General features: G+C 40.4%; 10 protein-coding genes and 1 long non-coding RNA gene across 30 annotated transcripts in view; 5 read left to right on the top strand and 6 right to left on the bottom strand.

Moving 5' to 3' along the window:
* LOC123757446 (something that sticks like glue) overlaps positions 1–30,384 on the bottom strand; it is a 65,595-nt gene extending 35,211 nt beyond the window's left edge. For 4 of the 5 annotated variants that reach the window (XM_045741056.2, XM_045741060.2, XM_045741061.2 and 1 more), the window contains exons 1-4: positions 30,245–30,384; positions 23,515–23,681; positions 22,929–23,019; positions 22,478–22,532 (exon numbers count right to left, since the gene is read on the bottom strand). In XM_045741056.2, the coding sequence (XP_045597012.2) occupies positions 22,478–22,532; positions 22,929–23,019; positions 23,515–23,680 (312 nt within the window). In that variant the 5' untranslated portion in view covers position 23,681; positions 30,245–30,384. Of the gene's footprint in view, positions 1–22,477; positions 22,533–22,928; positions 23,020–23,514; positions 23,682–29,901; positions 30,015–30,244 lie in introns of those variants that run through there. The other variant, XM_045741057.2, reaches the window with a different exon arrangement.
* Positions 9,327–18,265, bottom strand: LOC138366264 (uncharacterized). The gene is made up of 2 exons (XR_011229120.1): positions 17,609–18,265; positions 9,327–14,675 (listed from the first exon to the last, which is right to left on the bottom strand). It is a non-coding gene; the product is annotated as an uncharacterized lncRNA (long non-coding RNA).
* Positions 30,385–42,394: 12,010 nt separating the features above from the next.
* On the bottom strand, positions 42,395–77,824 carry LOC123757444 (Coiled-coil domain containing protein 39). The gene is made up of 18 exons (XM_045741053.2): positions 77,719–77,824; positions 75,418–75,637; positions 74,128–74,433; positions 73,024–73,245; positions 70,148–70,339; positions 67,522–67,737; positions 65,963–66,178; positions 62,124–62,291; positions 61,776–61,882; positions 60,222–60,369; positions 58,192–58,331; positions 56,777–56,849; positions 55,297–55,456; positions 53,650–53,756; positions 49,949–50,134; positions 48,883–49,058; positions 46,751–46,998; positions 42,395–45,326 (listed from the first exon to the last, which is right to left on the bottom strand). Exons 2-18 carry the CDS (start codon positions 75,622–75,624, stop codon positions 45,250–45,252), a joined length of 2,949 nt encoding a protein of 982 aa, XP_045597009.2. The 5' UTR covers positions 75,625–75,637; positions 77,719–77,824; the 3' UTR covers positions 42,395–45,249.
* IFT57 (intraflagellar transport 57) lies at positions 77,580–90,561 on the top strand. Of its 2 annotated transcripts, none has more exons than XM_069327242.1 (9): positions 77,580–77,600; positions 79,775–79,957; positions 80,447–80,609; positions 82,294–82,412; positions 83,191–83,365; positions 86,349–86,457; positions 86,923–87,119; positions 87,998–88,142; positions 89,350–90,561. In XM_069327242.1, exons 2-9 carry the CDS (start codon positions 79,791–79,793, stop codon positions 89,526–89,528), a joined length of 1,254 nt encoding a protein of 417 aa, XP_069183343.1. In that variant the 5' UTR covers positions 77,580–77,600; positions 79,775–79,790; the 3' UTR covers positions 89,529–90,561. The 2 variants fall into 2 exon arrangements, with proteins under 2 accessions (XP_069183343.1, XP_045597011.1); XM_045741055.2 differs by lacking the exon at positions 77,580–77,600 and adding an exon at positions 78,106–78,235.
* A 20,720-nt stretch (positions 90,562–111,281) lies between these two features.
* On the top strand, positions 111,282–161,592 carry LOC123757442 (galactosylgalactosylxylosylprotein 3-beta-glucuronosyltransferase P). Of its 3 annotated transcripts, none has more exons than XM_045741048.2 (6): positions 111,282–111,387; positions 151,272–151,463; positions 152,015–152,276; positions 153,769–153,923; positions 156,015–156,302; positions 157,794–161,592. In XM_045741048.2, the coding sequence occupies exons 2-6, from the start codon at positions 151,275–151,277 to the stop codon at positions 157,929–157,931; spliced, it is 1,032 nt and encodes a 343-aa protein (XP_045597004.1). In that variant the 5' UTR covers positions 111,282–111,387; positions 151,272–151,274; the 3' UTR covers positions 157,932–161,592. The 3 variants fall into 3 exon arrangements, with proteins under 3 accessions (XP_045597004.1, XP_069183338.1, XP_045597001.1); XM_069327237.1 differs by lacking the exon at positions 111,282–111,387 and adding an exon at positions 134,772–134,920; XM_045741045.2 differs by lacking the exon at positions 111,282–111,387 and adding an exon at positions 143,599–143,990.
* LOC123757443 (uncharacterized) lies at positions 161,352–194,504 on the bottom strand. Of its 4 annotated transcripts, XM_069327240.1 has the most exons (12): positions 194,003–194,261; positions 192,023–192,112; positions 190,570–190,881; positions 189,986–190,176; positions 187,725–187,837; positions 184,499–184,612; positions 180,002–180,062; positions 176,764–176,876; positions 175,715–175,834; positions 173,968–174,076; positions 171,684–171,775; positions 161,352–162,874 (listed from the first exon to the last, which is right to left on the bottom strand). In XM_069327240.1, exons 4-11 carry the CDS (start codon positions 190,136–190,138, stop codon positions 171,686–171,688), a joined length of 873 nt encoding a protein of 290 aa, XP_069183341.1. In that variant the 5' UTR covers positions 190,139–190,176; positions 190,570–190,881; positions 192,023–192,112; positions 194,003–194,261; the 3' UTR covers positions 161,352–162,874; positions 171,684–171,685. The 4 variants fall into 4 exon arrangements, with proteins under 4 accessions (XP_069183341.1, XP_069183340.1, XP_045597006.1 ...); XM_069327239.1 differs by lacking the exons at positions 190,570–190,881; positions 192,023–192,112; positions 194,003–194,261 and adding an exon at positions 194,419–194,504; XM_045741050.2 differs by lacking the exons at positions 161,352–162,874; positions 190,570–190,881; positions 192,023–192,112; positions 194,003–194,261 and adding an exon at positions 194,419–194,504 and having other exon boundaries at positions 170,360–171,775.
* A 5,262-nt stretch (positions 194,505–199,766) lies between these two features.
* On the top strand, positions 199,767–205,034 carry LOC138366262 (COX assembly mitochondrial protein 2 homolog). The gene is made up of 4 exons (XM_069327236.1): positions 199,767–199,877; positions 201,885–202,014; positions 202,426–202,497; positions 204,894–205,034. Exons 2-4 carry the CDS (start codon positions 201,934–201,936, stop codon positions 204,990–204,992), a joined length of 252 nt encoding a protein of 83 aa, XP_069183337.1. The 5' UTR covers positions 199,767–199,877; positions 201,885–201,933; the 3' UTR covers positions 204,993–205,034.
* An 89-nt stretch (positions 205,035–205,123) lies between these two features.
* Positions 205,124–208,254, top strand: LOC123757441 (protein Abitram). The gene is made up of 3 exons (XM_045741044.2): positions 205,124–205,507; positions 207,486–207,650; positions 207,904–208,254. Exons 1-3 carry the CDS (start codon positions 205,124–205,126, stop codon positions 208,078–208,080), a joined length of 726 nt encoding a protein of 241 aa, XP_045597000.1. The 3' UTR covers positions 208,081–208,254.
* Positions 208,255–210,103: 1,849 nt separating this feature from the next.
* Vps2 (vacuolar protein sorting 2) lies at positions 210,104–227,414 on the top strand. 5 transcript variants are annotated; one of them, XM_045741042.2, is made up of 5 exons: positions 210,104–210,258; positions 218,869–219,052; positions 220,672–220,847; positions 222,587–222,721; positions 223,957–227,414. In XM_045741042.2, the coding sequence occupies exons 2-5, from the start codon at positions 218,879–218,881 to the stop codon at positions 224,138–224,140; spliced, it is 669 nt and encodes a 222-aa protein (XP_045596998.1). In that variant the 5' UTR covers positions 210,104–210,258; positions 218,869–218,878; the 3' UTR covers positions 224,141–227,414. The 5 variants fall into 5 exon arrangements, with proteins under 5 accessions (XP_045596998.1, XP_069183334.1, XP_069183336.1 ...); XM_069327233.1 differs by lacking the exon at positions 210,104–210,258 and adding an exon at positions 210,284–210,451; XM_069327235.1 differs by lacking the exon at positions 210,104–210,258 and adding an exon at positions 210,534–210,578.
* Positions 227,415–228,830: 1,416 nt separating this feature from the next.
* Positions 228,831–249,040, bottom strand: LOC123757439 (venom carboxylesterase-6). Of its 3 annotated transcripts, none has more exons than XM_045741037.2 (11): positions 248,531–249,040; positions 246,262–246,414; positions 245,973–246,114; positions 244,187–244,372; positions 243,746–243,957; positions 243,485–243,635; positions 241,497–241,672; positions 240,254–240,410; positions 231,452–231,581; positions 230,909–231,023; positions 228,831–229,955 (listed from the first exon to the last, which is right to left on the bottom strand). In XM_045741037.2, exons 1-11 carry the CDS (start codon positions 248,726–248,728, stop codon positions 229,737–229,739), a joined length of 1,839 nt encoding a protein of 612 aa, XP_045596993.2. In that variant the 5' UTR covers positions 248,729–249,040; the 3' UTR covers positions 228,831–229,736. The 3 variants fall into 3 exon arrangements, with proteins under 3 accessions (XP_045596993.2, XP_069183332.1, XP_069183331.1); XM_069327231.1 differs by lacking the exon at positions 248,531–249,040 and adding an exon at positions 248,237–248,377; XM_069327230.1 differs by lacking the exon at positions 248,531–249,040 and adding an exon at positions 247,870–248,003.
* A 12,127-nt stretch (positions 249,041–261,167) lies between these two features.
* LOC123757438 (uncharacterized) lies at positions 261,168–277,055 on the bottom strand. Of its 4 annotated transcripts, none has more exons than XM_045741034.2 (8): positions 276,941–277,055; positions 271,355–271,495; positions 268,682–268,861; positions 266,402–266,532; positions 265,833–265,978; positions 265,141–265,338; positions 263,429–263,563; positions 261,168–262,626 (listed from the first exon to the last, which is right to left on the bottom strand). In XM_045741034.2, the coding sequence occupies exons 2-8, from the start codon at positions 271,457–271,459 to the stop codon at positions 262,439–262,441; spliced, it is 1,083 nt and encodes a 360-aa protein (XP_045596990.2). In that variant the 5' UTR covers positions 271,460–271,495; positions 276,941–277,055; the 3' UTR covers positions 261,168–262,438. The 4 variants fall into 4 exon arrangements, with proteins under 4 accessions (XP_045596990.2, XP_045596991.2, XP_045596992.2 ...); XM_045741035.2 differs by having other exon boundaries at positions 271,355–271,492; positions 276,941–277,030; XM_045741036.2 differs by lacking the exon at positions 276,941–277,055 and adding an exon at positions 276,779–276,800.
* Positions 277,056–288,358: the final 11,303 nt, after the last annotated feature.

Here is a 288,358-nt window from a genome sequence, read left to right as displayed (position 1 = left end):
TCTCATCTCTCTTTCTCTATCCCTCCCCTATTTTCTCTCTCCAACTTTTGTTCCCACCTTCCCCATCTTGCACTTCTCCACCCTCTCCCCCTGCTCTCTTACCTCTCCTCCCTTCAAACATCCCCCACCCATTCCTTCTCCTACCCTCTCTTCAAACATCCTCCCTCTGCCCCATTCTCCTTCCATCGCTCCCTTCTAGTTTTCTCTGTTAAACTGAATTCATATTTATCATAAAGAAATCTTGAAACTTGGCAAGCTACCTTTCACTGGGATAGTCTCCCTCCTCTTCTCCCCCTTCCCACACCCTCCCCTTCCTCTTCCCAAATTTCCCTTATCACCTACCCTCCTCTTCTCCCATCTAATGATTGATTGATTGATGAAGATTAAGCCACCCAAGAGATGGCATGGGCATGAATAGCCCGTAATCCCATCTAACATCAAACAGATATTTCCTTCATTTGTCTGAACCCGGGTCTCTTGCATCCTTTTTCCACCCTTTCCCGTCTGAACCATATACTGTAATCTCCTTCAGCCCCAACCCCTTTGTCCTACCCCCTCTTCTCAGAAAACTCATTATTAAACAACTGCATGGGTCTTGGAAAATGTTATGACCATTAAAACTCTAACGGAAATCACCAAATCCTTCACACTTGACTCATGCAAATCACATGGGATTCATTATAAATGCTAATTTTTGTTAAAGCATTTAGGTTAGGCCAAGCTCAAAGCCAACCCCAACCAGCCTTTGTCTGTCCCATACCCCAAACCACTCCCACAAAAGGCCTATATAGTTTGGAGGACTGCCACCGAGTTTCTGCAGCATGCCCTCTGCACCTGGTATGGTGACCCCAGTCTTGTTTTTGTTTGCGGGTGGCCATCAAAGATCTCTTTGTTTTGTATTTCTGTGAGTACTGTACATATTGCATCCTGCCACTATGGCATCAGGAAATGCGGGAAATCTGTTGTTCGGTCTTCTACAAGCAGTGAAGCCATGACAAAACATGTGATTAATTTTGAACAAAAAGTTCAGCTTATAAAGGAAGTTGAATCTGGCATTCAGTACAATACAATCTGGTATTCTGGACACAAAGTTGGCGAAACCACTTTTTATGATACATTGAAGGCTAATGATAAGATCTTTGCATGTTATGGTAAAAACAAGAGTGTTGTAGTGATGTGTAAATGAAAAGTACTTAGTAATGTTAAGGTTAATTTAAAAAGTGTTGACAAGGCTGTTTGAGAGAGATACAGGCAGATATGACGAATCAAAGAAAGCCATGCCGGGTGGCTGATTCAGGAAAAGGCCAAAGAATTTTTATCAGTAAATGAAGCTTCGTGGTAATTGTGTGTACAGTGAAAGATGTCTAAGGGGTTTTAAGGTTTGTTATGGTATTTAAAGTGAGAAATACAAGGGAAAAAAGCAATCTGGTGATGCAAAAGGCACAGAGAAATGTTTGTCCAAATTTGCGGTGATTATGCAGGATGATTCTTAATCTCCTGAGCAAATTTATAATGCTAATGAAACAAGTTTGAACTGGCATATCTTGGACAGTTAAACATATGCTTATCAGGATGAATGTGATGGTGTAGCTGGGTTTAAGGAAAACAAATAAAAGAGGCTCTCTGTACCTTGCTGTGCAAATGCAGTTGACACACATTAAAATTGCTCATAACTGGGAAAAATCTAAATCCAAGGCCATTTAAAGGGGGACAAACATATTAACCCAATAAACATTAGCAGTCTAGGAACTAAAAGCTTTATGTTACATATGTACTATGGTATACCGAGGACAGGTTGCAAATATGACTAAGAAGTAAACAAACATCACCCACGCTGTTTCTCCACACGCTTTGGTGCCGTTTTTACTTTAATATTTGTAAACAGTGGTAGATGGTTGGAACAAGTTAGGTGAGAAGGTGGTGGAGGCCAAAACCTGTTAGTAATTTCAAAGCGTTATATGACAAGTGTTGGGAAGACGGGACACCATGAGCGTAGCTCTCATCCTATAACTACACTTGGGTAATTACTAAGCTCAGCCTAGTGCATATATGTCTAGGGCCATTTCTTGTGAATGGTTTAAAGTCATTCATACCAAAGTTGAAAAACCGTTTTAAGCATGCAGCATCAGCATGGAACCCATATCTTGAAAAGAACAAAAAGAAACTTGGGAAATTGTAGTGGTTTGCAACTGGATTAGTTCCAAAACTGTGAGGAAACTGCAAGCACTTACCAATGAGGAAAGATTGAGGGAACACACCCTCACAACCTAAGAACAGAGAAGAAGCAAGATGGGATATGTTCATTTAAGATCCTGAATGGAAATAGACAAGATGGAAAAGGAAGCGTATTAAAATTAAAATAAGGCACGACAAGGGGACATCAGTTGAAGCTGGGCATGCAACTGAGTCAAAGAGATGTAAAGAAATTCTTGTTTCTGGTACAAGTGGTCATTAGGTGGAATGCAACGAATGAAGAGATTGTCGAGTTGAATTACATTAACAAATCTAAGAAAAAATATGAAGAAAACGTTAATGATCAAATAGGTAATTAGTACATCAGGTATAAATGGCTAGGAGGTAGGGCATAAAGGGGTAGATCTCGCTCACTCATAGCCACTGATGGGTATGTACATATATTTTGACCTTAGCCAGGACATGTTCCAACCCTCTTTTTTTTCTAAGTTTTATATAGATAGTTTAACTAATTTTGAATAGCAAATATTGTATAGGAATAGTAGTCATGCTAAACGCAGGAAGAGGAAGAAGATTTTCTGGTAGTTAGGATGAATGTTCTTGGCCCATCACGAAGCAAATAAATACTGTACAGTATTGCATTTACATACACAAAATCATGCTTTCCCCAACAATACCACAAGAAAATCAATTTGAAAAATGTATGATAAAAAGAGTAAAAAAAAAATTTCACAAAATATCCTTGCATTATAAATTAGGTGTGCCTTATATGCTAACAAATATGGTATTCTTTCCTCCTGAAACACACATCTACCTGGCGAGGGAGCGGAGATGGATAGCATGTGCAGTCTACTGCCCTAGAATTACTAGATACACTTTCATCACAGAATACATAAAGAGGTATCTTGATCCCCATGCATAACTTATCTCAACATTACCAATATTTATTATACAATACAGAACATCAAATTTTCATAAAACCATTTCATCTTTCAAATTGTTTTCTAAAATGACGCATGGCAATGTACTGTAAATATATTTCCCTTGCATACGTGTATGAAAATAAGAGAGATGAGAATTTAACATTGGTTTTATTTCTTTAAAACAGTTTTGTATGTAGGTGGTTGTGGTAGAGGTAGTGATGGTAGTTGTGAAAGAGGTGGTGACAAAACAAATGTTCCAAGAGTGGTGGTTGGGGAAGGCGACTTCAAGTACCGTACAGAATACTGCAATAATTACAGAGCGTATACAACCCATCCCCCTGATGAGATAGTACTTTTTGTTACTATGTGGACAACTGTACAAATATCAACATTAGGGACAAAGAGAAAATATAATGAAAACTACAATGAAAATTTGTTCATTGGTACTATTCATTCTACTGTCTGGAAAAAATATAGCTAAAAACCAAATTTAAATATTCCTAGGCCATGTATAGCACATATATGAAGTATATTAGGCCCAGGATAGGTTAAGTTTCATTAGCAATATAAAAAGAAATTTTGTGTAGGTCTGTTCAACTTCAATAGTACAAAAGTCTACTTTCTATTGGTCCATCACATCCATATTTGTACAATCTATAATGAGAACAGAATATTGTATAATGAGTACAGGAAGTATTATGGCTTGGTGTGGATAGCAGATGTATCGTGTATAGCATGAGTCTGCAAACTTTTCACTACAAGGGCATCATGATCAATTGTATACATTTTTGCAGGACAACAAAAATCTGCTTTAGAAATGAATGAATAACTTTTATTGTGATCTTTTATGGGTAATCAGCATATGATAAAGAACAAAAGAAAAAAAATAGAACATGACAATTACTGATAAAAGCTGTGCTTACACTGGGAAATGATATATAATAAGTCAAAATGTCAAACCTTAGCAAATGCTCTGGCAAAGAATCGTTGATTAACTGCAGATGAGAAAAGCAGGCGCGTCATTTTTGATTAATTTTATTTACTGAAATTTTGTGTATTTACCAGAGATGAGAATTTAACAAAATTTGTGGGACACAACAAGGAATATAAACAGTTGGACATGTCAACTGCTTGACCGCATGGTTGAATAAACAAAAGGAAATAATTAATTGTATTATTTATATTTCAAGTTGCTGTGGGCAGGATAAAGTGTTGTAGTGGGACAGATGTGGCCTGCAAGCCATAGTTTGGAGACCCTTGGTGTATAGCAAATGGTCATGGTGTGGAGGTTGGCTGTTGAGAGGAAGGAAAGTTGAAGACGGCAAGGCATGTGACCGGTGGTGGAAAAAGATACTGAAGATGGTCAAGGTGGAGGTAGTGATGTGGCTTACCTTGCTGTTACCTTGCGTTGATTTCGGGGCTCATCGTCTCCACGGCCCGGTCCCTGACCAGGCCTCCTGATATACTGTAATTATATTAGGAGCTTACCTAACAGTTCCTAACCAAAAGTGGGGTATGGTGTTTTGTGGCCCCACCTACTACCCACGCTGTACCTGGTGTGCTGAAGTTAACTTCTCTGACGGGTCAAGTTCATCATACCTGGCCTAAACCCTTAGCTGCATATCACATCCAGGGATGTTTGACTGGAGGTGTGCAACACATCCAGAGATGCTTTAAAGTACCGTGAAACACTTGAAACTTTGTGGTTTGCATCCACTTCCTTAGGCCTCCAGTAAGCAAACGCTATCTTTGAAAAGAAAACAAAACAAAAACGTAGGCACCTCACCTTGGTGTGAGAGCCTCAGTACTAAGAGAGCAACCATGAGTAGCACATGCAGCAGCAGCTCTCAGCACCACCTTGTGGCTCTTACCCATACCATCATTTAATAATGACAAACTATATAAGAAATTGCAATAATTTAAAGATCATGGTGACATAAAATATCCCAAGTAATAAAGACCACGTACAAGATTCAGATATCAGTGAACGCGACACAGGTGAAAATGCTTCCAATCTGAGACAGCCACAGCTTGGTGCATATACACATTTCCTTTGGAAAAATATCATGTGGGACAATGACTCATATTAAGGATTTAGTGATCAGGATTTTGATAATAATAGCAGTGTTTCAGCTAGTGTTAGTGGTGTGCATAATATATCAGGCAGGACTTTACTTTGTTAAGTGCTGAGTGTGTGGGGTAATGCTGTGCTTGGATCACTGTTTATGAGGTTATCACACCTACCAGAACTCCCATGTGGTTTGTAACTATCTATATATATAAAGATATAGTTATATATAATATGTGTATATACAGTGTAATAACAATAAACACAATTAATCATTTTTCTAACATTATATTGTGGTGCACTTATTAGCTACATGAATATATCTGTGCATACCAATGTTCAACATGTTCTGTGATATAAATAACATTATTCAGTCAAAGCACTGTGTAAGCAAGTGTGAGAATGTTGCAGGGACTGTGCGAGGTAGCAAAGGCAGTAATGATCATAACGATCCTGTAGAAGGATGCCAGCTTCAACATACAAGTTCTGGGTAGTGGACGAGGGAAGGACACCAGAGCTGAGGCATAACCCAGTATGGTGCTAGGTTATCAACAGGACTAAGAATTGAGGGAGAGGCAGAGGAATAAGCCGGGCAGCCATAATTAAGTTTAGACAGCACAAGATAGGAATGTGCATCATTAAGAACATACTGTACTGAACTTAAATTTGACCCATCTGCATTTCTAGCTTTCACCAATGTCTTCTTTGTTCTACTTTCTCTCAATTTAAAGACTTTAACCATTTTTCTCAGCATCTTGTATTTAATGATCATGTGGAGTAGTAGTCCTCTTAACTCTGGCACTAATCTTGCTGCAACCCTTGGCACTTTCAAAGTTTAGTTTTGTTTCATTACGTGAGGATTCTAGGCCAGTGCTGTCTATTTCAGTAAAGATTTCATATAGGCTGTCAAAATCATGTTTAAAAAGTGTCTTTTCTTAAAATATAAATTCTGTTCTAGTGTAAGCAACTTCTCACACGATGCCGTTGTTCATCCCGTTCTTCTAAGGTTTCTCAACGTAAAAACGGTCAATTTAAAGTGTCCTCTCTTAACCTACCAGAGGACCCAAAACAGAAAATAGGACAGTACATCACTTTCGTAAAGCCTGTACTTACGACATGTAGATTAAGTAGATATTATCTAACCTTTAAATTACATACCTAATTAATTTTCAAGAATGTTATACTGTACTTCAATTCAACAACAAATTATTTGTTAAATTTAAAAAATATGGTGTATATCAGCAATCAAAGAATGAAAAAGTCTACCATCATTATTACTTCCTGCATTAAAGGCTGGTAATTTATTATGTAATCATATAAAAGCCAGCTCTGAAGTGTGCATGTACAATCAAATATAGCATAACCTAACCAATTTTCTTAGAGAAGCCCTGAAGAATATGGGCAGCACATCTGGGAACTGTGCAAAATAATCAGCAATTCTACAAGTAGGTAAAATATTTTAAGATTACAGTATGTTTTCACCAGTTTATATACAGTACCAATATAAAAAAGTTCCATATACTGTCCCTAAAGTAAACGTTATAAGTAATATTAAGAACTATTTACAAAACGACCCAGTTTATGCAAATAACGAGTAAACATTGTAATGCTATCACCCTCCTTACTATATTGTTTATGTAACCTGTCTTCATTTACAGTATAATGAGTATGATATAATTTTATCTAATTCACATAGAAAATCTTGATTTGAACTTTCTTCAATGCAGTACATTACTGCACTTTCTAGACTGCTGTAAATTAGCTGAATCAGTACTAGGACGGATCACTGTAGTATAATCCTTATGAAGACATGTTGCTACCGTAGTAAATTACCTAGCCCAACATATTAACCCTTAAACTGCTAAATATTTAAAAAGCATACACTCAGTTCCACATAGGAAAATACAGTACTGAAAATCCACAAGAATCTATTGCAAAAGTGATTTGCACACAGGAAATTGCAGATAGCAACTGGAGCAGGGTTAAAGGCTACTGGGAAAACAATATAGACAACAAACATGATTTTATAAATACAGAAGTACTCTCATATTTTTTGCATAAAAAAATACTCTTACTGGCCACATGTATTAAAATACATGAACAAGGCTGCAATGGTACAGAATCATCACTGTCAAACTTCCCATCATGGCTCTTCCCACATGTCAGTCATAGGGAGGGTGTGTGTCTGGGCTGAAGTGTGGGAATGAATATGTCAACGCTTTCAGTGTGTCTCCGGTGGGAGTGTGTGGGGAATGTGCATGCGGGAAATAGACCGAGCATACGAGTGAATGGGTCAAGTACAAATGAGGGATAGGTCGAGTACACATAAGGAATTGACGAGTACATGTGCGGAACAAATCATGTACATGTTGGGGACAGATCAAGTACATGTGTGGGATAGATTGAGTATACGTGTGGGGGAGGGAGGAGAACTCTATTATGGCACCTGGTTGACCACAGTCAATCAGGAATGGCACATCTATGTGAACAAGTTGTGTACAGTACTAGTCTTATTAGATGTTTGGCTTAGCCTAGTCTCAAATATTGGCCAGCCGGATAGCTAGGTACTGGATAGCCAGATAACCAGTGGTTGGTCCATTAACCAACCAGCTAGCTGCAGGCCAATTGTGGCTATAAGTGAGGAAGAGCAAGGAAGAGGTAGTGACAGGAGCTGGTCACTCGCCACCAGAAACTGTGTCTGATTAACTCCCCCTTCCTGGTCAGGGAAATTTGACAGTGATGGATGATATTAGATAAGTCTACAGTAATCTTCCTTAACAGGGACCTCGAATGATGTGATGTTTATGAAAATACCAAAGGGTTTGTAATTTTTTAGAGGGTAGGCCTACGTAAAATACATTCACGTTAGTACAGTAAATAGCTACACTTTAATTAATAAAAATAAAATACTAAAATATTGTAAGTGCCTATACTGATACAATGGATCCTTGGTCCTTAGTTCCAGAAGGCCGTACAAGTGCCAACCTGGTCGAGTGCCGAATAATTTTTACCCATAAGTAATAATGTAAATTGGGTTAATCCATTCCAGACCACAGGAAAATATACATATGAATACAATAAATAAATGAAATAAATGCAAATATATTCTCACTTTACCTGTACTTAGGAGAGTTGATGGCATATGTGGATGGTGGTGAGGAAGAGAAAGATGTTATTGTTACACAGGAAAAGCCCCTAACCATAAACACTTCAGGTAATTGTGCTTCTAGGGGGTTCTTTCTCTTTTGTGTCTTTTTCTATCGTAGAGATCATAGATTTAGGCATACCAAACTTGGTAGCAAGAGCAAACGTACGGGCACCACTTTCATATTTTGCTAAGGGTTCTTTTTTCATCTCTATCTACTAGTTCTAACTAATTTTCTTTTCGCTTGGCTCTTATCGCTAACTTTCTTAGACGCCATGTTGACATTTATGCTAATATAAAAAAATATCAACGAAAACAAGAAAAAGTTTACAGAGAGGTATAGTGGGGAGTGCACTTAACTACAGTTACTGGGAAACAGACTCGTCCGTTACACATGGTTACATTAAAGTGCCAAGCAGACGGTCGACTACCGAGAACGAACACACTATTTGAGTGTGGAATTGTTCGAGTTGGGAGCAGTTCGAGTAACGAGGTTCACCTGCATATTACATGTTTCAACTCGCTGTTCACTTCCGACCCACTGACATGAAAACGAAGCACAACAACTCCTCACCCACCCATTCATATTTGCATAACACACTCAACATTACTGTAATTATTTTTGTATTATTATTTTTTAGAAAAACTTTCATATATTGAATAAATATACGTGCTCATAACAAATTAGTATTGTGCAGAGCAGAGTTAAATGGGGAATGCAAGTAACTGCATAATTTCTAGGTAAATCTATTGCCTACTTGCAATGAATTTGCAAACAGCTTCTGCATGAAAAAAATTTTGTTACCAAAACACAATAGGTCAAAAGCACTTCGCTTTGACACTTCTACTTCATTAAACTGTAATCAACGCTACAATAAATCACCCTATCCATAATAATGATTAACCTTAACTCATCACATGAATCCTCATTATTTTGTTTACATTTTATAAGGTTAGGCTACACTTGTTTCGATAGGAAATTCGCCAATCATTTTCATTCTTATCGAATAACTTTTATTATGGACTCAAACACACATGCTGTACAGTACAATCATACACAAGTAATTACAGATCAACGTTATACATACAAGGGTAGAATATTAATACTGAGAACAACACCAATAAAATAGTTGTGCAAATCAAATTAAGAGATTGGTGATGGTCATAGTGGCATACAGTGCATATACTGTACAGAGAAATGTCTCAAGATACAGTACATCTAACAGAGTTGTACCAGTACAGTATATATATATATATATATATATATATATAAGCAATGGGATATTGAGTAAACAAGCCTCTCTTCCCTTGTACTAAAAACTCTGAGAATCATAAATTTTGTAGAGCCACAATCCACTGCATTAAATTATACATCAAATGTTCATCACAATGAAGCATTCAATGACATATTTGACAATTATAGCACAAAAAAATTTACCGATATTTATATTTGCATAATGCACTAGCCTACAGTTGCATAGTTACATCCTCTCTTGTATCTCGACGTACTCGTGATATGACTTAAATATAATGCATAACAAGAGGTTACAAGAGCAACTTGTCTCATTCTTCCAGTTCTTAAGAGAACTACAAAAGCCATCTAGACTATGTAATACGTTCACCAACAAATGATTAACATTAGTCAATCAAATATTGTCAACTTTTATTGTTTGAGGACAGGGCAGCATAGAATTTCTGGTATTTCACTGGCAACTATACAACACTGATTGAAGACCCCCTTGTAGAAATGCTTGACTTCATAAAAGTCTTGGATCCTCTCATCTCACAAGGATCCCTTTTGAATCAAAGAGTGAGTAAGTACACTGTGTGTAAAGAGATAGCTAAGAATATCAAGCTTTTGCCACAGATGTTCCACTCCCTGAACAACCGTCCCCGTAACAGAACATTGCATTTTGACGTATACTCTACCTAAGGCCAAAAATAGAAACTAGAAATGTACTAGAAAGTAGTAGCAGTTCTCAAAATTGACATACTGTCCTGTTTTCTGTTTTGGGTCCTCTAGTAGATTAGGAAAGGGGACTTTAGTACAACAGTTTCTTAACATTGGGAAACCTTAGTACAGACTGCACTGTACACTGGGATAGAAAAATTCTGCAAGATATAACTGGTTGCAACAATATACACACATTACTAATCCTGGTATCAGCAGAAAGAAATGAAAAACTCCTTGCAACAAACTCCAAAACTTCATTGAGGCAAATGTACTGACACACTGCAAACGTTGTGATTGAATATTAGGAAAATTGGAACTTGACAAATAATGTACAAGTCATGTGTTTTGATACCACTGCCAGCAATATTGGTATTAAGTAAGGTGCTTGCATCATAATTGAATCTGAGCTTGGGAGATCACGTCTTCCTCTGGCAAGTCGACATCATATTAATGAAATAATTATTTCTCATGTCTTCAACAGTGTCATTGCACAACTGCTGGATTAGTTGCCTGATCCAGCAAGGATCTCCTGCAAGGAAGAATTGGAAAACTACCACCCAAGAGCATATGTCTTGAACTCCATGAATTAACTTTTATATTTTGGAGATATACCATCCAGATGAGTTCATTTTACCAAACCAGGTGCCTTTTATCATGCAAAATGGATGGCACAAGTGATACATGCAATGAAGGTAGCAAGACACAACTGTTTCAGACAATTCAAAATAACCAAAAATAAACATGGAATGCAATGATTCCCTTGCTTTACCGTTACTTTCTAAGTGCAAAAGTGATTTGCAGAACCTACTGCACCTAAAGCCCCAAGAACAGACTGAACTGTATGCAAAAGCTTTAGAGCTTGGATGAGATATACCTTCAGTTCCCACCAAAGCTCTTGTGGTACCTCAACGAAGAACTCATGCTTCTAGCATTCTTAGATGACAGAGTGAGTCCTGATATGAAACAACAAATGATTCAAGCTCTTGAGAATCCTGCTACTGAAAAGTTCACTAACAGAACTGTTCTCAGTTATAAGGACAAGACTGTATCAGAGGAAACCTTGGTAAGTTTTATCACGACAGACAGTAGAAAACAGTTTGAAAAATTGTCCCTTTCAAAGTCATTTCTTCAAATGGATCCATCGAAATGGAATGAAAATGATGACAACGATAAAGCAAAACAGTATGTCGACAAAATGAATGATGTTAATGACAATGCAAAGAACAGTTGCTTTGTTCCAATCATTCAAGTCATCTCACAAAGAATAAAAAAACAACTGCAGTACATCTTGCAGATTATAGAGAAGCACAGACATAAGTTTGCAAAGATAACAAAAACATGCAATTACAGGACAAACTGCATATTCTGAATAATTACTGGAAGTATATGGACTAGGCCTAGGATACCACATTAAAAAAAAAAAGACTGCTCCAAACAAAGATACCTCTTGGGTGGTGTGGAAATACTGCATTTATAACATATCACACTAAATTTCAATTGTCTGGCAGCAGCATTAAACATGATTTAATTATGCTGAAAATTTTGTGTGTAGGGGTCTTTTGCAAGGTGTAACATTAGATGGTATGCATCATAAAAATTAAAAAATTAAAACTCACCTCCTCAGCTTGGGCCACTCTAATATATGTACATACATGTATAGACATATATACTGTACATGTATACACACGTACATGAATGTACAGTATATCTTGAGGTTATCTTGAGATGATTTCGGGACTTTTTAGTGTCCTCGCGGCCCGGTCCTTGACCAGGCCTCCACCCCCAGGAAGCAGCCCGTGACAGCTGACTAACACCCAGGTACCTATTTTACTGCTAGGTAACAGGGGCATAGGGTGAAAGAAACCCATTGTTTCTCGCCGGGGCCTGGGATCGAACCCAGGACCACAGGATCACAAGTTCAGCGTGCTGTCCGCTCGACCGACCGGCTCCAGGGTATACATACATTCAATTCACACATACAGTACATACATGCTGTATATACCATTGCTCCCATTTCATCATCTCTCTCTCTCTCAGGGATAGGAGATATCACCTCTTAAGATAAAGCAAACCAACATCTAGTGGAAAGTGGTTGTATGTCACACTCAAATGACATGCCAAGTTACCTTATGAGTTACATTATGCATACCAGAAGATATGGCCCAGCATACCGATTTCAGATTCACGTACTATCATTTCCTGGCTATAACTTGATCTGTGCGACTGTTGCTGGTCGAATCCTGCAAGCCAATCATGTTGGTTGATCAGCCATTTGCTGTACGGACTCGTCTAGTACCCTCTTTAACATTACCGAATTTCTTGTACAGTACTGTATATCTATTGGTATAAAGTTGACGAGTTGCAGGTCTCCGATACTCTCACAAGGTTATCTGTGCCTGATACCTCTTCTCCACAAAAGGTTAACTCATAGTTAAGTCTTCATCTAGAGAGTGCTAGCATGAATGTTAAGAGCCAGGGGGCAGTAAATATATACTATACAACCAACTAATACATTTTAAAGTTATCAAGGACTTGAACCAACGATTTAAATGTTCCAGATTAAATTACAGAAATTACAGCTTCTTGGGTATCATCAAAAAGATTTTCCAATTGCTCCTCTGTTTTCCAACACATGTAGGATATTAAGGTGGCGGCTAACGTGTACAGAATTATCAAAAAATTTTCATCTTGAGTTTTTTTTTGTCATTTGTAAGTAGACATATGTTATATGTTAAGATAGAGTATAATAAATCTGTCTACAACAAAAATTGCCTTAGCCTACTTCGGTGTTTTTGTCTCTTCCTATCACAAGTCACCACTGAGGAGTTTATCGTCAAGTTGTTGTGAACATTCAGTTGGAACATCTACCATGGCATCCAAGGATGCAGGTTCAATCCAATAGTAAACCTTCAATATATTCTAGTAGAAACATCACATTCGTGTAATTTTATCATCCATTACGATTCTTTCTCAACTGCACCCCAAAATGTACATCATACCACCATTCCTCAACATGCCTCTAATTTCTCTCAGAAATATTACTGTTCATTTTCCTGCCATACAATGTTATGGTTGACAGCCCACCTCCCCCTTGAGCTCATAAACTTGTAAATGTTGTACAGAATTATTTTGGTTCCTTGCATCAATACCTAAGCAAACATAAGACACGCTTCCTACAAGCCACCTACAACCACATCTTTGTAAGTCATATACATTATGCATAAGCAAAATATCTTTAGCAGGTGTAATGAGTGGGGCAGTCATGCCTCTCATTTGCTAATGTATTTAAACTTGACTAAGAAAACTTTTCAATACAATATTGGACATGTTGCACAGATGACACCCAGCCTCCTCATGGTGAATGTCTCTCGCCTCAGGAACACCCAGTACATTTCTAATCATACTGAAATTGGCGTGAACTTTCATCAGAAGTTAGCATACTGTCACCTGCACACCGTGAGAGGGTACAGGTGGCAGCTCTACCTTTATTTTGTGTACAAGATCCAGAATAGTGCCTAACGGCACAATTGATTTCTTGTGGTTAATCTTTAGTGCCGCATCATACTGCAAGCAGAGTCGTCAGACAGCCTGGTTGACTAGGTCACTAGCCAGGAGGCCAGGGTAAGGATTCATCAGTCTTCATAAAGGTAACCACTAATGAAACCTGTACCTGTCCTTAATAACGGTGGCTTTGTACCTAGATGTACCTGGAGAGGGTTCTCTCCGCCAGTACCTGGTACCGGTGGCATGGAGCAGCCCACAGGCCCACATATCTAGTACAACCCAGCTGTTTAAGCATTCCATGTAGGAAATTCAAATTTTTCTAGAAGTTCTTTTGTTCTGGCAGTATTTCTTACACTTGCTGGGAGAGTATTGAAGAGCCATAGATCACTGATGTTCAGTGTTCTCTGATTGTGGCTATGGCACCTCTTCTCATCACCGGTTTTATTCTGCATTTCCTTCCATATCATCCACTCCAGATTGTTATTTTCCGGCATAAATTTAGGACCTGGTTTCCAGTACTTTCCATGCAGATGTTATGCAACGCTTTTCTCCTTTCCAAGGAATACATTGAGAGCTTCGAGATGGTCCCAATAATTAAGGTGCTTTATCGTGGCTATGAGTGCTGTGTATGTTCTTTGTATTCCCCCGGTTTCAGAAATCTCTCCTGCTCTGCTCTGAAAGGGAGAGCATCTAGCAATACCCATCGCAAAACACCACCATTGATTTGAAATATAATGGGCATTGTGATAGGATTTTGTAAAGGCATTAGTAAGTTGTCACAACCCATCCAATAATTTTTCTGACTATATATTTGGTTGATTATGCTCCTTAAACATTTGGTCTTCAGACATCATTACCACCAAATCCTACACGTTATTCTCCAACTACCTACCTTGAGGCTACCTTGAGGTGCTTCCGGGGCTTAGTGTCCCCGCGGCCCGGTCGTCGACCAGGCCTCCTGGTTGCTGGACTGATCAACCAGGCTGTTAGACGCGGCTGCTCGCAGCCTGACGTATGAGTCACAGCCTGGTTGATCAGGTATTCTTTGGAGGTGCTTATCCAGTTCTCTCTTGAACACTGTGAGGGGTTTGCCAGTTATGCCCCTTATGTGTAGTGGAAGCGTGTTGAACAGCCTCGGGCCTCTGATGTTGATAGAGTTCTCTCTCAGAGTACCTGTTGCACCTCTGCTTTTCAACGGGGGTATTCTGCACATCCTGCCATGTCTTCTGGTCTCATGTGGTGTTATTTCTGTGTGCAGGTTTGGGACCAGCCCCTCAATTATTTTCCACGTGTAAATTATTATGTATCTCTCCCGCCTGCGCTCAAGGGAGTACAGATTTAGGCTCTTTAGTCGGTCCCAGTAATTTAGATGTTTTACTGAGTGGATTCTAGCAGTAAAGGATCTCTGCACGCTCTCTAGGTCAGCAATTTCTCCAGCTTTGAAAGGGGCTGTCATTGTGCAGCAGTACTCCACTCTAGAGAGCACAAGCGTTTTGAAAAGTATCATCATCGGTATAGCATCTCTAGTGTGAAAAGTTCTTGTTATCCAACCTGTCATTTTTCTTGCAGTTGTGACGGCTACTTTATTGTGTTCTTTAAAGGTAAGGTCTTCCGACATGAGTACACCCAGGTCCTTTACATTGCCTTTTCGTTCTATGTTATGATTTGCCTGCGTTTTGTACGTGGTTTCTGTTTTTATAATTTCAATTTTTCCGTAGCGCATGAGCTGAAACTTATCCTCGTTGAATACCATATTATTTTCTGTAGCCCATAGAAAGACCTGATCTACATCTGATTGGAGGTTTGCCGTGTCCTCTATGTTGCCAACTCTCATGAAAATCCTAGTGTCATCTGCAAAGGATGATACAGTGCTATAGGTTGTGTTCTGGTCTATGTCCGATATGAGGATGAGAAAAAGTACTGGAGCAAGCACAGTACCCTGGGGGACTGAGCTCTTCACGGTTGATGGGCTGGATTTTATTTTGTTGACTATTACACATTGGGTTCTGTCAGTCAGGAAATTGTAGATCCATCTGCCTATTTTCCCGGTAATTCCTTTTGAACGCATTTTATGTGCAATAACACCATGGTCACATTTATCAAAAGCTTTTGCGAAATCTGTGTAAATTACATCAGCGTTTTGTTTGTCTTCCATAGCATCTAATGCCATATCATAGTGGTCCAGCAACTGCGACAGGCAAGAGCGCCCTGTTCTGAAACCATGTTGTCCGGGGTTATGGAGATGCTGTGATTCCATGTATTTTGTGATCTTACTTCTTAGCACTCTCTCAAAAATTTTTATGATGTGCGATGTTAGTGCTATCGGTCTGTAATTTTTTGCCTCTGCCTTATTTCCTCCTTTATGGAGTGGTGCTATCTCTGCTGTTTTTAGTATGTCAGGGATAACGCCAGTATCTAGGCTTTGTCTCCACAGAATGTGAAGGGCCTGCGATAGTGGTTTTTTACAGTTCTTGATGAATATGGAGTTCCAAGAATCCGGGCCTGGTGCAGAGTGCATAGGCATACTGTTTATGGCTTCTTCAAAATCTAGTGGGGATAGGGCGACGTCTGATATATGATTTGATGTTGGTATCATATCCATGAAAAATTCATTTGGGTTATCAATCTTTAGTGCATTTAATGGCTCACTGAAAACAGAGTCGTACTGCTTCCTCAGTAACTCGCTCATTTCTTTGTTGTCATCTGTGAAAGTTCCATCTCCCTTTCGCAGGGGCCCGATACTAGATGTGGTTTTTGATCTTGATTTTGCATAGGAGAAAAAATATTTCGGATTTCTCTCTATTTCACTGATGGCCTTTTGCTCTCTTTGCCTCTCCTGGGTTTTGTATGATTCTTGTAGCTTGAGTTCAATTGTTTCTATTTCTCTACCTAACCTTCTTCGCCGTTCTTGAGATAGGGTGCGACTCTCAAGTTGTTCCGCGATTCGTTTTCTTCGCCTATATAGGGAACGACGTTCCCGTTCCAATCTGCATCTCTTTCTCTTTTTTCTTAGGGGTATGCGGTTTGAACATATCTCTAGTGCTACTGAGCTTATTTTTTCCAGGCACTGGTTCAGGTTTGCATTTCCTAGCTGTTCTTCCCAGTTTATTTCTGTGAAGTCCTGGTTTATTTGCTCCCAGTTTATCCGTTTATTATTGAAGTTGAATTTGCTGAAATCTCCTCCACCGGGAATCTGGACTGGTTTTGAAGGTCCATTCCCCATGGTTGTCAGAACTTCAATTAAGTTGTGATCTGAGTAACAGGTATTTGTAATCATTATGTTCCCGATCAACTCATCATTATTAGTGAAAATGAGGTCCAGCGTGTTCTCCTTCCTAGTTGGTTCTACTATTTGCTGGTTTAAGGCAAACCTATCGCACATCCGTAGCAGGTCATTTGCATGTGCCTGCTCATTTAGGCTACTTCCTGGTATTCTTTCTGATATTACTGTATTAGCCAGGTGCTTCCATTTCAGGTGCCGTAGGTTGAAGTCCCCAAGCAGGATGATGTTCGGAGCTGGATTTGTGAGGTTTTCCAAGCAGTGCTCTATTTTCATTAGTTGGTCTTTAAACTGCTGAGGGTTTGCCTCCGGTGACTTATATACAAGGACAATAACTACATTTAGGATCTCTATTTTGACTATCAGCACTTCCACCATATCATTTGAGGTGTTTAGCAGCTCAGTACAGATGAGTGTGTCTTTGATGTAGAGGCTGACCCCACCTACACCACCCCAACTGCACTTCCACCATATCATTTGAGGTGTTTAGCAGCTCAGTACAGATGAGTGTGTCTTTGATGTAGAGGCTGACCCCAACTACAAGTAGATCTGATTGTGTTTTGTCCCCTGTATTTTGCCTAAGTTTTTTTTTCCAAACTCAAATGCCTGGAATTTTAAATGTTTTTTATTTCCAATCAAAGACTATTAATATTACCTTGTAGTTTTTCAATATCTTATAAGAAATTTTCAGGCTGTTTTTTGTCACCTGCAAAAGATGACAAAGCTGTGATTTGTATTTTGGTTTACATCTGATGAGAAAATGAGAAGAAACAGGGGTACTCTGACTGCATTCTGGGTTACAGAGCTTTTCACTGTTCTCAGATTAAATTTTGTTTCATTGACTTATTCTTTGCATTCTGTTTGAGAGGCAATTTAATATCCACCACCCTAAACCATTCTCATGTCGATAAGCACAATCGACTTGAGAATGGTCCAGGACGGACCGAAACGTCGTCCCTTTATTTTCTAGTTGTGTGGATTGGTCAACATACTTCAGCCACATTATTGTAACTCATCACCTGCATCCACCACCCTCCTTTACCCATTATTCATACCGATTTAATTTTATGGGCTATCAATCCATCTCATTTATCAAATGCCTTTGCATGTCCAAGTATACCACATCTGCATTTTATTTTTCTTCTAATCCTTCCATGATTTTGTCGTAGTGGTCAAGTAACTGTGAAAGGCATGATCATCCCACTTTAAATCCATGCTGACCTGGGTTGTGAAAGTCATTGATCTCCATGAAACTGAAGATCGGAGTTCTGATCACTCTTCCAAAAACTTGTGTGATGTTGAGCATTGGCCAAAAACTACATAATGGGACCCTGCCTGAATGGAACATAGTTCAACAAAAGTAGATATAATATAACTATCAACAATGACAGATGCAATGGTAAATAAGGAGGTTCTGATTGAGTGGAGTCTCAATTCACAGGAAGAATGGTGTCGAAAGCTTAAATATTAAACATGCACTTCATAAGCGCTTGTTTTTTAAAAAATGCAAAATGGGTATTCTGTCACTTGTGCTAACAGACAAAATAACCATGGACAGAAAATAGCCAAAAATAGCATAGATCAGAGCAACGGAAGTGATCGAAAATTAATCTTTTTAGTTTGAGCAGAATTCCACTGGAAACTATATTTTAGAAACAAGTTCCAACACTTCTTTATAACAAATTCCCAACTTTTTCCTAATTTGCAGTGATAAGACTGTAAACTTTAACAAATGTAAAATAATGGTAAAAAATCCTGTTATGCCAAATTTAGCAAAGCTGATAAAAGTTCCTTAAGTTCTTTAATTCCTCTCAATATTTTCCCGATTAACAACTATTTGAAACGACTTCCAGCCGGCAAAATATGCACGAGAAATGTAAATTAACACAAATTCAACATCGATTCAATATTACAGCATCGTTTGCCCGGGGGATAAATGTTTACAAATTTGCAGGTTGATAAAAGATGTCTTTACCTTTTAACATAAGGTTATACAAGTCAAAAGTGGTTTTGTTTTCACATTTAAATATGCAATTTAATTACTGCAGTACGAACATGGACAAATGTTCAGTCGGCTGCTTCCTCTTGCCGAGCTGTCAGGGACTGATGCAGTATGACTTAGAGTTCTATCATATTTCACCAAGACCAGGGCAATATTTTCAACTGAATACTTGCGATGCTTTTGGTTGTGCTCAATATGATGAGTCTTGAGCTGCAAACCTCGCCTAGAAATATGCGCTATATTCCCATAAAGAAATATTTAAAATACCATTTAACAACTACAAATTCTCACTGAGAATTATGTATTCCCAAAATCTATTTGATATTTAAAGCTCAAAATTATTGTTTTCCAAACTATTATGTATATAAATTATGCAGGAATTTTACTTAATGTATTCCCTTGGTATTATTTCAAATACTGTACAGTAATGTACTGTGTTGTTTTTGTCAAGGATAAATATTATGGGATGATTATTGGTTTACAATTCAAGTTAGCCTTTCGAAAAGTGTTACGTTGTAATTAAAGCTAATCTTTACATAATTTCACTTCATACCTTAAACCACCATTTAGTTTTGTTAAATTAAAACCTCACGTTCAAGTGGTAATCTTACTCTGTGCAACCACCACCTAGGAATCATGTGACCGTTACTTTGAATTTTTGAGACAATTTTAATTGTAATATTTCATGGGAGGTTAAGAGGGTTAAGTATAAGGCAATAATTCCTTTCCATAGAATGTGGCCACTTTCTTGCCAGATAATGGAGTAATTTCTAAGATCACTTGCAGCTGACTTAAGGAGGAGAGCTCACACGGAAGGCTGCCAATGTAAATCACACCAGCTAGTTGATATTTACAACATTATGATAAATATTTAGGAAGCATGACTACCAAAAATATTAGAATATGAAGAAACTGGAATGAATTCATAATATTGCATTGCATTTCTGGTACATGAGTAAGAGATTCCACATTAAAGGAAACATTCATTTTCCGCTTCTCCATACATCTGCACAGGTTGTTTTCTTACCTCCAGGTGAAAAATTAAATTTTTAAAAATAATTCTAGAATATAAAAGCATTTTTCAATGCTTATATACTTTAGGGAGATGATGCTTACTAGTTAAGACAAAATGCAATTGATTCTACCGTAAAAATATTCAAATCTGAATTTTGTTATAATAAACACTAAAAAAATAGTAATAGGGGACTGTCAAAGATATTTTAACTTTCTTAATATTAATGGAAATTACCCAATCAGCACAAGGTGGTAACTGAATTACTCTCTTAATTCCCTATCACAGACTTGCCATGCAATATTACTTAGATTTTTATATATTCAATCTTTTCTTCAACATGTGACATCAAGAGAGTAATTGCATTTTCTTTACTGCAACCAAAAGGATTAAAAATCAGCTGTTGTGCTTATAGTTCGAAGACAACTTCATCAAATTGCTTAAAAAACATCCCAAAATAATAATCCATTGAACAAAATATTCTTGAATAGAAGAGACCCCAAACCACGCCTCTCGTCACATTGCCCAACAGGAAAGCCCCGCATATTTACTTCCCCTTTCAACACCATTCCCCTCTTAGGTACGATAAATTTTATATATTCAGGGGATTAACAAAGAAATAATTGCTGTATAATGGAGTATATTAATGTACTCAAAATGCTTCAAAAGACATATCATAATTAGAAAACCATAAATATAATAATACTTAAATAGCATAATTTAAGCAATGTCTTTTTTTGAGTTGAACAAGAGCCTTTGAACTGACATGCAATGTTTATACACAATCCAATTTATTGAGGCATTATTAACAGTGGTCTATCAAAACCTACAGAGATGGCTCATACTAGGTTATCCTTATACAATCTATACTGAAGCTAGTAAAAAGGAAATATTACATTTAGTGGTGGGCTTATCTAAATAAATTACATGTGCATACTTAAGTTATATTACACAGTGTGTGTAGTGCTGTTGAAGATGTCAACAATGAAGGTTTTGATAGAACTTGTGCAACAGTGAAACACAACTTTAAACAACTAAGAATGTCAACACTATTTCTTAACACCCTCATATTAATATATTTAACAATGCCTTTATTTAAATCAAGTTAATGTAAATGACAACTGCTGTAGATTAACTATCATTTCCTTAATGTTACTGCCAAAAGAATCAATTACTTAATCGGATAAAGTGCATTTGTATCCGACAGTCAAAGAATAAACAGTTATCAAAGTCATACACTCCCAACATGAAATGTATAGTGACAACGTTTCGGTTCATCTTGGCCCCTTATGTCGTGACCAGGACTGACTGAAACATCGTCACTTTCTTTTTAGTTCGTATGTTGGGGTTGGATTAGTTGAAGCCACATTGTTGTGACTTATTCTCTATGGAAGTCATACATTGTTCTGTAAATCACCCCTGCTCTCATAACATAAATACTCAAAAATGCAATCAAAATATTGCCATATTTCAATTACAACACAAATATTTATCATGTACAAATTTAGTAGCATGTGGCGAGAGAAACAAAACGAACTAGACTACAGACGGAACCAAATGCAACTACAAGAAGGTTACATAATATGGTGAAAAAGCGAACCGCATCTTTAAACACACAGGCACCATTGTACTTGATCGGAAATATCAACGTCATCAGAGTATTGTGGGATGTAAATGACTCCTTAGATACTAGACTCCATATTCTTCAGTGAAAAGCCACACACTGGGGTTCTCTTGGCTGTAATCCAGCAAAACGTAATGGCAATGTTTGACCAAATAGCACACACCTCGGGTAAAAGTTTTATTGGCTAGATCATACAAAACATACAAGCATGTATATTACTAAATAAAGAATGACAGGTGTACTATTCATTAACTGTTCCACACAAGTGGAAAGCCTCCTAATAAAATGCCAATTGTTAAGAATTATAGTGGTTAAATAGTGTAAATCAGTTAATATAGTAGCAAATAAGAGACCCTCTATAATCCTGCACAATGGAGTGGGTGCTAGTTATATGTTTCCAATGTGGAAAATTATAGTGGAATAATACTACAAATATACAAGAGAAAAATGACAGAAAATTTCAAAGTAGTCAAAACTAAATATTTAAATATATAAGATATACTATAATCTGCATATGTATATATATATTAAATATATTTAAAAAAATTATGAGGACAGTTTCATACCATCCTAGACATACGAAGCTGTAAATGCAAGAGCAGCAAAACGGCAACATAATCAATAATAATAATAAAGGTAGGACCCGCCAAACCAGTTAAGGTGCACTGGCTGATGCCCTCCTTAGCCGAATCATCCACTTTATAAACTAGATAAATAGGTGTTACCCGGCAGGAGGTAAAGAAAGTTGCACAGATGGTCCACTATTACATACGTTCATCAGGTTTGATGGGTTGGATAAGAGAAGTGCCGTCGATTCCTTGTTCTCCCTGTAAGGCAAAAATATACAACTTAATGAAATGTTATCAGTATACATTGTAATAACATCTAAAGAATTACGCACAAATATTAAAAACTTTGAACCTCATTACAGTAAAGACAAATATAAACGTGTATAACAAAACCAAATTGTGGTTTTTTTTTTAACAAGAAAACTTTTTTTTTACGAGAAGATACAATAGATGATGACTGACTCCTGTCAGAAGGCCGAGAGCTTTCCCCTTCTCATTGCCCATGTAAGCTTTACCTTATTAGTTTCCCCTGGAACATAACCTGCCAGTCAATTTACCACCAAGTCCTCAATTACAGATGGGTGAACCCAGATACCTATGCAGCTAAGCTTTTGGCCTAAATTTATATTACAAAGTGAAGAAGAAAACACTTACCATGGCCTCTTCATCTGTGCAGGGTCGATGGGGACCCTTGCAACGATCAACGATGAATTCTTCGGAATCAGCGTTTTGTCATCTGTATATACTGAAAATAAAATGTTTCAAATTAACTCATGGATTTTATTTGAATACAAATTGAATTATTAAATTATTTTAAGTAATAAAGACTTAATTCATTCAACCATTTCACAAAGCCATATTTGAGAGAGAAAGAAAGCAATACTCTATTCACATAATTATTACACTAACTGCAGATACACTGTTCCACTCCAAATTTGGCCTAAATAAAAGTTCAGGATATTATGCAAGTGAGGTGAGGAGAGAGTATATACTGTATCTAATGTCTGCATATAGGATGTGATACACTGACTATGTACTTGGGACCAAAGAGCTGAAACTCAATCCCTGCGAGCACAGATATGCGAGTACATCTTTTTATCTTAACCTCACTGTGCTTTAAAGAGAAGCTACCTAAAGAATTTTGTTCCACAATGTTGTTGTTCTTAGGGTTTTCCCTGGCTTAAATGATTTCCAGTATTGGAATTTTGCCTAATGCATGCAACAGAAGCTGCCAACTTACTTTCTTTAGTTTCTGCATTGGTTATCTGCAAGTCATATGGCTGCCCACGTCCAAGTCTCTTCTGCTGTATGATGGCCTCTTTCAGATCCTCGAGACTGATGTGTACACCATCCACGGGCAATGTGTCATACTCCACCGCCGACTTAAATTTGTAGTGTACAGACATCCTGTAAAAAGAAGGTCAGTTTATTATATTACAGCAATGAACAAGGGACACTTTGTACACTGATAATTATTATACCAGGCTCAGCCTGTCCAGTTACTCTTGAACCAAAAACCGCAATGTGGCACAGTGAAGGTACGAAGAAAGCAAAGGCCAATTTTTTGAGCAGCGAGAACATTAGTACTGGTAACTGCTAGCTTAGAAAAAATTGACAAAATGCTCGCATTGATGTGGTATGATGGGCATGAGGTGTTCAAGTTAACAATAATTCACAGCAGACCAGCAAAAAGGTCAATAAACCAAAAGCCATCCTAGACTACAAAATAAATGTGTTTGATAAACAAATGTGACATGATGATCGGGCAGTGGAATGCCTACCCAAGTCTAAAATAGTATATGAACTTACTGGATAGGCATTATAATGCCGAATGCACATTACATGTACTTGGTGAAAACTAACGGTATTTCAGTCACTGGAAAAGTACACCAAGACAAAACTGCAAGTGTCTAGTTAAACCATAGCCAGACCAACAATGAGGCACACTTTACCAGATTGACTACCAAGGGCTACATGTTACTGCACTGACTATTTACAACCCACAGGACAGCAAACCAGATCCCAATAACAAGAGTGCATTGTGCACAGGTCAACAGGTTTTGAGGGAGAAAAATGAAAATTGGTGGAAGTATGGTAAAGAGTAATGTTGCATTCTGAATCATTGACTGTTCAACAAACTCACATACTCCCAACATTTTGCAGAAATCACCTCATCGATAAAAAGTCCAAACATAGGTTTTAAAATGTGAAACAGCAAGGCACTCTTTTTGCATGAGCTCGGTTACCCCAAGCTTGCTGAACCAGATATTTGGGTTATTCAGCAAAAATAACGTCTGGATAATTTTCTGCCAAAACTTCACTGTATCTGAACATAAATCTGGATAATTGGAGATTAGTTTACATAATTTTTTAAGTTCTACAGTATCAAACAAGATGACCTACAAGAAGGCAACCTGAAGTTTGTTTTAAATTATAGTTTTGATTTATAGTGTGCATGTGGAAATTCAAACTACTAATATGTTGGTTAAAATTTGCAAGTACAGGTATGTTCATTTTTGGACTACCCCGGTGAGAACTCTGCTTATATAGATGGCTTATCCAAGGAGGGGTCTTTTCCCATATAGTCCAAATGTACAAGTGAGCGTGGACAATTTAACCGGAGCATGTCTGGAAAGAATTTTGGGAATTCTTCTACTCCGAGCCCAGCCTGGGCCAAGCTCAACTTGTGACAACTTGGTCCAACAAACTGTTGCTTGGAGTGGCCCGCAGGCCCACATATCCATCCACTACAACCCGGCTGGTCTGGCACATCTTGTGAGAACTTGTGTAAATGCATCTGGAAGACTTTAACCTTTGTTCCAGTAATATTTTTAGTGCTTGCTGGGAGTATATTGAACAGATGTGTGCCTCTGATGTTCAGACAGTGATCTCTGATTCTGCCTATGGCACATACTTCTCATGGGTTCTATTCTGCATTTCCATCCATATCTTTTGCTCCAATAGATTATTCTACTGCGCAAATTTGGGACCTGGCCTTCCAATATCTTCCATGAATATATTATTTGATACCTCTCATCTCCTTTCCAGAGTATATTTTGGGAACTTTGAGACGGTCACAATAATTTAGATGCTTTCCCTGCAAATACACAATGTAATGAGATCCATATTTTCCCCTTGTTACATCTTGTTAGAAAGTTTTTGTAGACAAATTAGAACATTGTTGCTACTTGTTAGATTGGTTGTTACAACTTTTTTGAATGAGTAATGTCGTAGTTTCCTTGTCTGTTTGGCGGGTTATCAAGTCTATGCATACCGTATATGTTCTCTGTATTCCCTCTATTTCTGAACTCTCTCCTGCTCTGAATGGGGAAGTGTGTGTACTAAGTACTCAAGATGGGACAGTACCAGTGATTTAAATAGTATTAGCATTGCTGTGGGATCCCTGGATCGGAATGTTCTTGAAATCCATCCAATCATTTTCCTGGCTGCCGCTATTCTGTGCGTATATATCGTTTACATACATATATCGTTTACGTTTCTATAAAACTGTTCATGGCATCTTTGGTTAGTGCTAATATCCCCCTCATCAAACACCAGAAGACCAGTGAGGAGTATGACAAACAACAAAGACCAATAACCTGAATGATATGAGATGACAGCAGCCCGAAGAACCAGTTTATGGTTCATTTAGTAGCTTGAAGAACCACTGACTGGAGTGGTTCATTTGCCTTGAAAACGGCAAATACAATCCCAAAGTTCAAAAAGGGAGACAGTTTAGTGCACTAAACTATTGACCAGTATAATTGGCAAAGTACTGGAGAATGTAATCAGAGAAAATATAGCAATAAATCACTTGGAGACCAAAAGTTTTGTAATAAAGAGGCAATATAGATTTAGAAGAAAAATTGACTTGATAATGGTCCAGGACAGACCAAATTGTCATTATTCCTTCACTTTCTGATGTGTGGTTTGGTCACCATATCTTCAGCAAAGTTATTGTGACTCCTGAATGCTGCTTTCTGTGGTATGCTATAGTAAAGAGACTACAGCTAAAGAAATCAAGTCTCATCGACTTGAGAATGGTCCAGGATGGACCGAAACGTTGTCATCCCTTCACTTTCTAGTGTGGTCGGGTCAAGGAAATCAAGGTTGCTCTCTTTGGCATGGGCCCTGTAACTGATTAGATACTCCTTAAAAAAAAGTCATATCTTTTAAGCATTCTGGGAGAAGTTGGAGGACTGGGCAACAGTGCAGTACATATTCAATCCGTGATATGATTATAGATATGATAATACATATCTGAGAGCGGAGGAGCCTTGCCACCAAACTACAGGTCTAGCATGGTGTGGTACTCGCCACTCTTCTCTATGCTAGCGAGACCTGGACTATCTACAGCAGACACGCCAAACAGCTTAATCACTTTCACTTGAGCTGTCCCTGCAGACTCCTACACATTAGGTGCCAGGACAAAATCCCTGACACGGAGGTCCTGGAAGGGGCCAGTATTCACAGCGTCCCACAAAAAACTCAGGCCACATTGTCAGAATGCCTGACAGCCAATTGCCTAAACTGCTGCTGTATTGATAAGCACAATCAGAGAAATATTGCCGGAACAACTCCAAACATCTTCAAGAGAAAACTAGATTATTTCTCCAAGGAGTGCCGCACCAACCGGGCTGTGGTGGATATGTGGACCTGCGGGCCGCTCCAAGCAACAGCCTGGTGGACCAAACTCTTACAAGTCAAGCCTGGCCTTGGGCCGGGCTTGGGGAGTAGAAGAACTCCCAGAACCCCATCAACCAGGTATCAACCAACAGCCTGGTGGACCAAACTCTCTTCAAGCTTGGCTTCTGACCACAACATTGCTTAAAAAGTCAAAATATATATGTAACTGCTATTATTTAGGGATAATAGTATTACAAAAGAGTCAGACTGAGCAATATTCAGATATCAGTGAACACAATGCTGTTCCAAGATGTTAACAATGTTTGGTCCTTGAAATGACTTCTCATGTTCCTTTACAATATAACTTTTGGAATACAGGTGTCGGCCATTAATAGCTGCACTGCCCAGGGGTTAAAGATCTAAAGTGTCATTTGTTCCTCTTGATAAATTTATATGGGTTTTAGTTCTTACTTTTTCTCTCAGTGTATTCCTTGAGCAATTTTATCCTGCTTGATGGGGTTCTGGATAGTTGATGGGAGCTCTTCTAATCCCCAAGCCTGGCCCAAGGCCAGGTTTGACTTGTGAGAGCTTAGTCCACCAAGCTCTTGCAAGTCAAGCCTGACCTCGGGCCGGGTTATCATTTAATCCTATCATTTTTAACGTTTCTGCTGTGCAAATCATTCGGGAATGATCGCGGCGTATCTGTTATCTAGGGATGATTTAACACCTCATAGGATTTAAAACTCCTACAGGAATACAAGACTCACATCAGCTGTCTCAGGCTTCCAGTAAATTAATGTCATTTAAACAAACAAATAGTAGACACTTCCTAGTTGGAAGCAAGTGAGCAGAAGGGTGGCAGAAGCATCACGAGCTAAGAGCACTCATGTTCACCTCATGTCCACAACATCACTTAAAAATTACAAAATATAATATATAATATACAGTGACTTACGATACTTTAGTTACAATATAAATTTGATCGAAAAATGCGACTCAACTTATGATAGTGTCGTTGACTAACGATATTCATCTATACACGTTCGGGTCGACCGAGCGCACTGTTCCCGGTCATGCGGGCTGACCTGCTTCGGTTTACTAGAGCCGCCCGCTTAGTGACGATCACGCTTATAAGAAATTCCATTTTCTTTTCTTCTTGAACATAAAACTGATTATCATATATCACACCATGGGTCCCAAGAAAGTCAGTGGTAAGGTTCAACATATGAAAACACATGTAAGAATGACCATAGAGGAAGAACAAGAGATCATTCGTAAACATGAAAATGGTACTCGTGTTATTGAACTAGCTAGGCAGTACAACAAATCTTCAGGGGAGCAGGAGGCGGCGGCAGTAGATGTCCTTTCCTCATTAATTAAGAAAATATGTGCACTATGAGAAGTACTGCAAAGTTTTGCTGAAAAGAATCACCCAGATAAAGCTGTAGCAGGTCGTTTCATTGATCTTATTAATGACAATGCGATGCCTCACTACAGACAAAGTGTTGCAAAGGGAAAAAACAATGGACGGAACTTCTATGGAACAATTTCTAGTGAGAAAATCAAGCAGTGAGCCAGAAGCAGGTCCTAGTGGTAAGCAGCCAATCCACTACAGCAGTGAGGTGGGTGTGAACTCACGACGCCAGCACTGCCAGTCGCGTACTCTACCACTAGACCACCGAGACTTGTAAAAGTCCTACAGAATTTCTACTGAAATCACAGTTAGTCTGAAGGCCCTCTCTACTGAAGCCCTACTGTGTTTTTGAAGTTGGTGGGTAAGGTGTTTCTGAAGTGTGGGACCACTCTGCCCTTCCACCTGAGTGCTTGTGGGCCATACATAAGAATTTAGACTGGCTTCAGAAGGGGCCTCTAGACTTACTGTAATTTATGTAGAGATCCTGTAGGTATGACTTACAAGTCAGCGGTGGTCTAGTGGTAGAGTATGTGACTGGCAATGCCTTGGTCATACGTTCGTACCACCTCATAGTCTTTGTGAATTTTCTCGGTGATATACATCACAATGTGGTTTGTTTGTGCAAAATTATTCATATTCAGGATTTAGTATCCAGAATTCTAATAAAATTGTGCCTAGAGTTAGAGATAGGCCCATTACAGTATTGTGGCGAGTCAGGTGAAGTTATCAGCCGACTAGCATGCTGATGGTCAAACCCTTGTCAGAATCTGACCAGATTGTCAATTGGGTTAACTCATGCGTTGGCTATTATACTGAGAATATTGTTGAAAACATCTTGATAACTTATTAAGCCAAAATTGCAAAACACTACACTCGATTACATTACAAAACACTACACAGCTCGATTAAGGCAGCGTCTGGGATGATGCCGTACTGAAATATGGAACAATTGCAGCCCTTTTCATATACAACTAGTCAAAAAAATATCGGTTGACATTGCACAACTTTTAATAAATTACTCTAATGGCCCCTTAAGTGGGGACTGCACCATGGGGACTTCATATCTATGGGGAAATTTTGAACGATAAAATACATTCGCTGATTTTAACTAGAGCGACCATTGTGGAAACGCAACATGTGGGTTGCAGATTTCAGTATTGTTGGGAACACTGACACTATGCTTTGGACCCACCAGACCACCTTAATGTATTCCTCTCTCCTTACCACAGTCAAAGCAATCTACATAATTCTATATAGTTTTGAAACAAAATATTCTTAATCTAATTTTTCTTGTGCAGCAGCTGGTTGTTGCGTAAATTGCCTGCGAAGTGCAGAGATTACTCAAGCCAACCACGCCCAAACTTACTTTACCCTAACCTACCCAACACAACTGAGAATAATCAGAGCTAATACAGTTATTGGAACGATATACAGTTTTGACAAATAGAAAATGAGCCTTGTCAAGATGCCTGAGTAGTAAGACTCGACCAGTAGGTCAGACCAGCTCCATGTCTGCCTCAGTATTTACACACTTGAAAGTCACGAGAGTAGAAACATCAACAAAACACGTTTAATTGGATTACTTACAAAGTGTTGAGGTAACTTTCAACACCATTAGACCAGGCAAAATATTTACGTGTACTGTACTAGAAACTACATAACCAGAATTTTCCTAATATCCTAAATTTCAATGGAACACATCATAAACACACACAATGTAAAGCAAAATGATAGGACACATAAAACTGTACTTTAAGAGCTGCAGATAATATGCAACACAATATTGCAACTGTTCCCAAACGTTCAATGCCAACCCGACACTTGGTCAACCATGACAACTTTCACCACCCCAAGCTTCCACCCCCAAGATTATCCCCGTAAACCGCTCAATTGGCTTCAATATCGGGCGAGCAAGGACTAGTGGTCTTACCTGAGGGTTAGTGTGTAGAGCGGGAGGCTGCGTACATGAGGAGAGGCTGGCCAGGAAGGCCAAGACGGAGCACGGCCAGCAGCAGCAGCACCTCACAAGATGGCGGCCGCGTCAACAACACCTCACCACCTGCCTCTCCTTCACCTCCCTCACAACGCACTCACTCACTCCTTCACCAACTTACTAACAATCATCTCAATATGTGAAGAATTTACCATCGTTTTTATTAACGAGGAAAACGAGTGTAATTTATATATGATAAAGGAGTAGCGAGATGAGGGAGGAGTAGGATGGTAGTGGATGTGAAGGAGGCGAGCCACGGGGTCCACACTCCCGCCACCACCACGATATCTAAATATCTAAATAATAGTAATTCTCGTTGTTGGGGACAGGAAGCCTATATTTATATATATATAATACTCTTCTTATATATATAATACTCTTTAAGCTTATATTAAGGTCCCTTCCAACTATTAATCTTTCCCAGGATGAAATCCACACGTTGCCCAACTCCCGGTTACCAATTTATATCGGGAATCACCTCCTATATATCGATATATATCACTTCACCTCACCAATGAGGTGTTGTTGACATTCCTGGAAAACAGAAGAGTAAGGGAAGACATGATAACTACTTACAAAATTCTCAGGTGAATTAACAGGGCGGACAAACTCTTTAGCACGGGTGGAACCCACACAAGGGGGACACAGGTGGAAGCTGAGTACCCAAATGAGCCACAGAGACATTAGAAAGAATTTTTTTTAGTGTCAGAGTAGTTAACAAATAGAATGCATTAAGTAGTGATGTGGTGGAGGCTGACTCTATACATAGTTTCAAACGTATATTTGATAGAACCCAGTATAGGCTCAGGAATCTGACAGTTGAAAGGCGGGACCAAAGAGCCAGAGCTCAACCCCCGCAACCACAACTAGGTGAACAGCTGCACCAGGTGATAGGAAATATGCCCAAAAATTTATCCTGCACAGACCCAGGAGCCGATCCCTGATTGTGAGTCGAGAACGAAGATTGAATTTAGTTGATTTCTTATGGAAAAGGCAATTACAGAGGAACATAATAGGGAAAATAAGGGGACCTTTGATAGAGGTTTACAAGTGGATGAATGAACATAACAAAGGGGATATTAATAGGGTATTAAAAGTATCAACACAAGACAGAACACGAAACAATGGGTATAAAGTGGAAAAATTTAGATTTAGGGTATATACTGGTTTGTTGATTTATGGAACCAATTACCGTGTAACGTGGTGGAGGTGGGGACCCTCGATGAGTGGGATTGGGTGGTTATAAATAGGAGCTGCCTCATATATGTAGAGGCATCGTATGGGCCAATAGCCCTGCAGAAGACCTATTGGCCCATATAAGGCAGCTCCTCTTTATAACCACCCAATCCCACTCATATACATGTCCAACCCACGTTTGAAACAATCATAAGAACATAAGAATAAAGGTAACTGCAGAAGGCCTATTGGCCCATACGAGGCAGCTCCTATCTATAACCACCCAATCCCAATCATATACATGATAATCATTTCGATGATACGAAAATCGGTAGGGAAATTAATTCGGAGGAGGACTCACTATCACTTCAAGTTGATCTAGATAAGGTTTTGAAATGGTCGAAGGATTGGCAGATGCAGTTTAATGCTGATAAATGTAAAGTTCTGAGGTTAGGTAATGATGATAGGGTTACAAGATACGAGCTAGATGGTATTGAGATTGCGAAGTCGAATTGCGAAAGGGATCTGGGAGTTATGATTAGTAAGAATTTAAAACAAAAGGATCAATGCATAAATGTTCGTAATAAGGCAAATCGGACACTTGGATTTATTAATCGCAGCGTTAGTAACAAGACACCTGGTGTGGTTCTCAAGCTATATCTTGCTCTGGTTAGGCCCCATTTAGATTATGCAGTTCAGTTTTGGTCGCCATATTATAGAATGGATATAAATTCACTTGAACGTGTCCAGCGTAGGATGACTAAGTTAATTCTCCAAATTAGAAATCTTTCATATGAAGAAAGATTAACAAAGCTTAAGTTGCATTCACTGGAAAGGCGAAGAGTTAGGGGTGACATGATAGAGGTTTACAAGTGGGTGAATGGACATAACAAAGGGGATATTAATAGGGTATTAAAAGTATCAACACAAGACAGAACACGAAACAATGGGTATAAATTGGATAAGTTTAGATTTAGGAAAGACTTGGGTAAATACTGGTTCAGTAACAGGGTTGTTGATTTGTGGAACCGGTTGCCGCGTGGCATTATGGAGGTGGGGTCCCTCGATTGTTTCAAGCATGGGTTGGACATGTATATGAGTGGGATTGGGTGGTTATAAATAGGAGCTGCCTCGTATGGGCCAACAGGCCTTCTGCAGTTGCCTTTGTTCTTATGTACATGTCCAACCCGCGCTGGAAACAATCGAGGGACCCCACCTCCACCACGTTACGCGGTAATTGGTTCCACAAATCAACAACCCTGTTACTGAACCAGTATTTACCCAAGTCTTTCCTAAATCTAAATTTATCCAATTTACACCCATTGTTTCGTGTTCTGTCTTGTGTTGATACTTTTAATACCCTATTAATATCCCCTTTGTTGTGTTCAAGTTCAAGTATGTTTGTTGAGATAAGCAAGAAATACATCTCAAAGGGATAGAGTAGCTTAGGCTATTTCTACCCCTCTCTACTTCAAGTCCCTCAAGGGGCGCACAAATTCAGTGAGTACAAATAGACAAATAACATTACAAGAATCCCATTTGTGGGAACCAATTGCCGCGTAACATGGTGGAGGTGGGGTCCCTCGATTGTTTCAAGCGTGGGTTGGACAAGTATATGAGTGGGATTGGGTGGTTATAAATAGGAGCTGCCTCGTATGGGCCAATAGGCCTTCTGCAGTTGCCTTTGTTCTTATGTTCATTTAACATTGCAGGTTAATATAGTAAGCACAGCATATAAGTGTTACACTCTTGGGGCAAAATTCTTGTAGCTCCTAAGTATACTGTCTATCACACCATTATCACACATCCAAACAATTTGATGTGGTACACTATTTATTTCCTTATTTCTATAGTTATCAATAAGTTGACACTCTAATACATAATGTTCTAAGGTGTGGGCGTGCGGCATACTACATAATTTACACTCCTTATCTTTTTCACTGACATCAACACCGTATTGCCAGATATATTTGTATCCTAATCTTAATCTCATGTAAATTGAATCCTTCCAAGTAGACCTTTCCTTTACCATAAGTGAAGAACGAATTTGTATTTATTATTGAATAATTCTTAAGTGTGTTACTACTGTCCACCATTGCCATTCTCTTTATCATTTCTTCACCCTCTTGGATCATCTTGAGTCTTGTTTTTATTTGTTTCAAGGTTAACTGACATACAACATCAACAAGAGTTTTTTCCGTGGCTCTCTTCGCTATGTCATCAACTACCTCATTCAACAGTATTCCCACATGTGAACGGATCCATCTTAATTTATACCCAGTTTTTTCTAATTTCTTAATATTCTCTCTACACTATCACAATATTCTGGTATACTGGGCGTCTGCTATTTAAAGACTCTAACGCTCCTCTGCTGTCAATAAAGAAGCAAGCATTTTTACCACATTTGACTACTTCCTGTAATCCTGCTAATACACCTTGGAGTTCAGGCTGCGTTGAAGAGACATTGTCAGTTAAGCGGCGTCCAATAACAGTGTCTACAGTGCCGATGTCAGTGTACTCCCTGATCAAGACTCCACATCCTGCCTTCCCATCCCTAGCTACTGACCCATCACAATATACATGTAGAGGGTTTTCTGTAGGCAGTTTTCTAATTATACAATCATATGTTGCCCTCAGCTCTCCTATTTCATACATACTTTTTTCTTTTGCAAGGGAGTAATTACTACATCTACATTACAATCCTCCCATGGTGGTGTGAATTTTCTCTTGGGCACAGCAATACACTCTGTGATAACATCATACTTTATAACATTAGAACATAAGTTATTCATATATACTCTCTTCTTCATCATACACTGTTCATTACTTCCCACCTTTTGAACCGAGAGGATTAATTCATTAGCTCCCCCACCTCTCATTAATCTAATGGCAGAGGCTACATTTATCTCTGCAATTCTATCCCCAATATTCTGCAGATTTAACTCCATCCTCATTATCTCAATCATAGCATTTCTTGGGCATCCTAAGATAATTCTCATGGCTTCATTTTGTACCTTCTCCAATTTGCCCATCCTACCTTTACCAAAACAAGAAATGACAGGTGCAGCATAATCAATAAGAGATCTTACAGTACTCAAGTATAACATTCGTAGCACAGGGACTCCCACTCCCTTTCCACAGCATGCCAAGGCCTTCAGAGGTTGTAATCTCTTCCGACATTGACCCAACAGTCTGTTCATCTCAGCTTCCAAACTCTCATGGGTATATCCAACATATATTCCTAAATATTTATATATATTAACTCTCTATATTTTTACCATTTATTTTCAATATAATGGGCCTCCGACTTCTACATTCAAACTTAGTTTTGTTTTCATTAACAACCAGTCCCATATGGTGACACAGGTTTCCGAAATTGTCCAACACTGTTTGAACCTTTGAAATATCTTTGCCCTGAAACAAAATATCATCGACATGATCTGAGTTACTCCATTTGAGTTACCCTTTGTTGTGTCCATTCATCCACTTGTAAACCTCTATCATGTCACCCCTAACTCTTCGCCTTTCCAGTGAATGCAACTTTAGCTTTGTTAATCTTTCTTCATATGAAAGATTTCTAATTTGGGGAATTAACTTAGTCATCCTACGCTGGACACGTTTAAGTGAATTTATATCCATTCTATAGTACGGCGACCAAAACTGAACTGCATAATCTAAATGGGGCCTAACCAGAGCAAGATATAGCTGAAGAACCACACCAGGTGTCTTGTTACTAACGCTTCGATTAATAAAGCCCAGTGTCCTATTTAATGCCGGCGCCTTCTTTTAGGAACTTCAAGACGTCGCTATTGGTGAAAACATGGCCATCCATCGGGAGAGTCCTGACTTTTAGGCATGTTTGGCGCATTATTATTTTTAAAACCCCCTCAAGGGGTCGCAGTGGCATGTCTTGTGAAGCTGCTTAGGCTTGTTGGTGTGGACCGGGTGTGGAACTGATTGTTTATAAGGTCCAACACTGGCGCTACTTACCGATTGACTGATTAAGCTACCCAAAAGGTGGCACAAGCATGAATAGCCCGTAAGTGGTGGCGCTTTGGAGCCATTACTATTAGCTGATATTGGAGATCTGTAAATGAATGGATGCTTTTTTTTTTGGTGGGGAGAGGGGGGGGGGCAGGCATGGTGAATAAGCTATACCAATTATAGAGCTAGTGAGTTAAAGAAGGCCTCTAGGTCTTCCATTTATTTTTCACAGGCAGAGCACACACGGGAGACATCTCCCGTCACGCAGGGTGCAGTTGCACCTCCACAGATCTCCAGTATCAGCTCTTGATACTGGTGATGGCTCAAAAGGGCCACCACTTACGGGTTATTCATGCCCGTGCCACCTTTTGGATGGCTTAATCTTCATCTTGGACACATTCATGGGAGACATCTCCCGTCACGCAGGGTGCAGTCGCACCTCCACAGATCTCCAGTATCAGCTCTTGATACTGGTGATGACTCAAAAGGGCCACCACTTCCGGGCTATTCATGCCCGTGCCACCTTTTGGGTAGCTTAATCTTCATCATCATCATCATTCCATTTTTCTTAGTCTGAGTCTTACTGCGAGTTGACATGACTGTGTTGTCACTGGAGTTCGGCGATGTGGCCTCAAGAAGAGATCTTGTACGCAGTAGAAGAAGTGTCGCAGCGATGGAACTCTTCCCAAGATGTCCTCGCCTGAAGAGTCCGTGGTGTAGTCCAGTGTTGGTGGTTTTGGTCTTACAGGTTGAGGTTGACTCTGAAGTCGATGAATATTGGTAGAAGCTGGTTCGGTCACCTCAGTGGTGGTGTTGGTGGTCAGAGAGAGCAGATCTGCGAGCACCTCTGCTGAGACGGTAATGGTGGTAGCTTTTGGGACTGGATTGGAGGATGCTGCTGTTTGTGCAGCCTGGGTCTTTAGCGGAACTGAGGTCTGAGTTGAGATCGACCTAGTGGTCGACCTTGTGGAAGTCCTCTGTGTTGTAACTTGAATTCACTTGAACGTGTCCAGCGTAGGATGACTAAGTTAATTCCCCAAATTAGAAATCTTTCATATGAAGAAAGATTAACAAAGCTTAAGTTGCATTCACTGGAAAGGCGAAGAGTTAGGGGTGACATGATAGAGGTTTACAAGTGGATGAATGGACATAACCGGGGGGATATTAATAGGGTATTAAAAGTATCAACACAGGACAGAACACGAAACAATGGGTATAAGTTTAGATTTAGGAAAGACTTGGGTAAATACTGGTTCAGTAACAGGGTTGTTGATTTGTGGAACCAATTGCCGCGTAACATTGTGGAGGTGGGGTCCCTCGATTGTTTCAAGCACGGGTTGGACAAGTATATGAGTGGGATTGGGTGGTTATAGAATAGGAGCTGCCTCGTATGGGCCAACAGGCCTTCTGCAGTTGCCTTTGTTCTTATGTTCTTATGTAAGGGAGGTTGTGAGACTTTTGTCAGGGGCTGTGATGGGGTCCAGGCCATTAGCTAGGTACAGCACATTAAGTTCCCTGACGAATCTGTGGTTATCTGATCGGGCAAACCTCTCCACTAGTCGTATAAGACCAGGGATAATGCCGATATGCATTATCAACCAGCACTCTCGCCGCCGCAAGAGGCGGCGAGGGTGCTGGTTGGGCCTTGGGTCCCCATTGTGAAGGCTGGGTTAACTGGTGGGAGGACCACTGTTTGGTAAGACTGGGAAGTCTTCTGGTTGGTGAGAGCTGAGGTGATGGGTGTCAGGGGCCCCTGGTGGAAGGGTTAGGCGGGGTTGACTTTCTTGGTTTTAACCTGGGCCTTGATTTTTTCCTGTTTGTGGGAGGCAGTCATGTGAAATTGCAGGGTGATCGCCGTTGCAGAGAAGGCAGTGATAGGTTGTTGATTTACAGATGGGTTTTGAAATGGTCAAAGGATTGGCAGATGCAGTTTAATGCTGATAAATGTAAAGTTCTGAGGTTAGGTAATGATGATAGAGTTACAAGATACGAGCTAGATGGTGTTGTGATTGCGAAGTCGGATTGCGAAAGGGATCTGGGAGTTATGATTAGTAAGAATTTAAAACAAAAGGATCAATGCATAAATGTTCGTAATAAGGCAAATCGGACACTTGGATTTATTAATCGCAGCGTTAGTAACAAGACACCTGGTGTGGTTCTCAAGCTATATCTTGCTCTAGTTAGGCCCCATTTAGATTATGCAGTTCAGTTTTGGTCGCCATATTATAGAATGGATATAAATTCACTTGAACGTGTCCAGCGTAGGATGACTAAGTTAATTCCCCAAATTAGAAATCTTTCATATGAAGAAAGATTAACAAAGCTTAAGTTGCATTCACTGGAAAGGCGAAGAGTTAGGGGTGACATGATAGAGGTTTACAAGTGGATGAATGGACATAACCGGGGGGATATTAATAGGGTATTAAAAGTATCAACACAGGACAGAACACGAAACAATGGGTATAAATTGGATAAGTTTAGATTTAGGAAAGACTTGGGTAAATACTGGTTCAGTAACAGGGTTGTTGATTTGTGGAACCAATTGCCGCGTAACATTGTGGAGGTGGGGTCCCTCGATTGTTTCAAGCACGGGTTGGACAAGTATATGAGTGGGATTGGGTGGTTATAGAATAGGAGCTGCCTCGTATGGGCCAATAGGCCTTCTGCAGTTACCTTTGTTCTTATGTTCTTATGGTGTAATGATGGTCACAGGCACAGAGGCTGCATTTCTGGACTGGGTGCAGACACTTGTTGGTGAAGTGGGAGAGCTCGTAGCACTTGAAGCATTGTTGGAGCTTGTGATATTGTTCCTTTTTCATTTGGTGGCGTGGTATTTTGATGCCAAAGCAGTAGAAGCCTTGAGTGGCAGCTTGATTGGTCATAGCTGCTGAGATGAAAATTATCTTCGTTGTTGCTTTATTGTCAGTGCAGAACACAATGGCACTGTTCTGCCACAATGGCGAACACGCTCATGTTTGGGTTTTCTTACTCAATATTGGTATTGATCTCACTTTCTGTGCGGTCAGTTATCCATGGGTTAGTCCTGCTGATAAAAACTGATCTTTCGGCTAGGAACTGACGTGGGTAGTCGAGATAGAGGCAGTGCTCCTTGTGAAGTGGGAAACCATAGCCCAGGAGTTTCTCTAGGTCCTCTGTACTCGTGAAGAAGTGTGATATCATCACCTTCATTACACACAGAAATCACAATAGCGTGAAGCATCAAATGGCGAAGAGGGAGAACGGCCTATTGACATAGCTTGAGTGCATGGGGGAGTTGTGTAAAACCCTGGTTTGTGTCTCGGAGAGACTGCAGGATCCAGTAAGTTCAGTAGAACTTTGGTTTCAACTCTTTTACCATGTCGTAGCTCAGTTGATTAAGGCAGCGTCTGGGATGCTCCCAGACACAGGTTCGAATCCTCGTCACGGCCCTTGTGGATTTGTTCATCACCTACATGATTAATGTCATTGGGTGTGATGCCAGCCCTGTCCTTGAGGATCCCCAGAATGTCGCTTTTTCCAAAAGCATAACCGTTTAGGTGGGTAGCCTTAACTTTTACACATTTGGGTCGCACTGTGTCCTCTCTGACTCTATGGAGCGCAGTGGCAATGGATGTTTTGTGGGAAGGTTTCAGGCTCTCTGCTGTGACTGCTGTGTGTGGAGGATGAATGGTGGCTACTTATGATTGATTGACTGATAAAGATTAAGCTACAATCAACTTGAGAATGGTCCAGGATGGACCGAAACGTCGTCGTCCCTTCACCTTCTAGTGTGTGATCTGGTCAACAAAGATTAATTTATTTATTTATATATATACAAGAAGGTACATTGGGATTGTGAGGATACATAGTATAGTAATTACAATCTTGTACAGCCACTAGTACGCGCAGCGTTTCGGGCAGTAAGCTACCCTAAATATGGCACAGGCATGACTAGCCCGTAAGTGGAGGCTCTTTCGATCCATTACCAGTACCAATAGCTGATACTAGAGATCTGTGGATGGATGGGGTCTTCATGGTAGATTTCAGCCTAGTAGGGCTGGCTGTACCAGTTATGGAGCTGGTGGGTTAGTGTAGACCTCTAGGTCTTCCGTTTCTTCTCTGGCTGAGACTTGCTGCGAGTTGATATGGCCATGCTGTTGTCGGAGTCTAGTGAGATGGCCTCCATGAGGTCTTGTACCGAATAGGTGTTGGCTACTTAATGTTTGTTGTTTCAGATTTAGCTACTCAGAACGAAGTGTCCATGTAGCACGGGTTATGGTGAGCCCGGGCTACTTAAGTTCTTCCTCTTCTTTTATGTTCACGGCAAGTGAGTTGCATTCCACCTGTCCTATGGCCCGCCCAGACATACCCATGATAAGCTGTGTGCTGAATTCACATTTAAATTGCCAGTCCTTACTATGTGGCTGCAATCGTGGAGGAGGATACTGAAAGGATATACAGTACACAGTACTGTATATCCTTATACGACTAAAGATCACATTGACTCCAAAAAATCTACCACCTACGACCTGTCCCACCTCTTGTGATGGCTTAATCTTCATATAATCAAACAGTCAGGAAGTCTAACTCCAAGAGTGATTCAGTACAGATGCTCAAGAGATATCGGACATCTTCAACACCATCGCTATTCAGCGTGCACTCTATTCACCGGCACACCATTGTTCGCAAAGTTTCACCTGCAAACTTTTGTAGACTACATTCATCATGTCTTTTCCATTGCATTTTCAATGCCAATGTGGATTGATTGATGAAGATTAAGCCACCCAAGAGGTGGCACGGGCATGAATAGTAAGTGGTAAAAGTTTTGTACAATAAATCTATATAGTGTGCCGAGGTCGCATTTAATCGTCAGGCTGCTATCGCAGGGAAGGATACTGCTTGACAGTATTTATGAGTGTCCAGCTGCTGGACACATTTTTTTTCCAGAAGAGTGGCAGTGTCGATGGCTTCAAGGTGGTTACTGCAAGATTCAGGGACTCTTTAAAGGGCTCTCCCCAGAGAGGGAGGTTAGCGACCTGAGGATTGCCGTCCGGGCCGCAGTTCTGTCTCTTAAGTGACCTCAGCATTAAAATTCACGTGTCTCCAGGAATATTCCTAGATACTGGTATGTGTCCACCCATTCAATTGGTTGACCCTGGACTGTGAGTTGTATGTTGGGCTTCACTATTTTTATGGGCATGGCTTTTGTCTTTGTGGGGTTGAGTTTGATACCAATCTGCTTTGCCTCTTCACTGATGCAGTCTAAGCATTTTGGGTGCAAGGCACGCTGCATCCCTTCCTTTTATGATGATGACAAAGTCGTCCGTGGAAGTTTCAACCTCATTATTTTTTCCATTAAACAGTTGAAGAGAAGGGGGCTGAGAATACCAATGTAACGTTTTATTGCTTATTTATTTATTTATTTATTTATTTATGCATATACAAGAATGTACATAAGGAATGTGAGGATACAATTATGGTAATTACAGTCTTGTAAAGCCACTAGCACGCGCAGCGTTTCGGGCAGGTCCTTAATCTAAGAAAATTTTAAGGAGGTAAATACTGTACTTGCAAAATTTATAGACAAAAAAATGATAACAGATTACATGGAATGAAAAAAAAAAAGATGAGAGAAAATTATAGGTACAGTATATTAAAGCACATAGGTAGCTATGATTGATTGCAATGACAGCTTAAAATGGTTGTTGACAACAAATTGGTAGGCACAATACAGCAAAAACAATATAAGATTGATTGCAATGACAGCTTGAATGGTAGTTGACAAAAATTGGTAGTCACAATACAGCATATGGCTAGCACATAAAAGAAGACAGCAATGAACACAATGATAAGGTTGTTTGATATTACATAAAAATTATGAGATTGGGTACCACTAGGTACAGAGCAAATTTAAAGCTCAGTGTAGGAAACTAAATAGATGAAGTTAGGTACTTTTTGGTTTTGCTTTTAAATAAGGCAAAAGTTTTACAGTTTTTCAATTCACTAGGGAGTGAGTTCCATAGACTAGGTCCCTTAATTTGCATAGAGTGTTTACACAGATTAAGTTTGACCCTGGGGATATCAAAGAGATATTTATTTCTGGTGTGGTGATAATGGGTCCTATTACATCTGTCCAGGGAGAGTTTCAGAGCATGGTTTGCATTTAAGAACAGGGTTTTGTAAATGTAGTTGACACAAGAGAATGTGTGGAGGGAGTTAATATTTAGCAAGTTTAGAGATTTAAACAAGGGAGCTGAGTGTTGTCTGAAAGCAGAGTTAGTTATTATTCTGATAGCAGATTTTTGCTGTGTGATGATGGGCTTAAGGTGGTTTGCAGTGGTCCATTATATTACTGGTCCACACCTCACCTGACCATACTCTAGCAGGTTTGGAAAAAAAGTATTAATTGTACACTTGGGAAGAGGTATTAATTGTAATTAGTGGACTAAGAATTAACAGACCCATCTCATTATCTGCACATAGGCTAATGAGAATATGGAGCAAATATATTACTGACATAATATACTTGATACATCTGTAACAAGTGTTTGGATGAGATTTGCACTTAGTTAAGAGGTAGACACCTGATTTACCCGAGGGCCACTAACCCTAGTGGCCTTGACGAGGACAGTGCTACATAGCCATCCCAGCTTGGTGCCTTCTTTTGATAATTACTTACTCAACGAAGACAAGCTGGTGGCTTCATAGACACATTTATGTGCAAAGTTTGTTGTTGGGTGACTGGTAGTGGTTGGTTGAGGACTGTGTTAGATTGTGGCAGTGCATTACTGTATTGCATGTTGATGTTGGTGTTGTAGAGTCCTAACAGTAGTTATAGGTGCTATACAGGAAGGACATTGTTTGGATTTTGTTGGTCCAGAATTGTTATACATCATATTCCAATTCAAGTACTCAAGTATTATTTGTAATAGGTAATATAAACAATCCTGCTTGGTGTACATTTAATTACAGTACATTACTGTATATGTATAGATTTCCTTAGGTGCTAAAACCTGATAAATGGGACTTGTGAAGAATGTGCTTTTTCTGTGGGGAAGCCCCATCAGCTCCTGGAGCTATTGGAGTGATATTAGCTAATACAGTCTTAGTACGGGGCTCAGTCATATGGAGTTGTCATGCCTACTGGGGACCACTAGCCAGAACATGGTTCGCGTAGGGAGCAAAGGCCTATGAAACTCATGTAAGAAAGTACTGTCTGCCATCGACCGGGGTTGAGACCCCCAGAAAGGTGCGCGCTCCAAAACAAAACACCTCCAGGTAGAAAAATTGCAACCCTCCAATACATACATGTTGGATACAACAATTTAAACTTGTTTCATTTTTCTAGTGGATACTTATGCACAATAAGCTAAGTGGGGATGCACCAGAGATTTATACAGTTGAATAACTACCAGTACCTATTTTTCCTTTATATCAGAGTATGCTTGATTATTCCTAGGGTTTAGCTTTTTTTGTTTTAATTCTTACTGCCACTTGTTGTGCAATTTTCAGTGAATGATGGATTCTAACTCCAAGGTGCTTTTCTTCATAAATCTGTTGGAAGGTAATGTTGTTAACGACCCTCAACATTAACGACCCTTAATGTTGAGGGTCGTTGTGACGTGGGTTGTTTATGCTCCATGATACCTGCTTGATGGGGTTCTGGGAGTTCTTCTACTCCCCAAGCCCGGCCCAAGGCCAGGCTTGACTTGTGAGAGCTTGGTCCAACAGGCTGTTGCTTGGAGTGGCCCGCAGACCCACATACCCACCACAGCCCAGTTGGTCCAGCACTTTTATAGAAAACAATCTAGTTTTCTCTTGAAGATGTCCACTGTTGTTCCGGCAATATTTCTTATATTCGCTGGGAGGACGTTGAACAACCACGGACCTCTGATGTTTATACAGTGTTCTCTGATTGTGCCTATGGCACCTCTGCTCTTCACTGGTTCTATTCTGCATTTATTTCCATATTGTTCACTCCAGTACGTTGTTATTTTACTGTGTAGATTTGGGACCTGGCCCCTCCAGTATTTTTCATGTGTATATTATTTGGTATCTCTCCCGTCTCCTTTCTAGTGAGTACATTTGGAGAGCTTTGAGACGATCCCAATAATTTAGGTGCTTTATCGCGTCTATGCATGCCGTATATGTTCTCCGTATTCCCTCTATTTCAGCAATCTCTCCTGTTCTGAAGGGGGAAAGTGAGTACCGAGCAGTTCTCAAGACGGGACAGCACAAGTGATTTGAAAAGTACAACCATTGTGATGGGATCCCTGGATTTGAAAGTTTTCATAATACATCCTATCATTTTTCTGGCCGACGCAAAATTTGCTTGGTTATGCTCCCTTAACGTTAGGTCGTCAAACATTATTATTCCCAAATCCTTGACATGCTGTTTTCCTACTATGGACAGATTCAATTGTGTTTTGTACCCTGTATTATGTTTCAGATCCTCATTTTTGCCTTACCCGAGTACCTGGAATTTATCACTGTTAAACATGTTATTTTCTGCTGCCCAATCGAAAACTTTGTTAATATCTGCTTGTAGTTTTTCAATGTCTTCAGCAGAGGTAATTTTCATGCTGATTTTTGTGTCATCTGCAAAGGATGACACGAAGCTGTGATTTGTATTTTTGTCTATATCTGATATGAGAATAAGGATAGCAGTGGTGCAAGGACTGTACCTTGAGGTACAGAGCTTTTAACTGCACTTGGACTCTATTTTACTTGATTGACTAGACCATGTGCAAGGTCTTGCATATTTCAATATTAAAAAGCATTTGCCAATCTTCTGACCATTTGTGGAGTTAATGTAGATCTCTTTCCAAGGCTTCACTATCATTTTCACTTCCCACTACACCATAAATCTTTGTGTTATCTACAAATTTGATGATGTGGTTGTAATATTCTCATCTACGTCATTGATGTAGCATACGGCAAAAAGGCTTGGTCCCAAAATACCGCCACTCACATTTCTCCAGATTCATTCCCGTTTAGCATGAACCTTTGTTTTCTTTGTTTTAACCATTGATTAAATCTGGGTTCTTTGATTCTGAGCCAAGGATGTTGACCAGTGTGCATTCTTTTGTATGAGAGTGAGTTTGTCTTAGTGATGGCTTGAATTACATTCTCCCCCTCTCTCTTCCCTAACTACACGACTAGACTTTTTGTAACGTTACCAAACAAGGACATTTTGTCACATGCTGATATCCAGCATGTGACAAAATGAAAACTTGAAAATAGTTGCATAAATAACATACTGTACAGTACATACTTCATTTTTTTGTCCTACTTGTATTTAAAATTTTAACAAATTATGTCACAAAAATTAATATATAAGTAGGTGTATACAAAAACCCATACAAGTGCATAATTAGTGTAGTTTCCCTTATTGCAGTTTCTTTAACTAGAAAAATATACTGTATGCAAATCACTTAGACCTACAGTACTGTAATGTGATCATTTTTCTAAAATGTGAATATTTATACAATTTATGCAATAAGGTATACTTTGCTGGACATGCAACAATGAATACTTTTTGAAGTATAATCTTTTCATCAATACAATTTATAATGTGACAATGTCAGACCACGGAGGAAAAATGAAACAGGAAATTTCCTCAAGTACTTTCGTATATTAAATACATCTTCAGAAGGTCCAAATATTTAGAAGGTCCGTATTTGATATACGAAAGTACTTAAGGAAATTTCCTGTTTCATTTTTCCTCTGTGGTCTGACATTGTCACATTCTTAATCACGTGTTTATTTTCGTGATATACACACACAATTTATAATATAAGAGCTTATAAATGGGTAGTAGGCCTCTTTACAAGCTTCTTTCCCTGGTACTGAGGTCGTTTTAGCTCTCTCGCTGGAAAACCTGAAAAAGTTGATTTTAAGTTCATTAATACTAATCATATTCAGTATACATGAATTGAGGTGTATAATGTATAACTAAATTCATGAATACTGTGCATGTATACCTATACTCAGTACTCACTTTGAAACCACAAATATGAATAGTTTTTGTAATGATCATATATGAAGTATTCTCTTCAATCCTTAGAATACTCCAATTGCTGTACAGTATGCAATTACCTCCCGTGTGTAAATTGCCATATACGATTTTCACCATTTGATCTGCTAGTTATTTATAGAAATGCATACCTCGATGCTGTCTGTTCAGCAGTTAAACCAGATAACTATAAGTGGAACTATTGTATAAATCACATAAATTTTAAATAACCTGTGTTATAATTTGTTATTATATTTGGATGATTCAGCTGGTACTTGTTATTAAAAGGACACTCGTGGACCCCACTTTCAAACCAGACACCTGCCAACCACACTTCCGAACCGGACACCTGCCGACCACACTTCCGAACCGGACACCTGCCGACCACACTTCCGAACCGGACACCTGCCGACCACACTTCCGAACCGGACACCTGCCGACCACACTTCCGAACCGGACACCTGCCGACCACACTTCCGAACCGGACACCTGCCGACCACACTTCCGAACCGGACACCTGCCGACCACACTTCCGAACCGGACACCTGCCGACCACACTTCCGAACCGGACACCTGCCGACCACACTTCCGAACCGGACACCTGCCGACCACACTTCCGAACCGGACACCTGCCGACCACACTTCCGAACCGGACACCTGCCGACCACACTTCCGAACCGGACACCTGCCGACCACACTTCCGAATCGGACACCTGCCGACCACACTTCCGAATCGGACACCTGCCGACCACACTTCCGAACCGGACACCTGCCGACCACACTTCCGAATCGGACACCTGCCGACCACACTTCCGAATTGGACACCTGCCGACCACACTTCAGAACAGGACACTCGTGAACCCCCACTTCAGAAGAGGACACTTCTTAATGTTTTCAGAGAAGTGCTTGATATCTCTCACAGAATGTATATGGTGGGGATGGTGCCATTTGTATTGTTTTGCTAGGGCAATGGATTAAAGATATATTGTAGTAAGATACGTACAGTTTATACATATTATATAGATATAAAGTATATCTAGTAACTACCTAGTATGTTTACCACTCTACCACATATGTCTCAAGCCTGGCACCAGGCTGGGCTCGGGGAGTAGAAGAATCCTCGAAACCCTCTCCAGGTATACTGTACTGTATATACTTGCACCGTTGCAATGCATGACACCAGTCTTTGAATATATACATGCCTTGGGCTTAAAAAAAAAAAAAAAAAAAAAAAAAAGTGCTATTAACTTTATCAAACCTACTACAGAATTAAAATTGAAAATACTAACTTGGATTTAACACTGTTATTCTAGCCTTGGGTGTATGCTTCATGCCTGCAACTCTTACTTCACTGCTACTCCTCCTGGTTTTTACACTGGCACGGTGAGGTGATCCACTTCTTCCCGAATCCTCAGACTGGAGTGACGATAGGGATAGATGGTGACTGGGAGATTTCCAGGATGCTGCATCGGGGGATATACTTCTTGGCTGACTAGCACTACTACTTTGAGATGACTGTAAAGTCCCAATGCTTGATCTGTAAAAAAAGAAAAAGAAAAAATACAAAAAGAAAAAATACAACATTAAATGTAACGAAAGGCCTCTTTCTGGTGGGTTCCCTCGGTGGCTCCCCGAGTTAGCTGCCATGTTAACTGGGCCACCAAAGGCAGCCCTCTTAGAATTTTTTTTTTTGTACAGCATTAACTTTACCATAATTGCTTATGCTTATTTTTGTCATACATACAGGGCATAGATTTTTGTACACCAGGTGCAAATTGGTTCTTACAGTAATGAACGGTATTTACAATAACTGAAGAATTAACAAGCCATCCATAAAACTTATTATACCTCATTCTTCATATTATGCAAGTTTAGGATACCACTGCATAGTAGTAAAATGATGGGTATCTGCCTATAACTGTTTGCTTCTTTGATGTTAACAATGATAGCATGATATCACTCATAATATGATAACATTTACACAATGAGAGATACTGTCTTACACACAGAAATGTTCAAAGCAGCTAAAGGGAGGCAGTGTGGTACAATTGCTGTCTTGAACCCCTCGACAGAATTCTCAGTCTAGCTCTCCATAACGTTTCAAAGGTCCTCACATTATTCCCGAGGATTTTTTTCAGTTGTATTTGTCTACACTCGAAGACCTTCAAGAAATACTTTAAATCAAACAAATTGCAAAATATCACTACTACTCCTAATAACCAGTAATTAACTATCCACCTAGCAGTTGCTCCTACCCATCACCAGGTTGTAGCACTGGTAATATTAGCAGTCAATAGGTGCCTCTGTTGACAGTGTTGGTAGTGTATCTGGCGGCAGGTTGGGATTTCAATCAGATAGCAAACTAACAGTATAGCATAGCCATATTTGATGGTCACTTTGCAGCCAAGAATTGATTGGAGCAGGTTTTCAAATGAATTTAATGAGATTTTGGAGTCAATCTGAACTGAATTCCAAGTTCTCTAGTCTTTCCTTTCCATCATGAATATTAATAATACTGTACTGGAGGGCCAGATCCCAAAATCTACACAGTAAAATAACACCATACTGGAGTGAACGATATGCAAGGAAATGCAGAGTAGAACCAGTGAAGAGCAGAGGTGCCATAGGCACAATCAGAACACTGTATAAACAAATTTTGGTCCATGGTTGTTCAACATCCTCCCAGCGAGTATAAGAAATATTGCCGAAACAAATGTGGACACCTTCAAGAGAAAACTAGATAGTTTTCTTCAAGAAGTGCCAGACCAACCGGGCTGTGGTGGATGTGTGCGCCTGTGGGCCGCTCCAAGTAACAACCTGTTGGACCAAGCTCTCACAAGTCAAGCCTGGCCCCGGGCCAGGCTCGAGGAGTAGAAGAACTCCCAGAACCCCCATGCAGGTACAATTTCTCTGCTAAACCCTAACACTGCTTCAGTCTATCTCTGAATTCCTCCTGTGCTCAAATCGTCTTCTCTACATAATTGATCCTTGTGTATTTTCAGCACATTTTTTCCATGTCCACTTGAATGTAGGACTTTTAAATAGCTTAATAATTTAAGGGTTAACAGCAATGCAGTATTGCATATATAATGTTATTTTGTTAACATGAGTGAAGAACTGGGCCATGATTCATCAAACATTTGTGTCCACTTATGAAACCTGAACGTCTTTCCTCAATCATGGCAGCTTTGCTAACATTTATTAAACTGTTTATGAACTATGAAGCACTACAAGGTCCTTTATAAAATAATAACCTTGCATTGAAGTTTCAAAAGTTCAAACTATTCAATAAATGGAAACCAGGCTGCAATAATTTAGGAAATAGGTACAGGCTTCATAACTGGATACATAAATGCTTGATGAAGTCTGACCCTGTACTGAATATTTAATACTATATATAATGTTGCTCTAGCTACAGTACCTGGATCCAAATGATTCCTTTTTGGTTAGCTTTGTCACATCAGGGGGAGGAATATTGACTTGCTGGCAGTATATGACAACTGCTTCACTTGCTTCTGGATGAAATGACACTGCATCTCCAAGCAGAGAATTTATCATACGCAGACGCTCTTGGGCTAACCGTAGCTCTATATCATACTGAAATAAATAACTTTAACTTGCAAAGATGAATAAAGAAATATTTTACATTTTAATATGCTTATGTGCACAAATCACCGAGCCATTCTGTGGTGAAATTAAAACTAAAATCAAGCTTTGACTGTAATGACATGCCCTCTTCTGGCAGGCCCTCGGCAGTACCTCTGAGCTACTGAGTAATGTTGGTATACCCCCAGTGTCTTAGAACTGCACCATATTGGAAAGGCCCACAAAGACCCCTATTGGAGTGAGAAGATTACCTTACCTCGAGACGATTTCGAGGCTTAGCATCCCAGCGGCCCGGTTGTCGACCAGGCCTCCTCGTTGCTAGACTGGAAAGGGAACTATCAGGAGAAAGTGCCAAGCTATCACAACTATATAGCACTTGCAAGGGATCAGGATAAGGATTTGGGATGGGATGGGATGGGGGAAAAAGAAATAGTGCCCAACCACTTGGACAGTCGGGGATTGAATGCCGACCTGCATAAAGCGTGACCGTCACTCTACCATCCAGCCCAAATGGTTGAGTAGCCAGGACCAGAATCCAACATTCTATACGAGACAAGGGAAGCTAGGAGGGGGGAGGGGGATAAGATCTACCCAAAACTGAGAAAAGCCCCACCAGAAAGGATACGTGAAACAAGTGACTAGTTGAAGGAAAGAAATGATCCTCAACACTTGGTTTCTTTGAGGTGCTCTATTGGCATCCCTCCATGGTTCTGGTCACTTGTTTTTCCAGTATTTTCTGGTTGAGTATGAGTGTTTGCCATCTGGGATGAGGCTTCTGATAGGCATGGATGAGTCTTTGAGGCCTGGTGCAATTAGCTAAGACTTACCAGCATTAATACATGAGCTCAAATTCTAAAAATGGTTTAGTTTACATTACAAACCTGTTGCAAAGATCTTCTTCTAGTCCTCCACTGAAGAGTTGAGACAGCAAGGGTAGCATGCCGAACCTTTGTGTGCTGAATCTCTATTTCACGCTGAACTGCAGTCATGTGTATATTCTTTTCTCGTAAAAGTTCTTCCACAGCATGTACTTGTAATTCCACTTCATTAAGCCTATCTTGAGTACCCTAATGGAAACAAATAAATAAATGCATCTTTAACAAATCCAGTGTTGAATGTAATGAAACGCCTCTTTCTTTCTGGTGGGTTTATACTCGGTAGTTCCCTGAGCTAACCAGGTGACTAGCACAAGTAGCCACCGAGGGGAAGGTTCCCAGGAAGCGGCACATTACAATTACAAAATTAAAATTTTATGATGGTACTTGCATGTTATAATTACAACATAGCTAGTACAGTATATGGTCAGATGTGTGAACAAAGAGATAGCTTCTTTGGAGCCACTTTAAAAGTATTTAAAGATATTAGGTAATTTTTGCAAATTTCACATGGCTAACATTTTGCATGACTGAAGACCAATGGATCCTGTAGCATAGTGATCTACATCCTTGGCTTGCAAGTGAAGGACCCTGGGCGGAACAGAAATGGCTGGGTACATTTCCTTTCACCTGATACATCTCTTCACCTAGCAGTAAAATAGGTACCTGGGAGTTAATTGTTTAGCGTTACATTCTGCGGAAGATCAGTAGTTGGCCAAGCCTTGCTAAGCCTAAGTATATGCTTCCTGTCCCCGACAACAGAAATTAAATATATGAAAGACTAAAACAGACGAGTGTTTCTAGTTTTGAAAGTACCTGTAATAATGTATCTTTTATTCAACAGATTTGTGGAGCCATATTAATTTTGTTTTCATGCTTGTATGAAATTCATTTAATACTGTATTTTTATAATTAAAGATGTATTTTAGATACAGTAAGTTGCATTATATAGTTCATTATTTTGCCTAATTCCCTTAGACTTCTGTAATCTTTAATAATTCATGTACAGTAATGTATCATTTGTGTTGAAAGGGCTTCCTACCTCATATCCAAAGTTATGTAGTACCACCTGATACAAAACATGCAGTACCACCTGATACAAAACATGCAGTACCACCTGATACAAAACATGCAGTACCACCTGATACAAAACATGCAGTACCACCTGGTACAAAACATGCAGTACCACCTGATGAAACTGGGAACCTAAATCTGGTGTAATGGTAAAGAAATTGATTGTTGGTGGCATGAAAGATGGCAGATGAATATGATTTGGGTTATAACCCCACAGGGTTATAAACCCATGGAACAGCATACCCGCCAAAGCTGTAAATGCCAAAACTGTGTTAAGTTTTAAAATCGACCTGGAAAAGATCCTCGGGCAAAAGGAGGGAGGGACCTTCGATAAGCCATCGGCTATCTGTCCTCGTTGAGGCCACTAGGGTTATTGGCTCTCAGGTAAATCCAGTAAATCATTCAGCCAGTTTTGAGACGAGATATCTGTCAGTACCTCACAGAAAAGGAGACCCAGAAAAAGATGGGTGCTGCTTCTGTGCCATTTGAAGACTATGATGCAGTAGAGAAAGCTTGAATGCACAAGAACATCCTGATGAAGAGAGAGCATATTGATGTAAAGAACTAGCAAGAACACCATTCACATGCAGTAGCAAGACTGCATGCGATCCCCTGCAGGAGGATCCTGTCAGGGAGTGGCAAGAAAGCCCCGGCAGGAGGAACAGGCTTGAATGCTTCCGATGCCGATGTGGAGGGTGCAGTCCCTGAAGCTGCTAGTCTCTCGCCACCAAAAAAGCCGTGCCCTGACTCCAAAACCCTCAGACCTTCAGGAGCCGGGAGCCGGGAGCAGGGAGGGGGGTTGCAGGATGAATGACAGTAAGGAAAGAACAAGGGGATGCAGACGAAACCAAAGTCGAGGCAACTAACGCCCCCAAGTCTGGGTCCCTATAACCCAAGCAGGGCAGCTGTGGGGCATCTGGAAAGGCAACCAACCTAAACCCTCACATGCAATGCAGAAGCTGCCTGCACCTGAATATGAGTATCAGAGGACTGGGGTGAATTGGAGTACAAGCAAGGAACACCACTTGCAGGACTCCAGGTCAAAGGCGTCATTGACCCCAACAGGCAGCATGGCGGAGGCAAAGACGGTGAATGTCACCCTGAGGCAAGGGTACAGAGCAGCCTTCAAACACGCACGAAGCGAGATGGGACTCTGAGGATGCATCCATTGAACCAATGAGCCCCAATGGGGTTTTCCAGGGCCCTTAGGCTGACTGCTAAGGGAAGCCCAAGCAAGGTAATGCTAACTGGTTATCCCAGAATTACCAAGAGAACAAGCAAAAGCTGAACCCTTGCAACTTGTGCAATCATGGGGGGACCTAGCGGAGGGCCACCAAAATAATACAAGTGGTCTTACAGCCACACCAGGCAGACCCCCACCAGGTAAAACTAAACAAAAGAAAAAAAATACCCAGCAAAAGCACAACGTCTCCAGGAGGAACAGAACCGGCCGGTATACGCATTATAAGACAGCTGCACAGTACCTTGCACCCCAGCCAGCTACAATACTACCTCCTACCCAAGGCCAAACAGTGATAGGGAACAAACCCAGTTGACCGCAAGGGCGGGCAATCACTGAGCAGCAAAAGAACCCTGCGGAGGTAGTCCCTGAACAGTTTGTGGAAGGTAGCCCAAACTGCAAGGGCAGTACTTACAGGGCACCTAGGGACAGTGACCCTAGGCGCATGCAGCTCCAGTACTTCTTGAATTACTCCTGGCTTGCACACCACCACATAGTAGAACACCCTAAGGCACAGCACTGCTCAAATGATGGAGCCAGAGTCGATCGACCGCCACTCAACACAACAGCCTCAGAACTGGGGTTAGTTAGCTGGCACAGGAGGTCTAGGGGCCCCCCTTTGCCCTCCCGGGGAGGGGGGAGCTGCACAGACAGTGGCATGGCGGCTGTGGTGATGTCATTCTTGTTTTCCGATTGGGGATTTTTGATTGCTCGTTTAGCTTTCGGTTTGTAATTTTTAACCAGCTGTGGTTAGTTTTGTGATTCCTACCTTTCTGGGTGCCTGATCTGGTAGATGACAGACACATACTGCTTTCAACTACATGGGGGTGTCTATAGCCCATTGCTCTTTGTTCCTCTCTGAGGGGTGCCAGGTTCTGGCTCGTGGTCCCTGGTAGGCTAGAACTCCATCGAATGACTTTTGTCGCAGTCTAATATATATAGTATACGCATCAGCCCGGTATAGCTCCAGGGAGCGGAAGGGGCTTGCCACAGAAACAACTATCAACCATGAAACATTAACATTCTTATATAATTCTTTTACTATGCACCCCATACCCATCCTTCAGGTGGTAGTGGACCTCATACCCATCCTTCAGGTGGTAGTGGACCTCATACCCATCCTTCAGGTGGTAGTGCACCCCATACCCATCCTTCTGGTGGTAGTGGACCCCATACCCATCCTTCAGATGGTAGTGGACCCCATACCCATCCTTCAGATGGTAGTGCACCCCATACCCATCCTTCAGATGGTAGTGCACCCCATACCCATCCTTCAGGTGGTAAATGAAAAGGTTAAAGAGGCACAAAATAATGTCAGTAACTGAACCTCCAAAAATTCAATTAGCTAAGCAACATTTCCATGCAGCACAATTTGATACTTTGAGTATAGTACCTGCAAATCTTTCTGTGCTTGCTCTAACAAGGTTTGCCAGACCAATATCTCTTCCTCCAGTGCACCAAGATTTTCTTCAAGAACCACCCTTTCTTTCTGTTCCTCACCTGTTATAAAAAACAAGTAAATTTTTACAATCAATATTCAATTCCTACCTTCTTTTATACAATGTACAGCAGGTACCTGTATTTAATTTAAATTCATTAATATACTGTACATAATTTATATGTAGTACAGAGGAATCTCAGTACTCAAGCAGCTCCAAACTCAAACAATTCAGAACTTGAACACTTTATTCAAGAATAAAAATGATCGATAGTCGAACATTTGCTCGGCACTCAAGTGTAAACATGCGTAACAGATGAGCCAGTTTTCCAGTAGCGTTGTTCAGTGCACAACCCCACTAAACTTCTCTGTAAACTTTCTCATGTTTTCTTGGATACATTTTATATTCTTAGCATAAACAAGTCACCTTGGTGCCTATGAAAGTTAGTGATAAAATATACATACAAAATAGTGAGAGGAATCAATACAATTGACACGGAAGAATTTTTAAAACTGCAACTTTAAGAGCACGAGGCCATAGTCTTAGGCTAATTAAGCAAAAGTTGTTGAAAAACATCTGAACGTTTTCTTTTTGCAGAGTTGTAGACGATTCAAACAATGAGAAGGCAGTTGATGCTAAAATCATCAGGAATTTCAAAGCATAATATGGCAATTATTATAGGAAAGCTATAATTGTATAATTTTACAACTATAGGGAAGCTATAGCTGTACCAATACTTAGCTAATTATAGCATGCAGTTACTTAATTTCAACTCTCCACCAACAATCCTCACAATGATTAACAAGTCTCACGAACTAGCTGGAGGTGACAATTCAAGAGGGGCCCAACTTTTCATATTTATAATGGGGAGTTCACCTTGGTAGTGGACTGATCTTTGATCTCCATATATTCCCCTGCCCTGTGGAAGGGGGCACAATGATTTTATATGGCATACCTGGAGTATATCTGGAATGAATTCTGGGAGTTCTACTCCCCAATCCCTCAGCCCTAAGCCCAGCCCTGTGATAACTTTGTCTAAAAGGCTGTTGCTTTGAGTGCCCCATGGCCCCACATATCCATTACAGTCTGGTTGGTCCAGCACATGCTGCAGGAACTTATTTAATTGTTTGATCAAATCCTCCACTTTTGTTCCAGCAATTATTGCTGATTCCCAGTAGATCTAGATTGTCACAGGAAGCTTGTATATCTAAAATACCCTTAGAGTGCAGTGACAAGCTGAGGGAAGCAACTGAGGTACCACCCCAAGTGTGGCATTTCATCAAACTTAACACTATTTTTTAGCATTTAGAAACATATTCATTGAAATACTCATAGGTGTATACAGTACCTGCCTATACTGTATTATTATTATTATAATATTGATAATAGTATACAGAACAATATACACAATATAACGTAATGGTGGTGTCTTAGTAGATACATTAATTGTATTGTATATGAAGCCACTAATTTTGCACAACAATAATAATTTATTTAAACAAATATTACATGGATACATTAAATTCCACTACAAATATTGTAAACAAAATACAAGTTATAAATATACTGGTCAAATTGCAAATAATTCATTTAAAACTTACTATGATAGAGAATATCATGCAGCTGTGACCGATACTGTTGGCCTTCAATGCTGATAAGAGAGACCATTTGCTGTAATGCTTCCACCTCTTCCTCTGCTCTTCTTACTTCTAGATCCAGCAAATCTCCCGTTTCTTGCAATCCTGCGCGCTCATTGGCCACCTGCAAGAAGTATTAATGATCAAAGAGCAAGCCAAAGTATATATAATGATAAACTAGCTTTACATAAAATAAGTCTTTACACTAAATGTTTCACTGCTTTAATTTCCTTTCTGTTTGTATGACAGGCCCAAGGGAGCGACTCGGTGGCCTCCACTTAGAAATAAGACATTGAGTGTAGATGAAATTGTCCTTTCTGATCAAGGTCAGGATTTATTAAGCACTTATGTTTCCACTTAAGAGTTCTTTACATCTTTTCTTCATTATGACAGCTTAGTCTGTATTTATTAAATGAGCTTCGAAAAGTAGCGAGGTTATTTATGACCAAAGGTCATTATCATTGTAGACATTCTCATAGCACTTCAAAACTCAGAAACTTAATAGAAATGCTTACTAAGCTGCCATGGTTGAGAAAAGGTATACAGTTTCACAAGCTGAGATGCAAGTGCTTCATAAATCAGTCCTGGACATTCAGTTGCTCCTGTGCCCTTTTTTTAGTCCTGCCTGTTCTTTGCCTTTTTTTTGGGGGGGGGGGGGGCTGAGTTGGGTGAAAGTCAGAAGAGTTAGCTAGATGAATGATTACACTACTGATGCTACCACCTTGTAAATAGCAGTGGCAACAGTCGGGATAACAACCAGTTATTGGTTGTTAGGAGTAGCAGAGCAATACTAGATTTTAAGTACTACTCAGAAAGGAATGTCTCATCTAAACTCAATGCCAAATTTGTGTGCCTTCCTGGAGCTGAAATGTTACTGTCTTGTGGTGATTCCGAGGATCAATATCCCCACAACCTGGTCTTTGACCAGACCTCCGGGTTGGTGGTCTTGTCAACCAGGCCTTCGGGTTGGTGGTCTGGTTAACCAGGCTGTTAAACATGGCTGCTTGCAGCTTGATGTATGAATCACAGCCTAGTTGATCATGTATCCTTTGGAGGGCGAGTTTGTGGGCTGGAGATTTAACTGGAGCTAGCAGCTTTCCCTTCATTTATGTGAAGTTAGATGCTCTTCCCTCCAATGCAGTTGTTGGGAGCCTCCCTTGTTGTGTTCTGGAATGGTCTGGCGTGGTTGTTACTACTGATTTAGACTCCTTAGTTAGCCCTTCATCCGATCTTGTAGGAGATGTGGCATGTTAGGACATTACCTCCAGAGGATGTGGCCTAGATACTTAAGTGCTTTTTGACTCCTCATCCAGTTTTTTTTTTAACCTAAATCCATTGAGCATACAAAATGCTCAATACAAAGAAAATCATATATGCTAGAAAAAGTTACTAAAAGTGCTAAAATATCTAAACAAATGTATAATTCCTTAATGTACTTACACACCTTAAGAAAAACATGTGTTGTAGATACTTCATCACCTTCTGAGACATCAATGCTGCATTTGATTTTCATGTGCCTGTAAGACCAGCAAATATGAACGAGTGATTAGGTTAGACAACCACATGAATGAATTTGGATGGGTATAAATATGAGCCGACTTGCGTGGACCAATAGATTTTCTGCAGTTGCCTTTATTCTTATTGTTGTGTTAGGCACTGAACTTGCAAAATGCAATGCAAATGTGACAAACAGCGACTTCTTTATTCGGATTGCACAGTGTGATTTGGTTCAGGAACAAAGGACAAGACCTTGAAGGCAACTATAGAGGTAGAAAACTTAGTAAACTTAAAAAACCCGTGTTAAATATAATGACATTTTTTTCTTCTGAGGGGACTTTGGTGGGGTCCCTGTTGCTTGCTGCCATGGTCCCTCCAGAAATTCTTAAATATAGATGGCTACACATACCTAGGTATCCACTGGTTTTGGGAACCAAGTTCCCAAAAACCAGTAGATACCTGGATTGCACAGGTTCCTTAGTTCTAAATGAACTAAATTCCCAAAACCAGTGGATACCTAGTTTCCAAAACCAGTGAATACTTTTATTTATTGGTATTTATTTATTTATATACAAGAAGGTACATTGGGTTTGTGAGAGTACATAACATTGGTGTTCTTGCATTCTTGCAAAGCCACTAACACGCATAGCATTTTGGACAGGTCCTCAATCTAACAGATAAGAGTAATTAAAAAAGATACATTGTAGCAGAATTTGATTTCAACATAATAACTACAATAAAAATTTATTGTATTGATTATACTGGTGATGTTACATGTCTTAAGTATTACAAATGGGCGAGCGGGTACCACCAGATACAGTGTGACTTTGAAACACAAGATAGGTAACTATGAGGATGTAGTTCGGTACTTTTTTGTTTTGTTTTTAAATAAAGCATAGGTTGGACAATTTTTTAATTCATTAGGGTGAGTGTCACAGACAGGGTTCCTTTCATTTGCAGGGATGTTTGCACAGATTTAGTCTAGGGATTATCAAAGATATACTTACTTCTGGTGTGCTCCTCATGGGTTCGATTACATCTACCAGTGAAGAGTTTCAGATCACGATTAGCATTTAGGAACAAGGTTTTGTACATGTAAATAGCACAAGAGAATGTGTGGAGTGAGTGAATGTATAGCATGTTTAGGGTTTAAACAGAGGGGCCATGTGTTATCTGAGGACAGAGTTTTAGTTCTGATAGCAGATTTTTGCTGGGTGATGATGGGCTTAAGGTAATTTGCAGTGGTTGAGAACCCCATGCACAGATTTCTTTGTTCCAAAGTTCCAAGTTCCTAAGAACTAGTTCATCATGCAGGCATACAAGTGTGCAAACAGAGCACAATATGTACTAATATGTTCCTACTTGTCTTTCAGTTGAAGGATTCTGGTTGTGACATCATGCAACTGCAACGATAGTCTGTGCATTTCACTGCTCAGGCTCCTAAGGTTATTGTCTGCTTCATCAATGCGGGTCTTCACACTGCTGATTTGGTGCGATACTAGCTGAAAACATAGAAAAAAAATCACAACTTTTGCTGTAGTTAAATGTCTCCTGTATATATCATCAGATTTTCCTGTAGATATATGTTACAGTAATGAATATGACAGAGTTTTATCAGAAATTTCAGCAAAAATCTCATCAATACAATGATCCAAAAATACTGTAGAGAGAAAATTCATGCTATAATAATTTACGTAACGTTTTGCAACCATATTCAGTAACACACGTTAGTTTTTATAATAGTCACAGAGATTCTATAGGAAACAGGTGGTTGGGGTGTTTTGGGGTGACAAGAGTATGCTGACATAAATGACAAACTTCTAATTGACGAAGATGAGAGCAGTAATTACAGGCAATGTATCAGACTGGATGAATGTTACTAGTAGAGTACCACAGGGTTCAGTTCTTGCACCAGTAATGTTCATTGCCTAAATAAATGATCTACCAGAAGGAATACAGAATTATATGAATATATTTGCTGATGATTCTAAGCTACTAGGAAAGATAGGAAACCTAGACGATTGTCATGCTCTTCAAATTGACCTAGATAAAATAAGTGCTTGGAACACCATGAGGTAAATGGAATTCAATGTGAATAAATGTCATGTTATAGAATGTGGAATAGGAGAAAATAAACCACACACACACACACACACGGCCTACAAATTATATGGGAAGGACTTGAAGAACTCTTAACAAAGAAAGAGGTCTTGGGGTGGTTCTAGATAGTAGACTGTCACCAGAGGAACCTACAAAGGACACTGTGCGAGGAGCAAATGCTGCACTTTCCAACTTCAGAAACACTTTTAATTACATGGATGGTAAAATACTGAAGAAACTGTTCATGACTTCAGTGAGACCAAAATTAAAATATGCAGGAGTTGTATGGTGCCCATATCTCACAAAGCACATCAATAAACTGGAAAAGATGCAAAGGTATACTACAAAATGGCTTCCAAAACTGAAAAAACAAAGTTATGAACCATGGCTTAAAAAGTGTTAAATATACCAAAAGTAGAAGAAAGAAGAAAGAGGCAAAATGATCAGCACTTACAAAATAATAATAAGAATTGACTAAATTGACAAAGAGGAATTCCTGAAACTGGCAGCCTCAAGAGGTCATAAATTCAAGCTAAGGAAACAAAGGTGCCGAAATTTTTTTTTAAATTTTCTTCGGAGCGCGATAGATGTTTGGAATAAATTAAGTGAAGTGATGGAGACCAAAACCATTAGTACAGTAGTTTCAAAAGAGTCACATAAGAAAGTGTGCTGGGAAGACGGGCCACCACGAGCATAGCTCTTATCCTATAACTACACTTAGCTAATTAAACACAAAAGTTGGAATATACAGTGGTTGTATGGTGCCCGTATCTTAAGAAGCACATCAAGAAACCAGAAAAGAACAAAGACATACAAATAAATGGCTTCTGGAACTGAAAGACAAGAGCTATGAGGAGAGGTTAGAAGCATTAAATATGCCAAAGCTTGAAGATAAAAGAAAAGGAGGTGATATAATCACTACATATATAATAGTTACAGGTACATGTATCAACAAAATCAATAAAGAATTTTTGAGACCTGGAACTTCAAGAACAACAGGTCATAGGTTTAAGGTAACTAAACAAAGCTGCTGAAAAAAATTTAGAAAGTTCACTTTTGCAAACAGAATGGTAGACTGTTTGAGTAAGTGAGAAAGTTGTGGAGGCTAAAACTATTACTACAGTAGTTTCAAAGCGTTATACGAGTGCTGGGAAGACGGGACACCATGAGCATAGCTCTCATCCTGTAACTACACTTGGGTAATTACTTAGGTGATTACACATTTCATATACAGAAGTAATATAAATGCAATAAATATTATTACAATACTGCAATACAGGTACACTAAAAACCTTTTCCATATCTGTCTTATCTTGTGAGAGTAGTGATGTCTTTTTCATAATGGCCTGGAGATGTCTCATTTGCTGCCGAATATGAAGCTGCGTTAAACTCACATCCACCATCAACTCCTCACAACTATTTGCCAGTTTTGCCCGTTCTCTGTCAAACATTTATAACATATATGGCTAACACTGTAGAGAATAAGGCACAATATCATGACTGAAGACTTACAACTCAACCTACACAAGAAAAGAATGGTAAATGATGATACAGGTATTTCGGTCAATCTTGGACTCTATCAAGTCATGACTTACTAAAGGTCAAAGAAGGACCAAAACATCATCACTTTCCTGTTGTTTCATGTGTGTGCATTGACTATTAATTACTAACTTTGTTTTCAGTGACTTTGTTACAAATTAAATTTCTTACAATAATTCCCATAAATACTGTATATGGTTCTGGTACAGTATAATAAAATCACTATTATGCACTTTAAAAGAAATGGGTTTAAAATGTAATTTGGGCATACAAATTATATCATCCCTGTCTATCATACCAATTAACGGTTACTATTTAAACAAAACATAGCCATAAACATTTAGGAAAAAATAAATACATACATAGGATACAAGCAGATTGATGAATTTATAAGTACACAGCATTTTTGGCATAATGTGGGAAAACTTAACATAAAACTAAATGAGATCAAAACCAACAATCAAGTAGAGAAATAGATATATAATGACATAATTACATAATGGATGCAACAGCAAAATTGTAACAGTGCAACAGAGTTATTTTGCAGAATAAAGAGAAGGAATACAATTTTGTAGAAAATTTCTTACACTGCAGGTAACAGCAACAGTACAGGTTCAATAATTAATGTTTAATAATAGCAAAACATAGGCTGACATTTAGGAAGTAATGAAGGTTACATAGCATTTATTAAGATAGTTCCTGGCTTCTTTTTTAAACTGGTTGAGAGAAGGACAGTCTTTGATGCGATTATGTAATCAGCTAAGATACAGGCATTTATATGGCACTCACATATGTATCCACATACTGTGCTTCCTGTATTCTCAGGCTTTACAGTGCAGTACTGTAATCACACTGTGATTACACACACACACACACCCATAATGGCAATACAATATATGGCCATTACGAAACAAGGTAACAAATCAGCTGTGTATACTAAACCATAGTTTTTTTAAATACATTACGCATGATTCAAGGACATAGTAATTACAATGGTGCGGTGCATGCATTAGTGCTTCATAAAATTTAAACTTTCACACTTTCTTAAACAGTAACAGTAAATAGTATTGGCATTAAACACACTGAAGTAGTCAAAATGATTAAGTAAAATACTTAAATAATAATGAGAAAGGAGGTGGAATGGTGGTATGGGTAAGGGAAATGAATAGGGAATGGACAGGGGATGGACAGGAGAATTTCACTGAAAGTGGATAAGGGTAAGTAGGAAGTGGGAAGAGGCAGGGGGCTGTACAGGAATGCAAATGTTAAGAGACAGGGGAGGGAGAGAAAGAGAGCTTCATATTTACCTTTCTGCACTCTTGCTAGCCATCTTGACTGTAGATACATCTGCATCTAGTTTCTGAGAATATTTTTCGAGTTGTGACAAATTTGCCTGTTCCCTGGATCGTGTATTCTGAAATGCAGTTAAATAACTATACTGTATTACCAAATTCCACGAAATACAACTATAGGCCAGATTGGAAGTAATATTAAACGCAATTAAGGAAGTGATCGAGAAACACGAATCTAAAATCTTGCCTCGACCTACATCTTTCAGTAAAGAACCTCATGCTTCCTGTTAGGTGGCTATTATACTGCAGATAGTATTGTGAAAAACTGCATGCTTTACTAAAGAAATTGGTTGAGATAGTTACCTTAAGAATCACAAGTTGTTTTGAAAGTATCTTAATTGTAGCAGAAACCTCCTGAAGCCGCAGATTTAAAAGATCCAAATGTTTCTGTTGGTCGGCACTGACAGCGTTGTTGTTGCCGTCGTGAGTAAGGTCGTGGATGTGTCGACGAAGCTGCTGCATGTTTAATTCCTGGGATATAATGCAGTGTTAAATAACTTTTCCAAAAGGAAATGCATTTCAGTATTAGCTATATAAAAAGAGCACTCAAAAAAAAAAGTTATGCAAGTTCTCACTGTAGCACGTATAAAAAATTAGTAAAAGCTAGAAGTTACTGAAGATATTGATGACAATCATGTTATGAAATATGAACTTTATTCTCCAAGTTTAACTGAAATATCCAACAGGAGGTGGACAATGGTTCAGTGATATCTTATTTGAACATAAACTGGTTCATAGGAACCCCAGATGTACCAGAAGGTTTATGATCTAGTTACTGTTTGGATGCAATTAATAGTCTTGATAATTGAGATAACCAGGCTACTGGACACAGCACCAAGTCCCAGTACGCTTCTCTCAAGGCAGCTTTCATCCCAAATTGGGCAAAAGGTCTCAAGCATTGTCAATGACTACTGAGAAGTTGAGCAAATTATGGGAGCCGAGTGATGAAACGCTCGGGGACGCTCGTCCCCGCCACCCCCGTCCGTGGGGCGGCAGTTGCCACGAAAATAGTTTTTCACAATTATTTCAATGTCTCTCAATCGTTTCTTTTCTGTTTTTTTGCTGTAATATTATTTAAAAATGTGTAATTTGTAGAATTTATATAGTTCAATGTGTGGAAATTGCTATGCTCAAAATTATTCAGCTCATATATGTGATATGTATATTCTAAGATCAATCAAAGAGTGTTTTTGTTGTTATTACACTATACACACACACACACACACATTGTATATAACTATTTACAATTTTGTACACTATAATGAGTGTTACGACCCTGGGTTTCTTGGTGGGAAACCAGAGGTCAAATTGAACTCTAAATAATTTACTTTACATTATTTGATGCGCTTGTTGATGCGCGTTTGTCCCTTTCTTCCTTGCCAGACGTAAGACAAATCTTGTTTCTCATAGAGCATTAAAAGATTGAGCTTGTGGTTGATTAAGTATAACCGTGAAGTAATTATTAACTATTCTTAGAACTAGTAAAGTAACGAAGGCCGGTGAAGACTTGTATTGTTTGTAGCTGCACGATCCAATTAGGCTCTTCCCGGCAACCACAACAACAACTTGGGACCTCGGCGACTGGATGCTGGGTCCTTCTCTGGTCTGGCGGTGTGGTGTCAACAACTTCCTGTGAGGGCTCTGCCTCGATTCTTCTCCTCTTTCTCCTCTTCCTGTACCTTATCCTGTGTCTAGTTTACAAAGCCAAGTATCGTGCTGCATGTTCGTTTTCTGGCATAAGTGTGTAGTAATGTGTATAGGCTACACTAGTGTTTATATTGCTAAGTTACTCTAAGGGGGCTCAGTGGAACTATGTGTGCTCAAGTGGTACCAAGCTACCTAGAGTCCTTGCTAGTGTCCCTTGCCAAGTAGACTTTACCCTAGCTTGTCCTATTTGTAAAACCTTGTATCCTGCCTATGTGGACCAAGGCTTTTAACATCAGATAGTGTGGTAAAGTAGTTATTGTTATGGTTGTTAATGTATATGGGGGTTGTTAAGAGGGTTTAATAAATAAGTTAGTTTTTGAGGTGTATCCATTACTCCCGTTGTAGTGGCATAGATGATTGTATCCTAGATGACAGATCTGTTCTAAAACCTTAAAGCATAAACAGGAACCTATGTTCCTTGGGGGCCGGGCCTATTTGTGCCACTAACTCTGATACATCTTGATTCTAGCTGTTGGCCCTTCCCTTTAATACTTGATACTCCCCATAACAGCACTGAAACTCATACTGTAACAAGAAACAAGTTAAATTATAACAATGACCCACAAAGATCGTGTGTTGAGAGTTTATGTACACAGAATAAGAATCCAAGGTCAGCCTAGCGGCCAACAATTGAGTATGGCAGGGGCTGCCCCAAATAAATTTTTACATAATTATTTCAGTGTCTGTGAATGATTTTATATTTAGTTTTTTGTAGTAATATTATTTAATAATGTGTAATATGTGGAAGTCACATAGTTAAATGTGCGGAACATTGCTATTCTCAAAAATATGGGGCTCATACATGATGACATATTATATTCTTAGATCGACCAGTGTTCCTGTTATTATTACGCTATATATGCACTTTATATATCACTATCAATATTTATATGCACCATAAACTAATAAGTAGCTCTGGTGGGTATGGTGGTGAAATCAAAACACAGCATGGAGCCACAAGCAGACGACGCCAGCAGCCACATGATGCAAGATAATGACTCCAACATTCTACACATCTCACTACGACTAGCTACAAAACTGCCGTTATTATCACATTCCTGTCACAAAGTCCCGAATATGAATCCATTTCCATAAGGAAATGAACATTAGTGAAGGAAAATAATGTCAGTTAATGATCCATAGATGAAGGAAACAATGACTGGGTGCGGTGTCTGTACCTCATGCTGTGAGTATCATAACTAGCATTGTATTCACTGATATCTGAACATTGTACATAATCTTTATCACAGTCAGGATCATCTATGATACTATCAACGCAAAATAATTTCAGTTACGTATTTTATTCATCATTACTAAGTACTGTAGTGATGTTGCCTCTATCTGCACAGCATTGCTGTGCACTGCTCCTGCATGTGCTAGCCTTGGTGGTTTTCTCAGTACTAAGGCTCTCACAGCCAGCATGGATGCGAACCATTTTTTTTTTCAAGATGGGGGTCTGTTTACAGGAGTCTCTGAGGTAGACGATGCGAGCCCAGTGTACCCGTGGGAGTTTTGAATTATTCCCTATACCTAAAAGCTCCATATAGTGCTCTGCACACCCCCAATCGGGCCCTATAAGGTTGATACCTGGTTGATACCTGGTTGATGGGGTTCTGGGAGTTCTTCTACTCCCCAAGCCCGGCCCGAGGCCAGGCTTGACTTGTGAGAGTTTGGTCCACTAGGCTGTTGCTTGGAGCGGCCCGCGCTCTGCGCAGTGCAGTGGTTAACTGAATTTTCAGCTCAAAATTAATTTGGATTAAGCTTGATGCTTAATGCTTAAGCTTGATGCTTAATGCTTAAGCTTGATGCTTAAGCTTGATGCTTGATGCTTAAGCCTAGTGGACCAAACTCTCACAAGTCAAGCCTGGCCTCGGGCTGGGCTTGGGGAGTAGAACTCCCAGAACCCCATCAACCAGGTATCAACCAGGTAACCAGGTATGCTCTCACTACTGGTTCACACATATTACATGGTATGATGACATAAGTGTCATTTTTTGCCACAAAAATAAATATTTGAACATGGAAAATAAATGAAGTCACATTCAAGGAGATCACATTGTTAGTTAAATTTCATAATCCCCATCAGTTATATACAAGGGAAAATGGTTCATGTATAACTTTCACAATGGCAGTACGTTTAATGTTATGAAGGAATGTTACATCATAACTAGTACTGTACCAGTATGATCCAACAAGAACTTTTGGAAAGATCACTGTTGTACTGGTAAAGAATGTCACCCTGATCTGACAACAAAGGTCCTCTCTAATTGGACTTTCAATAATATTACCTTAGAAAACATATGAGTGGAATAGCTCAGAAATATAGTCTAAATGTACACAACACATTATGTGACCCCTAGGCACATATATAAAAAATATATATCCACAAGGCCTACTCTCTTCTGGGTATATCATACAACAATACTACACCATACCTGGTCATGAAGTACTTCTTTTTGTTTCACTGCTCTGCCATCTAGTTCCTTTATGTATGTCAAGTTCCGAGTCTTTGTGGAAAGTAACGCCGTTATCTCTCCTTTTATTGTAGCCTCCTGTTGCTGCCACATGGCCACAGCTTTCTTATGATGCAACTCTGCTTCCATCACCCTCTCCTTCTGTTTGTTTAAGGCCTTCACCAGGCCCTCGGCCTCCTAGAATATAAAATGCAAGCAGCTTTAAATATTAATTCTGAATGATGAAGATACTTACATGTACAGTATTTAAAAAATATGGAATGTCCTGTTACTTTTTCTATTTAACACTTTTTCTCCTAACACATGTTATGACATTACACACAAATCTTGGTCAACCATTACAATTCTAAATACTGTATGTTTGAATGTGTTCTCTGCATCCTATCTGCCTAAAATTCTTCTATAAATTTATTCCTGCTCAACTAATGTAAATAAACTAATTATCTCAACATGTTAACTCCATAGTACTGTATTTCACTGTATAATAACTGTTTTAATAATACCCTTTGATGTGGGACCTCAAAAAGCCCAAGTTTTTTCCTGTCCCCAAAAACAGGAATTAGTAGGAATGTACAGTGATACCTCGGCCCTCGAAAGGATCTGAACTTCAACAATTTAACACTCAAACACTTTGGCCAAAAAAAAAAGTTCAGTAATCAACTGTTTGCTCAGCACTCTACCATACAAATGCATATCACACATAAGGCAGCTGAGGAATTTACTTCAGAGGAGGAGAGAATGGAAGATGTTCTTAGCTGTGACAAACCATGTTATAAACCTGTTGAATGACAATACTGTACTATGCCTCACTTTTTGAAACTTTTTAAAACAGGCAAAAACAAATATTACTGGATAGGAAACGTCCCTGTCAAGCCAGGAGCGCCTGACAGCTGGGTGGACAGTGCTTCGGATTTGCAGTCCTGAGGCTCCGGGTTCGATCCCCGGTGGAGACGGAGACAAATGGGCAAAATGTTTCTTTCACCCTGATGCCCCTGTTACCTAGGGCTAAATAGGTACCTGGGAGTTAGACAGCTGCTACGGGATGCTTCCTGGGGGTGTATAACAAAAAGGAGGCCTGGTCAAAGACTGGGTTGCGGGGACGCTAAGCTCCGAAATCATCTTGAGATAACCTCAGGATAGCAATAGCATCTCTCCTCCTCTTGCTCACCATCTTCCACATATGCCATCAACTCTCCAAAGTACAGGTAAAGTGAGAATAAATTTGCATTGATTTTTATCGATTGCTTTGGATTTTCTGTATGATTTATATATGCTAGGCTTGTAATTTTTTAGTTAAATTTCAAGTAAAAATACTTTTATCAGTGCATTTTGGGGAGTGGGAGTCTGGAACAGATTAATCCAATTTACATTATTCCTCATAGGAAAAAAATTATTTGATACTCAAACAGATTGCCGTCCTGGAGTGAATTAAGTTCGACTACCGAGGTTTCACCATACTGTACTGAATTTAAACACCCCGATAACCAATATTATGCTTGACGTTAAGACTTACATCATACCTTTATCATGACTTCCAAGGAGTGTAAAGACTCTTCGGTAGATAACACAAGTTCCGTGTTAATGGTCAACTTCTCCTCCGATTTTTGGCATTGTTGTTCTATACTTGCAAGCAATGCCTCTTTCTCTTTTCGAAATTCTTCTTGTTCAGACAATCGAAGATTTAAGCTTTCAATTTCTTTATTGACTTTAGTGAAAGCATTCTGAAGAGCCCATAGCTGTCAAGTAGATAAAGAAATTATTATTTCATTCCATTACAATCACTTAGTTAAAAAATGCACATGCACTATTATCACATCAGCTTTACTCCAAATGTAAAAACAAAAAACCATTGATGTACTGGTAGTTAATGAAATGAAACATTCATCGTTGAACAAACCATGCTTGATTTGCAGGTGGATAGAATGCTCATTTCTTTTTCCAACAACCTTATTTTGTTTTTCCAACAACAATTTCTTTTTGTGTATTTACATGCACAAAATTTATACATTTTCTCCTACAAAACCACTTGATAATTACAGTACTTTCAATAAATGATGAAATGTACTGGGTTAAAAAAATACACAAAATATCCTTGTAAAGTAGGTGTGTCCTTTATGCAGGCAAATATCATATATTCAGAAACTGGTGATACCCAAGATGATACTTCAGATACTGATGATACTTCAAGAATTATGGTACATAACAATTCTATTAAGCCTTAAGCCTTAAATGGCTGTAATCACTACTGTATCTGATATTAACGCCTGTGCTCAAATTGTGGGAAATTTTTACCCACCATATCTAATAATCATCTAAGAAATGTATAATTTCTATATCATATCTAAATCATATCAAAATCATATCTAAATCGTATCAAAATCATATTTGAATCATTAAAGATTCATTATAGCTTGATCCTGGATGACAATGGCACCATGAACACGTACGCAACAGGGGCCCTTTTGATGCCTACGTGACTTTGTACATGATTTCTCAAGGATCCAGAAGCTTCTAGAAGGACTTCTTAATTAAAAAACTATTGGAACATTGATTCAACATCCGGTAGGATTAAAAATCGAATCCTTAATAAGAATCAGTGGTACTTTCAAATACTACTTATAATCTTTAAATCTTATATCTAATTATATTATAATCACATCTTATCTTAATCATAAGTCTAGACTGTAAAAATAATCAATCAATATTCATTGAAGGCTACCGTGCTCAGAGAGCATGGCAGGGCGATGGGGGGAGTGAAGCGCCCACCAAAGCCCAGCGGCTCTCCGCGTTTGTTTACAAATGAGTGAACAAGTGACTGATCCTTAGCGAACATTACCAGCTCAAGGACACCTTATCTAATATTTTTTATCGCCAGTGAATACTCTCTAGAACTGGGGGAGTACCTGGACAATATCTACAAGGAAAATCCTAGAACATTTACATAAAATAGTGTATAGTGGAGATCAGTGACACGGTTTCCTCCACCTTCATTCATAAACTTTTATCTCGAATCATTCTTCTGCAACTGCAGGATAATCACGTAGCAACGCTACCAGATCATCATACAGCAACGCTGTAGCAAAATATCGTGCCTAAACTCAACAAGAGAGAGTTAATCAGTCTGGCAAACTTGTCAGACAGGCACCCCGACTGGCAGAGAAGTATATTGAGGGTTATTTGGTGTATGATTGGCCAATTGTATGCTTGTGTAACTTTAATATCCTATAAATCTGTCTGTTGGTTAAAAAGCGAGGCAAAGCCTCATTCATCGGTACGTTTATTAAAATTGTAGTGTAGCTGTGAATCTTATCCAAGCACTGAACCTCATGAGTGTCCATTCTGTCAGAAAAGAATTCAGCCTCAATAAGTAAAAACCTCACAAGTGTCCATAGTTTTGGAAAAGATTCAGTCAAGCTAACTGTATCATATAAATTGAATATGTCTGCATATATATTTGAATATATAAATTAAGTTATCAATTGCTTGCTTAGTTATTTTTAAGTTATCATATAAGTTCATTTAATTGAATATAATTTCTAGTACTTAACAGTATTTAGACTACATTTAAGGTCATTTATTATACTTTTACAATTTAATTTGTTGTTTATAGTATAAGAATCTATTGGCTGTAAGTTATGGTGCTAGGTTAGACTATGTATGTTTAAATCCCTGATTTAAACAGAGCCAGTGTTCAGTCAGATAACTGAATTTATTAAATCTTATCCTTGTATAAAATACAAGCTGATGTGAGATCCCTGTCTACAGGTGGATTGGAACTTCTATCAACTAAGTCATTCACCCCACCTGTCCCTTACAGCCCACAATCTGTCATTAGGAAAAGAGGATCTAGGATTTACAACCCTAGCTAGAGATTTTAATTGAATTAATTTGCAGACAGTAATTTTTTAATTTAGTTCAGTACAAGTCCCTGGTAGTCTCCTCTTATATCAATCCCAGCAGGTTTTGCCCACACAAATTTCCAAAATGAATTTTTTTTTATACTAGTCTTGTGAACTATTTTTTGTCATGCACACCATGATGGACTTTTAAATAGATAAACTGTTTAGGGTTAAGAGACTGGTACCCCAATTTATATAACTAATAATAACTATGAATTTGGCATGCAGTATTTCTAAACTTGCTTACCTGAGATTCAATGTGTTCTCTAGTTGAGAACACACTTTGGTACTGTTCTTTAACAAATGCCCCTTCCTCTCCAGTAACTTTAATATTGTCTACCACTTCTTGCCGTGAATTCTGAATTTGCCTCAAAATTTGGTTCTCTTTGTTCACCTCTCCCTTCAGTATCCCAATCTTCTGCTGTACTGCTAACGAATCCTGAAAATGATGCCACAAAGTTATCTGCTGCTAAATAAAGTGTTTATCTAATAAGCATTGATTAGAATAAGTACAAATTATCAGTACAAAATTTATAACAAATTAGGAGACATACAGAAATCACAATAGCATGATGCATCTATTTTAACAAATAGGATTTGTTCAAATCAGGAGATTTGTAACTACTGTATATTAATTTCGACAATTTTTTACGGTGACGGGGACAAGAGCATTTGGTTAATTGACATTGTTGGTTGCTACAACAGTCTCCATGGAAGAAATATCAAGCACTGTACCAAACCCCCTCCCCCCCTTTTTTTTATGAGCTACTAGGTAGCTCTTCTAGTTGAAACAATGGAGATGCCATGCCTTAAAAAAAAATTTACACCAGCCCATTTTTTTTTTTAGACACACTCCAACCCTGGAATCCATGATCAGAATCTGCCTCTCTCTTAAATGTAGTAAGGCAAAGGAAAGCTTTGGGATCAGAGAGCAACCAAAAACCGAGAAAAACCCAGCGCTGAATGTAATGAAAGACACCTTTCTGGTAGAGCCCTGGTGGCTCCCTGAAGTTATCTTATTAGGATTGCTCCATGATAAAAGGTCACATCATTCATGGAAGTCCTTTGTGGCCTACTGGGAACAAGAGCCAGAATCTGGTCTCCTCACGGAGGCACAAGAAGCGAGTGACAATTCACCACCCCACCAGGAAAGCATCCATAAAGTCAGGGAAGCTTTATGGACAACTGAAGGGTTCACAGAAATTGAAGCCTTGAAAACTGCCAAACATCCCCACAAACTATTCACATGGAACGAGAAATTCACTTCTGCCTGCAGCCAGCTCTCCTGGTCAGTTTTGGAGGTGATGAACAACTCGCTGATGAACAACTCGCTGAAGAACAACTCGCTGAAGGGAGGGAATTCTGAGAACTACCGGGGTCTACCAGAAAATCCAAAAGTGGAGTTTTATTAGATTCATTGCTGGGTTTCTAGGGGAATAGGGAGCCTCCCAGCAAATCTCTGAAGCTAACTAACCACAGAGAATGATAATGGAACTTACCATAGTTGGGAAATGGATCACAATATTGATTTTAAGAATTCTGAAATAATCTATAAAAGTAATAATATTAAAACTTGAAGGGAAATAGGAGTTTTGATTAATACATTAAATAATTTTACTGGAAACAGAAGTTTTAATTCTGCAGAAGTTTTACAAGAAAAAAGATTGAGTGAATTAATATTAGATTTGAACAGCTGAATAAATCCAAGTAGTCCCATCAGCCATTCTCCTATGGGTATGGAGTGAGTTACGAGGGTTAACAGTCAGACAGATACCATTATAGAAATGGCAACCGATAGAAATGGCAACCGAGCTTAATTCCCTAGAACACATCCCCTCGGGAACTTCAGCAGTCGGAAAAGTAGGCGACATGGTCAGGAGGTCAAGAAGAATAAAAGAGCTGGATCCAGGAAAGCAACTGTATTAGTTATCGAGATGTAAGTCTTGTCCAAATCATATACAGTACTCAAGACTTTGGTAATGCTCTCAAGATAGTGCAAAAGACTTGGTGTAGTCCAACTCTTTATATATTTGTACAGTCTACCTTACGTATATAAAATACCTAAGTACACAAGTGTAGGTTTTTTATCCATATTATTATGTCTGTGATGAGACATTACCATTGCTTACTTATTGATAATACCAGCAATAATAATAAGTTATTATTGCATTAAATTATTCTAGATACTATTGCATAACTGTGCAAGAAGAATTAGTTATGGCTGCTCAAAGAACACGGTGTGGTTAAATCATTCACAGGATGGTTCAACAAGCTCAATTTCTGATTATCAAAACCAGTGGCATGTTGTGAAAAAATGCTAGGGTATGCAAATTATCCAGTTAAGATCTTTGATGAAGAAGAAGTATGAATATTAATAATTTTTGTATTAATTTAACATAAAATAGTTGGTACTGTAGTAACATAAAATATTATTTTAACTTACCATTTTAAACTTAGTCCAATGGAATTCTTCTTGGCTTACAAGTAAAATGATCAGTAACTTTGCTGTAAAATTCTGGCTTGCTCTAAAGATCACGCAATAATTTTGAATACAGTATATTTGATAAATCTTTATATCCCTAAGTATTGCATACATTTTTATCATTTGAAAACAGAAGACATGCCCAACAATAAACTGTGAACACTGCAATGGCGTTATCAGTTTGAGGGTAATAAAATTAAATCAATGCACAAAATGTCACATAACCTCTGAAAGTCAACCGTGTCTTTGGTTGCGTGTTGCATGAGCAGCAGCCTCACACAGTGATACCATCTCTTTCAAAACAAAACTTAACAGATTCAAACATTTTTTGACCAGCAACTGGTCAAAACCCTATAAATCATTAGGTTAGGATGTATTAGCTTGATTGGGCTGAGTTAGGATCAGTTGGGTTTGGTTTGGTTTGGTTGGGTTGGGTTTGGTTGGGCTGGGTTTTGGGTTAAGCTGGGTTGGGCTGTGCTGGGCTGAGCTGGGCTCAGTTTTAAAATTTAGGTTTTAAAATTCATTAGTTAATCATCTTGTGTAGGTTGTGACTACTGTAATATCTTCCCTAAGCCCAAGTCCTGGACAATTATAATTTCAGTAGCCTGTAATTTATACATTTTAAGATAATGAGTACTAACCTCAATGTAATTAGTCTGTTCATTAGCTTTCTGGTAGATGTGATTAAGGGTGATCTCCCACTGGGCCAAGAGGTGATCACGATGTGCAGCTGCATGTAGAAAAGCTGTACCAAGTTGATCCAAAGCCGTCTGTGCGGCTGCTGCTTCTGCCTGAGCACTGGACAGTTCTGCCTCACTGGCTGCTACTTCTCCACTAATACGCTCCAGAGCAACACTAAGCTCCTGTAGAAAATAAAAACACATTAGTGCTCGAATTATACAGCCCATCCTCCTAAGTTTCCCAGAGTCAAGAGGGCAGCTCCCTCTCTACAAGCCAAGAGTTATTTTCACTGCATTCATTCTTTTGTCTGGGACTTTAAAGGTACTGTACTGCTACATTTAGCTTGTTTAATTAAAAATTTAACAATTATTAATGTTTCTAAATTTAGAGTCTTCATGACCAGATGTTTATTTCATTTAATAGAGTCTTATGATGTTTTAGTATTGATAAACGCTTGATAGAGAATTATTCCACAGTGTAAGCTATTTCTGCTACTAGGACCACTCCAAAGAAAATTTGTTTGGAGGCACCGATTTTGTTTGCCTCTATGTTGAATAATGTACTTCTCTACAAGAGTTTGGATCTATTATTACTTTCAGGGTGTGGAATTTAGTGGCTGCTTCATCCTGGCAAGCATCCATCTCTTATTTCAGGAACTAGCAATCCCTTTACTGAAGTTTGGTCTTGGGGTGGAAGGAGGCTACGTCTGTCTGGCAATTGTCAGTAATATGAGGGGAACCTACAGAGGAAGGGGGGGGGTACCAAAAAACGCTTAAACAAATTTGGTGTCAAAAATAATACTTTGCACTTAGAAAAGGAGATTACATTCATTAATTAAATGGGTATGATATACTGTAGCATAGAAGACAAAGATTTAAGTTTGATTTGAAATTATATGGAAAAAGTACTGTACAGTACTAGTAAAAAATGGTGCAGTGGATCTAAAAAATATACATAATAATTAAATATGTTGGTAGTTAGGATGTCCCACTTTTTAAGTACAGTACAATAAAAACCATTTAAAACAATAAATACTAGTAGTTATCTTGTAAGAGAAGTATTACCTTAATTTTGGAGGCATCCTCTGCAGAATACTGCAATAACAACAAATTATCATTATCAACTTCTGCTAAGTGGTCCAGTAATTCCTTTAGCAAACTGGAGTCGCCTATCAAATTCTTTTGTAAATCTTCAAGTTCTCGTTTCCGTTGAGTTACATGGGTGTCTAGCAGTTCTGAGGCTTCGTGGATATTAGCCAAATCTGCCTGTTTCATTCTGCACTGTCGTACAATGCCATCTGCTTCACTGCTTGCTGCTTTCTCTTGTTTATTTTCAAATTCAATATCTTGGTGGTGTGCAAGCACTAATTTCTGAAATGATAGTGTCAAAGTAAACAAGTTAAATGAAAAATAAATAAAGTTGCTATGGAGTAAGAGAATACTCCCTTCAATATTTGTAATCCTAACATTGTGACAGGCACCAGTATGTGTCTGTGAATGATACTGGTACTCCCACCCTGCCAATTAACACGGGCATTGCACTGGGTGGTATACTTGGGCCACTCTCTCTCATTTACATCACTGACCTTCCAAATGCCACTTGACACTAAGCTAATTCTAATTACAGATGACAGAACCTTCATTTTCTCTAATGCTAACCCACTTGCTCTAAATGATAGTGAATACTGAACTAAAAAATATGTACAAAATATAACATGTACAAAATACACCAAAAATAGTTTCTAAAGCAGTAGGCATTTCTCTCTCCAAGATCACACACTATGCATCTCACCTTGACTTGGTAACACTTATCTGCTCATGTATCTTATCTGTGCCTGGGGGTCTACAACCAAAAATTACCTATGACCCCTAATTGCTCAATACAAATCAGAAATTAGAACAATAAAAACTCCAGTCTCAGACCCCACTCCTTTCCCTTACTGAAATCTTTGAATATGTTTAGTATCAAATTGCTGCACATCCTCTCAAGGATACTCTATACAGTATCTATAAAACTCTGAAGTGCAATGCTATTTCTGACCTTAAGGCTTCCTAGAGGGCAGTAACAGAACCCATGGTATTATCCCATTAAGCCTGTACAGTATATTATTCTCCCTATATTTTTTACATTATGTCTGAAATGTTGTACATATTAGTGGCTTTATGCACTGTCCTTATCCTACATGAAGAATGGGGGGATTCATAGGCTATCATATATACACTTGTATAAATAAAATATTATTTACTTTATAATAAATATTTTTTAATAAATATTTGTATAATAAATATTAGTTCAGTATTTAAATAAATAATTGATTGTATATTTAAATACTAAACACAAAGTGGTCAAGTTACCTGTATATTGTCCAGCATCTGTGTCATATCTGATACATATTCAGTGTTGCGTTTGTGTGTTTCACTTTCTAATTTCCAAACCTCCTGTGAATGAGAGACCTCCTGCCGCAGCTGCTCCACATCTTCTGCCACGCCACGGTTAGTATCATCCAGCAGCAGCAACCCCAGGCCAGGATTAGCAAGGATCTTCTCCAAGGCTGCTTCCATTGTCTCAAGTTTCCTGTAATGCATATTACAAGATAAAAAATATCATGCTGTAATGCATCACAATTCTTATGTGCGGTTCAGTACTATACTGTACTGTATATTAGACCGTGTCATCAGTCAATTCGATTGAAGTTCAAGCCTACTGGGGACCACAAGCCAGAACCTGGCCCCCCTCAGAGAGGCACGAGGAGCAATGGCCTATAGAAACCCCCATGTGGTTGGAAGCATTCTATGTCTACCACCTACCAGGTTAGGCACCCAGAAAAGTAGATGTCCCAAAACAGACTCCACCTGGTTAAAATTGCTACCGAAAACAGAACTATCAAGCAGAACTCCACAATCTGAAAACAAGCAAACAGGCAAGACATCACAACCACTGTCTGTGCAGCTCCACATCCTTGGGAGAGGGAAGGGAGAGCCCAGACCCTTCGAGCCGGCTACCCAACCTCAGTTCAGAGGCTGAATATCAAAACGCAAAAACTGCCAATCAGAGGGAGGGAGGGAGGGAGGGAGGGAGGGAGGGAGGGTTGTCAGGGAGACTCCGGGACTCACCCAGAAAATGGCATTTCATTTCATTCAATGTTGGTTTTCTGGGGAGAGCCCCTCTGGCTCCCTGGAGTTACCTAACCACAGAAAACGTAAAGAGGGACTTACCCAGAAGGCAGCCACCACTCGCATCTCAAGTCAAGTCGAAGTCAAGATAACTGCCTGCAACCTGGGACCCAAAGCAACACACACCCGACTAGGGCCAGGAACATTAACTAGGTAACTGGGGGCCAGGACCATGTTCAACCATCAAAATTTTCACGCCCAAATAACCCAAGACATTACCAAACATGGCAGCTAAAGTTGCAAATTTACAAACGTCATGGGCACGAGGATAGACCGCAGGATGGCCGAACTGAACAACCATGCGGACGACCTGGGAGACCCTTGCCCTGGAAATGGGAAGAAGGGGAAACCGGATCAACCCAAAGTGCGTCCCCGGTCATGGAGGCCGTGGTGTGCAAATAACGAAGAGGTGTAACCAGACAACACATGATGCACCCCCAGTTGAACAAACCAAGCATAAGAACATAAGAACAAAGGTAACTGCAGAAGGCCTATTGGCCCATACAAGGAAGCTCCTATTTATAACTACCCCAATCCCACTCATATATGTCCAACCCATGCTTGAAACAATCGAGGGACCCCACCTCCACCATGTTATGCAGTAATTAGTTCCACAAATCAACAACCCTGTTACTGAACCAGTATTTACCCAAGTCTTTCCTAAATCTAAACTTATCCAATTTATTCCCATTGTTTCGTGTTTTGTCTTGTGTTGATACTTTTAATACCCTATTAATATCCCCTTTGTTATGTCCATTCATCCACTTGTAAACCTCTATCATGTCACCCTAACTTTTCGCCTTTCCAGTGAATGCAATTTAAGCTTTGTTAATCTCTCTTCATATAAAATATTTCTAATTTGGGGGATTAACTTTATCATCCAACGCTGGACACGTTCAAGTGAATTTATATCCATTCTATAATACGGCGACCAAAATTGAACTGCATAATCTAAATGGGGCCTAACCAGAGCAAGATATAGCTGAAGAACCACACCAGGTGTCTTGTTACTAACTTTTCAATTAATAAATCAAAAACCTCGAGGGTGAGGTTGCGGTCGAGTGCGAGGTTGCGGTCGAGTGCGAGGTTGCGGTCGAGTGCGAGGCCGCGGTCGAGAGCGAGGCCGCGGTCGAGAGCGAGGCCGCGGTCGAGAGCGAGGCCGCGATCGAGAGCGAGGCCGCGGTCGAGAGCGAGGCCGCGGTCGAGAGCGAGGCCGCGGTCGAGAGCGAGGCCGCGGTCGAGAGCGAGGCCGCGGTCGAGAGCGAGGCCGCGGTCGAGAGCGAGGCCGCGGTCGAGTTTGAGGCTGTGGTTGATGATGGACTGAGTCAGGTTGTTTCAGTGCACTACTGTAATACAGGTTCTTGGTAAGGAGAACCTTAGTTTTTTGCTGCTATGTATGAAGGAAATTGTTTGGATGTAATGTCACGATCGCCACCACAGTTTGAGCAGGCGAGTGTGTCAAGGTTAAAGGGCCTTCCCTACCTCAAGCAAGGCTTCGTGTTGTTGTAGTGGGTTGGGGGCAGCTACAACACCTAGAAGTCACAACCTTCACAACAACTGTTTCTTAAACGTCTTCCTTAAGGAATCATTCATTAACAAACTCTAAAAAATGTCAAAGTTTAATCAAATATAATTATACGTTAACGTGTAAATATTATTATAATGAAATGTTAACGTGTATATATAAATATAATGTAAATTATATAGATATTGAATATAGTGTATGTATGCCTCACCATTATCATTTTATGCAACAAAATAAATTCCAGTATAAATCTCACCACACCAGTTGTAAAATGTAAGTTTTACGGCTATACACTCGTTCAAACCAGCCACAACTGCAGTAATTTGTATAAATTAGTTATTAATAAAGCCTCTAAAGCTAAATCTAATTTAAAAAAGTATATTGACCCAGGTCTCTCCTGAACGCCGTTGCCATGACGACAAAATGTAAACAAACAGAGTTAAATACCTCGCAAGATAATAACACTGACACGTGGTAAGTGGCTCATTGCTTAAGCTTTCTTCAAGGCAAAGCACGTAAAATATAATGTCACATTTTCAAATACAACGTCGTCGCCCCCTAAATCTACAAAAACACATAAAACATATAGTTAAGCTTCTACAAGAATAGCTTTTGCGTTTTTTGGGGGGGCTATAATTAGTTTTTAATTTGTTAAGTAGCTTATGAACCTGAGTTAATTATATCGTCACGAATACTACTAGAAGCTTAGCTAGGGCTGATCCTTGTATTTAGAGCTTCCTTATATTTAGAGCTTTCATATGCAGTATTTAAAACTTTCACATATTTAGTGCTTAATCTCTTTATGTATGTTCCTTACCTAAATAAACATTTATTTATTTATTTATTTATATTCACAGCTCTGTATTTATGGCTTTATATTCACAGCTTTTGTATTTAGAGCTTTATATTCACAGTTTTATATTTAGAGCTTTATATTCACAGTTTTGTATTTAGAGCTTTATATTCACAGTTTTGTATTTAGAGCTTTATATTCACAGCTTTGTATTTAGAGCTTTATATTCACAGTTTTATATTTAGAGCTTTATATTCACAGTTTTATATTTAGAGCTTTATATTCACAGTTTTGTATTTAGAGCTTTATATTCACAGTTTTGTATTTAGAGCTATATATTCACAGCTTTGTATTTAGAGCATCTTTATATTTACAGCTTCCCATCCATTTTTATTTTTCTTCCTGTTCTTACCTTTCGCCGTGCTCTTACATTCTTCTCTTACCTGCTCCTTACCTTACTCATGCCCCACTTAATGCTCATGCATCTCTCACTCCCATCACAATCGACTTGATAATGGTCCAGGAGGGTCCGAAACGTCATCATCTCTTCATCTTCTGGTGTGTGGTTTGGTCATCATATCTTCAACCACATTATTGTGATTTATCATCTGCATTTGAAAATGTCAAATTCTGAAAATTAATTTTCAAGTAAACTATTTGTAATAGATTTCTCATTATCACAAATATCTTCCTGGTCCACAAAAACCCTTGCATAGCATCAATAGTTCCTACCATCGGCATCAGTAAATGGATGGTGTAAATTTTTGTAATAATACCCAAGAAAGAAAATAAGGCATTCAGTTTTTCCCGATACTGTATAGTAAATGATTGCCAAAGGTCTTTGAGTTAAATGATATCCACATAGAATCTTCAGGAATTTTTAATATTGTAAAGCACATTAAATCTCCTGCAGGCAACAGGAGCATCATCAGTCTACCTCTTGAGAGGAACAAGAGCAATTTAAAGAGTTTATAATATTAATAGTTTATTTACAAACATTTAAGTACATAAGTTACATTGTATACATAATGCAACCTCATTGCATAAATCTGTATCAAGCCACTAAGCATGTACTTTACTAATATTTTATTTATAAGATATAAAACAAAAGTTACAATGGTTACACAGTAACCACTTAGTAGGTACAGTAATTGTATATTATGTAAAGCCAATAATTATGCACATCAATTCAAACAACTTATTTATTTTGTTCACTGCAGCACTACATAAGGGAGGATGAGTGCCCGTCGAGGTCCTGCTGAAGAGGAAGCTGAGGAGGTTGATGGAGGCCCAGGACTGGCATACATGCCATTTGTTGTTATGGATGATTTGTTAGATAAACTCAAACTTCTCAATTATGATAAAGATTTCCTCATGGAGCTAAGAATGAAACCAGTGAGCAGGTAAATATTTAGTACATCATATTTAGGTGAAATTTAAAGATAATACAGTATTGTGAAATCTGGTATCTGTAAAATATATTTTGTGCTGTGATGCCAGATTGGTCTAGCAAATTGAAGCAGCCTCATCCATATGGATACCCTGTCATGTATGATCAACGTTTTTCTTGTCATAATTCTTTCTGGTCCATCTACCAGAAACTTTCTGGTAGATGGACCAGAAAGTTCTATTGTACTTCAATCTTTTCTGTCAAGGTCCCACTACTAAAGTAAAACTACTTTAATTAAAGTCAAAATTCTTTAATAAATATTTTTTTCAGACAATATTTTGAAGCCCACACATGTGAAAAAAAAGGAGAGCAACAATGTTTTGGTCCATCCTGGACTCTTTATCAGTCAAGGATAGACTTAAAGGTCATCATTTTCCTTTCTTTCCATTTGTGGGTTGGGTGTTTAATTTTCAGCCATGATATTATGTCTTACTCTCTGCAGACACTATTTTGCTGTGGCGACCAACCCTGGAGAGCAATTTTATTTGTTTACGTCACTTAGTGCATGGTTGATTCGCAAGACAGGGAGGCACATGGAACAGCCACAAGAATACGATGATCCCAATTCAACTATCTCCAGCATACTTGACCACCTTAGACAGTTGGTGTGTATATTTTTTGTCTATTAAAATTATTTAGCTTTTAATAATGCTGTACAAGAAAAATATTGAAAGCTGTGTGAAGATGACTATAAGTTTGCATTTATATTTAATGATTTTCTGGGGTTGGCCTACCTCAATGGCCTCCTGGAATGTAGCTTCTAGGGATTCAAGAAATTATGCAAAGCAAATGTTTGATTCTTAATTATTGTTTGCCACGTAAAAATATATTTAATTTTCTTTAACTTTTTGAAATTATTATTAGAGGCCTCGCAGTACCTGTAGCCGAGGACCCTACAAAAATCTTAATCCGGCCTTGTATCCACCGAGGGACCCACCAGAAAAAGATGTTTCATTACAGTACATTTTTTTACATTTATATTACAGCTAAATTTTTTACAGTACATACAGTATAGTGCTCCCTTGCACTGCTCTGGTGATATATTCTAAGAAAATATTTACAACCCAAACCCACTTTTATATACAGTACAATACTAAACTGATGGGAGTTAGCTTCAAGACACCTTCAAGTTTCCTTCTGCAGACCCAGACATTTTCTCACGAGATCGTGCATAAAAATATAAAAAAAAAAATTTTTTAATTTACAGTAAAGTTTTGTAAGACAATAAATGGCATCTTTAATAAAGAATATAGAATTGTATAGTCACAGTTCAGCTTGCTGATTACATAGCAGTCACAAATAATAGGAGCAGGACACATATCTGCGTGGGATAAGGGGGAGGGCTCCTCTTTTAAAATTTAAAAAATATCCTTTTAATAATTCAGTTTCAAGATTTTGAGAGTCCTCTTCAGACTGTGAGGCCCTAAGCTGTAGTTTGTTTAGCCTGTATCCAAATTCAACCCTGAACATGAAGGGGAAGGGGGGGCGCTATGATGGCTTTACAAACCTGGAAGTGTGGATGGTGCTACTGCCTGGTGATAGTCAGTGAAAGGTTGCTGAACAAGCCAACTGTTTAATGTCAGAACACTTTCCTGGCTTTAATTTTTATGAATGGGTTACTTTTAATCACTCTGTGCTTGAAGGAACTTTCCAGTGCCCCCCTAATGCATTTTATGAGCCATGTAATGCAAGTATAGTACAGTACATTATTGTGTCTGGGAATGTTCCTGTCAAAAGACAATTAAATTAATTTAGGAAGCAACAGAATGTGATGACTCAGAAAAGCAACTTTAGAACATATACCCAAAAATATCAAATTACTGTACTAGTGTATATGGCTCTGCTGTGCAGAGCAGTCTTTAGCAATGCAAAGTTTACCATAGAACTTTGTACTTATACAAAAAAAAATCCCATGATTCCAGCCACAGGATTAGATATACAGTATAGTAAAATCCTATTTTTGTAAATACAGTACGTAACTTAGTTACGTATTTATTGTATGGAGAAAGAATTACAAAGAAAAAGATAAAAATTAAAACACACTTACTGGTGCTCTTTAACCCTTTCAATGGTAAAAGTGATTTTGGCCACCTGGCATTATTTTGTCCATGAATTCAAAAAGTGATTCCAGATGATTGGAATTTTTGTTAAACCACAATATAATAAGGGTCCAGAACCGACTACAAGGTCCAGAACAGACAAAAACATTTTCATTTCATGTGTGGATTGGGTTATTTATTATACAAGATATATGACAATACAGTACATGTTTTTGGCTAATACTTTCAGGGTGTTACATTTGATTTTCCTCCTAGCAAGTTAAAGACTGGGCATGGTGAACATGCCATCTTTGTTCTTGATCGTCTGGCAGACTTTGCACTGAAGCAATCAAATTTTTTGTGGAAAAAGTGAGTAAACCTTATCTGTATGAATGTGTGTATAATACAATATAATTTACTTTTCTGGCTTTTCTCTAGGTGGATGCTATGATCTGACTATTACAAGTTGGACTAGCCAGCATTAGGCTGCATCTTGAAGGTCAGCAATTGGCCTAGGAGGACCTTAACACTTGATGCCTCACGTTTGTTAATGTGACCTGAGTTAAGCCTGCCCCTTTTTCTTACCTTCCTCTTATTCTTGCCTCTTCCCATTCTTACACTTATACCATTCTTCCCTTTCACCGTACCCTTCTTCTAGAAATTACCTTATTTTCTTACCTGCTCCCCACCTCACACTTTTTCACTAATAACTTGCTTCACACCTTAAGGGTTAAAGTCCAAAGACTCCTCACGAACAATGGGGAGACCTTTGACAAGCCTCCAGCTTCCTGTCCTCAATGGAAAGGGATCGTCCTGTCTTAACTTATTATTTCCTGTAAGTTAATATTAAAAAAATAAATGTAATTGTTTCATTAGTCTTGTGCAGAAGTCATTTTGTGTCACATACTGTATTTGATAAAGTCTACCTACAATATTGTACATTTTATTACCTTAGAGATATGACATCTGAGAAATTTGTATATTTATGTGGCATTAACATTTCTGCTAACCACCTTCAAGGGCAAGTTTTCACAATCTGTGACTGATAAATGTGATATAAAAAATTATGAATTAAAATGATGCTTGTATGCCATTAATATGCACTGCCATTTGATCAAATAATTGATGATACCATGGCAATTCCTAGACCCGTATATCCTGCTGAAGACACTGGAGGTGATGAAGGAGAAGTCGAAGATGAAGCAGAATTGACGCTAGACAAAGTGGAGGAAGAAATGATGGCTGAATATGATGATAATGATGATGAGGAAGAAGAAAACATCCTTCATATGGATGATCTTAAAGACTTAACTAGACAGAAGGTACATGTCAAAAATTTTATGTAATTACATAAATATAATACAAGAAGGAAGCTATTCGTGTTATTTCCTATCTTCTTTATGAATGTTTTCAAATGCATGAAAACTAATTGTTAGATTTAGCACATACAATTTTTTACTGAAAGTTGTTCCATTCCCAAACAACTCTATTACTAAATTACTATTACCTTACCCCCAAATTTTCTACCATGTCATGCTATTTTCAAACAATACTGTTTGTTGACCAAGTTGTAAAATTGCTGATTTCTGCCACGTTTCCCCCCCCCCTTTTTCCTTTTTCTGCACACTTTATACTTAAATCTCAATTAGTATTAAGCTTTAGCCTAAGTGGGTTTTTTTCCCCACACCTTGCCCGAAACGCTGTGTGTATTAGTGGCTTTAGGTATTGTATGTACTAGCTCTATCTATAAATCCAATATTATGTTTGTAACTCATAATCTATGTATGTACTTTTACCTCACTAAACATATTGATTTTGATTTTGATTGAATAAGTATTTTCTAATATTCTTTCAACATTGTCTCTTGATCTTGTACCTGTATCCTCTATTCTGTTTGAGGCAGGCATTAAGAAGACTGCCTTTTAACATTTTCACTGCCCTGGCGGGCAACCCACCAATCACCTCAAGGTAATCTGAACGGTGCGCACTAACTCACCAACACCCTCAAATTATTTATACTCTTTTTTTAGCTTTCTGACCTCAATGTTTGTGATATGTTGTTCAATTTGGTATCAAATTGTTTGCAATAGACTGCTCTAAAGGAATATATGCATATAAGAACATACAGTATAAGTCTCTCTCTCCTATTCTTTAGACCCTCCACACACTGCAAGGTAGGCCGAACGCTCACCACCACACAAAAATGTATATACTCTTTTCAGCTTCCTGACCTCAATTTTTGTGCTACGTTGTTCAATTTGGTATTAAATTGTTCGCAATACAATGCTGTAAAGGGATATTTGCATATAAGACCATATAAGTCTTTCTTTCTTTCTTATACAGTATAGTACTTTAGACCTGCCCCGCACTGCAAGGTAGCCCGAGCATTGCCCGAAAACTCACCACTCCAATGTTTATTCTGTTTTCAGCTTTCTCACTTCAATTTTTTGTGGTAAGTTGTTCAATTGTTGCAGTCTCCGTGGTGTAGTGGTAAGACACTCGCCTGGCGTTCCGCGAGCGCTATGTCATGGGTTCGTATCCTGGCCGGGGAGGATTTACTGGGCGCAATTCCTTAACTGTAGCCTCTGTTTAACGCAACAGTAAAATGTGTACTTGGATGAAAAAACGATTCTTCGCGGCAGGGGATCGTATTCCAGGGACCATAGGATTAAGGACTTGCCCGAAACGCTACGCGTACTAGTGGCTGTACAAGAATGTATCAACTCTTGTATATATCTCAAAAAAAAAAAAAAAAAAAAAAATTTGGTATCAAATTGTTCGCAATAGAATAATGTAAAGGGATTACACACAGAAATCACAATAGCGTGATGCATCAAATGAACAAATCCACAAGGGCCATGATGAGGATTCGAACCTGCGTCCGGGAGCATCCTAGACACTGCCATCATGTAATGTAAAGGGATATTTGCGTATAAGAACATATAAGTCTTACTTTTCTATACTTTCGATGAAAACCCAACAACTTTTCCATCATATATGTTTCTTTCAATGTTTTCGTCATGGATTGGCTCTGTTCTTGATCAGTATCCATCTGGAAGTCAATTTACAGTGTTTATAAAGCTGGTAACAACAAATACCTGAGATAAAATAATAAGAAAGGGGAAACTTTTCGACTCGAGGGGAGGCCGCGGTTGTCACGAACGAGGTCACGAAAACAGTGAGCCTCCAGCGTGGATAGGCGTTCACATGGAGGGGTCAGGATGCCAAGCAGGGCATGCAGAGAATAGGCAGAAGTTGGCTCACATTTTAAAACAAGTCCCATAATATTCGGACAATAAATGGAATTTCTACAAATTTTTTAAAATTATTAACAATGCATCATCGGGCATACTCCATATTTTGGTTTTATGATGTCTACGACATTATCAGGCAGCAAAAGTGTTAAATGTAGGCACCACACTATTGCTGCATATTCTAAACTCAGTTGCAGTAATAATACAAAAAATCATATACTTAAATGCTATCTGAAGGTTAGCTAGCACTGGTAACTACTACACGACTTGATAATTAATTCTATTACATGACTTGTTAATAGTCCAGGACAGACTAAAATATTGTCATTTCTTTATTTTCTGATGTTTGGTTTGATCATCCTAGCTAGAACTGCATTAGTCTCAACACATTATTCTTTATATGGTCCTGGAGTAACATATAGGGTTCTCTAGTACAGTGGCTACTTTCTCAACTCATAATCAGGAATCCCAGGTTCAGTCCTCAAACAGGACAGAAATGGTTGGGCATGCTTCCTTTCTCCTAATGCCTCCATTCACCTAGCACCAAATTGTACCCGAGAGTTTGGAACTGCAATTCTTGTAGGGTTGCATTATGGAAAGGTCAGTAATTCGATATTGGGAGGATATCAATACATGTCTAAAGTATATATATATATGTACACAACCTTCATGGCCCTGGCAATTGGAATTATATTGTTTGGTACAGACACTCCATGGCCCCATTTTCTGTTCACCTTCATTAGACTCATATTTTAAAAAATGTAGATACCATGGGGCCTATGTCCACTTATTTTTAGAATGATCTACAACTCTTAATTCCTGGGTTCGATCCTCAGGCAGGACAGAAATGGTTGGGTACATTTCCTTTCACCTGATGCCTCTGTTCACCTAGCAGAAAATAGGTATGTGGGAGTTAGGCAACTGTTGTTGGCTGCATCCTGGGGAAGATTAGTGGATGGTCTAGGGGGGGAAGCCTTAATACAAGCCTCCCAAGCCTCAATGGGAATTAAATATAACAGGACATAACTAATAACACAATATTTGATCACAGGATGGGGATGCTTGGCCGCACGAGATCTTACATTCTACTACTACATCTGAAGAATGGAAACTGGAACTGGAACGTGTTCTCCCACAGTTAAAAGTTACTATAAGATCAGGTACACCCAGCCAATATAAGTTTACATTTACAATAATAATAATGATACTGTAATATTAATTTATTCATACCATATACAGTGGACATGTTAAAGTAGTTACATGGTAGGTACAGTAATTGTATGTATGTATGTATGTATGTATGTATGTATGTATGTATGTATGTATGTATGTATGTATGTATGTATGTATGTATGTGTTTATATATATATATACTGTATATCAATACTTCTTCATCTTAACATATCATTACCTGACTAGAGATAGAATTTTAAAGTGAAAAATTAAATGGGTAAAATAACCAGCTTTGTTTAGGTAGGATGCAGTACTTATTACTTTCCCTGCTTGTTTATACCTAGCAAGAAATACTGTAGTTACATTTCTATGAATGAAAAAAATTATTTTCTAACGGCAATTTTAAGCTCTCATTATACAGTAAGGCTGAATAATATTTTTTTTTTCTACAGATAATCGTGACTGGCGATCTCATATTGAGCAAATGCATGAACATAAAGCCAAGATAAATGAAACATTCAACTTCACTCAAAAGCAACTTGATGGGCTTCACTCTGAAATTTCTCGTAGTCTCGACAAGATTGCTTCTCGGGAAAAATACTTAAATGGTCAGCTTGAGCCCTTATTGTTGGAGTATCGGAACCTTCAGGTTTGTTACATACATTACATAATTTACTGCATATAGACGTGTTTGCTTTATTCATAATTACAGGAAAGGAATTACATATCATGCAATATCTATCTGTGTTTTTGAAGTTTTGTTATTCTTCAAGATGACCACATGAGAAAATGTTCCTGCCCCTCAGGAAATTCTGGATAAAGGACATTGATGTAACAACAAATCAACATTGATCCTATGTTTATTAAACGTTACTTGAGCATATTTTGCCTTTGTAGTTGGGTGGTAACCCTTTCTATACATGGGAGTGAGAGATCGTGTCACTGCTCAGAAAGCATTTTCTCATCTTGAGACCTCAAAGCCTTATTGCTATGTACCAGTAACATTTTCTGTATATTGTACACATATGAGAAAGTTTTTGTAGCAGGATAGCAGGATCAAACCAGCATCCTGGGTCACCCCAGGATGAGGCCTGGTCGACGACCGGGCCGCGGGGACGCTAAGCCTCGGAAGCACCTCAAGGTAACCACCTCAAGGTAACCCCAGATGCATGCCTTACCAATGGACCATGATACAGTATGCTGTAAGTTACACAAACTGGAATCTGCCCAAGCTCACTAGGAATTTGGATGCATTGAGCAGGAGCATTTGGTGAAGAACTAGATTAGCTACTCTAGCGTTTATGCAAATTCAATGTAAAAAAAAAGGATTTGGTATCACTATGGTGTAACTTATAGCATATCATATTCATTGGCGAGGTGTATGTCTGGGAGGATTCAGGATGCTGGTTCCATCCCACCACCCTGCTCCAAAAGTGTTTTAATAGATATATTCAAAGATATACAGTCATGTTATTGTGATCCTATTGTGTATTGTGCTCATATTATTTTGTATTTATCATTGACCAGAATGTGGCAGCAGAGAGTCGAGAACAATATCGCCAAGTGTCAACAAAACTTGTGGAGAAATCTCATGAACTAGCACAAATATCTGATGAACTGGATAGAGTAAAGCATGAGATGGAAGAACGAGGCTCCAGCATGACTGATGGCAGTGAGTTGGCTGAAATAAGTTTGTTTGGGCTTGCACAAAGGCCAATATATGTGTACAGTACACTGTACTGTACTCATGTTCAAGTATATTTGTACTCAACTAGAAATCACCCGCTGAATTTAAAGTTCCATTCCGTCTGGTCCATTAAATTCTAAATTTGTTTTTACAATAATTACAATGCTGTATTGTATCAATATTTTTTTAATTGAGAAAATAGAACATGAATATACACGATCTACTTTCTCCATTAAAAATAGCAATCCAATACTGCAATGTAATTTTTGTAAAAACTAATTCATATTTTTACATATACTGTATACCATAAAAATTAAACATTAAGCATAATAGATGACTTTTTGTGGCTTGAAACTTTATAGCTCCTCTCAGCTTTCATCATTGGCATTTGTTAGGACACTGACAATGCCACAAAGAATTGCTTGAGCAGGTATTGGTTTTGGATATGGATAAGAAAGATGGCAAAAGCAGAAAGAACTCTTGAAAATATATACAGAACAGTGGTACTTCAACTTACGAATTTAATCCGTTCCCAGAGACAGGTCGTAACTCGAAAATTCGTAAGTCGAAATGAATTTTCATAGAAGAAATAATGTAAATTGAATTAATCCATTCCACATCCCCAAACATATTAACTTAAAAATACATTTTATACCAAATACCAGTCTTTTTGTGCTAGCTACAATACAGTACAGTACTATGTATATCTTACTTTTATTGAGGACTCTTGTTGGTGTATGGAAGATGGGAAGGAGGAAAGGTGTTACTGTTTGGAAGGGGAGTCCCCCTCCTTTATAACATTACTTTTATGTTCAAAAAACAAAAGAGCACAAAGAATTTAATTCTTTACAAGCGCAATTGTCACTAAGCGGGCGGCTCTGGTAAACTGAGGCGGGGTCACCCGTGCCACCAGGAACCATGCGCTCAGTCGACCCATACGTTTATCAACAAAGTCGCTATTGGAGGCAATGGTCGTAAGTCGAGTCGCATTTTTCAACGAAATTGGGGTCGTAACTCAAAAAATTCGTAAGTAGGGGCAGTCGTAAGTCGAGATGCCACTGTATATAAAAACACACTCGGAGATGCTATATATGTCAGAAATTAAAAATTACTTTATTTTGCATTTCATTTGTTAATTTCATGTACAATATACAGAATTGAATGATACAATAAATTACTATGTATTCCCCAGCTCCTCTGGTGAACATTCGGAAAGCACTGACACGAGTACGGCAGGAGATCACAGCCATGGATGTTCGCATAGGAGTAGTGGAGCAGAAACTGCTCCAGGCTAAACTCAAACACAAATCCAACATGCAGCGGGATATGAATGCTCCTGTTTACAACAATATGGACATGGGTCTTTTCTAGTGTTTGAACTGATTCCTGTCTTTTACTGTACCATACACACACTTTGAGCCTTTCGAAGTGAATATATTAACTGAATATTTTCTAATGCTAATGTAGCTTTGAATATTATTGTGGACACTTAAATGTTTAATTTAAGTGACATAATACTGTAGATACAAATTCTGTATATCAATACTGAATCTCCAAAAAATCTGATTTTCATTTAATTGACATTCACCTGATTACTTCTTTCAAACACATCTTGTGAGCTTTTGGTATACCTGTCATCTTGGGCTATGAGAACACCCATCTCCACTTGGCAATGCATCAATCGGTGTTTCCTATACCTCCCAAGCCTCAATTAATAACCATGTTTCCTATGGGTTGTACAGTTTTTACACCATTTGCCGATGTGGTGTGGATACCTTGTTTTCTCATGCATTTTATATTTAATTTTATTTCTAATGAAGAAGCAGAGAATGTCACAATGTTGCTTTCATTTCATGTGTGGGTTGGGTTACTTATCTATTAAATTAATCAAGAATATTCAATAGGTTATGTTTGTACCAATTAATCACCCAAATTTGTATGTACTTTCTTGCTAAGCCATTAGCACACAGCTTTAAGACTTGCTCAAAATGCTAACACAAAATTTAAAAGTACAGTATTTTTATTATGGGCTAACTCTTTCCCCCTCCCCTTCCTCTTGTGGCTGCTTCCCGAACCCTGAACACATATAGTCCACCCTTACAGTGAAAACGTGCCAGGGTCTTTCAGCTTACTCCCTCACTGTGTCAGGGATCTTTGCTAATAGTCTTGCCTCTCAAAATAAAGAGATGACTGTCCACCACTGAACGACTAATTCAATTACACCAAGGAGAAAAACAACAATAAATTGAATGATTAAGTTGTCCACATTATCTGGATCTCCAGATGGGTTCATTCCCAGTTCATTTGGCCTGATTCGACCTATGCTTACAATGTTAACGCAATCAACTATGGTAATTTAATTAATATATGATGTACAGTATTAATAAATACTAAAGCACCATGATATTGATGTTTTCTATACATTGGCCTCGATCATTTAGCTGGGCTGCTTAGAGTCATACATTTCTGATTAGACAAAACTTGCATTTTTTCACGGAGTGGCAAATCTAGATAAAAGACTGAATTAGTAGACCACTATATCATTTGTCCAACTATTTTAATATATTCAGTCTACTCTTGGTTTTTACATGGTGGCATTTAATGTCCTCTACTTGCAAACAGGGTAAATGTTGAGACCCATATGATTACTGTGTTTGTAACAGTAAGCCCTGTTAAGCTTTTCAAGGTATTCCTAGTGAAGGGAAGGGAGCTACTAGGAGAAAGCACCAAGTCATTATGACTATGTAGCACATTGAAGGGATCAGGATAAGGTTTGGGGATGGGATGGAAGGAAGGAATGGTGCCCAACCACTTGGGAAGTCAGGAATTGAACACCGACTTGCATGAAGTAAGACCATCGCTCTATCGTTCAGTCCAAGGGGTTGGGCAGTACCTCTGGCCAACAAATGACTATTGCCTAAGATGTAGTCAGCAATAATCAATAAATTTTAGGGTACAGTACCTATTTAGTTAGGTAAGCAAAGGCATAGCATGAAAAGAAATGTGCCAAATATCTTCCCCTGCCCAGGAATCAAACCGAAAACCAGTTGGGTCCAAGCTGATTGTACTAACCACCGTGCAACAGTTTTGCAATTGTTATCAGCCTTGCCTTGATTGTTGTCTATTATTATCCACCTACTATGATGCACTTTCAACCTTGACTGCCTGCCAGCTTTTGCCTGCCTCCTTTACCCTTGCCTATGCCTGTAGACCTGCTCTCCAGCACAGTGGTCAACACAGATGGTTCACAATCCAGGCAGTAAGAAACATTTGGGCACTTTTCCTTATACCTAATGCCCCTGTTTGCCTAGCAGTAAACAGGTATCCAAGGGTTAAGCAACTGCTGTGCTTACCTGTCTCCAACAATACGATACTGAAAATCATAATCTGTATGGATAATTATAATGAAACTTCACTGTATAATTATACAATGAAGTATTATCGAGACAATGAGATGGGGTCCCACCAGGGTGCACTTGCACCCCAGTGTTTCTCTGCAGTCATTTTGCTGTTGATACAAGTGACAATCCTACGATCACATTTCTCCCTGTCTGCAGTCATGGACCCCTTGAGCAAAAACCAATACCATTTGAGTTTTAAACAACTGTTCTAGTCACTAATTTATTTTTGTCTATAATTTTCACTATACAGTATACTGTATATATATATTTATTTGTTTATTGTAACACTGGACAGTGTGCTGTAGTACATGTAAGCAATTAAAATAAAACAAAAACTCAATTTGGTATTTTTTATTCCGTAATCATTTATACTGTAATTTACTACACCAAGTAGCATCAATCATAAGAACTATGTATCCTAATTAAGCCAGTTTTTGTTAGCAGCACTGTATTATAATTGACTATTATAATATTTACCAATAAAAGGTATATAAATTAATTAATACTCATCACTCACTCACTCTAGAAAACTACATATTATTTTCTGTAATTTAAAAAAAAGTTACTCCTGGTAAATATCTTGCTCCATCACATAGACACCATTATCAAAGATTAAGTTATGCTCCACCACCTGTGGCCACCTATGTCCTGGGTAATATGCTCCCATACATGTGGACACCCACCTCCAGGGTTATAACATGCTCCACCACATGTGGACGCCTATGTCCCAGGTAATATGCTCCCACACATGTGGACACCCACCTCCAGGGCTATAACATGCTCCACCACATGTGGACGCCTATGTCCCAGGTAATATGCTCCCATATGTGTCCACACCCACCTCCAGGGTTATAACATGCTCCACCACCTGTGGCCACCTATGTCCTGGGTAATATGCTCCCATACGTGTCCACACCCACCTCCAGGGTTATAACATGCTCCACCACGTGTGGACGCCGAGGGTTATATCATGCTTCATCACATGTTTACACTGAAATTCAGGGTAATGCCATGCTCCAAAAAAATGTGGACACCTGTGTGCATTGTAATATATCATGCTCTATCACATTGGACACCCATGAACAAATGTTCCACATGTATTGGAACATTTATTTCCAGTATATGTGGAGGCCCAGTTGATGGGATCGAACCTCTGGGAACAAACTCCAAAATATGTATAATAGCGGTGTTCGGTGTATTTCAGTTTTCCCAAAAGTCTTCATATAGAATTGTCAAAAGGGAAGGGAACTATCAGGAGAGAGTGCCAAGCCATTAGGACTATATAGCACTTGGAAGGGGGTCAGGATAAGGATTTGGGATGGGACGGGGGGGGGGGGGAATGAATGGTGTCCAACCACTTGGAAGGTCGGGGATTGAACGCCGACGGCCGACCTGCATGAAGCGAGAACGTCGCTCTACCAGCCTCTGGCCCATTGTCCAGCCCGTCCTCATAAACAAAGGCCAAAGTCCATTCCATGCACCGGCCAAACCCCTTGTTTATGAATGGAAAACGATTTACACACCACTCACAACTGATGACGTTAAACACTTCTTGATCAAGTGCTTCGCTGACGACTCTTGTTCGAATCACAACGCTGTAAATGCTTCACCCACGTACTACAAACACAAATAATCGCCAACAAAACCTAAACACCTAGCCTAAGCAATGCCTAAATATGCACAATATGCTAATATATAATAATATTTATTTATATTTAAGAAAATTTCTGTTTTGAGTGAACAACATGTTAAAATTTGTGAATGCGTCATTGGGGTCGACCGCTGGATGGAATAGATTTGGTGTGAGGACGGGATGCGTTGTCAGGCGTGACACCTGAAGCTTGTACTTCTCTATATTTCTCTTTATATTTACACATGTACTGTTTGCGTATATGGAATATGTCAGTGTTCAACACCTTGATATAATAAAGATTTTACTGCCGTCATCAGGATACAGTATAATATTGTTCTTCCCATTTTTTACTATTTACACTATATGCAATTTCTCTCCATATAAAGCCTCAATACCACCACAGTATGCTCCTTTACGACCTATGTACACTTCTAATTATAGCACCTCGTAAGTGTCGATCCAACGGGAATACAATCTCGTATCACGCAAATTTGCACACTAAATCTTCTTGCCACTTGTAACACAGTCGAGGATAATCTTCACAACACTATCTAATGATAATATTTGTCTAGCACCATAATATCTTTGAGGCAGGCGAGCACGCGACTCTTGCACGTGTCATGAGGAGGTGAAGCTGCTCCATGGACTGCCAGGCAAGAGTGCCTTGTTGTCCTAGGTAGGTAGTGTTGACCTAGGTAGGTAGTGTTGACCTAGGTAGGTAGTGTTGACCTAGGTAGGTAGTGTAGACCCAGGTAGGTAGTGTAGACCTACACAGTCTAGGTATGTATGTACTTTTACCTGAATAAAAATTTGAATTTTGAATTTGAAAAGGTATAGTGTCCCCTCGGTCTGGTGGAGCCGGCGGTGGGCTCCCCTCTTGCCAACGGTCGTGAGTAACAGTCTGAGGGCCAAAACAACACTCAAACTACCGTCCATCTTGTTACTGTGTCTGCAAGAGTTATGACAAATAATAACATGGTGTGTGACGAAATTTCTCTCAGTATCTATATGGTAGCGATCCGTAACAACATCCAGGGTAATAATTATGCTCCACTATAAGTGGACACCCACGCCCAGGACAATATAATGCTCCACTACACGTGGACACCCACGTCCAGGACAATATAATGCTCCACTACACGTGGACACCCACGTCCAGGGTAATATAATGCTCCACTACACGTAGACACCCACGCCCAGGACAATATAATGCTCCACTATAAGTGGACACCCACGTCCAGGACAATATAATGCTCCACTACACGTGGGCATCCACGATATCATGCTATCATTAACGTCGATATCGATAATAATTGTCGATATCATTAAATGACCTATTGCAATGCTCCACCACATAATATGATGCAGGTTTGTATGTACACCATCTTGTTTACAAAATCTAAAGGTGAAGTCTTTGAAAATAAAGTAAATCTCTGTACATTGTATCTCAAAACAAAAGAACAAATACAGTCAAAAAATTCCACTCGCTGCATCGCTGCCAGACGTACATCCACACCGCAATTTTTTTGTTATAACCATTAAGGAGTTCAGTGGTTACCACTACGGTATATATAATAAAAAAACGTTCTTTGTAATGTTTAAATAGCCTATTGCAATATTTTTTTTCTAACAAAACGTTATATGAAGTAAAGATAATTTGTAGAGTTATTATATTAGTTGTAATTACAACTAATCGAAATATAGAAATTTAAATAATGTTATAATTTACAGTATTTATTTTCGTAGATTAAATATGGTGCAGTTGTCTTTGTTTTCTACTTACAATTATAATAATTCATTATGTCGGGGGACAGGCAGCCAGTGCATAGATACATGTTAGGCTTATATCGACCCTCCCCCCTTCAAGGTCGAATTACTGCCCCCCCCTCACCCCCCCTCCCCCCAGGATGCAACCCCACAACAGGCTGACTATCTCCTGGGGACATATTTACTCCTGGGTGAGCAGGGGCATTAGGTGATAAGAAATACATCCAACTATTTCTATCCCGCCAAGAATTCGAACCCGGAATTCTGGATTGTGAGTCGAGAATGAACCCAACTGTACGATCCCGGGCGGGACAGAAATGGTTGGGCACGTTTCCTTTCATCTGATGCCTCTGTTCACCCAGCAGTAAATAGATATCTGGGAATTAGGAAGCTGATTTGGGGTTACCTCCTGGGGATGGTCATCAGTTCGAGCCTAGGCGGGAACTCCATATATGTCAAGATTTTTTTTTTTTTATACATATGCGTGTACTCGCCTAGTTGTACTTGCGGGGGTTGAGCTTTGGCTCTTTGGTCCCGCCTCTCAACCGTCAATCAACTGGTGTACAGGTTCCTGAGCCTACTGGGCTTTATCATATCTACACTTGAAACTGTGTATGGAGTCAGCCACCACCACATCACTGCCTAATGCATTCCATTTACTCTGACACTGCTACTGTCACTAAAAAAGTTCTTTCTAATATCTCTGTGGCTCATTTGGTTACTCAGATTCCACCTGTGTCCCCTTGTTCGCGTCCCACCAGTGTTAAACAGTTTATCTTTATCTACCCTGTCAATTCCCCTGAGAATTTTGTAGGTAGTGATCATGTCTTCCCCTTACTCTCCTGTCTTCCAGCGACGTGAGGTGCAGTTCTCGCAGCCTTTCCTTGTAACTCATGCCTCTTAGTTCTAGGACTAGCCTAGTGGCATACCTCTGAACTTTTTCCAGCTTCGTCTTGTGCTTGACAAGGTACGGGCTCCATGCTGGGGCCGCATACTCCAGGAATGGTCTTACATATGTGGTATACAAGGTTCCTTAGTTTAGTTTATTTATTATGCACCCCATACCCATCTTGTGGGTGGTAGTGGAAAGGGTTACAGAGGCACATAATGGGCTCAGGGACTGAACCCCACAATTCATTTAGCTAAGCAAGTTACAATCTTGATGAGCTAGTTACAAAATTCAGTATAAGTCGTCACATCAACAATGGGTTCGATATCGACCACAAGTACAGTTTCTAAATTAAGCAACTGACATATGTGGAGAGCTGGTGTCACAATTGATATGTTTGTGCTGTACACCGCTCCCCATCCAGTGGGCAGCGGTGGATAGGTTACAATCACTTAGTTAATACCTACAGTTAGCAAACTGGGAATATTTGGCTATAATTTCTGAAGGCAGTTCTGATGTTAGCCAGCCTCGCATACGCCGCAGATGTTATTCTTTTGATGTGGGCTTCAGGTGACAGGTTTGGTGTGATATCAACTCCTAGATATTTCTATCTGTCCGTGTCATGAAGGACTTCATCTCCCATTCTATATCCTGTGTGTGGCCTCCTGTTTCCACTGCCTAGTTTCATTACCTTACATTTACTCGGGTTGAACTTTAGTAGCCATTTATTGGACCATTCATTCAGTTTGTCTAGGTCATCTTGTAGCCTCATACTATCTTCCTCCGTCTTAATCCTCTTCATAGTCAGCAAACAATGAGAGGAACGATTCTATACCCTGTGGGAGATAATTTACATATATCAGAAACAGTATAGGTCCAAGGACTGACCCCTGTGGGACTCCTCTGGTGACGTTTCGCCAATCTGAGACCTCACCCCTCACAGTGACTCACTGTCTTCTGTTGCTTAGGTACTCCCTTATCCAATGGAGTACCTTCCCTTTCACTCCTGCCTGCATCTCCAGGTTTCGCACTAGTCTCTGGTGTGGTACTGTGTCAAAGGCTTTCTGGTAATCCAAAAATATGCAGTCTGCCCACCCCTCTCTTTCTTGCCTGATCGTAGAATTCAATTAATCCTGTGAGGCATGACTTGCCATCCTTGAAACCATATTGGTGTTGTGTCACAAAGTTCCTTCGCTCCAGATGTTCCACTAACTTTTTTTTGCACAATTCTCTCCAATAACTTGCATAGTATGCAAGTTAGACACTGGCCTGTAGTTCAGTGCCTCCTGTCTATCTCCCTTCTTGTATATCGGGACTACGTTTGCTGTCTTCTATATTTTTTTTCAGTTCCCCTGTTACCAGTGATTTGTTATACACCATGGAGAGTGGCAGGCACAGTGCTTCTGCTCCTTCCTTTAGTATCCATGGTGATGTTTCATCTGGGCCTATAGCCTTTGTCACATCCAACTCTAGCAAAAAGCTTCCTTACATCCCCGCTGGTAATCTCAAATTCCTCTAGTGGTGCCTGGTTAACTATTCCTTCTCTTATCTCTGGAACTTCTCCGTGCTCGTGTTCTCCTTCTCCGTGTGTGTTCTAATAATAGTCTACTTGTAAACTAGCACGTGAGCCTTTGTCCTAAACAGAATATGCTCAGGTTATAACTTTATTGTATTATAAATCGTTATTTTAAAATATTTCAGGTCTATGTCTAACTCATTTTCTTTGAAACTGGTTGGAAAATTTGGTTTTCTGTAAATAAAATTCTAAGGACACTCAACTAATTTTTGAATTTCACATATACTTGTATGGGAATAATACATACATTACTAACATAGCCAAACCTAACAAAACCTAACTTAACTATAGATAGGGAATAGATAATAAAATTAATTGCGTAATGAGTTTGAAGTGATTACCTCCAGGATACCTTCTTCCTGAGGACAGGTTGCATTTCTGAGTTGCTCCTCCGTTTTGCTGACGTAGGAGGAGCAACTATACTCTTCCATTCTTGTCTACGTATAGGCTGTATACAGGCCCATGGCCGTATATAGGCGCGTATAGGCTGGCCATGGGCCGCCCTATACGCAGCCTATCTTCAGTGCACACTCTCCACTCACCTTCACTCCACGTCCTGTTGGTCTCTCTGGAGGCCTGTCCTGCTGTAGCCTATTATTTATTTATTTATTTATTTATTTATTTATTTATTTATTTATTTATTTATTTATTTATTTATTTATTTATTTATTTATTTATTTATTTATTTATTTATGCATATACAAGAAGGTACATTGGGATTGTGAGGATACATAATATGGTAATTACAATCTTGTAAAGCCACTAGTACGCGCAGCGTTTCGGGCAGAAACGCATTCTCACACCTGGGGACCGTCTCCGGCAGCAGCGGACCATCAGAGGCGCCTCCGTCGGCAGGGTGCTCACGCCCGGGTCATGCACTCAACGCCTTACTCTACTGAACAAATCCACAAGGGCCGTGACGGGGATTCGAACCTACGTCTGAGAGCATCCCAAAAAGCAATAGAATGGCGTATTGACATAGCTCGAGTTGTGTTGAGGGGGGAGTTATGGGGAGGGACATAGGGGGAGTTGTGTAAAACCCTGGTTTGTGTCTCGGAGAGGCTACAGGATACAAGTAAGTTCAGTAGAACTTTTGGTTTCAACTATTTTGACCATGTCGTAGCTCAGTCGATTAAGGCAGCGTCTGGGATGTTCTCAGATGTAAGTTCGAATCCTCGTCACGGCCCTTGTGGATTTGTTCCTATATATATACACACATGTTAGGCTTATATCGATGTCCCCCTCCCCAGGAGGAACAACAGCCCCCCCCCCAGGATGCAACCCCCCCACAACAGGCTGACTAACTCCTCGGTACCTACTGCTAGGTGAACAGATGCATTAGGTGATTTCCTCTCCCCATTTTTCCCTGCCATCTTCCCCATTTTCTCCCTTATCTCTACCCTCCTCCTCACTCCCCCCCTCCCCCTCCAACCTCGAAGAGTTGAACATTTTAATTTATATCATTCATACATAAGGTAATACATAATGTATAAGGCAACTGATAAGAAACGCTATCGTATTAGTGGCTTTGTCAGAACACCAATGTTATGAACTCTCACAAACCTATTGTACCTATTTGTATATAAATAAATAAATAAATAAATAAATAAATGAATAAATAAGAAATTCGCATGTTTTTTTTATTAACACATTTAGGTACATCTGCATTTGTGCAGCTGCCCTAGACTATATGAAGGGGAGTACAGTGTGTGTCAACAAACTAACTTTGTGATGCTAAAAGTGCCCATTACACAGGATGGTTAGTCATACAGAGGCATGTGATAAGTAGTCTGCACTGGCAGACTCTTGGGTGCATTATGAGAATATCATCAACACAAGAGTGAATAAGGCAGCAGTGATACTAAGTCCCCATCCTCGCAGGATGGTTAGTCATACAGGGCCATATGTTCAATAGCCTGTACTGGCAAATTTTGGGTGTAATGTGAGGATATCTTCAAGAACACGAGAGGTAATAAAGTAATTACAAAGCTCCAGGTACCTCATGCCAACTGGTCTGAATGGTCTGATAACTGGGCATTCGGTGATGTAGTGTGGGAGATCATGTCTCAGTTCCTGCTCACAGAGTTTGCACCTGGAGTGCTCACGATTGAGAGATCCGTCACCTGTAGCCACCTGTCACAGGTGCGTGTAAAATGGTGCATGTGAAATGGTGCATGTAAAATGGCGGGAGTAACATATCACGCTCTATAGACAACCCGTAGCCTCGTAGCTTGGTGGATAGCGCGCAGGATTCGTAATTCTGTGGCGCGGGTTCGATTCCCGCACGAGGCAGAAGCAAATGGGCAAAGTTTCTTTCACCCTGAATGCCCCTGTTACCTAGCAGTAAATAGGTACCTGGGAGTTAGTCAGCTGTCACGGGCTGCTTCCTGGGGGTGGAGGCCTGGTCGAGGACCGGGCCGCGGGGACACTAAAGCCCCGAAATCATCTCAAGATAACCCGTCCCTGATTTCATCCCATTTCCATTTCAGACCATAAAAATCCCTCGGTGTTGGGTTACAGGCTATATTTCTTCAAACATTTAACATAGGCCTACCTTGACCAGCCTATGTTCGTGTTGTACCTCAGGTCATCATACCTACAAATATGTGTGAGGCGAGCCAAAGCGGCTGACCTTCAATTTTAGACAGATTGACAGACATTTCTTTCTTATATTCAGAATAGATATATATGTAGTTTAGATAAATAGTCTCCCTGTCCCCGATGCAGAAATAATTATTATTAAAATTTACGAATATATTTATAAAGTTTGTAATCACGTGTCTTATAGTATTACAATGAACAAATTAGCATAAAAAAGTTGGTAGGAGCCTGGGGTAAGCAGTGAGGGCTTTTATAAAGTGCGAGCGGCCACGGGGGGAGTGACCAGTACCCATTAACCCCGTGCTCAAGGTCACCCTCACTCACCCGGACATGCCCCTCCGTCCTCCCTCCTGTCCCTCCTGTCCTCCCACGGACATTACCCTCCTTAACCTATCCACCACTGCCCACTGGATAGGGGGCAGTGTAACCTATCGTTACAAGGATTTCTCATGAACGTGTAACTTAACAAATTTTAATCGATTAAAAAATGTAAACGATATAAATTTCGTAACAAGATTGGTAACACATTGTGCTTCCAGCAATAATGTGTTCACTGTCGCTCCCTAATATGAAGCTAAAAATTTACAAAATATTAAGACAGTGGGACCATGCAACCTCATAAGATTTAAATTAATATGATGAGCCTAATGCAACTATATACAGTAATTGCATAGGTAAGAAAGTCTGAATTTTAGAGATTTTTTATGATATTTATACAAATATATTTATTATAAACAACAAATGAAATGCCACTCTTAACATAATACACAGTTCCTACTACACCTCTGCTCTGCCAGCATATTCTACCATAGTAATTTACCAACATCCACAAAACGTTTTACACTGCATCTCACATCATATGATAAACTCTAAACGCAGAGACACACACATATACATACATACACACTCATAATATACACACACACACGTAAGTGTAAGTATCCACAGAGAAAAAAATTAAATGAAAATATCAAACGTTTTCGAGTTTCAACACATTATCAGGGAATACAGAGACGACACGAGCTTGGGATTATATAACCCCCGCTACACCTGAGTACATTAAGAGCCATAAACATAATGTTAGATCATGGAAGGGACACGTGGATATTTATGTACTGTATAATCAAATCACATGTTTTTTTGTGATCATAAACATGCATGTATATGTGCATATGAGGGTGTGTGTGTGTGTATTTTCTCGATCTTTCTTATGTTTCTTTTCACTGTTGATGGTAATTGAAAAATCAATTCTCCAAAATTCATTTTTATTTCTAGTCTGACGCGACACTTGAACGCGTTTCGTAATAACCTATTACATTTTCAAAGACTTTTAGTTTACACACACACAACTATAACCTGCAAAAACTAAACAGAGTTCTTACTACGCTATGATTTAAACAGCTTTCATTTTATACCCGCATTTTGGATGAGGTGATATGTTACAACAGTTTTGGATGAGGTGAACAAAACTTTCAACACAGGACAGAACACGAAACAATGGGTATTAATTGGGTAAATTGAAGGTAAGGATGGAAGTAACTGCAAAAGGGCCTATTGGCCCATATTCATCGATAGATACAGCGACAGCAGGCGGCTTGACATCTGCGAGGTACTACACATCAAGAAATCAACACCAGCAATCAACAGCCAATTAATGCACAACTATATTCTACCCACTTCAAGACTCCGCTCCAATATAGAAGCATCAAGAAATATGGGCCAATAGGCCCTTTTGCAGTTACTTCCATTCTTCCCTTTAACTTACAAAATATTATACCCATTGTTTCGTGTTCTGTCTTGTGTTGAAAGTTTGTTTTCACCTCATCCAAAACTGTTGTAACATATCACCTCACCCAAATGCAGGTATAAAATGAAAGCTGTTTAAATCATAGCATAGTAAGAACTCTGTTTAGTGTTTGCAGGTTATAGTTGTGTCTGTGTAAACTAAAAGTCTTTGAAAATGTAATAAGTTATTACGAAACACGTTCAAGTGTCGCATCAGACTAGAAATAAAAATGAATTTTGGAGAATTGATTTTTCAATTACCATCAACAGTGAAAAGAAACATAAGAAATATTGAGAAAATTCGCGTTAGAATTATTAATCTTACTTTTTCGGTCATATTTAATATATTTCTGGTATGTCAAGAGGAGTACAGGCCGGATCACGGTACACTCTGTCGGCTATCATCACGATTGTTTCATCCACAGGTACGTTGGTAAACAGAGATTCTACGTCCAACGAGGCTCTTATCCCTGTGGCCCGTGTTCCCCGCAGCAAGTCAACAAATTCCTTTGGAGACTTCAGGCTGAAGGCGCAAGGGACATAAGGAGTCAGCAAGCCGTTGAGTCGTTTCGCCAGTCTGTACATGGATGTGGGTATCTTGACATACCAGAAAACAGTCTAAGGAAACTACTCCAAGCTTATACTAAAGAGGCACCCTTCTTGAGCCCGGATGGACACATGTATAAGCAAGTAAATGGGGTCGCCATGGGTTCTTCCCTAGGTGTCCTGTTTGCAAACTTCTACATGGGTACCATCGAGCAAAAAGTCTTAGTCGACATGAACTTGAAACCGGCCATATACTGCAGGTATGTTGACGACATTTTTACACAGGTACCTGATGTCAGACATCTGCAGGAGCTGAAGGAGGCATTTGAGCAGAACTCTGTGTTGCGTTACACTTACGAGATGGAAAAGGATGGGAAGCTGCCCTTTCTAGATGTAACAGTCATGGAAAGGAGCGGAGTTTTCCACACTGCAGTCTACACTAAGGAAACAAACATAGGAATGTGCCTGAATGCCAACAGTGACTGCCCGGACAGGTACAAGAGGAGTGTTGTTAACGCTTATGTCGACCGTGCCCTCAGCCACAGCTCAGAATGGAAGCAAGTCGACGAAGAACTCTGTAGGGTAAGGCAGGTCCTAGTCAACAACAGCTTCTCCAATGGTTTCGTGGAAGACATCATAAGAAGGAAAGTGAAACGCCATGCAACCTCTGAAGAGACAACTAACAACACCTATACCCCCTATTAGACTATTTTACAGGAACTTCTTTTCCACAGCCCATAAAACGGAGGAAAGGGTCCTGAAAGATATTGTCAGTAGAAACGTTATCCCTACAGACAAAAATCAGGAGATACAACTGACAATTTACTATAAAACCAAAAAAACGGCCAGCCTACTCATGAGAAACTCTCCAGAAACAAAGCAGAACGTTTTAAAAGAGACCAACGTCGTCTATGCCTTCAAATGCCCTCTTGGGGATTGTAAGCCTCAAAAAACTCAGTATATAGGCAAGACAACAACATCTCTTTCCAGACGTTTAACGATGCATAAGCAACAGGGCTCCATTAAGGAACATATAGCCTCTTCCCACAACCAAACCATCACCAGAGAAATCTTAGCAAACAACACAGAAATCATCGATAGATACAGCGATAGCAGGCGGCTCGACGTCTGCGAGGCACTACACATCAAGAAGTCAACACCAGCAATCAACAGCCAATTAATGCACAACTATATTCTACCCACTTCAAGACTCCGCTCCAATATAGAAGCATCAAGAAATATGGACCAATAGGCTTTCTACAATTACTTCCATTCAATACCCATTGTTTCATGTTCTGTCTTGTATTTGAATTTAATACCCATTCAATACCCATTGTTGAAAGTTTGTTTTCACCTCATCCACCTCACCCAAATGTAGATATAAAATCGAAGATGTGTAAGCTCTATTCAGTTTCAGTTGTGTGTTTGTAAACTAAAGTGTTTGAAAATGTAATAAGTTTTACGAAACGCGCTCAAGTGTCGCGTCAGACTAGAAATAAAAATGAATTTTGGAGAATTGATCTTTGAATTACCATCAACAGTGAAAAGAAACGTAAGAAAGATCGAGAAAATTCGTGTTAGAATTATTAATCTATTACAGGAGATTAATAAATTATTAATTATATTACAGGAAAGACTGCTACCAAAATATACTAATATATATATATATATATATATATATATATATATATATATATATATATATATATATATATATATATATATATATATATATATATATATATATATATATATATATATATATATATATAAAAGTTTGTGAGGGTACCACCTCTGGTGCCAATGTGGGGACCCATAGCCTCGGAGAAGAAAATAAAAAGTATTCAGAGGAGACCTTGTGGTTTCTCACTGAACACTAATATTATCTTCTCCTACCACCCCCATTCTTTTGTATGTACACATATATATTTACTTTATTTGAACTTTGTTACAAAAAAGGAGTTACATATGGGTTACAAAGATGGTTGTCATAGGTTGTCGAGTTCCTCCAGCTCCTCAGATGGCGGGCAGGAACCCTGGATGCAGTGCGCATTTCCCCTCTGTATCGCCACACTGAGGCGCTGGAAAAGAAAGCTTGCAGCTCTCGGGTCCCTTGTTGTTTCAATGAGCCTAGAACCCAGTTCCTTCAAAAAACTGGTAGCACTTTTACCCCAGGCGCCGAGCGTCTCAGAAGCAATGGGGACAAAATTGTAGTGGTGATCCAGTTCTCTATACTTACGGGATTTGGCTGCTTCCCTGTGGGTGGCAGCGCCACCTGGTTGTGCAACACTGAGGTTAATGTAGGTGTTAGCCAGGGTTGATACGCACGTGTAGTCCCATACCAACTGCTTGCCATTCTTCCAGGGGTTCACTGTGATACCATCCGGGCGACCAATAAGAGCATCAGAGTTACGGGGCGTTAGGTAACGGGGCTCTCTTTCAGCTGGGCATCCAGCTGTGGTGAGGCTCCTCTTGATGATGTCGTTAACTTCACTGTGCCTCGAGTGCCATCCCCCTGTGCTTTGGCAGAGTAGGCCATGGTGACCGTACCTGTCAGCCACCACCTCGCCGCAAATACACCTATATCTGGTGTGGATTGGGGCAGCAAGGCGGAGGGCCACAGCAATTCGGAGGGCGTGTGGTGTGAGACGCGTGCCAGTTGCCGACATTGGGGTTGCTAACAGGAAATCCCCTGCATGTGGTGCTGCTACTGCTGTGAGGCGAGCAATGTCGTGTTGTGTTGTTGCAGCACCCAGGCACTCTGCAGCAACTTGGTCTACAATGGGACCATCCCAGCTGGATTGCTTGTGGGATTTTGGGGATGGTGGTTGAGGTGATTGGCCTGCACGAGAGGCCCACTCTGTGGCACAGCGTGTAAAATTGGGATCATGTATATATATATATATATATATATATATATATATATATATATATATATATATATATATATATATATATATATATATATATATATATATATATATATATATATATGTCGTACCTAGTAGCCAGAACGCACTTCTCGGCCTACTATGCAAGGCTCGATTTGCCTAATAAGCCAAGTTTTCCTGAATTAATATAATTTCTCTAATTTTTTTCTTATGAAATGATAAAGCTACCAATTTCATTATGTATGAGGTCAATTTTTTTTATTGGAGGTAAAATTAACGTAGATATATGACCGAACCTAACCAACCCTACCTAACCTAACCTAACCTATCTTTATAGGTTAGGTTAGGTTAGGTAGCCAAAAATGATAGGTTAGGTTAGGTTAGGTAGGTTAGGTAGTCGAAAAACAATTCATTCATGAAAACTTGGCTTATTAGGCAAATCGGGCCTTGCATAGTTGGCCGAGAAGTGCGTTCTGGCTACTAGGTACGACATATATATATATATATATATATATATATATATATATATATATATATATATATATATATATATATATATATATATATATATATATATATGTCGTACCTAGTAGCCAGAACTCACTTCTCAGCCTACTATTCAATGCCCGATTTGCCTAATAAGCCAAGTTTTCCTGAATTAATATATTTACTATAATTTTTTCCTTATGAAATGATAAAGCAACCCTTTTCTCTATGTATGAGGTCAATTTTTTTTTATTGGAGTTAAAATTAACGTAGATATATGACCGAACCTAACCAACCCTACCTAACCTAACCTAACCTATATTTATAGGTAAGGTTAGGTTAGGTAGCCAAAAAAAGCTAGGTTAGGTTAGGTTAGGTTAGGTAGGTTAGGTAGACGAAAAAACATTAATTCATGAAAACTTGGCTTATTAGGCAAATCGGGCCTTGAATAGTAGGCTGAGAAGTGCGTTCTGGCTATTAGGTACGACATATATATATATATATAATTATTAATCTTACTTTTATATATATATATATATATATATATATATATATATATATATATATATATATATATATATATACATATATATATATATATATATATATATATATATATATATATATATATATATATATATATATATATATATGTCGTACCTAGTAGCCAGAATGCACTTCTCAGCCTACTTCTCAGTGTTGATGAAATTAATACCCTATTAATGCCACCTCACCCCATCCACCTCACTCAAATGTAGATATAAAATCGGAGATGCGTAAGTTCTATTCAGTTGTGTATTTGTAAACTAAAGTCTTTGAAAATGTAATAAGTTTTACGAAACGCGCTCGTGTCGCGTCAGACTAGAAATAAAAATGAATTTTGGAGAATTGATTTTTGATTTACCTCCAACAGTGAAAAGAAATGTACGAAAGATTGAGAAAATTCGTGTTAGAATTATTAATCTTACTTTTTCGGTCATATTTAATAATATATATATATATATATTTATATATATATATATATATATATATATATATATATATATATATATAATATATATATATATATATATATATATATATATATATATATATATATATATATATATATATATATATATATATATATATATATATATATATATATATATATATATGTCGTACCTAGTAGCCAGAGCGCACTTCTCAGCCTACTATGCATGGCCCGATTTGCCTAATAAGCCAAGTTTTCATGAATTAATTGTTTTTCGACTACCTAACCTACCTAACCTAACCTAACCTAACTTTTTCGGCTACCTAACCAAACCTAACCTATAAAGATAGGTTAGGTTAGGTTAGGTAGGGTTGGTTAGGTTCGGTCATATATCTACGTTAATTTTAACTCCAATAAAAAAAAATTGACCTCATACATAATGAAATGGGTAGCTTTATCATTTCATAAGAACAAAATTAGAAAAAATATATTAATTCAGGAAAACTTGGCTTATTAGGCAAATCGGGCCTTGAATAGTAGGCCAAAAAGTGAGTTCTGGCTACTAGGTACGACATATATATATATATATATATATATATATATATATATATATATATATATATATATATATATGTCGTACCTAGTAGCCAGAACGCACATCTCAGCCTACTATGCAAGGCCCGGTTTGCCTAGTAAGCCAAGTTTTCCTGAATTAATATATTTTCTCTAATTTTTTTCTTAAAAAGTTAAAGTTAAAATTAACGCAAATTTGGCCTTGCATAGTAGGCTGAGAAGTGAGTTCTGGCTACTAGGTACGACATATATATATATATATATATATATATATATATATATATATATATATATATATATATATATATATATATATATACAATATATATGATTACAATCATTTAACACGTATGGCACTTGGAGATATTAATAGGAGCTGCCTCGTATGGGCCAATAGGCCTTCTGCAGTTACCTTCTTTTTTATAATTCCTTTCCTCTACTTATTTTTGGTGGTCAGGTGATCTGCCCAGGCGGATATAAAGGTCTGATCAGCAATCTTATCTTCATTCTACTTTGCTCTGATGAAGGCGAATTAGCCGAAAACGCGTTAAGCATTTTCTATTTTTCACATGTGGTTATTCTGCATACTTGGATCAGTGTTTTTGTGATCATTGTTGCATATATATATATATATATATATATATATATATATATATATATATATATATATATATATATATATATATATATATATATATATATATATATATATATATATATATATATATATATATATATATATATATATATATATATATATATATATATATATATATATATATATATATATATGCCTATACTTGCATAAACCACAAGTGAAGATTAATCATCTTTGGACAACACCCACCAGTGGGACTCGAACCCAGAAAGCACAACTACCTTCCAGTAGCTGGCATAACTAGTATGCTTTAACCCACTACACCATCAGACATTACAAAAGAAGTAGATAGTTCGAGATATATATCTCAAACATCTCCACTTCCCGAAGGCACCAGATGAGTTTGGGGTCAGTCTGCATTTTCCATCAAGCCACTGTCAATGTGAGAGAACTCGTGTCCAGCTTATAAGCCTATACTTGCATAAACCACAAGTGAAGATTAATCATCTTTGGACAACACCCACCAGTGGGACTCGAACCCAGAAAGCACAACTACCTTCCAGTAGCTGGCATAACTAGTATGCTTTAACCCACTACACCATCAGTCTGATGGTGTGGTGGGTGTTGTCCAAAGATGATATATATATATATATATATATATGGTGTATATATATATATATGGTGTATATATATATATATATATATGGTGGGTGTTGTCCAAAGATGATATATATATATATATATATATATATATATATATATATATATATATATATATATATATATATCATCTTTGGACAACACCCACCACACATATATATATATATATATATATATATATATATATATATATATATATATATATATATATATATATATATATATATATATATAACTGAAAACTCCACACCCCAGAAGTGACTCGAACCCATACTGCCAGGAGCACTATGCAACTGGTGTGCAGGAGACCTTAACTGCTCGACCATCACGACCGTGCAAAAGATGATGGTAGCCGAGGCTATTTGCCCATCATCCCGACGGCGCTCTGATGGTAATCTTGGGCATGGTATTTTATCAAATCACCTCATTTTTGGGGCCACGAAATATATTGCTCCTTGCAGGAGTTAAGAGCCGACCCCCTCTATTCGTATAACAGAGGCTGATAAAGCCAGCACTATTGTTATTCTAAACAAGGAGGAATATATTTCGAAAATGAATGATCTCAAATTCAAAATTTCTCCTCTCCAAGATTCTTCAACATACACTAAACTCAGAAAAAATCCTCTTGAGGACATCATCAAGTTCTTCAATAGCAGTTTGAGGAAGTTGTTAAGTAAACATAAAGGTCTTCTTAATCAATTTACTACCTCATCACCTTCGACGCATAAACCTAACCATCCCATGAAGCCTATCATCAGTTCGGTGGGATCCATTTCTTACAAGCTTTCCAAATGGCTTACCAAAATCTTGTCCCCATTGTTAGGAACTATTTCCTCTTCTCATTTAGCAAATTCTCTTGAATTAGTTAACAAAGTGAATAATGTTCCTGTCACTCCTGATGTCAAGTTAATCAGTTTTGACGTTTGTTCCTTGTTTACAAAGGTGCCCGTTGATGATATTCTTGATTATCTTGTTCATGAAGTAATGAATCATGTTTTACCTCTTTCTGCTGATATTGTTGTCAATCTTGTTAAGTTGTGCATTAAAGAATGTAAATTTACCTGTAATAATGAGTATTATTTACAGACTTTTGGAATGGCAATGGGGAATCCTTTATCGCCATTGCTTTCAAACTTGTACATGGAATTCTTCGAAAAGAAATTTGTTTCAAAAATTACCCCTGGAATCATTCCATGGTTTAGATATGTTGATGATATTTTGTGTATATGGCCTACAGATATAAACACAGACGAATTTGGAAATGATCAAGTCACCTCTATAAAATTTACTATGCAGACTGAAATTGATAAATGTTTGCCATTCCTAGATGTACTTATTCATCTTGAGGTTATCTTGAGATGATTTCGGGGCTTTAATGCCCCCGCGGCCCGGTCCTCGACCAGGCCTCCACCCCCAGGAAGCAGCCCGTGACAGCTGACTAACACCCAAGTACTTATTTTACTGCTAGGTAACAGGGGCATAGGGTGAAAGAAACTCTGCCCATTGTTTCTCGCCGGCGCCTGGGATCGAACCCAGGACCACAGGATCACAAGTCCAGCGTGCTGTCCGCTCGGCCGACCGGCTCCCTCTGCTGGCTGGCCAACATAAGAACGGCATTCAGAAACTTGTGTAAGGAATCTTTCAGGACTTTGTATACCACATATGTCAGACCAATCCTGGAGTATGCAGCCCCAGCATGGAGTCCATATCTTGTCAGGGATAAGACTAAACTGGAAAAGGTTCAAAGGTTTGCCACCAGACTAGTACCCGAGCTGAGAGGTATGAGCTACGAGGAGAGACTACGGGAATTAAACCTCACTTCGCTGAAAGACACAAGAGTTAGGGGGGACATGATCACCACATTCAAGATTCTGAAGGGAATTGATAGGGTAGATAAAGACAGGCTATTTAACACAAGGGGAACACGCACAAGGGGAACACGCACAAGGGGACACAGGTGGAAAACGAGCCACAGAGATATTAGAAAGAACTTTTTTTAGTGTCAGAGTGGTTGACAAATGGAATGCATTAGGCAGTGATGTGGTGGAGGCTGACTCCATACACAGTTTCAAGTGTAGATATGATAGAGCCCGATAGGCTCAGGAATCTGAACACCTGTTGATTGACGGTTGAGAGGCTGGACCAAAGAGCCAGAGCTCAACCCCCGCAAGCACAATTAGGTGAGTACATATACCCAAATGTCGTACACTGGCACCAACATGACATATATATATATGTATTTTGCCATATATATATATATATATATATATATATATATATATATATATAATATATATTTTAATATAAATATAATATTAAATCAGATAAACCAACTTAAACAAAAATAAATAACGAATATCACTCTGTCTATTAGGCAAATCAGGCGGTGCATACTAGGCCGAGTAGTGCATTCTGGCTATTAGCTACGACATATGCTCACATTAGGTATATTGATCATATCGGGTACTGCATACAACTAGCTCTATAAATCCAACATTATGCTTATAACTCACATTCAATGTATGCACTTTGACCTGAATAGACATTTTGAATTTTGAACATTTGTGTGAGCATCATATGAGTAATTTTGCCATATATATTTATATATATATATATGGCAAAAAATACATATATATATATATGTCATGTTGGTGCCAGTGTACGACATTTGGGTCAGATGAATAAGGGTAAGTGGCAACCGCGTGTGGCATCCCATGTTCCATCCTGCGGGTCCTTGGCTCAGTGTCCAGGTGACAGTGGTCAGGGGAGGGTGTCGTGCTCTTCTTCCCTCTACCGCACCTGCCTCTCCTTACTCCCACTGGATATATATACGCCCCTACACGAAGGCAAGGTAGGGGATAGCTGTAGTTACATATTTAGATATATAGACACGACCGTAGATAGAGATTTCAACGGTAAAGAGTGTTGTCATAAGGACGCAGTATACAGTGATTAATATCTTCTAGTCATACGGGGATGGGTCACATGTATAATAATACGTAATACATCTCAAAAAATATTCTGCCCATCTTGAAATAATAACAATTGCCAGCAATTATTCGCTCAAGCGCACTAAACTCGACTATTAAGACACCAAAAAAATCACATTTTATATTATTAAATCATCTCAAATGTCACGCTAAAAAATATGAAAACCTAAAAAAAAAAACTAACCTAGCCTAGGCCTAAATGAGCACTTCTAGGCCCCTCAAACCACACCAACACACACCTAACACACACCCGCACACATACCTGCGCAGGTGTGCAATTAGGATACAGGAAGCCCTAATCTGAGCGCCGCTCACCACATTTCTGTATTTGGTCTTAATTTGTGTATTTTGGATACGAATAATAACGTGATTGAGGGCTGGAATAACTGTGTTATGTCACGCCGTCCAACAAAACTGACGCTATACATGTTATGGCCGATTTTGTAACACTTATTTTAATGGCCAAAATCTTAAGTCATGGGGGGGGGGGTAGAAATAGCCTAAGCTACTCTATCCCTTTGAGATGTATTTATTGCTTATCTCAATAAACATACTTGAACTTGATCTTAAGTCATTTTGATTTAGTGTATTTATTATGCTCTTTATACCCTTTCTGGGGGGGGGGGGTATAGTGGTTACCTTACCTTGAGGTTACCTTGAGGTGCTTTCGGGGCTTAGCGTAACCGCGGCCCGGTCGTCGACCAGGCCTCCTGGTTGCTGGACTGATCAACCAGGCTGTTAGACGCGGCTGCTCGCAGCCTGACGTATGAATCACAGCCTGGTTGATCAGGTATCCTTTGGAGGTGCTTATCCAGTTCTCTCTTGAACACTGTGAGGGGTCGGCCAGTTATGTCCCTTATGTGTAGTGGAAGCGTGTTGAACAGTCTCGGGCCTCTGATGTTGATAGTTCTCTCTTGAACACTGTGAGGGGTCGGCCAGTTATGTCCCTTATGTGTAGTGGAAGCGTGTTGAACAGTCTCGGGCCTCTGATGTTGATAGTTCTCTCTTGAACACTGTGAGGGGTCGGCCAGTTATGCCCCTTATGTGTAGTGGAAGCGTGTTGAACAGTCTCGGGCCTCTGATGTTGATAGTTCTCTCTTGAACACTGTGAGGGGTCGGCTAGTTATGTCCCTTATGTGTAGTGGAAGCGTGTTGAACAGTCTCGGGCCTCTGATGTTGATAGTTCTCTCTTGAACACTGTGAGGGGTCGGCCAGTTATGTCCCTTATGTGTAGTGGAAGCGTGTTGAACAGTCTCGGGCCTCTGATGTTGATAGTTCTCTCTTGAACACTGTGAGGGGTCGGCCAGTTATGTCCCTTATGTGTAGTGGAAGCGTGTTGAACAGTCTCGGGCCTCTGATGTTGATAGTTCTCTCTTGAACAGTGAGGGGTCGGCCAGTTATGCCCCTTATGTGTAGTGGAAGCGTGTTGAACAGTCTCGGGCCTCTGATGTTGATAGTTCTCTCTTGAACACTGTGAGGGGTCGGCTAGTTATGTCCCTTATGTGTAGTGGAAGCGTGTTGAACAGTCTCGGGCCTCTGATGTTGATAGTTCTCTCTTGAACACTGTGAGGGGTCGGCCAGTTATGTCCCTTATGTGTAGTGGAAGCGTGTTGAACAGTCTCGGGCCTCTGATGTAGATAGTTCTCTCTTGAACACTGTGAGGGGTCGGCCAGTTATGTCCCTTATGTGTAGTGGAAGCGTGTTGAACAGTCTCGGGCCTCTGATGTTGATAGTTCTCTCTTGAACACTGTGAGGGGTCGGCTAGTTATGTCCCTTATGTGTAGTGGAAGCGTGTTGAACAGTCTCGTGCCTCTGATGTTGATAGAGTTCTCTCTCAGAGTACCTGTTGCACCTCTGCTCTTCAACGGGGGTATTCTGCACATCCTGCCATGCCTTCTGGTCTCATGTAAGAACATAAGAACAAAGGTAACTGCAGAAGGCCTATTGGCCCATACGAGGCAGCTCCTATTCTATAACCACCCAATCCCACTCATATACTTGTCCAACCCGTGCTTGAAACAATCGAGGGACCCCACCTCCACAATGTTACGCGGCAATTGGTTCCAAAAATCAACAACCCTGTTACTGAACCAGTATTTACCCAAGTCTTTCCTAAATCTAAACTTATCCAATTTATATCCATTGTTTCGTGTTCTGTCCTGTGTTGATACTTTTAATACCCTATTAATATCCCCCGGTTATGTCCATTCATCCACTTGTAAACCTCTATCATGTCACCCCTAACTCTTCGCCTTTCCAGTGAATGCAACTTAAGCTTTGTTAATCTTTCTTCATATGAAAGATTTCTAATTTGGGGAATTAACTTAGTCATCCTACGCTGGACACGTTCAAGTGAATTTATATCCATTCTATAATATGGCGACCAAAACTGAACTGCATAATCTAAATGGGGCCTAACTAGAGCAAGATATAGCTTGAGAACCACACCAGGTGTCTTGTTACTAACGCTGCGATTAATAAATCCAAGTGTCCGATTTGCCTTATTACGAACATTTATGCATTGATCCTTTTGTTTTAAATTCTTACTAATCATAACTCCCAGATCCCTTTCGCAATCCGACTTCGCAATCACAACACCATCTAGCTCGTATCTTGTAACTCTATCATCATTACCTAACCTCAGAACTTTACATTTATCAGCATTAAACTGCATCTGCCAATCCTTTGGCCATTTCAAAACCCTATCTAGATCAACTTGAAGTGATAGTGAGTCCTCCTCCGAATTAATTTCCCTACCGATTTTCGTATCATCGGCAAATTTGCAAATGTTGCTACTCAAACCTGAATCTAAATCATTTATATATATTATAAACAACAGAGGTCCCAGGACAGAGCCTTGAGGCACTCCACTTACAACATTTTCCCACTCTGACTTGATTCCATTTATACTAACTCTCTGTTTCCTTTGGTAAATGTGATGTTATTTCTGTGTGCAGGTTTGGGACCAGCCCCTCTACTATTTTCCACGTGTAAATTATTATGTATCTCTCCCGCCTGCGTTCAAGGTAGTACAGATTTAGGCTCTTTAATCGATCCCAATAGTTTAGGTGTTTTACTGAGTGGATTCTAGCAGTAAAAGATCTATCTCTGCACGCGTACCATACATATATATATATATATATATATATATATATATATATATATATATATATATATATATATATATATATATATATATATATATATATATATATATATATATATATATATATATATATATATATATATATATATATATATATATATATATATATATATATATATATATATATATATATATATATATATATATATATATATATATATATGCATGCAACAATGATCACAAAAACAGTGATCGAAATATGCAGAAAAACCACGTGTTAAAAATAGAGAATGCTAAACGCGTGCCATGATTCCCCTTCATCAGAGCCAAGTAGAATGAATGAATTAGTAGAACGATTCTTTCTACTTTGCTCTGATGAAGGCGAATTAAACCGAAAACGCGTTAAGCATTCTCTGTTTTTCACGTGTGGTTTTTCCGCATTGTATTTTGTTTTATACATACAAGAGTTGTTACAAAGCGTTATATGACAAAGAGTGCTGGGAAGACGGGACACCTCGAGCGTAGCTCTCATCCTGTAATTACACTTAGGTAATTATACTTAGGTAATTACATTGTTGTACAGCCACCAGCACGCGTAGCGTTTCGGGCAGGTCCTTAAGCCTAATTGTCCCCAGAATACGACCCGCCAAATCGTTTAACAACCAGGTACCCATATACTGCTGGGTGAACAGAGGCTACAGTTAAGGATTGGCGCCCAGTCAATCTTCCCAGGAAAAGATACGAACCCAGGCCAAAGCGCTCGCGAAGCCCTGGGCGAGTGCATTACCAGTGCGCCACGGCGACTGCCTGCATGTGTCCAACAGCCAGGCTGACCACTTCAGCAACAGGAGGCCTGGCCAGGGACCGGGCCGCGGGGACGTTGAACCCGGAAATCAACGCAAGGTAAGTGGTCAGTGGCTGTTGGGAAGTTCGTCATTATATAATGGAATGTGAAAAATCGCGGAATTTAGAGATAATACCATCAATGGTGTCCAAGAAATGTGTAAGTACTTCATTCATAATGATGTGCTGCCGGGAATCTTAGCCAAGTATCCAAAATGTGCTTACTGTAGGTGCAGCCTGCACATGACTGTAAAGCTGCCGCCCAGTTGGGTGGGTGTGGAGCACATGACTGTAAAGCTGCCGCCCAGTTGGGTGGGTGTGGAGCACATGACTGTAAAGCTGCCGCCCAGTTGGGTGGGTGTGGAGCACATGACTGTAAAGCTGCCGCCCAGTTGGGTGGGTGTGGAGCACATGACTGTAAAGCTGCCGCCCAGTTGGGTGGGTGTGGAGCACATGACTGTAAAGCTGCCGCCCAGTTGGGTGGGTGTGGAGCACATGACTGTAAAGCTGCCGCCCAGTTGGGTGAGTGTGGAGCACATGACTGTAAAGCTGCCGCCCAGTTGGGTGAGTGTGGAGCAAGACTAGTAACTGTGTGACTCACCATAGATGTAAAGTGCCTTGTATAGTGACTGTTGTGAGCCTCTTGTTGAATCACTTGTGACACAAAGATTATTGATGTGTGTACTCGTGTGGGTGATTAAATATGTATGTGCATGTATATATGTATACGTATATATATAAGTACATGTATGTATGAGAATGTGTACATGTATATATATAACATTAATAATTTTGTAACTAGCGTCAATTAATTGCTTAGCTAAACGAACTAGAGGGTTCAGTTCCTGAACCGATTATGTGCCTCTGTAATCCTTTACACCACCGCCCACGGGATGGGTATGGGGTGTATAATAAAGAAAGAAATTGAATTGTTGGGAAGTTGTCGCGGATGGGCTGGGAAATTCCCACAGACGAGCCTTAAATTTTAACAATAATAATATATTAAAAAAAAATACATTTATATTTAAAATTTAAAATAAAAAATATTATATTTAATTATATTTAATATATTATATTTATTTAATTATATTTAATTATAGTTAAAATATAAAATATATTTAAAAAATATTTATTTATGTATTTATTATGTATTTAGATGTTTAAAAGATATAATGGGACAGTCATTATATATATTTTTTATAAATATACGTTCTCGACACACTCGAGGCTCCGGGTTTGATCCCCGGACGGGACAGAAACAGTTAGGCAACGTTTCCTTTCATCCGATGCATCTGTTCACCTAGCGGTAAAAGTAGGTACCCGGGAGTTAAACAAGTGTTGCATCCAGGGGGGGGTGGGAGATGTCAGTAGTAGGCCTAGGCGTTAGGGAGGGGGGGTGGGGGTGGAAGGGACGGAAGGGAATTGTTGGGAAAGCGCCAAGCCATTACGACTATATAGCACTGAGAAAGGGTCAGGATAAAGATTTGGGATGGGACGGGGGAAAGGAATGGTGCCCAACCACTTGGATTTAGAAACCATCAGAAAATCATAGATTAAGATATTTTATTCAGGTAAAGGTACATACATTGAAGATGAGTTATAAACATAATGTTGGATTTAAAGATAAGAGATAATACATACTTAAAGCCTCTAGTACGCACAGCGTTTCGGGCCAGAGTTATCAGTGATCTGGGCCTGCCATAGTGACTCAGTTATGCCAGTTACAGCAGCGGGGAACTAATTAGTGTGTTAGCATGCATGTTGAGTCTGTTTACTGTTATGAACGTGTTGGGGTGGGTGTGTGCCGCATACCCACACACACCAGGTGGGTGGGTAGGGCTCGCCTACACCCACACCTATCTTGGTCCACGCCCACCCTGGTCCACGCCCACCCTGGTCCACACCCACCCTGGTTCACACACCCACCCTGGTCCACACCCACCCTGGTCCACACCCACCCTGGTCCACACCCACCCTGGTTCACACACCCACCCTGGTCCACACACCCACCCTGGTCCACACACCCACCCTGGTCCACACCCACACCTATCTTGGTCCACACCCACCCTGGTCCACACCCACACCTATCTTGGTCCACACCCATCCTGGTCCACACCCACCCTGGTCCACACCCACCCTGGTCCACACCCACCCTGGTCCACACCCATCCTGGTCCACACCCACCCTGGTCCACACCCACCCTGGTCCACACCCACCCTGGTCCACACCCACACCTATCTTGGTCCACACCCACCCTGGTCCACACCCACACCCATCCTGGTCCACACCCACCATGGTCCACACCCATCCTGGTCCACACCCACCCTGGTCCACACCCACCCTGGTCCACACCCACCCTGGTCCACACCCACCCTGGTCCACACCCACCCTGGTCCACACCCACCCTGGTCCACACCCACCCTGGTCCACACCCACCCTGGTCCACACCCACCCTGGTCCACACCCACCCTGGTCCACACCCACCCTGGTCCACACCACACCCTGAACCATCATCATGGGTTCAGGGAGGGTAAATCTTGCCTTACAGGCTTAATGGAATTCTACGATCAGGTGACAAGATTTATTTATTTATTTATATATATACATGAAGGTACATTGGGATTGTGAGGATACATAGCATAGTAATTACATTCTTGTAAAGCCACTAGTACGCGTAGCGTTTCGGGCAGGTCCTTAATCTAAGAGCAAGAGATTAAGCAAGAAAAAGAAGGATGGGCGGACTGCATTTTTTTGGACTGTCGGAAAGCCTTTGACACAGTACCCCATAAAAAGTTGATGCATAAGCTGGAGAAACAGGCAGGAGTAACTGGTAGGGCGCTCCAGTGGATAAGGGAGTACCTAAGCAATAGGAAGCAGAGAGTTACAGTGAGGGGTGAGACCTCAGACTGGCGTGAAGTCACCAGTGGAGTCCCACAGGGCTCTGTACTCGGACCTATCCTGTTTCTGATATACGTAAATGATCTCCCAGAGGGTATAGACTCATTCCTCTCAATGTTTGCTGATGACGCCAAAAATATGAGAAGGATTAAGACAGAGGAGGACAACTTGAGGCTTCAAGAAGACCTGGACAAGCTGCAGGAATGGTCGAACAAATGGCTGTTAGAGTTTAATCCAAGCAAATGTAATGTAATGAAGATAGGGGTAGGAAGCAGGAGACCAGATACAAGGTATCATTTGGGAGATGAAATACTTCAAGAGTCAGAGAGAGAGAAAGACCTGGAGGTTGATATAATGCCAGACCTGTCCCCTGAAGCTCATATCAAGAGGATAACATCAGCAGCATATGCCAGGTTGGCTAACATAAGAACGGCCTTTAAAAATTGTGTAAGGAATCTTTCAGAATATTATATAACACATATGTCAGACCAATCCTGGAGTATGCGGCTTCAGCATGGAGTCCATATCTAGTCAAGCATAAGACTAAACTGGAAAAGGTTCAAAGGTTTGCCACCAGACTAGTACCCGAGCTACGAGGAGAGACTACGGGAATTAAACCTCACGTCGTTAGAAGACAGAAGAGTTAGGGGGGGGACATGATCACCACATTCAAGGGAATCGACAGGGTAGATAAAGACAGGTACACAAGGGACACACGCACTAGGGGACACAGGTGGAAACTGAGCGCCCAAATGAGCCATTGAGATATTAGAAAGCATTTTTTAGTGTCAGAGTGGTTGACAAATGGAATGCATTAGGAAGTGATGTGGTGGAGGCTGACTCCATACACAGTTTCAAGTGTAGATATGATAGAGCCCAATAGGCTCAGGAACCTGTACACCAGTTGATTGACGGTTGAGAGGCGGGACCAAAGAGCCAGAGCTCAACCCCCGCAAGCACAATTAGGTGAGTACACCCACCCTGGTCCACACCTACCCTGGTTCACACCCACCCTGGTCCACACACACCCTGGCCCACACACACCGACTCCATACTCCATACTCCATACACAGTTTCAAACTCCATACACAGTTTCAAATGGCTGACTCCATACACAGTTTCAAATATGGCTGACAGTTTCAGTATGGCTGACTCCATACACAGTTTCAAATGTAGGTATGATAGAGCCCAGTAGGCTCAGGAATCTGTACACCAGTTGATTGACAGTTGAGAGGCGGGACCAAAGAGCCAAAGCTCAACCCCCGCAAGCACAATTAGGTGAGTACAATTAGGTGAGTACACCCTGGTCCACACCCACCCTGGTCCACACTCACGCTGGTCCATACCCACCCTGGTCCACACCCACCCTGCTCCACACCCACCCTGCTCCATACACCCACCCTGGTCCACACCCACCCTGGTCCACACCCACCCTGGTTAATACACCCACCCTGGTCCACATCCACCCTGGTCCACACACCCACCCTGGTCCACACCCACCCTGGTCCACACCCACCCTGGTCCACACCCACCCTAGTCCACACACCCACCCTGGTCCACACCCACCCTAGTCCACACACCCACCCTGGTCCACACCCACCCTGGTCCACACCCACCCTGGTCCACACACCCACCCTGGTCCACACCCACCCTGGTCCACACCCACCCTGGTTCACACCCACCCTAGTCCACACACCCACCCTGGTCCACACACCCACCCTAGTCCACACACCCACCCTGGTCCACACCCACCCTGGTCCACACACCCACCCTGGTCCACACACCCACCCTGGTCCACACACCCACCCTGGTCCACACACCCACCCTGGTCCACACCCACCCTAGTCCACACACCCACCCTGGTCCACACCCACCCTAGTCCACACACCCACCCTAGTCCACACACCCACCCTGGTCCACACACCCACCCTGGTCCACACCCACCCTGGTCCACACACCCACCCTGGTCCACACACCCACCCTGGTCCACACACACCCTGGTCCACACACACCCTGGTCCACACACACCCTGGTCCACACACCCACCCTGGTCCACACACCCACCCTGGTCCACACACCCACCCTGGTCCACACACACCCTGGTCCACACACACCCTGGTCCACACACACCCTGGTCCACACACCCACCCTGGTCCACACACCCACCCTGGTCCACACACCCACCCTGGTCCACACCCACCCTGGTCCACACACACCCTGGTCCACACACCCACCCTGGTCCACACACCCACCCTGGTCCACACCCACCCTGGTCCACACACACCCTGGTCCACACCCACCCTGGTCCACACACCCACCCTGGTCCACACACACCCTGGTCCACACACACCCTGGTCCACACACACCCTGGTCCACACACCCACCCTGGTCCACACACCCACCCTGGTCCACACACCCACCCTGGTCCACACCCACCCTGGTCCACACACACCCTGGTCCACACACCCACCCTGGTCCACACACACCCTGGTCCACACACACCCTGGTCCACACACACCCTGGTCCACACACACCCTGGTCCACACACCCACCCTGGTCCACACACCCACCCTGGTCCACACCCACCCTGGTCCACACACACCCTGGTCCACACACCCACCCTGGTCCACACACACCCTGGTCCACACACACCCTGGTCCACACACACCCTGGTCCACACACACCCTGGTCCACACACACCCTGGTCCACACACCCACCCTGGTCCACACCCACCCTGGTCCACACACCCACCCTGGTCCACACACACCCTGGTCCACACACACCCTGGTCACACCTAGGTCCACACACACCCTGGTCCACACACACCTGGTCCACACACACCCTGGTCCACACACACCCTGGTCCACACACCCACCCCTGGTCCACCACACACCACCCTGGTCCACACACACCCTGGTCCACACACCACCCTGGTCCACACACACCCTGGTCACACACCCACCCTGCGTCCACACACCCACCCTGGTCCACACACCCACCCTGGTCCACACCCACCCTAGTCCACACACCACCCTGGTCCACACACCCACCCTGGTCCACACACACCCTGGTCCACACACACCCTGGTCCACACACACCCTGGTCCACACACACCCTGGTCCACACACCCACCCTGGTCCACACCCACCCTGGTCCACACACACCCTGGTCCACACACCCACCCTGGTCCACACACCCACCCTGGTCCACACACCCACCCTGGTCCACACACCCACCCTGGTCCACACCCACCCTGGTCCACACACCCACCCTGGTCCACACACCCACCCTGGTCCACACACCCACCCTGGTCCACACCCACCCTGGTCCACACACCCTGGTCCACACACCCACCCTGGTCCACACACCCACCCTGGTCCACACACCCACCCTGGTCCATGTTGCAGATGCAGTTGGGTTGACTGCATCTATCTGGACCTAAAAAAGGCTTTCGACACAGTTCCACATAAGAGGTTGTTCTGGAAACTGGAAAATATAGGAGGAGTGACAGGTACGCTTCTAACATGGATGAAAAATTTTCTGACTGATAGAAAAATGAGGGCAGTAATCAGAGGCAATGTATCGGACTGGAGAAATGTCACAAGTGGAGTACCACAGGGTTCAGTTCTTGCACCAGTGATGTTTATTGTCTACATAAATGATCTACCAGTTGGTATACAGAATTATATGAACATGTTTGCTGATGATGCTAAGATAATAGGAAGGATAAGAAACTTAGATGATTGTCATGCCCTTCAAGATGACCTGGACAAAATAAGTATATGGAGCGCCACTTGGCAAATGGAATTTAATGTTAATAAATGCCATGTTATGGAATGTGGAATAGGAGAACATAGACCCCACACAACCTATATATTATGTGAGAAATCTGTAAAGAATTCTGATAAAGAAAGAGATCTAGGGGTGGTTCTAGATAGAAAACTATCACCTGAGGACCACATAAGGAATATTGTGCGAGGAGCCTATGCCACGCTTTCTAACTTCAGAATTGCTTTTAAATACATGGATGGCGATATACTAAAGAAATTGTTCACGACTTTTGTTAGGCCAAAGCTAGAATATGCGGCGGTTGTGTGGTGCCCATATCTTAAGAAGCACATCAACAAACTGGAAAAGGTGCAAAGACATGCTACTAAGTGGCTCCCAGAACTGAAGGGCAAGAGCTACGAGGAGAGGTTAGAGGCATTACATATGCCAAAACTAGAAGACAGAAGAAAAAGAGGTGATATGATCACTACATACAAAATAGTAACAGGAATTGATAAAATCGATAGGGAAGATTTCCTGAGACCTGGAACTTTAAGAACAAGAGGTCATAGATATAAACTAGCTAAACACAGATGCCGAAGAAATATAAGAAAATTCACTTTCGCAAACAGAGTGGTAGACGGTTGGAACAAGTTAGGGGAGAAGGTGGTGGAGGCCAAGACCGTCAGTAGTTTCAAAGCGTTATATGACAAAGAGTGCTGGGAAGACGGGACACCACGAGCGTAGCTCTCATCCTGTAACTACACTTAGGTAATTACACCCACCCTGGTCCACACCATGATGGGCGTGGTCAATTAATCAGGTGTCTCTGGTCAATTAATCAGGTGTACAGAGTGAGGTAAAATATATCAAATTCTTGTTCAGGATATCATATATATTTAAAATCTCAAAGTGGCTCATTTTAGGTAGGTAGTTTAGGTAGAGGTTAACACTTACGGGAACTCGTGACACAGGCACGCATGCGCGCACACACGGGATTACAAATAAAACAAGTGAACTCGGAGAATGGGCACTAGAAGAAAACCCAGACATAATAGCACTCACAGAAACAAAGTTAACGAAAATCATAACAAACGCAGTGTTTCCACAGGGCTACTATGTAGTGAGGAAAGAGAGAGAAGGGAGAGGAGGAGGTGGTGTAGCTCTGCTACTAAGAGAAGGTTGGAGTTTCGAAGAGATGGTAATTCAGAACTGTGAAGGTTTCAGTGACTACATTTCAGGCACCATAGCAACTGGAGGACAGAAAATTATAATAGTAGTCATATATAACCCCCCACCGAATGAAGTCATATATAACCCCCACCGAATGACAGAAGACCCAGACAGGAATATGATAGAAACAACTTGGCCACAATCAATATAATAGAGAGAGCAGCTTCTGTGGCTAGCAGGAACGGATCCAAACTACTAGTCATGGCAGACTTCAACCATCGGAAGATAGATTGGGGGAACAGAGATCCACATTGAGGCCCAGACACATGGAGAGCTAAGCTGCTGGATGTGGCAACAAGAACTTTTTTAAGTCAACACGTCAAGGGACCGACAAGAATGAGAGGAGGGGATGAACCAGCCTTGCTTGATCTGATATTTACCCTAAATGAGTCGGATATAAGGGAAGTTAAGTTGGAAGCCCCCTTGGGAATGAGTGATCATAGTGTATTGAGCTTTGAGTACCTGGTTGAGCTAAGAATTATCACCCCCAAAAAAGAACTGGGAAACAAAGGGCTGGCGTACCGAAAGGGAAACTATGAGGAGATGAATAAATTCCTATGGGATATACATTGGGACACAGAACTCGGAACCAAGTCCGTACAAGACATGATGGACTATGTCACCCAAAAATGTCAGGAGGCTGTAAGCAGGTTTGTCCTAGCCCGACAGGAAAACACAGAGAAGCAAAGGAAGAATCCGTGGTTTAATAGGGAATGTATGAAAGCAAAGGAGCTGAACAAAAGGGCATGGAGGAACTTCCGTAATAACAGAACACCAGAAAGTAGAGAGAGATACCAGAGAACCAGGAACGAGTATGTTAGTGTGAGAAGAGCAGCTGAGAAAAGGTATGAAAATGATATAGCTAATAAAGCCAAGACCGAACCAAAGCTACTACACAGTCACATCAGGAGGAAGACAAAAGTGAAGAAACAGGTGCTGAAACTTAGGGTGGGCGAGGACAGGTACACAGAGAATGACAAAGAGGTGTGTGAAGAACTCAACAAAAGGTTCCAGGAGGTCTTTACAATAGAACAGGGAGAAGTCACGGCGCTAGGAGAGGTGGCAGCAAACCAGGTGACCTTGGAAAGGTTCGAAATTACAAGAGATGAGGTCAAGAAGCACCTATTGGAGCTGGATGTGAGAAAAGCTGTTGGGCCGGACGGAATCTCACCATGGGTATTGAAAGAGTGTGCAGGAGCACTTTGCCTACCACTCTCCATAGTGTATATATAGTAGGTCACTGGAAACGGGGGACCTACCAGAAATATGGAAGACTGCTAATGTAGTACCAATATACAAAAAGGGTGACAGACAAGAGGCACTGAACTACTGGCCAGTGTCCGTACCTTGTATACCTTGCAAGATGACGGAGAAGATTGTGAGAAAAAACCTAGTAACACATCTGGAGAGAAGAGACTTCGTGACAACCCATCAACATGGGTTCAGGGAGGGTAAATCTTGCCTTACAGGCTTGATAGAATTCTACGATCAGGTGACAAAGATTAAGCAAGAAAGAGAAGGATGGGCAGACTGAATTTTTTGGGACTGTCGGAAAGCCTTTGATACAGTACCCCATACCCCATAAAAGGTTGATGCATAAGCTGGAGAAACAGGCAGGAGTAACTGGTAGGGCGCTCCAGTGGATAAGGGAGTACCTAAGCAATAGGAAGCAGAGAGTTACAGTGAGGGGTGAGACCTCAGATTGGCGTGAAGTCACCAGTGGAGTCCCACAGAGCTCTGTGCTTGGACCTATTCTGTTTCTGATATACGTAAATGATCTCCCAGAGGGTATAGACTCATTCCTCTCAATGTTTGCTGATGACGCCAAAATTATGAGAAGGATTAAGACAGAGGAGGACAGCTTGAGGCTTCAAGAAGACCTGGACAAGCTGCAGGAATGGTCGAACAAATGGCTGTTAGAGTTTAATCCAAGCAAATGTAATGTAATGAAGATTAGGGGTAAGAAGCAGGAGACCAGATACAAGGTATCATTTGGGAGATGAGATACTACAAGAGTCAGAGAGAGAGAAAGACCTGGGGATTGATATCACGCCAGACCTGTCCCTTGAAGCTCATATCAAGAGGATAACATCAGCAGCATATGCCAGGTTGGCTAACATAAGAACGGCCTTTAGAAACTTGTGTAAGGAATCTTTCAGAACATTATATACCACATATGTCAGACCAATCCTGGAGTATGCGGCTCCAGCATGGAGTCCATATCTAGTCAAGCATAAGACTAAACTGGAAAAGGTTCAAAGGTTTGCCACCAGACTAGTACCCGAGCTGAGAGGTATGAGCTACGAGGAGAGACTACGGGAATTAAACCTCACTTCGTTGGAAGACAGAAGAGTTAGGGGGACATGATCACCACATTCAAGATTCTCAAGGGAGTCGACAGGGTTGATAAAGACAGGCTATTTAACACAAGGGACACACGCACAAGGGGACACTGGTGGAAACTGAGTGCCCAAATGAGCCATTGAGATATTAGAAAGATCTTTTTTAGTGTCAGAGTGGTTGACAAATGGAATGCATTAGGAAGCGATGTGGTGGAGGCTGACTCCATACACAGTTTCAAGTGTAGATATGATAGAGCCCAATAGGCTCAGGAATCTGTACACCTGTTGATTGACGGTTGAGAGGCTGGACCAAAGAGCCAGAGCTCAACCCTCCCGCAAGCACAACTAGGTGAGTACACACCCACACTGGTACACACACACCCTGGTCCACACCCACCCTGGTCCACACCCACCCTGGTCCACACCCACCCTGGTCCACACACCCACCCTGGTCCACACCCACCCTGGTCCACACCCACCCTGGTCCACACCCACCCTGGTCCACACCCACCCTGGTCCACACCCACCCTGGTCCACACCCATCCTGGTCCACACCCATCCTGGTCCACACCCATCCTGGTCCACACCCACCCTGGTCCACAGCCACCATGGTCCACACACCCACCCTGGTCCACACCCACCCTGGTCCACACCCACCCTGGTCCACACCCATCATGGTCCACACCCACCCTGGTCCACACCCACCCTGGTCCACACCCACCCTGGTCCACACCCACCATGGTCCACACCCATCATGGTCCACACCCACCCTGGTCCACACCCACCCTGGTCCACACCCACCTTCAACTGTTGTCTCTGTTCACTTAACAGCCTACGTTGGAAGAGACACTGTTTGACGACCGTTCATCAACAGTGTCAACGGTACACATGTCAGTGTGACCCCTAATGGTGCCCAGTAATAGAATATGAGGGGATATGGCCACAGCATACAAGATACTGAGGGGATATGGTCACAGCATACAAGATACTGAGGGGATATGGTCACAGCATACAAGATACTGAGGTGATATGGTCACAGAATGCAAGATACTGAGGGGATATGATCACAACATACAAGACACTGAGGAACTATGATCACAACGTAAAAAATACTGTCGGTATATGAGAGAAAGGAGGATAGTAGGACATAAGTGGAAACGCAAATGAGTCGACGAGATGAAAATAACTATATGCCTTGTACTGGTGGTCAACAAGTGGAATCTATTGAAAGAAGTTGTGGGAGAAGAATAAAGTTGACCAAACAACACACTAGAAATTGAAGGGACGTCGACCTTTCGGTCCATCCAATACTTTAAGCCAGATTCTTCAAACAATTCGAATGTCGTAGTACTAAGTCAATTATAATGCAAGAGGTCCACAAGCCTGGCCTCGGGCCGGGCTTGGGGAGTAGCAGAACTCCCAGAACCCCATCAACCAGGTGTCAACCAGGTGTCAACCAGGTGTCAACCGGGTATCAACTAGGTGTCAACTAGGTATCAACCAGCTATCTACCAGATATCAACCAGGTATCAACCAGGTATCAACCAGGTGTCAACTAGGTATCAACCAGCTATCAACCAGATATCAACCAGCTATCAACCAGGTATCAACCAGGTATCAACCAGGTATCAACCGGGTATCAACCAGGTATCAACCAGGTATCAACCAGGTACAACAAGGCCAGGAGGCGGGCCGTATAAAGAGCAAGACCTCACACCACTGTAGTCTTTACGGGTTATTCATGCCCGTGCCACCTGTTGGGTGACTTAATCTATATCAATCACCAGTCACTGTCAGGTCAGTACACTGAGGGTAGGTTAGGTACACTGTTGTGTTACTGGACAACTCATCCAGCAGCCGTCAGCAGCCGTCAGCAACATGGTATCCTCCTTCCTGACCTCCATCTCTTTTTCCGGGACCGACCTCTGCTCTCTGCTGAATCATCGCTTTACGGTCCAAAGGTCCTCCCGCGCCAGGGATCATCAGACACTTACGTCCCTCCTATCTCCAGCATGGCGATTTACTAAGCACCTTACTAGGTCCCAAGTGCTACGAGGGCCTTGTCATTCCAAGGTTATTATTGTGGACGAGTTCGTAAGAGCTTTGGAGTTCGTAAAGTGTTTGGTAAAGTATTAACAAAGCCGCCATGATTGAGATAAGAGGTGCTGATATTGTAAGTGAACACGTAAGAGCTCTGTGAATCCCTTCGTATTATCTAATAAAAACCTGATGCCACTTAAGTGTTCGCTTCGTTCTCACAATTTATCGCCGTATAAGATGCAGCTGTTTTGCCTACCTGCCTTGTCTGGGAGCCGGCGGCTGAGCCGACAGAACACTGGACGCGTGATCCTGTGGTCCGGGGTTCGATCCCGGGCGCCGGCGAGAAACAATGGGTAGAGTTTCTTTCACCTTGATGTCCCTGTTACCTAGTAGTAAATAGGTACCTGGGTGTTAGTCAGCTGTCACGGGCTGCTTCCTTGGGGTGGAGGCCTGGTCGAGGACCGGGCCGCGGGGGACACTGAAGCCCCGAAATTACCTCAAGATAACCCTACAAACGTAAAAATGCAGCTGTTTAGCTTACCTAAAAACGTAAAAAATGAGGAATTCAATCCCTCCTTTTTTATGAGGGATTGAAGGTTGCAGGCGATGAGTCACAATAACGTGGCTGAAGTGTGTTGACCAGACCACACACTAGAAGGTGAAGGGACGACGACGTTTCGGTCCGTCCTGGACCATTCTCAAGTGGATTGAAGGTTGATTGAAGGAGCGGGCGGAGAGGCTGCCTCACTGTGACAGGTGGGCGGGGCGGAGAGCACGGTGCCTGACTCACGCCACAACTGTCATATTCCTCACACAGTGTTGTCAGCCTGGCAACAATATGAGGATATACAACACGGGAGACATCTCCCGTGTTGTATATTGCAGTCACACCTCCACACATCTCCACTATCACCTCTTGATACTGGTAATGCCTCAAAGGGGCCACCACTTACGGGCTATTCATGCCCGTGCCACCTTTTGGGGTGGCTTAATCTTCATCAATCAAGCCTGGGAACATTGTCTCGTTGTCACGCTTCACCTCCGACTTCTCGTTCCTCCAATAGGCCCCCAAAAGCTATACCGGCATGGGGTTCGAATCTAATTAAATCAAATATAAATGAGGATGGCCGTTGGGCGAGGGAGGAAGAGTAGGTATAATGGGAGATAAGGTGTCAGGGCTTATGTTTAAGATTCAGTTACTGGGAACCAAAAGTTGCAAGTAGCACGGGCTATGGTGAGCCCGTGGTGGACTTACCTGGCACAGAAGCGGGGCAAGTAGCACGGGCTATGGTGAGCCCGTAGTGGACTTACCTGGCACAGGAGCGGGGCAAGTAGCACGGGCTATGGTGAGCCCGTTGTGGACTTACCCGGCACAGGAGCGGGGCAAGTAGCACGGGCTATGGTGAGCCCGTAGTGGACTTACCTGGCACAGGAGCGGGGCAAGTAGCACGGGCTATGGTGAGCCCGTAGTGGACTTACCTGGCACAGGAGCGGGACAAGTAGCACGGGCTATGGTGAGCCCGTAGTGGACTTACCTGGCACAGGAGCGGGACAAGTAGCACGGGCTATGGTGAGCCCGTAGTGGACTTACCTGGCACAGGAGCGGGACAAGTAGCACGGGCTATGGTGAGCCCGTAGTGGACTTACCTGGCACAGGAGCGGGACAAGTAGCACGGGCTATGGTGAGCCCGTAATTGAGTTGGGTTATTCGCGATAACCTTGTTACTGTCATATTTGGGTCAAAGTTTTAAAAGGAGGTGGGGTGTCATCCTTTTCTCCCGTTTCTTTTCAGCTTCTGTTTTAGTCCACTGGTTTTAGTCGTGTTTTGATAACATTATCTTGGTGGCGGATATAGACAGTGTTCACTAGTGTGTGCCACTCCTCAACGGCTTTTCTAATCATTGTAGTCGCTGTGTCATTAGCTCTCGTTGGATGAATGTTGAGTTTCATGTGCAAAGCTTCAGTAGCTTCACATTCCAGTAAGTAGTGCAATAGTGGCGCCTCTGCTTCTGTTCCACAGATGTGACACTCTTTAACATTGTTAAAGGGGTTTATTTTATTTATTTATTTAAGGGGTTTATTTAACATTGTTAAAGGGGTTAACATTGGAGTTTATTACCTCCCAGCAGCACTTGTAACCAAGTCTGAGTCTGTGTATGGCTACTGCAATGTCTCTGGATATCTTTCTGTCAGGCTTGAAAGAGTAGTTCCCAGTGGCTTGTTCGTACCATATCGCAGTGGATCTTCCTTCCGCTACTTTGGCTCTGTGGCGACTTATGATAGTTGAGAATATTTTCTTCTTGATTTGCTCCTTAATCTGTGAAAAACTTGGAGGTACCTGAACCTGTACAACAGGTAGAGCAGCGGCAGTTTTTGCTAGTGAGTCTGCCTTTTCATTACCATCTATGCCAATGTGACTTGGTATCCAATTTAGGGTGACTGACAGCCCTAGATTGTGGCTTCTTTTCCTATACTGTATGTTTGATTTCTGTGATGAGATGTATATTATCTCTGTGCTGGCTGGATAACAATGCCTGGAGCGATGACTTAGAGTCTGTGCGAATGATGACATCATGTAAATTATTCTCAATTACATAATTTATGGCCTCTTTCAGGGCCATAAAGTTTGGCCCTGAAAACGTCATGTTCGCAATGTTGAGCAGCCACTGTTCATGCTCCAGTAGCTTCAAGGTTGGTAGTGTAAACTGCTGCTCCAACAGAATTTATTTCTTGATCAACTGATCCGTCTGTGAAGATGTGAGTGGTTGTAGGTCTTGAGATGCTTTCCATTTGTCGTTCTATGACTGCTTTGAGCCTCTGCGAGTCACATGCTGATTTTTTATCTGGTAATCCTTCAATGATTATCTTTAGACTCGATTCTTCCCATGGAGGAGGCTGCCGAAAGTATTGATATGGTCTATCTTCTCTTTTGTTTTTAATGGTCAGTTTAAAGTCCACTTTCTCTGGAATCTTGACCAGATTATCCGTCCATGCACTTGTTCTATATTGAAGGTTTCTCTGAAGCGATCTGTGTATGCTGTCTTTGATTGACAGTCTGGCGGTGGTTCCAACAAGTTTTGCTGTTATGGTGGCTGTTGTTTGTTTGATCCTGTTCTATAAGGCTGGTAAGTTGGTTTCCATTCTAAGGTTCTCTCTACGCGTCCATATAGGTGCTCCCAGCATTGTTGTGAGGGCATCATTTTGAGACACTTCCAGTTTCTCCCATTGGTTATCACTGAGGGATGTAAGAGCAGGAGCAGCATAGTCGATGAGTGACCTAACTGCTTGAACGTAGTACATTTTGAGTACTGGTAGAGATGCACCATCTCTAAGACTGGTCAGAGAGCGCAAAGCTGAGTTTCTGGCTTTACAGCGTTGCCGAAGATATTCAATTTCTTGAGTGAATTTCAACTGGTTGTCTATTATGACTCCTAGGTATTGAAAAGACGTAACCCACTCAATTTCTTGTTCTTGTATTGCCAGTCTGATGTCTTGAGTTCTCAGTTAACGACCATTGCTTTTGTTTTGTTGCTGTTTATTTTCACTGTTATGCGTTCCGCTTCCCTGCTGATGATGCCTCGGCAGTTTGTATATGGTTCCTGGCGCCTTTGTCATTGATAATGACCACAACGTCGTCTGCATAGTTAAGCATAGCAACTTGAGCTTCATGAATTGTTCCATGAGACAGTTGAAAAGGAAGGGGCTTAGTATTCCTCCCTGCGGAGTTCCATTTTCCACTCTCTTTGAGGAGGATGTTTCCCCTTGGAAATTGACTTTAGCTTCTCGGTTAAGGAGGCTTCGTTTGGCAAAGGCAGGAGCGTGTCCTCTGATTTCCTTATGCATCAGGCAGCACAGTGTAGCTGGAGCACTGGCTAACTCGAAGGGTTTTTCTAGGTCTAGATTCCTGGTTTGTTATTGATTTGATCCAGGAGGGAGGTAAGGCATCCTGTGGTTCCAACACCTTTTCTGTAAGCAAACATATTTTGGTGTAGTGGATTGGCTTTCCATTCAATTCGATTAAGAGCCATTCTTTCTGCAGTTTTGGCCAGTTAATGAGATGTCTTGGATTTCCTGGGACTTTGGGTTTTGGAATGGGAACTATAATTGCACTGTTCCAAGAGAGTGGTCGGGTTCTTGTCTCCCATACTCTGTTGATGAGATTCAAGAAGGCTTCTTCACCCTTTTCTCCTAGCTTGGCCAGCATGTTGTAAGTGACTTTGTCCTCACCTGGAGATGTTTTTAGTTTTCTTTGTAGCTCGTCGGAGTTATTTCAGACTGAAAGGCAGAGTGAGTCTGGGATGGCATTTATGTATACAGTAGGGTGAACAAAGGGTGTAGTGTAGTGTTATACAGTAGGGTGTATAGGGTTGGTGAGAGGACTGAGCCTTGAGGAGACTCAAGGCTCCATTCAATACACACAGAAATCACAGTTGCGTGATGTATCAAATGAACAAATCCACAAGGGCCGTGACGAGGATTCGAATCTGCGTCAGAGAGCATCCCAGAAGCTGCCTTAATCGACTGAGCTACGACATGGTCAAAAGGAGTTGCAACCTTTGTGGATTTGTTCATTTGATGCATCACGCAATTGTGATTTCTGTGTGTAATGAAATAAGGGTGAAGAGTGAGAACGGCCTATTGACATAGCTCGAGTGCATGGGGGAGTTGTGTAAAACCCTGGTTTGTGCCTCGGAGAGACTGCAGGATCCAGTAAGTTCAGTAGAACTTCGGTATTAACCTTTTACCATGTCGTAGCTCAGTCGATTAAGGCAGCGATGCTGTTGGACGCAGGTTCGAATCCTCGTCACAGCCCTTGTGGATTTGTTCTTCCCCATTCAAGTTGATGTAGCCGGACACGTTGTTTAGCAACTTAATCTGCATTCTGTCACGTAGGAAGCTGCAGAGTAGTTTTTGCAGGGTAACTGGTAGTCACCGGGTTGAGGTGGTGACTGGTAGATCACATGATTGATGAAGATTAAGCCACCCAAGAGGTGGCACGGGCATGAATAGCCCGTAAGTGGTGGCCCTTTTGAGCCATTACCAGTATCAAGAGCTGATACTGGAGATCTGTGGAGGTGCGACTGCACCCTGCGTGACGGGAGATGTCTCCCGTGGACCAACACGATTGATTGATTGATAAAGATTAAGCCACCCAAGAGGTGGCACGGGCATGAATAGTCCGTAAGTGGTACAATTTTTTTTGTCTCGGTATTCTGAGGCTGCTTTTAACCATCAAGCTGTTATCGCGGGGGAGGATACTGCTTCACAGTCTTTATGAGGGTGTCCAGCTGCTGGACACCTTTGTTGACCAGGAGAGTGGCTGTGTTGATGGCTTTAGGGTGGCCACTGCATGATTCAGGAACTCTTAAAGCTCTTCTAAGGTCACTGGTTGCTTCACATTCCAGAAGATAGTGAAGTAATGGCTTTTCTGTGACAGTTTGGCAATGTGGTAGATCAAAATGACAGCAGAGTTTATACCCGAGTCCATCTTGCCAAACGGTGTCGAATGCCTTTCCAAGTCCTTTGCGATGAGTCCAGTTTTGGGATAAGTATTATTGCTGTGACTTCTTTTAATGGGAGTGGGAAGCAACCCGAGTTGTTGTTTAAGATTCAGCTACTGGGAACCAAAAGTTGCAAGTAGCACGGGCTATGGTGAGCCCGTAGTGGACTTACCTGGCACAGGAGCGGGGTGTTACTTGCTACCTGAGGTTCAGGGAGGCTTTGTGTGTGTCGGTGAGGGCAGTAATTATGGAGTCTGGGTGTTGTTTGGTCAGTGTTTGTCTAACACCCGATGGACCAGGGGGCTTGGCGGGGGGCGGGGGGCGGGGGGGGGGGGGGGGGCGGGGGGGGGGGGGGAGAGAATTCCTGAACATGGTCTTGATCTCGTCAAGCGTCAGGGTGTTTTTTTTTTTTGCAGGGACATGCCTGCGCGGTCCCTAAGCCTCTGGCTGCCCACTGGGCGGGCCCTAAGCCTCTGGCTGGCCCACTGGGCGGGCCCTAAGCCTCTGGCTGCCCCACTGGGCGGCCCCTAAGCCTCTGGCTGGCCCACTGGGAGGGCCCTAAGCCTCTGGCTGGCCCACTGGGCGGGCCCTAAGCCTCTGGCTGGCCCACTGGGCGGGCCCTAAGCCTCTGGCTGGCCCACTGGGCGGGCCCTAAGCCTCTGGCTGCCCCACTGGGCGGCCCCTAAGCCTCTGGCTGGCCCACTGGGAGGGCCCTAAGCCTCTGGCTGGCCCACTGGGCGGGCCCTAAGCCTCTGGCTGGCCCACTGGGCGGGCCCTAAGCCTCTGGCTGGCCCACTGGGCGGGCCCTAAGCCTCTGGCTGGCCCACTGGGCGGCCCCTAAGCCTCTGGCTGGCCCACTGGGCGGGTCCTAAGCCTCTGGCTGGCCCACTGGGCGGGTCCTAAGCCTCTGGCTGGCCCACTAAGTGTTGCTTGTTTCTGTTTTACTTGGGCGGAGTATGAGTATTTATGACTCGTATGGTCGCTTCAGTAAGATTTTGTCCCGTGTATTTATAACAACTTCTGCTCTGTTGAATCTAAGTTGAAATCTTATTGGGTTTGTAACTCTGCACTGTGTTAGGTTGTGACATAAGAACATAAGAATGAAGGTAACTGCAGAAAGCCTATTGGCCCATACCAGGCAGCTCCTGTTTATAATCACTCAATCTCGGAGATTGTGCCTCGGAGAGGCTACGGGATCCAGTAAGTTCAGTAGAACTTCGTTTTCAACCCTTTTACCCTGTCGTAGCTCAGTCGATTAAGGCAGTGTCTGGGATGCTCCCGGACGCAGGTTCAAATCCTCGTCACGGCCCTTGTGGATTTGTTCATTTGGTCACTCAATCTCATTCATATACATATGTGTAACCTATGTGTTACAATTGGACGTATTTACAGAGTAGGGATGACGTAGAGGGGAACCTAGTGTTCCTGGGCGTGAGAGCCTAGTGTGGAGGCGGGCGGTGGAGAGAGTGGTGGTGGGCGAGTGTCATGGCGCCGCCACTGTTTACCCAGAACCAGGAAGGGTATGTCTGGTAGTCTGCTGACGTCATCCACACTTTGCCACCTTACTCGTCAGTCAGGTCGCCAGTGAGACACCCTGCTCTCCACTTCATGAGACTATACACACCCTCAAGTTCACTTCAGGCGAACACCCAACAGTCTGAGGTACGCTTAGGAGTCCACAGAGACAATCAACTTGAGAATGGTCCTGGACGGACCGAAACATTATCGTCCCTTCACTTTCTAGTGTGTGGTTTTGTCAATATATTTCAGCCACGTTATTGTGACTCCTCGTCTGCACACATAACAATATTAGAACGAAGGTAACTGTAGAAGGCCTATTGGCCCATACGAGGCAGCTTCTATTTGTATCCATCCAATCTCATTCATATATATATATCTAACCTACGCTTGAAACAATCAAAGGATCCTACTTTCTAATATATTACACGATAATTGGTTCCACAAAACAACAACCCTATTACCAAAACAAGTATTTAGCCAGATCTTTCCCAAATCTAAACTTATCCAATGTATGCCCATTGTTTCGTGTTGTCTTCTGTTGATACTTTTTAATTAATTAATTAATACTTTATTAATATCCCCCTTGTTATACCCATTAATCCACTTTATCATGTCACCCTTAATTCTTCGCTTTTAATCATAACTCCCAGATTCCTTTCGCAATCTCAACACCATATAAACGGGGTGAGAATAGGAGTGTTGAGTCCCACCCTATTTAATATACTAATGAATAAGATAGCATCTGAGAGATACTCAAATGCGGTAACTCCCATCATATATGCCGATGATATTTTATTTCAGGGCAAAGATATTTTATAGTTTCAAACGGTGTTGGATAATTTCGGAAATCTGTCACCATATGGGACTGGTGGTTGATGAAGACAAAACTAAGTTTGAATGTAGAAGTCGGAGGCCCATTATATTGAAAATAAACGGTAACAATATAGAGAGTTCACACAGAAATCGAGGGACTTCATATAGAGAGTTAATATATATAAATATTTAGGCATATGCCCATAAGAGTTTGGAAGCTGAGATGAACAGACTGTTGGGTCAATGTCGGAAGAGATTACAACCTCTGAAGGCCTTGGCATGCTGTAGAAAGGGAGTGGGAGTCCCTGTGTTACGAATGATATACTTGAGTACTGTAAGATCTCTTATTGATTATGCTGCGCCTGTCATTTCTTGTTTTGTTAAAGGAAGGATGGGCAAGTTGGAGAAGGTACAAAATGAAGCCATGAGAATTTTCTTAGGATGCCCAAGAAATGCTATGTTTGAGATAATGAGGATGGAGTTAAATCTGCAGAGTATTGGGGATAGAATTTCAGAGATAAATGTAGCCTCTGCCATTAGATTAATGAGAGGTGGGGGAGCTAATGAATTAATCATCTCGGTTCAAAAGGTGGGAAGTAATGAGCAATGTATGATAAAGAAGAGAACATATATGAGCACCTTATGTTCTAATGTTATAAAGTATGATGTTATCACAGAGTGTATTGCTGTGCCCAAGAGAAAATTCACACCACCATGGGAGGATTGTAATGTAGATGTAGTAATTACTCCCTTGCAAAAGAAAAAAAGTATGTATGAAATAGGAGAGCTGAGGGCAACATATGATTGTATAATTAGAAAACTGCCTACAGAAAACACTCTACATGTATATTGTGATGGGTCAGTAGCTAGGGATGGGAAGGCAGGATGTGGAGTCTTGATCAGGGAGTACATTGACATCGGCACTGTAGACACTGTTATTGGACGCCACTGTTATTGGACGCCGTAAATTAGTGTAAATACTAATTTACACTCCTTATCTTTTTCACTGACATCAACACCGTATTGCCAGATATATTTGTATCCTAATCTTAATCTCATGTAAATTGAATCCTTCCAAGTAGACTTTCCTTTACCATAAGTGAAGGACGAATTTGTATTTATTATTGAATAATTCTTAAGTGTGTTACTACTGTCCACCATTGCCATTCTCTTTATCATTTCTTCACCCTCTTGGATCATCTTGATTCTTGTTTTTATTTGTTTCAAGGTTAACTGACATACAACATCGCTTAACTGACAATGTCTCTTAAACGCAGGCTGAACTCCAAGGTGTATTAGCAGGATTACAGGAAGTAGTCAAATGTGGTAAAAATGCTTGCTTCTTTATTGACAGCAGAGGAGCGTTAGAGTCTTTAAATAGCAGACGCCCAGTATATCAGAATATTGTGATAGAGTGTAGAGAGAATATTAAGAAATTAGAAAAAAATGGGTATAAAGTAAGATTCATGTGGATCCTTTCACATGTGGGAATACTGTTGAATGAGGTAGTTGATGACATAGCGAAGAGAGCCACTGAAAAAACTCTTGTTGATGTTGTATGTCAGTTAACCTTGAAACAAATAAAAACAAGAATCAAGATGATCCAAGAGGGTGAAGAAATGATAAAGAGAATGGCAATGGTGGACAGTAGTAACACACTTAAGAATTATTCAATAATAAATACAAATTCGTCCTTCACTTATGGTAAAGGAAAGTCTACTTGGAAGGATTCAATTTACATGAGATTAAGATTAGGATACAAATATATCTGGCAATACGGTGTTGATGTCAGTGAAAAAGATAAGGAGTGTAAATTATGTAGTATGCCGTACGCCCACACCTTAGAACATTATGTATTAGAGTGTCAACTTATTGATAACTATAGAAATAAGGAAATAAATAGTGTACCACATCAAATTGTTTGGATGTGTGATAATAGTATGATAGACAGTATACTTAGGCGCTACAAGAATTTTGCCCCAAGAGTGTAACACTTATATGCTGTGCTTACTATATAAACCTGCAATGTTAAATGGGATTCTTGTAATGTTATTTATCTATTTGTACTCACTAAATTTGTGCGCCCCTTGAGGGACTTGAAGTAGAGGGGGGGGGGTAGAAATAGCCTAAGCTACTCTATCCCTTTGGGATGTATTTTTTTCTTGGCTCAATAAACATACTTGAACTTGTGAGAATAGCTTGAGCTACCTCATCCCTTTGTGTGTGTTTGTACCTCAATAAACCTATTTCATTTTCAATTTCAACGCCATCTAGCGCGTATCTTATAATTCTATTTTTATTACCTAGCCTCAAAACCATACATTTGTCAGCATTAAACTGCATCTGCCAATCTTTTGGTCATTTCAAAACCCTATTTAGATGTTAAAATACGAATGTAACATATAGTGTATAACATGTATATGAATGAGATTGGACATGTATATGAATGAGATTGGGTGGATATAAATAGGAGCTGCCTCATTACACACAGAGATCACACTAACGTGATGCATCAGATGAACAAATCCACAAGGGCCGTGACGAGGATTCGAACCTGCGTCCGAGAGCATCCCAGACACTCAGTCGATTAAGGCAGTGTCTGGGATGCTCCCGGACGCAGGTTCGAATCCTCGTCACGGCCCTTGTGGATTTGTTCAGGAACTGCCTCGTATGGGGCAATAGGCTTTCTGCAGTTACCTTTATTCTTATGTTCTTATAAGAATGTAACACTTTTCTCTAGAAAAGCGAAGCGTTTTGTGTGACATTATTGAAGTGTATAAGTAGATGAATGGGCATAACAAAAGGATATTAATAACGTATTAAATATGTCAACACGAAACAACGGATACAAATTGGATAAGTTTATATTTAGGAAAGACCTGGGTAAATACTGGTTTTGGTAACAGGGTTGTCGATATGTTTAATAAATTTCCGGGTAACATAATACACGAAGGATTCCTTGATTGTTTCAAGCGTAGGTTAAACATATACAGTATATGAATGAGTTTAGGTGGATATCAACTGGAGGTGCCACGAATGGGCCAATAGGCCTTCTGTAGGTTTTTATGTGTAAACGTGGAATCACTTAATTGTTTCAATCATAGGTTAAACAAGTTAAACTTTTCCATCCTTCACTCAACAATGTTATTGATAGGTAACATTCACAATCGACTTGAGAATGGTCCAGGACGGACCGAAACGTCGTCGTCCCTTCACTTTCTAGTGTGTGGTTTGGTCGACATATTTCAGCCACGTTATTGTGACTCCTCGTCTGCCTATTGATAGTTATTTTCTACCGTCAATTGGGTTCATGAACTTCCTTATGACCATGAGGTATCTTTTGGTGAAGACAGTTCAAGGACTTCGTGGGAGGGGGTTTGTACCTCATCCCGCGAGGTTTAAGCCAGGGTATCAACATTGATCAATCCAAATTACGGGCTATTCATGCCCGTGCCACCTCTTGGGTGGCTTAATCTTTATCAATCAGTCAATCGTAAGTGATCAGTGTAAACTTATCTGTGCTACGATACGCTCCAATACAACTCTACGAACGGATTTTACTTCACTGAAATGCTCATGGATTGTTCGGTAAGCCAGTGTAAGCCTAAGACTTACCATATACGAGCTAAATGGTGTTGAGATTGCGAAGTCGGATTGCAAAAGGGTTCTGGGAGTTATGAATAGTAAGAATTTAAAAAAACAAAATATATCAGTGCATAAATGTTCATAATAAGGCAAATAGGACACTGCGATTTATTTATTTAGTAACAAGACACCTGGTGTTGTTCTTCAGCTATATCTTGCTCTGGTTAGGCCCCATTTAGATTATACAGTTCAGTTTTGGTTCCCGTACCATAGAACATAAGAATGATGGGTATAAATTGAATACGTTTAGATTTAGGAAAAACCAAGGGAAATACTGGTTCGGTAACAGGGTTGTTGATTTGTGGAACCAATTACCGCGTAACATAAAAGAAGTAGGATCCCTTGACTGTTTCAAGCGTAGGTTAGACATATATATATGAATTAAGTGGATATAAATAGCAGCCGCCTCGCATGGGCCAATAGTCCTTTTGCAGTTACCTTCATTCTAAAATATTCTTATGTTCTTACGAAACATGTACATCTTTTCATAATTATGGCGCCTTTGTTTACCTTCACAATTGAGGAAAAACATGGATGTAAGTTGAGAATATTGGCCGAAGAGAGATATGGTTGTGAGTGGAGGTAGCCTAGCCTCCTAAGATGAAAGTGCTTAAAGCAACGATGTGGTCGATATTACATATGTCGTGATTGACCACCAGAAAACACACTTTTCAAGTATTGAATTGGGCTAACTGGAAAAGTTTTTACATTTATGTTGCTAATGAAACCTAACCTAACTATCCTAGGCCAAATACACGCTATCTGAGGTCTAATACATTATATATTTCTCAGGTAAATATATGTGCTAGGCTAGGCCTGGAAATATTTAAGTGTGGTTTTTAGCTTTATTTTTCCGGACTCCATAAACAAATAGTACGAAAATTTGTTTTCTGTGGCTCCTTTACTGTATATTACTACATAGTTACAACATGTGCTATCAAAACAGAAGGATGGATTGGTGAGAAAAGCGACCCGTTCTCGATTTGCCACACCATAACAAATACAACTGTTTTGCCTTACCAGAACGGGAGACATCTCCCGTCACGCAGGGTGCAGTCGCACCTCCACACATCTCCAGTATCATCTATTGATACTGGTAATTGCTCAAAAGCACCACCACTTACGGGCTATTCATCCGCGTAACGTGGTGGAGGTGGGGTTTCTTGTGCAGGCGATGAGTCACAATAACGTGGCTGAAGTATGTTGACCAGACCACTCACTAGAAGGTGAAGGGACGACGACGTTTCGGTCCGTCCTGGACCATGCTCAAGTCGTGGGGTTCCTTGATTGTTTCAAGCGTGGGTTGGACATGTATATGAGTGGGATTGGCTGGTTATAAATAGGAGCTGCTACGTATGGGCCAATAGGCTTTCTGTAGTTACCTTTATTCTTATGTTCTTACTCCATCTATCATCATTCTATTATGCAGGACGAACCGCACGTCTATAGGTCATCCAATAGCAGACTTCTAGATGTCGCCACTGCTAGGCTTAGGCTCGGCTACAAGTACCTCTGGGAGTTTGTAACATCTGCTGATGTAGATTTGACTAACTGTAAACTCTGTCAGCAGAACTATTCGCATACTTTGCGTCATTATATAATGGAATGTGAAAAAATCGCGGAATTCAGAGATAACACCATCAATGGTGTACAAGAAATGTGTAAGTACTTCATTCATAATGATGTGCTGCCGGGAATCTTAGTGAAGTATCCAAAATGTGCTTACTGTAGGTGCAGCCTGCACATGACTGTAAAGCTGCCGCCCAGTTGGGTGGGTGTGGAGCACATGACTGTAAAGCTGCCGCCCAGTTGGGTGGGTGTGGAGCACATGACTGTAAAGCTGCCGCCCAGTTGGGTGGGTGTGGAGCACATGACTGTAAAGCTGCCGCCCAGTTGGGTGGGTGTGGAGCACATGACTGTAAAGCTGCCGCCCAGTTGGGTGGGTGTGGAGCACATGACTGTAAAGCTGCCGCCCAGTTGGGTGAGTGTGGAGCAAGACCAGTAACTGTGTGACTCACCATAGATGTAAAGTGACTGTTGTGAGCCTCTTGTTGAATCACTTAGGATATAAGACTATTGATATGTATTTGTGTACATGTATGTGTATACATATGTGTATGTAACATTAACAATTGTGTAACTAGCTTCACAAGATTGTCACTTGCTTAGCTAAATGAACTATGTAGTTCAGTTCCTGAACCCATTATGTGCCTCTGTAACCCTTTCCACCACCGCTCACGGGATGAGTATAGGGTGCATAATAAAGAAAAAAAATTGAATTACCAGAAACGTAAATAAACACAACTATTTTGCCTGAAATATACCTGGAGTGGGTTCTGGGAGCTTTTCTGTACAATAATTATATCTAGGACCTGACGACTGAGTGGACAGCGCTCGGGATTCGTAACCCTAAGGTTCCGGGTTCGATCCCCGGCGGAGGCGGAAACAAATGGGAAGTTTCTTTCACCTAGCAATAGGTAGGTACCTGGGAGTTAGACAGCTGCTACGGGCTGCTTCCTGGAGGGGGGGGGGTGTAACAAAAAGGAGGCCTGGTCGAGGACCGGGCCGCGGGAACGCTAAGCCCCGAAATCATCTCCAGATAACAGTGCCTCTGTCAGTGTACTCCCTAATCAAGACTCCACATCCTGCCTTGCCGCCCTTAGCTACTGAACCATCACTAACGTGTTTAATTTAGATATTAAGGTCCCACTAGTATAGTCGGCTTCGTTCTCGACAGACAGTCGATAATTCTTGGTTCGAATCCCGGGCGGGACGGAAATGGTTGGGTACATTTTCTTTCACTTAATGGCTCTGTTCACCTAGCAGTAGGTACCCAGGAGTTAGTCAGCTTGTTGTGGGGTTGCATAATTCGACTTGGGGGATTGGGGGGGGGGGGTTGGACCTCCGTATAAGCCTAACATTCTGGCTTCGTGTCCCCCGACACCATGAATTATAAATTATAATTATTATATTCTTCTAATAATATAATCATATTGCCCTCAACTGTCCTGGTTCATACATTGTCTTTTGCGGGGGAAGAGTTAGTACCTCTGTGTTACATTCCTCCCATGGTGGTGTTAATTGTTTCTTAGGTAATGCAATATAATCTTGTAAAGATATTATATTTAGTAAGATTAGAACATAAGGTTCTCATATATCCTCTCTTGGTGTACTTTCATATACATTGTTCAGTTCTTCACACCCTTTGAATGGATTGTCTTGTGATAGTTGAACCAGTAAGGTTCAAGAGGCTGGTGTCTGGTTAATAAGAAACATAAACAATGGAACTGTGTAGCCTAGCCACCCAAAGGACCCTGTAACCCCTATTGTATTCTATATATCTGCTACCCTATTGCAGCCGATATTTAGAAAACGTCAATATTATTTATTTGTATACAAGAGGGTTCTACATTGGGTTGTGAGAGTATATAACATTGGTGTTCTTACATTCTTGTAAAGCCAATAAGATGAACACCGTTTCCACCAGCTGTCATTTATTTCAATTTAATGTCACATTTGTTAAGGAATTGGTTAACTGCGTTTAAAATGCGACGTAAATGGAAGGCAGATTTCAGCTGTAATCAAAGTGAGAGAGACTAGTGTGGATACCGAAGGTTCACAGCTTTTCATCCTTCATTCAACATATCGCGCCAGAATACAGGTTGAAATTTTCGTAACGTACATGAATAGGTTCCTGTAGCAAGGGTCGTAATTTTCGTGAGGGAAAATAGATTTTCATATTTATGTGGGCGTGGTCGCACGTGTGGGTGAGAGCTGGTCACATGTGTGGGGGGCTGGTGGGTGGATAGTTCACAAGTGGGAATTTGAGTGTAGAGTGAGAATCACCCGCCAGTACACCGAGGGAAGGTTAGGTTAGCACACACACACACCAACGCACCCTCCGACCCCCTTGTTTTAGATTCAGCTACTTAGAAGAAAAGTTCCAAAGTAGCACTGGCTATGGTGAGCCCGTAGTGGACTTACCTAGCACAGGAGCGGTGCTGTAAGTGCGTCCGATCCCTTCTCAGCCCCACAACAAGTGCCACTATCGTCGTCAACAAGAGAATGATCAAGAGATGTGCGAGTATAATGCCATAACAACCATTGTGACCTTATCTGTAATTCAGCAAGGTATTTTGTGTATTTTTTACTACTGTTCTTGAAAAAACATTTGGAAATACTGAAAGATTGTGTATGGTGATTTTTTTGGTATAAAAGCGTAAAGAAAAGGTTTAATGTAACCATTTTACTACTGATGAATGTGTGATGGTAAAAATATAACACGGAGACGCCTGATGGTGATATGATAAGGATACATAGATAAGATGAGAGATATATATTTCTTGAGGGGTGTTGTGGACCAGTGTAGTGAGTGTGTAGCAGCTAGGCTGTGGCTGTGCTCATCAACCCCAGCAATTGCCAAAACATTTGACATATGTTGACCAGACCACACACTAGAAATTGAAGGGACGACGACGTTTCGGTCCGTCCTGGACCATTCTCAAGTCGATTGTGACATATTTGACATATCTGGCTGTTATAACCTAATACAATGATAAACCTGGATATTATACACAGCAAGTCAATCATTACAAAAAAAATCTTGCTGCATCTCGCCCAAAAACGTTGATTCAAAAATATTCAGTTTGAGAACATTTTTGGTGATTTTGTCATATACATATATGTGATCCACATGAAGGTAACAACACATACAAGGGGCAACAGCTTCAAGCTGTACAAGCGAAGATGTAAGGTAAAGATCACGTGGCTGTACAGTTGGGTTTGTTCTTGACTCACAATCAGGAATTCCGGGTTCGTTTCCCGGGCAGGACAAGTGGCTGAGCACCTTTCAATAGAGCATCTACTATTATTATTATATATATATATATATATATATATATATATATATATATATATATATATATATATATATATATATATATATATATATATAGGTACCTGGGAGTTAGACAGTTGCTACGGGCTGCTTTCTTGAGATGTGTGTGTGCATATATATATATATATATATATATATATATATATATATATATATATATATATATATATATATATATATATATATATATATATATATGCAAACAAGCCTGAATGGTCCCCAGGACTATATACAACTGAAAACTCACACCCCAGAAGTGACTCGAACCCATACTCCCACAACTGGTATGTACAGGGACGCCTTAATCCGCTTGACCATCACGACCGGACATAAGGAAGTGATAGCCGAGGCTATATGAACCACTTCCCCGCCGGCACTCGGATGGTAATCTTGGGCATAGCATTTTATCAAATCACCTCATTCTTTGGGGCACACGTGAGGAACACAAATGCAAACAAGCCTGAATGGTCCCCAGGACTATATACAACTGAAAACTCACACCCCAGAAGTGACTCGAACCCATACTCCCACAACTGGTATGTACAGGGACGCCTTAATCCGCTTGACCATCACGACCGGACATAAGGAAGTGATAGCCGAGGCTATATGAACCACTTCCCCGCCGGCACTCGGATGGTAATCTTGGGCATAGCATTTTATCAAATCACCTCATTCTTTGGGGCACACGTGAGGAACACAAATGCAAACAAGCCTGAATGGTCCCCAGGACTATATACAACTGAAAACTCACACCCCAGAAGTGACTCGAACCCATACTCCCACAACTGGTATGTACAGGGACGCCTTAATCCGCTTGACCATCACGACCGGACATAAGGAAGTGATAGCCGAGGCTATATGAACCACTTCCCCGCCGGCACTCGGATGGTAATCTTGGGCATAGCATTTTATCAAATCACCTCATTCTTTGGGGCACACGTGAGGAACACAAATGCAAACAAGCCTGAATGGTCCCCAGGACTATATACAACTGAAAACTCACACCCCAGAAGTGACTCGAACCCATACTCCCACAACTGGTATGTACAGGGACGCCTTAATCCGCTTGACCATCACGACCGGACATAAGGAAGTGATAGCCGAGGCTATATGAACCACTTCCCCGCCGGCACTCGGATGGTAATCTTGGGCATAGCATTTTATCAAATCACCTCATTCTTTGGGGCACACGTGAGGAACACAAATGCAAACAAGCCTGAATGGTCCCCAGGACTATATACAACTGAAAACTCACACCCCAGAAGTGACTCGAACCCATACTCCCACAACTGGTATGTACAGGGACGCCTTAATCCGCTTGACCATCACGACCGGACATAAGGAAGTGATAGCCGAGGCTATATGAACCACTTCCCCGCCGGCACTCGGATGGTAATCTTGGGCATAGCATTTTATCAAATCACCTCATTCTTTGGGGCACACGTGAGGAACACAAATGCAAACAAGCCTGAATGGTCCCCAGGACTATATACAACTGAAAACTCACACCCCAGAAGTGACTCGAACCCATACTCCCACAACTGGTATGTACAGGGACGCCTTAATCCGCTTGACCATCACGACCGGACATAAGGAAGTGATAGCCGAGGCTATATGAACCACTTCCCCGCCGGCACTCGGATGGTAATCTTGGGCATAGCATTTTATCAAATCACCTCATTCTTTGGGGCACACGTGAGGAACACAAATGCAAACAAGCCTGAATGGTCCCCAGGACTATATACAACTGAAAACTCACACCCCAGAAGTGACTCGAACCCATACTCCCACAACTGGTATGTACAGGGACGCCTTAATCCGCTTGACCATCACGACCGGACATAAGGAAGTGATAGCCGAGGCTATATGAACCACTTCCCCGCCGGCACTCGGATGGTAATCTTGGGCATAGCATTTTATCAAATCACCTCATTCTTTGGGGCACACGTGAGGAACACAAATGCAAACAAGCCTGAATGGTCCCCAGGACTATATACAACTGAAAACTCACACCCCAGAAGTGACTCGAACCCATACTCCCACAACTGGTATGTACAGGGACGCCTTAATCCGCTTGACCATCACGACCGGACATAAGGAAGTGATAGCCGAGGCTATATGAACCACTTCCCCGCCGGCACTCGGATGGTAATCTTGGGCATAGCATTTTATCAAATCACCTCATTCTTTGGGGCACACGTGAGGAACACAAATGCAAACAAGCCTGAATGGTCCCCAGGACTATATACAACTGAAAACTCACACCCCAGAAGTGACTCGAACCCATTTCGAGTCACTTCTGGGGTGTGAGTTTTCAGTTGTATATAGTCCTGGGGACCATTCAGGCTTGTTTGCATTTGTGTTCCTCACGTGTGCCCCAAAGAATGAGGTGATTTGATAAAATGCTATGCCCAAGATTACCATCCGAGTGCCGGCGGGGAAGTGGTTCATATAGCCTCGGCTATCACTTCCTTATGTCCGGTCGTGATGGTCAAGCGGATTAAGGCGTCCCTGTACATACCAGTTGTGGGAGTATGGGTTCGAGTCACTTCTGGGGTGTGAGTTTTCAGTTGTATATAGTCCTGGGGACCATTCAGGCTTGTTTGCATTTGTGTTCCTCACGTGTGCCCCAAAGAATGAGGTGATTTGATAAAATGCTATGCCCAAGATTACCATCCGAGTGCCGGCGGGGAAGTGGTTCATATAGCCTCGGCTATCACTTCCTTATGTCCGGTCGTGATGGTCAAGCGGATTAAGGCGTCCCTGTACATACCAGTTGTGGGAGTATGGGTTCGAGTCACTTCTGGGGTGTGAGTTTTCAGTTGTATATAGTCCTGGGGACCATTCAGGCTTGTTTGCATTTGTGTTCCTCACGTGTGCCCCAAAGAATGAGGTGATTTGATAAAATGCTATGCCCAAGATTACCATCCGAGTGCCGGCGGGGAAGTGGTTCATATAGCCTCGGCTATCACTTCCTTATGTCCGGTCGTGATGGTCAAGCGGATTAAGGCGTCCCTGTACATACCAGTTGTGGGAGTATGGGTTCGAGTCACTTCTGGGGTGTGAGTTTTCAGTTGTATATAGTCCTGGGGACCATTCAGGCTTGTTTGCATTTGTGTTCCTCACGTGTGCCCCAAAGAATGAGGTGATTTGATAAAATGCTATGCCCAAGATTACCATCCGAGTGCCGGCGGGGAAGTGGTTCATATAGCCTCGGCTATCACTTCCTTATGTCCGGTCGTGATGGTCAAGCGGATTAAGGCGTCCCTGTACATACCAGTTGTGGGAGTATGGGTTCGAGTCACTTCTGGGGTGTGAGTTTTCAGTTATATATATATATATATATATATATATATATATATATATATATATATATATATGCCTCTGCTAATGCTGTACTTCTAATGTACTTACAAGTGGATGAATGGACATAACCGGGGGGATATTAATAGGGTATTAAAAGTATCAACACAGGACAGAACACGAAACAATGGATATAAATTGGATAAGTTTAGATTTAGGAAAGACTTGGGTAAATACTGGTTCAGTAACAGGGTTGTTGATTTGTGGAACCAATTGCCGCGTAACATTGTGGAGGTGGGGTCCCTCGATTGTTTCAAGCACGGGTTGGACAAGTATATGAGTGGGATTGGGTGGTTATAGAATAGGAGCTGCCTCGTATGGGCCAATAGGCCTTCTGCAGTTACCTTTGTTCTTATGTTCTTATGTTCTTACATGATAGAAGTTTACAAGTGGATGAATGGACATAACCGGGGGGATATTAATAGGGTATTAAAAGTATCAACACAGGACAGAACACGAAACAATGGATATAAATTGGATCAGTTTAGATTTAGGAAAGACTTGGGTAAATACTGGTTCAGTAACAGGGTTGTTGATTTGTGGAACCAATTGCCGCGTAACATTGTGGAGGTGGGGTCCCTCGATTGTTTCAAGCACGGGTTGGACAAGTATATGAGTGGGATTGGGTGGTTATAGAATAGGAGCTGCTTCGTATGGGCCAATAGGCCTTCTGCAGTTACCTTTGTTCTTATGTTCTTATGTTCTTCTTATGTAATGTGGTACCAATTTTTAAGAAAGGAGATAGATCACTTGCATCACACTATCGGCCAATTAGCCTAACGTCTATTGTGGGAAAGTTACTTGAATCGATAATTGCAAATACTATTCGTCTTCATCTTGAAAAACATAAATTAATAAACGAGTCCACAAAATTTCTTAGGCTATTGAAATCAGCTTTTCGAAAATCAGGCACTTTAACAGAATTTTCTCCTACAGATTTATTCCATTCTATGCTAAATACGATTTCTTTATGATCACTGTTCCCTAGCTCACTCCCTATTTCGATGTCCTTAATTTGTGTTTCCCTGTTAGTTAACACTGAATCAAAATATTATTTCCCCGCGTTGGTTCCTTTATGTGTTGCATAAGAAAGCAATCGTCAATTAATTCTAGAAAGTCTTCTGCTTCACTATTCCCTGTTTTGTTCACCCAATTTATTCCGCTAAAATTAAAGTCACCCATGACATAAATACTGTTAGATCTAGATGCTCTAGATATTTCATCCCATAGATGCTTTGCTTCCATTCTGTCTAAATTTGGTGGCCTATATATAACTCCTATTATAATATTATTTGCTTTTTCGTTTAATTCTATCCAAATAGTTTCTGTGTGTGGCTCAGTTTTGATTCCCTCTTTGAGACTACATTTCAAATTGTCCCTAACATATATGGCTACTCCCCCTCCTCGTCTAATATATCTATCTGTGTGAAATAGTTTAAATTCATTTATTTGATATTCAGCTAATAGTTCTCTATTTTCTACATTCATCCACGTTTTGGTAAGTGCAATAATATCTATTTTTTTTTGTACAGACAAGAGCATGTAACTCGTTTATTTTGTTTCTTAGACTTCTACTGTTAGTGTAATATACCCTAAGTGAATTGTTATTTTGAGGCCCTTCTCTTTCTCTGATCATTTTGCCAATTTGTTTCTCCAACAAACACATACTTTTATTACCTCCTTCCTCCCTATCAATTCCCATACCACTATCTACTAACAGTTTAAATCCAAACAAACACCTCTAACCACTGGTTCCAACGAGTTCGCAACAGCAACAACCCCAGCCCTCGATAGATGCACCCCATCACGAGCATACATATCACTTCTTCCATAGAAGTGTTCCCAGTTGTCTATGAAAGATATTGCATTTGATTTGCAATATCTTTCCAACTGGCAATTGACACCAAGTGCCCTCGACAACCATTCATTCCCAACGCTCTTTCTCGGAAGAATGCCACATATGATCGGGATTCCTCCCTTGCTCCTAACTAATTCTATGGCTTTGTTAAATTTCTTTATCAGTTCCTCACTCCTAACTCGTCCAACATCATTACCCCCTGCACTAATACAAATAATGGGTTTGTTCCCATTTCCCGTCATAATATCTTTCATGTTGTCAACAATATCTCCAATACCAGCTCCCGGATAGCAGACCCTTAACCTGTTCCCCCTCCCTATCTCTGGCACAAAACGTCCTGTCTGAGACTTGGGTAAATACTGGTTCGGTAACAGGGTTGTTGATTAACAAATCCACAAGGGCCGTGACGGGGATACAAACCCTTGTGGCCCTTGTGGATTTGTTCAAGGAACATATCCATGCTACCTTGCTCTCTTTTTTTTATGGCCTTTTGTTACCAACAAGCCTTTGCTTGCCTAATATTTCTACAGTACTTTTTTGATGTTTCTTTTTATTCACTATTATTTGTTCAAACTACAGGCGATTGTTAAAATGTTTAGAGAAGTAAATCACATTTAGGGTTGTTGATTTGTGGAACCAATTACCGCGTAACGTGGTGGTGGGGTCCCTCGATTGTTTCAAGCGCGGGTTGAACATGTATATGAGTGGGATTGGGTGGTTATAAATAGGAGCTGCCTCGTATAGGCCAATAGGCCTTCTGCAGTTACCTTTGTTCTTATGTTATTTACTGCTAGGTAACAGGGGCATCAGGGTGAAAGAAACTCTGTCCATTTGCTTCCGCCGGGAAAGCACTCATGCCTCTGTTCACCAAGCAGTGAGTAGGTACTCAGGAGCTAGCTGGCTTGTTGTGTTGTATCATGAGGAGGGTCAGTAGTTCAACCTCGGATGGGGGGGGGGGTGGCCTGGATAATAAGCCTGACGCATATATAGACAGGCTACCAGTCCCCGATGAAATAAATTGTTAATTATGAATTAAGCCTGTGGAACTGCTTACCCGTCGAAACAGCAAATGTCAAGACATTAAGGATGGAGAAAACTTCAGGAACACTGGCAACTCACCTTTGACACCTAAGATAAGGTCTGATAAAGACCTTTTGTGCCCTCTGTAATGCTTTTTGCGCTACCGTTCACAGGATGAGTATGGGGTGCACCATAAACTAGCCGCCTCCGGGGGCAACAATCAAAAATTAAAAATCATCTTTGACAAGTTAGATGTGAAATTGATGTAGTTGGATTGGTAGATTATGGTTGGTTGGGGTGTATACTGAGGGGGGGAGGGTGTTCGAATAATGTTAAATCAAAGATGATTGATAAAGATTAAGCCACCCAAGAGGTAGCACGGGCATGAATAGCCCGTAAGTGGTGGCCCTTTTGAGCCATTACTAGTATCAAGAGCCGATACTGGAGATCTGTGGAGGTGCGACTGCACCCTGCGTGACGGGAGATGTCTCCCGGACCAAATGGTGTGTTAAATCAACGTTGGTTCAACGTTTTAACGTCGATTCGTGGTTACATCAACGTCATATTCCCAGATTTGCCCCAGGGGTTGGGAGAGGCTTTCGAAATTGTTGTTAGTGAGCAGTGGGCGGGGTAATGGTTGGCCTGGAGGGGGTGGTAGGTCATTAGGTGTGGAATCAGGGCATGATAGGGAAGCGGAAGTAAAGGATTGAGAGACAGTATGATAAACAGTTGGAGAATTCAGTGATTTACTCTGCTGTTGTGGCTGGGTACTGGGGATGAGAGATGTTTGTTTTGTTTTAGATTTAGCTACTCAGAACGAAGTGTCCATGTAGCACGGGCTATGGTGAGCCCGTAAAGGCATTCAGGTAAATTACGTGTGTTTTATTGTCTTGCAGAGTATGGTGAGAGGAGGAAATCTGCGGCTGGTGGGGACGTGGGTGGTGGCGGTGGCTCTCCTGCTGCTGGTGGGGCTGGCAATGCGCTCCACTACCCGCCGGGAGGATGGTGGCGAGGTCCGAGGCCCCGTCAGAGCCCTCAGCGCCATCAACCGCCAGGCACCACACCCTCTACGTCAGCCCCAACACCAGGTGAGCTCGTGTTATACCAGTCACACACACCACGTGTTATACCAGTCACACTCACCACGTGTTATACCAGTCACACACACCACGTGTTATACCAGTCACACTCACCACGTGTTATACCAGTCACACACACCACGTGTTATACCAGTCACACTCACCACGTGTTATACCAGTCACACACCACGTGTTATACCAGTCACTCACCACGTGTTATACCAGTCACACACCACGTGTTATACCAGTCACACACCACGTGTTATACCAGTCACACTCACCACGTGTTATACCAGTCACACACCACGTGTTATACCAGTCACACACCACGTGCTGCACCAGTCACACACACCACCTGCTGCACCAGTCACACACACCACCTGCTGCACCTGGGAACCTTCCCACCTCTTCACCCCATTGATCCCCTTCTTAGAAAAGTTTAACGAAACACTGAAAATCTCTCTGGTAAATACCGAATATTTCATACTTGACTATAAAAATCTCATGAGGGGTCTCTCTAAATGCTTTAACTTAGACCGTAATTTTAATATTATTTTCAGAATGTGTTGGAAACACAATACTTGAATAATGTCAATGTTGAAAGATGCGGTGGAAGGAAATGGGTAGAGGGCCTCCCTCCGCTGTACATCGTTACCCCGACCTACCCAAGAGCAGAGCAGGTGCCCGAACTCACTCGCACGGCTCAGACACTTATGAATGTACCAAATGTGGTGTGGATTGTCTCTGAGGACTCTGCCATTTCATCTCCATCTGTAGTTCAATACCTTAATGAAACAGGTCTCAGTACTGTTTATCTTCGAGGTAAGTGTACTATATTCTATGATAGTGACTTTAGCTGAATGCAAGTGCACATTAAATTATTTTTAGGGAATTAATTATTAGCTTTATAAATTCATTATTCGTTTTAAAATTGATCCTGTGGCTTCGCCTATTGATATTATAAGTGAATTTGAGTTTACTTTTAAGGACTATCCTAGCTAAAAATGGCTGAGGCACCCACCCAGCATAACTCATCTTACTGACAACTGCATTTCCTAAATATTCATCTCCACCCCTACAGATATATAAAAACTTTTAAGTCAATTACCAACTTTATTCACAATGGACCAAAATGGTCACTTTCCAGCCCGTCCTCATAAACAAAAGCCATAGTCCATACCATTCACCCGCCAAACCCCCTGTTTATGAATGAAAAACGATTTACACACGACTATAACAACTGATGATATCCGAACACTTCTGGAACAAGTGCTTCGCTCACGTCCTCTGTTCGAACCACAATTCTCATTGATTGATGAAGATTAAGCCACCAAAAGGTGGCATGGGCATGAATAGCCCGTAAGTGGTGGCCCTTTTGAGCTATTAACAATTCTCAGCCCGTCCTCCAAAGACCCAAAGGTGATTCCATGCACCCGCCAATCCCAGCTGTTTATACAATACAATACAATACAATTTTATTTAGGTAAGGTACATACATACAATAAATATTTACAAGGATTGTTTAACTTATAGGTATAGCTAGTACATACAATGCCTAAAGCCACTATTACGCAAAGCGTTTCGGGCATAAAATGAAAATAAAATTATGAATGAAAAGCGGTCAACCCGTCCTCGACTCAAGTCCATTACATTCAGCGGTCGACCCCACAGACGCATTCATAAATGTTAACATGCTGTTCATTCAAAACGGGAATTTTCGCAAGTATAAATTAATATTATAATATATTAGCATATTGTGTATATAGGCATAGGATAGGTTAGGTCAGGTGTTTAGGTTCTGTTGGCGATTATTTGTATTTGTAGTACGTGGGTGAAGCATTTACAGCGTTGTGATTCGAACAAAATTCGTCAGTGAAGCACTTGTTCCGGATATGTTCGAACGTCAGCAGTTGTGAGTCGTGTGTAAACCGCTTTTCATTCATAAACAGGGGGTTTGGCGGGTGGATGGAATCACTTTTGGATCTTTGTTTGGAGGACGGGCTGGCTCACAACTGCTGATGTTCGAACATATCCGGAACAAGTGCTTCACTGACGAATTTTGTTCGAATCACAACGCTATAAATGCTTCACCCACGTACTACAAATAGAAATAATCGCCAACAGAACCTAAACACCTAACGTAACCTATGCCTATAAGCACAATATGCTAACATATTAGGACGGGTTGCACTTTCATTTCATATATGAGGGTTAGGTTATTTGTTTCACTTATATTATTGTAATTTATTCTCTACATATCCTTCTTTTTACAAATATACATTATACTATATTATACTTTATTTTTAATCCTCAGTCCAGATGCCATCCAAATACAAGAGAGTGAAGAACAAGCCCCGAGGGGTGGCCAACCGCATGGCCGGGATAAACTGGGTTCGTGCAAATGCCAAAGATGGCGTCTTGTACTTTGCTGACGACGACAACACTTATGACATCCGCATCTTTGAGCAGGTCGGTTCTTGCATCAATATTATTATATTCATAAGTAGATGGTCTTTACAGTAGTCACTGTAGTTTACTAGTATTATTGTTGTGCTTTTCTCTTGAACTTCTTACTTTTAAGAAATACTACAACATTTTTGTTTGTATTTCGACTACACAATTGACTTGCTAATGGTCCAGGATGGACCGAAACATCGTCGTCTCATCTTCTGGTATAGATGTAAAGTGCCTTGTATAGTGACTGTTGTGAGCCTCTTGTTGATCACTTGTGACACAAAGATTATTGATGTGTGTACTTGTGTGGGTGATTAGATATGTATGTGTATGTATATATGTATACGTATATATATATTTACATGTATGTATGAGTGTGTACATGTGAATACAACATTAATAATTGTGTAACTAGCGTCAAAAGATTGTTAGTTGCTTAGCTAAACGAACTAGATGGTTCAGTTCCTGAACCGATTATGTGCCTCTGTAACCCTTTACACCACCGCCCACGGGATGGGTATGGGGTGTATAATAAAGAAAGAAATTGAATTGAATCATCTTCTGGTGTGTGGTTTGGTTTTCTCTACTAAATTTGTTATATATACAATTAGGTTTAGTATTGCAAGCAAGTCTAGTTTACACCTTACAATTCACAACATTAAAATTCAACAATCATTCAGCACTATTCATTCAAAACTATGCTTATCAACATTTTTTAAACTATATTATATTTAGTAAATCAAGTACTGTACTATGTATATCACTAAATGGTCAGCAATCTCAAGCTCAATAATCTAGATAATCTGTTGAAAATCGATGCTGGATTATACCTTTGGGTCCGTCTAATTACTCAAAGCTTCCTGGCATTACGCTAGTAATGAATAAATATGATATATTTACTCATTATAATTTTGGTGCTGAATGTAGAACATGGAAAAACATATTTTTACTCTGAAAAAGTATCATTTCATAACGAAATTAGTCGAAAATAAGCTGCCGGTGACGCCAAAGTAAGTCGACGGTCCAAGTGACAATGTTGTGAAGCGACTTTTCCAAGACACATTGTCGCCTAAAGAGTAATTGCTGGCATATGAGCCTCCTGTACCTCCCTAACCTACCCAAACATAATCTAACCTATCCAAACTCAAGAAAATATAACCTGTACGCAACAATATATCTTGGATAAGTCGCTCCACAACATTGTTGCTTGGACCGTCGACTTGCTTTGGCGTCACCAGCAGCTTATTTTCGTCTAATTTCGTGATGAAATTATACTTTTTCAGAGTAAAAATATGTTTTTCCGTGTTCTACATTCAGCATCAACATTATAATGAGTAAATATATCATATTTATTCATTACTAGCGTAATGCCAGGAAGCTTTGGGTGGCTTTGGGTAATTAGACGGACCGATACCTTTGGATATCCCTGGAGGCTGACGGGAACTATCAAGAGAAAGTGCCAAGCCATTACGACTATATAGCACTTGGAAGGGATCAGGATAAGGATTTGGGATGGGACGGTGGGAAGGAATGGTGCCCAACCACTTGGACGGTCGGGGATTGAACGCCAGTCTGCAGGAAGCGAGACCGTCGCTCTATCGTCCAGTACTTAGCTCACTTATCGGTATTCACCTAGTTGTGCTTGTGGGGGTTGAGCTTTGGCTCTGCCTCTCAACTGCCAATCAACTTAAGTACATAATCTGGAGCTTATTGGGCTATACCAATGCTTCATAGTCCCCGTGGTGAAGTGGTAAGCCTGGCATTTCGCGAGCGCTTTGTCCTTGGTTCATATCCTGACCGGGGAGGATTTACTGGGTGTCAATCCTTAACTGTAGCCTGTGTTTATCCAACAGTAAAATGGGTAAATTAGTAACATATTTTTTTTAAGTTGTGGATGGAATTGGCTTCAGTAACCTCTTCCTTCAATGTATTCAACATGCTCATTACCCATACAGGGAACAAGAACTTCCTTATATTTCGTCGTCTCAATTGCATGTTCAGCTTCCATGGATGTCACCTTGTACTATGACATGGCTAGACAAGCTTGTGTATTTATATTGTAAGTTACCATTTTCTATAACTTACATATTCCTGTTTTCCTTACAGATGAGATGGACTCAAAGGGTTTCAATGTTTCCTGTGGGACTGGTGACCAAACTTGGAGTCTCTACACCCATTGTCAAGAATGGAAAAGTTGTTGGCTTCTATGATGGCTGGATTGCCAAACGCAAATTCCCTGTGGACATGGCTGGGTTTGCTGTTAGTGTGCAATTCCTGTTAGAGCGGCCCTTAGCATTTATGCCGTACAGGGTTGGCTATGAAGAAGATGGTTTTATAAATAGCCTAGGCATAAAAGCAGCAGATATAGAGCCACTTGCATTTAATTGCACAAAGGTAAGTTTTTTTTTCAAGAACCACTAGATAAGGTACTCAGCTGTGCCCAGGTGGACCCTAATATGTTGCTCCATTTAAGTATTAGGACCCCCACCCCCCCTCCAGAATGCTTAATTGCCATCAGAACATGTATTTTGCATGTCAGTATCTGAATTCTGTATTTTTTTGTATTAATACATGAGGTACATCTGCATTAGTGCTGCTACCCTAGACTATATGAAGTGGAGTACAGTGTCAAAAAAAGCTAACTAGGTGATGCTAAAAAATCCCCATCACACAGAATGGTTAGTCATACAGAGGCATGTGATAGGCAGTCTGCATTCTGTAATATTCTGTACTGTGAACAGAGATGGAATTCTATGGACACAGTAGCCACCATTTCATCCTCAATTTCATGGGTGTTGCCATGGGAGCGGACTCCCAAATGTAATATTACTGTACTTTGATTTTTATGTTAGAATTTATGCCATGGGCCAGGTACTTTAACTAGTTTAGGCTATACTGTGCCATGTTTTCTCTAGAACATAATTTGGCAATAATTTTACATATAGGCCCCCCAATTCCTACTGGGTGAACAGGATTGAACAGAGTAAAGGAACAATGCTCATTTGTGTTCAAGGAGTGTTCTAACCACAAGGTCTGCCAGAAAATATTATTTATAATATTTTTCCGGTACAATACGGTACATAAATGTTTCTAAAATTGTTAAGAGATGCCAGGGGTAATGTATCATAATTCAAGTCCATATTCCTTTGTGGTAATCTTTGATCGCTTTATGCTTTAATGTATTTCCACACCTTTGAAGCACATTCATTATATTCTTAGATAATATATTCATCATGCACAATACAATTTCTTTTGTTTGGTGAAGTTATTGCTAAATCATTCATGCTCATAATTATGTATCACTTTACTTTTCCACGTGAGATTACTGTTTCCCATGTCAGACCATGAGGTAAGAGTAGAGTACCATCAGTCTGGCTGATCACATTGTCAAATAGGAGACCTGGTTAGAGAACAGTCTGCAAGGAAGTAGTGAGGTGATTAAAAGAAAATTATTAGGCTATATAATACTATAAGAACTAAGGAGCATTGCAAACAGGACCATTGGTCAATACAGTACTAGGTGGGTCCCATTAAAATCCACTGCATCTGATATCTATGCAGTATAACTATCCATTCTATTCTTAAATTGTTAGATTGTTTATCTCAATAACACTTATTGGCAGGCCATTCCACTCGTCCACACCTCTAAGGAAAGGATGCACATGGATGAAGAAACTATTAAATTCAACAGATCACATATGCATCACTGTCTGAAATAGAGAATAGGATGCATTCAGTAATTACTGACAAATTGACAAAACAGAAATATGCACATGTCTCAAACTCATCTACTATATTGAATCTTCTTTTGTATACAGTATAATGTATATATGCGCATATATGTTTCATTTCACTTATATAAATTGACACATTTGTGCTTCACAGATATGGGTGTGGCACACACAAACCAAGAAGAATGAAGCAGCAACACCGGTCAACAAAACTAGTGTTACCATAGGTACTAACCTGGACATTATTAGTGAACAATTGTGGAAAGGACCCGGAACAAAATTAAAAATTTAAGAGCTAATGAATAAAAAATTAGCATGAAAAATTATAAGTGAATATAACAAATTAAAATGTGAGGAGAGCACGATAAAATACTGAAGCCGTACGATAGGATGGAACCCACGTCCCTAAACTCGTCTTACACGCACCAGGTATAATGACGCGAGGGCATAATCATTCGGAAAATAGCCAGCACTACGTAATATATATTTATATTTTGTTACTATAACTTTAGTTCTTATAGCTGGAATAAAAAGCTGATTTTTATTACAGCTATATTTTTATTCTCTTATAGCTGGTTTGTCAGGAATAAAATCACTTAAAATGGAATTTATTGTATTTAATAATGTACAGTGCAATAACACTATTTAAACAGGTAATTGCACTTTGTGATTATATTTATTAACTTTTGTATTCTCATTATTTGATAATAAATTATAATAATGACAGGACTAGAAAGCTTGTTACAAAGCTTGTGCTGCATTTGAACTATTGTAGCCTCTGTGGTGTACTACTCAGTGTATCGAATCACTTTGTGTTTGGGTATACCACTTAGTCTATATAAATGCCCTATATGACGAATTACTTTTATTGCATCAATTTTGTTTACCTACTAGCTCTGTAAGTATAGACGTACTGTATATACTCAGTGTTCAGTTAGCTAAACATCTCATTTCACTTATTTAAATTGTAATATATTAAACAACTACTGTACAGTATTTGTCAATGTACTGAACTACTGGAATTTGTCAATGTACACCCCAATATGGGCGCATCTGATCCCACGATCGTTGTCTGCCCTAAATCAACACAACACCCCAATATAAACTGGTATGATTTTAACAAAAATCGTTCTTTAAATTATTTTACACGAACACACATACATGATACAACGAATATAAACAATGAGGATAGACTAAAAGGAAACATACACTGCTGTAAACAGTCATGAAAGGTACAAAACAGGTCACAAAATATACAGGTGGACAAAGACAAGGAAAATGGTTGTGAATGGACTTTATCAGTGTTGTAACAAATTTTATACACAGGTGCCTGTAGCACAGTAGTCTACATCCTGGGCTTACAGCCAACAAATCATTGTTGGTTGTAAGCCCAACAATGGGCTCAAGTTGTAAGTGGGCATGTTTCTTTTGACCTGACTGTTTGTCTAGCAGTAAATAGATACCCAGTAGTTGGCCTATAAGGTGGGCTCGACAAGCTCGGTGACTTCCTGTCCCCAACTACGGGGACAGGAAGCCATAAGGTAAACCAAATTTAAGTAGTGTGGAAAGTAATGCTATAACTATATAAACTCAATATGAACTCTTAAAAATATATGAAAATATGTACTCTACTAAGCAGTTTTACCGGTAGTTATCACAAACTTCAATTAAATATAAAGACTACTGTATGGTATTTACATGTATGCACAGACTTTAATAAGTGCTTTATGTATTGGTGATTATGTGGAAGTGAGATCTAGCTGTGTATGCTCTGCCTCCTGGCACAACTAGTACCTCTTGACATTCAAAGCGTCATGTTGTTTTTGAAGTTGTGGATGGAAGTGACTTCTACAAGTTCTTCAATGTATTCCACTTGCTCATCACTCATACAGTTTACAAATTATCATTGCATCTATTACAGTCAATATTGTGTTCAAGTTTGACCGAAGTCCTCACCCCTACCTTTTGTCAACTTGGGCAGTCCTTGTCCACTTTGTTTTTCCTAACTATCTTGTGTACAGTTACCGTATTTTCTCTAAGGTTGTGAATTTGAGTTGCATTATCCTGCCCTCATAGCTGACCTTTCTCATTTCAAGTACCAGTCTAGTAGCAAACCTGAACCTTCTTAAGTTGCTTTTTGTACTTCACATCCCAATGCTGCATATTTTAACTAATGATCTCCCATAGGCAGTACATATGGACTTGAATGCTTCTATATTTATATATTAAAATGCTGTTCTTGTGTTTGCCAACTTCCCAAGTGCTGCTGACGCTATCTTCTTCAGACGAGTTTCTGGTGTTAGTGCTGAGAATTACAGTATATCCACTCTCAGGTCTTCTGTCTTATTGCTTCGTGTAGTTGCATTTCCTATATGGTGTGCTTTGCTACCACCCTTTCAATCTTTGTTACCTCATACAGTACTTGTTTGGGTTGAATTTCAGCAGCTATTTATCTTCCCATTCCTGAAGTTTGTTGAAGTCTTCCTACAGCATTCTGCAGTCCTTCTCAGGTCTTAGTCTCGCTAACTTTGCATCATCTGCAAACACTGACATATACGAGCTCACTCCTCCCAGTAGGTCGTTAACATAAATTGGAAATCAAGTCCTAGGACAGAGATTTGACATACTGCACTTTCCAGCCTGACATCCTCTCTATGACCCTGTTTTTCCTATCTTTCAGGTACTCCCTCACCTAGTAGTGTCTATCCTGTTTTCTCAATCTTACACATTAAAAGCTTTTTAGCAATCTTAGAAAGTTGTGTACAAGTCATTTACAACTTGATTGTGGTCCAGGACAGATCAAAATGAGAAAATCACATTAATGTGATATACATCAATGAAAAAATCCTATGACCCTTGACAATGCCGGGGTCGTAGGTTCATGTCCTCCTATAGTCTTGGATATCAATGAGAAAATCCACTATCACGTTATTTCGTGATTGATATTTATCATGTTGTGATTTCTGTGTGGATCAAATTGTTGTCATTTCTTCATCACCTGCAAGTTGTGTACAACACATCTCCCCAGAGCCAGAACTTTCTTTTCATACCTTGAATGATTAAGTTCCAAAAATATGGTTGGCATAAGGAGACCTTGATAAGCCTAAGTTGAGACTTATCAAGCCAACAGACTTCCTATCATCAACACAAATTATTTATCTACAAGTTATCATTAATGCATTTTATATTTTGTGCTAAGAATTTGGTAGACTACCCTCATTGAAGCAACTACATGCTTCCAGTGTAAGCTTACATGTATTAAGAGGTAATTTAGTGGATATGTGTAAATAGTCTTCCCAGCTTGGTGCCTTCTTTTGATAATTAGTGCAAATGTAGCATTGCATTAGAAATTTATATGCATTAGAATGGTAAGTGAAGATATATTTTGTAGATATAATAATAAAATAAACAAGTATTAGACACCCAATACACACATGAAAAACAAGGACTGGCAATGTTTCAGTTTATTCTAGATTTTTTCTTTTAATGTGAGGGTTTGGTGTTCAATTTTTATTCATATTACTGTGACTTACATTCAGCAGTCATAAAGTAGCCTATGAAAATGGATTCATTTGTACTTAAATTATATTTTGAACTCATGTGTAGTCATTGTTTAACATACTACATATAACATACCTGAAAACTCAAATCTAGAAATAAGTTACAGGTACTGTATTTCCAATGAAATAAGGTTACATATTACATTACCGGAAAAGCAAAATTTTTTATTTATAATTTTATATTCTGAAAATTGTTCATATTATTTGCAATGCTTATGTTTGCATGATTAGTGATGTCATAAGCTGATGATGCAAAAACATTATGATGCAGAAGCCTTATGCCTGTATCACAATGCAGGCATCACAAGACTGCATCATGATGCAGATTACACATCAACGTCAATTTTTCTGCTTGGGTTTAATGTTACCATGACATTAAATATCTCCACTGTGCATTAAAAGTATTATTTAATCTTTATAAAAGAAATATTTGATATGAATGTTCTAAGCACAATTAAGCCATGGCAAACAGCTTAGATCTGTATATAATTAAACGAGGGCCTGAACAAGACTTACAGGTTGCTTCGAACCTCGCTCACAGTTTTGAGGTCGAGTCACCTCCTGGAAGTGTCAAGTGGTCGAGTCACCTCCTGGAAGTGTCAAGTGGTCGAGTCACCTCCATGTCAAGTGCTTCACATACCATGTCATTCTCTATATATGTTTTCTCCCCCTTTCTCAGTTTCATTATTTGTTCCTTCGCTGTTTTGTGTGGCTGGCTGTGGCCGTGGAGCAGTTTTAGTCATGTCTTTGCTATATTTTACAATGTCATTTTCATACTGTCTGCTTTTCTCCTCATACTGAGGTACTCATTCCTGGCCTTCTAGTATCTCCCTCTGCTCTATGGTGTTGTTTTCTATAGTTTCTCCATGTTCTAGTACTTAATCACTTTGCTTCCTTACATTCCTGATTGAGCCATGGATGCAATCAATCAATCAATTCTCCTTTAGGTCTGAGATAAATTTGTCTGCAGCTTCCTGGCATTTCTGGGTAATGTAATCCATCACATCTTGTAGTCTTTTCTCTGAATTCTGTTTCCCATGGTACTGTATTTCCATTAAGAATTTCCTCCTCATAGTTTTCTCTTTGGTAAGCCAGCCTTTTCTTTTCTAATCATTTCCTTAGATCAGCTATCCCTACTCCCACCAGATAGTATGCTGTGGTCACTTATTCCCATGTGGCTTCTAATTTCATTTCCACCATCTGACTCATTCAGGGTGAATATCAGGTCTAGTCTAGTTGGTTCATCGTTGATTCTTGTGGGTCCCTTGACATGTTGTCTTATAAAGTATCTTGTTGCCACATCCACTAGTTTAGCTCTCCATGTACGTATCTGAATCTCTATGTGGTTCTCCATTCTCCCAGTCTGCCTTCCCATGGTTGAAGTCGCCTGTGATTAAAAGTCTGGATTTTTTTCATGCAGGCAATTGAAGCTGCTCTCTATTATATTAATGGTTGCCATGTTTCTATCAAACTCCTTTCTGGGTCTTCTACCACCTAATGGAGGGCTATAAATTACTGCTATCATCTTAGGTCCTCCCTTTGTCATAGTTCCTGTTATGTAGTCTCTGAATCTTTCCCATCCTGGCGTATCCATCTCTTCAAAACTCCAGTCCTTCCTTAGCAGGGCCACTCCTACTCCTCTCCCTTCCAGCTCGTTCCTTACTATATAATAGTCCTGCAGAAATACTATATTGGTTATGATGCCTGACAATTTTCGTTATGGGGTTTATATGCTTGCTGTTTCACTTAGTTTACACAATGTGTGGAACAACTCAATTTATACACAAGTGATACAAAACACGTGAGTACTATATACAGGCCGACAATGTAATATTACTCATATTACATGTAAACCATTTACATTTGTATAAAAACCTGGTGGAAATAGCTAAAAACAACCTATGATAATAATCGCATTACCGTGTCGATCAACATTGGCAAACTATTAAAACTTGAAGGATAAAACTGAGTACTAGCCTCTCCTGTAGTAAATCCTGAAGTCAATGTAGATGATGTCTGAAATAATATTTTTGTAAAAGGATACACTGTAATAGGCATGGCAATAAGCAGGTTATTATTGTTTACCATATGAGCTGCGAGATCACTTGCAAGATAGCGCAGCTTTCCATTTAAGCACTTTGCTCAATGCATTTTGATTAATATTTCTTTTAGTAAAAATAACACTTATTTTTCTACTGATAATTCCATATAAAATCATAGTTTTGACAGATACAACAAAATAAAAGAGGTTTACAGATATACCAAGACAAGTACTATAGATAAAGAGGTGAAATATGAGGATAGGGTAAGGGAGCTAAATCTAACCAAACTGGAAGAGAGGATCACAATATACACAGTCAATGAGAAAGTAAGTAATTATCAAAGAAGGCACCAAGACGGGAAGGCTATGTAGCACCATCAAATGTGCGGAATAATCAGAGGGCGTTAAATATCACTGAGGATGCCAATAAGAGAACAGAAACGCATAAGGCGAATGATATCAAAAGTATCCGATTCACCAAGAATTCTATCGAGGGAAAAGTGACCGCGGGGGACGGTCGGAAATCAAGACATGTTCGTCCTGGAAGTCAGGACATTCGACAAGGCTATGCACAACTGTAAGAGGGACAATGCAGTCAGGACAATAAGGAGCTGGGCGACGCTCCATTAAGTGTCCGTGAGTTAAGCGTGTATGGCTAATGCACAGCCTTGCCAGCAAGAGCTGTTTCCCATCGCTGGTTACAGTGGTAGGAGGAAGGCCACAGGGACATACTACCCTTAAGAGTATGCAGTTTGTTACCAGTAACAGAAAACCAACACACACAGAGATCACAATAGCGTGATGCATCAAATGAACAAATCCACAAGAGCCATGACAAGGGTTCGAACCTAAGTCCGAGAGGATCCCAGACGCTGTGTGCAATGAAGTAAGGGCGAAGAGGTAAAACAGTCTATTGATATAGCTCGAGTGCATGGGGAAATTGCGTAAAACCCTGGTTTGTGTCTCGGAGAGACTGCAGGATCTGTTGGTAAATCAGGATGATTTCCCGGTTGCAATCTTTTAACCATGTCGTAGCTCAGCCGATTAAGGCAGCGTTTGGGATCCTCTCAGACGTAGGTTCGAACCCTCGTCACGGCCCTTGTGGATTTGTTCAGAAGACCAACAATCCTGCCAACGGGCAAGGATGAAGGACTGAATAACTGGGTAAAAGTCAGAATAAGGAATACCTTTACAGGAGATGGGACAAGTGCGGACAGCTTCCTTAGCGGCAGCATCCACACGCTTATTTAAAAGAGATACCAATATGGCTGGGAACCCAGCAAAACTCAACTGTCTTAAATCAACTGGAGATATAAAACAGCCAATGTTGAATCTTTACAACCACCGGATGGACAGGATTAAAGGACTCTTGAGCCACGAGGGCACTGGGAGAGTCAACTACAACCACAAAGAAGGATTGACAGTGAGAAAGCAGATGAAGAGCATAGAGAAAAGCATAAAGTTCTGCCGTGAAAATGCTAGTTTCCGAAGGCAGGCGACACATATAGGTGTGGTCAGGAAAAACAACAGAGTAGCCTACACTATCTGCAGACTTAGACCCGTCAGTGAAGATGGAAACTGAGCGGGAATGTGAAGAAAAGTGTTCAAGGAAAAATCGTTTCAGAGCTATTGGAGGGGCAAAAGCTTTAGGGATTTGCAATATTGAGGAAGGGGGACCCTCCACGGGGGCAAGGACAGAACAACACGAGATATTAACCGAAAGAGAATGTTGCAGGCGAGACAACCAGACAAAAAGAGGGAGGTGGTGAAGGGGAACAGGAACTACAGGGGAAGGGGGAAGTCAAAGCACGACACAGACGAGAGCGAGGGTGCTGTAAAGACCGCGCAAGATAGCAAAGACAGTAGCGATCTTGGAGGTCCAGGAGAGACAGGAAGCCAGTGTCAACGTTTAAGCTGAGGATAGGAGTCGAACGAAAAACACACCAGAGCTGAGGCACAACCCAGTATGGTGCAAAGGATCAAGACAGCGAAGAATAGAAGGAGAAGCAGAAGAATTAGTAGGGCAACGATAATCGAGTTTAGACAGTATGAGAGAGGAACGCAAAGAGAGGAGCGTGCACCTATCTGCTCCCCAAGAAGTATGTGACAGGACCATAGAGCATTCAAAACAGTGGTAAGAGATATGGGGCGACCAAGATAAATGAGTGTCAAAGAGTAACCAGAAAAGCGACAAAGAAGGACGAAGGACGACATGCTTTTGAGTAAAAGTCATGTCAAGTCTTAGTTGCAGAGAACTTGAAGCCATGATTGGTGGCCCAAGACGACACGGCATCAATCGCAAGTTGAAGCCGCCGTTAAAGGAGAGGCGAATCATCACCTTGACAGCAAAGAGTAAGATCGTCGACATAAAGAGCGGAGAAGATGCCAGAAGAAAGGGACGAAAGAGGACCATTGAGGGCAACTAGTAAAAAGAGTGCTGCTCAAAACACTACCTTGGGGTACACCTTTGTATTGCCAAAAAGAGGCAGAGTGTGGGGCACCAAGCCTGACTCGAAAGGAACGACGAGAAAGGAAGCTTTGGAGGAAGAGAAGGAGATTACCACGATGGCCAAAAGAACGAAGTTGGGACATAATATGGTATCTCCAGGTTGTGTCATAAGCTTTTTCCAGGCCAAAAAGGACAGCAGCAACAACAGAGGTCTTCGCAGCAAAAGCAGTACGAATATAGACCTCCAAGTTCACCAGGACATGTCGTACTACGGCACTTGCAAAAACCAAATTGAGACAAACATTTACCATACGCTCAAAAGAGTTTGCAGACACAACTTGTGAGGGCAATAGGGTGGAAGTCCTTAGGGGATGTCCTGAGAGACCCCGGTTTCAGAATAGGAAGGACAATGGCACCAAGCCAGTCCTCAGGGACTGACGAGGACTCCCAGACCTGGTTATACAGACGCAGTAAATATTGAGACGTGCAAGGAGGGAGATGGCGAAGCATCTCTCAATGAATGTCATCTGAGCCCGCTGCCGTAGAACCGCAGAGGGCCAGGGCAGACTGAAGTTCAGCGAGAGAGAAGGGATCGTTATAAGGAAGATAAGTAAGAGAGAACAATGAAGAAACAAAGGTAAAGAAGAACACAGTATATTAAAGAAGTTCAGGATCAGTAAAATCAGGGTTGGGGGCATGGGTAAACTTAGTAAGGATGGAGGGAAGGAAGCGGGAGGACAGACTAGAGATAGACAGACGGGGTCCGGAGGAGGGGGGAAGACAACCGAGAGGGGCTGTGAGGGACAGCAGGAGGAGGTTGGGGGGGCAGAAACCGGGAAGCACACCTCAGCAAGGGCAGTAACCGAGAGGGAATCGAGGGAGTTACACCTCCATAACTGGAACAGGGGGCCTGACCACCGAAATGGGAGAGGACGTAGCGATAGAGTTGGGGGCCAGGGAAGAAACTGATGCCTTCTTACCTGCTGGTTAAGAGGGAGAGGAGCCAGGCTTACGTTTCTGACTCAAAGAGACAGGTGTACCAGCAATAACGTACTGGGCGACAGATTCAATGGTCTCGGCAGGAGAAGAACGGGAGTGAACAACATCAAGATTGCTGGGAGGATGATGGACATCAGTCTGGACAGACAGGCGGCGTGGAGGGCCAAGAGATTGTGGGGAGGATCGGGAAGAAGGATCGGGGGGAGAAGGAAGAGAAGACACAGGAGACATGGTGGATAGGTAAGAAAGGGGAAACTCCATAAGGAGAATCAGGAGGGAGACCTTCCAGGACAGAACGTAAAGGAACAGGGAAGGTGGTGGTGGGCGTGTCCGGGTTCAAGGCCTGGAAACAGTTGCAGGACTGAGGAAGGTAGGAAGGACGAAGAGAGGTAGAACGCAACACGTGACCATAAGATACATCAGTGAAAGGGTGGAGACGGCGAACTTGGCGTCTCGCTTCAGGAAAAGTTAGACGATCCCGGTGTTTCAAGTTAACGACTGCCTCCTCAAGTTTGTAGTGGATACACTTGTGGGAGAAGGTAGGGTGGGCCTCGCCGCAATTGAGGCAGTGAGCCTGAAGAGATGAGCAATCTGTCTTAAGAGTAGTTATCGTCCTCACACATGGGTCATAAAGAAACAAGACTTTTGCATTTGAGGGCACCGTGCCCAAACTTCCAGCACTTATTACAAAGTCTAGGAGAGGGGATGTACTCCTGAACGAAGCACCTGGCACCAGCAAGAATGCTAGAGGGCGGAAGGGACCTACTATCGAAGGTAATTTTCACAACTCAAAGGGGCTGAAGACGGTGACCATACAGGGGTCGAGTGAACGTGTCCACCTGGAGAACAGGATGGCCTTGGGCTTCGAGGATATGTTTAATATCCTCATGGCAGTCTCCCACACCAGTTGCAACATGGTACAGAAGGAGAACAGTGCCAAGACTGACATTTAACAGAGCGTTTTTGGAGACACGAACAGGGGTCTCCCCAATGCAGGACAATGCTGCTTAGAGGGTAGCTGCATCCGGTGAAGGAGCAGCGACAATACATGTAGCTAAATGGATGGGGTTAAAAGTAACAAGAGGCATCCACCGAATCAACAAGGTGTTTATGGAGTGAGAAATCATTAGGTGGTGTAGAATCCAGGGAGAGGAGACCAAAGTATTTAGCCCATGAAGCAGGACCAAACAAGACTTGGTACGTATTAATATGGGAATGGATTCGTGCAAGTGCGGCCATGGCGGGAACAGCATTGAGAACCCCCAGAGAGAGAGAGAGAGAGAGAGAGAGAGAGAGAGAGGGGTTAAAAGGTGCAATAATCACAATGAGAGACTGAGCCGCACCAGGGGACGAGGTGTCACCGCTGGCGTATGGCTCGACCCAACCACAGAGGCGGGAGGGGAGCCGGGGGGAGCAGTCAGGAGGGTCAAAGGAGGAGCTAGGTCTGGGCTCAATGTAGCGGGGGCTACAGAGTCTGGTCTTCCAACAGTCACACTCGGGGGCTTGGTCGCCCACCCCACGAGCCTGAGAAGTCATAAGAACAACAATATTCAGCGACATGAAAATGAGAGGTAATACTTTCATTCACAAATGTACCCCTGTACCCACCACGGAGCCACAATTAGAGGATAGGACACCCAACAAGAGACATGTTGCCGGTTTTGCCGGGGGCCCCCCAGGGGTGCGTCGTGAGTATACGCCCCACCAACGCCACCTTAAGAACCGTCAGTCCGTCAAGATCAGGTTCAGCGACGAAAGGAGGCTTGACAATAAAAAGGTTCCCTCACTCGAGACGTTGGGTATGACAGTTCTACAGATGAGGGAGTATTCCTCCCCAAACACCCGGGCATCAAAACAGAAGAAGTCCGAAAGAATAATCAAGACTGGCAAAAGATCGACAGGAAATGACAATTAGAAAGGGGAAGAAAAAATTAAAAGATCGACAGGAAATGACGATTAGAAAGGGGAAGAGGGGGGAAGAAAAAATGAAACACAAGGAAAAGGAAAAAAAAAAAAAAAAAGAGTTCTGGCAAAATTGGTAAAGACAGCAGTAGGAGCATAAGGCTTCAAAAGGACAAAGGACTGACCCATGGAGCATTACACTCCGGCAGCTGCCCACCAAGCCCCCTCACGACGCCAATGGGCCAGTAAGGGAGGGAAAGTCAATGAGAAATAATGTGCCAGATAAGGGGCAAGAGAATAAGGTGGCACATTTAGATATTTAAAAAAAACAGACGAGCCAGAGAAATACATGAAAGCACTTGTATGCATTGTGAGTGGCGACCAAGGGTAATAATTACGAGCCAGAGGTGGTGGGAGTAACCACCATTCACACCAAGAGAACACATGAAAATGTTGCAATGTCACAGGGTACCGGATATAAAAACACCAGGTACAATAGGTACAAGGTTATGCTCTAGTCATGCTTCCTCCCACTAAACAACTTGATTACCTCATGTAAGAACAACAAAAAAAAAAAAAAAAAAAAAAGATTTCCAAAAGTGCACAAGATACAAAATTTACTGCAAGGAAGAACATGAAAAGATTAAGCCCTTCAGGAAGGCTTACTTAAATTGACCACATGAAGTAACGAAAAATGAATAATGGAATGTTATGTAATAGATAGATGGCATGCATTGAAACTTGGACTGCAAAAATAGATCAAATGAAACAACAGCCAAATACAAAACAAAAAAGTGATGGGGTTGTTATAACTGAACAATCATAAGAAACTCTTGCAAACTCATTTAAGAGAATCCTATGTGATGTTGTCATGTATAGTATAACATTAAGAAAGCTTGTGTGTGTTTGAATGGGGAAATTATACAAAAAATATGCATTAACAACATACTAAACCCAAATTTGGAATATGCGGCTCTATATGGTGTCAACAGCTATAGCAACACTGATAAAATAGACACTATTGAAAGCAATATAATGATTCCAGAATGATGTCTGAACTACAACAAAGGACTAAAGACACTCTTAAATAATAACTCTGGATGCCAGAGGGAAAAATGAAGTGTTGACCAAACCACACATTAGAAAGTGAAGGGACGACGACACTTTGGTCTGTCCTGGATCATTCTCAAGTCGATTGTGAATGGTCCGGGACGGATCGCAACGTCGTCGTCCCTACACTTTCTAGTGTGTGGTTTGGTCAACATATTTCAGCCACGTTACTGTGACTCCTCTTCTGCAAAAATGAAATACCTGTATAACCACAAAGATTAACAAAAATAAAAAGATGTTTTGATACAATTGATATGTAGAATAAATCAATTTAAAATTTCCATAAAAAATTGTAAATAAGACAATAGGAATTACGTCTTCTCAAATCAATTTGCAGATAAGAGTGACTAGGCTTAAGAGGAGGAAGTATTTACCAAAACCACTGGAAACTTTACAAATGTTTATGACATATTAATGAATACGGGGGATGATAGACCTCTAACCATGGAACTACACCTAACCAACCCCCGCCACACATGTACAATAAGAAAAGTCAAACGACACAAGAGGCAGAGAAAATAAATATGTATTTAAAAAACTGTAAATTATATTTTGCCATTGTGCCTACAGATTTAATGACTTGACTGACCAATAGCAAGTGAAATATATGACCTGAAATATAACAATAGAGGAATAATGAAAATTTCATAGGAAAAGCATTTAAATACTTTTGTTTATTTTTTAATGAATGGTAGTTAAAATGTAAGTAACTGTAAAGTCATAAATGAGTAATTTGGTCTACTAAACACACTCCTTTATTGTGCATGTGCAGAGAGACGTATCCCGAGTCACGCGTGACCACGGCAGGCGATGCAACAAATTATTTGACGTCAAAACAAATCATGTAGTCATAATAGAGAAATAAAGTTATAAAGCAGTTTTTGTGTTCTCTGTGAAATGTGACATTTAAAATCATAATAATTCAAGATATCGATTTAACAGCTAAGTACAGTATTAATACATCGGTTGGTTACAAGAATAAACATACACTAGCTTTCTGGTGTGTGGCAATTTGAAATACTGCATTTCTGAATGTATTTCCTGTGTGATCCAGCCAAGTAGTCTTATATCTAAGAGGGATTTTTACTTGAAAACAATGCCCTAGAGGGCATTTTTTTTATAAATAATGCATCTAACCACCAAGGTCTAGTTTCTGAGGGTAAACACTGTTATTGTATAGCTAACAATTTCCAAGTTTAATCAGTCAACATACAATGCATTGTGCCAATATCATTGGTGTCTGATGCTTGGGATTCTTTGTTCAGATCTGGGTACTCTTTACATCCATAACAATAACAAAATAAGCTATGAAAGGATGCATGGAAAGGCCATAAGTTTGATATTGTTTACCAAACTATGACCCAAATTTGATATTATTTATCAAACTATGACACGCATTTGACATTACTTATCAAATTATGACAAAAGTTAGATACTGTTTGCCAAACTGTGACACGAGTCTGATATTATTTGCCAAACTATGACATGAATTACACCAAGTAATAATAAAAAAAATAGAAAAAAAGAGGCTTTTGTATCAAGTCACTAAAATTGAGATCAAGATTAAAACAGCTGATAAGCATGCAGCCAACATATCTTGCAATATCCACTTGGTAGGTTTGTTTTTTAACTTGTATGTGAAAATTTAACATTACCTTGTACTGTCGCAGAAACATTACACTTTAGCTTCGGCAGACAAGGGCATACTTCTGTCTAAACGCAACTGCCTAATTATGGGTACTATAACATACTCGCACTTTCACTACTCAACTTAAGACGATATGGAGTGGAAAAATAAAATTGTTTGCCAACATTGACTCCTTTATGCCTATATATTCAAACAAATTCTAAGTTCCTTATCAACCCAGAATGACTATTAGGCACAAAATGACTGAGTACAAAATTTGTTAGAATACATTATCTATAATAAAAAAAAGTTTGTAAATTTATGAAATTAGTCATTCTTATAGTTCAGCAACCTACTCTTATTCACTAACAGCAACATTGTTAGTTTCTTCATTGTCTTCTATGTCTTCCTTTACATCTTCGTTATCACTCCTTTCATCTGCCTTTGTCTGTAAACAAAAAAACACAAAAATGTTACAAGTGTCATCGTACATTATTCATTCAACTTATTCCATTTGTGAATGTTTTATCACTTACAAGACTAAATCAAACACAATCATTTTCTGCAGAGAATAAGTAGCAATAACATGTCTGAAATACCCAAAACATGCATGAAATTAAATGTGATAACGTTTCAGTCAGTCTGGGACGCTTATTGTATCCAGGAAGGACAGACATTGTGTCGCTTTCACGTGTGGGTTGGGCTATTTTCCTTTCATATTTTCAATAACATTTCCTTTCCTAATCAACAGCTTCCCTTAGTCATCTGTATCCATGTTAAAATATCTTTAATTGATCCCCTTAACCCCATTTCTATTTTACAGATATATCAAGGGAAATTGAACCCATTGTACTAAGTCTTTCAACATTTAAGTCTTATTGTCTTGACCCCTGCACTGCACACCTGTTTTTGGCAAGAACTTCATAGTGCAATTGTTAAGGACATATTTTTTGTTTTTATAAATGTTCAGGTCAAGTTAATGTCAAAATGTTTCCAAGCTCAACTACATTACTGTATTTTAACCCTTAAGTTGCGCAACACATCATATGATGGGTTGAGTGACTTGCTCTAAAATGCGCATCCCATCATATGATCTATTGGAGTACTACGCAAGATTTAAATGGCCCGCGGATATATGGGGTTCATCTCTCCTTCATCAGGGCTCTTATAAACAGACACCATTTTTTTTTTAAATCGTGGGCCAAATTCCCTTGTGTGAGGGCCTCGGTACTGAGTGAGCCACCAAGCCTGATGCATGTAGCATGAGCTCACAGCACTGCTGTTCAGCTTGTGACCATTGTATTCCTTGATAATATTGTATTCCTTCTGGAAAATCGTTTATGTAGACGATGAACATTACTGGTGCAAGAACTGGATCCCTGTGGTACTCCACTAGTAACACTCCTCCAGTCAGATACATTGTCTCTGATTACTGCCCTCATCTGTATTCCACTTTCTAACTTTCTGCCAGTTAGAAAATTTTTCATCCAAGTCAGAAATCTTCTTATCACCCCTCCAGCATGTTCCAGTTTCCATAACAGCCTCTTGTGTGGGGATTGTCAAAAGCCTTTTTTTTAGGTCCAGAGAGATACAGTCAACCCAACCACTTCTTTCCTGTATTATCTCTGTGGATCTATCATAAAAACTTAGTAAGAGTTGTTACACTGGATCTTCCTGTTCAAAAACTCTACTGTTTGTCCGTTATTATGTCATTACTCTTCAGGTGTTCAACCCAATTGGCTTCAACTATTGTTTCAAGCATTTTGCCTACCATACTAGGTAATGTGTGTGTCTGTGTGTATTGAGACTATTCTTCTCTAGAATTGCTGTCATATGACATTTTGAGGCTTACAATGGTTTTAACACTTACAGTATTGCCTTCCCTTCTAAATACAGTACTATCATCCATCAACCACTCTAAACGAATACATATGTAAACAGGTGCATACTCGGGGTTATGATCGTCTTGTTGCGAGACAATAACACAAGAGCCAGTAGTAAATAGAAAATAGACCCAGTATTAAGAAAAAATGTCCAAAATAAGAAAGCTAAAACTGTATATGTTGGCAGATTGACCAAGGTCTCATAATTGTGCAGACTTGTGTCTGTATCAAAAGCTGTACTCACAAATGCTTGTACATTTATATTGGGAAAATTTATATAGAAATTATGGTACATTATATAAGTGTGTCACAATCCCGCCAAACACACACCAAAACTACGACGTTGGTACAACGTTCGAACAAGTTTTAACACCTCCTAACCAGTTATAACAACCAATATAGCAAGTTGTGACAACGTTCTAATACGTCATAAACACGTTAAGCCAAGATGTAACAACTTTATTACAAGTTGTAACAAGTGGAAAAGAGAGTATTTCGGTTTGTGTTTCCAGGGAATAACAGCATAGTATGTAGACATTTTCATTATCAGTCTGAGAATGTATTAATCATGTTTGAAGGCATCTAGCTCATTGACTACTGTAAATTATTAACTATTATAGTAGTTTGAATCTACCAATTAAGCATTTCAATTTTTAAATAATAAAAATACAAATGTGTTTTCTTAGTTGCAAGTTCATTTCTACAGAATTGGAATTGTGTAAAACTAATCCATCTACAACACCAATATATTACAGACCTTTTTCACTGTGGAAGGTTCATCAGTTTCCTCGTCCACGGTACGTTTAACACCATGAGTTCCATCGGTCTCCTCATCCACAACACGTTTCTCCTGTTTGTTGTTATCCCTGATCAAATAAAACATTAAAAAAGCATATTAGTTAAAAAAAACACAAAAGATTGACATTGTACAACTGGATCCTACTGGCTTCCCTACACTCCTGAGGCACATGCAGTACCAACTGAACCATGAATGGCATTAATATTTTCTTGTAAATAAAAAAATAAATTGTATAAATATATATAAAACAGAACTGCCTACTTGGCCAAGTCAGCAAGGCCCAATTTGCCTAACAGTCAAAACAATTTTCAATATTTTCAAATCTTTCCTAGCCATATTAATATATTATATTTGCAACATGAATAACTTATGTTAAGTTGGGTTAGGTTACATTTGATCAAATTTCTATATTAGTTTTGATTCAAAGTAAACAGATTCAAATCATATATATTGTAATGGAAAGCTTTATAGTTCCATAAGAAAAACTTTAAAAAACATAATATTTAAGGCAAATTCGGCTTATTAGGAAACCTGGCCTATTAGGTACAATATACAGTATTTATACACACACCAGAATTGAACAGCAAGAGTTATGAAGAGAGGTTAGAGGCCTTAAATATGCCCAGTTAGAAGATAGAAGAAAAAGATGAGATATGATCACCACTTACAAAATAATAACAGGACTCGACTAAATTAACAAAGAGGAATTCCTGAAACTGACAACCTCAAGAACAAGAGTCACAGATTCACACTAAGGTAACAAAGGTGCCCAAAAATATTAAAAAGTTTTCTTTTGCAAATGAGTTGTAGACAGTTGGAACATGTTAAATGAAAAGATGGTGGAGGCCAAAACTGTCAATAGTTTCAAAATATTATAAGATAAGAGTGCTGGGAAGATGGGACATCACAAGTGTAGCTCTCATCCTGTAACTATACTTAGGTAATTACTTATATGTATATATATTTTTGTGATTTCATTGTGTATAAAATACTGTTTCCCCTACAATTCAAAACATTCCAGTCTACTGTAAAATTATCCCACTCCATTTAACATTCTAAATTATAATTCTTTCATTATATATTTTAGTTTTATGCATCTATTTTCAGTACTTCACAAGCCATCACCCTTTCTCAATTTGCCTAATCCTCTTACTACAAACATTTAGTCCAGCCACAACTTAATGCAACTATTTAGTACGTAGGTGTACAAAATATATACACCTACATATACTGTATTTGGTGTACAGTATTCCTATTAAAACACCATTATAGGTACTTGTAAGCAAACGTCTTAGAAAAAGCTCAGCACAAATTAGTGTGCTCAAGTGAGAGTACACAGTTTCAAAGCCATCTGATGAAGGCAGGAATACCACCACTTCAAAACTTGACTGCTGTCTGTTAGTGAAACATATTATGTATGCAACAGTCCGTGTATGCCTTTGGAAAACTTCACGTGCCCCAAATTTAAGGGTTATAGCACTTTAAGAAATACTTAAGAGATATATATGGAGGGATTAGAAAAAATTACAATTAAAGCTCACTAATAATTGTAGGTTGACCATAAAAAATCATTTATGTAAATTTTTATCTCAGGTATAAGCAGAAGGATAGATAACAAATATTATCAACAAATCCCAGTCCAACAAAAAACAAAAATGTCTAGACTGGTCATCCAAGGAAAACTTAACCAAAATATGTACACTACCTGCTTCGATGCTTATAGGCAGAGTCAACATGTGGCTTTAGTCCATCAAACTCCATTTCCATCAACTGTTTTTTTATTTCTTCAGCTTCATCTTCTGTTGCAAAATTCATATGACACATCCTGAAGAAAAATTAAGTAATCAATAATAATTTAAACAAGTTTTAATCTTAAATTAAAACACTTACACGTTGTTGGTTCCAGGGAGTCTGTGTTTCCCTGGCCTGGCCTTTGACCAGGCCCCCTGGTTGGTCTCGTCAACCAGATTGTTGGACGCAGCTGCTTGCAGCCTCACGTACCAATCACAGTCTGGTTAATCAGGTATCCTCTGGAGATGTTAATCAAGTTTTCTCTTGAACACTGTGAGACATTGGCTAGTTATGCCTCTATTTGTAGAGGGAGTGTGTTGAAAAGTTTTGGGCCCTTAAAAATGATAGATTTTTAGTGATAAAAGTTTATATAAATTATAGATTTATAGAGTGAATTAGAGCAGTTAAAGACCTTGATATGTTCTCCAGGACAGCAATTTCTCCAGTTGACGAGTTATCAATGTAATACCCACTCGTTTTAATTACTGCCAAGCAATAAAAGAAATGTGACAAAAATACACACACACATTTTATACATGTATACAATATTGTCAGTAGTTTCCAAGCATCACATGAGTACTGGGAAGATGGGGCACCACAAGCATAGCTCTCATTCCTTTCACCTGGGCTGTCTGGGGTCTCAATTATATAGCTCTCATCCTCTAACTACTTAGGCAATTACAGTAATTACATGCATACATCTTCAGTTTTAAAGTGTGAACATCATTTGTCAAAAGTAAAGATGAACTAAATTATGATCTGTAACTCTCTATGTGATATTTGGAGAAACTTTCAGGCAAATAATACAATAGGTCTGATATATACAGCCACAAGTCACTCAAATACATCCCTCATTTCATATCTATTCCACTATACAACTGGTCAAAAATATACAGCCACTAGTCACACTCAAATACATCCCCCAAATCTGTATAAAAAAAAAAAAAAAAAAATCCTCCTTACCTGCCAAATCTAATTTGCGTAGCACTTTTACCAACAACCAACAACTTTGCAGCAGGGCTCGTGGTGATGATATTTTTGAAGAAGATGAATATACCACATGGATCTTTCTCTCTCTGAAATGGTTTTAAGTATTGGTTAAAAGAATAACTGAAAAATAAGTACACTCGTTAAAATATAATTTACTTTAAACAAATGAAAGAGCCAAGTATGGTACCATAATACAAACTTGAAAACATAACAATACGCTACAATTACCTTTAATGCTATCACACACACACATTGTACATGTATCTAAATTATGATTAAAAACCAAAGACTGTCAAAAGTAAACAAACATGAAAAACACAATAATTTAAAGGAGTAAACAAAGATGAAATACAGTAATTATCAAGAGTAAACACTGGGGAAATGCTGTAATTATTAAAGAGTAAACAATGGAGAAATACAGTACTCTGCAAAGCATAAACAATGGTGAAAATAAGTTCCCCATGGAAGTAAGTACAGCACTGTACTCCCCCACACCTTGGGATAAATTTTAACAAATGACATGAATTTACCAATGAAACAACGTTAATCGAGCACGTTTTGCCCACAGGAGCAAAGTGAAGCCTTAGATATCAATAGTAATAAGTTACTCCTAATAATATGAGTTTATCACAGAAAATGTAAACAAAAACACTGAACAAGTTTAATATTTTGTTTTCTTAACCCCTGCACTACTCGCCTGTTAAATGTTAACAACCCTGTGGTGCGGTAAAAAAAAAAGTTCTGAATTTTTTTCTTTCGATATTGTTAATTAGTATTCAAGAAGCATGAAAATCCAAGTAAAAAGTGTCTACCTGCTGTGGTTTAGCTGTATTGGCCTAGAGACTGCATTTTTTTGTAGAAATATGGTACTGATGCCCCACAGGAATATCTTTGTCAATTTATTTTCAATATTTACCATTTAATCGTTCATTGTTGGAAAATTTACTCAAGGGGCTATGAAGAAATAAAGCTGATGGATCAGTTGGAGTTTCACCTTGGGTGCCGAGAGAATGTGCAGCTGTGCAAAGCATTCCCCTTCAACTGATATTCGAGACAGCTTTGTCCATAGGAAGCTTAGCAGATGTTGTAAAAAGGCAAACATGATCCAATCCACAAAAATGCTAGCAGGGAAGACCCTCTAAATTATAGACCCGTATCATTAACAAGCGTGTTGATCACAACACTAAAAGTAAGTAATTATCAAAGGCGTCACCAAGCACACAACACTAGAAAAAATAGTCCAAACCAAGTAAGTAAAACACCTAGAGAGTAAAGACATAATAACATATAGACAGGTTTTCAAACAGGAAGATCCTGTGTAACAAATCTACTTAGTTTTTATGATAAGAGCCTCAGAGATTCTACAGGAAGGAAATGGTTGGGTTGACTGTGTATATTTGGACCTAAAAAAAGCTTTTGACAGAGTCCCACACAAGAGGTTGTTTTGGATACAAACATGATGGATGGGTGACAGGGAAACCTTGCCGACATGGATGAAAAATGTTCTGATAGAAAGATGAGAGCAGTATCAGAGACAATGTATCTGACTGGAGAAGTGTTACTAGTGGAGTACCACAGGGTTCAGTTCTTGCACCAGTAATGTTCATCGTTTACATAAATGATCTACCAGAAGAAATACAGAATTATACGAATAAGTTTTTTTTATATGTTTGCTGATGATGCTAAGCTACTAGGGAAGAAAAGAGATGTAGATGATTGTCATGACCTTCACATTGACCTAGATACAGTAAGTGCTTGGAGAAACATGTGGCAAATAGAATTCAATGTGAATAAGTGCCATGTTATGAAATGTGGAATAGCAGAAAATAGAGCACACACAGCCCACAAATTATATAGAGAGGAATTAAAGAAATCTGACAAAGAAAGAGATCTAGGGGTGATTCTGGATAGTAGACTGTCACCAGGGGAACACATAACGAACATTGTTTGAGGAGCACATGGTGCGCTTTCAACCTCAGACTTGCTTTTAACTACATGGATGGTGACACTTAAAAAAACTGTTCATGACTTTCGTGAGACCAAAATTGGAATATGCAACAGTTGTATGGTGCCTATATCTCAAACAATACATCAATAAATTGCGAAAGATGCAAAGGCATCCTACAAAATGGCTTCCGAACCTGAAAACCAAGAGTTACGAGGAGAGACTAGTGGCGTTAAATACAGTATCAAACCTAGAAGATAGAAGAAATAGAGATGATATGATCACAGCTTACAAAATAAAAAAGAGGAATTCCTGAAATTGCCAATCTCAAGAACAAGAGGTCATAGATTCAAGTTAATGAAACAAATATGCCAAAAAAAATATTGGAACGTTTTCTTTTGCAAACAGATTAGTAGACGTTTGGAACAAGTTAAGCGAGTATACACAGTAAAACCCCAGTTTGTCTCTCGGAGAGGCTGAGGGGAATCCGTGAGAGAGTAGTAGTCCTCCCAGTTGCAAGTCTTTTAACCATGTCGTGGCGCAATCGATTAAGGCGCGTCTGGGATTATCCCAAACGTAGATTCGAACCCTCATCATGGCCCTTATGGATTTGTTAAGTGAGAACGTGGTGGAGGCAAAAAGCATCAGTAGTTTCAAAGCGTTATATAACAAAGAGTGCTGGGAAGACAAGACACCACAAGCATAGCTCTCATCCTGTATATACTGTACACTTAGGTAATTACACACACACACACACACACACACACACACACACACACACACTAACTATCCAATGTACTAACTATCCTATGATGAAATAAAGCATCACAAAAATAAGTTCTACTAGATTTACTTGAGGCTAAAAAGGCACCACCTCATACCAACAATCCAATTTTGTGAGACACCTGCCCACACTCAGGTGTGAGAAGTGATGTTCCCCACCTTATGTCACCATCAATGGGTGGGCTTGAATTTGTGTGTATGGACTTCCCAAAAACACACACTACCCACTGTACCAAATTGTGCCTAAAGTACCAGAAGTTTTACTAGACTTACTTGGTATTTGAAAAGCACCACCTGCTACCCACAATCCATCTGGTCGAGATGCTTTTAACCCCCATTATGAAAAAAGTGAGTAATGGGTGTTTGGGGAGAGTCTAGAGATGCAAGTTCAAATCCACCTATTTTCATAACATTCTCTTATAGATACAATGTGATTTCATTATACCTACAATGACAAGTGTTTTGTTAATACTAAAGACTTACTTCCTTATTCTTTGAAGGTGCTGCCTCTGTCTCTTCACTGGCATTCTGCTTATTAGAATCCCTGAAAAACAGATAATCTCAGATATTATTCATACTTCACATTTAAAAATTAAAAATTTTCATATTTTTAAAATCAGAAAAATATTTAATTTAAGGCAGCATAATCATAACTTCTAGACACGGCCAATATTTGGATACACACGAAAAATGTAAACAATTTCCTATTGCCATGCAAATCTTTTCCATTGTTTACTCAATGAAAACAGTTATTGAAAAACAATAAACGCAGTTTACTCAAGAGATTGATTCTTGGTTCAGTTCCCATGCAGGATAAAACATTTGGCCACATTTTCTTACACCTGATGCCTCTGCCCACTCTAGCAGTAAATTGGTACTCAGGAATTACTAAACCGTTGTGTATAGTATTCAGAGGTGGTCAGTCATTGTCCTGGGGGACCTTACATCTGATGCTTGTTCACCTAGCAGCAAATAGGTACCAGAGAGTTGGGTAACTGATATTGACTGCATCCTGGAAAAGGTCAGTTGTTGACCTATGGGAACCCACTGTAGATAAGCATAACATCTTCCTACTTTTAGAAATGGGTAACCATAACAGCACACATCACTGAACGTACTAAGATCTCTCTCATACAGTCCTACCCTGCCTTATTCTCCAAATTTTCAATGTAATTCTATCTGCAATTATTCTTTCTCATTTCACATATCCACAATTCAACCCATCGCTATTCTTAATGATATTTTCCATCTTCAGTACTGTTTAATCCATCCTTATTTTTAAACTGTTTATGTAAAATTCAATTTATCCTCATTCTCTATCTTGTACTGTCTCCACTCGATCATCCGGACTATATGGGAAGGACCCCCAGCCGGATTATCACATTTTTCGGATAATGGTACTTTTTCACCTACGAGTCGAAAAGTGACCATTTCCAACTATTTTTATACTACAAACAACATAATTTGAATTGCCTTGCCACATACAATTATTAAATATTCAACTAGAAACCTCAACTTACCTTGTTGGTGTTCGTCTTCTTGATTGATGCCACACATCTTGAAGTTAAAAATTCTTAACAATTTACGTAACCTATACTAACACAACACTAAAATTAACACTTAAAATTACTGTACAGTTCATTAAGCTAAGTTAGTTTTGACTGCCAGCTGCTGAAGCCTCACTGGTTGAGGGCATTTGGGTTGCCTGTGAGGCCTCACTTGTTGAAGGTGCTTGCTTGCACCTCACTTGTTGAAGCGCTTGCATGCCCTCACTTGTTGAAGGCGCTTGGCTTGCCTGTGACGCCTCACTTGTTAAAGGCGCTTGCTTGCGCCTCACTTGTTGAAAGCGCTTGGCTTGCCTGTGGCGCCTCACTTGTTGAAAGCGCTTGGCTTGCCTGTGGCGCCTCACTTGTTGAAAGCGCTTGGCTTGCCTATAATGCCTCACTTGTTGAAGGAGCTTGGCTTGCCTGTGGCGCCTCACTTGTTGAAAGCGCTTGGCTTGCCTGTGGCGCCTCACTTGTTGAAAGCGCTTGGCTTGCCTGTGGCGCCTCACTTGTTGAAAGCGCTTGGCTTGCCTATAATGCCTCACTTGTTGAAGGAGCTTGGCTTGCCTGTGGCGCCTCACTTGTTGAAGGCGCTTGGCTGCCTGTGACGCCTCACTGTTTGAACAACACGTAACTTGTCTTTAATTGCTAGGACAATCTTCTTCCTCTTAACACTTCCAGAACGATTGATGCTGCTACCAGACATATTCTTGGCCAAAAATGTTCAAAATTACTATGAAAATTAAGAAAGTTATTTAAAAAAATATTTCACTAATGGCGCAACACTGTGAGGCCGCACTGGTTGAGGCGTATAACTGTGACTTGTCTTTAATTGTTAGGACAACTTTCTTCCTCTTAACACCTCCAGAACGATTGATGCTGCTACCAGACATAGTCTTGGCCAAAAATGTTCAAAGTTACTATAAAAATAAAAAAGTTATTTAAAAAAATATTTCACTAATGGCGCAGCACTGTGTATAACACGAGGGACGGACGCACATGGGTTGACCAGTGTTGGACAGGTCCACTTGGGGAAGCCATAACGCGTTATGTAGGCCGCCAGGAGGAAAAAAATTCACAATATTTTTTAAGGAAACTTCAGCCTGTGCACAATGCTTTTAGGAAACTTATTTATTTGTTATTACATAATTACTAGTAGTTATTTTATTTGTTTTTGGCTATGATTAATTGTTCTAAAATTAATGGTAATTCCTGTACCCAGGTAGTCCCTCCTGACGCACCCCTCCCACCCTCCCAACACCACCCACCCACCCCACCTACACCATGCGCCTCGAGTCTCGGGCAGACGGGATTAATACCGTATGGCCTGCCTCATGTTTTCATATACGGACAAAGGCACGATTATCTGGGGGACTGACCAGATAGTGTAATTTCTGCAGAAAACCTGCTTTAATCCGGTCCCTGTGGCTATTTTGGCCGGATATTGTGATAACTTTATCCATTCACGATTTTGGCCGTATAAGGGCGTTTTTCGGATGTTCGAATCCCGGATAATCGCGGGGTTACAGTATATACCATTCTATCTAATCTTATACCCCCCATATTTCAGATACCTTGATCCCACAATCTAAGCGAGTTCGGGAAGCACAAATTTGTTTTTAATAAGAAAACCTCTGAGTGTGGTGTGGATTACACATGCATAATATGTAGTGTGTACAGGGACTGGGTTGGTGTTGAGCAAGAAGTTGCAGCACATGAGCTATACAATGTGCACATGCACAGTCTCATGTGCAGCACATCACACTACTCTTGTGTTTCCCTTGTGCACACCCGTTCACTGCTTGCCTTCCTTTCTTCTTACATTATTAATATAATTTTATTATATGTCTTACAAAATTGATATAATGTACCATGGTTTAATGTTACTTGAACCACATTATTAGAAAACTGGCACTCAGTCCAATTTTGTTCCCTGCTGCTAACCCTGACGTGACATTTCTCATCAATTGACGGTTTTCACTCTAAAAATTTAAAAGCATTCAGTTCTGTTTATATATACAGTACTGTATCTTTAATTACTGAGACTGAACATTTCTATGATTATCATCAAATTGACAAAGCTTTTATACAAATTATTAGATATACTCAAAGAATAAAAAATTAAGTTGAGAACATTGAAACTGAATCCCGAGTTTCACCTTGGGATCTGAGAATGCACATCTGAGCACAATACTCCACCTTAATTAATTTTTCAGTCATCTTAGTGTACAGGAGTCTTGGAAGATATATGGAAAAAAGGCTAAGACAGTTCCAATCTGCAAAAATGGTAGCAGGGAACACCCTCTTAATTATAGATCTGTATTGTTGACAAGCATAATAATCAAAACATTACAGTGAAAACATTAGACAAAATAATTAATACCAAATGGGAAAAACACCTGAAGAGAAATTATATAATATCAGACAGGATGGTTTTCAAACAGGAAGATCCTGAATAACAAATCTACTTAGTTTCTATGATATAGTCACAGAGGATAAATCTGAACCTAAAATAGGCTTTTGTCACAGTCTCACATAAGAGGTTGTTCTGGATAGAGAACATATTGGAGGAGTGACAGGGAGACTTCTGACATTGATGAAAAAATTTTGGACAGAAAAATGGAGGCAATGTATCAGACTAGAGAAATGTTACTAGAGGACTATCAGAGGGCTCAGTTCCAGCAACTGAAACGTTCATTGTCTATATAAATAATCTATCAGAAGGAATATAGAATTATATGAACATTTTTGCTGATGATGCTAAGCTACTAGAGAAGATAAGAAACATTAAATGATTGTCATGACTTACTAGAAGACCTGGACAAAATAAATACAGTATATGGAACAACACATTGTAAATAGAATTTAATGTTAACAAATGCCACATTATGCATGTGGAATGAAAGAAAATAGGTCACACAATATACAAATTTTGTGAAAAAGCTTTAAAGAATTCTGATAAAGATATATGGGAGTGGTTCTAGATAGAAAACAGTCACCTAAGGCCCACATAAAAACATTGTGCAAGGAGCTTATGCTACGCTTTACTATTTTAGAATCGCTTTTAATACATGGACGGCAAAGGTGCAAAGACATGCAACTAAATGTCCTGAAAAAACAAGAGCTACTAAGAGAGGTTAGACATTAAATATACCAAACTTACAAGATAGAAGAAAAAGAGGTAATAATCTTTATACACAGGAACAAGATAAGTGAGGTGGTAGTGGTAGAGGCCAAAAGCATCAGTAGTGTCACATCAATTTAACGTTACTCAGGCCCATTTTTCATACTGGGAATCATGAATCACAAACACCAGCATTTCAGGGCAACTCTACAACTACCGCAACTGATAACATCTGATTACTGAAATATTTAAGGTTAACACACACACAAATTAACTGTTATAAATAGCAACATGCGGTCCCAGTCTACATACCGCTGTTTGAAGGCTGAATCAACGTGTGGCTTGACACCATCGAAATCCATGTCTGATAGTTCCTTCTTTTTCTTAGTAGCTTCATCTTCAGTTGCAAAATTCATATAACACATCCTGCAAAATAACATTATTATTTCTGTTATGCCTGTACCTATATATATTTTTAGTTTAACAAATTTTTTGCAAAATACTATACTACTGCACTGTATTTATTTGAAGAAGACTGTGGGAACTGAAAATTCAGCCTCCAACACCAAAATTATGATTTTTTTTTTAAATGACCATAATCAACGATAATTATCAAGAGAAAAACCGCTAAGCAATTATGACCGTATAGCACTTGGAAGGGGTATGAGGACGGAGTGCAGGAATGGTGCCCAACATTTAGACAACCAGGGATGAAATAACGAGCCTGCCAGATGTAAGAGTACAGGTAGAGCTGTACTCAACAGATACACCTAACCAGTAACGAGTACAGTAGTTTAAAACCTACACGTCTTGTGGGTACATTTCCTACACATTCTCCTACCTCTCCTCTTCAATACTTACTGCACTATTATCCAGTTAGTTGTCAGTTGCCCTGTTGCCTAAATTTGCCATAAGCACAACTCTAAATGCAACTAAACACTACCTTGAGGTGCTTCCAGGGCTAAGCGTCCCCACGGCCCGGTCGTCGACCAGGCCTCCTGGACACTTAATTAATAGCTTATTAATTAATAACTATACTTAATTTCTCACAAAAGTCTTTAACTAGCTATATTCTCCAATATATGTGTTTTACGGTATCCTATGCTGACACTGTTCATAAATTGTCTATTAAACTAATATTTTTGCTAGAATATTTATGTGGCTCCCAAACCAATTAACACTTTCGCTCGGGGATGACGCAGCATTGCGTCATCCGTTTACTGGCGGTAATGCCGGGGATGACGCAGCATTGCGTCATCCACTTTAAAAATTCGCCAAAAATCAGGTTTTTATCCGATTTTTTTGGGACTGGTTTTAAAATGTGCGCCGATATCTTCCCATTTTCTTTGTTGAGCCTCGTGGCCCTCAGGCGGCTTGGCACACGCCGTGGGCCCATTGTCTTTGCTCCACTGTTGTGACCAATGTCGCCTCCCCTCGCATCTCAAACGTGTGAACATTTCGGCTATTTCCCGTGGCTATATTTCTTACTGCGGCTTTAGAAACTATCTACGCTTACTCCACGATGGATAGTAATCATGAACAAAGCCCTTCCAGGAAGAAAATTGCGAAAGAAAGGCTTGAAAAGGGTGGGAATTGGGAGTGTAGCAGGAAGGCCTCTGAGCACTCACTCACGGCTAACGCGTGGCCCGTCTTCAATTCGTCGGCGGTTGGAGCGTGACCAGGTTTTTTTTTTTATATGCTAATGTTCCTCTAGAGAATTTTATTACGAACCCATTGAGACCAAAATGAAAGACCTAGGACAAAAATTGAGGTGACCAGAGTGAAAATAGTGAAAACATTTTATCCCGTTTGCGCGCTCCCGGGTAACTCGTTCGCACTTTCTCTGTTTGCTGTGGGTAATTAGCCGGGCTTTTGGAGTTTATATGCATTTAGTGCTGTAGAGAATTTTATTGCGAACACAATGATACCAAATTTAATCTCGTAGAAGGAGAATTGAGGTGACAAAGTTGAAGAGAGTATAGACTTTTCGGAATTAACGCGCGCTTCCGTGACACGCTGGGGCCCATATCGCCCTGTCGAGGGGTGGCGCGCGGGGTGAGCGAAAGTGTTAAATAAAACTAAATTTTATTTGATAGATTTCAACTATTTTAATTTGTTGATGAATCTATATGAAACTACAGTATGTCCATTCCTCAAGAACAATGCTCTGTTTTGTTATTTACAGTCTAAAGTAGCTATCAGGAGAAGACACCAAGCTGAGAAGACTATTTAGCACCGTTTGTGTTGCAGGATACTCAAAGTCATAAATACCACTATGAGAACAAAAAGAAATAAGGTGAACAATATCAGAGATACTGAACGTACACTCTAGAGTACAACCACTCTAAAATCCCCTCTAAACACCCAAGCAATCCACGAGTCGGCAAGCCCGACAACATTCAAGAGTAAATGTCTTAAGTCACCTGTATTAATCATAATCACTTTTCATACATTTAAGTCTTGAATAAATATTTATTAGTAAACATCTGTTCAATCCATCAACATCATTACTAATGATTGATAAGTTGTCCATGGAAACAAAATAAACCTCTACAACTCAAAATATATAATTACTTTGAGAATCTCTTCACAGGTTGATTCAGCGATTGAACTTAAGATAAATGTTGAGAATACCACAGGCGGCCAGTTGCCTCCTCTTCCTCTCGTTTGCATGAGCGGTGTTGCTGCAACGGATCCATAGTGATGTGTGCTCGCGGGACGAGTTTGGCGTTAGCTGTTTTTTCAGCAACAAAACTGATAACATGATAACATTGGTTATGGCACATTCACCCAGGTTAACTCAACATCTTGCCCCCAAACTAGTTTTGGGTCCAGTCTAGAAAGTGTTGTTGATTTATGGAACAGATTCCAATTTAACTCAACAAATGTGGGGTTCTGGATTGGTTCAAGCAAAGGTTAAGACAACAAATTATGGAACAGGTTGCAGTTTAATAACAGCTGTAGGGTTGCTGGATTACTTCAAGCAAAGGTCAAGACAAATGTGGGTGTGACTGGATACAACTAGCACCTTGCCCAACCACTTGGGCTGGACGGTAGAGCGACGGTCTCGCTTCGTGCAGGTCAGCGTTCAATCCCCGACTGTCCAAGTGGTTGGGCACCATTCCTTTCCCCCGTCCCATCCCAAATCCTTATCCTGATCCTTCCAAGTGCTATATAGTCGTAATGGCTTTGCGCTTTCCCCCGATAATTCCCTCCCTCCCTTACATGAACCAATAGGCTTTCTGAAATCACGTTTATTTTTATGGCATGCATTAAATTTGAGATAATAACCAAACAACCTAATTATTTTGCATAATATTAATTGAATATTAGTTACATGTTATAAACTGAATGGGTCAGATTATTTAGTTATTATCAGTAGTCTAATAAACCACAGCCTAAAGAGTGTTGCTACTTTTAAAGGAAATTAAACCAATGCAAAAAAAATAACCAAAAAACTATTTCCTTGACATTAACCAATGTCATGAAGGATACCAATAATCTGGGCAACGTTCAACACACTACCAATAAAACTTACTTTCCTAATCTTATCTCCGTAGCAATTTTGCCCACCCTCAGCAGCTCTGATGCTATGTCAGCCGTGATCACACTGGGGAAGAACAGGAACACACCACACGGATCCTTTTCTCTCTGTATTGCACCAAACAAGAAATAATTTTACAACAGGTCAAATTATATATAAACAAACAAATTTACCTATCTTCCTTTCTTTGTTTCTTATTGGAACTTAAAAGTTTACCCTTAACCCTTAATAATTAAACAGTTCCAGTCTATTTGTCATTACTGCCTGCTAGAATTGCCATGTGCAATTTTGTTAAATTTGTTTTGTGAAGTAATTTTTGTTGTGCACACCACAACACAGGTCTACTGATTAGCTGAACCATTTAAGGGGGCGTCTGGTTGGCATCTGAGTCCAAAAATGCAAAAATGAAAACTCATTCGATTTCAATCAAACTTTTTTGACAAGTTCTATATGAAAAGTATTTCATCTGGTCCACGTTTCAGCATTGTAGCATAAATAGGAAGGGAGAAAAAAAAATATTGAAGTAGTTGTGAAAATTATGCAAAAATGGTCAAAATCGATTATCAATCAAAAGTGTCAACTGAAATCATAACTACAACTCTTTGCTATCACAATAGCATATATTAAACAAATATTATTATTAGTTTAATTGGAAAAAAATTTTAAGGAAAAAAAAAAAAAAAAAGGATTTTTTTTTTTTTTTTTTTTTAAATATTTTTTTTTTTAATTTTTTTGGGGCGATTTGCATCAAACTTACACACCTGACTGTACGTAAGCCTATCTGTAAGGATGCCAATTTTGGAGAAAATTGGTTGATGTCAAACCCAGCCACAGATTTTAGAACCTTAGACTTTATTCATTTCTGTTTTTTTTTCAATTGACACAAACGTTTACAAAACTCATTCTTTTTTTATTCAATTTACATGAAACTTACACAGTATATGTGGAGGGCATGTCTCTACATTGGGGGGCTTTCATTTTTCTCTAAGTTCATTTATTGATTTTATAATAGCAATAAACATGCCATATTTGCAAAAAAATTTTGGGGAACTTTGAACATTTGTATTAGGAAAACTAAAGATGTTTTGGAAATTCTAAATCCCCAAATCCTTTATTATATGCTAATGTGTCAGAAAAGTGTCACAGAATAATTTTATCTGAAACGTGTGTTCTGAAGTGTGGACTTGAAAATGCGTAAAAAACGTTAAAAAAAAAAAAAAAAAAAAAAAAAAAAACTCCCTTTCTATTTACGCTGCAGTACTGAAACTTGGGACAATTTAAGCACTTTTCATATACAACTAGAAAAATAATATTGGTTGACATTGAACAACTTTCATTATAATAACCAGACGCCCCCTTAAGGAAGGCAACATAGTAGACGTGGGATCACGTGATCATTTCAAGCACAAGTTAGACATAAGAATGGTTTAGGAGGGACCGAAGCGTCGTCGTCTCCTCATCTTCTGGTGTGTGATTTAGTCTTCAAAAATGAATGAGTCTGGGTGAATATATATATATAAGCTGAATAGTACAAGCCAATAGGCCTTCTGCAATTTCTATTATTCATATGTTCAGTCAAACCTAGACATCTTGGCTGACACCAGAAAGACTATAGTACTTATAAGAATGATGAACATATTTCCATGTTGCTTTTGAACACCAAGTTCTAGGAATGTAACAGAGGAAGCAAAAAGTTCTAAAAACCAATTATAGTAGTGACATACAAATCCTCCACTAAATGACAACAGACCAAGGCAGGAGTATGACAAACAACATAGCAATCTATTACTATAATAGAAATGGCAGCTTTTGTCACCTATAGGAATGTATCCTGACTATTAACAATCATTATGAGCCAATTGTCATTTCTTGATCACTTTGTCCATTGCAATTAATCTCTTGACAATTTCCATCATTGCTGCCCAGTTTGCATACCAATAATGTTAATGGTTATGGATGTAAAGGAGTTAACCAGGACCCGTGAAAAACTTTACTAGATCTTTGCCATTGCTTACTATGTGATGAAATTATCATGTACCAGCAAGCCAGTTATCATCAAATGATACTGCATCAATGCCTGGACAACATATATATTGTCAGGTTAGGATATATTAGCTTAGGTTAGGCTGTGTTTGGCTTGGATGGGTTACATTTAGTTAATTTGGGCAAAATTAAAAAGGTTTTAAAAACCATTAGTGAACAATCTTGTGGATGAATCGACTTATATCCAACTGTACGCCCAGCATGGCACTCACCATATCATCAGCGTCTCCTCTTCCTTTGAATGCTCCTCTTCCTCTACCTCCACCTCTTCCTCCTCGTGAGGCAACTCGCTTCTCTTTCTTTTCTTCTTTCGGAGATGTGCCATTGGCATCAGAAATAACACTCGTCACCTCACCATCTGCCATTGCTGTAGTTTTTTAATTAGCTTGGATCCTTGCTTAAACTAGAACAAAAAATAGTTGAGGTAAGATTAAATTCAAATCAATTCAATAGCTATATTCATAAATGTCTGTTTGGTACATTAATAGTTGGGTTAGATTACATAAGTATACAGTGAATTATTGACCTAATTTTTAATTTAATTTTAGTGGAGGGAGGGAGGGAGGGAGCTATCAGGGGAAAGCACCAAGTCATTACGACTATATAGCACTTGGAAGGGGGTCAGGATAAGGATTTGGGATGGGACGGGGGAAAGGAATGGTGGTCAACCACTTGGACGGTCGATTATTTACCGAAGAGTGTCATAATAACAACATATCTGATGAGAATATAATTTATAGGACTAATATACATTAATCATTCAATGGATTTACAAAAAAAAAATCAAACCCCTCACCACTCTCAATCAACAGATTCTGGGGTTATTCTGGATCAAAATCCTTCCCAATACACAGTTCATGCAACATAGATCTGACTTTCATAAGACTCAAAATGCCTGTCAGTAAGCCACCTCTTTGTGACAGTAGTTCCTTCAAAATATCCATTATCCAGCTGGGGTTCTCCCCACTTTCTCTGCTGACTAGTTGTTTTATTCTATCGTGTATACTACCTGCTGCACCATTATATACATCACTTCTTCTTACATTGTATTTCCTGACACTTAGATTTATATTTCTGGAAAATTTGGGGAAGCCAGTGAAGTGAGTGCCTGAAAAAAGAATTGAGTTTAATAGATGGATGATTCCCTTCAGACAAAAGAATATCATTTGTTTGAGAAATTTCAAAAGGAGTTTATAGGGTTAAGATCTAAGGGGTACAGATTGCTGGTTAAAACTTCTTTAATGGGTGCTCTGTCGTGCAGTCAGTTCACAACCGAAAGCCCAATGAGCATGGGCTGGTGAAATTTATCCCAATGGGAGGACCTTTGAGAACCCACTTCCTTCCTGTCCCTGTTGAGGCCACTAGAGATGGTAGCCATTAGGTAAAGTCAGGTAATGACCACATGACCTTGCTTGAAACACTATGCGTGTTAGTGGTTTTGCAAGAATATAAAAACTTCAATATTATGCACTCCCACAAACCCAATGTATGTGTACTCCCACAAGCCCCAACATATTCAAGTACACAATATGTACTCCCACAAACCCACGGGGAGGTGTCTTTCTAATACATTCATCTTGTGGTTTATACAAGTTTGTCTTCACAATTGAGGTTTGAGTTCTTCTCTATAGTGAATTGATTAAATGAAAACAAATTCTGATTTGTGACCACCAAGTGCTATCGGGTTGTTGGGGGAAATAGCCTCGGCTACCAATGACTTGAATAGTCTGATAGTCATGCGGTCAGAATACTCGACTCGTTAGTGGGTTTTAAGCTCCTGGCAGTCAAAGGGTTGAACATAGGGTATAAGGGTATGTGTGTATTATATATATATATATATACTGTATATATAAAATAAACAAGCTCGGGTAATGGGCACAGGTGAAGGGAGACATGATTGAGGTCTTCAAGTGGATGAAGGGTATCAACAGGGAAGATGTGAGTAAGGCCTTGATCTAGATGGACTGGCAAGCCCTCTGAAGTAACTCAAGCTTATGTCCTTATGATAAGTAAGAGAAAACACTGTAGTGACCAGTAGGATCTGTGCGGACCTGTATCACCAGTAAAATTATGAGGGACATCACACCATGTGCATGCCTAGGTTTGGTTAGGTCGAGTTTGTTTAGAGAGTAGCAATAACATATAGGTCAGACCCTACTTGTGCTCACAGCCACGAGTTTGATGAATTGATGAAAAAAATTTATGAAAAAAACCAGAGCAGTTTTCACCAATAAGCAGTAGATTATTACCTGGTGTAAAGGCAGTATTTGTTGTGGTTTTAACACCAAAACTCTTCTTATTGATTTTAGTGTTCAGTAAAATCAATATTTTACCGTTGGCTAGAAAAGGAAAATACTGTATAAAGAAGTCAACCCTGACACTAACACAAAACTACATTGGTGAGCAGTGTTATGGGACAGATTACCTGCATGATGGCTCAGAGGGCAAGTAGCATGCTCTCTTGGCATAAGCCAAATTTATCAAGTATTTACATGTCCACATATCAAATATGTACATCTTTTAGTCAATCATGGCAGTTTTGTTTCTCCTTACTGTTGACCAGACCACACACTAGGTGAAGGGACGACGATGTTTCGGTCCGTCCTGGACCATTCTCAAGTCGATTGTGATGAGAAAGATTGATTGATGGAGATTAAGCCACCCAAAAGGTGGCATGGGCATGAATAGCCCGTGAGTGGTGGCCCTTTTAAGCCATTTCCAGTATCAAGAGCTGATACTGGAGATCTGTGGAGGTGCGACTGCACCCTGCGTGACGGGAGATGTATTCCATGGTGATGAGGAAGATGATTGATTGATGAAGATTAAGTCACCCAAAAGGTGGCACGGGCATGAATAGCCCGTAAGTGGTGGCCCTTTTGAGCCATTACCAGTATCAAGAGTTGATACTGGAGATCTGTGGAGGTGCGACTGCACCTGTGTGACAGGAGATGTCTCCCGTGCACAAGTGATGAGGAAGTTGATGCAGGCAATAAATAGACAAGAGAGAGGTGATGAGCAAAGTAAGGTGTAGTAGAGGGGATAGTAGTAGGAATAAGAACTGCAGAAGGCCCATTGGCCCATACGTGGCAGCTCCTATTATAACCACCAAATGAGAAGAGGATAGTAATAGGAATAAGAAGAGGATAGCAAGGGAACGTAAGAGAAAATAATGAACAGAAAAAGAGAGAGGAGAGAAAAAAGGAAAGAAGAAAGATAAATGGAAGGGTAAGCTTATGTTAGGTCACGTTTGTTAGAAAGATTAGAGCATTTGAGTATATACTGTGAAAGGGAAGAGTCCACAGCAACAAAGCCAGGACTCAAGTTCATGTTGGGTACATTGTGTATTAGAGCCGATTCAACAAAACGGCGTCTGTGTAGAGGAGAGGCAGGAAAGATTATTTTAGAGGAAGACCAATCAATAGGATGATTAGAATCCCTCACATGACAGAAGAGAGCATTGTTAGTGTCTGGAGACTTGACACTTTTCTTGTGTTCTTTAAGTCTGTCATTAAGTGTACGGCCAGTTTCGCCAAAGTATTGGAGAGGACAAGACAAACAGGAAATAGAGTAGACACCAGCTGCATTAGAAGCAGGAGTAGTGTGAACTAGATTGCTACGAAGCGTTTGTTTACCGAAAGGCGAGCTTAATGTCAAGAGGACGAAAGGTATTAGTAAAAGTTTTGAGTTCAGAAATGAAGGGAAGGCATAGTACAGTGCTAACTGTACTAGTGTTGGAAGCAGGATGGGAAGAAATCTTGTTTAGCTTGAGAGTAGGCACAGTTGATAATATGCAATGGGTAACCAAGGTGAGAGAATGGTTTGTAGATAAAGGCAACTTCAGAATCAAGAAACTGAGGGTCGCTGAGGCGTAGAGTGCGGAGGAAGAGAGAGACGAGGACACTTTTCTTAACAGAAGGAGGGTGGTAGGAAAAGAAGTGAATGTACATGCCACTATGCATGGGTTTGCGGTAGACAGAGAAAGAGAACCCGGAGACAGAGCGGTGATCGTCAAGTAAAGGAAGGAGGGAATTAGATTCCCTTTCTCCTTACTATATTAAATAGCCAACAAGCTTCAAAACTTCACATCCCAAAGCTTTATTATTCATGCTGCTCCAGAGATCATAAATGCTAATATAGATGCCAGATCATTTTGTTGTTCAAGCATAGGTTACACACATATATGAGAGACAGAGACTGATGTAATATAAACAATAGCTGCCTCCTATTACCCAAGACGCCGCCTGTGGGTTTCCTTAATAATTCCTAGGCACAGGTCGGCTGCCTTGGGTCGCCCTCGCCTACACCAGTTACTCAACACACTCAAAATCTAAATTCCTATATACATTAACCACAAAACTTCCGTCTTCCACACAGGAGTTAGTAAATGTGTGAGGACATGCAGGGTGGCGAGCACAAGGGAGCAGAAACTTGGCGAGCACTTGGCGAGGAGGAAGCGGCAGGCGGCCGCCGCCGACCCGCGCACAATGCTGCCTACACCGCCGCCGCCGCCACATATATCCCCCGCCACACACACATGAACCAAGCCGGAGTCACATATACACCACCAACACCGCGAGCAGTGATGGGGGAAGGGTGAGAGAGGGAAGGCGTGGGTGGTGAGGGGGCGAGGAGAGGGGTTACTTGCTTGGGGTGAAGGTGAGGGCCTGGTGCCGCCTGGGTGAGAGTGTTTACAGTGGGGGCAGCGCGCCTCACCTGACGCGCGACAAGCGCACTCCTCGCTAATATTAAACACTTTATTAAGAAAATATATATATAAAACATGCTACAGTGTAATTTTAATCATACAATATACACACATGAGCATACTATAGGCGTTAATTAATAGGTACAAATCTTGCATATTAAATAAAACCTCTTATAGGGAATGTTAACCTATATATTTATTTATATGGGCAGATATAATTCAATAATAGTATATTGTATAATAAATACTAACATATAATATCCGGTAACACTCTGAGGACTGATTAAAACAACTTGTGCCTTCTGTAATCCTTTCATCGATACCTCCCACAGGATGAGTATGGGGTGCACAATAAACTCTCTCTCACAGGATGAGTATGGGATGCACAGTAAACTATCTCTCACAGGATGAGTATAGGGTGCACAGTAAACTATCTCTCACAGGATGAGTATGGGGTGCACATTAAACTATACCGCTCACAGGATGAGTATGGGGTGCACAGTAAACTACCTCTCACAGGATGAGTATGGGGTGCACAGTAAACTACCTCTCACAGGATGAGTATGGGGTGCACAATAAACTACCTCTCACAGAATGAGTATGGGGTGCACAATAAACTACCTCTCACAGGATGAGTATTGGGTGCACAATAAACTACCTCTCACAGAATGAGTATGGGGTGCACAATAAACTACCTCTCACAGGATGAGTATGGGGTGCTCAATAAACTACCTCTCATAGAATGAGTATGGGGTGCACAATAAACTGCCGCTCACGGGATGAGTATGGGGTGCACATTAAACTACCGCTCACAGGATGAGTATGGGGTGCACAGTAAACTACCTCTCACAGGATGAGTATGGGGTGCACAGTAAACTACCGCTCACAGGGTGAGTATAGGGTGCACAGTAAACTACCGCTCACAGGATGAGTATGGGGTGCACATTAAACTACCGCTCACAGGATGAGTATGGGGTACACCGTAAACTACCGCTCACAGGATGAGTATGGGGTACACAGTAAACTATCGTTCACAGGATGAGTATGGGGTGCACAGTAAACTACCGCTCACAGGATGAGTATGGGGTGCACAGTAAACTACCGCTCACAGGGTGAGTATGGGGTGCACAGTAAACTACCTCTCCCAGGATGAGTATGGGGTGCACAGTAAACTACCTCTCACAGGATGAGTATGGGGTGCACAATAAACTACCGCTCACAGGTTGAGTATGGGGTGCACAATAAACTACCTCTCCCAGGATGAGTATGGGGTGCACAATAAACTACCGCTCACAGGATGAGTATGGATGCACAATAAACTACCGCTCACAGGGTGAGTATGGGGTGCACAGTAAACTACCGCTCACAGGATGAGTATGGGGTGCACAGTAAACTACCTCTCCCAGGATGAGTATAGGGTGCACAATAAACAACCTCTCACAGGATGAGTATGGGGTGCACAGTAAACTACCGCTCACCGGATGAGTATGGGGTGCACAATAAACTACCTCTCCCAGGATGAGTATGGGGTGCACAATAAACTACCGCTCACAGGATGAGTACAGGGTGCACATTAAACTACCGCTCACAGGATGAGTATGAGGTGCACATTAAACTACCGCTCACAGGATGAGTATGGGGTGCACATTAAACTACCGCTCACAGGATGAGTATGGGGTGCACAATAAACTACCGCTCACAGGATGAGTATGGGGTGCACAATAAACTACCGCTCACAGGGTGAGTATGAGGTGTACATTAAACTACCGCTCACAGGATGAGTATGGGGTGCACATTAAACTACCGCTCACAGGATGAGTATGGGGTGCACATTAAACTACCGCTCACAGGATGAATATGGGGTGCACATTAAACTACCGTTCACAGGATGAGTATGTGGTGCACAATAAACTACCGCTCACAGGATGAGTATGGGGTGCACAATAGACTACCGCTCACAGGATGAGTATGGGGTGCACAATCAACTACCTCTCACAGGATGAGCATATATGTAGTGCACAATATATTACCGCTCACGGAGAGCGTATTTGCCTGAATTTACCATAAGGTCTATAACACTAGTGGCCTTGACGAGGACAGGAAGCCGGCGGCTTGTAAGTCCCCATTTGCCATGATCTTTTCATCGTGTATGGGGCACACACTAAATCACTACTGCTCACGGGATGAGTTTATGTATGTGTGTACTTTGCCTAAATAAATCAATATTATTATTCATTCGCAAAGAAATCACAATTGCATGATATATCGATGAGAAAAATCATTTTGGGGGCAATGAGGTGACTTCAACCAGGGTTCTGGTGATTCCCAGACACTTGCCTTAACCCTCAGTGCACAACTGCTACCACTCATAGGATGAGTATGGGGTGCACAACTGCTACCACTCATAGGATGAGTATGGGGTGCACAACTGCTACCACTCATAGGATGAGTATGGGGTGCACAACTGCTACCACTCATAGGATGAGTATGGGGTGCACAACTGCTACCACTCATAGGATGAGTATGGGGTGCACAACTGCTACCACTCATAGGATGAGTATGGGGTGCACAACTGCTACCACTCATAGGATGAGTATGGGGTGCACAACTGCTACCACTCATAGGATGAGTATGGGGTGCACAACTGCTACCACTCATAGGATGAGTATGGGGTGCACAACTGCTACCACTCATAGGATGAGTATGGGGTGCACAACTGCTACCACTCATAGGATGAGTATGGGGTGCACAACTGCTACCACTCATAGGATGAGTATGGGGTGCACAACTGCTACCACTCATAGGATGAGTATGGGGTGCACAACTGCTACCACTCATAGGATGAGTATGGGGTGCACAACTGCTACCACTCATAGGATGAGTATGGGGTGCACAACTGCTACCACTCATAGGATGAGTATGGGGTGCACAATAGTTACCACTCATAGGATGAGTATGGGGTGCACAACTGCTACCACTCATAGGATGAGTATGGGGTGCACAATAGTTACCACTCATAGGATGAGTATGGGGTGCACAACTGCTACCACTCATAGGATGAGTATGGGGTGCACAACTGCTACCACTCATAGGATGAGTATGGGGTGCACAATAGTTACCACTCATAGGATGAGTATGGGGTGCACAACTGCTACCACTCATAGGATGAGTATGGGGTGCACAATAGTTACCACTCATAGGATGAGTATGGGGTGCACAACTGCTACCACTCATAGGATGAGTATGGGGTGCACAACTGCTACCACTCATAGGATGAGTATGGGGTGCACAACTGCTACCACTCATAGGATGAGTATGGGGTGCACAACTGCTACCACTCATAGGATGAGTATGGGGTGCACAACTGCTACCACTCATAGGATGAGTATGGGGTGCACAACTGCTACCACTCATAGGATGAGTATGGGGTGCACAACTGCTACCACTCATAGGATGAGTATGGGGTGCACAATAGTTACCACTCATAGGATGAGTATGGGGTGCACAACTGCTACCACTCATAGGATGAGTATGGGGTGCACAATAGTTACCACTCATAGGATGAGTATGGGGTGCACAACTGCTACCACTCATAGGATGAGTATGGGGTGCACAACTACTACCACTCATAGGATGAGTATGGGGTGCACAATAGTTACCACTCATAGGATGAGTATGGGGTGCACAACTGCTACCACTCATAGGATGAGTATGGGGTGCACAATAGTTGCCACTCATAGGATGAGTATGGGGTGCACAATAGTTGCCACTCATAGGATGAGTATGGGGTGCACAATAGTTACCACTCATAGGATGAGTATGGGGTGCACAACTGCTACCACTCATAGGATGAGTATGGGGTGCACAATAGTTGCCACTCATAGGATGAGTATGGGGTGCACAATAGTTGCCACTCATAGGATGAGTATGGGGTGCACAATAGTTGCCACTCATAGGATGAGTATGGGGTGCACAACTGCTACCACTCATAGGATGAGTATGGGGTGCACAACTGCTACCACTCATAGGATGAGTATGGGGTGCACAATAGTTGCCACTCATAGGATGAGTATGGGGTGCACAATAGTTGCCACTCATAGGATGAGTATGGGGTGCACAATAGTTGCCACTCATAGGATGAGTATGGGGTGCACAATAGTTGCCACTCATAGGATGAGTATGGGGTGCACAATAGTTGCCACTCATAGGATGAGTATGGGGTGCACAATAGTTGCCACTCATAGGATAAGTATGGGGTGCACAATAGTTGCCACTCATAGAATGAGTATGGGGTGCACAATAGTTGCCACTCATAGGATGAGTATGGGGTGCACAATAGTTGCCACTCATAGAATGAGTATGGGGTGCACAATAGTTGCCACTCATAGAATGAGTATGGGGTGCACAATAGTTGCCACTCATAGAATGAGTATGGGGTGCACAATAGTTGCCACTCATAGAATGAGTATGGGGTGAGCGTTAAACTATATAGCCGCCATAATTTATTTTATTTTATTTATACAAGAGTTGTACAGCCACTAGCACGCATGGTTTTGGCAGATCCATAATCCTAATTTTCCCTGGAGTACGACCCGCCAAATCGTTTAACCCCATTTTACTTCTGTAAATTGTACAACCCCATTGTAGCTTCTGTTCACCCAACTGAACAGAATTAAGGGTGAACAGAATTCAATTAAGGATTGACGCCTAGTCAATCCTTCCCGGCGAGGATACGAACCCTGGCCAAAGTGCCCGTGTATTGCCGGGCGAGTGTTTTACCACTGCGCCACGGGGACCTCGCTCTCAGAAGCTACCATCAAGCACTTCTCATTGCGCATTTTAAATAGAATCAAACCGTTCGTAAAAAATATAATATATTTTTTTTAGATATATACAAGAGTTGTTACATTCTTGTACTATTATTTTTATTACTATTACTATTATTATAACTTAAATTATTATTATAACTTAAAGTATTATTATAACTTAAAGCCCCGAAATATTGACGTTTTCTATGCACCGGCCGTAGTAATTATGTGTTATTTGGTTCTGTTTACGGAAAAAATTTGCATTTTTACCGGACTGACGAAATGTGAGAACGGATAGTCCTGTCTAGGACCTGAGGATATTATGGCCCCTCTACGTCATCACCATTTGAACAAACCTAACCTAACCTAACTTAACCTAACCTAACTCAATCAAACTTATTCTTCCCAAATCAAATTGAAAATAACCTAACCTGACTGAAATAAGATACAAAAATGTGGTGTTTTATATATGATATCGAGATGAGTGACGTCAATATGACGTCACAGCTTCAATGCCGGGGGCAGGTTTTGGAGTGTGGTGGCGGAGGCCAGTGTAAACAACACGCCGTAATGACCACGGACCCTCGTCTGGTAAACTTATATATACCTTATATTCTGCTTATTACATGTATATAACAATATGTAGGAGATATAAACAATAAATATGTAATATTAAGGAATCAAAAAGACGTTAGAAGTCATTCAACTGTCCCAATGTAGCTTTATGTTGTTATAATAATAACAGGCCTCCTTGGCGCAGTGGTAAGACACTCGCCTGGTGTTTCGTGAGCGCTTTGGCCTGGGTTCGTATCCTGGCCGGGGAGGATTGACTGGGCGCCAATCCTTAATTGTAGCCTCTGTTCATAGCCTCGGGTCGTATTCTGGGGAAAATAAGGATTAAGGACCTGCCCAAAATGCTATGTGTGCTAGTGGCTGTACAATAATGAAACAATTCCTGTATGTATAAATAATTCATAATTCAATAATTCATTGTGTCGGGGGACAGGAAGCGAGAGTGTATCCATACACGTTAGGCTTATATTGAGGTCCCCCCCCACATGGTCGAATTACTGACCCCGCCCAGGATGTAAACCCACAACAAGCTAACTCCTGGGTACCTACTTACTGCTAGGGGAACAGAGGCATTAGGTGAAAGGAAATGTGCCCAACCATTTCTGTCCCACCCGGGATTCGAACCCAAAATTCTCGATGGTGCTTTGAGAACGAACCCGACTACTATCGGGACTCTTTATAGAATGGTCTATGGTTGGGTGAGATCTATGGTATTATGTACTCTGTACTATGTACTATCTCCTATGTGTAGATGTGTAGGGTACAGTACTATATGTAGGGTACAGTACTGAATGTAGGGTCTACGCCTCTACGGTACCATTTGTAGGGTACAGTAATGTATGTAGGGTCTGTGGTACTGTATGTAGAGTCTATGGTACTGTTTGTAGGGTACAGTAATGTATGTAGGGTCTGTGGTACTGTATGTAGCTATGGTACTGTTTGTAGGGTACAGTAATGTATGTAGGGTCTGTGGTACTGTATGTAGAGTCTATGGTACTGTTTGTAGGGTACAGTAATGTATGTAGGGTCTGTGGTACTGTATGTAGAGTCTATGGTACTGTTTGTAGGGTACAGTAATGTATGTAGGGTCTGCAGTATTGAATGTGGTGTACAGTACTGTATGTAGAGTCTATGGTACTGCATATAAAATACAGAACTGTATGTAGGCTATGTAAGGTGTGTAGTACCATATGTAGAGTGTATGGTACTGCTATCCTATGTGTAGCATTTGCTTCATAATTTGCATCACCATTAATTACAACTGTAGATAATTACACAGACAATTTTAAAATGCACTTAACTTTGTATATATACTCTGATGCACGGGTGCTTTCAAATCGTATACAGGTGCTTTTACAATGCTTGGTTTCTAATGTTATAAAAATGTACAGTATATTCTGTATAATGTTAGGTTAGGGTAATGGAGGGACCATTGACAAGTTGCTGGCTTCCTGTCCCCATTGAGGTCACTTGAGTTGGTGGCCGTCAGGTGAATTCAGGTATGCATTGGGGCCATTGGAGAAGGAGTTCCTCTGATAAATCTAGGTACCTATCAAGGCTACCATCTCTGGTGGCCCTTGGGTAAATTCAAGTTCGGTTAGGTTGGCTTAGGGTGGGTTGGTTTTAAAATTCTTTGGTAGAATGGTTTTGGAAAAGTTACTTATGCTCCCTAATACAACCCAACTTTACCTAATCTTACCTAACTTATAACTACCTAATCCAGCTTAACCAAATGATATTCATAGTTTTATTAATCAAAAAACAATCTCTGCTAAATACCTATGTACGAATCCACCGTACCTCAATGGGCACAGTGGTGACATTAGAGTTTAAAATAGGAATTTTATACTTTTAGTTTATGTGCTGTAATAGTTTTGCTTACATTTTGCTCATAAATTCAAAATAAATTTTGTAAAGTATTTGGTTTAGTTTGGTTTAGTTTAACTTTGGTTTAGAAAGTTGTGTATTAGAGAGGTCACTGGAGCTGTAACTGTTTACATAGATTTTTGTTTCATTTGTTTGCAGATGTGTGCATTGGTTTACTGAAAGATTGTAGGCAACGTGTTGCAGCAACATGCACCCTGATCTTTCTCCACATTTACACACAGATGAATGCAACGAACTTATATCTAAACTTCACGCCTGCCACAAAGAGGTATGCTTGTGCTTCACCTAAATTTTAAAATTCCTAACCACCAAACCTGTAGATGCTAAGACATTTCTTGAGTTTAATATTTCACTGGAAAAAATGCTCAGGAACAATGAGGGGGGGGGGGGGGAGGACCTTTGACAAGCTGCCGGCTCCCTGTCTATGTTGAGGCCACTACAGATTGTGGACCATGATAAATTCAGGTAAATACAAAATAAACAAATGTTCTCACTAGCAAAAAATCTTTGCAGGGGTACATGTACTGTATATTATCCTAAACAGTGAAATATTTTTCCACACAGGGCTAAAGTTCACCCCCCCCCCTGCAAGCACAATTAGGTGAGTACAATGCAGGTGTTGGGTTGGGCTTTGCATGGTAATACACACTATACAATATATATTTTTTGTTTATTTCAGAACACGTTCTTGAAATTCGTTGGTATTTGCAATGACATAGACACAGCTGTGTGGAAGTGTTTGAAGGCAGAGGTAAGAACAGCTGCACCCTTGCAACTTGCTTGCTAGGGGAAGCTTAATAACATGCCAAGGTCATTCATTTCTTCAACTTTTATTTCAAGTCAGTATTTCCTTGGTATCGTATCTTGGTTCATTTTCTTTAGAGCCTGGATATTATTCATATAAGTAGTAAGTTCAACCCAAATATCTTTAACAAAAAAAGAAGTGACATTATTTTGGTCCAGCAGTGCTGGTTCGATTATGTCATACTGCCTCAATATTTATTAATAATTTCATCATGTTATTGTGATTTTCAATGTGGTCACCTACCAGTCTGGAGCCTGACTGCTGGATGGACAACGCTTCGGATTCGTAGTCCTGAGGTTCCGGGTTCGATCCTCGGTGGAGGCGGAGACAAATGGGCAAAATGTTTCTTTCACCCTGATGCTCCTGTTACCTATCAGTAAATAGGTACCTGGGAGTTAGACAGCTGCTACGGGCTGCTTCTTGGGGGGTGTGTAACAAAAAGGAGGCCTGGTCAGGGACCGGGATGCGGGGACACTAAGCCCTAAAATCATCTCAAGATAACCAAGATAACCAGTATTTATGGTTTACATTACAGAGCTTAAGCTTGCTGTATCTCATTACTCTTTGCTTATTTATTGTATTTATTCTGAGATTTGTATGTTTTTTGTGTATGGGTATGCACCTAAGTGTGGTTCTCTAATTGTATATTTGGGGAGCGAGTTTCAACTACTGTACTATGTACCACTGTTTAACTACTAATCAACCAGGGTCATGTCTCCCATGGGTACTGTATACTGTATGTCATGATCAAGTTCCTACTGTCTTGTTGATTTTTGTGATATTTAGTTCTTTCAGCCTATCCTTTTTGTATATCTTGAGATGATTTCGAGGCTTAGTGTCCCCGCAGCCCGGTCCTCAACCAGGCCTCCTTTTTTATTACACCCCCAAGAAGCAGCCCATAACAGCTGTCTAACTCCTAGGTATCTATTTACTGCTAGGTAACAGGAGCATCAGGGTGAAAGAAACTCTGCCCATTTATTTCCACCTCCACCGGGGATCGAACCCGGAACCTCAGGACTATGAATCCGAAGCGCTGTCCACTCAGCTGTCCGGCCCCTATAAGTCCTTTTGCTGGCAAAATGATGGCAAATATCTGGACCTTCTTAAATTTTAATACATAAGTGTATAGAGTTTGTAAATGGGATTTTAGAATCACTAGTGTAGAGGAATGAACTCTTATAACACTGCCATCCATGAAGAGCCACATATCTATGGATCATCTTCAAGTGTGCATTCTACCCCGGAATTGTATACTGTATATTTTGGTTTGTGATATTTACAAAGCCAAACAACACCAGACCACCGGAGCTAAATGTGTGTGATTGTTATTGAAAGACTTTTGTTATCACGCAAAAAGTTGAGTATGGATTTGAAGAAAAATATTTGTCCAGCCCATTTTTAATGTTAGTACAGTATTACTCTTAATTATTTATCCTTGTTGGCTATTCTACATAAATGCCATACAATTATAATTAAGTATTTAACCTCATTGGACCAAAATATTTTGCCTATACAGGATCTCAACTATTGTTACAAAGCGTGTCATGTTTGATTGGGCAATATTAAATATTTTTCTGAATCAAGATTGCAATGCTTTTTGATCATTTGAACAACTTTCATGATGGCGATCTCCAACGGTGGTACATTGTGAGTGTCTTGTGTAGACATTGGTGTGTACCAGTGGTTCACACAAGTGTTACGTTCCGATTGCAATCTATATGATAATTTTATATTTTTCTCCTTCCAAGACAGAATCAATTATGTGACTGGGTACCATTCTTCACTCTTTCCTCATATACTGTACCTTGGCAATGCTGTAGTCGTACTGGCTTAGTGCTTTTGCTTTATAATTACCTTACCTCTTTTTCTAAACAGGTTTCATAACCTTTACTTCTTAAGTCGATGTTTCATCTATTTTAATCAGCACTCAACCCTTCCAATGTTTCTTCTGCCATTGTGGCCAAAACTGTACACAAAATTCTGTGATTGGAGGCACAAATGTAAGGTTTGAGGATGTCTCCTTTGAATAAGACTTTGGTACCTAGTAGATCTGTTGTTTGGCTTGAAATTGTTAATATCTTATTACTCTAGTCTTTTTAATTATTGGGGATTCCTATGTAGAGATATCTTATCATTTAGTCATAATTTTATTTACCCATTAATTTTTTCTTTAATTTTATTGAGGTTTATTTTGAGTATCTCAATGCCTTTAAAATCTGTATAATGCACAGTATAGTATTGAGGTGTTGATATTAAATACTATACTGTACTAATATTTGACAAAATATTTAATTAATTAAAACTTTGATTTATGACTTTAATGTCTATTTTTATTTTATCAGCGCTTACAGAGGCGTGCAAGCAACAAAGCAGCAGGGGAAGAGATGCGGAAGAAGGTATTTGCCAAGCTTGATGAAGGATTTTCCTGGAAGAATATGTAAATTGTAGCCTTTAAGTATTCTTATTCAACAACACACTTGAACACATCTGTATTAAGTGGTGTTACAATTCGTAATTCTCTGGATATTGATGTTCTTCAGCTTATTTTGAAATCAAACATTAACGTGTAACCATGGGAAGTTTTGTAGAAGGTAGCATTGAGGAGACAGTCATGCTGGATCTTAAATATCCAAGTGTGAGTGAGAGATATTTTACAAAATATTACTTCATACCAAAGGAAAGGAAGAGAATAGAAAACTGCAACATTTTGATTAATGATGAAGACCAAGATTCATCTGCAGAGAACAGTAACAATGAGACTGATAGTAATGTTATCATTGAAGAAAAAGGGCTCCATCGTCATCAATCTGGTTCGTTGAAACTCGGTGAGGAGCAAGTTTCATCAAGCCCAGATAGCAGTGGACATACATGTGTTATGGTACATACCAATAAGCTGTGCCTTATAACTCTTTCACATCATCACCCTGTGTTGGCTGAGAAAAAGGAGATCACTGAGGTATGTTATAATTTGTATTTTATCCTTTACCGGGAAACTAGCAATAATATTTATTTTTATATACTGTACTGTAGATGGATACAAGTCACATCGTATACGAGACAGTTTGCCAACAGATATTAAAATCTACTTAACCCAACCCAACCGAATCTAACCTAAGCTAACACTTCCTATCCTAACCCTATACAGTATACAGTTTTGACAATCAGAAAAAGAGCTTTGTTGAATTGTCTTGTGTATAATTTGACCATACTCCACTGTTGATATACAGTACAGGTATTATGTTGAATTATTTTGATTCTTACAACATAGATAAGTAATAATTATTCTGGTACATTTCAAATTTCACTGTGTAACTCGCTTATTTTAGAAAAACTCATTATAATTATTTAATGTCTAAATAGGTAACTTTCCTCATTCAAATATGTGATCTTATTGCCTGATATTGTATTTATTCTTTGACTTATTGTGCGTGTTGTAGTACAGTACTTTCTCCATAGTTCCTTTGTGAAGCATTAAATTTTAAGTAGATTCATTACTTCAAGTAATGTCCACTTCCTTAATGCCACTTCTAAGTGTATTCATTCACAATTCATACTTTGAAAAGGATATAAGAAAAGTTACATTAAAAAATAATAATAAATTTTGTGGTATTTTCGACAGTTTTATTCCCTTCACATGACAGGGAAGCTTGTGAGGAAGTGGTAGATTAACATTGGCTGCAGTAATTGCTCTTTCCAACTGCTCCACTCTGGTTTTTTGCCTGTGTTCTGTTTGGTCAGTCTCTTATTTGAGTGTGTAATCATGCAAGGGACTCTTGGCCCCCTGGTAGTGATGCTGTGACCTGTACGAGAACTGATTCCCATTCTTGGATCATCAAGAGCAAGGGGGGGGGGACACAGCATGTAGATTTCCTTGGGACTATTCTGTGTAGTCTTGTCAGCCCTTTCAGAGTAAGTTCCAGTGAGGAGGGTCTGGTAGGGGGTAGTCATCTTGGAAATTTTTGGTGGGAGTGGACTCGGGATGCCTGGGCCTTTCAGATTGTTACTCATGTTCTAATTTAAACTTGGTCTTCTGATGCGTGTCTGGTTTGGTTTCTGCCCAAAGAATGTTTATTTATCCCTTATTGGAGTTAATTTTATATACAATTACATGTTATTACCTAAGTGTAGTTACAGGATAAGAGCTATGCTCATGGTCTGACTATGTAACTTGGTATATTTTCACCTCTACAAGGCTTTGGGTTCTTCCAAGTGCATAGACTTGAAACTTGGCACAAAATTTTCTTGTCAGGAGAAGACAGTTGAACTAAGATTTTGATTCAGAACTTCAGAAGCTAAGATTACTGTTACGATGAATATTAAATTTGTTTCTGTTGTCAAATTAATTGATCTTATTTGGGGTCATGACCCAAAGCTTAGTACCAAAGTGGTAGTGATTGTTGAATTACGAATGACAACATTTCTAGAAATGCATGCATCCCAGCTATGTGGGTTTGAAAAATGCAAAAGGGCTGTATTCCCTATAACTCAGCACTAAGGTTCTTTATAAGGAAGGAAACGTGAAACTTTGAGGTTCAGTAGGTCGCTCTCGTCAGAGAATTAGTATTGCCTGGTACTATAATGTCCTTATTTATTCTTGTATGCATAATATAGAACAGGAAACATTTAACCAGACAGTATAACATTATAATTAAACTTGACTTTCCCTTTTTAGTTCAGAAAAATATAAAGTTTGTTGTATTTTTAGCTATTAAAACTTAATAAATAATAAGTAGTCTGATGTAGTTTGACCAGTGGAAGAAAATAATGTTGTTATTTTGTTTATTAGACAAAAAGTCACATTTATCTTTATAAACCCCAGGTAAAAACATAAGGAAATGACAACAAAAGAAACATCTGGTTTATATTATGATTCTGATTAAGTGATAATAAATATTATGCGTCACTCAATTCTAACAGTCTTATTTTATTTGTAGGTGAGTTACAGTGTTGGCAAATTTAACAGATTAGAAAACCAAGTGTCGGGTAAGGGTAAACGAGGTGCTCAGCTAATGGGCCTTCAGTCATCTGTGTGTATCATCACGTGTTCTGATGGGACCAGGTATAACATCTTGGCTGGAGTTCAAGGCAAACTTGTTGAGGTGAGCTCTGCTATTCTGTAACTCTGTGACTTCATCCCACCCTGTCATCATGTTTTCAATGAAATCAACCAATTCGTTAATAATTTGAAGTCAAGATTTAAGGGGATTCTATATTTGAAGTCCACATTTGAGGTGATTTACATTTGAGGTCTGGATTTAAAGGGGATCCTCTGTCAGTAGAACCATTCTGGCTCTTATGTTTGATGATTACTTAAGCATGATTTTAATTTTTTCCGTTTTGCTATATTTGCAGGTGAATGAGCGATTATTGACACAGCCCCAACTTGTGAGTAGCCATCCGAATGCTGAAGGCTACTTGGCTGTGATACTGCCCCCACTGAGGAATGGAGACTTCATGCGTAGTAAACTGCTCACTGAGGACCAATATGAACAACTAAATGTACAACATTTGAAAGATAAAGTGAACTAAGAGTGAAAAAATAAATAATTTCATCATTTAAGTTATTGGAAATGTAAACGAAATTATAACTTTTATCATGATTGCCATATATTTCACTAAATTACTTGTACAGTATACAGTATGTATAAAAGAAATAGGGTCGAGTTGTAAGTTACACTTGAAAAATAAAATTTGCTAAGCTCATTTTTTGTCTTTTTCTAGTTCTGGATTATTCCTTATAGGAATGTGAATATTTATTTTCCTGTTTTATTTCTGCATTAGTACACTGCTAGCCATTATATGCAGAATACTGTACTTAATTGATCTCTTCAGATATGAAATACTTATATTTTTTTTTTTTTTTTTTTTTTTTTTTTTTTTTTTTTGAGATATATACAAGAGTTGTTACATTCTTGTACAGCCACTAGTACGCGTAGCGTTTCGGGCAGGTCCCTGGAATACGATCCCCTGCCGCGAAGAATCGTTTTTTCATCCAAGTACACATTTTACTGTTGCGTTAAACAGAGGCTACAGTTAAGGAATTGCGCCCAGTAAATCCTCCCCGGCCAGGATACGAACCCATGACATAGCGCTCGCGGAACGCCAGGCGAGTGTCTTACCACTACACCACGGAGACTGTATATTTATATAAGAATTTGATTATTCATGTATACAAATTGGATTTGTCTCGTCTAGTGATGCCACATTTCTCTGTGCCCACAATAGTATAAGTATGAGGAGAAAGTGCCAAGTCAGTATGCTGACATAGCACCTGGTAGGGATATGATGACAAGGAGTTGGAATATGAGGATGGAGTGAAGGAATGGTGTTCAACCACTTGGACCATTGGGGATTGAACCCCAACCCTGCAAGAAGTGAAGGTGTTACTGTAGACACCTGCAGAGAGTGACAGGTAAAGGTGGGTTGCATCCTGGGACAGATCGATCGGTTGTTGTTCTAGAGGGACATTAACGCTAATACAGTCTTCCTGCCCTCGACTACATGAGAAGCTATAAAAGAGAATTAATCAAACTAGTTGCCGTGAGAAGGATATTAGCTCTTGTGCTATACTTTTGAAATCAATCATATATAATAGGGTAACAGCAAACTGCTGTGTACCATAGGCATGTTAATAAAGCAAAATGAGAGAAAGGTGATTTCAAAATGTCACATGTGATGCAAACAAGAAACAATGGTTTCAAGCTCAACAAGCCACAATGTAGGACAGAAAACAAGAGAAACAGTCCCCGTGGCGCAGTGGTAAGATGCTCGCCTGGCGCTTCGCAAGCGCTTTGGTCTGGGTTCGTGTCCTGACCGGACACCAATCCTTAAGAACAAATCCACAAGGGCCATGATTTCTGTGTGTACCAATCCTTAACTGTAGCCTCTGTTCACCCAGCAGTAAATGGGTACCTGGTTGTTAAATAAATGATATGGCGGGTCGCATTCCCAGGAAAAATTAGGATTAAGGGGCCGCCCACGGGATGGGTATGGGGTGCATAATAAAGAATAATAAAATAAAGGACCTGCCCAAAATTCAGTGAGTGCTGGTGGCTGTATAAGAATGTAAGGACGCTTGAATAAAAAGAAAAAAAAATTACCCACTGGGTTATAAACCCATGGAACCGCCTACCCGCCGAAGCCGTAAATGCCAAACTGTTGAATTTTAAAATCGAGCTGGAAAAAATCAGAGCAAATGAAAGGAACCTTTGACAAATCGCCGGCTACCTGTCCCCGTCGAGGTCACTAAGTGTTAGTGTCAAGTGTATACAGTGAACGTACATAGTGGAGGTGGTAGACTGTATGGATATAACAGAACCCAAATTAGGCTCGAAAGGAACCTGTTTGAAAAAAAACCCTGAAAGGCGGGACCAAAGAGCCGAAGCTCAATCTCTGAAAGTACAATTAGGTGAATACCTAACTTTGTTAATAATAAAAAAAGTAGTACTCACCTAATTGTGCTTGATATATAATTGTTCATAAGATATAAGGATATAAAGGAGATATAAAGTGTTCATAATGTGTAATTATATCAATGTATAGTACATACGTATGTAATCACCATTAAGGATTAAATAATGTAATCAAATTCTCAGTATTTTGTAATAATGAAATATTATTAATTACTAGCCGTGAGTTAATATAAAGGAGCCAGCTGAGAGGCAGGTGATGACGTCACGGCTGTAAACACGCAGAGCCTTATCTCAAGTGAGACAAAAATTATTTTCTTTGTAATACAAACTTGAAAACTGCCCTCACATGCCATGAGCACCATTGTAAACCACTGGTATGAGTGTGTTTATAATGAGGCATTAGTGGAGTGGAGAGGCAGAGTGCCGCTTCTCATATACTTGTGACACTGAGTCATTCATCATTTCTTTTCCCAGTTCCCCTGACACAGGTAGGCCCTAGGCACAGTTTTATGACTATATCTTGTATTTCGTGAACGTATTATAGGCTGGATAGGGAGATATAAACTAGGAAACTAGCTGAGCAGAGTTTTGAAATGGTTTGACGGGATTTTTAAGGTATTTACCTGAATTTACCTGATGGCCACCATCTCTCTAGTGGTCTCAACGAGGATAGGAAGTCTGCGCCTTATCCAAGCCCACCCACCCCCCTCTGCCAGTTATATATGTCATATTATCCCTGGAAGACTGTTAGTGCGACCGTCAAGGAGAAGAAAGTGATAGTGCAGTAATTAAGACTTCAGCTGACCTCTTAAGAGCTATTTTTTTGCCATGGTTTACCTTAAGATGTATGTCTTGCTCACACTGTCGTAGGCTGGATTGTTGGATATATGTCCCCGTTCAAAAGACGGATTTTTAAAACCTAACCGTACCCAACCTGGTTGTTAAACGATTTCGCGGGTCGTATTCCAGGTGAAAAATTTGGATTAAGGACTTGCCCGAAATGCTATCCATGCTAGTGGCTGTACAACAATGTAACAATGTACAGTATATATATAAATAAATATAAAACTATCCTAACCCAAACTAACATAACGCAAACCTAGCCTAACCCAGCCTAACCTAAGCTAATACATCCTAACCTAACTACACTATACACTATATAATTTATTTACGTACAAGAAGGTACAATGGGTTGTGAAAGCACATATGATGGTGATCAAGTGTTAAATTCTTACAAAGCCTTAGAAAGTTACATACTTACATGAGCTCTGTCGAACCATCTTGTGTATGAGTTGACAGCACTCTTGAACCGTCTTGTGTATGAGTTGACAGCACTCTTGAACAGTCTTGTGTATGTGTTGACAGCACTCTTGAACCATCTTGTGTATGAGTTGACAGCACTCTTGAACCATCTTGTGTATGTGTTGACAGCACTCTTGAACCATCTTGTGTATGAGTTGACAGCACTCTTGAACAGTCTTGTGTATGTGTTGACAGCACTCTTGAACCATCTTGTGTATGAGTTGACAGCACTCTTGAACCATCTTGTGTATGTGTTGACAGCACTCTTGAACCATCTTGTGTATGAGTTGACAGCACTCTTAAACCATCTTGTGTATGTGTTGACAGCACTCTTGAACCATCTTGTGTATGAGTTGACAGCACTCTTGAACCATCTTGTGTATGTGTTGACAGCACTCTTGAACCATCTTGTGTATGAGTTGACAGCACTCTTGAACCATCTTGTGTATGTGTTGACAGCACTCTTGAACCGTCTTGTGTATGAGTTGACAGCACTCTTGAACCATCTTGTGTATGAGTTGACAGCGCTCTTGAACCATCTTGTGTATGAGTTGACAGCACTCTTGAACCATCTTGTGCATGAGTTGACAGCACTCTTGAACCATCTTGTGTATGAGTTGACAGCACTCTTGAACCATCTTGTGTATGAGTTGACAGCACTCTTGAACCATCTTGTGTATGAGTTGACAGCACTCTTGAACCATCTTGTGTATGAGTTGACAGCACTCTTGAACCATCTTGTGTATGAGTTGACAGCACTCTTGAACCATCTTGTGTATGAGTTGACAGCACTCTTGAACCATCTTGTGTATGAGTTGACAGCATTCTTGAACCGTCTTCTGTATGTGTTATCTTGAGGTTATCTTGAGTTGATTTCAGGGCTTTAGTGTCCCTGCGGCCCGGTCCTCAACCAGGCCTCCACCCCCAGGAAGCAGCCTGTGACAGTTGACTAACACCCAGGTACCTATTTACTGCTAGGTAACAGAGGCATAGGGTGAAAAACTCTGCCCATCGTTTCTCGCGGCTCCCGGGATCGAACCCAGGACCACAGGATCACGTGTCCAGCATGCTGTCTGCTCCGCCACCGGCTCACCGAGTGTGTTGACAGCACTCTTGAATGATCTTGTGTATGAGTTGACAGCACTCTTGAACGGTCTTGTGTATGAGTTGACAGGATTCGAGCCTGCTCACTTGGTACACCCAAGCTAGTGCCATAGACCATTTGTCTCATTGATACATCATGATAATGTGATTTCATTGTTCATTATTAGTACTGTATCATTATTACAGTATTATTATTGTTATTATTATTATTATTATTATTATTATTATTATTATTATTATTATTATTATTATTATTATTATTATTATTATTGTTATTATTATTGTTATTATTATTATTATGATTATTTTTTTATGGCAAGCTAAATGAATGCCATCAAATATTGAATGTTCCCAACATGGCTTGCATTCCAAAATGGGCAGTGACAGCAGTTGGATCATATGCAACCAAGGGGCCCAGTAGTACAGTCGGGTTCGTTCTCGACGCACAATTGAGAATTCTGGGTTCGAATCCTAGGTAGGATAGAAATGGTTGGGCATATTTCTTTTAACCTAATGCCTCTGTTCACCTAGCAGTGAGTAGGTACTCAGGAGTTAGTCAGCTTGTGGTGGGGTTGCATCCTGGGCGGAGTCAGTAATTTGACCTTGTGGGACGGATAAAAGCCAAATGTGTATGAATACACTCAGGCTTTCTGTCCCCACACTATGAATTATTATTATTATACAGTATAGGCTTATTGGCGGTGTGTATAATTTGACTAATTTTAGCCTTGTTATTCATCACAGCAAAGGGTAATGATTTCATAAAAATGGTCAGAAGCCATGTGTGAACTTAGAGTAAATACTCATTTTATAAACAATATTCTATATTTTTGCATTTTTGTACACACACACACACACACACACACAAAACTAGAAGATAGAAGAAAAAGTGGAGATATGATCACTACATACAAAATAGTAACAGGAATTGATAAAATTGATAGGGAAGATTTCCTGAGACCTGGAATTTCGAGAACAAGAGATCATAGATTTAAACTAACTAAACAAAGATGCCGAAGAAATATAAGAAAATTCACTTTTGCAAACAGAGTGGTAGACGGTTGGAACAAATTAGGTGAGAAGGTGGTGGAGGCCAAGACCATCAGTAGTTTCAAAGCGTTATATGACAAAGAGTGCTGGGAAGACGGGACACCACGAGCGAAGCTCTCATCCTGTAACTACACTTAGGTAATTATAAAAAAAAGCCATGGTTGTGGTCAGGCAGAGAAATAATTCCCATTTGTCAGGACAGGCAGCTTGCACTTTGGTTATCGGGGATCCCACTTGATGAACAACTAATCTTCCCCAGGATGTAACCTGCAACTGGTACCTAACACCTGGGTGCCTGTTTACTGTTAGGTAAACAGAGGCATCAGGTGAAGGGAAACATGTCTGACATTTCTGTCTTGCCCGGGGGATTTAATCTGGGTCCCTTAAACGTGGGTTAAGGATGCACACAATGTGTAAGATCTCACTTGGAACCTGAACCGAGTTTTGGGTATAAACGAGCATTAGGCAAAAAAAAAAAAAAAAAAAAAAAAAATAATAATTAGTCAAACATCATTTACAGTATTTGCTGTTACTATATATCGTAAACTTCAAAATTTTAGTGAGGAAATATCAACTAAAATATGAGATACACAAAATGATCAGGCATTATTAATTACCACAAAAAAATTGCATTGGTGTTAACTGTAAATCGTGTACAAATCCAGCTAAAAAGTTGCATTTTCTATTCAATGCGTAAATCATAACAGCGTGAAGCCTCTGGTGTGTACCTTTGCGAACGAGTGAGTTTTGACTAATATAATTTTTGCCAACATACAAGCTTAATAGGAAATGCTGGGGAACTATAAAAAAGGTGAACCAAGAGAACTGGGGTGGTGGGGGGACATGATTGAAGTACGGGACTGTATATAAATGAATGACATGTTTCTCTGCCCGAAACGCTGCGCGTACTAGTGGCTTTACAAGATTGTAATTACCATATTATGTATCCTCACAATCCCAATGTACCTTCTTGTATATGCATAAATAAGTAAATAAATAAATGAAAGGGTATAACAAGAGGAATATTAATAAAGTGTTAAATATATCAACACAAAACAATGTATATAAATTTAATAAGTTTAGGTTCAAGAAAGACCTGGATAAATACTGGTTTGGATTTTTTATTTATTTTTGGAACAAATTATGGGATTGGGATCACTTGATGTTTCTAGTGTAAGTTAGATATATATATATGAATGAGTTTGGGTGGATATAAATAGGAGCTTCCTTGTATAGGCTAATAGACCTTCAGGAGTTTCCTTAGTTCTTATGTTCTTAAATCGGAGGAAAATGTCGTTGTGCAGAAATGTGTTGGTGATATGTTCCCAATGATTTAGATGACTAACACAACTGGCTATTATAACTGGCTTCCACAACTGGCTATTATAACTGGCTTCCACAACTGGCTATTATAACTGGCTTCCACAACTGGCTATTATAACTGGCTTCCACAACTGGCTACCATAGCTGGCTACTAAAACTGGCTATAATAGCTGGCTACCACATCTGGCTACCACAACTGGTTATAATAGCTGTCTACCACATCTAGCTACCATAGCTGGCTACCACATCTGGCTACCATAGGTGGCTACCACAGCTGGCTACCACATCTGGCTACCATAGCTGGCTACCATAGCTGGCTACCACAACTGGCTATAATAGCTGGCTACCACATCTAGCTACCATAGCTGGCTACCACAACTGGCTACCATAGCTGGCTACCACAGCTGGCTACCACATCTGGCTACCACAGCTGGCTACCACAGCTGGCTACCACAGCTGGCTACCACAGCTGGCTACCACATCTGGCTACCATTGCTGGCTACCACACTTACCTATCACATCTGGCTACCACAGCTTGCTAACATTGCTGGTTACCACACTTCCCTACCACAGCTGGCTATCACAGCTGCTGTGAAATGATAATAAAGAAAAGATAACATCAAAGATTCGCTCAGTATTTTGTCTTCATAAAATGTGACAAACAATAACGTTCACTGTCCATTCGCGTAAAATTGTGTAGTAGACAGTACAATGAATTCAGTTCCAGATTTTGATAAATGGAGGAAGGAAGTTTTTAAGCTTACTTTACTGGTAACTAACCTGTAAAGTTGCTGAATTATTAGTCTCTTCCAAAGTTAAAACTACTAAGTACTACTACTACTACAGCTTATGCAAAGAATATGTCATGATATCATGACTGGAAACTAATACCCAGCCTACATATGAAAAGAAAGTGACGACCCGGCGCGTTCAGGACAGACCGAAACATCGTCACTTTCCTTTCTTTTCATGTGTGTGTGGATTGGGTACTACAATATTGTATACTGTATATATTTTTTTTTATTGATGTAATAATTATGTACAGTATCTAACTTATTTCACTTTTGAATTACCAGATAATCAGGATGGAAAGGTAATTCAGCATTGTTTGTTTGTTATTTTTTTAAATGCTTTGTTGAGCGTAGAAGGGTGTTTGAGAGAGCAGTTGTCATATGTAGATGCTAGAACTTGTAAAGTGTCAACATCCTGTAGACCTACTCAGAAGTCGCTAACACTGTGGTCACTTCTTTATTTACCACTTTCTCACCAACCCCTGAAGTGAACTGGGGTCGAGTGGGCAAGTGGAGTGTCCATAAGCATTTTAATATTTAGTTGTTTATTGTTACCTTTTTTTTTACATATGTATATATATGGAAAGAATTGTTTTCATATGGTAAAAATAATAGTGATAATGACACTCCCAGAACATAACCCTCCCATATCCCTAAGGTGAACTATGTGGTAGGTGTAGCGCTATGCAGTAATGTTTATAATCGCTACATTTTTTGTTCAGCTGCAGAGAACAAGTCACAATAATGTAGCTAAAACAAATAATATAACCCACCCACACAAAATGAGAGTGACGATGTTTCAGTCTGTCCTGAACTCTTATCAAGTCATGACATAGCGTGATATGGAGGGATCTAAACGTCGTCACTTTCACTGCAGTTCACGCTTGTTGGTTGGGTTATTTGTGCAGCTCCTTATCCTCATATTCCTTCCAAGTGCTATATAATCCTACTGGCTTTTTGCAGGGTCTGGGTTCGATCCTCAATGGCATAAGTGTTTGGGGATTGCTCCTTCACTCTTTCCTTCATATCTCAGCTCCTTGTCCTCATATCCCTTCAAGTGTGGTATAGTTATACTGGCTTACCTCTTTTTCATAATAAATACTGTACCTTAGTTACCTTACTGATGGCCATTTCTGTTGCCTGTGTCCTGCATCCTGCTGGTTTCAGGGGCCATTTCACCTGTGGGTGTGTCATTTGTCAGGGCTGGACTTTGGTTTTGATTGAACCAACATTTTGTGAGGCTGGCTGGCTAGTTGTGGCTGCTTTGTGAGACCAGGCTTTACGATTTATTCTTTTGCAACCCCCTGTGTATGGCAGGTATTGCAATTCCAAAATCCTTGCTCTTTTATGAGGAAGCATACTAGCATATTATTTAGACATGCCAGATATCAGCATATGGTAATTGCAGGTTTGTATGACCTCTTGTATCACATTTGGGCTCTGCTATTTAGACTTAAGCTGGTTCCCAAAATCTTCACCAAATTGACTTGCATAGTCCTCTGAAGCCTGTGTTTTGGGGTTCCACATTATGGCATGACTGGTTAGTTTAAGTCCAAAGCTGTCTTGCTTGTCTGCTGTCTAGGACTCTGACTCTCTCCTGGTTGGCCTGCTCCACCTAGCTGATCAACTGATGCAAGTCTCAAGTTAGTGTCATCTCAGGTTTTGATTTGGCTGAGTTTGGTCTTAAATGCCAGAAAGTGTCATCTCAGGTTTTGATTTGGGCGAGTTTGGTCTTAAATGCCAGAAAGGCCTTTTCTCTTCCTTAGTTGGTCATGTTGCAACTGCACTACTACATTCGATTGCTGCAGGGAAAGTCTTGGCTACCTATTGTAGCTTTAAATCTCTTGAGCAACTTGAAGTTCATCTGCATTTTACCCACTGACTAAAGGCACTTAGCAGTTCTCGCAGTTCTCTCCAGTGGGTATCCTTTCACTGCAGCTGGGACTCTTATGGATCAGGCCCTCTATCACCTAAGGTCAATCCTGCATCATTATCTTCCTCTGGTTTTAGGGGGCTCAGTTCTGTGGCACCGTCCTTCATTGTTGTACGAACTGTTCGTGGATCCATTGGACCTTGGCTGGGGCTTTTGCTATCAACTACTATGTCAGTCAGGAAAGGGGAAGGGGGGTGGTCTTATTGCCTATTGTCCCAATTCTTTTTCATTTCCTGAGGCTCTGCTTGTCCCAGATGATCAGTAGTATGGCCTTCCTCAACATTTTGAAGCTCTCTACTGATCTTTGCCTTGTGTACAGTTACATGTATGAGAGTCGGGTGGCAGACCTCTTGGTGTCACATTTGTCTCTCTTCAAGGCGACAGTATGAGATGGCTTGGTGAGCCTTCCACCTCTTATCTCTTTGGCATCTGTTCTCTGTGTTGGTATCTGTAGTTTTGTCCATCCTGTTCTTGCTTTTTGTAGATTGCCAGTTGATACCTAATTTAGTGCTGTTACCTTGTTCTCATCTTCCATGGCAGAGCCTCTCTCAATAACATTTGGGTTGGTATGTCATCACCAAACTCTCTTTGGCTGTCATTAGCATTTTTTCATCTCCAGCCAACTTATGATCCTCTTGACCTTCAAGTTATGTGGATTGTGTGTTGAATAAAGATTGTCTTCTTTTTCATTTCAGGTTTTCTCCTCTGCTCATGATTCTTTTTTCATGGTTAGTTTTCTGCTTTCTGTTACTTCCAACTGTAAGATTATTATCTGTGCAATACTTGCACTCTTAATTATTACCTAAGTGTGGTTACAGGATAAGAGCTATGCTCATGGTGTCCTGTTTTCCAGTACTCTTTGTCATACGATGTTTGGGGTTGAGGCTTAATTTGTGAACCAATGTGTCAAAGGTTCTTAGTTTCAAGTCCCACATCTCTAATGACATGCATGAGGTGGTCCAGTTCAGTTAGGTGTCTGTGTATGTTCGTTCTCATGATGTGCAGATGTTTGCTGACAACTCACAGGAGCTACTTTACATATGCTTGTATATAAAGTGGTTTGATGATGCACAGGGAACCATTATTTCTGGTTTGATGATGATGTGGCTGTTCTGGAGTGGGATATGCTAATGTACTGTGGAGATTCTGTGAATGGATTTTGCTTTTCTTTGATAGTTTTCTTTAATCTTTTCCTATATTGGTCTCCCATTTCCTTTGAACTGATATCGTCCCACCTCTTGGAAATAAGGAAATAATAATTATGTAATTTTAAATTTAGATTTATTATTAAATTTTTTAACGTTCTGGTGATTTTAATTAGGTGTATTATTAAAAAGTTTAAGAATATTGTTATTTTAAACTAAAGTTTACTAATTTGTATATGACTGAATATTTCCTGCAGCTCATCAAACATGCCGTTCGAATGGCTATTCGGTCGAAAAATGACTCCGGAGGAAATGCTGAGGAAAAATCAACGTGCCTTAAACAAAGCCATGAGAGATCTGGATCGAGAGAGATCAAAGATGGAGCAACAGGAGAAGAAAATCATTGCTGACATAAAGAAGATGGCAAAAATGGGACAGATGGTAAGTAAGGATTTGTTTGTTCATATGCAGTACTTGTATCTACTAGCCTTGGGAAGTCTAATAGTTGACTAATTTTAATGAGTGTAAAAGATATATACAGTAATGAGTTGTGCTGTTAAACCAGTGATTTTCAAAGTGAACAGTCCAGCACCCTATTGGTGCTCAGTTTGCCAAAGTGCAGATTTTATCACTCTACCTTTTGGTTTAAAAATAGATCATAATAATGCTATTGAAGGTACAAAACAGACATGAACTTATAGAACCAAGGGGGGCTAATGTACGAAAATGTATGGGAATCACAGACGGCTAATCCCTCGACTACAGCTAGATAGGGACATAAGAACATTAGAATAAAGGAAACTGCAGGAGGCCTATTGGCCAACAGGTGTCATGAAGATTCGGGGACATGGGCTAAGAGCCAGTTCAAACTTCCTGATGAACCTCAGACATGATAATTATCTGGAATGTGGGACAAAGAATGTACTGATTGAAAACAGACAAATCCAGAATGATGTCAGGTTCCTAAATAGTTGACCTGGGAAGAGGAAAAAATAACAGTACATATGGTCATCCAAAATTGACATACTGTACTGTATCTTAATATAATAAATAACCCACACATCCAAAATTAAATGAAAGTGATAATGTTTTGGTCTGTCTTGAATGCTTAGCAAGTCATGATGACTTGATAATGGTCCAAAATGGATTGAAATAATAAATAATAATAATACAGTAATTTATTGTGCCTGGGACAGGCAGCCAGTGTATATATACATGTAAGCCTTAAATCGAGGTTTCCCACAAGGTCAAACTACTGACCCTCCACAGGATGAAACTCCACATCAAGTTGACTAATGGATAAAAACCCACACTTGTGTATCTGTGAAATTTATGTGAGGACTTTACACCAAGTCTTTTGCACTCTGCTGAGTGCTTGGTCAAGATCTGAGTGTGTGATTAGGACGAGACTTACATCTCAACGTGTAATGAGCCTAGTGACTGTAGCGCACAAAGTGTGCGGCACATTTGATCATTTGAGCACAGGAGGTAATCTCAGATAGCAGTTGGAGCTGTTTAAGGGTTAATGATACTTGTACTGGTACAGTATATGACTATAGCACACAAAGTGTGGCAGACATCATGCTCTTTCTGTTTACATAGATAGCATTTAAAATGTAGTGGGATACAAACAGGTGGTATCATCTGCTCTGAATATAACAGAAATTAAATTGGATAGATCAGACAAAGGTTTTCTTTGTTGATGATAGATGAGCTGAAAGAGGGTTTGCTTGCTTGCACCTAAACCCTTCAGTTGCTGAGCTATTTAAAATTCCTACAGCCAGGTGCACTTGGAAAAAAACAAGTATTGAAAACTCATAAAGATCAATCACACACACATGGTGATTGGAGGACAGGAGAAAATGGCATGTGGTGATTGAACACACTAATAAATATAATGTGGTGATTGGAGGACGGGAGGAAGTCACGGATAACTTTTAGAGCAGTGTTATGGTTAATGCAATATTTTGCCAGAGTAATACTTGTTTAGTAATTATTTATATATAGTCATTGTCTTCATTCAGTTTTGTACACTATTAACTTAGTTCTCCAAATTGTAGGATGCGGTGAAGGTAATGGCCAAGGATCTGGTGCGGACTCGTCGGTACACCAAGAAGTTCATCATGATGCGTGCTCAAATCCAAGCTGTATCCCTTAAAATTACAACACTGAAAAGCCAAAATGCTATGGCCCAGGCTATGAAGGGAGTTACGAAGGCCATGATGAACATGAACAAGTAAGTGATTGTCTTATTCCCTTCTTTAGCAACAGTACAATATACAGAAATAACACATTTCTGAGGGGAGCCCCTTGTGGCTCCCTAAAGCTATCTCGCTGAGATGATCCCAAACTACTAGATCTTGTCAGCTGTGGAGACGAGTTTGGTCTACTGGGGATCAAAGCCAGAATCTGGTCCTCTCTCAGAGGTACAGGAAGCAGGTGACACTCTGCCACCTCACCAAGGAAGGCACCTAGAAAGACAGTGAAGCAATACTGACCACTGCTGGGTTCAAAGAGACCAAAGCCTCGTAGTGACAAAAATCTGTTCAGACCTACAATCTACATTTTCTGTGATGCAAATAATGTTAGTGACTGCCCAATACAGCATTGCATTGCATTTTAAAAAAGGTAATATAAATAAAAATTGAAGAAAATAAAATATGTTCATATTTTTATAAAATATGGGTCGATCCTGTTTAATTGGTTTCCTCCTCCATGGGTTGTGTGTCTGTTTTTCTTCTCCATAGGTAGTTAGTTTCATGGAGCCACAAGGGGGTTCCCCTAGAAAAACAGCGTTGAATGTAATGAAACGCCCGTTTCTGGGCAAGGCCCTGTTACTCCCTGATATCCTTCCTCACTTCAAGGTTATCGGTTGGGGGAGGGGGGTCTGCATACATGTGCTGAATTGAGGGCTTGAGCCAGTGGACAGCATGAGCCTCAGCCCCCCTGCCTCCCTAAAAGAGATGGAGGGGTGGGGACAAATGAGCACACACTTGTCTCAAGAAATTTTCGAGCATTTGTTTACATTGTTGGGGGAGTTTATTCAGTGTGTTGTAAGGCTTTAGTCTCTTGGAACCCAGCGGTGGTCAGTGTTGGTTCGCTGAGTTTCTGGGTGCCTTTCCCAGTGAGGTGGCAGAGTGTCACCTGCTTCTTGAGCCTCTGTGAGGTGGGAAGCCACCTTCTGGTTCTGGTCCCTGGTAGGCCAAACTCATCTTCACAGGTGATGTGATTTAGTAACTTTGGATCATCTCAGTGAGATTGCTTCAGGGAGCCACTGGGACTCGCCCAGAAATTGGTGTTTCATTACAGTCAATGGTATTTTTTTATGATGATGTGTTGGCTTGCATGCTACAAACTACCTTAAGCTTAGCCTCAGTGTCCAAGGAAGTTCTGGCTCAAACTGAACACCAAGCATAGAAATTTTGCAAAACAAAGGTAACCCACAGGTAACTGTGACATATACAGCATTAGTAACCAATTGGTATCCTTGACCAATCTGGCATAGGTAAGCCAAAAGAAAGTGACCTATGTAGTATGGATAATTCATGGAAAAGTGACCTGTGTGGCACAGTTAGTGTTCTTAATAAGCTGAGACAGCCAGTCATGTGTCCTATGCAAAAACATGCTTTTTACAGCACATCTTATCATCTGGCCTTTTGGTCAGTATTCGTTAAGCCCCTAAATGTCCACTTACGAGACCTGTACATCTTTCCTTAATCGCGGCAGCAACGTTGTGATTGCTATAAACAACCTCGTAATGCATTGGAGCTCATAAATTGTTTAATAAATGCAGACTACTCCGCCATGATCGAGGAAAGATGTGCAGGTCTCGTAAGTGGACATATAGGTGCTTGATGAATACCGACCCAGAAATCTTGTGGTTGTGTGTTTCTCATTGTGTGTTTTTAGGACTTTTTGTACTTAAATTTGATATTACTGTATATATTTATAACTACTTTTATCTATTTCTTTCAGGCAATTGAAACTTCCTCAGATCCAGCAAATCATGCAAGAGTTTGAGAAACAAACAGAAATTATGGACATGAAAGAGGAGATGATGAATGATGTAATAGATGATGCCATGGGTGATGAAGATGATGAGGAAGAGAGGTAATGTATCATGATTAACCTTTGAAACGTGCATAGCATAAATCTAGCATTTTCTCTATCTTTAAAATAAAAACAAATAAAATCACGTTTTATGTCTTGTTATATTGTTAATAAGTAAAATATCTAAAAAATTGTGTCACTTTTAAAGATTGCAGATGTTTACTTGGAAGCCTCAAATACATATTGGGAGTACATTGTACCAACTGGAGTTTGTTGTTACGCAGTACTGTACTGTACCTAAACTGTCTTGTACTGTTAGGTGTACCATGGGGTCAACCTTCATAAGATGATACACACATTTCAAGGTTTCAATTTTGTTTGTTTAATATGCACTGCATTTAAGTTGTTAAAAGCTTTTATTCCAGTAGGAAAATAATGCGGGGATTTAGTGTGTCGGGTTTGATTCTCTGGCAGGATGGAGTTAGGTAATGCTGGCAGATTTTTTTTTTTTTTTTAAATTTATATATTTATGAATTTTTCATTGATAAGCATTCTATTTCTTCTATCTTTCATGTTATTTGGGATGGAATAATGTGGATATGTTTATTTGGCACAGAAAGTTATATAAATATTATTCGGCTACTGCATTAACGACACCCACCATTTGCATTATTAGAAAGTGGAGCCAGGCTTTTGCTTACCTCATCAACACATCAAAATTTAATACATGCAACTTTTCCATTTAACTTAACCTTGTTAGAGTTGTTTCTGCTTATACAGAACTTTGCTTAGGGAGCTGCATAGTGGAGCTTTGAGTAATCAATACTGTATATTAAAATGATTTTTGTGAGCATTACATTTGGTTGCTCACTAATGCAAGATCTTATTCACCCTGGAGTTTGCCCTGGACTCGCGTCTATAAACCACTCTCGCCTTGCTGCAAATGTACCATCACTAGCCATTCCATCAAATTTCCTGTTTCTAATCTTTTAAAAAAGTGTAATGTTTCTCCTGGATGAGCTTATGGTTGAACAATACAGTACACCTAATCATTATATGTAGGAAGTGGAGATGAATTAAAAACACAAGAAAGGAAACTGCAAAGGCATTTTAGTCCCATACAAGGCAGCTCCTATTTGTATCCACCCAAACTCATTCATTATTATTTCTATTAGATATATATGTACTGTATTTGTTTTAGATAAAATGTACTGTATTTGTTTTGTAAATAAGAGCATTTCATTGCTACTCGTGTTGGAAGATTTGACTGAATGATGTATTTAAATCTTTGACAGTGATGCCATTGTTGCTCAAGTCCTAGACGAGCTTGGTCTCCAGATGACAGAAGGATTGAGTGTACTTCCGTCCGCTGGTGGAACTCTTGGAACAACAACAGCAGCATCCAAGACACCCGTTGCTGTAGCAGATGCTGCTGACGACGACATTCAGGCCAGATTGGACAACCTCAGGAGAGAGTGAAGATTAAATGATGGAGCAAGTTATGGTCATTGAATGCTAAGTGTCTTTCAAAACCAATTATGGTTATGGTATTTCCAGAGACAGTGTGGTTATCCATTGAACACTGAACAAGATTACAACAAATTAAATTTACATACAATTTAGTTTTGCTCTCCTCAAATATTATGATAATATTTTAATTTGGTGGCGAAGCTTTACAACACACTAAAAAAATGTGATATAGGAACTGGGTTTACACTTGAAAATAAAAATAGTTTCCTATTTATATTATATATATATATATATATATATATATATATATATATATATATATATATATATATATATATATATATATATATATATATATATATATATATATATATATATATATATATAATATTAATAATAATATTGATTGATTGTACTTATCATGCTTTGTCCTAACATTTATTTGTTCATTTTTTATTCTGAAGGTACGGTGAGACCAGGGGCCCAGGATTCATCAAACATTTACATGATCACTTACAAAACCTGTATGTCTTTCCTCAATAATGTCAGCTTTATTTATTTTGATTAAACAGTTTATGAGCTCCAAAGTGCTACAAGGTTGCAGGTAACAATAATAATCTTGGGTTGCAAAGTTTTAGAGCTCATAAACTGTTGAATAAATGTAAACAAAGCTGCCTCAATTAAGGACAGATATGAAGATATTGTAAATCTTGTGTAAATGCATGATGAATTCTGGTCTAGGTTTATATCTTTTTCTGTTGTTAACGTTAATAGGGAGGAAGCATGTGGGAATAATTTCTTCTTGCTGGGTTACCAGGACCAGGTGGGAGAGAGAGACTTTCTCAAGTGCTTTTTGTAAAGATGTTAAAAAGGATCTCTGACCCTGTATTCACTGTCCATTTAATTAATGTGTGCAGGTCCTCTGCCCCCGAGTACATCAGTCCATCCGTCAGAAATGATAGAACATACAGTAATTATTGGTGGAATATACAACAATGAACTGTACCAAAAAGGTTCATATTTTGTACTGCCCAATTGGAACTCCTAAGGACATTGTAAACAGTGAACCAGCAATTACAATCTAACCTAACCTGTCTTAAGCCTAAATATGGTATCCAAAGCCTAATATATGCCATTTTAGATTTTATTTAGTACATATGTACTATACTAGGCCAAGGACAATTTTGGTTTTGTATTTGCCTTCTGTCTTGTGCCCTCTACGAAATAGTAAATGCACAACATGTACTATTTTGGATACCACAGTTAATTTTAAGACGTTCAACCAACAGTTGCTACAAGCACTGTACTGTACTGTCATTCATAGATGACATGTCGGAATGCAATGGTAGCTACAAATCTGCATCATATATATATATTTGGTGACCTATTTATCAGTATATTAGTGAAGGAAGAGCAGTATCGGTATGGCAATCTGTATTGTTTACCTTGTGCGTGATACAGGCCTAAATATTCACATGCGAGAGTTTTAGTCAATGCTAATTGTTTTCAAAGGGTTAAAAATCATGTATTTAGTTTTCATGTTACAGTACAGTAGTTGGAATGCATTTATAATTAAGGTAACTTAGATAGCCTAATTTGATGCTTTTTTCATTAGTTATCAGGAATTGTAATAATATTGCTGTTTTTCAAAACAAATACAGGATCATTTAAAATTCTGCACCGCACATTTGTTTTTAGCAAGGAAGATGGCTGACTAAACCTACCTTTTTAATGGTAATAAATTATTTTGATATAAATTACTTGAAATGGGGTAAAAAAAATTATTATGTAGTACAGTATCCAGTTAGATGGTAATATCACCATTTCCTTGGTTCATGCCTGTCTTCCTGAAATACTTTTATATTTTCTTAAAAGGCAAAGGTTGAAAACAAAATGCTTTGCCAGCTTAGAGTTGTTTTAAGCAAATTAATCAGTGCTAATTAAACCTATCCTTAATTTAATCTTATCAAACCTAATGTACAGTAACCTAATTTTATTTTGCCTAAATAATCCCATCCCCTCCCTTTCTCTCGCCTCCCTCTCTCTTCATGTATAATGAGAATAAAAAAATGAAGTGAAAATAGGATAATGTATTGTTTATAATATGGTAATTATGTGTAATTTTGATAATGTTTTTACTTTGGGTTTCCTTAATGTTACCATCTAATAACTTTGCCATAAAATGATTTTGGTTCCTGTGGTTGTGGCTTGGGTTAAGACACCAGCTGGTGTACTGTAGCAGGAAGTAAGGAGAACATTACAGTATTCTGGTTATCACCTAGGGGCCGGGAAGGCACAGAGCACCCTTCAAGATCCACGACGGTACACTACCTGTCTCAAGGCTCGAGTAGTGGTTCAAGATGGTCAGGTTTTCTCAGCATTTAATGTTTGTCTTAATTTTTTGTTTGATTCGTATGAAAAATGGATAAATATTAGGTTTTTGCAGTAATAAAATTGGAATATAAATGGTGTGTATTGTAATTTATTACCAGAGATGATATAAATATGCATAAATTAAAGAACTAGATTTGACCAACTGTGCAGTCCATTGGTATAATAAATAAAGATTAAAGTATAATGTTAGAAGAAGTAAAATTGCAATATAATGAAGACATTTCAATTTGTATCTTTTTAATTTTTGATTGCCAGGTTTTGCCTTTGCTAAAGGGTATGAAGAATTCCTTTTCCTATTTCTTGCATTAGTATACAGTATAGCTAAAGGCAAATATCTTTAGTTATTTACTTCTACAAGAATCTAATGACAGCACTTTTGTAAACTTCATCTTTAATGCTTTAAGCGAATGAGATGTTTTGTGAGATGTCCAAAGAAGCAGTGTAGTTATGACTACTGTATTATTATGGTGTAGCTACAGTACTACCATCACTATGGTGTTGTTACAGTACTACCATCACTATGGTGTTGTTACAGTACTACCATCACTATGGTGTTGTTACAGTACTACCATCACTACCATCCCTACACTGTACTGTAGTTGCTGCCATCACCATCGTGATGTACAGAGAACAAAAACGGATGTTAATGGCCACTTTTGATACCGCATTATTTGATAATGTGTTTTACAAAGTACTTAGAATGTTTAGGTTATTATTATTTAGAGTATTGCGTTATAGTGACTGCAGCGACTACTTACAAAGCTATTTTTATTTTCTTTCAGATTTTAGTTGGATCTAATTGTACTTTTGTTTTTGTTAGTAAACAGATTATATGTATAGAATATGTTTATCAGTAATCAGTGCATTAATTAAAAAAAAAGAAATCCTTCTTGCTTTATTATTTACACTCGAGAGGACAATTATTATTTAAAGTCTGACTCTTGGTTGAGTCTTGCATGGTGATTGGCAAGTCCGTGTAGTGTGAATGATGGTGGCGATTGGCAAGTCCTTGGGTGCGAATGATGGTGGTGGTTGGCAAGTCCGTGGATGTAATTGGCGATGGTGATTTATGAGTCCGCAGCTATGAATGGTTGACAAATCTATGGCTGTCAATAGTAATGTGATAAACAGGTCTATGGCTGTGAAGAATGACAGGTTTGTTGCCATGAATGATGGTGATGGACTGGCCTGTACTACTACATGTGCCTTAGGAAGACCGATGAGGCTCCTCACAGTGACTAATCAGGCTTAGGTTGGCAACTCTTAAGTCGGCTAATAGCTTGATATTTTTTCTTTAAGTACTGTACCTCCTAAGCTATCATCTCTCTTTGGAGATGTTTTTCCAACCATGTTTTAACCTTGTCCATCTGGTCTCTCAATAGAATCTTTTGATGAATCCAATGCCTTTGGTGTCATTCATCTTATACATTTTTGTTCTCATGCTGGTGTCATGAGTGATACATATGATGTTTTGAATATTTCGCAACATTGATAGTCTTCCTGGCTTGGTGCTTTCTTTTGATAATTACTTGGTTGTCCATTTGATTTGATAATTCTTTACCTTTAGCTAACTTTTCATCTTGGGCTGCTGGTATTCTGGTGCTTCATTAAACTTCAGCTGGTTCATTTGTGAAGAATTGCAAAATTATTCAGGTGAAGCAGTTGACAGTGTGGAAAAGAATATATAAACTTTTGACGATGTGCCTTGTGAGATATTAATATTTACCTGAGGGCCACCATCCCTAGTGGCCTTGGTGGGGACAGGGAGCCAGGGCTTGTCAAATGTCCCCAGTATTCTTGAGATACATGCTATTGGAGGCAAACTCATAAACTGGATCAGGGCATCGTTATTGCACAAGAAACAGAGAGTCAGCATAACTGGAATGAGGTAAGAGAGTTGGGAACTGTTGCGAGTGGAATGCCCCAGGGCTCAGTCTTGGGACCTCTATTGTTCATCATATACAAATATTATTTAGGAATCATAATGATGAGCAACTTTCATAAATTTGATGTTAACATTCAAATTCTTAAATTGACAAGGTAATACATTGTTTCCCAATTTCTATTCCCAGGAATAGAAAGTCTAGTAATCATTGAGGTCCTCCGAGGCTAATAACTGACCACCTCCAGGATGCACCCCAAAAGTTGCCTGTAAATAAGGGTACCAGAGGCTGCAAATGAAAGGAAACCATGCATAAACGTCTCCGTCCTGCCACAGGAATTGAACTCGGGACCTTACAGTTGTAAACCAACTGCACTGACCATTTGTGATGCATTAGCATTATAGGAAGAGCTAAACACACTATAACATGAACTATAAATTATTAAATGAAGTTTAATGCTGACAATTGAAGGGTTCCCAAACAAGAAAAAAGACCAGATGTACCAGATATCAGCTAAGCAAAACAGACACTGTACTATATACTGTATTGTACTGTACTGAGATTGCAAACTCAAATTGTGAAAATGGCCTGAGAGTCATGATTATTAGAACTAACACCAAGAATACAATGCATATATATTTTAAATATGGCCTATAAGGTACTATACCTAGGCTTCATATCTGGAAATGTTAGCAATTCTTAAATTTTAATGTATAGTATATCAGGTGTACACCAATTCTCAGTTTACAGTATATACACTGAGAGTCTACTTTTGTCCTGAACTATATTCAGGACTGAATTTGAGAAAAAGATTAACAAAAATCATATACAAAAAGCTAAGCACTAATTGGGAAGGATTGCATATCTATGAACACGTTATTTAATAACATCTGCTGTGATTTAATTACAACATTGTAGGTTGCAAAATGTAATAACATGTTTGTAGTTTTCAGTACATTATACTTGACTGATCAGTTGTGTTGTATCCTTGCTTTATAGGACACAAACTGGTGCAGATACAGTATGTATACATAAATTGTTTGAGTACTGTATATGGTTACCTATAATATTCAAGGGAATAACAGTAAGCTATATGAATGAAGAGAAAACTATAGCAATTCACAAGTTAACATGTGACTTTTTATGTTTCATTGTTTTTACTGTATATTATTAATGTACAAATACTTCAAAACAATATACTGTACTGTAGTATGAAAGATGTCTTGGGGAGTCATCTTTCATCTTCATACTGAATTCATCTTTATACTGAGCAGATCTTGAGAGAATTGAAGGAGTTCCATGGTGCAGTAGTGTAGCTGTTACTCAATCTACAACCAAAATCTTTCAAGAGGATTCATATTATATCTATGCATTAAAGTTGGATGTTGTCGCAAATACCAGGTGAGGAAGGTGGCGGGCTGGTGGAAGTACTCCGGCCGATGCCATGGTTCGGAGTGCCTTGGCTCAGGCTTCTTTGCTTTGTTGAACTCCTCCTGGTACAGGATCAGGTTCTCTCGGGTTGGAAGACTCGTCCAAAACTCACGAGCCTGCAGTAAAGTCACATTATAATATACATAAATACAGTACCCATATACAGTACCTGAATTTACCTGAGAGCCACTAACACTCTAGTGGCCTCGACGAGGACAGGAAGTTGGTGGCTTGTCAAGGGTCCTCTCCCCATTTGCCCTGATGATTTTTTTCAGTTGGATTTTAAAGTTCAACGGAGTTTTGGCACTTACAGCTTCGGCGGGTAGGCGGTTCTATGAGTTTATAACCCTATGTGTGAAAAAGCATATCTTGTTTTCTGTCCTACATTGTGGCTTGCTGAGCTTGAAACCTTTGCTCCTTGCTTGTGTTGCATCTGACCTTTTGAAGAAGTCTGGATGAATATCCTCCAAATTGTATAATATTTTAAAAGTTTCAATGAGATCAGCCCTGTCATGTCTGGTTTGCAGTGCTGTTAACCCTGTGGCCCTCAACATTTCCTGCTATGAGAGTTGACTTAGTTCTGGAATGATTTTTGTTGCCTAATGTAGACCTTTCTCTAAATCAGCTGAACTTATACACTACAAGCTATATTTGAAAACAGGAGTGACAGCTGTAGCCAGATCATGCGTGGTGTGTGAAACAATATTAGTGAGCATGAGAAATAAGCGGGTCGAAAGATGCAGAATTTTCAGAAGGAAAAAGTGTAACCCGCCATGTCTATTGTTCTGTCTTGGGGATGGGGGGGGGGGGCTTGGCGCTGTGCCTGGCCCAGGTACTTAGGTGCATGCGCCTAAGTACCTGGGTACTAAGTACCTAAGTACTCCTGCGCTCTCTCTTTCAATGAGCACAGGACACTCTCCAACATTTTTGCAACATTTTATTTCTTTCATTAATATTAACTTAAAATTTAAAATAAAAATAAAAATTCCCATTATGGTGTTTCACTCACACCTTTGAAACAATTGATAACGAACACACTGAGCATGCACGTTAGCAACACAGCACTAACCTCAACTTGCTTTTCAGTACTCATGACGGGGGTAGGAGCCAGAGCAAGGTAGGACAGCTTGAGAGAGGATGTTGGCTTCCACCTTATCCCCAGAGAGTTGTCTGGGGTCGGGTTCCTGGTGGAAGAAAGCAGCTTTGCATTTCTTTGGTCTATACTGTATACAGTCATGATACTTGATTTTTACTTTAACATTTAACAGTTAACAGTTTCTTTTGATTTGATATCTTACACTCTAAGTAAAATTAAATATAAGTTAGGTTCTTCTGATATAAATGTGTTATTTTGATTATATTAATGAAAGATGCAGTGAATATTCAGGGCTTGCTACGAGAATTTTAGCTAATCGAATATGTTTAAGCGCATAAATCTATGCACAAGACTAGTTACTATTATACCATAAAAGTCACCCTTTCAGTATAACATCTATAATAATATCACAAGTTCTTTAACTTGCATGCAAAAATACATTTTATGCTGGATTACTTTTAGGTGAACGATGAGAGGTATAACTTGCAAGCCATACAGGCCGCAAAGGTAACTTACCCCTTAGCAGCGAAGTTGGTCCACATGGAGACCATCAAGTGACGAACCTGGAGATCCATCAACTCCTCCAGAGGTGGAAGCGAGGCGCCCCGGTCAAACAGGTACTGCAGGTCGTCCGCGTGGCTCACCCCTGCCTCACAGTGCATGTACTGTATTGTAATACCACATGTTTTCAGCACCACACATTGTAGCACCACATAATGTAACACTACACATTGTAGCACCACATAATGTAACACTACACATTGTAGCACCACATAATGTAACACCACACATTGTAACACCACACATTGTTACACCACATAATGTAACACTACACATTGTAGCACCACACATTGTAACACCACACATTGTAGCACCACACATTATAACACCACACATTGTAGCACTATACAATGTAACACCAAACATTGTAGCACTATACAATGTAACACCACACATTGTAGCACCACACATTATAACACCACACATTATAACACCACACATTGTAGCACTATACAATGTAACACCAAACATTGTAGCACTATACAATGTAACACCACACATTGTAGCACCATACAATGTAACACCACACATTGTAGCACCACATAATGTAACACTACACATTGTGACACCACACATTGTAGCACCACACATTGTAACACCACACATTGTAGCACCATACAATGTAACACCACACATTGTAGCACCACATAATGTAACACTACACATTGTGACTCCACACATTGTAGCACCACACATTGTAACACCACACATTGTAACACCACACATTGTAGCACTATACAATGTAACACCACACATTGTAGCACCATACAATGTAACACCACACATTGTAGCACCACACATTGTAGCACCAAACATTGTAGCACCACACATTGTAACACCACACATTGTAACACCACACATTGTAACACCACACATCGTAGCACCACATTGTAGCACCACACATTGTAACACCACACATTGTAGCACCACACATTGTAACACCACACATTGTAGCACCACACATTGTAGCACCACACATTGTAGCACCACACATTGTAGCACCATACAATGTAACACCACACATTGTATCACCACACATTGTAGCACCACACATTGTAGCACCACACATTGTAACACCACACATTGTAGCACCACACATTGTAACACCACACATTGTAACACCACACATTGTAGCACCACATTGTAGCACCACACATTGTAACACCACACATTGTAACACCACACATTGTAGCACCACACATTGTAACACCACACATTGTAGCACCACACATTGTAGCACCACATAATGTAACACCACACATTGTAGCACCACATAATGTAACACCACACATTGTATCACCACACATTGTAGCACCACATAATGTAACACCACACATTGTAGCACCACATAATGTAACACCACACATTGTAGCACCACATAATGTAACACCACACATTGTAACACCACACATTGTAGCACCACATAATGTAACACCACACATTGTAACACCACACATTGTAGCACCACATAATGTAACACCACACATTGTAGCACCACACATTGTAGCACCACACATTGTAACACCACACATTGTAACACCACACATTGTAGCACCACACATTGTAACACCACACATTGTAGCACCACATAATGTAACACCACACATTGTAGCACCACATAATGTAACACCACACATTGTATCACCACACATTGTAGCACCACATAATGTAACACCACACATTGTAGCACCACATAATGTAACACCACACATTGTAGCACCACATAATGTAACACCACACATTGTATCACCACACATTGTAGCACCACATAATGTAACACCACACATTGTAACACCACACATTGTAGCACCACATAATGTAACACCACACATTGTAACACCACACATTGTAGCACCACATAATGTAACACCACACATTGTAGCACCACATAATGTAACACCACACATTGTATCACCACACATTGTAGCACCACATAATGTAACACCACACATTGTAGCACCACACATTGTAGCACCACACATTGTAGCACCACATAATGTAACACCACACATTGTAGCACCACATAATGTAACACCACACATTGTATCACCACACATTGTAGCACCACATAATGTAACACCACACATTGTAACACCACACATTGTAGCACCACATAATGTAACACCACACATTGTAACACCACACATTGTAGCACCACATAATGTAACACCACACATTGTAGCACCACACATTGTAGCACCACACATTGTAGCACCACACATTGTAGCACCATACAATGTAACACCACACATTGTATCACCACACATTGTAACATCACACATTGTAGCACCACATAATGTAACACCACACATTGTAGCACCACATAATGTAACACCACACATTGTAGCACCACATAATGTAACACCACACATTGTAACATCACACATTGTAGCACCATACAATGTAACACCACACATTGTAACACCACACATTGTAGCACCACATAATGTAACACCACACATTGTAGCACCATACAATGTAACACCACACATTGTAGCACCACATAATGTAACACCACACATTGTAGCACCATACAATGTAGCACCATACAATGTAACACCACACATTGTAGCACCACATAATGTAACACCACACATTGTAACACCACACATTGTAGCACCATACAATGTAACACCACACATTGTAGCACCACATAATGTAGCACCACACATTGTAACACCACACATTGTAGCACCATACAATGTAACACCACACATTGTAGCACCATACAATGTAACACCACACATTGTAGCACCACATAATGTAACACCACACATTGTAGCACCATACAATGTAACACCACTCATTGTAGCACCACACATTGTAGCACCATACAATGTAACACCACACATTGTAGCATCATACAATGTATCACCACACATTGTAGCACCACATAATGTAACACCACACATTGTAGCACCATACAATGTAACACCACTCATTGTAGCACCACACATTGTAGCACCATACAATGTAACACCACACATTGTAGCATCATACAATGTAACACCACACATTGTAGCACCACACATTGTAGTACCATACAATGTAACTCCACACATTGTACCCCATAATTATGTAAATGTAATTATTTACAGTCCCTGTGGCGAAGTGGTAACACACTCCTCTGGCGTTGTGCGAGCGCTTTGGTCAGGGTTTGTATCCTGGCCGGGGAGGATTGACTAGGCACCAATCCTTAACTGTAACCTCTGTTCACTCAGCAGTGAATGGGTACCTGGTTAAACAATTTGGCGGATCGTATTCTGGGGAAAAATTAGGGTTAAGGACCTGCCTGAAATGCTATGTGTGCTAGTGGCTGTATGGTGGCTGTACAAGAATGTAAGAACTCTTGTATATAATGTAACACCACATGCAGCACCACACATTGTAGTATCACATAATGTAACATCACATTTATCACCACATATAACACCACATACTGTACGCAACATCAAAAATGTATAATCAGAGTCAAGTACATACCCTAATTCTTTCCTTGTCACTATTTCAACGTCAAAGGCCCTCCTGCAGCTGTCAATAATTAAAACAATTATCACTTGAAGGATAATTATTTGTATGAAAAGCTTATAGGTGTTTACCTTAATTGCCTTCAATGGTAAATTGCTACCATTATATCCTGCTATTGTCATGACTATTTTGTACTCTGTTAAGCCTTTTTGTATCAAATCTACAATTCTGATCAAAATGCACCTGTTATACCTAATCAGAAATGTACAAGTCAGGCAACCTATCTGACCTATCGAGGGCGATGCAGGAAAACTTTCAATGTTAGGAGGCTTAAATTGTTACTAATAGGTCGCATTTTTAATGGATTTGTCGATTCCATTAAAAATGGGTTGTGTTGTTACCTTCGGATGTGTAACGGACGACACGTGCACTACATCTAGCAGTGTAACGGTCGACACGTGCACTACATCTAGCAGTGTAACGGTTGACACGTGCACTACATCTAGCAGTGTAACGGTCGACACGTGCACTACATCTAGCAGTGTAACGGTCGACACGTGCACTACATCTAGCAGTGTAACATACGACACGTGCGCTACATCTTGCAGTGTAACGGTCGACATGTGCACTACATCTAGCAGTGTAACGGTCGACACGTGCGCTACATCTAGCAGTGTAACGGTCGACACATGCACTACATCTAGCAGTGTAACAGATGACACGTGCACTACATCTAGCAGTGTAACGGTCGACACGTGCACTACATCTAGCAGTGTAACATACGACACGTGCGCTACATCTAGCAGTGTAACGGTCGACACGTGCACTACATCTAGCAGTATAATTACCTAAGTGTAATTACCTAAGTGTAGTTACAGGATGAGAGCTACGCTCGTGGTGTCCCGTCTTCCCAGCACTCTTTGTCATATAACGCTTTGAAACTACTGACGGTCTTGGCCTCCACCACCTTCTCACTTAACTTGTTCCAACCGTCTACCACTCTATTTGCGAAGGTGAATTTTCTTATATTTCTTCGGCATCTGTGTTTAGCTAGTTTAAATCTATGACCTCTTGTTCTTGAAATTCCAGGTCTCAGGAAGTCTTCCCTGTCGATTTTATCAATTCCTGTAACTATTTTGTATGTAGTAATCATATCACCTCTTTTTCTTCTGTCTTCTAGTTTTGGCATATTTAATGCTTCTAACCTCTCCTCGTAGCTCTTGCCCTTCAGTTCTGGGAGCCACTTAGTAGCATGTCTTTGCACCTTTTCCAGTTTGTTGATGTGCTTCTTAAGATATGGGCACCACACAACAGCTGCATATTCTAGCTTTGGCCTAACAAAAGTCATGAACAATTTCTTTAGTATATCGCCATCCATGTATTTAAATGCAATTCTGAAGTTAGAAAGCATAGCATAGGCTCCTTGCACAATATTCTTTATGTGGTCCTCAGGTGATAGTTTTCTATCTAGAACCACTCCTAGATCTCTTTCTTTATCAGAATTCTTTAAAGATTTCTCACATAATATATAGGTTGTGTGGGGTCTATGTTCTCCTATTCCACATTCCATAACATGACATTTATTAACATTAAATTCCATTTGCCAAGTGGTGCTCCATATACTTATTTTGTCCATGTCTTCTTGAAGGGCATGACAGTCATCTAAATTTCTTATCCTTCCTATTATCTTAGCATCATCAGCAAACATGTTCATATAATTCTGAATACCAACTGGTAGATCATTTATGTACACAATAAACATCACTGGTGCAAGAACTGAACCCTGTGGTACTCCACTTGTGACATTTCTCCATTCTGATACATTGCCTCTGATTACTGCCCTCATTTTTCTATCAGTCAGAAAATTTTTCATCCATGATAGAAGCTTACCTGTCACCCCTCCAATATTTTCCAGTTTCCAGAACAACCTCTTATGTGGAACTCTGTCGAAAGCCTTTTTTAGGTCCAGATAGATGCAGTCAACCCAACCATCTCTTTCCTGTAATATCTCTGTGGCTCGATCATAGAAACTGAGTAAATTCGATACACAGGATCTTCCAGATCGAAAACCATACTGTCTGTCTGATATTATATCATTTCTCTCTAGGTGTTCTACCCATTTAGTTTTGATTAGTTTTTCCAATACTTTCACTATTACACTTGTCAATGATACAGGTCTATAATTGAGGGGGTCTTCCCTGCTGCCACTTTTGTAGATTGGAACTATGTTAGCCTGTTTCCACCCATCTGCTACGATTCCTGTACACAGGGATGCCTGAAAGATCAGGTGAAGTGGAATGCTGAGCTCAGATGCACATTCTCTCAGAACCCATGGTGAAACGCCATCTGGGCCAGCTGCTTTGTTCTTACCGAGCTCCTTGAGCATTTTTTCCACTTCGTCTCTAGACACCTCTATGTGTTCTATGTTGTTCTCTGGAATTCTTATTGTATCTGGTTCCCTAAAGATTTCATTTTGTACAAACACACTTTGGAACTTTTCGTTTAGTGTTTCACACATTTCCTTTTCATCTTCCGTGAATCTATTTCCCATTTTCAACCTCTGAATATTATCCTTTACCTGCAATTTGTTGTTTATGAATTTATAGAATAGACCTGGTTCTGTTTTACATTTGTCCGCAATCCCTTTTTCAAAATTTCTTTCTGCCTCTCTCCTCACTGCCGTGTAGTTGTTTCTCGCATCTTTGTATCGCTGGTATGTTTGGGGGTTCGGCCTCTTCCTGTATTGATTCCATTTTTGTGTCTTTCGGTCTCTAGCCCTCTCGCAATTTCTATTGAACCAATCCTGTTTCCTAGTTCTGCATCTCTGTTTTGGTATAAATTTTTTTGTGCCTTTATCATATATTTCACAAAACTTGCCATATATCTCATTCACTTCCTTGCCTAGCATCAAGTCTGTCCAATTATACTCACTAAAAAAATTCTAAGGTCACCATAATGTCCTCTCCTGAAGTCTGGTTTTTCAACTGCTTCAACCTCCTTATTTTCTTCCAGCTTATAACGCATTGCATACTTTATTCCCAAAAAGACATGGTCACTTTTACCCAAGGGAGGAAGGTACTGAATGTCAAATATCTCTTCCTCCTTCCTGGTAAATATCAAATCTAGCATGGAGGGAACGTCCCCTTCCCTCATCCTCGTAGCTTGTTTAACATGTTGATACAAGAATGTTTCCAGGATGAGGTCTACAAATTTACAGGTCCAAAAATCTTCTGTTTTAGCTTCATATGCTTCCCAGTCTATGGATTTCAAGTTGAAGTCACCGACTATCAACAGTCGTGATCTATCGTTATCCGCTCTCGCTATAATCTCTCTCATTATTGTTATAAGACCTTCACGTTTACTATCTAGCTCCTCCTTTGACCATGTGCTGCTTGGCGGTGGACTATATGCATTTATCATCATTAGTTTATCATCCTCATAGCAGATCTCTAGTGCTATTATGTCAACTTCTTGTGGATTGGCAGTCATTATTTCCTTCACCTTTAGGTGTTCTTTTACCAGCACAGCAACGCCACCGCCTTTCCTAATTTTTCTGTCTCGTCTCCAAATTGAGTAGCCCCTTGGGAATATGACCTCATTTAAAATTACATCTTCAAGTTTTGTCTCCGTGAGTGCAACAATGTCTGGTGTCTGCAGCTGTATTACATCACTTAACTCCAGTATCTTCGATCTCACTCCATCTATGTTGGTGTATGCAATCTTCAGGAACTTGTTTCCCCTCTCCTTATTCTTCACTCCCCCTCTCTCTATTGATTTTGTTGGTTTGCCTTTATGTACCACTTTACTGGTTTGCCTACCCCTATCACTTTGTAGAAAAAAGAATTTATTTCTTCTTCATTCCTGCTCTCATTTAAATGTTTTGCCTCGGCGAGGTTCAGTTTCAGCTTCTCTCTATCTTCTTTTGAAAGATCTCGTCTTAACGACCACCCTTTCCCATCCTCATCCCTTTGCAATTTTCTAGCATTTCTTAGTACTTCTTCCATCTGTTTGGCACCGTTTAGGGTGATCCTCAAAGGTCGATCTTTCCCTTTTACGTACCTGCCTATTCTCCTGTAGTCGCACACATTCTCTCTGTTTGTAAGACCTTCCACGAGGCCAACAATTTTATCTACTACTTTAGCTTCTTCTACAGCTCTTTCTGACCTAGATGTTATCGCCTTTTCTTTGCAGCCAAAAATGATCAGGGACTTACTCCGATCAACTGTGTTTTGCACCAACTTCGGGTTAGATGCCAATTCTTTCCTCACTTCTAGCCTAATGTTTGTTTTATCTTGGTTTCTGCAGTGTTTGACTTCCTTTACTGCTTCTTCTATTTTTTCCTTCTCCTTGGCCACTTGTGCATAAGTGAGTTGCATATCTTTCTTGCACTGTTCTATTCCCTGTGTAACTTCCTCCATCTGTGCTGACAAAAGCTGTTTCTCCTGTTGAATTTCCTTGCCTAACCTATTGTAGTCATTTATGTTTAAATTTACTTTAACTTCTTCCAAAGCTATTTTTAAGAGTTTATTTTCTTCTTCCATGTCTTTGCAATTTGTTTCCAATTGATTCTTATCCTTGCGCAAGTCTTTCACTAAACCCTCAAGATATAAAACTTTGCTATTCAAATGGTCATTACTTTCTTTCAATTTACTAATTATTTCTACATGAGAGTTCACTATAGTATCTAAATTTACCAACTTGTTATGTAGACTACTAATATCAATGCTTTCTTCATTGAATCCCTCAAAATCAAGCTCTGTTTTGTTTTTCCCCTTGCCAGTGGCCATCTTGAATGTTCTTCTCTGCACTGTAAACACTAGGGCAACTTTTTCTCATCCGATTTTTCACTTCCCTTAGCACTTTCCTGTTATCTCACCTATTTTTCAAGAGCACTATACCTTTATGTTCTCTGGGACACCACTCACTACCATCAACCTGTACTACAATACTTAGGATTGTTGAAATATGCTGGAGCTCCTCTGCTGCAAGTGTTGACCCTAGGGGTGTCACCTTTTTCCAGTGTAACGGACGACACGTGCACTACATCTAGCAGTGTAACGGTCGACACGTGCACTACATCTAGCAGTGTAACGGACGACACGTGCACTACATCTAGCAGTGTAACATACGACACGTGCACTACATCTAGCAGTGTAACGGATGACACGTGCGCTACATCTAGCAGTGTAACAGACGACATGTGCACTACATCTAACATTATCATGAACGAGACATGCACTACATCTAACACCATATCATGCACGAGATGCATAAAGTTCTTTTACTTACAGTGAGCAGAGAGACAGGTACCATATTGGTCCGTGACGCTGAACTGGCCACAATGCTGGAGGACGTAGGCGAAGATTCTGTTGCCGAGCGAGGTGGCACGGGCGTGCAGGCGGGCAGTCTCCTCGTGCGCCATGTTGAAGCCTCGGTCCCCGAAAAGCTGTGCATGTAAGGACATTAAGGGGTATATTTTTGTCAAAGATTCAACCTATCCTTGACAATTACGGTACATATGAGGACTATATATAGACTGTTACACCCAAAAAATAGTCAACTTTTGAAAATATTGCTACGATTAAAGACCTGAGGAAACAGTAAGAATATTCTAATTTCTCCTAGGCCTAATACTAATTAATTAGGCCTTGGAGAGGCCTCTAAAAAAATAAAAAACTCAAGCTAAGGACAAATATACACCATCACCACAGTAACACTATCCACATTTTTACATATGCAGTAGTCTACAATCACTACGTGTTCTATTTCTTTTAGCAATGTTTTATTATAATTATTATTTTCCAATTAAGTGTTATGGAATCTGCTCAGGAAAGAGCATCAAATGTGTGTTGAGTTAGGCTTGGTTTGGTGTTTGCTGTAATGAGTTAGGTTCAATGTGGTGTTCGCAATAATGAGTTAGGCTCAGTGTGATGATCGCTGTAATGAATTAGGCTCTGTGTGGTGGTTGCTGTAATGAGTTAAGCTCGGTATGGTGGTCACTGTATGGGTAACATCTTCGTTTATATATTTTGTTTAAGGTTTCCTGTTGTTAGAGACAAGAAGTGTGTTTTGTTTACCGAGGTCCTTCTACTCAACTTGGGGACTAACCTTCCCCAGGATGCAACTACCAACAGTCATGTGACTCCTAGGTAACTATGGTTACAGCAAAATGAACAGAGGCATCAAGTGTGCGGAAAAGTGCCCAGACGTCTTGTCCTGCCCAAGAACCTGGATTGTAAGGAGACTGTACTGACTCTGTGCTACAAGTCACCAAAAACATTTAGGAAAGGACCTGCAGAGTGTACAATATGTAGGGGTAACATTTATATTTTTTTTTTTAGAGCACAGCAAGAAGTTTTCAGCCATGTTGAAAAAATACCAAATTAAGAGAACGTTTTTTAATATCTTTATGGCTTAGTTAATTTTTTTATTTTATTTTATTACTCCATATGTATGAATTGTGTTGATCAATGTATCTATATTTTAGCTCTATATCTGTCTGCTTGGCTGTCTGCATCTGTCTAGATCTGACCTGAACCAGAGCCTTGGGAGATGTAGAGTTGAAGCTGAGATCACCGAGGTACTGCTGGAAGGCCCGCTGAGCAAGGTAAAGGCTGGAGTCCTCGCCTTCGAAGTTCATCACGACGGGACTGACGTCGCTAAAATCTTGTGACAGGGATTCTCTTACTTCCTCATTCATCAGAACGGCTGTTTGTGGGGAGGAAAGAATGTAGCTTTAGCTTTTATTTGATTCCGTGCATGACTAACCATATGGTGAGATGAGGATATTAGGTGAACTTACAGCTAGCTCTTGACCTACATTCTACAAACCCTCAATATCATAGGTTAGCAGAATACTGCTGTGTTAATAGGTTTCTTAGTAAGGTTTTTATCATTATTTTTAACTTGTAAGACAAAAACTGCACAGAGGCATACATTTCTGTGGGGAGCTCCTTCGGCTCCCTAGAGCTATTGGGCTAATATGGGATATATTAGACCAGGGCCGGTTGGCCGAGCAGACTTGTGATCCTGTGGTCCTGGGTTCGATCCCAGGCGCCGGCGAGAAACAATGGGCAGAGTTTCTTTCACCCTATGCCCCTGTTACATAGCAGTAAAATAGGTACCTTGGTGCTAGTCAGCTGTCACAGGCTGCTTCCTGGGGGTGGAGGCCTGGTCGAGGACCGGGCCGCGGGGACACTAAAAAGCCCCGAAATCATCTCAAGATAATCTCAAGAAGGGCTTTAGTCAATAGAGTACAGCCTACCAGGGACCACGAGCCAGAACCTGGCCCCCCTCAGAGAGGCACAGGAAGCAATGGCCCTGGAAAACCCTGTCGGGGCTTGGTGGACCTATAGATGCGTTTTCCGAGTTCCAGCTCTCCTTGTGCGAGTTTAATGGTTGCTCTGTGCCCTTGTCTTAGGGTGACATTCACTGCTTTTGCCTCCGTCATGCTGCCTTTCATATTTGAAAGGATCTGGCATTAAAATATGACTCTGTAAAATGAATATTCAGGTGGAAGAAAAGTCGAAAATGAACACACATGGGCATCACAGTGAATATTGTACACGTTTGATAGAAAAATTTTGGAACCATAATTCTATAGAGTGCATCTGTGGAACAAGGTTGTGATGCGCTCACATTCGCATTTCTTGCCAGCCTGTCCTCCTAAGGTTTCCCAATGTCCAGAAAACAGTCAATATAAAGTGTCATCTAACCTACCAGAAGACCCAAAACAGAAAGCGGACAGTACGTCACTTTTGCGAGTTGCTTGCATTTTCTAGTACGTCAATTTTTGGCCTTATGTAATGCATAAGATAGAAATGCCATGTACTTGGTAAGAGTTGTCTGCATGATAGTAGTATTGGGTTGAGGACTCATCTTTATAAAAATCTCTTACCTCTAAAAACCAAAATAGCCTGAGGTCTGGGACCTGCACCTGCCTAGGCTCCAGAGAGCAAAGGCAATTTTATATCACTGTGTGAAAGGTCAGGAATAAATCATAAACAGAAGTTGAAATGGTGAATGTTTACATAGGTATCCTTTTGCTTGTGGCCTATATTTGGTAAACAACCTGCCCTTGTCTGCAGTGTCTATTTATCTGAGAATTTTTGTGTTGTGATCATATCTTTCCTCTTCTCTCTTCCATTGATATAATTAATTAATTTTATATTTCTTAGTAACTCATACCACTCAGCTCTGGAACTTGCTTGGCAGCATATAATAGAAAAGTTGTAACTTAAGTAATACATCCCTAAATCAAATGTGCTTGTGCAATTAGCCACTAGTAACATCTTTATAGTACTGTACTGTAAATACACAGAGAAATCACATTATCGCAGTACTGTACTGTATATCAATGAGAAAATCCACAGGAGCTGTGATGAGGATTCGAACCTATGTGCTGGGTATTCTGATGCATGCACGTTTAGAGCGTACATCTGGGAGTACCCAGTGCATAGGTTCGAATCCTCATCACAGATCCTGTGAATTTTATTGTAGTAAATACTTTACAGTACTAACGTGTGGCAGCCAGGGCGCCCTCATGTTGGGTAACTCCGGTAATAAGATCGACCCTGTTGTATTTCCTGGATTTTAGCAGGGCAGCGGGATGGTCAGGCAGGAAGTCCCCGTCCACCCGAGGTGTCATTACTGACGGAGTGTTGAGCCATATCTGTAAAAATCCACACATTAGTCAACTATCCTAATGGAAGGAATAGTAACTGCATGTAAAGAGTTACTGAGCATCTGAGGGTGGACAAGGAGCAGCACTGTTATACTTACCACAAACGCGGAGGGAATGGCCACTAGGTCGCTGAGCGTCTGATTCTGAAGGCAGAGGAGAAGTGCTGTAGAGTTGAGGGCTGTGGGTTCTACCTCCACACCTGAGCAGTTGAACACCTTACTGATGGTCGTAGCCACTTGTTTGTGGTCAGTTCGTATGGCCCAAGGGCTCAACGATGATCCAGATTGTAGAATGGCTCTCCTGAACAGCCCTGGCAATGAAAGCACAAAAACACAGGACTCGTTTTTGTGAGTCGAGAACAAACCCTGCTGTACTTCTGGGATCCTCAGTATTTTAAATCATTTATATGATAGGAACATAATGATAATGATAGAAGACATCATACAACTTATCTCTTTGGTGTGGTGACAGGGTATAGGTAAATATAGTGCTTAAACTCTGGAGCATGGTGACAGGATACAGAAAGATACAGAACATACCTCTAGAATGTGGTGATAATACATGCAAATGAGCAGCAGCAGCTCCGGCACTCTGACCAAAGATGGTGACTTTGTCTGGGTCACCGCCAAGGTCACGGATATTGTCCTGAACCCAGCGGAGGGCCAAGGCCTGGTCCTTCAGTCCCATGTTACCAGGCAGCACCGAGTCCTCCGTTGACAAGAAGCCTAAACACACTATTACCTTAGAGTCCTTGGTAGTGGGGAACATGATAATGTATGACACTGCAAAAGACCTAATGGCTCATGTAAGGCAGCTGCTATTGATATACAATCACAATAATTCATATAAATGTCTAACCTTCACATGAAACAATCCTTTGGTGCAATGCCTGTTATCTGGTACAGCAATTGTTTTTCCAGAAACCAATAAGCTTATTTCCAAACCCGTATTTACCCAGGTCTTTTCTGAATCTAAACTTTTGCAATTTGTATGTGTTGTTTAGTGTTCTATCTTGTGTTGATATATTTAACACCTTATTAATATTCTCCCTATTATGCCCCCTTCAACCATTGTTGACTTTTAAAATGACCTTATCATTGCGTAGAAGCTGTTACTCGAGTTAACAAATCCACAAGGGCCGTGACGAGGATTCGAACCTACGTCCGAGATCATCCCAGATGCTGCCTTAATCGACTGAGCTACGACATGGTCAAAAGAGTTGAAACCAGAAGTTCTACTGGACTTACTTGGATCCTGCAGGCTCTCCGAGACAAACAAGGGTTTTACACAACTCCCCCATTTATACATACAGAACATACTGTTCACATACAGAACATGTACGTGTTCTGTTACTCGAGTGATTACATGCAATTCAGCTTCTACAACAATTGATGGTTCTTACAGTAGGTGTCATGAAAACCAGTCATTATGAAATTACTGTACTGTACAGGCAACTTTAAATGTGTTAACATACAGTTAAAAGTAATCCTAATCAATGACAAAAAATGTATTTGGCTAGACACAGTTTGCCACGTTAACAGCCATATGCCAAAAGTGAATATTAAAGGTTGGCAACAATTACAGTCACTCCTCCTGTAGTCAATTATAATGCCTACAGAATGCAGCTTAAGGATGTAATGGGTATTATAAAAAACTATAGAATGAATAATATATTATAGGACTTCAAAATATAATATTATAACTAAGTTACTGTTGGAGAGATTACATGCCATTGACCAATTAGATTTAGCATTGCAAGATTAATATAAATGACATGTGTATGAAGTAACCAGAAAATGGGGATATGGATTTTAGGGGATCCATTGTGTATCAAATACTGTACTGCACTTATTTACTTCCCCTGAAAGTTTGACTGCTGTACAGTACTTTTTTTGTGAACCAGATGGGTTCAGTCAGATCTGTCTTTGGGTCCATATATGGAGATTGCTTCCACTACATAATTCCATAGTTCATTACACTTCTTCACTCTTCCGACAGGTTCTTTCTAATATATCCTTGTATGTTATTTAAGGACTTCACTGCCACTGGGTCCTAATGTTCACATTTTTCCTATGTGAAATAGTATCTCTCCTGCTTTGTTACTCCCCCTCAGTACTTTGTATGTCATGATCAAGCCTACTCTTCTCTCCACAGTGAAAGGAAGCTTCGTACTTATAATTTTTGTATTGTTTCATTATTGCTTTCATCTAGTGGTAAATACACCTCCAAGTATACTTTCTCAATCTTTTATTTTGTGTTTGATGAGATGGTGACTAATTTTGCTCTATATCTTGCTCTGTTGCTTAATTGTGGGTGTTAACTTACCTAAGGTTCCAAGACGATACTGAAGGGTGACCAGTATCACGTCCCTCGTCAACAGGACACTGGGAGAGTATTCGTCTGCTCCTCCCATGCTGAACGCACCCCCGTGGATCCAAACCATTACTGGGAAACCAGTCAGCATATACTGCAAAGGTCGCCAATGGATAACACCCTTTCATCTAATTTTTATTTATTCATTCACAGCTTTAAAATTCATTAGATTTTGTATAACCTACATATTTTTTCAGTTATCTTCTACTAGTAGATAATCAATGAGAATACAGTTGTTTACATGTGGGGTGTAGACATTGAGGTAGAGGCAGTCTTCCTCGCCCCGGACCAGCGCTTGGCCCTCCAAGAGAGCATTACTGTCTAGTTGGGGACAGACAGGCTGCAATGTTCGTCCGTCCCGCGTACCGGTCCACCCCGACGCTGCCACAGGCTCCTGTCAAGAATTGGGCTTTTACCTTGGATATTTCTGAACTAATCAGAATATAATATAAAATTATCTTTAGTAGCTCAGAGAATACACCAAGAGAACAATATTAATGAGGAGCAACTATAAGATGTAAATAAACTGGAGCTATCACACACTTTAAGTAATTAAAAAGACAGTAGAAGTTTCCTTCGGTGTTCAGCTTGCACTCTGTTGTTAGACAAAACTTGTCACTTGAGTCATAGTTTGTGTAGCTCAGTGGTCAGTGCATCATGCTCACAACTCAATGGTCCCTGGTTAGATTCCCAGGCAGGATGAGATGTTTGGATACATTTCTCTACACTTGTGGTGCTACATGACCTTCTCGTCTTGGTGCCTACTTTTGATAATTACTTACTTCTCTACACTTGTTGCCTCTTTATTTGCCTGAATTTACCCGAGGTCCATTAGTGGCCTCGATGGGGAAAGAAAACCTGCGGCTTGTCAAAGGTCCCCCAAACTTTTCTTGATGAATTTTCCAGCTGGATTTTGAACTGCAGTAATATCTTGGCATTTATGGTTTTGGCAGGGAAGAGATACCATGGGTTTATAACCCTGTGGGTGAAAAAGCTTTTGAAGACGTTGTCTGGATCAATATCCTCCAAATTGTTCAGTATTTTAAAAGTTTTGATGATATCTGCACCATCATGTCTGGTCTGCAGTGTTGTTAGTCATGTGGCCCTCAACTGTTGCTGGTATGAGAGTTGACTTGGTTCCATAATGATTATTGTTGCCCGGTGTTTAAATTTCTCCGAAGCAGATATGTCCTGAAGATAAGGTCTCCATGCTTGGATATATTTGTCCAGATGGGGGCATACCAGAGACTTGTACAGTTGAATAGTTAATACAGTACTTTCTTTTCCTTGAAGTCAAAAGTTCGTTTAAATATTCCTAGGGTTTGATTGGCCTTTTTTGTTAATGTAGCTCCCACTGTAGTTTAAAATACAATTGGAAAATTTTTCAGGAAAAATGGGGGGACCTTTGACAAGCCGGCAGCTTCCTGTCCCCACTGTGGCCACTAGATAGATGGTGGCCCTCAGACAAATTCAGGTAAACACTCAGTGACTGGTAAATCCTGACTCCTAGATCCTTTTCTTTATTAATCTGCTGCAAGGTAATATTACTGATGTGATAGTTGACAAGAGCATTATTGTGCCCCACATGCAAGGTGTGGTATTTATCAATGTTACAAAGCATTTGCTAATCTTCTGACCGTTTATGGAGCTCGTGTATCAGTAGGCACCCAAGGAGTAGGCAGATGTTGTGGGTTGTATCCTGGGAAACGTCTTAAGACCTTACACCTGATGCCGTTGTTCACCTAGCAGTAAATAGGTATCTCTGAGTTAGGTACCAGTTATGGGTTGCATCGTAGTCGAGGTCAGTCAATGACTTAAGGGGGAAACTCAATAAATCAGAGTATATAACCTGGCTGGTACAGGAGTTCAAATAGGTGTGGTTCTCAGAGTCATGTCGAATACTGTCATATCTGGGCATTTACTATGTACAGTACAGTAATTGCTTCAAGATGTTTTGTAATTTTCAAATAAATATTTTCATATAAATGAAAAAACATATATATACTGTATATACAGGGTTGTACTGTATATACTGTATTTATATAATGTACAGAGTATATATATAGTGTGTGTGTGTGTGTGTAAATCACAAAGAAATTAACATATGATGAACATGACAATGTTAGACCACAAAGGAAGGATTAAGACAGGAATTTCCTTAAGTACTTTCGTATATAATAATACTTTCTGAAGCTGTATTATTAAAGGGTTCGAACCTGGTTAGTCAGGGTCTCCATGTCTCCGGCAGGCCAGTACTGTAACCACTCAGCCAGCAACTGTCTAAAAGGTATTGGGAAGTCGTGAGACCTACATGCACAATTAGGTCTGCTCTAAGAACTGGTCCATCCTTGTTGTGTATATACATTTAGGTCCGCTCTTATTATGCAATTCCTTGCAGTTTACCATAGAAAATGATAGACAAAGGTGACTACCAAAGAAGTTGACAGATTGACCACCTTACTTGTGAAGCGACTAGCAATTCTATGTCTGTTGATAATAAAACATCTCACCTTAAACCTGAGATCTCCTACTGGTGGCTGGGCATATGGGATTCCCCTAAAACTGTAGAATATTTTCCCATCAATAGCCTTGTCCCTGGAGCAGAGAATGGCACCTTGCTTCAGCTGCACTAGGAAGGTCTGGTTGTCTTGAGCCGCCACCACCACAGCAGCTACCACCACCACCACACACATCTCCCACACCAACATCCTGCACCGTGTTATTAACACATCCAAACTTGACCATGTATCCTGGGGAAGGTCAGTCGTTAGTCTACAGTACGGCTCTTCAGTTATGGTTAACTGTTGTTGAGGACAGGAAGCCCGTACAGTACTTTAGGTTTTTCAAGGCCACCATAAATCAGCTATATTCACCTTCCCGAAGATGCAACCCACAACAGTTGCCTAACTCTCGGGTACCTATTTACCACTAGGTGAACAGTAGTATTAAGTGAAAAGAATCGTGCCCAACCACTTCCATCTTGCCTCGGGATTGAACCTGGGTCCCTTAAATTTAAGCCGAGGACATAAACTACTGTGATACAGGTCCCATCAATTTCTACATATGATTGCAACATTGAGGAAGACTTTTTATTATGGAAAGGATACATTTGTCATAGCTTTGGATATTACTGGAGCTCATATACTAGGCCAGGAAGGACTGGTATATGTACTCACCTAGTTGTGCTTGCGGGGGTTGAGCTTCAACTTTTTGGTCCTGTATACAGGTTCCTGAGCCTACTGGGCTCTATCATATCTACATTTGAAACTGTGTATGGAGTCAGCCTCCACCACAACACTACTTAATGTATTACATCTGTTAACTATTCTGATACTGAAAAAGTTTTTTCTAACGTCCCTGTGGCTCATTTCGGTACAAAACTTCCACCTATGTCCTCATGTTTGTGTACCACCCGTGCTAAACAGTTTATCTTTATCTACCCTGTCAATTCCTCTGAGAATTTTATAGGTAGTGATCATGTCTCCCTTAACTCTTCTGTCTTCCAGTGTCGTGAGGTTTAGTTCCAGTAATCTATCGTCTATCTGTCTATCTATGTCTATGACCCTCCCAACTACCCTTCTCTGCTCCCCTCCCACCTCTGTGGTGGGGTTGAGCCCCAATAAGCCCCCAGTGATGACCACCTCATCATTTGGAGCGGCTCCTTCTCTCATTATGACAACTGCACCTTTTACCCTTTATCTTACTGGGGATGCTCGGCACCATTCCTTCCTTAGATGCACTCACACGATTCTTTCCAGTTCTACTTTGTTTAGTCCTGCTACATGGACTAAATATTTTCATCTTAACCATGTTGATTCAACACGTCTTGATGATTTTCCCCCTCCATTAACACCTGGTTGATTCGGTGGATACCATTGTCACCTTTAACCCCACAGCTGCTCGCTTGGTCTTGTTGTTCTGCATTAGGGAGACCCCTATTCGGATCTCCAAAAATGCCTGGTTAAATGCCAGCATTGGTACAGTTCTTCTCTCTCACCATGTTGAGACTGGTGTTAGGGACCTGAAAGACTGCCACAAAGATATTAAACATATCCTTGAAGCCCAAGGCCATTCTATCCTCCAGGTTGATATGTTCACTCGACTCCCTCTTGGTCGTCGTCCTCAGCCTCTTCCAGTCGTAAAGATCACATTTGATAGCAGGTCCCTTCCGTCTTTCATAATTCTTGCCAGTCCCAGATGTTCTGGTCAGGAGTACATTCTTCCTCCAATGCTCTGCAATAAGTGCTGGAAATTTGGGCATGGTGCCTTCAAATGCACAAGTGAGGTGTGTGTATGCCCCTTGTGTGGAGACTCAGGTCACTCTAAGACAAAGTGCTCTTCTTCCCAAGCTCACTGCATCAATTGTGGTGACGCCCACCCTATCTTCTCTTGCGCATGTATGCACTACAAATTTGAGGAAGCCAGCCTCAATTTGAAACACCGCTATCGCTTATCTTTTCCTGTGGCAAGACGCCAAGTACGCCGTCTTCCCTCTTTCACTGGCATGTCTTATGCTCACGTGTTGCGTTCCACTTCTCCTCGCCCTCTCCCACTTTCTCAGTCCCGCAACCATTTCCAAGCCTTGGACCCAGACACCTCCACCACCTCCTCATTTGCTCCTTTACGTTTCGAGCCAGAGGGTTTTCCTTTTGGTTCTCCATCTAGTGTTTCCTTCCTTCCTTCCTTCCCAGTCTCCTGTACCCTCTTTCCCCTTCTCCCCCCAATCCTTTTTCTCAGCTCTCCCCTCTGTCATTTGGCCCTCCTCACTGCCTATCTGTCCTGCCTGTTGTCCATCATCCTCCAAGCAATCTTTGTGTTGATTGCTCCCGTTCTCCTGTGAGACTATGGAGGCTGTTGCCCAGTACGTTGTTGCTTGTACGCCTGTCTCTTTTGAGTCAGAAACGTAAGCCTCTCCTTCCTCCCGGCAGGCAAGAAGGTATCGCTCTCTTCCCCACCTTCTGATTTCGACTCTATCCCTGCATCCCCTCCCATTTCGGTAGTCGAGTCCCCCTGTCCAAGCTATGGAGGTTCCATTGGTCCTCGATTCTCTCTCGGTTGCTGCTCCTTGATGAAGTGTGCCCTCCTTTTTCTGTTCCCCCTCCCCCTAATTCCCTTGACCGCCCCTCTCCGATGCCTCCCCCTACTCCGAACTCTGACCATCTGCTTCTGGTCCACACTTCCGCCTCCTTGACTCCTTTGTCCTTGCTAGCTTTACCTAAGTCCCATAACCCCGATTTCACTGACCCTGATTATGATCTTCCTTAGTATACTTCCTTCTGATCTTCCTTATTATGCTGTGTTGTTCTTTGCCTTTATTTCTTCCTTGTACTCTGTTTCTGTTCTCTCAATTTTTGACAATGTCTATTCTTCAATGGAATATTCGTGGATTTTATGCCAACTTCCAAGAACTCCAAACATCTGATAACACAGTTTTCACCACTTTGTGTCTATTTCCGGGAGCCGATGCTTGGTGCCTGTCCTGGTCACTTTCGTGGGTACTCCTTTCTCTCCCGCCTCTCCCCCTCAGCTTTTGCTGGGGCCCATAACTCTACTGCTCTCTTGATTTGTACTGATATTACCTTTGTCCCCCTACTTTTTTTGTCACTTAATGTTCTGTGGCCTGTATCTTTTTGAGTAAATGGAATACTGTCTGTTCCATTTATCTCCCCCCTAATATCCCACTTTCTCTTTCTGACCTTAAGCACCTGTTGGACTCCTTACCAGAGCCTGTGCTCCTATTGGGTGATTTCAACCTGTTGGCAAAAGAGGGGTAATCCTCTGACAAACACCCGAGGCCGCCTTCTCGAACCGTTTGTCCTCTTTTCTTCCCTGTCTCTTCTGAATTCTGGTGAACCCACTGATGTGGACTCCCGCACTCGCACCCTCTCCTGTCTTGATCTTTCTCTCTGCTCGTCCTCTATTTATTTAGAGTTCACATGGCTGGTTCTTAATGACCTCCATAACAGTTACAATTTCCCCATACTGGTCACCTTTTCCTCATTTCACCCTCCCCTCTCTGCCCAGAGGTGGCAGTGAATCTATGGCTGACTGGAATCTATTCACCCTTCATGCTACTCTTTCAAACCTCTCCGCTCTGCCTCTCCCTCGAGTCTTCCTCCTTTTTCATGACACCATATTAGACGCTGCCCTCCGCTCTATTCCTTGCTCTACCTCCTGGGGCACACGGAAGTGTGTTCCCTGGTGGAATGCAGACTGTGCTCGGCTGTCTGCTGTGAGCTTGCAGCCTGGAAGAAACAGTGAAGCCGTCAGATTGCTGATTCTTTTATTTTGTTTTGGAAGGCGAGTGCGGTGGCCTGTAGGACCATCCGTATGGCTAAATGTGAGAGTTGAAAATCCTGTCTTCACCATTACGACCAATACTCCTCTGCCCCAGATCTGGAAAAAAATTCGCAAGTTAGCGGATAGATTTGTTCCAGATGTTTCGCCAGTCCTTCACCTTCGTGGTACTATTGTGGGTTCCCACCTTTTGACTGTTAGCTCCGGTTCTCATCTTCCTCCATCTTTCCTTATTCGTAAACCCCTTCTTGAATCTTGTACCTTAGATTATCACATTCATCTCCGGCTTCCTTATAACGATCCCGTCTCTCTCTCCAAACTTCAGTCTGCCCTGGCCCTCTGCGGTTCTACGGCAGCGGGCTCAGATGACATTCATTATGAGATGCTCTGCCATCTCCCTCCTTGTGTGTTTCAGTATTTACTGAATCTGTATAACCGTATCTGGAAGTCATCGCCAGTCCTGAAGAACCTCAGGGCAGTTGTTCTTCCTATTTAGAAACCAAAGTCTGTAGGGGACATCCCCTAAGGACTTCCGATCCATTGCCCTTAGGAGTTGAGTCTGCAAATTCTTTGAATGTACGGTCAATATCAGTCTGATGTGGTTTTTGGAACACTATCACCACCTCTCCCCTTCTCAATATGGCTTTCACAAGTGTCGCAGCACGACTGATGTCTTGGTGAACTTGGAGGTCTGTATTCGTATTGCTTTTGCTGCGAAGACCTCCATTGTTGCTGTCCTTTTTTTACCTGGAAAAGGTATAATGCATCACCTGGAGATACCATGTTCAGTTCCCAACTCCGTTCTTTTGGACTTCGTGATAATCTCCCTCTCTTCCTATAAACCTTCCTCTCTAGTCGTTCCTTTAGAATGAGGCTTGGTGCCACTCTGCCTCTTTTCCACAATAGGAAGGTGTACCCAAGGTAGTGTTCTGAGCACTATTCTTTTACATTTACAAGATCTTACATGTAGGGTATAATAATGGAGCTCACAACTACTGTATCATAACAATACTACTACCTTGCAGCAGATTGAAGAAGAACAAGACCATCGGAATACACCAGTCATTGAAAGTTGCACAACAAGTGGGAGCAGTAAAAGAAGCCAACCAAACCATAGGATTAGTCAAATGACCCTTTGACTTTATAAGGAAAAATAATTGATTATTTAACTGTACAAATATCTGGTGCCACCACATTTGGACTACTGTATCTAAGCATGGACACCTCGTCTTCAGGAGGACATATCTGCTTTGGAAAAATTTCAACAATTTTTTCCAACTTTGAAATTTCAAACATTTCAAATTTTGGAAAAAAATCATTCCAGAACCAAATCAACTCTCATACCAGGAAAGACTGAGGGCCACAGGACAAACCAGGCATGACAGGGCGGATCCCACTGAAACTTTGTCAAATTAGAACGGAACAAAATGGAGGCTACTCTTCTAGTCCACGGCCCAGATTCACGAAAGCACTTACGCCAGCACTTACGAACCTATATATCTTTTCTCAATCTTTGGCGGCTTTGTTTACAATTATTAAACAGTTAATGAGCACCGAAGCACCAGAAGGCTGTTTATAACAAAAACAACAGTTGATTGACAAGTTTTCATGCTTGTAAACTGTTTAATAAATGTAACCAAAGCCGTCAAAGATTGAGGAAAGATGTACACGTTCGTAAGTACTTGCGTAAGTGCTTTCGTGAATCTGGCCAACAGTAGATGCTTTTTCACCCATAGGGTTAAAAACCGTGAAACTGCCTACCTGCCGAAGCCATAATTTCAGAGACATTACTGCAGTTCAAAATCCAGTTGGAAAAAATTATCAAGAAAAATGAGGGGGGGGGGGGGGGGGTTGACTAGCCACTGGCTTCCTGTCCCCGTCGAGGCCACTAGATAAATGAAAAATTCAACTAAATTATTCCTCGCACTTGTATACCATTTATTCCTGCCACTAACACGCCTGTATATACTGGTACCTACAGGTTACCTTTAGACTACCTTGAGGTTACCTTTATGCTGCCTACAGATTACCTTGAGGCTACCTACAGGTTACCTTGAGGCTACCACCAAGTTACCTTGAGGCTGCCACCAGGTTACCTTGAGGCTACCTAGCGATTATCTTGAGGTTACCTTCAGGCTACCTACAGGTTACCTTTAGGCTACCTAGTGGTTACCTTGAGACTACCTAGAGGTTACCTTTAGGCTATCTAGTGGTTACCTTGAGACTAGAGGTTACCTTTAGGCTACCTAGTGGTTACCTTGAGACTACCTAGAGGTTACCTTGAGGCTACCTAGAGGTTACCTTGAGACTACCTACAGGTTACCTTGAGACTACCTACAGGTTACCTTGAGGCTACCTAGAGGTTACCTTGAGACTACCAAGTGGTTACCTTGAGGCTACCTAGAGGTTACCTTGAGGCTACCTAGAGGTTACCTTGAGGCTACCTAGAGGTTACCTTGAGGCTACCTAGTGGTTACCTTGAGGCTACCTAGAGGTTACCTTGAGACTACCTAGAGGTTACCTTGAGACTACCAAGTGGTTACCTTGAGGCTACCTAGAGGTTACCTTGAGGCTACCTAGTGGTTACCTTGAGGCTACCTACAGGTTACCTTTAGGCTACCTAGTGGTTACCTTGAGACTACCTAGAGGTTACCTTGAGACTACCTAGAGGTTACCTTTAGGCTACCTAGTGGTTACCTTGAGACTACCTACAGGTTACCTTGAGGCTACCTAGAGGTTACCTTGAGGCTGCCTACAGGTTACCTTTAGACTACCTAGAGGTTACCTTGAGGCTACCAAGTGGTTACCTTGAGGCTACCTAGAGGTTACCTTGAGGCTACCAAGTGGTTACCTTGAGGCTACCTAGAGGTTACCTTGAGGCTACCTAGAGGTTACCTTGAGGCTACCTAGAGGTTACCTTGAGGCTACCTAGTGGTTACCTTGAGGCTACCTAGAGGTTACCTTGAGGCTACCTAGTGGTTACCTTGAGGCTACCTAGAGGTTACCTTGAGGCTACCTAGTGGTTACCTTGAGGCTACCTAGAGGTTACCTTGAGGCTACCTAGTGGTTACCTTGAGGCTACCTAGAGGTTACCTTTAGACTACCTACAGGTTACCTTGAGGCTACCTAGAGGTTACCTTGAGGCTACCTAGTGGTTACCTTGAGGCTACCTAGAGGTTACCTTTAGACTACCTAGTGGTTACCTTGAGACTACCTAGAGGTTACCTTGAGGCTACCTATCTTGAGATTATCTTGAGATGATTTCGGGGCTTAACGTCCCCGCGGCCCGGTCCTCGACCAGGCCTCCTTTTTGTTACACCCCCCCCCCCAGGAAGCAGCCCGTAGCAGCTATCTAACTCCCAGGTACCTATTTATTGCTAGGTGAACAGGGGGCATCAGGGTGAAAGAAACTGCCCATTTGTCTCCGCCTCCACCGGGGATCGAACCCGGAATCTCAGGACTACGAATCCGAAGCGCTGTCCACTCAGCTGTCAGGAGGCCCCTAGAGGTTATCTTGAGGCTACCTAGAGGTTACCTACAGGTTACCTTGAGGCTACCTAGAGATTGCCTTGAGGCTGCCTACGGGTTACCTTGAGGCTACCTAGAGATTACCTTGAGGCTACCTAGAGGTTACCTTGAGGGTACCTAGAGGTTACCTTGACGTACGTATAGATAGCCTCAAATAACTATAGCCGTAGGTATTACCTAGCCTCAAAACCTTACATTTGTCAGCATTAAACAGCAACTGCCAGTCTTATGATCATTTCAAAACCCTAGTTAGATCAACTTGAAGTGATACTGAGTCTTCCGTGTTAATTTCCCTCCCGATTTTCGTATCATCGGCAAATTTGCAAACGTTGCTACTCAAACCTGAATCTAAATCATTTATATATATTATAAACAACAGAGGTCCCAGGACAGAGCCTTGAGGCACTCCACTAACAACATTATCCCAGTCTGACTTAACCCCATTTATACTAACTCTCTGTTTCCTTTGGTATAGCCATGCCCTAATCCAGCTTAATATAGCACCCCCAATACCATGAGCCTCTATTTTTTCAATCAGTCTTTCAAGTGGCACTGTATCAAAAGCTTTGCTAAACAAACATTACCGCTATCAACTGCCTCAAAAAAAAAATTGTAAAAAGTTGAGGCAGCTGAACGGCCATTTGTAAAACCATGTTGTGAATCATTTATTAATTTGATTAATTTATGTTTTTCAAGATGAAGACGAATGGTATTTGCAATTATCAATTTAAGTAACTTTCCCACAATAGACGTTAGGCTAATATTGATCGATAGTTTGACGCAAGTGATCTATCTCCTTTCTTAAAAAATTGGCACCACATTAGCAACCTTCCATGACTCTGGCACTCTGCCTGACTCTATTGATTTATTAAATTAAATCCTGGGCAGGACAGAAATGGTTGGGCATATTTCCTTTCGCCTAATGCCTTTGTTCACCTAGCAGAAAATAGTTTTTGTGGGGTTGAATCATGGGGTCGGTAATTTGACCTGGGGGGGGGGGGCGATAAAAGCCAAACGTGTATGAACACACTCTGGCTTCCTGTCCCCCAACACAATGAATTAAATTCAAATTAAAATACCGGAACCGGAAATGCTTGGGTGTCGTCCCATGCATGAGTGAGCACACCACAGTCAAGTGATACAGGGAGGCGAGTCTCAGTGTGGATGCTTCACCGTCCACACAAGCACAATATTGGACAATGACGCTGATATTTGTTTATCTTTAACACGTTTTTGCACATATTTTGAACGTTTAAGAATGATTCAACGTTAATTCAGCAATGATTAACGTTGATTCATTGCTTTATATATAATTATTATTATATATAATAATATATACCCAATATATGAAGGTGAAGCCCCACCTTCCCACAGTGGGCGGGGGTGTGGGTGTACTGGGAGCCCCACCTTCACACAGTGGGTGGGGGTGTGGGTGTACTGGGAGCCCCACCTTCACACAGTGGGCGGGAGTGTGGGTGTACTGGGAGCCCCACCTTCACACAGTGGGCGGGGGTGTGGATGTACTGGGAGCCCCACCTTCACACACACAGTGGGCGGGGGTGTGGGTGTACTGGGAGCCCCACCTTCACACACAGTGGGTGGGAGTGTGGGTGTACTGGGAGCCCCACCTTCACACAGTGGGTGGGAGTGTGGGTGTACTGGGAGCCCCACCTTCACACAGTGGATGGGGGTGTGGGTGTACTGGGAGCCCCACCTTCACACACAGTGGGCGGGGGTGTGGGTGTACTGGGAGCCCCACCTTCACACAGTGGATGGGGGTGTGGGTGTACTGGGAGCCCCACCTTCACACACAGTGGGCGGGGGTGTTGGTGTACTGGGGGCCCCACCTTCACACACAGTGGGCGGGGGTGTGGGTGTACTGGGGGCCCCACCTTCACACAGTGGGTGGGAGTGTGGGTGTACTGGGAGCCCCACCTTCACACACAGTGGGCGGGGGTGTGGGTGTATTGGGAGCCCCACCTTCCCACAGTGGGCGGGGGTGTGGGTGTACTGGGAGCCCCATCTCCACACACACACACACACAGTGGGCGAGAGTGTGGGTGTACTTGGCGCCCCACCTTCACACACAATGGGCGGGAGTGTGGGTGTACTGGGAGCTCCACCTTCAAACACAGTGGGCGGGAGTGTGGGTGTACTGGGGCCCCACCTTCACACAGTGCGCGGGAGTGTGGGTGTACTGGGAGCCCCACCTTCACACACAGTGGGCGGGAGTAGGTGCACTATGAACCTTACCTTTGCAGTGTGTGTGTGACAGCTGCCGCCCACATAATGCTTGTGGAAGGTGGACACGCCAGATACACCCCTTTCAGGGCCACCATGCTTCATATCCTGCCATTACTCCCCACTGTCGCCACCCTCCACCCCTCTGTAACCGCCCCCCCTCCACTCCTGTCATGTGACCATTCATTTTGTCGAGGACAGGAAGCCTGTGCACATGTACACTCCAGGTACACGCTTGTATCGAGGTACCACCAAGGTCGGGCTACTGACCCTCCCCAGGATGAAACCCCACAACAGTTGGCAAACTCCTGAGTTACATATTTACTGTTAGGTAAACAGAGGCATTAGGTAAAAGGATACGTGCCCGACCATGTGTCCTACCCCAACCCATCCTCGACTCAAGTCCATTACATTCAGCGGTCAACCCCACAGACGCATTCTTAAATTTTAACATGCTGTTCATTCAAAAGAGGAATTTTCGCAAATGTAAATTAATATTATAATATATTAGCATATTGTGTATATATAGGCATAAGATAAGTTAGGTTAGGTGTTTAGGTTCTGTTGGAGAATATTTGTATTTGTAGTACGTGGGTGAAGCATTTATAGCGTTGTGATTCGAACAAAATTCGTCAGTGAAGCACTTGTTCCAGATATGTTCGAACGTCAGCAGTTGTGAGTCGTGTGTAAACCGCTTTTCATTCATAAACAGGGGGTTTGGCGGGTGCATGGAATCACTTTTGGATCTTTGTTTGGAGGACGGGCTGCCTACCCAGGAATCTAACTTTGGATCTTTGATTGTAAGTCGAGAACGAAGCCTTACTCTTTAATAAACATGCAGTCATGATCCTTGAATACTTAAAACTGGTCACTATGTAGTAATAATTTGTTGTTTTTATATAAAATACGAGACGTAATAGTGAATACCAAGTATTTATATTTTTTATAAAGCCACCAATTACAATGTAGATGAAGCAGCACAAATGATAGCTAGAGGGGTAATGTAGCCATTAACATGTCTAGTGCAGTTAACATACAGCTGATCATCTTTACATTGCTCAAATTACCCCAAGCGATTTTTCCCCATTTGCTTTGTTAACTAGCTTGTTCATGTGCATCTCAATGTAGTAACAGATGCATATACAGTATATAGATTAGCAGTTTAGATAATTTTATATTATATATATATATATATAATATAATATATATATATATATATATATATTAGATTAGATTAAAACTAAAGCAATGCAGTGTGTAGAGATCATACTGTGCAGGTGCAACATTAATTAAAATCTGCAGAAATGTTTTGTATAAGACTAAATTGTTATCTAGCCCAAGTATAAGTCAAATGCTGACTAAAGTTAATTTTATTGTCAGTACATGACTCAAGCAGCAGATAAGCAACTGCAACAGTATGAATTTCTTGTTAGGTCTATGTAATGTTGCATAGTTTTTTTTTGGTTATGTTGATATATGGTTTAAAAGCAGGACGTCATTAAGTATTAGCTTTGAGTAATAGCTTGAAACATTGTCAAGTGGACCAGTAGTCACATACCTATCTAGATTTTAATATAGTATTTGTGAACCCTACCTACAGCCCTTTGTTTTGACAACAGGCTGCATCAATTCCATCAAGTATGAACCAATATGTTGCAAGGTCACATCCCACCAGATGCAGTACTAGTAAACACAGCAGCCTGGAACACCACAAGGGTCTTGGGGATCCTGGTATTTTGTGAGAGGTATTAAGTCATGTGAATGTATTAATGGTGTTAGATCGAATTGTGTATGGAAGTAGAAAAGAAATTCCTCAACATACACATACTACTCTTTGACCATAAAGGCAATCTTTGAATTACGAAAGGACTTTAGCTCCTTGATGTGATACATGAATTTGCTCCAATGTCCCTTGTAATACAAAATGCGACTTTTACACACGTGGCTGGTGTCAGGTCGCGTACATTACCCTCTGCACCGAACACCTGTTTTTGGCAAAAACTTCTAAGTGCAATTGTTACGGACATATTTTTTTGTTGTTTTTATAGATGTTCAGTTAAAGTTAATGTCAAAATGTTTCCAAAGTAAACTATTTTCTTTCCAAAACACAGAGTAATCAAAACATTACAATGTAGCCTAATCAAAAATAAAAACTGACAACTCTCAAAACATTTGTTGGCCGGCGCAGTTGAGGGATTAAATAAGACTGCAGCTGCATGTAACAGTTTGGTTGACCAGACCACCAACCAGAAGGTCTGGACAGAGACTGGGCCATGGGGGACATTGATACTTGCAACAATCACAATGTACCCATGGCCACAGGTGTCATACATCCAACTGCCTAGTCATCAGTCCTCTTGTGCTCAATTTTCAACCCTTGATGCTTTGGTAATTTTTTAGCCATTTACAGGAAAATACCCATAATAATGGCTGATAGATGTACTGTAATGTCTGAGGCAACATTACTTTGCAAAATGCAATCCATTACCCCAGAAACAAAGTTAAAGAGATAATCACTGAGAATGGAGTAGCACCAACACAGATTGTGTGCCTGTTTGGCATTCATTGGGTTCATAATCACACACAACACTTTTTTTATGTAAAGTGTTCTGCAAGAGTGAAATTGCCGATAAAATTATGTCTAGTAATTTGTGACGTAAAAGCTACTAATACTCTACTGTGAACTATAAACACCTCAAAATTCTTTGTTAACCTAAGGCTCATCCAGAAGAAACAGTAGTGTTAGACAAAAAAAATTGTTGGCAGTTCAAAATTTAAGACTATTACACCTATTCACACTTCAAAATTTTCCAACTCTGACAAGCATGACAAATCCATCATTCAAGATGAATAATATGCAGTGTTTATATTGTCTAAAGACAGGTATAGTTACAAACATCTTTTAGGAACACTCACTTATAAGGGCAAAGCTGCACACATTTATCCTCAAAACCTCGTGAAAATAGATCAGTATCAAGAAACGTTCACTGCAAGTATTTACTGTGGTTACGAGACTTCTCTCGGAGAAAACATGTTTTGCTCAAACATTATAACATGTAGGAATAAAATATAAAAAAATAATGAACATGATATTCAAAGTTTATTGTATATTCACAAAGTTAATGATACTTTAAAAGAACTGATAGAAGTTGAAGTCCTTTGAGCCCTATTTATGGTAAAATACTAGATTTTAAGCACACAAGACATCAGCGTAAAATAGGGGTCATTATGTTTATTTTTTTCAAGACTTTCACCATACTAGCTAGGCACTTGCACCTATCTGTATCCTATCTGCCAGAAATATGGCATTTACCATAGATTACTAAAAACTACTTTACATGATCTTTTTCCAACTTAAAATCTGGGTGTGCATTATTCACCAATGCAAATGGACAAACAAATCAGCACAGTTTACCAGGAAATGACTAAGAATGAAAATGACATTATTAAACAATGAACAAATATTGAGGCCGTGCGGCAATTTAGCCTGCACCTCCTGCTCACATCTGATACACAATGGTGTGTACACCCGACATGGCCAGGGGCGCGAGTTCCATTTCATCATACAGCTTCAATGCTTATTCAACTCTAATGCTTCAATAACTGAAATTAAAAGCCAGTGCTCAATGAAAATTAAAAAAAAAAAAAGTATTGACCAATACGTTAAAAATAAGAAAAAATCTGTAAAAAATTAAGCATCATAATACTGAACGTCTTTATCAGCCTCAAGAGGTTAGAGGAGTTGCCTGATCATCTTTCGTATCTGGCTGGATAATTTGCCACAATAACTAAATCAAATTTAAGAGAAGAGGTTGCATTATTAAAGGAGATTGGAACACACCACGACACAAGCTACCTACAAGCTACAGGGCTCACTGGACTTAGCGAAATTGCATTATTATGTAATAAAACAAATTATAAGCCATTTGAAACATGGCAACTAAAAATTCCCTTGATAACTAGATAATTGCAACATGTAATAATCACAATAAAATGTACCACACTGAATTATTAAAAAATTATTTTACAAGACTTATCCACATACAATACCTAAACAACTTTTCAAATTTGATGAAAATAGATTTGAAATATGGACGATGCATAAATGATTAATTTGTATTAACTGTACTTAAAATTAGATTATACTGGGTAATTACTTTTTCTATCAAAACAGGAAACCGACACGCATAATTCTGTTTGGAGCTCAATCCAAATATAATCTTGTCTTTTAAAACTAATTACCTGTAGATTACTGTATTTCATATACAATACTTTGCAAACTACAGCAAGTCTTAAATAAAAATATGCACTGTAATCTATATACAGATACTGTAACTTTACCCTTTCTGACTTTATAGGTAATTAGAAAGAAATTTTGGGTCAAGGGTCAGCATTACATTTGCAATCATCTTTGATAAATATTGACAATCTTCATCATTTTTATGCCAGAAGAGATCACAGTGCAGGTCTGGGAAGCCGTCCAGGTAGCCAGCTTGTAGTTGCGACATCACCAGTTGAAACAGGTGATGCATACCTTGCCCTAAAATGTTAAAAACCATTTATTGCAACTAGTCTTATTGCACACTTTGGGGTCGGGAGTATTAAACAGTATACAAGATTTTCTTTCTTGATAGAAATGTTTTTCAAAAACATTTCTAGCCATCAAAAAATTTCTAAGCTAAATTTTATTTTATAATGTATTCCTAATTGAAAGCTGCTATATTCATAATGGGTATAAATATGCAGTATGAACATGAAATAAATTGAACACTTATTTATACTATAACATCTAATGATACCTTATATTAATGAGAAAAAAAAAAAAAAAGTTTAGAGTGTAAAGTTTGAGTTTTATAAAAGCATAAGAATATAGGAAACTGCAGAAGACCTACTCGCCCTTGTGAAACCCTTCCCCATTTATATCCTACCAAATGCACTTGTACACAGTACATTACACTGTGCCAAACCCACCCATCTGAAAGTAAAGTGATGACATTTCATGCTGTTCTGGGCAGTACACGCGAAGAAGCGATGGATCATTGAGTGCAAGTTTAAATGTTTTTAAGAAAAAGAAATTGCATGGCAGACGACAGAAGTCATGTGGTGTTAAAGACACGAATGACGTACAGCCGACTAGTACCTTAGTACTTTTACTGGATTTGGGAATGCAAAACAGTTTCTGTTCTGCCCAGGAACTGAACCCATCCCTCAGTTGTGAGCAGAGGATGAAGGAGCAAGGGTAGAACTTGTGCACTTCAAATCACAACATATGTAGGGGTATAAAGTGGTTTGTGAACAAATTATTGCAACAAACCATAAAACATTTAAGTGTTAATACTTACAGGGTGTGAGGTGGCTGAAAGATGTAATGTTCCCCAAGGCAACTCGCTTAAGATGTGCAGTCTTGAAACCATACTTGCTCTTCCACCGTTGACCAGAAAGAATTAACTTTGCTAAAATTACTGCATTACGCAGGTCTGTAATATTAATACAAACTTTAGTACAGTTTATTAAATTTATTTGTACAAGTATACAAGGCCCATAGATTATATACAACTGTAGATTTATTAATTTTTTCACAGCGAGTGGTTTGTCCTTGACTAATTACTATATAACAAAGTATAAGGGCAGGAAAATTAACAGAGCCTAATTTTTCTTCTTTTAATTCCCATTGTTGGAGAGATATAGCCGGTACTTTATCTTCTCAAGACCTGCCTAAGCCCACTGCTGACCTTCCACCTGGAAGGTCAGGAAGCTGGAGAAAGTTCAGAGGTATGGCACTAGGCTAGTCCCAGAATTAAGAGGCACAAGTTACTAGGAATGGCTGTGTGAAATGCACTTCGACAAGGGAAGACAGAAGAGCGAGGGGACACACGATCACTACCCACAAAATTCTCAGAAGAATTGACAGGGTAGATAAGGATAAACTGTTTAACACGGGTGGTACGCAAACAAGGGAACAGGTGGAAGCCGAGTACCCAAACGAGCCACAAGGACATTAGAACTTTCAGTGTCAGGGTAGTTAACAGATGGAATGAATGAGGCAGTGATGTGGTGGAGGCAGACTCCATAGTTTCAAATGTTGATATAAGAGCCCAGTAGGCTCAAGAATCTGTACACCAGTCTATTGACAGTCTAGAGGCAGGACCAAAGAGCCAGAGCTCAATCCTCACAAGCACAACTAGACGAGTACCAGATGCAACCCACAATACATATCTAACCCCTGGGTACATATTTACTGCTAGGTGAATGAAACACTTAAGACAATTGGCATGCCCTTCAAGGAGTCCTGGACAAAAGTTTATGCAGCAACACTTGGCAAATGAAATATAATGTGAATAAATACCTAGTTATAGAATGTGGAATAGGAGAAAACAGGCCACACACAACTTGAAAATTATGTGTAAAAGCTTTTTTTTAAAAGCGCTAGGGATGGTCCTGGATAATAACCGTTACCTGACGATGACACAGAATATTGTGTATGGAGCATATCAATGCTTTCCAACTTTATAATCTCTTTAAATTCACAGAATGGCAAAATATAACAAAATTATGCATGACCTTTGTTTGTGTGATCAAGGTTGGAATTTGCAGCAGTTGTGTGGTGCCCATATCTTAAGAAGTACATCACTAGTAAAAAAAAAAAAAAAAAAAAAAAAAATGGAAAACATGCAACTAAATTCTTTCCAGAACTGTAAAACTAGCTGCGAGGCTAGGTTTGTGGTGTTAAATATACCAACGTCAAGAAAAAAAAAAGAAGTGGTGATATAACTACATACGTAATAGTGACAGGAATTGTTATTACATAGTAAAATAGTCTACCAAATTAAGAAAAGAATGTTCTTGAAGTTTGTTTTCAACAAGAGGACATGGGGTTCAAATTAAAGAAACGGCGATTAAAGAGTAGCTGCCCTATTACAGGGTTCTTTTGCTCAAACTATGGCATCAAACTGAAACTTTGAAAAACGAACATCGTATTTTCCGTAAAAATACGATATTTAATATGTAAACTTTTTAAAAACTACAGATTTTTCTTTTAATAAATATTACTCACCTTCATTTTTTATAAAAAATTCCTTTTCTAATAGAGAATAATTTGAAGTGAGTGAGAGAGGAGATGTAGACACTGCACCAAAGAGGGAATAGAGTACTGCAGAGTTTCCAGATGCTTCAATATCGGTGATCGTCCTCTGTAATTCCGGTTCCAGATTTGCCCACGACACTACTCCGTCTGTCTTTTTCCACGTGTTCCCTGTTTCACACACATTGCAAACAATTTGCTTTATATCTTGCACTCTATATATTATTAAGATACTGTATACAAACTTTCACAAGAAATATCAAATAAGACTCAATCCACAATAGCACAGATGACATTTCCCTTGGATTGTAGGAAATTCAAACTCGGAGCCTCGAAAGTTAATGTCCTACCAACCAGACCAAGAATACTCACAATAAGGATCTCCGAAGTACCTACACAGTGAAGGAAGGTTTTAAGTCTCGGTTGGATACTTCAGAGATTCTTGCAGAGAGTATCTTTGGCAAAGTTAGAAGTCTCTTACTTTTGAGGCCTGAGTCAAGATCCAAGTGAATGAAGTGAAATGTACAATAAATTGCTGAAAAAAAAGTTTTACTATAGTAAAACTTTTCTGAATGAATGGCTGAATGAAATTCAGCCATTTTATTTTTACATTCTTGCAAAGTCATCAACACAGCATTTCAAGGAAAGAAAGTAATACAATTTACCCATGATCTGTGGAATGACATCAACAATGTATTGTGTTCCATTGTCTTCCTCATCTTTCAGGCAGGCCCTAACTGTTTGCTTCCAAACATGCACTCGGGCCACCTTCATCTGTGTTATTGTTGCACCTTCTAATGCCGAACGTACACTATGAAAACGAAAAGAATGACGTAAGAACCTTATACAATGTTTTCAAGTGAAACTACATTAGTAACATACTGTACTTCAAGGCCAAGGCAAACCCTGAAAACATTACACAGAAATCACAACAGCGTGATGCATCAAATGAACACATCCACAAGGGACGTGACGAGGGTTCGAACCCTCGTCACGTCCCTTGTGCATTTATTCCTGAAAACATTAATTTTTTTTAGGCTCTTATGTGATGCAGTGGTTAGTAGAGTTGGCTTGCAACCACTTGATCCCAAAGGATAATCTTAAGAAATATAACATGTCATCTGAAAACTTTCCCGCATGATATAGAACAGTACTATTGTATACTGTAATTTGATTATTCAGACATAAAACACGACTAAATGCTCAAATGAACACAATGCACATTAGTACCAACCATGAATTCACATGGTTTCGGAGATCGGTTGTAGCAAGATATCCCTTCTCGGTGACATAGCGTGGTTTGCCTCCCTTCCATTTCTGTTTATTCCACTGCATAAAGTATCTTCCATGCGCTTCATGCACAAACTAAGGGAAATTAAAAACATTGCACATGTCTTACACACATTTAATTTTACAAACTTGGGCATAAATCTTAATGAAGACATTGTAACCTCTATTATCGAGGTAAATTTGTTCCTTCAGATGTCCAGATAACTATAAATATGGGTAATAAAATTTGTATCCCTATTCCACTCTCCCTTTCCCCCCATTATGGACAAATTTTAAATTTTAACATACAGGATGTACATCTTCCAGAAAAACCTATCTAGAAGATTTTACCTTATTTGGCTCATTTCATCTCAGGCTCAACTTTGACACACTGTACTCCCCATCATATAGTCTAGGGTAGCTGCACAAATGCAGATGAACCTAAATGTGTTAATAATAATAATAATAAAAATCAACCTTAAAACCTTGGGACCCAAAGCTGGCAATACTAGCCCCGTCAACTGCCAAACCAGAAGCAATCAAGGAAGTCAGCAGAAAATTGGCCTTACTGTCCAAGATGCTCAAAATCCTTATAAAACAGCAGGTGACCTTCAGCAGTGTTACCTGCTGTAGACGAGCCTATATAACTTATCGTAGAGCACAATAACACTTAATGGTTACTGCCACACAAGTCTTGACTTGAAACCCAAGTGCAACACTGACAAACAGCAGCTGACATGTCACCTCAACCACTTGTCATTTGGTGACTACTATGAACCACATTCTCCAATTCAGATAGCCACTACATCTAAATTATATGTACAATTTTTTGTTTTGTGCAACTGGAGGTATACAGGAAACTGTTCAGCATAAGATGATGGTTAACCAATAATATCAAGAAAACAGTAAATACTCAATCTCACACTAGAAGCCACAAGTCCTATGGCTTCAATGACTGAACTGCTGTCATTGTCTTTATTGGATTATTATCTCGTGACTTGCCCATAGAAGGAATCAAACCGAAGGCAGAAAGACCTGATGGCAACCACTTTTGCAGGAACCCCCCCCCCTCCAGTGCTCTTTGAGAATAAACTCATTACCCTTGTCATTCAGAACACAAGCCTTAAGAGGAAGCAATTTGCTGGACTGGGTCTTAATCCTTTCAGTTCCAAAATTAGGACCGAAACCAAGAGGGAACCGAAAGTGCCAACGACTCTAGGTAACAAAGTAATGCAGAGAAACCATTAAAGGGCCTCAAAAACATTAGACACCAAAGGAAATACAAAACAGACTCTACAATGCCAGTTTGATCAGTCTAGCTAGAGTAGATGCACTGGCCCCCTCCTTTCCCTTAAGGTACCAAAGCCCCAGGGTAGTTTTAACATTCAGATGAAAGGAAACAGTATCCATAATGTTATGCATGGAAAGTCCTATTTATTGACCAAATACAACTGTAAACAAAGTACATTTGGGCCAAAATGCTATGCATGTTAGTGGCTTTGCAAGTATGCAAGAACATCAATGTATGTGCTCTCAAACCCAATGTACCTTCTTGTATATAAATAAATAAAATATTATAAAGCACACAAGCCCTGTCATATCATGGTTGCTCCCAAGCAGGGACATAGGCAGGGACTGGAGAGAGGTAGAGCGAGAGTGACGAGGGTCACCACACTTGACCTGAGGAAACAAAGCTCATCCATACAAAATATGTTGCCCATTTAGAAACTTATTCCAATAGTCTACAAGATATTAATTATAGCAAATGTTTTCAGTCCCCATTGTTGGGGGACAGGGAAGCTTGTTAGGGTAATCAAGGCCTCTAGTCAAGACTCATTTAATACTGACGAATGTTGTCATTATATACGAGAAGCTCTTCCTGAAATTAGGCCCTTTAGTTAAACATTTTTATAATACAGTACCTACAACGAGTCAAAAGCTTGCAAACAAAGAGATTCTGTATTTTCTGGTGGATAAAACTCATTGTTATGACATTATATTTAAGTGCAAGACAGTAATAAGGAAGCCATGCTTTAAAATCACTTTCAGTATATGTATGAAACATACTAAACTTATTTTTCCCATAAAATACCTTTGTAAAATTGTAGTGCATCTTAATGGAGCTGCATCTCGTACACCGAAAAATGAGATAATTGCACAACTTTCATATACTGTATAAAAGAGCACTTGTATAAACATTTACAGTACTGTACATCTAAGAGAGGTAATACTCTGCATAACTAACCTTGAAATACTCTGGCGTGTAAGGAGGACCAAGAATTAAAAGAATATCTTTGTCATCTTTGGAAGAAGTCACAAGGCCCTCAGCTGCACTGCCAACTAATTGAAATTTAGCTTCACTGAGAAATGATGCAGACTTCAAGTCAAACTTGGATTGCAAGTACTGGATAACTTGTGTGGCAACCTACAATTTGTAAGTGGAGAAGACAATATTAATGGCAAACATTAGAGGTAAAATATTCTGTACATGTAAATACAAGTAAAATCACAAGAAACAATTCCATCAACACTAAGGGACTAAGACTTTTTTTTAACACTCCCTCTAAACATAAGGGGCATAACTAGCCGCCTCTCACGGTTTTCAAGATAGAACTTGATACCTGCGTGATGCGGTTCTGGGAGTTATTCTACTCCCCAAGCCCGGCCCGAGGCCAGGCTTGACTTGTGAGAGTTTGATCCACCAGGATGTTGCTTGAAGCGGCCCGCAGGCCCACATACCCACCACAGCCCAGATGGTTCTGCACTCCTTAAAGAAAACTATCTAGTTTTCTCTTGTAGATGTCCACGGTTGTTCCCACCATATATCTTATGCTCGCTGGGAGGACGTTGAACAACCGCGGACCTCTGATGTTGATACAGTGTTCTCCGATTGTGCCTATGGCACCTCTGCTCTTCACTGGGTCTATTCAGCATTTTCTTCCATATCGTTCACTCCAGTACGTTGTTATTTTTACTGTGTAGATTTGGGACCTGACCCTCCAGTATTTTCCCCGTATATATTATTTGATATCTCTCTCGTCTCTATTCTAGCGAGTACATTTGGAGAGCTTCAAGACGATCCCAACAATTTAGGTGCTTTATCTCATCTATGTTTTTGTATTACTTTTATTTCAGCAATCTCTCCTGCTCTGAAGGGGGAACCGAGTACTGAGCAATACTCAAGCTGAGACAGCACAAGTGATTTGAAGAGTACAACCATTGTGATGGGATTTGAATGTTCTCGTAATCCATCCCATTATTTTTCTGGCTGACGCAATATTTGCTTGGTTATGCTACCTAAACGTTAGGTCGTCAGACCATTATTCCCAAATCCTTTTCATGCGGTTTTCATACTATGGGCAGATTTGATTATGTTTTGTACCCTGTATTATGTTTAAGGTCCTTATTTTTGGCCATACCCGAGTACCTGTGGCCAGATTAAAAAATCAGTTATGCAAGTACTTGAACGTGTACATCTTTTCTCAATTTTTGACGGCTTTGGTTACATTTATTAAACGGTTTACAAGCATGAAAACTTCCTAATCAACTGTTATTGTTATGAACAGCTTCCTGGGGCTTCGGAGCTCATTAATTGTTTACTAATTGTAAACAAAGCCGCCAAAGATCGAGGAGAGATGTACAGGTTCGCAAGTGCTTGCGTAACAGCTTCGTGAATCTGGCCCCTGGAATTTATCACTGTTAAACATGTTATTGTCGAAAACTATATAAATATCTGCTTGTGGTTTTTAATGTCTTCAACAAAAGGTAATTTTCATGCTGATTTTTGTGTCATCTGCAAATGATGATACTAAGCTGTGACTTGTATTTGAGTCTATATCTGATATGAGAATAAGGAAAATCAGTGGTGCAAGGACTGTATCCTGAAGTATAGAGCTTTTAACTGGGTTTGGACTATTTTATATGGTTGACTGTTACTCTGTGTTCTGTTCGACAGAAAACCCGAGTATTCAGCGTCCTACTTTACCAGTTATTCCCATTGACCTCATTTTGTGTGCTATCACTCCATGGTCACATTTATTGAATGCTTTTGCAAAGTCTGTGTATACCATATCTTCATTCTGTTTTTCTTCTAATGCCTCTGTGATTTTGTCGTCCTCCAAAGGAAACCTGATCAACTGGGTTGTGATTCAAAGATCAGACTGCAAGCAGCAGCATCTAACAGCCTGGTTGACCAGACCACAAACCAGAAGGCCTGGTCAGAGCCTGGGCCACAGGGATAGATTCTTGGAACCAATGGAATGTAGACAAAAGATATGTAGATAGACTAATTCTCCCAGGTCATCCTAGGAGAATTAAATTCCATGGCATTGCTCCAAATGATTTTCTCACACATTACATAAATACTGTATGCATGAACACATTCATACATAATACTGGCAATGTGTTTTAATCGTTATACTATACAAGTACTGTACTGTAGTCTAAAAATACCAAAATGCAGATATTATGAACATCTTTTATTATATATGAGAAGCTCTTCCTGCATTGATGGGGTTCAATACTAGGTACTTGGCTAGTTATTACAGAACTAAGCAAATGCTTAGCATTTTAGCAAAGAAAATTTAGCTAAGCAAATGCTTTTAGCTTAACTAAAAAATGTGAAGTTTAAATATTCCACTTTTATTAAATGTACAGTATTTTAAACAGGTTTTAATGAACCCATTTTTCTATTAAAGGCCTTCAGGTGCCTTTATGCTGATGCTAGACTCTGGGAGCACATTTAAATGATACATCTAAGCATGTACAGAGACGCACATATACAGTACTAGTACAGGTACGTGCAAATTCCCAGATGTATGCATACATGTAAAATCACCTTAAATTGTGGATGTAGGTAAATCAGATTTATCATTAACACAAGATTTTATAACTAAACCAACTTCATCATAAAACTCACATAATTTTTGGCAACAATCTCTCTCTGCCGCTGAAGCAACGTGTCCATAACATACACAACACCCGGTGGGTCAACACATTCCCTGTTCCCCCGAGCCTCCGACATCTTCCAAATTATCGAAGATGACCTCGTAATAATCTACTGGAGAAATGAAAAATATGGCAAAATACAGTACAGTGGAAAGGCAATTTTGTAGCTTCTTAGTTACTGTTTTGTTTAACACTTTAATAATCAGGATTATCACTGATAAGGGAATTATGATAAAGTGCTAAGCCATTAGAAACAGGGCTGCTGAATTATGTAAGAAATTACCAGGTAAAATAACCAATATAGGATGCTGGATTGTTTCAAGCGTAGGTTTAGACATAACACAGGTCAGGGTACTATAATAATTCAAGGTACAGTATATGAATGAGTTTGGGTGGATATACTGTACTGAAATAGGAGCAGTCTTCTATTTAAAATAGGGAAGGCTAACTAGGGAAAGTTAGTACAGTAGTTGGCATAAGGGGCACAACCTCTTTCCACACAAGTTTCCCCATTTCCAACAATGGGAATTATCTAATGATTGAGGTGGTGCTATGCCAAGTTCTTGCCAGTTTTCCAATTTGCTCCTTTCTAAAAATACCCCAACATGACAAGTGCGACTAAATGGTAGGGTTAACTTCACTTCATGCCGATTAAAGATATACTGTACTGGATACAGGCCCACAGGGTATTTATTGCAGAGCACCTCATACCAGAGACTGAAACTGAAATAAGTTTATACTAGTATAATGTTACGGACCCGAGTCCAGCATCGGAGCACGGAGCAGTGACGACAACGCCATCTGTGAGTCCGCTCCCCAAACCCACTCCAAATGGATGACGCCATCTAGTGGTGACAGGATAGGCCAGCAATAAATGTTGGATTCCTGTCCTAGTCAGCTCATGACGTAGCCGCTGCTGACCTCTGGTGAGGTGGTGCTTAGACAGTGAACGCCATCTATGGAGTGAAGAGCTGGACGTTTCTGTCTAAGCTTGTGAGTGAAGCATCCCAGTATTAATGTCGTGTCTGATTGCAGAGTCGACCTGGGACTGCTGTGTTGGATGATGGATCAATCTACCCACGGCAGCCAAGGTCTCTTCACCAGTCTGCTTTGAAGAAGCTGTGAGTCACCCCCGGACGAACTCTTGAGAGTAATAGCCTGCCTGAGGTGTGGCAGTATCGGGAATCGCCTTATCTGGGGTTGGCTGGTGGAGGAGACCACCCACTGGGGTGCTGTATGAGGAGAGTGACCAGCGAGTCACACGAGGCTCCTGGCTAGGGCACGCAACCCTAAGTATCGGTCGTGGAGTGGCCTACACAGTGGAGCTGATCGGTACCTGCCAGCTACAGGCTGGATTGTGGTTGAAGGCCTCCACGACGAAGCACCCAGTGGGACTGTGATTTGGCTGGCCTGTGGCCAGGGTAGATTCGTCAGTCATAGTGGATTCATTGTGGGCCACGGAAGAAGGAACCAGGGCTACCCAGAGTGAGCATCGTTGAGCATCCAGCGTCTTCGGAGGAAGACGCAACTGTACATAAATGTAGTAATAATCCCCGCGTGCGACTGTTATTTATTTATATATGGTGGTGGTAAATATATCAGAAAGACTGGAACATGTGTATCCCTCCCCCTTTAATTTAACTTGCGTTACGGAACACACCCCTTGAAAGCCTCTACTAACTTGGGGTCGGATTCCCAAACTCTACTACCATCAGAGAAGAACCCGGTTGCGTCCCAGTAGGGCCGTAACATATAAATACACACAAAAGGATGTAGTAGTTAAATACACACAAATGGAAGTACTGTAATAGTTTAAGCTATTCTCACCCCGTTCAATACGCGTTTATACGGTATACTGTATACACATCACACTCGCCTAACAAACCCACCTAATGATATATTTGATTTAAAAAACTTAAAAAACTTTATTGAAATACCCCATGTATGATTTGTCTATCATGGGCTATTTGAATATTTGGGTACGAGTCCACATATCCAGCATTTCCACAATCATTATGTTAGGGTTCATTAAGATTGTCTAATTACACCCAGAAAAGTATTAAACTTTTTTAAAAGACATACATAATATAATCACAAAAGCATGATGCATGAGAAAATACCGAGGCTATATGATGGTATTGCATGTGCCTGAAGAGTACAGGGATGCAGATACAATCCAATTGTACGGGCCTCAATACTTTATCACATTAAGGCAAGCTTGGCTAACTAAATTGGGCAATTCCGAAGGATGGCAGCTACCTTAGTTATGGAAAAGCTGCATCAATTTAAATTTTGAGATGTATACAAGAATTGTTACATTCTTGTACAGCCACTACTGTAGTACGCGTAGCGTTTCGGGCAGGTCCCTGGAATATGACCCCCACGAAGAATCGTTTTTACAACCAAGTACCCATTTTACTGTTGAGTTAAAGAGGCTACAGTTAAGGATTTGCGCCCAGTAAATCCTCCCCGGCCAGGATACAAACCCATGACAAAGCGCTCGCAGAACACCAGGCGAGTGTCTTACCACTACACCACGGAGACTGGTGTAATGACTTGTCTGCCATACAATGATGGCAGACAAGTCATAAATTGAAATACAGTACAATGATGGCAGAAAAGTCATAAATTGAAATGATATAAGGGCATCAGGATGGTAACATCGAGTGCGACCAAATAATACACACGAATTTCGACAAAGGCCTGTCTCCAATTATCAAAACCATATACAGTACTGTATGTACAGAAGTATCGATATATTAGCTTCAGTTAGGCTTTGTTAAGCATGCTTGGGCCAGGTTGGTTTTTGAAAGGTTGGGTAGGTTTTAAAATTATCTGGCAAACTCTTCTGTACGACGTGACTTGGATCCAATAACAGGTCAGTTTATTACACTTCCATGGCTGTTCACCCAATTCATTGCACTTGCAAACTTGTATCACAATATTAAATAAATTACTGTATGTATGCACTACATACAATAAGATACTCAAGTCAAAATGATCTATTTAATTTGTATCTACAAAAATGGTGATACAAGATCTGTTTGAAGCATGTGCCTGTGAGGAGGGCGAGTTTCTCTTTTAAACTTGTTAGCTAGTTTATAGATAGAAACTAAAAACTCTTGACACTTTCTTGAAAGGTAGGTCAAGTTCTTTGAAGCACAGTATAGGCCCACATATAATTATATAATGCATGATTATGTGACCACTACAAGTAAGGTAATTATCAGGAGAAAGCACTAAGCTATCATGACTATATGGCACTTGGAAGGGGTAAGAGGATAAGGATTTAGGATAAGACAGAGGAAAGGAATGCTCAACCACTTTGAATGGTAGTGTGATTGAATGCCAACCTGCCAGAACCAAGACTGCCACTTTACCATTCAGTCCAATTAAGTGACCACTACAAATTTTTATTTAAAGACTAGATCATGATTTCTCAAGACTATCCTGTGTACGACCAGAAACCTATTGTTTATACAATTTTCTTAATATAAATACAGGTTCATTATTAATGTTTCATATAATGAACATAAGAAGAAAGGCAACTGCAGAAGGCCTATTGGCCGATACGAGGCAGCTCCTATCTATAACCACCCAATCCCACTCATATATATGTCCAACCCACGCTTGAAACAATCGAGGGACCCCACCACCACGTTACGCAGTAATTGGTTCCACAAATCAACAGCCCTAAATGTGATTTACTTCTCTAAACATTTTAACAATCGCCTGTAGTTTGTATCTGTATCTATGATCTAAATGAAAATCTAACATTTGAAATATGATACTAATACTGTACTCCACTGTACAGTAAGTAAACAATGTAATTTATGAACAACCACTAATACAGAGAGCATGATTATTCGGCTTATCCAATACAGTTCAGGTACAGTGAATTCGTATATACAGTACGTGCATCATGACAAAATTTCCAATTGTAAAAATCAATCATATACATTATAGTATCTTTTTATTGAGCATGTCAGATTATTGGCAAGCTGCTCTAGTGTGTAGATTTTAAGCCCAACCCATCTATCTTTACTCGATTTAACCCCAGTCCAATCAAACCTAAAACAACCGAGCCCAAGACAGTCTAAAGTAATAAATCCTAACCAATCAATATACAAGGTTTCTGACCATCGGAAAATGTACTTTTCCGAAACACCCGTTAGGTAGGTTTTAAAATCTCATGGTGAAGGTCTCGGTGACAGTGTGGGGTCAAACTGTACACAAGACATTGTGCAAGAATGTAGAACGTGTACACAGTACACATTCAACAACGCTTATTTGCCAACTGCCAAAAACACATTTATTTATAACAAGAAGGTACATTGGGGGGTTAAGAGAGTGCATAGTAATGATGATTTTACATTCTTGTAAAGCCATTAGCACGCATAGCGTTTCGGGCCGGAAACACCACTAGGTCACGACATTTTAGTTCAGGTTGGGCTGTGTTGGGTTCGCTTGGGGTAGCATTGGTAAGGTTGTGTGCGTTTTAAAGCCCATCTTGTAGACAGTCACGTACGTGTTGTACACTTGCATATACCTGCGTGTTAGTTGCTTTATTTAAAAAATTACATTAAATTATACCTCTAATATTAGTAATTTTGTTGACCAGACCACACACTAAAAGTTTGAAGGGACGACGACGTTTCGGTCTGTCCTGGACCATTCTCAAGTCGATTGTTATGGTCCAGGACGGACCGAAACGTCGTCGTCCCTTCTAACTTCTAGTGTGTGGTCTGGTCAACATACTTCAGCCACGTTATTGTGACTCATCGCCTGCGTTAGTAATTTTATTTATATAATCATCATTACTGTGAAGGGCGGGACCAGCCACTCGCAGGGCCCACGGACCACACAGCCACTACTAGTAACCACACACACACACACACCACCAAGAACGTATGCACTAAAAGACTCTTACAGTTTTATATAAGGGACGGTCTTCGGTAGTACAGTCGGGTTCGTTCTTGACGCACAAATCGTGAATTCCGGGTTCGAATCCGAGGCGGGACAGAAAAGGTTGGGCATATTTCCTTTCACCTAATGCACATGTTCACCTATTAGTTAATAGGTACCCAGGAGTTAGTCAGCTTGTAAGGTTGCATCCTGAGGGAGGGGGGGGGGGGGGAGGGACCTCGATATAAGCCTAACATGTATGTATACAATCTGGCTTCCTGTCCCCCGACACAATGTATTATTATATGGATGTAACCAAGTTTTTTTTCACCCCAATTTACACGTGCCAGATAGCACGTAGGCCTACAGGATTTTGAGCAACATTTCCCTATAATTGTATTATACAGCCAAGACACTCGTATATAGGCTGTATTAGGCACATACTAACACAGCTATAACTAATATATTCTACGTATATACTTTATTATACCTAGTATGTGTAGATTTTATACGTGGCAGGGAAGTATCTATAGTAACAATAGCATAAACAGTATCTACAAGGTGTGTCGTGGTGACACGTGTGCTCCCTGACACACACACACACACACACGGAGGCTCACATGCCGACACAACGCCAGAACCAACAGCTTACCAAGCCCAGGCGACACAGGAGGGAGGCCACAGGACCTACACGACCTGTACGTGTGTACGCTCCACCTCCGCCAGGGCGACTGACTCTACCGTCCAAAATCCTCCCTGGAATAAACTCCATGACGTCACAGATACGTCACACCTCGCATGATATACAATAAGATAATACGCACATTTTACGTTATTTTCGTTATGTTATGCTACGTTACCTTAAGATAAGTTGAATTACTATAGGGTAAATTACGATATGCCAGGTTTAGTAAGTTTTAATCGCAGCGATGACGTTAGACATTTAGTTTTGGGACACTTTTTGGACCATTGATAGAGGCTTTGCGCAGTAATAGCGAACGAATTTCTTCTATATTTCGTGATCGATCACAACACAAATTTGGTACCTTATAGAAAATATATATCTATACTACACCATGTATTCACACACTGTAATTATTGCCAGTGTTGGGGGGACAGGAATCTTCTTGTTAGGCATATCCAGCCCCCCGCCACCCCATAGGCCTATACCATCCACGTTAATGGCTCAGTTTGGAGCGGTCAGTAGAATTACCCAAAGCCTTTATAACATGCTACCCCAAACGATATATGGTATATTTACTCACGATAATGTTGGAAGGTTATGAAGTCACCACAATGAATTACTGAAGGCTTATCCCGTCGTCTCCGCTATTACGTTTCAATTTTAACGTTAACGCAGAAAACCGTTACAAATAATTTATTGTGTCGGGGGACAGGCAGCCTATATACACGTTAGGCTTATATCGAGGTCACCTTTTCCTCCCCAAGGCTGAATTGCTGACCCCGCCCAGGATGCAACCCACAAAATGCTGACTAACTCCTTGCAACTTTTTTGTGAGATATATACAAGAGTTGTTACAAATTTAAATGTTGCCCCAAGGGGCGAGTTTATTGGGCAGCGCCACTCATCTTGTGAGTGGACACACCGCCATAGCAGCATGTACAACACTCCCCAATAGGAAGAAAACCCGCTGGGTTGTTCATTCATGTACAGCCACTAGTACGCGTAGCGTTTCGGGCAGGTCCCTGGAATACGATCCCCGCCGCGAAGAATCGTTGTTACAACCAAGTACACATTTTACTGTTGCGTTAAAGAGGCTACAGTTAAGGATTTGCGCCCAGTAAATCCTCCCCGGCCAGGATACGAACCCATGACAAAGCGCTCGCGGAACGCCAGGCGAGTGTCTTACCACTACACCACGGAGACTGGTAAAAATCTCTGAACTAGGTGAGTACTAACTCCTGGGTACCTGCTTACTGCTTGGTGGACAGAGGCCTGTTCACTAAGCAGTAAATGTGCCCACGGGCACATTTCCACCATAGGAAATGCGCCCAATCGTTCAAGTACGTTTATTGAGACAATAAAATACATCTCAATGGGATGGAGTACTCCTTACACACACACACACTTCCACATCCGGTCCACAACAGCAATCCCGAGTAACTTCACAAGACATCCATCGCCACTGCGACCCGTTGAGAGAGTTTTAACAACGACAATTCACATTCAAATTCAAATTCAATGCGCCGCAAACGCCTAAAAGTCAAGACTCGTCCCATGTGCGGCCGTTTATTTATTTATTCATTTATTTAAAAAAAAAAACTAGAAGGGATACCACCTCTGGTGCAAGTGTAGGGACCCATAGCCTCGGAGAAGAAAATTAAGAGTACTCAGAGAAGAGCTTGTGGATCCTCACTGAACACTTTGATATTTTCTTCTCCTACCACCCCTATTATTTTGTGTGTGTGTATATATATTGTGACGATAATCTCTTTCAAGAGAGATTGAGCCTGCTCTTCCCTACACATTTACGTCTTTCAAGTACAAGATATTATATTGAATATACGTCCACTAGTATCGCCAAACGTTTTGCCCAGGAAGCAAAGCGTACCAAGCACAACCCGACACACCGGCTACCGCCCGGCGTCAACCAGCAAACTACTGATTCTCCGCCTGCCTGTTGCTGATTGGCTGGTGTGTCGTCGCACCTGCACTCACGCCACCACACGAGTCGACGTCTGAGCCAGCAGCACGCCGACTCCTCAGAATATCTCTGTGCTCCTTGGAGTTGACATCTCTCTATTAGTAGACTAAGCCCTAGTTGTCGTGTACTAAGGGAGGTGGCAGCTTGAAGCCAGTATTCTCAGCACCTGCTTTGGTTTTTAACTTGCACTTACTTGTCTTAGAGTAACTTTTCATTGCCAGTTATTATTCATGTTGTTTTGTTTGTTGACTTGTTTTAAATTTTACGAGATTGTCTTTATTCATATCTTGTTTTCTAGAGTAATTAAAATTTCATTGTTTATACTTTGTGTTTTGTGTGTCTTCCCATTACCTTACCACAGACAAAAGGACAATCTTCTCTTTTTTTTTTGTTATGTGACGAGGCCCTGCCCCCAGCTTTTGAAACAGCCGAACACCAACGCTTTACCGTCACAATATATATATCTAACTTTATTTTAAAATTTCATTACACAAAAAGGGTTACAACATTGGTTACATGGAGGGTACAAGGCTACTTGTCACATGTTGTAGAGCTCCTCCAGCTCCTCAGATGGCGGGCAGGAACCATGGATGCAGTGAGCTTAGGTACATATATTGGGGCATTGGGTAGCACTAGATACAGTGCGAGTATAAAGCACTTGGTAGGAAACTATGAAGATGAAATTAGGTACTTTTTGGTTTTATTTTTGAATAAGGCAAAAGTTGGACAGCTTTTCAATTCGTTAGGGAGTGAGTTCCATAGACTAGGTCTTTTAATCTGCAGAGTGTTTACACAGATTAAGTTTGACTCTGGGGATATCAAAGAGATATTTATTTCTGGTGTGGTGATTATGGGTCCTATTACATCTGTCCAGGGAGAGTTTCAGACGGGGACGCTAAGCCCCGAATTCATCTCAAGATAACCTCAAGATAAGATAGCTGCTTGAAAGATAAGTGTTAACATCTGAGTCTGTGGGATTTTTTTCTAGCAAGGTTAGCACCAACCGATGAAAAGAAGCCATTAAATTCAGTTGCCGTTTCAAGATCTGTTGCAGGTGTATAGCCGCCCTTGGAGAGATTTATTTATTTATTTATTTATTTATTTATATACAAGAAGGTACATTGGGTTTGTGAGAATACATAGCATAGTACAGTAATTGCACTCTTGTAAAGCCACTAGTACGCGCAGCGTTTCGGGCAGACTGGTTATCTGGTTATGTGAGTGTTGTTGAGTTCCTAGGATGTTAGAGATGTCTCTCCATGTGATTTTCGCGTTGCTTTTTGCTTCTCTGAATCTACTCTCATAATAAGAAAATTTTGCTTTTTGTATTATACTGGTAAGCCTTGATGAGTACCTCTTAACTACTTACTTTGTTACTAGGCCAATCCTAAGTTTTTTTTTCATATTCATGTTTCGTGTTGATTGCTTTGAATATGTCACTTGTGAACCAGGGATTGTTTAATCTTTTGTCAGTTACTTGCTTGGTGTGGAGAGGACAGTGAGTGTTGTACAGCCGTAGGTCTGCTTTCACCAAAAGCGACGTCTTGAACACCCTAAAAGAAGGTGCCGGCATTACACCCATAGATCTTGGCCAATAAAAAAAGTAGGTGCATTAAAGTAAATTTAAGGGTGATCCACAGGTACATTTTAGCATAATTTGAAGATTATTGCAAGATATAATGCAGCAAACCATGTATACAACATGATACAAGATAGCAGCAATGATTAAAATGGTAAAGTTGCATGGCATAGGTACTTATATTGGGGAATTGGGTAGCACTACAATTGGGTAGCTTTAGGAATTGGGTAGCATTAGGCTCCAAGCTGAATCCAATAAAGCCAAACCTTTTACTTCCGCCGCCGGAGCCACCATCACCAAACCCACCACCTCAGCCCCCAACAACCTACCAGAAGACTTTCCAGTCCTACCAAACAGTGGCTCCTCCCAACAGGCCACCCGGCCTCCACAATGGGGACCTAAGAACCAGCCAGTCCCTTGCATCACGTGCAGGCATTATCCCTGGTCATATTCAACTAGCAGAGAGGCTTGCCGGACCACACAGATTGATTGATTGATAAAGATTAAGCCACCCAAGAGGTGGCACGGGCATGAATAGCCCGTAAGTGGTACAATTTTTTTTGTCTCAGTATTCTGAGGCTGCTTTTAACCATCAAGCTGTTATCGCGGGGGAGGATACTGCTTCAGTCTTTATGAGGGTGTCCAGCTGCTGGACACCTTTGTTGACCAGGAGAGTGGCTGTGTTGATGGCTTCAGGGTGGCCACTGCATGATTCAGGAACTCTTAAAGCTCTTCTAAGGTCATTGGTTGTTTCACATTCCAGTAGATAGTGAACTAACGACTTTTCTGTGACAGTTTGGCAGAAGATGCACTCTCTCTGTCAGGGTTCACCAATCTCCCAGTTGCATCTGTAACCTAGACGTAGTCTATATAACCTAACTGCTATTTCCCTGTGGATTCCTTTTGGGATATTTAACCTTTCTAATTTGGTAGCCTGAAGATACCATGTTGCAGATGGCGAACCTTCAGCTATTCTCTGGTGTAGGTCGGCTTTGTTGAGGTGTGAGAGTTTTTTGGTGATGATGTTTTTTATGTTCTCTAGGCTGGGTTGAATTGTTTTATGTATCACTGGATGACGAGTTGCCAATTTAGCAATTTCATCAGCTTTTTCATTTAATGGGATTCCAATATGGGATGGGATCCAGTTTAAGGTTATGTTGAGTCCTTTGCCTTTAGCGACTGCTCCAAGATACAAAATGGTGGTAATTATTTCCACATTATCTTTCCACTGTTTTTGTCCTAGTATTTGAAGTGCAGCTTTTGAGTCTGTGTGTATGATTGCATTTTGAGTGTTTTGTGCAATCACATATGCGAATGCCTGTTGTATGGCAAACAGCTCAGTTTGGGTTGATGATACTAGTCCTCCCAGTCTCCAATATGCCTGAACGCTGGTCGTGCAAAGAGCAGCGCCAGCACTCTCATATTCTGTGTCCACCGATCCGTCTGTGAAGATGTGGGTGGCTCCTGCTACTGCTATGCTATACATTTGCTCTTCTATTATGCGCCTTAGGATTGTCGGATCATAGGCAGCCTTTTTCATTGGGAGACTTTCTATTACTATTTTGAAAGTAGGCTCTTCCCACGGCGCGGAAGGAGTGTAATTTGGGTGTGGATGATCACCCTCTCTATCAAGAATCATGCTTTTTAAATGTAGTCTGTTTAGGACTTTTCCTGCTCTTGCAACCCAAGAGTTTCCATTGTTTTGGCCTAGTCCAACCACCAAGGCCTGCCGCACTGGGATTGGATCAGAAGAAATAATTATCTTACTGATAATTGTAGCTGTCCTTTGTGATATTCTTTCTTGTAGAGAGGGCAAACCCGTCTCCAGCCTAAGAGTTTCAAGCCTGGTCCACATGGGGGCTCCCAGTGCAGCTCTCATAGCATTGTTTTGGGCAACTTCGGGCTTTTTCCACTGTTGGTGTGATAGATTTGTGAGTGCAGGTGCGGCACGGACCACACAATCAACGATTCGTCAAAGAACTCAACGCGCTGTACCTAGCCAACGGCCTAGACCCATCATCGCCCCGGACGCCTCACTGCCTCCACTACCACTCCAGAGACTACCACCTGGACGACCACAAGGTCGATCTCAATATTGACTCCAGAACCACCCAAGACCCGGGCGGCACAAACAGAGGTAACTCCCTCTCCAGCTCCCAACACTCCTGCCATCTCAGCAGACGCGCTAGCAGACGTGTTAATTGTCTACAAATACTAACAGCACCACCAACGTTCCTGAAAGCTTCTACCACTAATCCACGACACCTGAGTCTATCTCAGGCTGCGAGACGAAAGACAAAGCAACTAACTACAGACGTCACGGACTACTCAGACGAGGAAATCTTAGTAAGAGCTCCACCGCGGCAGCACGGTACAAGACCTCCTCATGGAGGCCGCCTCACCAAACTCCAACGACAGCACAGCTCAGCCAAAGTAAAAACGGAAGACCTAGAAGTCTTCACTAACCCACCAGCACCATAACTAGTACAGCCAGCCCTCTCAGGATGAAATCCACCATGAAGATTCCCATCCATCCCAGATCTCCAGTATCAGCGATTTATACAGATAAAGGCTCCAAAGAGCCTCCACTTACGGGCTTCCCATAGCCTGTGCTACTTGGAACTTTTCGTTCCGAGTAGCTGAATCTAAAACAACAACAGGATAGAGTAGCTTAGGGTATTTATATCCCTCCTAAAGCCCAACCATTCCTGTCCCGGCCAGGATGTCCTGATGATTTGTTCCAGCTCGATTTCTTGGTGATTTTTGCTGTTCATTGTTCATTATTACATTTCTGAGGGTAGAGTTAAATTCTATGTTAGGGACTCTGTACAATGGTACAATTAATCACAATCCATGATTGTGACTAACGACAAAATATATATTCTTTACAGTTGTAAAGAAACGAGACTAACGGGAAAAAACATATTCTCTAGTTGTCTTTCTGCTTCGCTCGGCAGTTATGGACGGCTGTGTTAGGTTTAGGTATTTTTGGGGACTAAATCTGTAAATACCAATAAATAATGGAGTAACTTTGACAAGCCACCAGCTTCCTGTCTCGTCGAGACCACTACATAGAGCCTCAGGTAAATTTAAGTAAACATAAATAATAAGAAATAAAAACACAATAGTTTACCCTTAAATAGAACCATTTTCTGTAAACCACAAATTCAATCCGAAGACTAAGGATGGTGTATCCTAATATAAGGCAAGATGGCGTTGATTATTTTCTTAAATTACTCCATATGCTCAAGATCTTAGGCTAAAGTAAGAATATCTATATATTATAACTGATCGGGAAGAGATTGTATTGACCGAAAGAGACGAGGTGAGAAACTGGAGTTTAACGGCTCCACACACTAAACACTGTGGCGACCACTTGAAGATTCAATTATTAGTGATTTCGCCATAATTTCATTGCACCCATTGACCAGGGTGACTTTTTGCACTTCTTGAATTCATATGGTGTCTGTTTTACTATGTGCACGATGCTAACTTTAACCAATAGTGAGGAAATTGCAGGATTTTGATTTTTCGTTTCAATGTAAGTGGAAATGCGACTGGAAACATCACTAATTGGTTATGTTTAACAAGTTTAAGGATTAGCGAGTTGGCGGCGTGTGTTGGGGACCCAAGAGCTGCAGCCTCATCACCTCCAGTCACCGCTCAAGGTAAAGTTGTTATTGTGATTTATAACAATAATTATGTTATTTGTTCATGGTTGATTGAGTGATTAATAACATGAGGTGATATGAACGGCCCCAGGCGTACAACATCATGTTATATCATATATGGCGTACAACATCATCATGTTATATCATATATGGCGTACAACATCATGTTATATCATATATGGCGTACAACATCATCATGTTATATCATATATGGCGTACAACATCATGTTATATCATATATGGCGTACAACATCATGTTATATCATATATGGCGTACAACATCATGTTATATCATATATGGCGTACAACATCATGTTATATCATATATGGCGTACAACATCATGTTATATCATATATGGCGTACAACATCATGTTATATCATATATGGCGTACATCATGTTATATCATATATGGCGTACAACATCATGTTATATCATATATGGCGTACAACATCATGTTATATCATATATGGCGTACAACATCATGTTATATCATATATGGCGTACAACATCATGTTATATCATATATGGCGTACAACATCATGTTATATCATATATGGCGTACAACATCATGTTATATCATATATGGCGTACAACATCATCATGTTATATCGTATATGGCGTACAACATCATGTTATATCATATATGGCGTACAACATCATGTTATATCATATATGGCGTACATCATGTTATATCATATATGGCGTACAACATCATGTTATATCATATATGGCGTACAACATCATGTTATATCATATATGGCGTACAACATCATGTTATATCATATATGGCGTACATCATGTTATATCATATATGGCGTACGACATCATCATGTTATATCGTATATGGCGTACATCATCATGTTATATCATATATGGCGTACAACATCATGTTATATCGTATATGGCGTACAACATCATGTTATATCATATATGGCGTACATCATCATGTTATATCATATATGGCGTACAACATCATGTTATATCGTATATGGCGTACAACATCATGTTATATCATATATGGCGTACAACATCATGTTATATCATATATGGCGTACAAGATCATCATGGTTGTTATAGTAGACGATAGGACTAGGGATCCCAGTCTTTGGACTGTTAGGGTGGGATTACAGTTACTGTCTGGTATACCTCGTATATTTTTCTCATTTATCTTATAGGCCTGAGGAGATGTATTCTTATACACAGGACAATGTCTTCGCTTGGGATGGGCGACTGTTCTCAGTGTCTTGGTTACTATCTTATTCACAATTTCGTCGACGTTGATATTACTGTAACTATTGTTAACAATTATCTGGCGCATACGTTGGAGTTCACGGTACAGGACTGGTACGTGTACCAGACAGGACTGGTACGTGTACTGGACTGGTACGTGTACCAGACATGACTGGTACGTGTACCAGACATGACTGGTACGTGTACTGGACTGGTACGTGTACCAGACAGGACTGGTACTTGTACCAGACATGACTGGTACGTGTACCAGACATGACTGGTACGTGTACTGGACTGGTACGTGTACCAGACAGGACTGGTACGTGTACCAGACAGGACTGGTACGTGTACCAGACAGGACTGGTACGTGTACCAGACAGGACTGGTACGTGTACCAGACATGACTGGTATGTGTACTGGACTGGTACGTGTACCAGACAGGACTGGTACGTGTACTGGACTGGTACGTGTACCAGACAGGACTGGTACGTGTACCAGACATGACTGGTACGTGTACTGGACTGGTACGTGTACCAGACAGGACTGGTACTTGTACCAGACATGACTGGTACGTGTACCAGACATGACTGGTACGTGTACTGGACTGGTACGTGTACCAGACAGGACTGGTACGTGTACCAGACAGGACTGGTACGTGTACCAGACAGGACTGGTACGTGTACCAGACAGGACTGGTATGTGTACCAGACAGGACTGGTATGTGTACTGGACTGGTACGTGTACCAGACAGGACTGGTACGTGTACTGGACTGGTACGTGTACCAGACAGGACTGGTACGTGTACCAGACAGGACTGGTACGTGTACCAGACAGGACTGGTACGTGTACCAGACAGGACTGTTACGTGTACCAGACAGGACTGGTACGTGTACTGGACTGGGACGTGTACCAGACATGACTGGTACGTGTACTGGACTGGGACGTGTACCAGACATGACTGGTACGTGTACCAGACATGACTGGTACGTGTACCTGTCAGGACTGGTACGTGTACCAGTCAGGACTGGTACGTGTACCAGTCAGGACTGGTACGTGTACCAGACAGGACTGGTACGTGTACCAGACAGGACTGGTACGTGTACCAGACAGGACTGGTACGTGTACCAGACAGGACTGGTACGTGTACCAGACAGGACTGGTACGTGTACCAGACAGGACTGGTACGTGTACCAGACAGGACTGGTACGTGTACCAGACAGGACTGGTACGTGTACCAGACAGGACTGGTACGTGTACCAGACAGGACTGGTACGTGTACCAGACAGGACTGGTACGTGTACCAGACAGGACTGGTACGTGTACCAGACAGGACTGGTACGTGTACCAGACAGGACTGGTACGTGTACCAGACAGGACTGGTACGTGTACCAGACAGGACTGGTACGTGTACCAGACAGGACTGGTACGTGTACCAGACAGGACTGGTACGTGTACCAGACAGGACTGGTACGTGTACCAGACAGGACTGGTACGTGTACCAGACAGGACTGGTACGTGTACCAGACAGGACTGGTACGTGTACCAGACAGGACTGGTACGTGTACCAGACAGGACTGGTACGTGTACCAGACAGGACTGGTACGTGTACCAGACAGGACTGGTACGTGTACCAGACAGGACTGGTACGTGTACCAGACAGGACTGGTACGTGTACCAGACAGGACTGGTACGTGTACCAGACAGGACTGGTACGTGTACCAGACAGGACTGGTACGTGTACCAGACAGGACTGGTACGTGTACCAGTCAGGACTGGTACGTGTACCAGACAGGACTGGTACGTGTACCAGTCAGGACTGGTACGTGTTCGAGACAGGACTGGTACGTGTACCAGACAGGACTGGTACGTGTACCAGACAGGACTGGTACGTGTACCAGTCAGGACTGGTACGTGTACCAGTCAGGACTGGTACGTGTACCAGACAGGACTGGTACTTGTACGGTACACGTGCGAGGTGCACCATCCCATCCACTAGGGCATCAAGAAATCGTATCTACCTTCCACATTTTCCTCAACAGTAAACCTTAAGGATGAGGCTTCCTGAAGGTGTCCAACCACTTGGGCTGGACGGTAGAGCGACGGTCTGGCTTCATGCAGGTCGGCATTCAATCCCCGACCGTCCACAAGTGGTTGGGCACCATTCCTTCCCCCCGTCCCATCCCAAATCCTTATCCTGATCCCATCCAAGTGCTATATAGTCGTAATAGCTTGTCGCTTTCCCCTGATAATTGCTTTCCGTTCTATCCTTCCTAAGAAATTTCTTGCGAAGGATAGACTGGACAGACCTAAACGTTCCTAAAACGTTCCTAAAACAGACCTAAACGTTCTCAATATATTAATATTGAGAATGTTGTTATAACCCCATGTAGCCTGGCTGGAACAGTCTATTGAGTTATTCTACCTATACCGGACCTGATTGAGAGGTTTAGAGGAAAGATTTATATATTTTAAAATGATTGAATAAACGTCAGTAAGTAGTCTCAGAATATGAGCAAAGGATGGGCGCTGATAATGAGTGACATGAAGTGAGATGTCGATACTTTGGTGACATGACGGGGGGCTAGCAGGGCGTCATGACCTGACTTGAGTCACAGAAGTTGTGAGACATGGTTGTGCTTTGTTGAGCTCCTGGCAGTAGGAGGAACCCTAACTGTGTGCTCTTTCAAGAGGAGGGAGTCAAGCAGGCATTTATGTGTGGAGCCTGCTGGACGACTGTATGAGCTCAAGTCAGGAGCGGAAGAGCTGTGAGGCATTAAGAAACTTTGTTGGACGTCTTAGAGAGGACGCCAATTTGGGGGACGCCAGAGCTGAGTGACCCGAGCTTGAAAATCTGCAGTAAGCTTATTAATTAGTTGTTAGAGTAGCTATTAGTACTTGATCATGTGCCCAGCGATCATTATG

This window comes from Procambarus clarkii, chromosome 19 (genome assembly GCF_040958095.1).
Source record: "Procambarus clarkii isolate CNS0578487 chromosome 19, FALCON_Pclarkii_2.0, whole genome shotgun sequence".
Lineage (NCBI taxonomy): Eukaryota > Metazoa > Arthropoda > Malacostraca > Decapoda > Cambaridae > Procambarus > Procambarus clarkii.
Note: the sequence above shows the minus strand (reverse complement) of the source record. Positions and strands in the feature narration are given on the sequence as shown.

Excerpts from the sequence above, each read along its gene's own strand:
- LOC123757444 (XM_045741053.2), bottom strand. The coding sequence starts at position 75,624 with ATGGAAGCAGCCTTGGAGAAGATCCTTGCTAATCCTGGCCTGGGGTTG. Across the intron at positions 62,292-65,962 it reads AAGAAGTACTTCATGACCAG|GAATTAAACATGCAGCAGCT; the intron begins GTATGGTGTAGT and ends ATTATATCCCAG. Across the intron at positions 55,457-56,776 it reads CAACACATGTTTTTCTTAAG|GTGGCCAATGAGCGCGCAGG; the intron begins GTGTGTAAGTAC and ends TACTTCTTGCAG.
- IFT57 (XM_069327242.1), top strand. The coding sequence starts at position 79,791 with ATGAGTGCCCGTCGAGGTCCTGCTGAAGAGGAAGCTGAGGAGGTTGAT. Across the intron at positions 86,458-86,922 it reads AAAAGTTACTATAAGATCAG|ATAATCGTGACTGGCGATCT; the intron begins GTACACCCAGCC and ends TTTTTTCTACAG. Across the intron at positions 88,143-89,349 it reads CTCCAGCATGACTGATGGCA|CTCCTCTGGTGAACATTCGG; the intron begins GTGAGTTGGCTG and ends TGTATTCCCCAG.
- LOC123757442 (XM_045741045.2), top strand. The coding sequence starts at position 143,931 with ATGAAGGTAACAACACATACAAGGGGCAACAGCTTCAAGCTGTACAAG. Across the intron at positions 152,277-153,768 it reads CAGTACTGTTTATCTTCGAG|TCCAGATGCCATCCAAATAC; the intron begins GTAAGTGTACTA and ends TTTAATCCTCAG. Across the intron at positions 156,303-157,793 it reads TTGCATTTAATTGCACAAAG|ATATGGGTGTGGCACACACA; the intron begins GTAAGTTTTTTT and ends TGTGCTTCACAG.
- LOC123757443 (XM_069327239.1), bottom strand. The coding sequence starts at position 190,138 with ATGGCAGATGGTGAGGTGACGAGTGTTATTTCTGATGCCAATGGCACA. Across the intron at positions 176,877-180,001 it reads CACCTTCAAAGAATAAGGAA|AGAGAGAAAGATCCATGTGG; the intron begins GTAAGTCTTTAG and ends AAACCATTTCAG. Across the intron at positions 174,077-175,714 it reads GCCTATAAGCATCGAAGCAG|GGATAACAACAAACAGGAGA; the intron begins GTAGTGTACATA and ends TTATTTGATCAG.
- LOC138366262 (XM_069327236.1), top strand. The coding sequence starts at position 201,934 with ATGCACCCTGATCTTTCTCCACATTTACACACAGATGAATGCAACGAA. Across the intron at positions 202,015-202,425 it reads TTCACGCCTGCCACAAAGAG|AACACGTTCTTGAAATTCGT; the intron begins GTATGCTTGTGC and ends TGTTTATTTCAG. Across the intron at positions 202,498-204,893 it reads GGAAGTGTTTGAAGGCAGAG|CGCTTACAGAGGCGTGCAAG; the intron begins GTAAGAACAGCT and ends TTATTTTATCAG.
- LOC123757441 (XM_045741044.2), top strand. The coding sequence starts at position 205,124 with ATGGGAAGTTTTGTAGAAGGTAGCATTGAGGAGACAGTCATGCTGGAT. Across the intron at positions 205,508-207,485 it reads AGAAAAAGGAGATCACTGAG|GTGAGTTACAGTGTTGGCAA; the intron begins GTATGTTATAAT and ends TTTTATTTGTAG. Across the intron at positions 207,651-207,903 it reads TTCAAGGCAAACTTGTTGAG|GTGAATGAGCGATTATTGAC; the intron begins GTGAGCTCTGCT and ends CTATATTTGCAG.
- Vps2 (XM_069327232.1), top strand. The coding sequence starts at position 213,493 with ATGACAAAGAGTGCTGGGAAGACGGGACACCACGAGCGAAGCTCTCAT. Across the intron at positions 219,053-220,671 it reads TGGCAAAAATGGGACAGATG|GATGCGGTGAAGGTAATGGC; the intron begins GTAAGTAAGGAT and ends TCCAAATTGTAG. Across the intron at positions 222,722-223,956 it reads GAAGATGATGAGGAAGAGAG|TGATGCCATTGTTGCTCAAG; the intron begins GTAATGTATCAT and ends AATCTTTGACAG.
- LOC123757439 (XM_045741037.2), bottom strand. The coding sequence starts at position 248,728 with ATGTTGGTGTGGGAGATGTGTGTGGTGGTGGTGGTAGCTGCTGTGGTG. Across the intron at positions 241,673-243,484 it reads GGGCGCCCTGGCTGCCACAC|CCGTTCTGATGAATGAGGAA; the intron begins GTTAGTACTGTA and ends CCCCACAAACAG. Across the intron at positions 229,956-230,908 it reads GTACTGAAAAGCAAGTTGAG|GCTCGTGAGTTTTGGACGAG; the intron begins GTTAGTGCTGTG and ends ACTTTACTGCAG.
- LOC123757438 (XM_045741034.2), bottom strand. The coding sequence starts at position 271,459 with ATGTCGGAGGCTCGGGGGAACAGGGAATGTGTTGACCCACCGGGTGTT. Across the intron at positions 265,339-265,832 it reads TGTCATTCCACAGATCATGG|GGAACACGTGGAAAAAGACA; the intron begins GTAAATTGTATT and ends TGTGTGAAACAG. Across the intron at positions 262,627-263,428 it reads TTTCAGCCACCTCACACCCT|GGCAAGGTATGCATCACCTG; the intron begins GTAAGTATTAAC and ends TTAACATTTTAG.